Source organism: Abramis brama (genome assembly GCF_963993115.1).
Source record: "Abramis brama genome assembly, chromosome: 17".
NCBI lineage: Eukaryota > Metazoa > Chordata > Actinopteri > Cypriniformes > Leuciscidae > Abramis > Abramis brama.
In genome coordinates, this window is record NC_139979.1 from 30,081,455 (window position 1) to 30,350,875 (window position 269,421).

Here is a 269,421-nt window from a genome sequence, read left to right on the forward strand (position 1 = left end):
GAACTACAGTTTGTTGTATCACCATAACATCCTTGATGTCATGAAAATGGTACAATTATTTATATTTAGCGCATAACAGATAGTCTTTGTTTAGATCCTGTTAAGTACTGACGTAATTAAGCGATAACTAAAAAACGTGTGTATGATGGAAAATAAATGTTTGTGGGTTTGAGAGTTTCTTCTGCTTCAGGCTCATCTTAGAGTACTTAAATCATTTCTAGGTTATTTTAAAAAGCAGGGGAGTGGCATGAATGTTTTGCTCAGAAATTGCTTCTTACTGTTTCAAAATGTTCACAGACCTCCTGTTGGTCTTACGGTCCATGTAACAGTGCCATGCTCTGATTCCAAAGCACTGGAAGAGAAAACACGTCTCTAGTGCTGGATTACTTCATCTCTGTGTGCTCGAGGAATAGGCCTAAAGCCACGAGTGCTGTCATGGAATCATCTCACAATTGCAATCAGTAGAGCAGAATATTTGACTGCCATGTGTACAGTAGAGCTCAGTTGTACCATGTTCATATTCTTACCCGTGAGAAAGTTCTTCACACAAGCAATACCTAGTCACTGCAAATGACCGCTCTTGACCCATTGTATTAAGGTCTGTATGATCACAATTAGATACAGCTACGCTGAAGGCTTCAGTAAAAAGCGTGATGGCGCAGCTATCGCATCGATTGTGACCGCAGTTTCTGAAACTGTCATGCAAAGTCTTAGAAGAGCTCCCACAGATCAGACGCTGCCCTCCCCCTCATGTGAGCGCAGTCTCAGAACGTACGGGATTCGGCAGAGAGCCTTGTGAGGTGATGAGGAACAGCTGTAGGATTAGGACAGTGGGATTAACAGTTGGCTCATTCTGAAGCCAAAAATGTTTGATATGTGATGCAGCCCGTGTCTGTAAAATGACAGAGATATTCATCATTCAGCTGACGCTTTTTGTACAGATCCAGGATGGTCCCTCTGGTGCACTTTAAGTGCTTTACTCAGAGAACACTCTGGCTACGTTTAGAATAGCCACTTCCATAGTCCTCATACTGTACTACTTCTGCTGTATGTGTAGTACAGCTAATTTGAAATGCAATTTGCTGAACTGTACTAAATTATATTTATGCATTAGTTATCCATTTATTCACTTCTTTGAGCATAGACCTAAAAATTAAATTTCCAGCTTAAAAGGTGATAAATCTTTCATTCTTTGGAGGTCAAACTTAAGTTTGTTTAAGTGAACTTAAAAAAGTTATTAAGTTACAGAAAGAAAAAAAAAATACCATGTAAAAAGAAAAAAAAAGAATAATAATTTAATCAGAAGAAGCAGTCGAACAACAGGAGAGAACATCAGTCAGTGAGTGTTTACTTTTCCCAGTAGATTTTAGCACGGCTCTTTGTTGCTAGGAAACTTTGTTTTATTTACTGTGTTTTTACTCTGGTAAAACGCGCGCCCGCGTGGCTTTTGTTTGGGTGTCGTGACTTTTGAGTTTTACTTGGCTAAATAGGGCGTGGCAAAAGCCAGTTAAAGTATTTATTCTACCCATCTGCAAGTACTTGTTAGAAGAAGCTGTCGAACAGAGAACATCAGTCTGTGTTTACTTTTGGCTCTTTGTTGCTAGGAAACTTTGTTTTAGTTAGGCTACTGTGTTTTTACTCTGGTAAAACGCGCGCCCGCGTGGCTTTTGTTTGGGTGCCGTGACTTTTGAGTTTCGCTTGGCTAAATAGTAGTGGCCTGCTGTATTCAATAACGAGGTATTGGTGTATAAAATAGGTTAGTGCACCGCGGCAGCCCTCGTGTGAAGACCGAAGAGTGTAAAGACCAATCACTCTACCTCTGCGACCGAAGAGTGTAAAGACCAACGACTCTACCTGTCCACCGAGCAAGGACACCGACAAGGCACTTGACTGGAGTATTAATTTTCTTGTTGTTTCCTTTCTCTTCTACACAACCTTTCATCTGATCTTTCTGTTTGTGACCCCTCTTACACTGTCTTTTCAAATCCCTACTATTACTAACATGCATAAATCAAATGTCACGTCGGAAGCAGTCCAATCATAACAACCTGCGTACCTTTCCGGTGTCTTCTAGTACTATATTCTCTTTTCCTATTGGTCTCTGGAATTGGCAGTCTGCTGTAAACAAAGCTGATTTCATTACATATATTTCTAGTCATTCAGGTCTCAGCCTACTGGCCCTGACTGAGACCTGGGGCCGGTTGCATAAACTGCTTAGACTAGTCTTAAAAGTTAGTCATCTCATTTTTTTCTTCAAGACTGATGCTAACTTTTTAAAGTCAGTTACATAAAAGGGTAGATCGGTCTAATTTGAATCAGAAAAGTAAGACTGATTACCTCTTGACTAATTTCTAGTTGGCCAAATTAGTTCTTAAGACACAGTCTTAACATAGTGGCTAAGTTTATGCAACTGGCGCCTGGATCAGACCAGAGGACACTGCCACACCGGCTGCCCTCTCCACTGACTTCACTTTCTCACACACCCCTCGCCTGACTGGTAGGGGTGGAGGTACTGCTCTGCTCATCTCAAACGATTGGAAATTTGATCATGTCTGTGTGACAACAGCTCATTTGAATCACATTCAATTACCATCACTAGCCCTATTAAAATCCATTTTGTAGTTGTACATCAAAAGCCCGCGCCACACCCTCTATTCCCTGGTTATCTGATGCTCTCCGTGAACATCGTTCTAAAGTCAGGGGTGCAGAGAGGAAGTGGCGCAGATTGAAAGATCCTACTGACCTTGGTCTTTATCAATCCCTCCTCTCTTCCTTCCTAAATGACTTACTATCACAACAAAATTAACAATTCTTCAGACTCTCGCATGCTTTTCAAAACCTTCTCCTCTCTTCTCAAGCTTCCTCCTCCTCCTCCTTCATCAACCCTAACTGCTGACGATTTTGCCACATTCTTCATAAATAAAACAACCACCATCAGCGGCCTATTTACCAATCCACAAACTGACACACATTTTACCAGCTAACACACACGGTCTACCCTCCTTCTCTCTTCTTTCAGAGGCAGAAGTCTCCAAACTCCTCCTTTCCAATCGCCCAACCACCTGTCCGCTTGATCCTATTCCCACTAACCTACTTCAAGCCATTTCATCCTCCGTTGTACCCGCACTCACACACATCATAAACGCCTCTCTTCACACTGTTACCTTTCCCACCGCATTTGAGCAGGCTCGTGTAACTTTTTTAGGGTATCGTGGAGGGGTGTGGTGTCTAAGACCCATCATCTAGCTACTGGAGTGCCTCAGGGCTCAGTGCTTGGACCACTTCTCTTCTCCATCTACATGACATCACTAGGATCTGTGATTCAGAAACATGGCTTTTCCTATCACTGCTACGCTGATGACACACAACTCTACCTCTCATTCCAGCCTGACGATCCGACGGTAGCTGATCGTATCTCGGCCTGCCTGTCAGACATTTCTGGCTGGATGTAGGACCACCACCTTCAACTAAACCTTGCGAAGACAGAGCTACTTGTGGTCCTGACCAACCCAACACTTCATCACAACATCCATAACTCCATCAAGGTCAGCCAGGAACCTTGGAGTGGTAATTGATGATCAGTTGAACTTCACAGACCACATTGCTAAAACTGCCCGGTCATGTAGATTTGCCTTGTACAACATTAGGAGGATCAGGCCCTTTCTATCAGAGCATGCTACACAACTCCTTGTCCAAGCACTAGTTCTATCCAGACTGGACTATTGTAATGCTCTCCTGGCTGGTCCACCAGGTATATGATAGTATATATGATAGCCCTGTAAGTGCACATTCAATACAATTAAGAGCACTTGTCTTTTCAGGAAGGGTAGAAGTGACATCAACCACAGTTTCTTTCATTAGGCTACTTTTTTTTTTTTTTTTAGCAAATAACTCAAAGTAAAGACCACTCTCCTCTCACTGAATTAAGAATGGAAATATCATGAGGTCATGTGATAACAATGTAGCCCATTTGAAATTCAGGTTTCAGGGTAATATTTCACATAGGCATAGTGTTTATTTATAGTTTATTCATAGTTTATTTTTTTAAACAGAAGGCAGAATGCATTAAGCAATATGTTAATATTCCATTCCGAACGTAGCCTGACTGTTTTCAATTTAGTTTTTTGGCCATTTCATTCATAGTCTAGACTAGAGGACAGGAAGTGATGGTGGAAATGATCGGGAAATGTAAGCAATATTTGAGCTTGCATCGGCCACATGTGCTCCATGGCTCAATGTGTTGGATCATGTGCACTAACCCCTAGGCCACAGCTCTAAATGTGCATTACTTCACATTAAAAGAAAAGCATCTGCAAAATGACAAATAACCAGAATTTCAATGGCATTAAGCTGTCATGGGTGATGGAGCGCTTTCTGACTTACGATTATGCACTGAAGCTCTTATGAGGTCTTTATTGTCATTTCAATTGCTGTTAGTTTCCATCTTAAACCTTTCCCAGAAATATTTTGGTGTATGGATGTGTGCTAAGCATTTCCTGTTGCAAACCCAATCGCCGTCAGGATGAATGAAGACTCTGAGCATCCTGTTAAACCCATTACACCAGCATGAGGCATTTGAACTGGCAGTATAAAACCATCTGTCATGAACTAACGTGACCCGCCTTGATGAGTGTCATGTTTGCGCACACTGTTGAGCACTGTCACACTTCACTGTTGTTTCCACAACGCAAAGCATGTATCAGTGTTTTAAGACCAAGAGATTAAGATCAGTAGAGGTACTGTATGAAATAATGGATCTGGAAATGTGCCATATCTGTTGAGTCCATGTGAAGTCCTTAAGACCGTTTTAAGGTGCACTCTAAAAAAATGATGGGTTGTTTTAACCCAACTTTTGGTCAAATATGGACAAACCCAAACGTTGGGTTAAAAATGTAATTAAAAAAAATAACCCAACAGCTGGGTTTGTCCATATTTGGCCCAAAGTTAGAGTTTGGCACATTTTTTTAGAGTGTGACTACACACTATTACAATGGGGCATGTGCAAGAATGTTGAAGGAAAAAGCAAAGGTTTCTGAAAATACAAACTAAAGTTAAGGATATTTCACCCCTGACCCTTGTGAAAAAAGAAGTATGTTGTAGCACTATTTTAAAAAGAGTAGCCTACTTATTATGGGAATAATATACTTATGGACTAAATATAAGTGTGAATTAAATGTAATGATATCAGAAACTTAATTGAATGCTAATTGCAACCGAATGAAAATGTATTATAGTTTTGAGTATTAACATTTAAATGCAGTTATCTGAACTTTAGAGAGCTTTTTTGGCCCACTTAAATAGGATTTGAGTTCATCTTTATATATAATGTTATAATAACTTCTGTTGTCTTTGAAATATGGTGCTGAAACTGACAAGCAGGGTAAACCTTAATTGCATTTCTATTGAAACTCGTATGTCATATATTTAAATATATTTGTAATGATGAAGTTGCAATTTAGAACATTTGAAAGATATTAACTTTAAATGTAATATTGAATAACACAGTACATCAAAATAAGTGCACTTATTTAAAGCATAAAAAGTAAAACTTTTAATTTGACATTACAAAGTGCAGATTTGCACTTAAGTGGACTAAATTGGATTAAGAAACGGTCATACTGTATATGTCTGTGACATAAGTGGTCTTTTATTTATTTCATTATTATTATTATATTATCTGCAAGTACAGTTTGTTTTTAAATATATACGAAAGATTTGAGTTCCAGCTTGTAGAAATCCTACCGACATTCCTGTTCACATTTCTATCCACATCATTTAAATGAATCTTACGCATTATAAATTCTTTGCTCCGTCAGAGAGTTCACTAGTCTTTCAAGCAAAATACTGGCATCAGATGAAGAAAAAAAAGCCAAAAGCTCTTAGAGATTTCAGAATGACACTCACATGCTAACTCAATTATGGGACTCAGCTCTGAATGAGTTTCAATGGTCAACAGCAGAATCAGGTCTTTGCTCTAGATTTGATCTGCTTTATGCTGTGTGGTCAGACATGTTCTGTCCCGCCTGTTTGTTGTTATAATGTGTCCATGTGCAGCTGAATAGCAGACGGTGACCCTCTTTTTGTGCTGATAATTGGAATAACATCACTGGACGTCTTTGTCAGCCAATTAACATCCATTCCAAGTCGCCCATTCCTCCTGGCCTCAGTGACCGCCCGTCCCGGTGGGTGTCCCCTTAACAGGCCCCTTGTGCATCTTGTCTCCTTGCTTCAAGGATAGAAATTAGTGGACTGGCTGTTTCCTTCTTTCTTTCTCTCTTTTTACAAGAGCACACAGTCTTTTCTTTGATCTCCAAGGCCATAATATCACTGGAATGAGGCAAATATTGACTCCAACTGACCCAAACCAATCATTCCTGTCTCAGTCTCTCCCTTTCGCTTACTTTTTCTGTTTGCTGAATGTAGATTATTTTTACTGCAAAGGTTTTCTTAGCTTCTGAAAAGTGTTTTCTTAGTAGGCATGCGTCTTTTCTTCTCTCTCTTTACCTTCTTTCCTCCCTTGAGTCTTTTTTAGCCAGTGTCCCAAACCAAACACATTTTATCCCCTCCGCTTATCAGTGGTTTAGAGCTATTATTATTATTAAGCTATTAGTGTTAGGAACAGCATGCTTAGTGTTAGAGATGTGAATCACATAACTCGGGTATGACATATCAATGTGGTTGCCCTTCTTTTTTTAAATAGTGCATTAACTGAATGTGCACTTGTATTGTACTTTCTTAAACTTTTCTTAAAAGTATATTTAAATAAAAAACTGCAGATAATATAATCTTAATTAAATAAAAGGCCACATTTGACTGTATTTTTTATAACACTTACAAAATATTAAACGGGTCAAAACGCACACAATTTTTTTTGATAAAATTTGAACTATAATACGTTTTCATTAAACGTTTTCACGTTTTCATTATTCATTAACATGTATTTCAGTGCCCGAAAACCTACCTTTGGTTCACACTTAAAGTTTTTTGGTTTTTAGAATGAATATTTTAGTCTTGTTGTTAAAAGCTAGTGTGCTCTAAAACAATGCCAAAATTCACATCTAGAAGACATAAGCATTCAAATCTTCCACCAATATGATCAACGATATTGATGACGTCACTCTGCACTTCAGCTTCTCATCAGATTATCTGTCCAACCAGATGCTCTGAAGAATCTGAAGCTCCGCCCACTACATTATAAACGCTGAAGCTGCGGCCGAAATCGGTCACTTGTTCACACATTTCATATTTTCTACATGGTTAATGGCACATAGTGCACTATATAGGGGAAAGCGAATGATTCAGGCAGTGTAAATGCTTTCCATTGGGGCGAATTAAGTCTAGTTTCATGTTAGTGTCACACAAACTGCCTGAGTCGTGTGCAGAGTCAGAGCATACAAGAAAAAGTATTTTAAAGTGATATGGAGGAGATTAAGATGAGAAATGGCTATTTTAAAAAAGGGGAGGAGCTGTTCGATATGTCCCCCCTATCTTCCTGTTTCAGTGGAAATTACATCAACACATTGAATAAATTTGACCATTTCAAGGCACTTCTGTGGGCCTGTAATATGATATCATCCTGTAATAAGTACTCTTTTTAAAGTTTACTGTTATGCTAAAGTGTGCTTTTTCACTAACCTTTTGTCTCTGCAGGGACACAAGATATTCTGTGAAATAAACTGAATTTAATAATATAACAACGGAGAATGTGCAGGAGAACACCATATAACCATACAACTTTGACAAGACTGAACAAAGAACTGAGGAAACTAAGGGCTTAAAAACACAGGGAATAATAAGGGAAGAAATGACCGACAGGCGAATGTTAGTAACTAAGGGAACTAACTAGGGAACACAGGCAGGCAGACAAACAGGGAAATCAACATTGACAATGTATGTATGTACTGACAATGAAACATTGACAATAACGTGTATGTATTGACAATGAAACAATACATACACGTTACACCTTTAGCTAGTTAATTTTGTCAACATTCAGGATTGCACTAGCACTTGTGCGTTCAATGTGGATAACACTTTAATTCTGATCTCATGGGCTTTTAAAAAGCAAATATTTGAAATGTTTTGTCTGCTGTAACATGAGATGGGGTTAATGTCAGTAGTTAAACCCTCTGGAGGATGGGACAGGTCATTTAGAACATGGTGTCGGGTCTCGCTGTGCTAGGGTGAGATAACACTATTTAAGATTAAGTTACAGATACTAACACACAAGTATGCATGTTTGTCAATAATGCATGTTGAAACATAACAGCCCACAGCATTAAAGTCAATACATTTGTCTAGTAAGGCTCTCAATCACACACAAAAACATTATTTCTTTATAAGTACATTACTGTTTTTAAATTTTTTTTTTTATACTTTTATTCAGAAAGGATGCATTAAATTGATCCAAAGTGACAATAAAATGCATGTATAATGTTAAAAAGATTTAAAACTTTGTATTAATTAAAGAATCATGGGAAAAAAATGATCTCCGTTTCTGTAAAAATATGAAGCAGCACAACTGTTTTTATTAAGATGAATAATAATAAGACATTTTTATTGAGCAGCAAATCATCATATTCGAATGATTTCTGAAGGATCATGTGACACTGAAGATTGGAGTAATGATGTTGAAAATTCAGCTTTGATCACATGAATAAATTACATTTTAACATATATACAAATTGATGATATTTTATATGGTAATAATAATATTTCATACTATTACTGTTTTTAATGTATTTTGATTAAATTAATGCAACCTTAGTTGGCAGAAGATTCAAAAATATTTTAAAAATCCTCAAACCTTTTGCGAGTTTTAAGATCCTTTGCATAAAGTTTTAACATGAATTTTGTCTTTCTTTTCAGCTTGTATTCTTCTCATTAATCCTTTTAGCTACTTTCCTCTCTGCTTTCCTCAGATTTGCCATTATATCTTGAGGATATGATTTAATCTTAGGTCAGAATACACCCACAGAAACAGACATTAACTTTATCCAGTGTACAAGCACTGAAGCGCAGTGGTCACCCAACATTTCTCTCAGCCTGATTACCGTATGCTATCTTGTTTGTTAGATACACAAGTTATCTTTGTTCTGCTATATTGGTATATTACAGGCTTTGAACGGTTCTTATGTAGTTTCCTTTCGCCTCTCACAACACGTTGTTAATGCTGTACGTCCTCACAGACGGGATCATGCAGTAGCTCTGCATTCAGTGATTTATAAACGTATAGTTTTCCTCTCTCATGTGGCACTCATGCATGACATGCTTGACTGGCCCTGTTCTCAGTGTTTTAGAATCTATCCACCCCTCCCTTAACAATAAACAAACGCTGTCAGATTTTCAGATTTTTATCCCCTTTTAAAGACTTCTGTGCAGCAGAGACCACTCAGACTGACCAAGTCTTTTTTTCTTACAACTTTCATTCTCATTGGAATTACGTTGATAAATATCTGATCATTTTGAGGTCTGAATAAAAATATCCAGTCATTAGGAATCATTATGTTGATCTCTCTTGAGCTTTATTGAGAGTGTTGTTTTAAGCATTCATTGACATTATAGATTTGATTTTCAGTCTTAAAATATTAATGTGGTCTCATACTTTCATATCTATAAAGTAGGGTGAAAAGTATGAAACCACACAGGAAATCTGGATATAAAGATTTAGCAAATATTAAAACAATTATTGTGGAATGTTTCCACACCACTGTCTCTTTCACTATTATAGACAAGAACACTTTTAATAATGCAAATATGTTCTCAGTAACTGCAAGATTTTGAGTAAAATCCACTATATTTCAGTCATGAAACAGGCCGATATAGGTCCTCTACATGGCAGAAGCTGATTGGCCTCTGAGATTGCTTGCTCAACTAGTCTGGTTCAGTGTTTGCTGTAAGCTAGTCCTCCAGTCCTCTGGACTCCTCCACCTCCCCCAGCTCCACCTGCCTAGATCTGCTATGGGATTTATGTATATCTATTTATGCAGCATATCATGCTATCTCACATCAGTGTGTCTGTTTATCTATTAGCATTAGAAAGTCCATACTTGCTTTGCAGCAGGAGCAATAATGAAAAGCAGCAGCAGCGTGTAAACTACAATTACAATATCATCATCGTTTAGTAATAACAGTTATAAACATAGTGCGGCAAGGGGAAGTCGTTACAATGGAGCCTGCCATTAAAAAGTCTATTATAGAATTTTCGGCTAAATTTAAATAGTAAAACAATTCTGAAACAATTCAAAAATATTATGCTAATTAACATATAAAATATATATTTTTGTTTATTTTATCATAATTGTTTTATATTGTTTATGAATTATTTCATATTTCACTAGTTTCATGAATTAACATTACTTCAGATATTAATATTTGTTCCCGTTATTATTTTACTGTTTAAATGTTTCCATTACGTTTCCACTATTCCATCATATGGAGTGACAGCATGCCCCATTATTGGTCAAAAGGTCAGTGTGTGTACAAAAATGGATTTTCAGTAATAAACCCAGCCTGAGAAATAGGGTAAAAAAAAGAGCTAACTCTATAGTATCCGCTATGTGGTGATATTAAAAGTAAACATTATGCTCTATTAATTGTGCTGTGTTATCTGTGTGATACTGATGTGAAAAGTGATGACACATGTACAGGTGTGTCGGACTGAACAAATGAAATAAAGAGAAACCAGTAAGAGGAATGGAGTTTTATGAGAGGGAAAGAGAAAAACAGATGGAGAGAAAGAGAGAGAGAGAGAGAGAGAGAGAGAGAGAGAGAGAGAGGCATATTGTCAGTGTGGCCCCTACAGGCCCCCGAGCTGTCCAGCGTCACACCAGCTTTACACAAGGACAAAAAAAAAAGTTGTAGGGTGAACGACAGAAAGAAAAAAAAACTACACCCCTCCCTCTCTTACCCGAGGGGAGTGTGTGAGAGAGTGTGTAACAGAATAGAGAACGAGTCTGAAGAAACGAGGCAAAGTTCGCCAAGCAACTCCGTGGATCTTGTGTTTGTCCCTGTCGCCCTTTCTCAAACTCAGACGCAGAACGGATCAGTACGCGCGACGGACGCCAGTGTGAGGAGTTCACGCGCAGGAGGAGAGCATGAGGACTGGATCTGTGAACAGGTAGGCTAACACACACACACACACACACAAACACAAACACATGCACTCAACATCACGCGGAATGACAGCACGCCACACTGACGCGCGGGTTTGGGACTTTAGTATCGGATGGAGAGACGGTAAGTGTCCACTGGCTCCGGGCGCAAGGGGACGGAGGAAGGAATTCTGTCCCGGGTTCGAGTCGGGCTCGATCACAACCGCAAGAATTACGACTGCTCTCGACCAGATCAGACAACTGGACTGGGCGGCACTGTAGCCTATATAAATGTAATAGTAGGCTGCATGGACGGCGGTTCACACAAATAAATAACTGAATCGTTTTGCAGCGATGCTATAAAATATATATATTTTTGTTTCCCAAAGAATCTTTCAGTTAACAGTTCTTAACAGAACCATTTGTCTTAATGTGAAGAACATTTTAAAAATCGAATGAATTTTTTGTTTCACTATAAAGAACATTTTGTGGAATGGATGTTGAAGGTTCTTTATTGAACCAGATGCCAATAAAGAACCTTTTTAAAGAATGGAATAGATCCTAATGGGCTTAAAGAAGAATCAATTAAACTCTTTCAGTTTAAGAGGGATGCAGTCTGATCCACAAACATTCCTTTAGGATTATTTGGCGCGTTTAAAGAGCTAGTTGAAGCAGAGCACTTGTGTAGTTCTTCTAAGTACGCAGGCATTGTGGCGGGTTTCTCCTATAGACTCCAGCGGTGTGGTGAGAAACGTGGCCGGAGGCGGGGGGTCGTTACTGCGGCTTGAGTGACCCTGTTCCGCGCGCTGGGTCTCTGTAGTTCTGGCCCGATGGTCCCTGAGGTTTCCGTGGTGCGCCGCTTTAACCCACATCTATGATTACGGGTCTGCGGCTGCACTCAAGATGTCATGCATCATTTTACACTGTTCTGAAATACTAATAGTAAACCCCAGATTATGTGGAAATTTATTAAGCAGATAAACATTACTGGTACAAAAACAACCCTCATGTTCTCTTGAGACAAATTGCCAAGTGATTTGTGTCCCAGACGCTGTGCTGTAGGCTACTGTGTGTTCTAAAAAATGCTGGGTTGTTTCAACCCATGTTTGGGTCAAATACGGACAAACTCAATTGTAGCTTGGGTTTAAAAATTGAATCCAATGGTTGGGTTTGTCCATATTTGACCCAAACATGGATTGAAACAATCCAGCATTTTTTAGAGTGTAATAGCAGGAATTTTTTGAAATTAGTCTATTACCTTCACTTCGTGTAACCTAAACAATTTCCCTCCTATCTAATTCCTATATAGCCTATACAAGCAGATAGCTATAGCTTTAAGCTTTTAGCCTCTGTTGTACCACAAAGTTCTCATGCACTTTCAGACTTGATTGCTATTTAGAGAGTAACATGGTTTCTGGGTTGATTTCATCACAAGAAAAATACAAACACACTTGATATTTTGTATTTAAATATTCTGACTGTGTACCTAAATGTCATAGTTGCTATAATCAGATTGAACCAATATTCTGATTTCTGGAAATCTTAATAAAACAGCTGAAATATGTAGCTAAGTGAACATTCATTTATATCTGCACATGTCCAATCAAAAGTTTAAACAGAATAATTGGAAAATGATGTGCATTTAAAAAAGGCCTTTAACTGCTTGTCCAATGTCATCACATTAATCCCATAATAAATAACACTGTCTTGTCATAAACCATGATCAATGCATTTGCTGTCACTGTTCGAGCATCCCTCATATGTTGATCCTATCCACTAACGGGTATTTATAATTAGTTGTCTTGCAAGAGCTCGCTGTAACACAGTGACACCGCATTGTTTCACACTGTATATCTTTGGCACCACAATTCACCTTGCTTCATTAACCAGGGTTAAAAGCTGCACTTTTAGTGTGAAAAGTGGTCCTTACCCCAAGTCAAGTAGCCTAAAGTTACTAGAATATACAACGTGAAATCTTGAAACCTACTCAGGATTAATTGCTAATACAGGGCAAAGAAGATAATCTACAGGGTTTAACCCTGGGTTATCGTCATTCAAAACCCCCAGGTAAAGGAACGTTTTGTCTTGTAATTTAGAAGGAGAGTTAGCACTGCTTTTGACCCGGGGTTATGGAAGCAGGGTTAGCACTGCTTTTGCTGTCAACGTCAAATGGTGACTCACAATGCAACAGCTGGAGTGAAAAAGAGACCATTTCATTCTTACCTTTATAGTCCGAAAAGTCCATTCAGAATAAAATTGATAGTACAGTCAGCAGTGTATAATATGAGGATGCGTAATGTAAACAAGTCGTGTGCTGCATTCATCCAATCAGACACTGACAACGCTAATATGCAAATATGGATGTTAACCCAGTCTAGGAATTTTGGAATGTGCAGTGTGAAACTGCAGCTTATGAATACACAGGATTAATTGTTAACCCTTGTAAATTATGAGCAATGCGAAACGTTAAGCAAGATTACCCAGGATTCCATTTACAGGGTTTCAAGTGCAAAAAACCCTTACGATTACTTGTGCCCACAGGGTTAAAATTTTGTAATTGCAATTTTGTTTATAATCAGTTTTCATAAATACTATCAAGTTTTTGGTATCAAAGTATTTTAACCAGAACCCCAACCAGAACCTTTTGCATGTGAGCTGAAGGCGTTTTGTTATGAAACGGCAGCATGAATGTGGTTGATATGAGAATGTTTTGAGGAAAAGTAATATCCAGAGGAGACTGCCAATAGGAGCCAGGCAGGGTGGAGAATCGTCTGTCAGAAGGAATTCTGGGAAAGCCTTTGAGAAGTATTGGAACTCATCGGCTTGTTTACACATTTTCCTAATTGTCCAGAGATTAATCTAACCAGCTTCTTGTTAACCCTAAACACTTTCATATACTGTGCTAATCATGTGTTACATAGTGTCTTATCACAGTTTCATTTAACATCACAACATGAATTAAGTGAAATATTATTACTCTTCTACTTCTAAATATTCATTTTCATATGTGTAACATGTCTCCTCTTCCTCACAGATTGTGTGCGTTTTGGTGTTGTGTACTGACTCTGCTGCCCTTAACAACAGCTGATGAAGCAGAAAAGCCGGTGAGTGACGAAGATGATGATGATTTTATATTTGACAGGAGAACTGAGAGAACATGTCTAAAGAAACACTGCATCATTTGCATGCTTGGCTTTTACAGAGTGCCCAAGTGGTTGACAGGGTGTTGCTATACAGTTGTTAAGGTGTTACTAGGGTTTTCTGAGTCCAGTTTTATTATGGTGTCCTTCAGTGCAAGTCTGGTTGTTGTTTTTTCTTCTATGGTTGGTAGAAAGATTTGCACAATATGTTTGTGGAGGTCTCTCATCTGACCAGCTGAAGCTGAATGAGTCTTCTGTGGCTCTGAGAGAAGCGCAGATAAACTCTATCTGCCCCTGCGGTCAGTGCTGCATCTGACCATTAAATTATGAGATGATCTTTCCATTGTTTGGTCATCTGGCCTCTGATGTGGGATTGTCCTTTGGGAGCATGAGTTGGGCGTTGGTGTGACAAAATCACACTCGCATGTAAACAAGTGAGCATTAATGCACGTGTTCACACACACACACACACACACACACACACACACACACACACACACACAAGGCCCACCAGAGTTACAGCAGTGATGCAGTGGCAGACTCCCGCTGGGAGTTGATGTGTGTGTGTAGTTTGTACAGCACACTGTTATGCTCTATTTCAGTTAGAACAACAACGGTTTATTGTAGAAAGACAAATGCCATAGAAAACTAGAAATGAGTTTGTTGTTTTTCCTTGCATTTCAAACAGCGCTGCATGCTAGATGTTATAACAGGCAGGAAATCACACACACACACAGATTACACTGGCTACTGCAGAGAAATACAGCTCCAAAAACAATCTATCTATCTATCTATCTATCTATCTATCTATCTATCTATCTATCTATCTATCTATCTATCTATCTATCTATCTATCTATCTATCTATCTATCTATCTGTCTATCTGTCTCTCTGTCTGTCTGTCTGTCTGTCTGTCTGTCTGTTAGTCCACCACACACACACACACACACACACACACACACACACACACACACGAATGCAAATACAGGCTTGGCGTTGTGTGCCCTTGATTGCAGTTTGAACAGGATCAGAGGTGCATTACAGGCCTTGTTCGCTTGTTTTCCCCCCTATTTTTGTGAACTCAATGGATTCTTTTGTTTGTTGGACTCTTCCCTTCTACCTCTGCCTGCCCTGCAGACGCTCAAATTCTTCGCTCCTGATTGATGAAACAAGGTTATGTAAGTAACTGGAATTAGATCGAATCTGCGTCCAGCATTGTAAAGAATGTCACTGCACTGGGCTGAACTCCAGAGTCCAGCCTCTTTCTTCATGCAGCACACGCCATTAGTTTAATTATGCCTCTTTTCTTAGTCATAATGTCATGACAGAGTGCTATGGAACAGGACATATGCTTCAACTTGCTTTTTGTTTGGGTGTGGTTTGTGGGAATTATTATGTCTTTTTCAAGTGTTCATGCCTTTCTTGTTAAATCTTGTGATTTGAATTGAATTACACTATGTAATTTGATATTGATCAGACTCCTTAAATTATTCTAATTACAGCTGGTTATTAGATTTCAGTTTTAGCTCCCAGGGTGCAATGTAATGTGTGTGTGTGTGTATATACGTATATGCACAATAGGGTCTGATACCACACATGAAAAAAATTTTTTTTATTTTTTTTTATACAATTTTTTAATTATTTTATTGTAATGACAGCAGCACTGGAGCTACATTAACAAAACTTGATGATCATGTTTTTCAGCATGATTTGAGAGAGAATCTCCAAAAAGCTTAAGCTTCAAATGAAATGAGATTTAGCATTCAGTGGGCCCTATTTTAAAGATCTAAGCGAATGGTCTAAAGTGCACGGCGCAAGTGCACTGAGGGCGTGTCCGAATCCACTTTTGCTAGTTTAACGACGAGAAAAATGGTCGGCGCTCCCGGCGCATGGTCTAAAAGGGTTGTCCCTATTCTCTTCATGAGTAATGGGTGTGTTTTGGGCGTAACGTGCAATAAACCAATCAGAGTCTCATCTCCCATTTCCTTTAAAAGCCAGTTGCGCTCGCGCCATGGCACATTCGCTATATACATGGTGGAATTTGCAAGTGGAAAGACTGAACGCTTCTCCAGAGAGGAAACGGATCTGCTCGTGCGCAAGGTTAAAGCAGCAGACCATCTACGGGACAAGCCGGATTCTCCATATCTTTATGTACACAATAATATTTTTCATATTTGGCATGTTTGTGTGCTGCTGCCCTGTGTGTTTAATTAGCAGAGTGTACGCGCATTGTGGACCCGCCTATAGGCCACATTACTAATGCGCTCTTTAAATAACAAAAAAAATATTGTGCCATTGACTTTAGACCAGGTTTCAGTTGGTCAATTCAACTGAATTGAACGCAGTCTATTTAAGTTGCCTCAAAATAGCAACGCGCCAACAATGCGCCAGAACACACCTCGTTTTCAGACCAGCAGCCCATGGGTGCACAGATGGGTGCGAATGCATTTGCTACAGTATTTAAACAACATGGCACAGGACGTGAAAATGATAACTGCATCAGGCTGAAACTAGCAAAAACATTTGCGTTGCGCCGCATTGCGCCAGGTGTATGATAGGACCCAGTGTGGTTTCAGACATTTGTACCCTACGGTATATTTTGCATATCCCGCATGTTGCATATTTTGCACAGATCAACAACTTATTTAATTATGAGTCCTTCCTTTGACAGGCGCCAGGACGACAGTCTCGTCAGGCAGAGGAGGAGGTGCTTGAAGGGGTGTGGGGTCCATGGAGTACGTGGGAGGAGTGTTCACAGAGCTGTGGAGTGGGCGTGTCTGAGAGGAGGAGACAGTGCATGCCGCCGCCCCAAACCCCGTCTCTTGTGTGGAACAGACCAGCTTATCTTCCACCGGGTGTCCCGAATAACACTCCTGTGATCTCTGCAGTCAGACCCTACTACAACTCCTTGTATCCCATCAACGACCCGCCTCCATATGGAGCAGGGGGCGCTGAGAGGCCTCCGTTCTTTTCCCCACCTCTCTCAGCCAATCAGAATCCTGGGATACCGCTCTACCGAAATGAAGCTGGTGGCGCTGGGCCAGTGCAGTTCGGCCCTCCCAATCAGGAGCCGGTTTCAGTCTACCGATCACCTTCCTCGTCCTCTTCTCTTCCCTACGGGAGAGTTCCCGGACGGTCGTCCAGTCACGGAAGAGCTGTAGGCAGTGGGAGCAGGAGGTCAGTTTCCACCAATAGGGATCCAGCGTCTGTAAGAAGGTGAGCAGGTTTGGTCGTCGTTAGTGGGGACCTTCCTGTTTACATGAGCATAGCTCATTCATAGATAGGGCTCTACAATGAAAATAAAATAAAAATTGCAATGTGACCAACAAAAGGTTGTGATTTAAATAAAAAATATAGGGCTAGATTTACTAACAGCTTGTGTCAGCGCAAACTCTCTTTAAAAAAAAAAAAAAAACTACTGTCAGTATTTACTAAAGAAACGATGTGAAAAAAATGTGTTAAAAAGTCGCGGGCACAGTTATTTTTGCGGCTGACATTATTGCACGAGCATTTTTAGGAGTTTCGCTTTGAGATGCAAAATTTATGAGAGAAATTTATTTAAATGAATCTTGCAAGGTGATTTACTAAGGTTTGTGCTTGTCAATTAACTGGTATTTGCGCCATTATTTACTGCCCAAAAAAAGCTTAAACCAGATGCTAATTTGCGCTTCTCTTGGTGGACTGTGTTGGTCATTATGGAAATGATCCGGCTGCATCAGTGTTCTTTAATTTGCGCGTCGTTAGTAGATCAAGCACAGAACTTTCCACTCCCGTATGCACTTTTCTGGATTTTACGCTCTCACGCTAATTTGCCATTTAGTAAATCTGGCCCATAGTCTGAATCTGCTGCATGCTTTTGAGTCAAGGAATGGGCGAAGCTTTGTCGTTTACTACACCTATACCCAAGTGCATGTGAAGATCATGATACAGGGCTTTTCAGTGGCCAGTTTAGGGTTATATTGTGCATTATGAATGAAGATATTCACTTCTTTCACATTCACACAATTCCAAACATTTCTAACTGTTACAATATTGTATATATATATATATATATATATATATATAAAACTATATATATAATAAAATCTTCTGTATATAATAATTATATTTTTTATTATAATTAATAATTAAGTATTTCACTGCTGTTCTAAAGTTTGGGTTTGGTAGATTTAATGTTTTTGAAAGAAGACTCTTATGCTCACGAAGTCTGCATTTATTTGCTCAAAATTACAGTAAAAACAGTAATATTGGAAAATAGTATTACAATTTAAAATAACTGTTTCCTATTAGAAAATTTGTAGAAATAAAATAATAAATAATAAAATGTATTCCTGTTATACAAAGCTGAATTTTCAGCATTGTTACTCCAGTTTTCAGTGTCACATGACATTTTATTATTTTAGCTTTGATCTCTTCATGTCTAACATGTTTTTTTTAGCCCATTTAAAATCCCTAATGCTATATTTGTCGTGCAGACCTGTTTCTAGCATACTCACGGCATGTTTTGTCTGTCCCCGTCACACCAGGTCTAGTTCTTCTATTCGCCCTGGACAGTTTGGGTATGGCAGAGTGCCATTCTCTCTTCCTCTACACAGACAAAATCGGCATGCGCGCCACACGCATCACCACAACACCACCACCGCAGAAAGTCTCGATGCTCTCGGTGTGAACTCCAGCTCACATGTGGACAAAACACAGGGAGAAGTAGAAAAAGCTATTACAGATGTGGCCAATGTTAACAGAGAACGAAAAGAGAAAGACCAGGCTGAAAAGAAGACGGAGGCGGTTTCCACAGCAGTAGAAGTGGAGAGTGAAGCTGCAGCCGATGGAGAGCCGCACAGACGAGCCGAGAGAGTGCGGGAACGCGATCGAATCGCACATTCACGGCCCCTGTCCCAGAGGCACGCGGCCCGTGACAGACGCATCGAGGGCCGCGCTTCTCGCCAAGTCCCACACTCCTACACGCACACTATCCACCGAGCGCACACTCCCAGAGACCCTCCTCCCTACGGCGTCCAGACACCCGCAAACCCAAACCCTGAGCCCTGGGTCCTGCAGAACGCTGCCCAGCCCTCCAGAAACGAAGCCGAGAGGGACTGGAGGCCTCCGGCATCGGCCCCCAACTACAGATGCTCTGGCGGGGACAGAGAGTATCGCAGGTGCAGTCTACAGGTGAGACCGCCACAAACTGGACATATGTAATACATGGGATTTTGATTTCTGTTGTTGGTGTTTCGTTTTTTAACATCAAGATTTAGATTTAAAACTTTAAAGGGACCAAATCATGGAAAATGTTCTCTTTTGAACACTTGTGAAAAAGAAGTACACTTTAGCATACTTTTAAAAAGAGTATTTATTACTTAAATATTAAGATTAAGAAATATTAAATATTTATACACCAGGGATATGAGCTAATTAAATAACAACAGGTGAGCGAAATGACTAATCAAACGAACTGAGAAACTAGGTCAAGACTACAAACTCCATATGTCCATAAACATGACAGATATATGTACATTATTTAATATTTAGACTCTTATTATTGATTTCTATCAAGATGTGAAAAGAGTTTCAACCAGTATATTGCCTAACCCTACCTTTAAATGCAATTAACTGAAAGTTATGGTGATTGTTTTGAGTAGGACTTAAGTACATCTTTACTTGTAATTTCATGATTACTTCTATTGTCTTTGAAATATGGTTAAAGTGTATTGCTGAATACCGACAAGCATTTTTTTGTTGTTAACTAAAATGAACTTTATTACCATTTCTCTTGAAACTTTTGATTACACAGTTGTAATGAAGTTGCAATATTAACTTTATATTAACTTTACATGTAATATCGAATTACACACTACAGTTAAAAAATATAAGCAAGTACTTCTTTAAAACACTACAGATGATTATAAAAACATGATTTCAACTTTTCAACTGTATGTGTATATATATATATATATATATATATATATATATATATATACACACACTACAAGTGGACCATCATTATAATTAAGTGCACTTCTTTTCCATAAAGGTAATAAAATGATATATATATAAAAATAATAAAAATCTAACCCTAACTTTCAGAACTCAAAGCTCCACAAACTCTATAAGCTACAAAAATGGCTCATTAAGAAATCATTATGATTGCAATGTCTTGATTAACATATGACAGTCATAAATAAGTGTGTATTCAGTATTTATTTATATGCTTGGCGCTCTTGGCTGACGTTGGAACTTTATTGGGACACTGATGTTAGCCAGTCATAAGAGCGGTCATTTGTCAAATGCAGCAATAACAGCATGATTAATTTTATGGGTCAGAAAGAGCTTGGGAAGTTCTCGAATTTAAAAATAAATAAATAAATTGTGCCTGTTTTGGTGCAGGAAACTCCAAATAATATAGTTAATGGCAAAAAATGGGTCCTTTAACTGGCTTTATAAATGGGCTAATCTGAGTTTAATCTGGTTCAGGCTTTCTAATACCAAATATTTACCATTCATATAATGACTTCATCTGCTGAAATGGAGTTTGCATGTGTTTATGAATGATGTCAGACTATCCGCTCAGCCAGCAATGTTGGCTCAACCAATGGTGTTATATTGGAGCAGGGCTAACTGACCAGTGGTAAATGAGGAGACTCTTGATTTTTGTCATTCTGTTTGGTTATATAACAGCTTTAAATATGCTTGTAGGTCTAGTGTGACACTGTTTCACTTGCACTAATGTGCAATTAAAATGTTCCCATTGGAAAGTCCCATAGTATAACTCAAAACGCTGTTTTGCTCGACATCAACCTCCCTGATTTAACCACAGTTTGGTGAAAGTTCGTCATCTGACATAAATGAAGCCAGTAGTAATTACCGCTGTTTTTCTGAAAGATTTCATCAAACACTTTTAGCGTTCATCACGTCAAAGGGTTGGGTTTCCCCTCTTCCAGGAGCCGCTTCTCCATCTATCTCTTCATCTCTCAGAACCTTTTTCTTCAACTTTCCTTCCAGATTGACCTGGTTCATTTGAGCTGAGTCTCGTTCTCACTCCCCTGTTGAACACTCACTAGAGCCAGATTCTTTTGCAAATCATAAATCACCCAGTTCCCTTTAATCCAACTTTCCAGGATCAGCCTGGGTGGTGGTTATATTATACATCTCTGAGCCATTCCAGCGGCCCAGGGCAGCATGTCAGCTCTCAAAACCAGAGTTAGTCATTTTTGAACTGTAGTCAAGTTGATGTGGTAAAGCAGTTTCCTGCTGTTGGTGGCGTGATACACACACCAAACATGAGTGACACACTTTTAGAAGGATTACTTCAGATACATCCAAACAATGTTTGTGTTACCGGGACACGTCTCTCTTTTGGGCTGAAATCTGAACAAGATCTCTGGGTGCAGGTTTGCTTCAGCTGCATTGTTTTCCATGTTTGTCTAGTCCCGTTGTATGAAAACGAAGGAAGAATTCACCCAGATTTGACATCTTTGTCGTCATTTACTCACCCTCATGTCAGCCACTATTATTTTCATATGCGCATAAGTCATACAAGCTGCTTTCATGGTGCTTTTTGGAGCTTTGCAGTATAAATTACTATTCCTCACTTTCACTGTATGGAAAAGAGCAGCTCTGACATTCTGCTCAGCATCTTCTGAAAGACAGACTGGAGGAAAGAATTTTCATTTCTTAATTGTTTTTAACGTGCACTTTTAGTGTACTTCAAATCTTAAAAGTATGAACTGAACTTGCAGATAATATAATATTATTGAAATAAAAGCACATTTAAGTGTACTTAAAGAGAGTACACTTCCATGACTGTTTCTTAACACATTTAAGTGTCCTTTTTTAAAAATGTAAAAGTAAAAAATATATACTTTAAAGTACATTTTAAATCAATATGTTTCAACAATCATTTGTCGTGCTTCAAAGAAGTACTCTTTTTTTTAATTACATATAAAGATGAACATAAGTCCTACTTAAGGTGATCAAAATAGCATTCTAAAGTTCACCTAATTGCATTTAATATAAATTATAGGATATTTTGAATTAATTGCAATCAACATGCATGTAATTTCACAAGGGATTCGTGTCTTTAAGTGGTTGAACGTGAGGGCCTAAAATCCCTGAGGCAAGGGATTCCTTCAGAGACATTACAACATCTTATCTATTGCACTTACCTAAGCGTTTAAGCGAAATATTTCACAATAGTTTCTGTCCAGCACAGAATTAGATATTTGTTATTGTAATAGTTACAACATCTCCCACTCAAGTGAGATGTGCAATGCAACTCCACAAAACTAGATTTGAAGTGTTGTGCCTGCAGGGTAAGGATTTAGGTAGCTATGTTTTTTTGTTTTTTTGCCAGCAGTATAAATCACAAGTGATCAGTCACAAGGATCTACAGTAATGCTCAGTCAGCCATTTCCTTAGAATTGTACTAATTCCTTTAAGTGTAACTTCACAGATTTTCAACCCGCTTTGTATTGTTACAATGTCGGTAGTAAATGTTAATGACTACTAATTTACTCTTTCTCTGTGTTATCTTGACAGAGAAATTCACATTTATTTGTCAGCAAAAGTCTTTTGACAGCTCCAAGGCTTTCATGAAAACTACAGATTACTTCCTCATTTTTACATTTCCGCCCACAGACAGTCGGATCGACAGAGGGTTATTAACAAAATGTCTTATTCCAAGCGTATGTTTATCACTGAAAACTGTATCGTACTTTGTCTGCTCATTAAACAGCATTATGGTAAAAATGGAACACTATGGCAACAGCTTTCTTCCCTGTTCGCGAGGGCGTTTTGCTTCGGGGAGTTGGGCGGAACTGACGGACCGGCACTTTCTTTCCATTTTTTTCCCTCTGTTCGTTGTCATCCAGTTCTAAAAGTTGACTATAAACAAGAAGGGGTTTTTTTTGCGGTGATCTCTCCATATTTATGATTCTTTGCAGCCTTTAGCTACTGCCTACAACACGTTGTCAGGGTTCTGTCACTTCGCTCTAGTTTGTTCTTGTTTGGTAACAGCACAGTCTTGTCGTTGTGAGTGTGTGGTTCCGAGTTCGCTCGGGCCGTACGCTCTTTTGTCTGCGTGATACGTTTGCAGTCCAATTGCAATTGGGCTGGTTTTGTTACACAAACCTGGCAACCCTTGTTGTATGTGCGGAGTGTGGTGTTCGGATGCCATGGACGGCAACATGCCCAGTGCATTATGGGTGTTGAAGTTTTCTACCTATTTGACAAAAGGGAAGACAACAGCCTTTTTTCTCTGTTTTCTCTAAAAAGTTTTCGCCTTTCTACTGCATAGGCAGCCAAGTTCTATTGAAAGCCCATTCTGTCAGCAGTGAGGCCTCATCATTTTTTTTTCAGTGAAATGGTTGCTAAGAACTTTTTAACAACTGAACACTTGGGTTGTAACTGGGCACTGGAACTCCACATAGAGGTGGAACCCAGGAAAAGTTCTCTATTGGCCGCTCTGAGGGCTGTTTGGCTATACATAACAGTGTATGTATGTGTGTGTGTGTGTGTGTGTGTTTATCTCAGTCTGGAGTGTGTGTTGAGGGAACTGTGAGATTACTGGTCATAGAAAGACAAACTCACATGCTTTGACTGGATGTGGAGCTTCTGAACACTTAAGAGAACTTGATGACCATCTGTGCTCTCTCTCTCTCTCTCTCTCTCTCTCTCTCTCTCTCTCTCTATCTATCTATCTCTCTATCTATTTCTCTATCACGCTCTCACTGTTGTTTTACTTTCCCTAATGTTATATTAAACACATATTTAAGTTATGTCCTGAAAGAAGGAATAGGTTTGTTTTAAAAATACAGACCCCTATTATCTGGTTTCACAGCTGTTTTTTTTTTTTTTTTCTGTTTTTTTGTCAGCACAGTCTGATATTTGTGAAAAAAATATTAAAATCATGCAAAATTAAAGTCAGTCTTCATCCTGAAGGTCTTTCCATATGCTATGTAAAAAAAAACTTTTTGGTGTTCAATCATTTTGTTGTTATTGTTGTTGTTTAGGTTATTTCACTTATATTTATGTCATAACTATCATATTTTAACACTGTCATACAAAATCTAAAGATATTGTTTAAGGTTTTTTGTTAATTTCCCTCAAGTAGGTATTTTAGTAGCTACAGAGCAATACCAGAAAAGCTAAATGCATGTGTACAAAATATTAGTATTTTGTCAACCTCAAGATTTTCTTCAATATAAGGTCAGTTACATCCTGAATGCTGAATTCCTTCATTAATCAAATGTGAATGATATATTAGTCAATATTTATATTTCAGTATCTGAATCTGAAATTTTCTTCGTAATTAGTGCTACACTGTGCAATAGCTTGTTCTCTCTCTCTCTCTGTGTGTGTGTGCGTGTGCGTGCACGCGTGTGTGTTTTTATTATGGGTTAGATATCTCAGGAATGTTATTGGGTGTACTGCATTCTATTTGGAGGAATACTAAATTATAATTATATGTACTTTATCATCCGTGTGTGTGTGTACTTTGTGTGTGTGAGCAGTGGGGAACTGAGAGTAGAGGAGGAGAGGAAGTGAAATAGAGGAGTGGAGCGAAGGGGCTTTTGGGGGGTGTGACACAGTTACGCTGTAACGCAGTGAAAGACGGCACTGTTTAAAACACACACACACACTCTCCAGAAATAGAGTGGGCAGAAAAACAGATAGAGGGAAAGAGAGCCTGGAGTGAAGCAGAAATGAGGAAAAAAGATGAGAGTTTTTCTGAGAGAGGGAATGGAAAGAAAAAGAGAGAAGAGGAATGGAATGTGTAAAAGAGAAAGAAGATGTAAAGAAAGAAAGAGAAAGGTCTTTCTGTGTGAAGTCACTGAGCTAAGGGTGGGCTCAGCACTTGCTAAATAAACATTTACATTGCTGTGTCAAAGGCTAAATCTCTTCACAATGGCCTTTCAGAAACAAAAGAGGGAACTCATCTCAAATTTACCATATGATTCAAATGCTGACTGAGAAAACTCAGGGATTTGAACACGTGATCTGAAAATATGTGATGGTCATCCTGCAAAAACAAAAACTCTGACATATCAACATGTTATTCCGATGTTAAACTAAAGCAATAGTTTGCGCAAAAATGCTAATTCTGTCATCATTTACTCACCATTTATTCATTTCCGTGGATACTGGCTGTAATGCTCTAAAAATTATCCACTGAAAAGCACCATAACAGTGTCCATTCAACTTGTGCACTATATTCATTGTGTGAGGGGGAAAAAATCGCCCTCGATTTTCCAAAATAAATTAACTGGAAAAGAGCAACATCAACATTCTGTTAAAAGTCTCTTTAATACAGTCATGCAGGTTTGAAGTGACATGAGGATGAGTAAATGATGACAGAATTCGCATTTTTGGGAGAACTAGTCCTTTAACAACGTTTTGAATATGACCAGAGGGTCCATTTTATCAAATGCACATCATGTGACGTGTCCCTGTCCAATCATTGTCCTCATACTGAAGGGCTGTTTTCAAATTTAAATACATTACAGATGCTGCTGAATTCCTGTGCTTTAAAGAGTTGGAGAGAGTTTCCTTTGTGGGGATTTAAAGAATTTAGACCATAATGCTGATATGGGACAATATATCAGGAATTTGTCAGGAAATGAGCTCAAATCTCAGCTGGGACTTGTTCGGACAGCTGTCCATCACCTGTGCAAACGACCCGCCGCAAATGACTCCGTTGTGGGGTTTTGTAATCTTTTGTTTGCATTGTATTTCACAAACAGTTTATCCAATTTATTTACTTTAATATTAAATTAGCTGAACTTGTGTTTCAGAATAAGTTCATTTAGTTTCCCGTTGATATTCTCTTTCTCCTTCTGCCTTTTTCTTCAGTTGTCCTCGTGGGAGGCCTAAACGTTCATGTTTATTCTCTTCAGGTTGGGTTTGTAAAGGCCCACTGTTTTACAGCTGTTCTCCTCCCCTGACTTTCCCTCATCTTCTCTTTTCTCTTCTCTCTTTTTGTACACTACTAAAAAAAAAGTTTTTGTCTTGTTTTCCAGTAAAAATATCGAAATATCCTTTAATCAAGATAGACTTACTTAATAAGGTCCTAGTATGCTTTTATGCATGTTCATCTTTCTTTAGTGTGTAATGTTACTGTTTGAGCACAAAGTCACTCCAAAAGGAGTTCTTCTCTATATCAGTGTCACTGTTTCTGAACTCCCTGAAACGCCTCCATTGTAGTCTTGAGTTTACTTCTGGGAACGAACACGTCACAATATTCCTCATTTGAATAATTCCTCCCCAAGTCATATGCAAATTAAAGGGGCGTGGCCTGGTTGAGTTAGTTAGTAGTTTGTGAAACTGGTAAGGGGCGTGACATTTCCCAAACACCCTCAAAGCAGTTGACCAATCACAACACACTGGTCCAGTCGACCAATCAGAGCACATTGTGCTCATAAAGGAACTAAACCGGGGTGCGTTTCCAAAAAGCATTGTTAGCCAACTATGGTCGCGAGTTCTGATGAATTGTGTTGGTAACGACAGAACTTGCGACCATAGCTGGCTTTGGGAAGAGTTACTGACAGACTGGGAAGAGAGGTGCTGCAACAATGTGAAATATGTGAAAAATAACATTCAAGCATGAAAACCTATTTTACTAAACCTCAAAAAATCAAGACTTGAAAATTGATCCAGATTAATTCGTCATGCTTAAAACAAGATAAATCTGCCATTGGGTTAAGAAAACTAAACTTATTTCAAAGGGAAAACAAGTTTATTGTTTGCACCCCACTGGCAGATATATTTTGTAATAAGTGAAAAGTCACTTAATTTTGACAAATTTTTCAGAAAACAGGACTTGTTATATTATAGATATTTGTACTGGAAATCAAGACTAAAATACAGAGGAAGCACAAAATCATTTTTGCACTTTTTAGGACTAACCTTGTTTAACACATACATATCCGTGCTGGATTTACTCTGCATTAGTTTTAAACAAACAGACACAAACTTACAGACGTATGTCATTACCCACATATTAAAAACACGTGTATGTTACTTCATCACACACATACACACACACGTGGACACAAAGAAAGAAGTGTATAGCCAACATTCTTTATGTGCTGCACAAATGAGCCCCACATGTTCACACACTCTCACATACACTGAGGGCTTCTGTGTAATCTAGTTAGTGGCGTTTGATTAGTCAAGCATCGCTATTACTATTTATATTACTCTTATTTCTTCTCTCGCTCAAGGCTCTTGCTCTAAGAATTCAGCTTTGTTGAGTAACTCATCCTGCTCCGTTTGTACATCAAATTTAGTTGGACTCTTTTGACTTGGGCCAGTAAGTAACCATTGAGCGATCACTCAGAACTCCTCAGCAACCACACAGAAACGTCCTGCCAGCCACAACGCCACATCATTAAAAACAAATACTCTGGGCCATCAGTCCGCTATACTGTTAAAAAGATCTCATCAATATACATTACAAGCTACCAGAATTTAATCTTACTTTCTGACCACATAAATATCAGCATCTGCAATATCAGCAAGTTTGGCACATAGAATATGTGCACATAGAAACATAATTTCATTTGTGTCTATTCAGGTGGTTTCAGTTTCTTGTTTTCTTGAAGTGTGTTTGTGCATGTTTCAGCATGCTGCTTTGTTAAGTGTGTTTACACTGACCAACTGCTTTTGTCAGCTGGACACTGAGAAAAACAAAAGAATGAGGTATTCAGGGACAAAGAGGAAAGATGTGTGTGGAGAAAGTGTGTGTGTGAGTGAGTGAGTGAGTGACAGCTGTTGTGTCATTATAGTGTTCACAACATGTGTGAGAAAAATCTTGAGCTCCCACCACATCTATCCGCCATGGATGCATCTGAGCCTGCCATACATTCATTTATGTGTGTGTGTGTGTGTGTGTGTGTGTGTGTGTGTGTGTGTGTGTGTGTGTGTGTGTGTGTGTGTGTGAACGCTACACCATGATTTCCCACTGAGCTTGTAAGCACTTGGCTTCCCCTGGTAATAAGATCCGATTGAGCTGCTATTTTGTGTGTGTGTGTGTGTGTGTGTGTCTGTGTGTCTGTGTGTGTGTGCGCGCAGATGCAGTCTGACCCGTGTGTGCCCCTGTTTGACAGTGGCCCTATTAACGAGGAAGTGAATGTGGCCTAAGGAAAGGCAGTAAAGCATTAGCTCTCTCTCCCTCTCTCCCTCTCCCTCTCTCTCTCTCTGTCTCTCTCTCTCTCTCCCTCTCTCCCTCTCCCTCTCTCTCTCTCTCTCTCTCTCTCTCTCTCTCAGCTTGAGTTCTAGTTTTGCTTCATTACAGGAGCTCCTCTGAACTCTCTGGCTGGTAAATATCCACTATATATCAGCTCTGTGTCGTCCTTCTGCACTCTTAGCAAGTAAACGTGTCCTTTGGGTCGGTTCTCACAAATGCTTTGGCTGTTTTCATTCGGTATGCTTAGCTTGTATAATTCTAATAAGGATATAAAACCACTGGTCACACTTTAGTTTGAAGAACACATATTCTCTATTAACTACGACGTTTGTCTCAATAAACTCCTAATTTACTGCTCATTAATAGTTAGTAAGGTAGTTGTTAAGTTTAGGTATTGGGTGGATTAAGAGATGTAGAATAATGGTCATGCAGAATAAGGCATTAATATGTGCTTTATAAGTACTAATAAACAGCCAATATCCCGTAATAGTAATATTAATACCCGTGCGCAAGCAGACCATCTACGGGACAAGCCGGATTCACCATATCTTTATGTACACAATAATAATCTTTTACATTGTAATCCTTTTATTTTTAATATTTAAAAATGTTTGTGTGCTGCTGCGCGCCCCTGTGTGTGCAGAGTGTACGTGTGTTGTAGACCCGCCTTTTGGTGCACATTACTAACGCACTCTTTAAATAGCAAAATAAAATATTGCGCCATTGACTTTAGACCAGGTTTCAGTTGGTCAGTGGCTCAGTCTATTTCAGTTCCCTCAAAATAGCAACACACCAACAATGCGCCAGAACACACCTCGTTTTCAGACCAGCAGCCCATGGGCGCACAGATGGGCGCAAATGTATTTGCTATTTAAACAATGTGATGCAGGACATTAAAATGATAACTGCGTCGGGTTGAAACCAGCAAACAACACTTGCTTAGTGCCTGGTGCCGCATTGTACCGGGTGTATGATAGGGTCCATAAACTCACAGAATTGCGAGATGTCAGCCCTCAATTGTGAGATAAAAAGTCACAATTACCTTTTTGATTTTTTTATTCCATGGCGGAAACAAGCTTGCATAGATTTTAGTATTCTTACTACATAAAGCATACTTCAAAAATATAATTTAACTTATTTCACCCCAAAATTTCCTGATTATTAACTCACCCCTAGGCCATATATATGACTTTCTTTCCTCAGCAGAATAGAAATTAAGCTTTCGGAGGAAAAATTTTCGCTAGGGAAGACCCTTATATCCATCGACTGGGGTTGTGTGGATTAGGAAACTAAACAGGTGTGTGGAATTAGGAACCATGGAACTTGTTTAATAAACCAAGGAGATTAACTAGGAAACTAAGGAAAACAGGAAAGTTGGGTTCAGAGCAAAATGAGGGTAAATAAATGAATTTTTATTATTTGTCATTTTATATCTTTATTCATAACAATCATATGTTCTGGGGTTTCAAACACTTCAAACCTTACCCAATATTCTGAATGTTTATAAATATTCGTCAGCATTGATGTAGCCTAATTAAACGTATGTATATATGCATGTCGTAAAATTATGCCCAAACCACAGATTAATTAAAGTAAATCAACGATCAAGACTATGAGCACTAAACCCCTTGAATAAACGGAACTAGAGTTTTCCCGAGCAAACACACTCAGACGTTGCAGACGTGTTGTAAATATTTAGGGAAGGTTTGTGGATAGCCGCAGTGTGTGTGTGTGCATTAATGCGACAGTGTTTGGTCATTAATGGCCATGTCTGCTGCGGTCTGACACCTCAGTGACCCTGCGACTGCTTAATTTCACCCTCGTTTCGGCGCGCAGCTGCCTCTGCCTGTCCCGCCTCCTGCTTTAGTGTCCTGCAACATCCCTCCTCTTAATCTCTCCCACTGTGGGTGGTTCCTGTCGTGTTCAAGAGGGACGGGGAAAGACAGGAAGAGGAAAAAGGCAACAGAAAATAAGCAGTGTTTCCTGATGTCATTGGCATCGTGAACGAACACGTGGATCTTGAGAGGAGCATCTGGTCCAAACCAGAGCTGTGCTCTTGCACTCTCAATGCTGATATAGGTTTGATTTATGATGCCATATGTTTTTATCCTGATGGTTGTGGTTTGGGAATTGCAAGGAATTTATCGATTCTGGTTCAGTTTCCACTTAACAATTCTAGTTCCTTAACCTTGTAAATTGTAAAAAGAATTTTTTTTTTAAATGGAACACTTTATTAATCCTTAAAAAATAAAAAAAAATTGCTACCATATTTGATACATCAGGCTTTTATGGCTCAAATAGTCTGATATAGTGCCCTATCATACACCCGGTGCAATGCAACGTCAGGCACGATGCAAGTGTTTTTTGCTAGTTTCAGCCTGACGCAGTTATCATTTTCACGTCTTGCACCATGTTGTTTAAATAGCAAATACATTTGCGCCTATCTGTTCGCCCACAGGCTGCTGGCATAGGCATAGAATTGTTGGCGCGTTGCTATTTTGAGGCAACTGAAATAGACTGAGCCATTGATCAACAAAAAGAGTGCGTTAGTAATATGCACCTGCGGGTCCACAACGTGCGTACACTTTGTCCCGTAGACGGTCTGCTTGCGCTTTAACCTTGCGCACAAACTGATCCGTTTCCTCGCTAGAGAAGCGTTCAGTTTTTCCGCTTGCAAATTCCGCCATGTAAATAGTGAATCCGCCATGGCGCGAGCGCAACTGGCTTTTAAAGGGAATGGGAGATGAGACTCTGATTGGTTTATTGCATGTTACGCCCAAAACACACCCATTACTCATTAAGAGAATAGGGACAACCCTTCTAGACCATGCGCCGGGAGCGCCGACCATTTTTCCCGTCGTTAAACTAGACCATGCGCTTAAATCGTTAAAACAGGGCCTATAGTGTTAATATAATATGACTCTCATAGTCAAGGAGGAAAAAACACCTCAGTTTTGTCCAAAGCAAAAATATATAATTTGTTGCAGATGCTGATAATTACGTGGCCAAAAAGTAAGATGATAATATTTAATACAAATGTAAAAAATTTAAGAATTTAAATTTTAACATGATTTTTTTCAAATTAAAAAAATATTTATGGATAATCAAGTAAACCTAAGTTACTTAATGTTATCTTTATGTTTACTTTATAAAAACAGTAAAGATTTCACAACAAAAATCACGACCTGAAGGTGGACGTTTTTACAATTATACAAAAAACTTCCAAAAAAAAAGTATAAACTATCAATCAGATGACAGAAGGCATGTAGTAGATTGTGTGCAACAGGTTTTTCAGCAAAGTTTTGGCTGAGGCCTTAGAAATTAGTGGATCAAATATGCTACAGTGGGCTTTATAGGGTTAATGGTTCTGTTAATAATTTGGAAGAATGGAATTCAGTGCTTATTTTTAATCTTTCAAACAAAGTTTTTAAGTCTTGTTTTGACAAACTTTATTTTTCAAAAAGGTTTTTTTAATTCTCAACCCTAGTGTTTTGTCAGTTTTTCATTCCTTAAAATGTGTGTCATTTCGCGTTGTCTTCTTCAGGGCTCTTGGCTTTCTCTGACTCCATAAACATTGGCCTCCGTCTGTCTCTCCCTCTCTAGAGATTTATGGGAGTGTTTCCAGGTTCACCATTATTTCCATATGGTAGCCAATGTATCACTCTCTGTCACAGTTTTACCCAAAGCTTGCACACAGACACACACACACACACACACACACACACACACACACAGACATACACATTGTCATACTTGTCGAAGTGAGACACTATAACTTAAGTCTCTCTCTCTCTCTCCCTCCAGGCATGTCCAGGTGCTCCAGTAAACTCCAGGGCTGAGCAGTGTGCAGCGTTCAACAGTCAAGAGTTTATGGGACGCGTGTATGACTGGGAGCCTTTCACAGAAGGTTAGAAACGGAAATTGAAGGGGTATAAAGGGAAAAAAGAAGCAATAACAGAGGTGTGGTGGAATATTACCCTGCTTCGTACCTTGTGGAGCAGCATTTGGAGTTTATTGTTTAATTATCAAGTTTACTGGACATCTACTCACACCACATTTTCCATTTACCTCACTATCAGACCATGTTCTTTTGTTAAGTTGTGAGGTACAAATGTGACCATGGACCACAAAACCAGTCACAAGTCTCACTGGTATATTTGTGGCAATAGCCAACAATACATTGTATGGGTCAAAATTATGGATTTTTCTTTTATGCCAAAAATCATTAGGATATTAAGTAAAGATTATGATCCATGAAGATATTTTGTACATTTCCTACCTTAAATATATCAAAAATTTATTTTTGTGAGTGGATGCAGCACAATCGCCAACAGAAATGGACAACTTTAAAGGCGATTTTCTCAATATTTAGATTTTCTTGCACCCTCAGATTCCAGATTTTCTAATAGTTGTATCTCGGCCAAATATTGTCCTATCCTAACAAACCATACATCAATTGAAAGCTTATTTATTCAGCTTAGGGTCATAAATGAGCTCTGTTCCAAAACCTAGTGTGCTGGCTACCTAGAAAAGATTTTAAGGCACTACCGTTCAAAAGTTTGGGGTCATTACAGTTTTTTTTTTATGTCAAAGAAGTGTCATATGTTCACCAAGGCTGCATTTATTTAATTCAAAATACAGTGAAAATGGTGATATTGTGAAATATTATTACAATTTTATTATAAAACTCTTTTCTATTTGAACATATTTTAAAATGTAATTTATTCCTGTGATCAAAGCTGTATTTTCAGCATCATTACTCCAGTCTTCAGTGTCACATGATCCTTCACAAATCATAATAATACGCTGATTTGCTGCTCAAGAAACATTTCTGTTTATTATCAGTGTTGATAATCAGGATAAATAGAAAGTTCAAAAGAACAGCATTTATTTGAAATAGAAATATTGGTAACACTTTATAATAAGTTTACGGTAACAAAGCAGTTATAAATCATGTTCAATAAAGTTTGGTTTAAAGCACATTTTCCCATTTTCCGTGGCCTAATCTAAAGTGAGAAATATTTACGTTAATAAGTTAACAAAGCATTATCTAACTCTTTCTATGAGCTAATTAAACAATACTAATTTGTTAATTACAGAGACAATGAATGAACTGAATGAACTCTCTCAATGCAATAACTCACTGTTTGTATATAGTCTATTAATGTAGTAACTACAGTTTATAAACTATTAATTAACTGACATCTTTTGTAACATTATAAATTACTTTACTGTTACTTTTCAGCAATTTAATGTGTCCTGGCTGAATAAAAGTATCAATTTCTTTCAACAAAAAAAAAGTACTGACCTCAAACTATTGAACGGCAGTTTAGCTGCACTTTAGACACAAACCGTGTTCCCAAATGCTGCCTTCTTAAGCCTTTTTGCCAAAATATAAAGCACAAATGAATGCTTTTTTAAAGTTTTTTGAAGATGACTTAGAAGTTGAGAAAAAATTTTGATAACTCTATACTGAAAATATTAACTAAATTTTGATTTCAAATTACAAAAAAAGAAAAAAAAATTGATTACACTTCTATTTTATCTACCAAATCAACATGGTGGAGTATTTTCAGTTCTGTTCAACAAGTTTTGCCATTTCTAAACTAATTCTGCCGATTTTTCTTCACAATCAGCGTAGAAAATTTGAAAAATGTGCACAGATTCAGTTTAGACTGGCATGGCCTTAAACAGTCAGTGATTCTCAGAAAGCTCAGAACTAGCAGATAAGCAAGAATAAAGGCGTTTTTGAGAGGCTGTAAATGACCTGAGCCTTAAGAAGACAAAGTAGATGTAGAATGAATGAAGGAAGGAGGAGGGGGGTGACCACAGGGGTCATGGGTATTACTGTACAAGCAAAGCGTCTTTGTGAGAGAGAAGGATAGAGAAAGAGAAGTTAAAGAGAAACACAGAGTTAAAAACAGAGGAATGTGTGACGGACCCTTATAAAAGTCACCGAGACAGAATGCACGTACCGGACCACGACTATAAATCAACAATACAGAAAGAGGAGAGAAAGAAAAAGAGGGACTTATAGTGGGGAAATCGGATGAGGGAGGAGGAGTCAGAGAGGACAGAGGTTAGGGAGTCATAGCAACCGAATGAAAAATGCTGCTGTTCGGGATGGATGGATGGATGGGATGAAAGGGTCTGTGAATGAGAGGAGAAAGACCTGAATGGAGGAAGAAAGGCCTGAATAGTAAGTGAGAGGCTTGAAAAAGGGGGAAGTGAGGACAGACATTACTGAAGTGACATTCAATCTACTGAGGAGAGAGAGCCGTCTGGCCCACTATGGTGTGCGGGACGCCCTCTCTGACAGATGACCACAAATATTTAGGACTGAACCTTAAATCTTCAGTTTAGATCTGTGCCGTTTTAAATATTGAGTATAGAATCTTGATTCTTGAGTTTAGAACCCTGAATCTTTAGTTTAGAATCTATTATCTTGAGTTTAGAATCTTGAATCTTTAGTGTAGAACCTTGAAATTGAATTTAGAATCATGCGTACTGAGTTTAAGTTAAGGATCCTTAATGTTGAGTTTAGAATCTTCAGATAGAATCTCAAGTCTTGAGTTTATAACTTTGAAACGTGAGTTTGCAATCTTGAGTGTAGACACTAGAATTTTGAATTACAATCTTGAGTTTAGAATCTTCCATTTAGTCCAGTCATTTTATGAAAAAAGGTTGAACAAATTGCAACAGAAGCAAACTCAACTGATTTTGTATCCTCAATATGTCCTGAGTAAGGGAAAAAAAAGTCCCGAAGAATCCCATTAGGGAAAAGTTTCGAAAAAGACCCAAATATATCCTATTCATACGCCTATGCATTTTTTTCTTACGTGAATAGGGTACAAATTTTAACCTTTAGATATCACCATGAAAATTACTGAGTTGATTACTTACATCAAGACAAACAAAAATTGTATTACAAGTTTTTTGAAATTGTTTGTTAACATGGACAAACGGTGCATAATCTAATTATGTATGTGCTAATTTGCATAAATACCACAACAGATCTAAACATTGGGTCTAGCCAGGTGAAAATGTCTTGTTGAATCTTGTTGACACATAACAGTAAAATTCTTAATGTTAAGGTTTGAATGGAACCCATTTAGGCTACCCATGAGCATTAATACATAGAGGCAGGAAGAAGTACTTTAAACCAGCCAAAATCAAGAACCCTTAATTTTGTGTTTGGGTAGATTCTTCATTTGGAAACTTGAGTCTTGTATTTAGATCATTGAACATTGAAGTTATTTGTTGATGAAGTGCTGCTAATGAATTGTTGCAGCTGCTGTTATCTGTGAATCTTTTATGACTGAGCTTTTTCGCATCGTGATTCGGAGAGTCTTTATCTCGCAGCTGCTTTCAGTCATATTCAGTAAATCATTTATAGATGAGGAAAAGCTTGTGTGACATTAAAGGAATAGTTTTATACAAGGAGAAAGGAGATTACATGATATTTATTCCAAACCTAAGTATAGGGCGCCAGCTTTAATCCTATTACAATAAATAATCAAAATTTATTTGATTGAAATCATATACAATACAATGCAGATATGATGTTTGGCACATTTTATTTTTGGATAGATTGCTGTAGATTGTTTGCTTTGAGCTACAGATCAGTTCAGTCTAATGTTTGTTTAAGGGTAATTCAACTGATATTGATGTATTCGTCTAGCAAATGCTTTTATCCAAAGTGACTTATAAAAGGATTGCCTCAGAACAAGTGATTCATCCCGAGGAGATTATGTAACATGAATTGGGCCAATACACACTTCCTAAATGACTTGGAAAAGTACAAGCTAGAACAGAGATGTAGGTGTGACACTGTAAAATAGTGCTTTGTGGTTTAAGGGTAAGGGTGAGTCAAATGCATTTCTTGAATGCTACATTAATCTCAATGCATTTCAAAAATGCTCTTCCTCCACATTAGCATTTTCACACACGCACATTTTCCAGAAGTTTCTTGTCCACACTGAAACATCAGTAAAACACTAAAATCATGTGCAAGTGTAAAATGTAATAAAGGCTCATGATGATACTGAGAGTGAAGTGCTTACACTATTCTCCTGGCACAATACATACAGGTTGTACTCAATTACCATTTATTGTATGGAAAGGTTACGTTTACACTAGCCTGGAAATCCAGACCCAAATCTGAAAGATTAATGGTCTGGCATCGAGTAATGAAAATCGCCCAGCTCGAGGGGCGGCACCAAGCATGCATTTGAAAATCTCACTGCACGCAATTGGATCAAACGACCAATCACAACAATGTAGCCCCATACGCTTAACTACCAGTGGAGCTAACTGGTAGATTAGATTAGACGGCAAAACAGCAAAAACATTCTTGCAAAGGAAGGATTCGAGCGCCATCTTCTGTTCCTCTTTTAGATAAAAAGCCAAGTCTAACTCGTTCATTGTAGCGGCCAAAACCATTTCAAACAACTGGTGTTCATCCATAGCCATCTTGCAATGTTTACTAATGACTTCGACATCACAGCGCTGTCGTCATCTGTTTAGCCCGCCTCTTGCCCGCCTATATCAGATAACCCGATGTGATTGGTGCAGCTCGGATACAAGGGCATATTTAATGAGCATCATTAGTCGACGCCAGAGTAACTCGCTGAGCAAATTCAATTTGAGTCTCGCGAGAACTCTGGATTTCCAGGGTACGTTTATACGACAACGATGTACTAAAAACAGAAACGTTTTTCCTTTGCGTTTTCGCTTACAGACGCCAATGTTGTCAAAACGATCCCCATTCAAACAGATCCGCCAAAATGATTAAAAAACTCTGTATTCTGCTGTCAGACCAGTAGTTGGCAAAGTCACTTTGTTAAAGTCCCCTTGTTGTCAATAACTGTATCTCTTAAAACTCATCTTTGATCACTAAAATGACATATTTAAATGTTTTTTCCTGTGAAAAAAAAAATAAATTCTACATGCCAATGGCATGGCAATGAGGCTTCTTATATCCCTCACTCACACAGTTCACATGTGCAGGAAATCAATTCCTAATAAAACAAGAACACGCATAACAAGAACACTTCCGCCCCCTAGAGAACAGACAAATCATTACACAAATAAAACAAATCAATCAAAAATACATGCACATGTAACATATGCTAATCAGCCCCGCCTCCACTCACTCACACCAGCTCAGAGATTCACTCGGCCAACTTACTGAGGTAAACGCTGAGGAATGGTAATTAATATGATTAGCCTTTTCTTGACTACATTATCAAACAGCTAATAGTGTGTTGCTAATGTTACACAATCCATGTTCCCGTTCGCCATCTCAGAGTCAGGCAGCTGCCTTCTAACAATCATCAGTGGAGAGAGGCATAGAGTTCATCATAGCTTCGTAATATACACCATACACCCGCTATATTGCTAAATCGACCCGATTTTTCATATCAACAGAAAAATATACCGGGATAACCTGGCTTCTCTCGAGACACCCCTGCTAGTTCACTGTTAATGATCTGGGCTGGGTTTCCCGAAACCTTCTTAACGCTACGTCGTTCTTAAGTTACACCTTAAGCTGTACCTTATCGTTAATACGTGTTTCCTGAAACGTTCTTAGTTAAGCATACCTTCTGTAAGTCATATGTTCGGAAGGTTGGTCTGGACCACTCTTAGCTTTACTTTATCACTGTTGGAGGTCTATACGAATATAATTCTGAAGTTTTAATACACCCAGACAGTGTTCAATTAGGCTATTTCAAGTTTTTTCATGCAAAGAATAAAATTGTCATTATACGGATTGTTGTAAGATTTTTAATTATATTATCCAAAGGTACATCAGCTGCCGAACCATTAAAGGCTTAATAGTCTATTTAAAGGGAATGATTGTGGTGGGGAGTTTGCTCAAACTATGGCAGCGATACAGCGAATAGTTGTGCTAAAAGACGGCGCCGTCCGCGGAACGCTTTCAAAGGCCAGTGAAAGCAGACTGTCAGTTAAGTCCTATTCGGACGCTGACTGTTTATCATGGGCTCGTACAGTATTTTAAACATTTACAGGGGTACGTTATTTTATTGCCCAGGGCTGGATTTTCCAATAACATTGTCTCTCACCGCGCTACGACGACTCTAAAGGTATAACTTAACTAAAGGTATGTATACCATTTCTAGGCGTGTTCCCCGAACTATACCTTAGGAGGTTGCTTAAGATATACCTTCTTATGTGCGACGTTACCAGGTGCTGTCCGGGGTGATGGTGCTGAATTTGTTGATATCGATGGCTCGAGAATCAATTATTCACTCATGCAGGGGCTGCTTCACTGTGTTATGTGAGAAAGCGGTGTTCTTTATAAAAGAAGCACTTCAGAAATAGTGGAAATTGCATTTATTAGGATTAATGTGATATTATAAAAAAAATATTCCAAACTATAATAGCCTAGCCTACATATTTAAAAATTGGATCATATATTGCTGCCACAATAACGGCCCATTACAACTGTTGTATGCTGAGGTGGAGCTGTGATGAAATTTTGTTCTTGTAAAAACTTTCCAGCATTTCAGTAATAAAAGTGTTCATCTTTAAAATGCATGCAAATTACAATGAAGCGCAACAGTTATGGTACGTACGGTGCTCGGCAGTGACCAAAAAAGATTTAAACAGTGAAGTTTGAAGCGATCTCTTCTTGTACACTTAGAGATGTGGATTCGGACGACAATTAAATTACACGACCTTGGTGTTTGTCAAAAAACAGTAGGTAATTTGGCCGGGGATTTTTACACGGGTGGTGGAAGAAAAACACTGACATTCTGGATTCGGACGGCAATAAAATCACAGACTAACCTAAATGTTGAAAATACCGTACAACCCCATGAGAAACAATTACCATCCGAATAGGGCTTAACTGCGTATGCTTTCACTGGTCCGCGGATGGCGCCGTCTTTTAGCACAACTATTCGCTGTATCGCTCCTATAGTTTGAGCAAACTCCCCACCACAATCATTCCCTTTAAATAGACTCCTAAGCCTTTACTGCCTAATGGTTTGCCAGCTGATGTACCTTTGGATAATATAATTAAAAAGCTAACAACAGTCAGTTTAATGACAATTTTATTCTTTGCATGAAAACACTTGAATTAGTGTAATTGAATGTATTACAACTTCAGAATTATATTCGTATAGACGGTCAACAGTGATAAGGTAAAGCTAAGAGTGGTCCAGACCAACCTTCCGAAGGTATGACTTACAGAAGGTATACTTAACTAAGAACGTTTCGGGAAACGAATATTAACGATAAGGCACAGCTTAAGGTATAACTTAAAAAGGGCGTAGCATTAAGAAGGTTTCGGGAAATCCAGCCCTGCTAAATCCTGCCGTCACGTTGATCTGATTGGTTATAAGGTAGTTTGTGACGTCAGAAACACCAGCGATTTCAAACCGCATTTTTGAGACTGTCTTTGGTTCACTGCAGTTTTAAGGAGAAAATACTCATCAATGGTGTTGACTTATGTCTTAAAGCATATTAAAAACACCACATAGACATATAAACAACATTAAAAACTTGATTTTCAACACAGAGGGACTTTAAGAAAAACTGTGCACCTATAGACTGCGCATTACGTCACCATTTTCATAAATTCACGTTTTGTAAGTTTACACAGAGACTTTCAAAAGTTTGCATAGTTGAAAACAGTGTTGTGGAAACGGCCCACAAAACGCAATTGGACAGCGATTGCAAATAGCAGAGCAAAAACTTTGTCTCAGTGTGGATGGAAGACCAAAACATAGAGAAAAGGATGCGTTTGCAAATGTATCTGGCTTAGTGTAGACATAGCCGAAGATAGAGCTGAAAGCTTAAAATTGAAAAGTGTGGCAGCACAGAGCAGACGTAGGACATATGGATGGAATTCAGTATCAGATGTAGTTCACTTTTCTACGTTTACAGTTACATTTATTCATTTTGCAGACGCTTTTATCCAAGGCGACTTACAAATGAGGAATACAGCAAGCGATTCATCGTGAAGAGGCAACAAACCACAAGTGCTTAAAATACAAGGTTTCAGACATTGCTTGTCATAATCTAGAATAGGGAGGGATTAAAGGAAGGTGAAAGCACAGATTTTAATTTTTATGATGATGGGATTTCTACAAAATCTTTATCAGACAGAGTTCAGTATTGTTGAAAGTTCATTATTGAACAGGGTCCAGTATCAGACACAGTTCAGTATGGGACAAAGCTAAGCAGCATGCAGAGCTCAGCATCAGACATGGTTCAATACTGGACAAAATTGAGTCCAGTTGAGACAGTGCTGATTATCCCACAGGGTTCGGTATCAGGAAGAGTTCCGTGTAAGAATTCAGTTACACTGAAATGACAGAGACATCCACCCCTCTGTTTATAATGTGTTCTGAAACTGCTTTTATGTAGAAATGAAATCAAAACAAACGCACTCAGGGGTATTCAGGCCATGAGCTGTTGTGAAAGAGGCGACACTGGGACTGTGTGTGTGTGTGTGTGTGTGTGTGTGTGTGTGTGTGTGTGTGTGCTGTGGGTTAGGAGGTACAAGAATGTGCTCCGATTTATTAGAAGTAAAACTCTTGTAGGTTCCAGCAGTTATGTGAGCTATTGTTGGACAGGACATTGGGGGTTTGGCTGTATGGTGTGTGTGTGCGCTCACATGCTTTTGTTTTGTTGTCCCTTGGAGATCATTTTTTTGGCCAGCTCAACTCTAAAGATCATTATGTGATTGTGATATTGTGTGTGTGTGCGTGTGTGTGTGTGTGCGCAGTAATTGTTACTGCATGGTGCTGCTGTTCAGTTCTGCGTATGATTTGGCTTATTCTCAGTGTGCCCAGGGTTTTTAAGGGACATTCTTAAGAAAAATATTCATTGAAAAATGTAATTCTGTCATTACAAAAAGTAATTTACTTAAAATATTGGCACCCATTCTAGTTTTCCTTGGTGCATTCATGAGAGAAACGGCAATGTCCCATACAGGAACTAATTTTCCTCTATAGTTGGATTTTTCTATTAATCAGTTCACAAATCCATTTTAAATTATTCTTTTAACAAATCGGACTGATCTGCTTCACTGGAGGGGAAGATTTTTAGTGAATAATTACTTGCGTTTTGGTTTGTTCCTCACAAAAAGCATGCAAATTACAACTGTTTATGCTACAGACTTATTGGGCCTCATTCATGAAACACGAACAGAACAAATTCTGTGTTAATCGTTCATAAAGCCGTGTGATGTAAATTTTCGGATTCATGAAAGTCTTTGTATTTTCACGAACCCTGTTCCCCTTCCACACGTAAATGGTGCATAAAACCTCCGAAAGTTTTGTGTTCTTTTAGGCGAACTGATGACTGCATTTTGATAACACTATGCAACATAATAATATTTCATGAGTTTGTTTGTCCATATACCTAGGCGATCTTAAACTATTGAGGTTGCATGTCATAAGACCTATTTATGAATGATTGGAATTCATTAACATGCACGTTTAACTAACAAATCTGATGTTTACAAAGCATTTGTGAATCCGAGGGAGAGTTTTCGGGAAGGTCCCTTGTACTTGCAAATTACTTAACTTACTCAGAATACTCAGAATACAAATTACAGATATATTTTCTTAAGTTTCATGAATGAGGCTCAGTGACTTTCTGAAAAGTCTCGGTTACGTATGGTAACCCTCGTTCCCTGAAGGAGGGAATGGAGACGTACGTCGTGACCGACAAATAGGAATCTCGCTAGAGATGCCAATCTACTTCGAGTGAAACTAAACGAGCCAATGCACATTGGCGTGCAATGATTTGCATCAGCTGTTCGGCCACGCAGCGCGGGTATATAATGAGCAGAAGGTGCGATTGCACTTCAGTTTTTTGCTGAGGAGCCGAGCCAATGAGTTGGCTGCCCTGGTGGGTCGCAGCAGATAATAATAATAATAATAATTTGTTACATTTATATAGCGCTTTTCTGGGTCCTCAAAGCGCTTCACATATGGAAGGGGGGAATCTCCTCAACCACCACCAATGTGCAGCATCCACTTGGATGATGCGACGGCAGCCATATTGCACCAGAACGCCCACCACACACCAGCTTATCGGTAGAGAGGAGACAGTGATGAAGCCAATCAGTATATGAGGATGATTAGGAGGCCATGATGGACAGGGGCCAATGGGCAAATTTGGCCAGGATGCCGGGGTTACACCCCTACTCTTTTTCGAAGGACATCCTGGGATTTTTAATGACCACAGAGAGTCAGGACCTTGGTTTAACGTCTCATCCGAAGGACGGTACTCTTTGACATTATAGTGTCCCCGTCACTACACTGGGGCGTTAGAACCCACACAGACCACAGGGTGAGCACCCCCTGCTGGCCTCACTAACACCTTTTCCAGCAGCAACCTGATTTTTCTCAGGAGGTCTCCCATCCAGGTACTAAACAGGCTCAGCCATGCTTAGCTTCAGTGGGCAACCAGTCTTGGGCTACAGGGTGATATGGCTGCTGGCAGATGTGGCGACAGGACGTACATCTCCATTCCCTCCTTCAGGGAACGAGGGTTACCATACATAACCGAGACGTTCCCTATCAAAGCACGGGGGTAAGGCAAGGGGGTAAGGCCCTTGCGACGTGCGACGGCAGCGTAGACCACCTTGTCGGTTGATGTACACAACCCTGCCCTGTAGCAGCCTTTTTAAGCGGCTCAGAGCGAGACGTACTGCTAGCAACTCGAGGCAGTTGATGTGCCAATGCAGTTGGGGGCCCGTCCACACCCCTGACACTGCATGCCAGTTGTATGTGGCACCCCAGCCGGTGGCAGAGGCATCTGTGAACACCACAGCATGCCTGGACACCTGTTCCAAGGGCACTCCTGCCCACAGGAATGAGGGGTCTGACCACAGGCTGAAGGTCTGGCGGCACGGCGGTGTGATTGTCACCCGATGAGTGCCGTGATGCCACGCCGATCGCAGGACTCAGCCGTGAAGCCAGTGCTGAAGCGGTCTCATATGTAGCAGCCCGAGCGGAGTTACCGCTGCTGCCATATGCCCCAGGAGCCTCTGAAAATATTTCAGCCTTTGAACGTGTTCAAGCAGTTCAGCACCGACTGAGCGCGTTCCTCTGTGAGGCGCGCTGTCTGTGCGACCGAATCCAACTCCATACCGAGAAAAGAGATCCTCTGCATGGGGGAGAGTTTGCTCTTTTCCCAGTTGACCTGCAGACCCAACTGGCTGAGGTGCCTGAGCACGAGGTCCCTGTGTTCGCATAACTGATCTCGAGAGTGTGAGCCAGTAATGAGCTAGTCGTCGAGATAGTTGAGGATGCGAACGCCCTGTTCTCTCATGGGAACAAGGGCCCCCTCCATGACTTTCGTGAAAACAAGGGGAGACAGGGACAGCCCAAAGGGCACTTACCTGGTTCCACGGGGCAGGAGGCGCAGGAGGTGGCTTGGATGGGTTCTCAAACTGCACGCTGCTGCCCGCTGACGATAGAAGAGGCGGATGAGAGTGGTGAGGATTCTCTCCTCCCAGTGCTCTCTGGGCCCTCTTCGGACCCAGAGATGGAAGAAACTGCTCTTTTATTGAGAATTTGGGTACCGCTGGTTTTAAGGCCAGTGGCAGAACACAAATAAAAGGGAACAAAAGATTTTCCACCCGGCCCTCTTCCGGGGGAGGGAGCGGTGCGGTCACCATCTTCTGGAGAGCAGTCCCATCCATCTCTGAGTCACCCGTCCTAGGCCCGACTCACCGACTGCGCGGTTCTTGGAGAAATTGGGGATCATGACCACCTTTGTGCAGGTCCTTCAGTGCCTTCAATGCCATGGCGTGTATGGCAGAGGCCTTCTCCACAGGCCTTGTAAGCCTTGCCAGTTAAGTCTGACGAGTACTTACAGGCCCGGGAAGGGAGACACGATTCTCCGCGCCAAGTGGAGTTAGGGCACAGTTGCATAGCAACGGCCCGCTCCACTGGTGGGATACGCATGTAACCCTTAGCCGCCCCACCATCGAGGCTGGTGAGGGAGAAGGAGCCACCGGGACGGTTTCTGGCAGTAAAAGGTGCCGTCCATGCTCCAGTAAGCTCCTCATGCACCTCCGGGAAGAAAGGCACGGGGGTGGGTTTCTGAGAACCAGCGTGTGCCACCCCGAGATACCAATCGTCCAGCCTCGAGGGCTCGGGACACGGTGGAGGGTTCCACCCAAGCCCGATCCTGTTGGCGGCCCGGGAAAGCATGGCCATCATCTCCGGGTCCAACTCGGGCACCGCTGTCACTCCCAAAGGGGGCAGCGGCGCCGAATCGTCATCCTCAGAGAAGTCTGACCCACCCTCTGATGTAGCGATTGACGTCTGTTCATCATGGGGAGCACCGAAGGAAATGACTGGTACACACCTCGTGGATGGTCCAGCAGGGTTCCTAGGGGTTTGGTTCCCCAAAGGAAGCGCACTCACCGTAACCCTCAGGTGACCTGCACTACTGCCTGAAGTAACCCTATGTGGAGGGTTAGATCGCGGCAGTGGCGCAGGGACTCCGCCCCTTTGCAGGAATGAGAGTCTCGACCGAAGCTCCGAGATGGTTATCTTCCCACAATGGGTGACTCATCCACGAATGCTGCCTCAGCGTGTTCGAGGCCCAGACACGCGATACAGCGCTTGTGACCATCCCGTGATCCCAGGTAACGACCGCATCCAGAAACACACAGGTAGAGTGACATCTTTAAAAAAAAACGCGCTCTTCCTGTGTAAAAGCTCTTTTAGGGACTGCTCTCCTTGGTGCTGAAGCACGCACAGCGAACACAGACAGGAATGTGCACCTGTCATGCGCTGTCTCTCTCGCTGGCGATCTTACCAGCCGGAAGAACAGCCTTTCAGCGCTCTCATGGTGTACCTTACCAGCTGTAAAAACAGCTTTTTTGTTATGCTCAAATATGAAAACAAAAAAGACAAAGAGAGAGAGAGAGATCGCCCACACTGCCGCGCTGTATCGCCTGCACCAGACTGGAGAGGTCCTGTTGAAAGCTTGCTCGTAACATTCTTAGTAGAGAAAACAGCATCGTGTTCGGCTCCGACGCAAAAAGTGCAATCGCACCTTCTGGTCATTATATACCCGTGCTGCATCGCTGAACAGCTGATGCAAATGATTGCACGCCAATGTGCATTGGCTCATTTAGTTTCACTCGAAGTAGATTGGCCTCTCTAGTGAGATTCCGATTCGTCGGTCATGACGTACGTAGAGAGTGACCGACTGATAGGGAACTTCTAATTATTTATTATTTAATTTAACCCTGTAAAGCCTGACATATGGAAAAAAGTCAGAAAAAATCTGTTTTCTTCAATAAATGGATCTGTTTCTTTGATCATTAGACAAAATACAATATTGGTTCATATATAGTATGATATAGTGAGAATATGGAGCTCATACTCAAGAAAGAAAAAAACATCAATTTTATTAATTTTATTATAAAATATGCAATTTGTTGCAGATGCTGATATTTATATGGCCAAAAAGTAAGATGAAATTCTGATATATTGTAATGTAAATCAATGAAATCTTTATAACAGTATAGCAGATACAGTACTTAGATAAAATCATACAAACATCAATCGTCGTCACTCTATATCTCCCAATAATACGTATGTCTTAGTGAGATGTTATTTAAATGCTTAGTTTTATGATAAAAACTCTGATAATACAATGATGATTGAGATATGAACAAATAAACATTCCTCAAAAGGCTGATGGATCATATTTGATACTCACATTTTATATGATTTTACTAAAAATGATCAAGCAAACCTAAGTTGTTTCAGTCCATTAAGTCTTCATTTTGAAATATTACTAAGAATATAAAAGTTATTCTTACGTTCACAGTAAAATGTCACGTGAACCATGACCTGAAGTTGGACGTTTTTACAATTATACTAAAATACTTTTTATTTGCCAAAAAAAGTATAAAATATCAATCAGATTTGTTATATAATGTGGGGTTATAATGTCACCAGGTAAAAAAAATGACCAGTAAAAGTCTTCAGAATTTCTTCTTTTTTGTTCTATGAAAGAAAAAAAGTTATGTGGGTTTAGAAAAATGGAAGGTGAAAATGTTGGATGACCTATCCCTGTAAGAGCTTGAAGGAGAGATGGAGGAAGATCCAAGTGAACGAGGAGAAAGAGAGCGTGCATGAAACCAAACTCTCTCGCTCGTTTAGTTCTCACTAAACATTCCCTCCTTTCGTTTTCCTTGCGTTGTTCCAAATCCCTCACTGTCTTATTCGTCCGCTGCCAAAATCTCTCCACCCAGCTCAGAGATTATTAGAGAGCTGGATGTGTTGAATAAACTGAGTTTACTGAGAAGTGAGAACTGTGTGATAGGGGACAGGGGGTGGGGACACGGAGAGAAAACTGTAAACAAGGTTTTAGGGGAGTTGAGAAGGACAGCCATTTGACTGGCCAGAGAGAGAGAGAGAGAGAGGAAGGGATGGCAGAGACGGAGATGGCGAAACAGCTGTGTTAGTGAGAGAGACATGTGGGCTATGATCAGAATAACACACTAACACGCTCTTAGTGGTTCAATTCTCTGCGACCACACTTACACCTGAAGGTCCTCCTACACTCACTACTTTTTACAGCACATAGTTTATATACTATGCACATTATATGCAAATGTCTGTATGCATACAATAACATAAAACATGTGCAGTAGATGCTTGCCAGGAATATAGTGCACTTTTGTGTCCCATTAGTTTTCTTTTTCTGTATTTGGAGGCACAGATCCCTTGTTGGATTAACATATTATGAAAAACAGCTTGTTTTAAGCACAGCAAATAATGTGTTAGTGCTTTAATCTTTTTTAGTGTGCCGAAGTGTGCTTCTTTTTCACAAGTGAATACTACTGTTTGAAAAGTTTGCAAATGTCTATGGGTTCAATTAGTGCTTTGTCAGTTTTCTGTAAGTAGTAAGCTAGTATTTCATTCTGAACTGCACTGGAGTGTGTCATCTATCTGAAATCTTAATGCTTACTCTGTGAATCTTCCTTCTGTAAAGAGCACACAACCTTTAATAGCTGCGTACCGCAAGAAGTCTGTGTAGGATGAGGAGTGTGTTTTTGATCAAATCGCCTTTGATCAGTAAATCTGGGCTCGTCTTTGCATAACCTCTGCCCACTCTGTCGGCTTTTACATCCAAAATGTCTGAAAATGTGTCTCTTTTGGTTTCTTAGTAAGGAATAGGCCAGGTTTCATTGTATAACACTCACCACCAACTCTTGCTTAGCCAATCGCAACACATTCTTACATTTATTTTATTTTATTTAAGCAAAAACAAGCTCCCAAATATTAGAAAGACATTTTACATGAATATGCCCAAACACAGTTAACATACTCTTACTGTCTGTGCAGTTGTTGGTAAAATATCTGTATTTACAACAATAAATACTTGTACAGAGATTTACACAATCTCAGAATTGATACAGTACAAATTGTCATACTTTAAGTGAAAAGTAAATAAATTGTTAAATGTTTATTAGGACTTCTGAGCATTGCACTTCTTAGTTTTACATCTATAATTCATTTACAACCACAACATTGTGTAACCACTCCGTTCTACTCATAATGCTCCGACCGGAAGCAAAGTTTCAGGCATGGGAGACGGGTGCGCTAACAATGCCGCTGAAGACCACAGACTCTAGCGTACCTCTTGAGGCCATGGAAGTGAGGTTTACTCGCACAGCTCTTACTAGCTGGCCTCCATTACACTCACCTCCCTAAACCTCACTCCCATCCGGGTCACGGCACCAACATAACCCCTTCGGTTCTACTTATATTGCTCCAAGCTGGATTCAAACTAGCGTTTCTGACATGGGAAGCGGGTACGCTAACAAGGGCGCTGAAGACCACTGCCTCTAGCGTCAGTGCGTCTCTTGAGGCCAGGGGAGTGAGGTTTACTCGCACACCTCTTACTAGCTGGCCTCCGTTACAATTGCACAATATGTTTTTTTCTTCAATTTCAATGTAACAATTTATTGTTTTGGTAACACTATGGGCCCTATTTTAACGATCAAAGCGCATGGTCTAAAGCGCACGGCACAAGTGCACTGAGGGCGTGTCCGAATCCACTTTTGCTAGTTTAACGACGGGAAAAATGGTCGGCGCTCCCGGCGCATGGTCTAAAAGGGTTGTCTCTATTCTCTTAATGAGTAATGGGTGTGTTTTGGGCGTAACGTGCAATAAACCAATCAGAGTCTCATCTCCCATTCCCTTTAAAAGCCAGTTGCGTCGCACCATTGACTTTAGACCAGGTTTTTGTTTGTTCAATGGCTCAGTCTATTTCAGTTGCCTCAAAATAGCAACACGCCAACAATCCGCCTGAACACACCTCGTTTTCAGACCAGCAGCCCATGGGTGAACAAAAGGGGCGTAAACGCATTCGCTATTTAAACATTTCCATTGCACCGCATTGCGCCGGGTGTATGATAGGGCCCTTTATTTCGATAGTCCACTTTAGACATTCTATTAACTATAAGTAATTTTGCAACTACGTCAACTACCAGTAGTAGAGTATTAGTAGACTCCCTGCTTAATATCTGCTAACACTTTATTTTGATGCTCCACAACAGACATTCTAGAAAATGTCAACAGACATTTTTCTACTTTTTCAACAGACATTTCTGACTATCAGTAACTTTGCAAGTACAATTAAACTTATTCTACTAACCTGAACCCTACCCTACTCTAAGTGAAGTGAAGGCCATGCATGGCAACCCATACTCAGAATTTGTCCTCTGCATTTAAGTTAGTGCACACACATTAGGAGCAGTGAGTAGTGAACACACACACACACACACACTACAAGCTGTGGACACACAGACCCAGAGCAGCCATTAACTGCGGCGCCCGGGGAGTGATTGTGGGATTAGGTGCCTTGCTCAATGGCACCTCAATCATTTCCTGCTTGTGTTGAGAATCAAACCCGTTACCTTTGGGTTACAAGTCCGACTCTGTAACCATTAAGCCACGACTGCCCCAGATGAGAGTTGAGAGTTCATTTACATGTAGTTGCAAATTAATGAGAGTTAGTTGACAAGTTGCAAAGTTACTGGACTATTGAAATAAAGTGTAACCATTGTTTTATCATTTCAAACTGAACAAATTGGTAACCTGCAAAGCCATTTCTACCTGATTTAACCCATAAAAATGAATTTTGTTTGCATAAATGAATGTATTTAGGTTGATTCTGTGATGTTAAATAATATTTTTGACTTGAATAAAGCTTGTTAATTTAGATGTTACTATTTTTTTCAGTGTGAGTGAGGCTTAAATGTCCCGTTTTCAGGGTCACTGTGTCTCGCGCACACACTCTTCTTCTGGCATTCCATTTCTTTCTTTTGGTCTTTCTGTATATCCCTCTTTCCCTGAACAGATTCCTCTCTCATCCTGTGCTGTTCTTTCTTTCTCTTGTCTTCCTGTCTCGTGCACTGGTTCTCTCTCTGAGTTTGTTTAGAGACAGAGATAGTGGGGAAGTATATTTAGTCTGAATAGACTCCACTGTCTGCACACCAGAGAGAGAGAGAGAGCGACAGAGCAAGAAAAAGAGTGCGAAGAAGATAAATCTTCTACACTTTAGCTTTTGCCCCTCTTTAAAATTTACCTTTTTGTCCACTTTTTATAGCTTTTTTTTTTTTTACTTTTATTTCTTGTGCATTTTTCTCTCTGTCTGTCTCTGTTTCTCTCTCTCTCCCATTGTCTCCACCATAATCTCTCAAAGATAACTGTGACGGAATGGGAAAAGACGGGCTTGGAATCTCTCGCTCTTTTGTCAGTGTCAGCTGATTCAGATAGACAGACAGACAGCGAGAGTCTCACGTAACCCGACCTTTGACTATCAGCATAAAGTCTGGTCCACATTCCAGTCTTTTATGGATAAGAACCTCCCACTTAGACTGGAAGAGGACTAATCTGACAGACATGTAAAGGAACCAACCACAGTTTGTTTAGTGTTTACGTGCTGTTTAGGGGCGGGGTTATCTGAAATCAGATCATGGCAAAATAATAGACCGGCATAAATGTATTTCAATAATGTCACATCTTTATGAGCAGAAAATGTGTAACGACCAAAAATAACTTCCTCAGAGAAAATTCCGTGAAATATATGATTCTGTCACAGCGTCTGGTTTGTGTATCCCGGGTGTCCACTAGAGATCTCTTCCCCAACTACCGAGAAGGAGAGGAAGGAACGGCTCTGCAATATAGCAACCCTACGTCAGCAGGGCCAGACGGTGGGTTGCCTATATCAGACATTTTTTACTCTCTCAAGAGGCATGGGATTTAATGATGCAGCTTTGAAAGACTTTTTTAATCGCTTGCCAGCTTGGGAGATGAGGGGACTGGAAATATTGGACTTTGACAGGTCTGTCAGATTCCTTCATTTCCGCAGCAGAAGGGATGTATCAGTTGGACTTAGATTTCCAGAAAGAGTGGCCGACTCGACGCCGGTGTCGCCAGACCAGATGGCTTCCACACCAGAGCTTCCTACCGCCATTCCACCGCCTCACCCCTCCAAATGAAGGAAGAGGAGGAGGAGGGGTTCCTCCATCCCTGAAGGCCAAGGACTATGTGACAAACACTAACCAGACAGGGTATATATACACAGATACTAACAATGTGATAGGGAACAGCTGAGTGCAATGATCAGTGATGAGTCCAGACAAGGATTGTGGGAAATGCAGTTCATGAAGTAATGGTGACAGTATGGGGAAGAGACCTCTAGTGGACACCCGGGATACACAAACCAGACACTGTGACAGATTCTGCTTGTGAAGATCTAGTTTACTTGCATGCAAAACGCTTGCGTTGATTTGGAGCCAGATTTACTAAACAAGGCAAATTAGCGTGAGAGTGGGAGAGAAGCTGTAATATTTCCTCCGGAGACACTTATTCAAGATGTTATTACAAACAGAAAGACATAGATACATTTCATGTTGGAGTGGGATTTGAGCGACTTTACCAGTGAGTGTGAGCGGTACATGAGTGGAGCGTTCGCTTGGGCAGTTAGCGACTGATTCATAAAAGTGCAGATGGAAAGTTCTGCAGGTGATCTATTGACAATGGGCAAATTAAATAACACAGACGCAGCCAGATGATTTCCATTATGACCTAAACAGTCTACCAAGAGCAACATGTCTTTAGTAAACCTTGACAGTGGTTCGCTTTCGAGGGAACTTGTGCTGCGTCGGAAGTAGTGACGCTATGTCAGGGCAACGCAGTGTCTTGTTCCCTTCTCAGGGAACAATGGTTACAGTTGTAACCTGAGACGTCCCCTTTCGAGGGAACGAGACGCTGCTTTGCCCTGACATAGCGTCACTACTTCCAACGCAGCGTTTGTTCCCTTGATAGGGAGCAATGGTTATAGTCATAACCTGAGATGGCTTTTAATGCCAAAAGAGCAAGCTGTTAGTTAATCTGGCCCTTGATGTAACTTACTAAACTTTGTCAAGTCTATAGTTATTCAATGAATCAACTCCAGCCAAGTAAACACAACTTTGTTATAGGAAAAGTCTGTGTTAATACGGAGGAATTTTCCATATACATTTTTCACAGGTGTTTTCCCCATATATTTTGAATGACACATTGAATTGTATTGTGTTTTAGGTTGAAAGTTGCGATATTCTTTTTTTTCCCTATTGTGACGTATATCTGAGTATAGTGGCTGTTCTGGTATAAATGTAGGGCGGGACTTGATTTTGTTTAACAAACAATGTCCTGACAGAATATTACTAGTACATTTTTTCTTTTACTGATTTTCTTTATTTATTTATCTTTATTATGGTGCAGATTGACAAAAACCCTGTGTGATATTACTGGCAAACATCAGCCAATCTGATTTGATTTAGCCAGATAATGAAAGTACTCTTTATGTGCATCAAGTGAACGGACCATCAGTCATCTGAGACGGAAAATAGAAAAAAGAGATTTGAGGGCTAAAAACAGATCAATGACCTTTAAGGATGGACTGATAAGCTTGTGCCTGTTTTGTTCAGCTGATGCTGAAGTTGCCGTTTCTAACTATGCTTGCATGCACTGGCGTTTTACTTGGTGGTTACTGGTCCAAATCAATGGAGCTAAAGTCTGTATGATATTCACAGGGTTCCCACAGTCACAAAGCCAGGAGGTATCAGGACATGTTATAATTGTGATAAACAGATAAAATCCTTAATTGGCAAGTTTCAAGTGTGTGTTATATTTGTGTTAGTAAACACCAGTAATAATGACTGTTTCCTGTGTTTGTGATGGAGGTTTTGATCATGGCATTGATTGGCTGTAATTAATAGTTCAGGACTGCGTTGTGTTTGTGAAAGAGAGAGACTGAAGCATCTTGCATCCGCACCCGAGGGATTTAACTAGGTTCATAAAGAGGACAGATACAACGGAAAAAAAACAAGCAGTTTTCAGAAAGAGTTTCATTCATGAGGGCAGAAGGATCCATGATGATTAAGCATTTATGAAAGTAGCCATATTGTACTTTTTCATGGAACTGTTTATTAACTGTTTACGTCCATCAGCGTTATTTTTATATCATTTATATGATTATAGTCGGTTATTCATATTTTGAAATAGCTGTTTTGTGCTTTTCTCACTTTTATTTATTTTTTTAATATTTCTGTTTAGTTAAGTTTTACTTTTAGTTAGGACTTCAACATATGCAACATTTCTAATTTCTGTTGAAGTTTGTTAATTGAATATTTGTATTTTTTTTTTTTTCAGCTTTATTTCAATTAAAGAATGAACCATTTTTAATAGTTTTAGTTAACAATAACAACACTGACGTCCACTCATGTGACCCATAAACTCACCAAATGACCATTTTTCACTGTATCTCTGACCCTTAATATAAGGAAGGGTGTACTGCACTTTTAATACTTCTGTTTGAAGATGACATTTATTATAATTATCTAACCTATTTGCAAATGAAGTGACCCCAGCAAAGCTGGTAAATACTGTGTTTCTAAAAAAAATGTATAACACTATATGTTGTACATATGTACACATTCATATGTAAATAAGCTTGTGGTTGTGGCATCAATACTGTGGCTGAATGGCTTATTTTTGCAGCTTATGTTCAATAAATGGTTTGTTTTGGCTTGGGAGCTGTGAGTTATTAATGTCATAAACATCATCGTCTTATACAAAGACTGACACCTAATAAAGTACAATAGCTATGTGAAGAATAAGGAAAAACTGTTATAGCGTACTAAATCTAATGTGAAGTAACATTTTTGTCTGTGTTTTCCTCTGTAGTGGGTCTCGAGCAGCAGTGCGAGTTGACCTGTCGGCCGGTCGGGTACCGCTTCTACGTGCGGCAGGCGGAGAGGGTACGAGATGGAACGCCATGCGCAAACAACACACCCAATGATGTGTGTGTGGGAGGACGCTGTCTGGTGAGAAAACATGCACAAAAATGATAGTAACATCACCACCAGAAAGAGGTCTCCTCAGAGATTCAATTCAAAGTCTAAATCTGCCATATCTTGGAATTGTGAGATATGTAGATCTAACCTTGTGAAAAAGAATTACACTTTAGCATAGTTTTAAAAAGAAATAGTATACTTTAAAAGAAAGTATGTTGAATGTAATATTTTCGGAAACTTAATTGCATGCAATTTACATTAACAATTAAATGAAAATGTATTATAGCTTAAATTTATATTAAGTTTATCTAAATAAACTTAAGAGTGCTTTTTTGACAATCTTTATGTTATATCATAATTAATTTGAAATATGGTTAACGTGTACTGCTGAATACACTGACAAGCATTTATGATAAACTAAAATACAGTTTGTCATTTCTATTGAAACTTGTATTTCATGTATTTAAACATTTGTAATTACACATTTATAATGGTGAAGTTATAATTTAGTTCATTCAAAATATATTAACTTTAAATATAACAGTTAAAACTATAATCAAGTACGTGTGCCTTATTATGTTAGCACATTAAAGAATATTAAAACAATGATTTAAAATGTACTTCAAAGTAAACTTTCTCATTTTAAATTATTACTAAGTGCACTTTTTTAAAAGTGTATTTAAGTGTGTTAAGAAACATAGTCATAGTACTCTCTTCAAATACACTTAATTTGCCTTTTATTTCATTAAAATAATGAAATTATCTCTAATTACAGTTTTTTAAAAACTATATTTTTAAGATTTGAAGGACAATACAAGTGCACATTCAGTACAATTAAGTGCACTTCTTTTTCGCAAGGATAGAATCTGATCTTGTCATCCTCATGCATTCATATCTTATGTTATTATTAATGAAAAGCCTCTTTCCTCTGTCAGAGTGAGGGCTGTGACGGTGTGTTGGGCTCAGGCTTGGTTTGGGATCGCTGTGGTGTGTGTGGCGGTGAAGACGGCACCTGTGAGAGAATCACAGGAAGTTTCCTGAACACAAGCTTTCCTCTGGGTTACCACAAAATCCTGGACATCCCTCCCGGAGCCACAGCTATCAACATCACGGAGAGACGAGCCAGTCCAAACTATCTTGGTACGAACTATCTAACTCTGTGTGTGGGTCAAGTTTGGACCAAATATCTGCTCTAAGGATAGTAAAAACCTAAAATCAGTTGAGTTGAGTTAGTAGTGTGTTAAACGTGTGGTTATGATAAGGGGCGGGGCATATCCCAAACAATCACCAATCACAACACACTGGTCCAGCCGACCAATCACATTGCCCTGTTTGGAAGGAGGGGCTTCATAGAGACAGGAACTAAACAGAGTGTTACTGGCAGACTGGGAAGAGAGGTGCTGCAACAATGTCAAATATGTGAAAAATGTATAATAGTTTGAACATTCAAGCCTATCCTAAAACCTATTCTAGTAGAACCCAAAAACGAAATCAAGTCTTTGTAAATGGGCATAATAGGTCCCCTTTGATGAAACATAAATGTTAAACTACATAAAGCATTGTGTGAAGGTTCAGGTTTATGGGTCAGAAAATGTCATTAGCTCCTTATAAAATGGGAAGTCCCTACCATAATAGAAATACAAGCGTGTGTGTGTGTGTGTGTGTTGTCATTTATATTCTGTTTGTCTTTCCTTATGGTGACCGAATGACCCTACAATAATAAAACCTGAAAAACTTCCATTGTGCGAACCTACGTAGTGGAAAACAGCTTCATAAAGGAAATAACTTGTTATGAAATGTTATGAAATATTCCCCTACAAAGAAAAATGCAGGAACTGATTTTAAAGAGTTTGGACTGATTTGATTTGAATGTCAGAATCCATTCTGAGTAGAGCTAAACCAAACGAATGTGTCATGATTTGTAGTTACTGCATTTTGCATTTGCAGGGCAGAATAGTTCACCCAGAATGCTTTTCTTACTTAAAAATAATCTTAATTCAAACAGAAACAAGATTATTTTTCTTACCCCATTGGCAGATCATTTTGCATGTTTTATCTAGATTTTTTTTTTCCCCATAAGACAAGACATAATATCTTCAGCCATTTTACTACTTTAGTAAATGCATCTTGATTTAAGATTTTTTATATATATTTGGACTGGAAACAAGACAAAAATACTAAGTAAGAAAAGCATTTTTTGTAGTATGATGGGAGTTCGTCCTGACATAAAACATCACATTCATGAGCGTGTGCATGTGTGTGTGACTGTGAATGCATGTGCTTGCTTACACATAACATGTCAGTGTATGTTTCCACCTGCTGGTGTGAGATTAGTGTGAATTGGTCTTTGTTCCTTGGTTTAGTGACCCAAGCTAAGCTCAGACCTCCAGCCAAACGTTCGGCTTCTAAACAACAGATCATTAGCAGAGAGATACAGCTGCAGTTGATCACTGTAGAGATCTAGACTAGAGCGTGTAAGTCTAAATTCAGTGGAATGATAATGTCCCATTGTTTCAGCACGTGGTGCGTTTTGGGGCAGAAATGAGTCATTGTCCTGAGAGGGATGCTGATATGCTATTCATCTTAATAGTAGCCTGGACATGACTCAGGAATGCCTGGATTCATAGATAGATTATGTTTTTAAAGTGCGGGATCTCTCTGGGATGTGTTAGGTAATACAGGCATGTTTTCTTAAAAGAATATGACCCTGAGTCACAGTCATGGACATGTCTGTGTTTGTTTGGCTTCTGTGATTGTGCCCTGAAGGCAGACTTCTGTAGTAGACAAAACACTTACAGGGTTACGTGAGAAATCATCTTTTTTCTCTCTCGCTGACATCCTTTTTTTGGCTTTTGCTTTTCTTTCTCCTGTGTCTCTCTGTGATTCCGTCTGCCCCAGTTTTATTGTTTAGGGGTTGCTCTTTCAGAGCTCAGGAGGTGTTAACTATCACTGTTATTATTGTTTATATTTCCTCTAACACTGTGTATTAAAGTTCAGTGTGTGGGTTGTCCTATAGTGTTTGTGATCCAGACATGTGTTCAGCAATTCCCTGGAAACCACCTCCAACTCTCCAGCATCACTGCAGAGACTTGTTTAGGTATCAGTAGTTTTGTCAGACTACTTTCGTTCTGAGTGTTTGTCTGGTTTAATTATCAGTATTTTAACCAGTGAGACTATTTTAAGTTTCACTATTTGCCTAGTTTTGGTGTCAGTAGTTTAATTAAACTAGTTTAAGCATCAATATTGGACTGGTTTAGAGGCTGTAGTCTGGCTATAAGTAGTGAAAATAGTGTTTTAAGTATCAGTATTTGTCTAGTTTTAGCTATCTCTAGTTTAATGATCCTAGTTTAAGTATCAATATTGGTTTAGTTTAGGTGTCAATAGTTTTGGTAGTCATAACGCTTTCAGTGCTAGTCTGGTTTAATTATCAGTATTTTAACTAGTGTTACTAGTTTAAGGATCAGTATTGGTCAAGATTAGAGTGGTTTGAGTATACTCACTTAAAAATGTTGGGTTAAAAATAACCCAACGAATAACCCAACTATGGGGTGGTATAGCACCTTCCCAATGCATTGGGTTAAATACCAGTTGGGTTAAAATAACCCAACAGTTGAGTAAAAAAATGTCAAAAAAAATGTCAAACGTTTCTAACCGAATCTCACAGCATTGTTGTGGTGTCCGTCATGTGATTGAGGTGTGAGCTTAACTATAGAGCTGCGCTATGTGCCGGTCCGAGCTGATAAATGGTCCGTGCAGCATAAATACTGATTAACGTTAACTTACCTAACGTTACTTTAGTTTATCTGTATACATTTCACCAGGCATTTTTATTAACGTTAGGTAATACATTTCTAAACGGTTTCACTAATCTTTCGGCTAATGTTTTAATGATGTTATTAATGCTAGCGAGAAAACTGGGATAGCTAACAACAATCGCTCTGATCCGGAGAATAAAAAAAAATGACAAAAGTGAACGATAACATAAAAAAATTGTTCTAAGATATATTTAACGTTTGAGTACACATTATTTCATGTTATAAAAGTTATATACATCATAAAACCTCATATTACTTACCTTTCACAATCAGGCTGTCGCTGATGTCCGTTGACGGTCTGTCACTGACTGGTCTGTTAATATTTGAACCATCGAAGCGCGAACGTATTTAACCCAACGGTTAGGTTATCACTAAAAATAACCCAACGGCATAAACAAATAACCCAACAAATTTTAAGATGACCCAACATAATGACCCAACATGCATACACCAACAGTTGGGTTAAAAAAATAACCCAACGTTTTTAAGTGTGTAGTCATACTAGTTTAAGTATCAGTATTTGTCTTGTTTAGGTGTCAATAGGAGTCAATTGTTGACACAGTAACAGTGTATCATGTATAGCACAGCTCTGATTATTTGGTCTTGAAAGATTTTGATGAATAATGAGGAGTTTATGTGATTGCCATCGTCAGTGTTTTGGCAATATTGTGCACATTTTGAGACTTTATGAGATTTACGTTTACTCTCAAAGCAATGTGAGGAGAAACACTTAAGACGTGAAAGATAACTCATTATTAGATATATGTCTATGGGTGCCATACACATTTGCTTAGTAATTTTAGTTTTCTGATATCTGTGCTACATCCTCTCCTTTTCATTCCTCTGTCTTTGACACTTTTGCTATGATCTTCTCATGGAGGAGAATTCCTAGTTGCATGTGATGTGTGATTATGGTAGGAAACCCATAAAACGATCATCACAGAACTGAGATCTGTAATTACAGACCGCTAAAAACAGACTTCCACACGCTTCACAAACAAATAATGACTGTCAGATGAATCTTTAAAAAAAACATCCAAGAACATATACAAAAACAAAATAAAATTTTGAAAATAAAATAAAGAAAATGAAGCAGCACTCAAAAACAATAGCTTGTTGGTCTAACTTAATACAATTATGACACCTATTTCCACACAGTTGAATTAAGTTCAAATAAATTAGTTCAACTGTGTGGAAATAGGTGTCATAATTGTATTAAGTTAGACCAATACAAAAGGTCAGACCAATACAGATTCACTTAAGGATGAATTTTACTCATCAGTGCAATTAACCTAGTTTAATTGCACTGATGAGTAAAATTCATCCTTAAGTGAATGAGATCACACCAATTTCATTTAACGTATTCTGTGAATGTTTCGTGAACATAATTCACTCTTGTTGAGCCAACCATTGCTGTTACTGTTCAGACTGGTGCCCTTGTGTAGCCTGGAAATCCAGACCCAAATCTGAAAGATTAATGGTCTGGCATCGACTAATGAAAATCGCCCAGCTCGAGGGGCGGCACCAAGCATGCATTTGAAAATTGGATAACACTACGACCAATCACAACAATGTAGCCCCATACGCTTAGCTACCAGCGGAGCTAACTGGTAGATTAGATTAGACGGCAAAACAGCAAAAACGTTCTTGCAAAGGAAGGATTCGAGCGCCGTCTTCTGTTCCTCTTTTAGATAAAAAGCCAAGTCTAAATTCGTTCATTGTAGCGGCCAAAGCCGTTTCAAACAACTGGTGTTCATCCATAGCCATCTTGCAATGTTTACTAATGACTTGGACGTCACAGCGCTGTCGTCATCTGTTTAGCCCGCCTCTGGCCCGCCTATATCAGATAACCCGATGTGATTGGTGCAGCTCGGATACAAGGGCATATTTAATGAGCATCATTACTCGACGCCAGAGTAACTCGCTGAGCAAATTCAATTTGAGTCTCGCGAGAACTCTGGATTTCCAGGGTAGCCCTTGTGCAGAGTTGCACGAGTTTTCTGTTTTTAAGAAAATGGAAAGTCTTGTTAGAGTTTAAGTGTTTAATGTTTTGTTATTTTGAACATTTAAAATAGTTTGTAGAACATGAAATAATAATAAAAAATTACCATTGTGGTGAAGAGGTGAGCTTAGGTTGTGAGTAGCTGTAGTGCACACATTCATGTTCATGATTGTTTAATAGAAAGGGGTAGAACTGATGACCACAAGACTGTGTAAATGATCGGTTAGATCTTAAACTAGTTTATTTTATTTATTTCTATAAAAACTAAAAGCCAAAGCAACACTTGTTCATATGCTAAGTGTGACTTTTGTAACATGCAAGTTATGGTCAAGTAAAACGTTTCTCATCACTGGCATTAGCACAGTTACAGCTCATTGAGAACAACATTATGCAAAATGCAAAAAGCAATGGTAACCTCAAAAATCGAAATAACATCAACTCTTTTAAAGTTCAAATATAACTGAACATCAAACTTTAACAGGTCTTTCACTTTACTAAAAAACACATTAAACAGCACTTAATTTCAACATTTACTCTCCTGATCTATCCCTATGCAAAGCATGCTGGGAACTAGAAATCCACTGTCCAGTTTCAGTCAGTGCAACACAAATGATTCATGTAGTCCCAACACAAATGGTTTAAGTCAACTTACCATTTTACAAATTTCATTTCATTTAACGTAATAAAATTTAGTGCAAATGACAATTTAGTAAAAACCTAAAGATTTGTGTTGTTTCAGCTTATTTTATTTAAATAAACTGAGCAAACAGCTAGAATCATTTTTTGGAGTGAATGCGAGTACCTCATATATCATTACTGCATGTGTAAATGTGTGACCACAGCTTGTGTCCTGCTGTGTTTGTGTGTGCAGCCCTGCGCAGTGGAACAGGTCAGTCCGTAGTGAACGGACGCTGGGCGGTCGACCCGCCGGGAGAGTATCAGACAGGAGGAACCACCTTCCTCTACAGCCGACCCAAAGCTGGGCCACCCGAGCAGGGAGAGGAGAGAGGAGAGACCCTCACAGCGCCTGGACCCACGACTGCCCAGCTGCAGCTATACGTAATGCACACACATGTGTTCATGTAGTATATTACAGTAATGTGGAAAGAGGTAGACAGGTCTGGCTGGAGTGTGACGGAGCACACACTCGAATCTGGGAGGTTTTACTGCAGGAGTGGATGGAAGGAATGGGCTTTCGCTCTGTTAATACGTGCCTATTGTGTTTAATAATGATGATATTAAATGAGCATAACACTTCTGAACTCATGTTAGGAGCTCTATTGTTCTCCTCAAAGGGCTCAGGAAACAGGATTTTTCTTGCTCTAGGGTTGTCATAATTACAACTAGCCACTAAAAAATATATTTGCTATCAAACACAAGCCTTCATTTAGATTGAAAGTAGAACCAAAAATGAAAATGCTGTCATCATTTACTCCCTCTCATGTCGTTTCAAATCTGAATGAGTTTTTTTTTCTTCATCACAGAGTCACAGGAGAATCGTTATGTCTTACTTATAGATTCTCTGCATATTAGACTAGCATACAAGAAAGTATTTTAACATGATAAAAATACACACAATATCAGTTTTTAAGTACTGATACTAGTTTAAGTACCAGTATTGGTCTAGTTTCAGTGTCAGTAGTTTGGATAGTCATAAGAGTTTAGGTATCTGTAGTTGTCTAGATTGGGTATCACTAGTCTAATGATACTAGTTTAAGAATCAGTATTAGAGTATAGTTGTCAGTAGTTTTGGTAGTCATACTATAGTTATCATTGCTTGACTAGTTTAATTATTAGTATTTTAAGTAGTGATACTGGTTTAAGTAGTGATACTGGTTTAGTTTAGGTGTCAGTAAGAGTCTCTTGTTGACATACAGTAACAGCGTATCATGAATAGCACAGCTCTGATCATTTGGTCTTGGAAGAATGTAATGAATAATAGTTCATATTCATATGCTTTAGCTTTAAGTTCATTTAGATGTTCAGAGAAAGAGCGTCCACATAGTTCTGAGTGTGTAGGAGTGTGTTCGAGTGTGTTTTCATCAGTGATATACGGCCGATACTAACTGGAATGCGGTCATGGAGTGAGACGTTACCATATGCTGGAGTTTATTAACCTGTTTTTACTTTCTCTCTCTCTCTCTCTCTCTCTCTCGCTGTAGATTATTTTCCACAGGCAGAATCCAGGCATAGACTATGAATATTACATCCCGGTGGTGAAACAGAGGGACGGAGAGAGAGAAGTACACAGAGAGAGGGAGCGAGGACGGGGAGCACTCAGAGAAATCAGTGAGTTTTCCTACAGTCTTCTTGTCACACAGAGTCTCTCTCTCTCTCTCTCTCTCTCTCTCTCTCTCTCTCTCTCTCTCTCTCCATCAGTTTCTATTTTTCTCTCCTGATGATCTGCTATGTCACTCTAAATTTATAGTGTTTATATGTCTGTGCCACACGGATATATTTCACTTGAGTAGTCTTCTCTTATTTCTCTCATCACTTATTGGCCACCGTTGAAACCTTTTAAGGTCATTATAGGAGAATGGGCCTATGATTGTGTGTGTGTAACATCAGGTGATGTTAAACAGAGTTTTTATGAGAATGGGGTCACTGTGAGAGTGTGTGACATGAACCAAAAAGCATGAATCAGGCTTTAGTTCTGTGCCAACACTCTGCTAAAATCTATTTTGGCAACTTGGGAACAGACTAGACCATTTAAATCAGCTTAAACCAGCTAATACCAGCACACCACAGGCTGGTTTAAGCTGGTCTTTTCAGATGGGAATTAAAACCTGGTGAGCTGCCTTGCTGTCTACTCCCTGATACAGGCAGTTACCTTCTGAGACGGCTTCCTGACTGGTTTTACTCTACCCATAATTTGAGCCGTCTGGCGGTGCATGCTGCTAAGATAACAGAATATTCTAAAGGATGATCACACATGCAGCAACTTGCAGCAAGACTTTTAATAAGAGTTTGATGATTTATGATAACAAGAGAAACAGCAAATGTCGCAAAGCAAATGAACAGGTGTAAAGCAAATACTGTACTTGACTACCTTTTCAAATACTTGTTCAGTTAGTTGCAACATTCCCTTGTGCAAAAGGAGTGTGCTTAATTGTATTGAATGTGCAGTAGTTTACTTAAAATCCTAAAAAGTATATTTTTAAAAACTCTACTTGCAGATAATATTAATGAAGTAAAAAATAAAATGAAGTGTTCAAAAACATTACAGTCAGTCACACTTTGGGCCCTATTTTAACGATCTAAGCGAATGGTCTAAAGTGCACGGGGCAAGTTCACTGAGGGCGTGTCCGAATCCACTTTTGCTAGTTTAACGACGGGAAAAATGGTCGGCGCTCCCGGCGCATGGTCTAAAAGGGTTGTCCCTATTCTCTTCATGAGTAATGGGTGGGTTTTGGGCGTAACGTGCAATAAACCAATCAGAGTCTCATCTCCCATTCCCTTTAAAAGACAGTTGCGCTCGCGCCATGGCGGATTCGCTATTTACATGGTGGAATTTGCAAGCGGAAAAACTGAACGCTTCTCCAGAAAGGAAACAGATCTGCTCGTGCGCGAGGTAAAAGCAGACCGTCTACGGGACAAGCCGGATTCCACCATATCTTTATGTACACAATAATAATATTTTACATTGTAATCCTTTAATTGTAAATATTTGGCATGCTTGTTTGCTGCTGCCCTGTGTGTTTAATAAGCAGAGTGAACGTGTGTTGTGGACCCTCCTATAGGCGCACATTACTAATGCGCTCTTTAAATAACAAAACAAATACTGCGCCATTGACTTTAGACCAGGTTTCAGTTGGTCAATGGCTCAGTCTATTTCAGTTCCCTCAAAATAGCAACACGCCAACAACGCGCCTGAACACACCTCGTTCTCAGACCAGCAGCCCATGGGCGCACAGATGGGCACAAATGCATTTGCTATTTAAACAACATGGTGCAGGACATGATAATGATAACTGCGTCGGGCTGAAACCAGCAAACAACACTTGCTTAGTGCCTGGCGCTGGCGCATATATAATATTGTTTATTATTTCCTTAATAAGTACTCTTTTTAAAAGCAAGCTTAAGTGTACTTATTTTTCACAAGGGTTTTACTGTTGCATCACTATATTTTTTCAGCCAATCTTATTTGTTTAGTGTTTAGCTCTAGGTAGGCAGCACACTAGGACTCATCATGCTTATCTCTGTGTTTCAGGTTCTGTCTCAGTGGGAGTCGAGAACCCTGTTGCTCCTCCTCCTGTTTTGTCTTCTGCCTCCTCGCCTCCATTTTCCTTCCCTTCCTCCTCATCTTCCTCTGCATCTGATCGATGGCCACCAGAGAGGCCCCGCCCACAGGGCTTAGGACCCAATCGTAACGCTCGGATCCCTCCAAGAACAGACCTCCCACTGGACAATCAGCCTGCATTCATGTGGCAAAGAGGCGCGCTGACAGAATGCACTGCTACCTGTGGCAAAGGTCAGAGGTCACCATAGCTATGTATATGAGTTGTAATCAAGGGGTCAATGTTTGGCCGGTATGCATTTTCTGGTAGATGCCATAATTACACCTTTATGCAATGAAAATACATTTTTCTCAATGGACGACCATTCAAAAGTAACTATTCAGACTAAATAAATGCAGCATATGACTTAGGGCTGGGCGATAAAACGATAACTATTGCGATATAATTTTCCTCGATAAAATTATAACAGAAGTTCGATAAGTGTTCAATATAATGTTTATGCATTATGCAAATTATGCTGCACATGTCTGTTGCAGACACACTGGTGCCAATGACTGATAAGCGCTGCTATTTCTGGTGCCTATGAGAAACATTAAACAGCAAACTGGCCAAAAGCGGAACGAGACAGAGCTGCTCGTTTGAACCACGCACTTCACATTTATCAGCTCGGCTCGAAACAGCAGCACAGCGAGAGCTTAGAGCGGATGTGTTTACTTGTTGACCGTCTTGATCACGTGACCACTAAATATCAGAGATTCAGTGAAATGCTTCAGAGTTTGGTGCAGAGCTCTCCCATAACACAACCATGGCATTGTGGCAGAATTGAATTTTATTAAATTATTAATGTAGTTTGTGCAAGGAGTAATGGAATACAATTACAGTATTTTTTGTTAAGCTATAGCATTTTTTGTGCTAAAAAAACAACAACTATAGTTTATTTTTTACCATGGTAGTGAAGTGCAATGCATGGTTGTACCTGTGGTTAACATGATTCAAATACTATTTACCCTATAAAAATGAGGTTGTTACAATTTTTCAATGTTACGTTTTTTCTTTTTCTTTTTTTTATGAATATACATTTACATCTATATCCCAACTCAAGCTAAAAAAAAAAAAAATCTACATTTTCAGCATCATTACTCCAGTCTTCAGTGTCACATGATGTCACTATTTCTTCTTATTATCAATATTGAAAGCAGTTGTGCTGCTTCATATTTTTTGATGAATAGACCATTCAAAACAACAGCATTTATTTTAAATGGAAATCTTTTTTAACATTATAAAGGTATTTACTGTCACTTTTAATCAATTTAATGCATCCTGTAAAAAAAAAAAAGCATTAATTTCTTAAAAAAAATACTATTTTACTGACCCCACATTTTTTAGCAATAGTGTTTACATATGCCTATATTTTCCCCATCTGCTACAAGCAGTTCTGCTGTTGAGTGATCAGTCACATGACATTTACATGAATCTCCTCTTACGACTTTGCACCGGTTGACTCCACACACTATTGCTTTTGAGTGGCTCTTCTATAACCTGTGATCCAGAGTGGACGCAGTGAATTAATGTTGTGTTTATTTGTAATAGGCGAGCTGGAAACACTCAGAGAACATGAACCCACTGCCTACTGACATATGAAGAAAGCCAAGCATTGTGGAACAGAACGTACATGTGCCAAACTGTTAGGGAGTTTCTCTGTAGGGCTGTGAGTGTGTTCGAGGGGGTTTCTCAGCTCGCTTGCCACTGTTTTTTATTAAGCTGATTTACCCAGTGTTAGTTTGCTATCTGCTGCCTCCTTCTGGTATGTTTAAAGAGCGAGTGGCGTTTGGAATATTACTATTCCACAGATTTAGTGATTTTAAACAAAAAAGAAACAAATCAATATCTAGAGATCAGAAGATCACAGAGATTTGAGGGTGCAAACAACCACCCAGAACACTTTGCCATCAAATTTTACACCACTCACCACTAAAAAATGCTGTGTTATGTGTATGTTTGTTTTTTGACGTGCATGTGTTTGTGTATATTCAGGCTCTCAGTACAGAGAGATTGTGTGTGTGAATAGACACACAGAACAGGAAGTCCATGAGAGGAGGTGCGACTCTGCAACCAAACCCGTGGCAGAGGAGGAACCCTGTAATGTTCATCCTTGTCCACCATTGTGAGTAACTGTGCATGTACAGTCCATACAATACTGTTCAAAAATGTGGGTTCAGTAAGAAATTTAATTTTTAATGAGTAAGGATGCATTAGATTGATCAAAGTGATGGTAAACACATTTATAATGTTACAAAATATTTCTATTTTGAACTTTCTATTAATCTATTCAACTCCCTATAAGAGCGGGGAGCGCAGTGATAAATCCTCTTAGGGTAAACAGAACAGAACCAACATAAATGTATTGCAGATATCATTAATGTTCTTAATGACTGTAATTTAATGTGACTACATGAATCAAGATCAATGCCAGTCTGATGACCTACTTCTACTGACTAGCCAATAAAAGTGCAACATGAATACTCACCCTGAGCTCCATTTGAAAGATTGGCATGCCAAGTTGGCCTCTTTTCCCAAGCCATGACCGCGTCCATATTCTCCTCTTTTGCTCACTTTTCAGTGCACATAAAAAACACAATTGCCAAAGGTCGATTCATCTTGCTCTATTTGTTCACCACTAGCGCATAGTGATGATGTTTTATTCTTCTATACTAACTTGGTCATAGCCTACGATTCAGTAGGTGTCATTATCGTACAGTCTAGAGGAGACCCAACTTGTAGACCCAAGTTTATTAGATCCATATTGTACAGTGTTATTTTGCACTGATCTTATATGATTGCTGAAATTGCACAGACTGTGGCAGGCATTACATTAAATGAATGTAGAAGTTGTTTTGGGTTAATATGTATATCTCAGTTAACTTGTGTTTGTGTGTGTGTGTAGCTGGGATACAGGCGTGTGGTCGGAGTGCAGTGTTTCCTGCGGTCGGGGTGTGCAGCAGCGTCACATACAGTGCAGGCAGAGTTTTGGGAACCGTTCAACGATGGTTCACCCTCAGCGCTGCTCCAGTCTCTCGCGCCCCAATGCCACCCAGCCCTGCCACCCGCGCGTGTGCTCCCACTGGGAGATCAGCACCAACTGGAGCACGGTAAGACACGTGTGCGTCAGGTGGACTTGCTTACTTTTTTATCTCATTTTCTTTTAGTATTATTTTGTAAATATTATGTGTAGTAAACAATTTTTGTATATTTTGAGCAGCTGTGTTTTTTCTGTTCTTGTTGCATCTTTAAAGGGGACCTATTATGCAAAATTCTCTTTTATAAGGTGTTTGAACACAGATGTGTGTAAACAACAAGCCTATAATGGTAAAAATCCCCATAAATCATAAACAGTGTCTCCAAACGAGCGGTTCCAGATTTCCCCCTACTCTTACTGTATGTAAGCCCCGCCCATGACTGGTGACGATCAGCCTTATTAGCATAGATCCCGCCCTGAGTGACCTCGCCATTACTGTTTCCTCACTGTAGCAGCTGGAGAAATGCAACGTCTGCGCCAAAAAAAAACATTACAAATGTTCTGTTATTGGATGTACCAACGAACATAAGAGTATCCATAGACTCCCAGCATCTGAGCCACTAAGGACACTGTGGTTGAATTTCATTTATGAAGGAAATGTGCCGAAGAAAGTCGTTTAAGTGTTATATATCCTTTTATGCTGGACTGCTTTACAAATAAGGGTCAGATCAACGCTGGATTTGCACAAAAGTTGTTTCTGAAAGATTTTTAGATTAACATGATGGTACATGCTAGTCGATGAGTTGAATCAACTTAACTCCACAACAACTACATACATTTAATTACTAATCATTCAGAAACGTCTTGTTGCATTCTAAAAGCTGTAACTGGAGTCTCTCCATCATTGTCCGACTCCGATACTAACATGTAAGGCTAATGATAATTTCTGACATTTTGGCTGCGTGACACTCTCCAGTTTTGTTGTTGCCGGAGTATCTGAAGCACGAGCTGTAAACGCTCCGCCCTCTTCTGGAAAGGAGCAGCAGCTCATTTGCATTTAAAGGGACACACACAAAAATTGCTCGTTTTTGCTCAAACTCAAATAGGGGCAAATTTTACAAATTATAGGCTAATAAATGATATGACTCTTCACATACACATACTAGAGACTAATATTACATCTTACAAAGGGGCATATAATAGGTCCCATTAAATTCCTTTCCTTTAAGCCTCCAGTGGATATTTTTTGGTCACTGCATCTTGCGCTGTTTCTTGTCCCGCCACAAGCATTGCATTTTTAAGATGCTGCGTCAAGTTGAAAATAGTCTTTTAAATGTGTGTCTTGTGAACTGAGACCCCTGTATTGTTCCATATTGCTTTCTGTCTAGCTGTTTTTATAGGCAAAAATGTGTCTTGTGCTAATGAAACATGTTCTGGCTACAGTAGCTGTTCAGGCAACCAACTGACTAGTTGATTTGGAAAATCTGTTGTTTTGCTCTAGTCTTCTGTGTTTATCTCCAGAGACACATAGACGTGTTTGAGCTGTCTGCATGTGTGATGATGCATCTTTTTCCCACAGTGTTCAGTGGATTGTGGAGTGGGAAAGAGAACCAGGAGTGTACGCTGTGTCAGTAACCATGGTAGCACTATGAGTGACAGGGAGTGCAATGACAGGCTCCGCCCACAGCGCACCGAGGACTGTCACATGGGTCCTTGTGTCACTAATTGGTACTTCACGGATTGGACAAACACTGTGAGTATTGACCAGTGAGACTCATGCTTGCACCTGATTTGCAAAAAAGGTCATTTTGTAAATGTATATATTCATATAGAGATATTTAATCAAATGGGTTATTGTTTCTCTCTCAGTGTTCTGCGACGTGCGGGCCGGGCGTCCAGCGGAGAGAGGTGGTGTGTTTGACCGGTGGAGGCAGGAGAGAAGGAGACGGTGGAGTGGAATGTGTGGCAGAGAAACCGGCTGATATGAAGGCCTGTAACGGGGGTCCCTGTACACCCACACACCTGTGGTACACTGGACCCTGGGGACAGGTGAGGCCCGCGTGTCTACTGCAAAGATCTATCAATTATGTTCCAATATCAAGGTCTATGTAAGAATAGAATATAAATATATTATAGAATATAGAATGGAAGAACACATCAATGAATGAAGTGGAATAATATAATTAAATTAAATAGAAATATGAATAAAAGAACAACATCAAAGAAAATTAAATAAATAATATGAATAAAATGAAATAGAACAAAATATAATAGATCAATGTAGAATAGAAGAACAATGAATAGAACAGAATAAATATGCATAGAATAAAGTTAAAAACAATGTGGAATGGAATAACAGAATAGTACAGAACAATTAGAAGCCAATTAGAATAAAGTTAAAATATTTCAATTCAGAAATAGAATAGAATGTAGAATAGAACAACATCAAAGAAAAGCCAATAAAATTAAATTGAACAAAATAAAATACTATAGAATAGAATAACAATAAAGTTCAAATAACTCAATTAGATCATTTAAAAAAAGAATAGAATAATGTAGAACTGAATGACATCAAAGAAACCTAATAAAAGGAAATAGAACAAAATAAAATAGAGTGGAATATTGTTCATTAGAGCAGAATAAAGTTGCATAGAATAAAGATGGATAGAATAGAACAAAGTTAAATGTTGAACAGAACTAGCCAATAAGACTAGTTAAAATAATTATAATTAGAACATTCTAAAATAGAATAAAATAATGTAGAATAGAATAACACCAAAGAAACTTAATACAATTAAATGGAACAAAATAAAACATTATAGAATAGAAGAATAGAACAGAATGTAATTGCATAGAATAAAGTTGGAAAAATAGAATAAATGTAGAACAATGTAGAATACAATAACAGAAAACAATTCAATTAGAATAAATTTAAAATAAATCAATTAGAGCGTTCTAAAAATTGAGAAGAATAATGTAGAATGACATCAAAGAAACCTCATAAAATTACAAATTAAAAACTAAAATAGAATAATAAAGTTGCATAGAATAAAGATGAAAGGAGTAGAACAAAGTTAAATGTAGAACTGTAGAATAGAACAACATATTAGAATAGAATAGAATAGAATAGAATAGAATAGAATAGAACAGAACAGAACAGAACAGAACAGTGAACTGTCTTTGAGTGTGTGTTCACTCTCTGTCAACAGTGTAACGCAGTGTGTGGGAACGGCACCCAGCGCAGGGACGTCATCTGTGTGAGGAAGACAGGAAGTGACTTCACCGTGAGCGGCACCAGTGAGTGCTCCCACCTGGAGAAACCGTTCCCAGTGCAGTCGTGTGAACTGGAGCCCTGCAAACCACAGTGGTTCACCACCGAATGGAGCACGGTGAGGATGACATCATCTGTCAATCAGTCTGTCCTTCAGGGTCTTCCCTTATTCTGCTGTTATTAAGTGTTCCTCTGTCCCGGTGTAGTGCTCTCGCTCCTGTGGCGAAGGGGTGCAGACGCGGGAGGTCCGGTGTCTCACAGCAGACAAACAGTACAGTGCAGCCTGCCATCTCGACACCAAACCTGCGCATGAGCAGTCCTGTAACACCATTCCCTGCAGTCCCTTTGAAGGTGTGTGTCAGTGTGTTCATGTATCGTGCCAGGATTTTCAAACTGGGGTCCGGGAAAAGTTTAGAGAAAAGCAGCGATATATAAATTTGATTAAAATAAAATGTTATTTAAATAAATAAATAATAAATGTATACATTAGAAAAAAATTTTTTTATTGTAAATAAATAAACATTTGTTTAAAAATAATGTTGATACATTTGATTAAAATAAAATAAAATTAATAAATAACATTTGATTTAAATAAAAAATAAATAGGTACATAAATAAAAACATTTGATTAAAATAAATAAATAATATATAATTCAAATAAATATAATTTGATTAAAATTATACATTTAATAAAACTAAATAAATAAATAAAACTTAACTTAAATAAAAAGATAGTGTAAAAATGTAAAAGAAAATTAAACTAGCTAAATAAATAAATACATTTTATTAAAATGAAAACAATTATAAATTGTATTTAAATAAAAATATAATAAATTCACACATTAGATCAAAATAAATGTATTAAATAAATTAAAATTTGTTTATAAATAAATAAAAACATTTGATTAAAATACATTAATTCAATTTGATTTAAAACAAATAATAAAGTAAAACATTTTATTAAAATGAAATAATAATTAAAATAAATAAATAACATTTGATTTAAATAAAAAATAAATAACTACAGTACATAAATAAAAACATTTGATTAAAATAAATAAAATAATTCAAATAAATACAATTTGATTAAAATAATACATTTCATAAAACTACATAATTAAATAAAAATGTATTTAAATAAAAATATAGTGTAAAAATGTAAAATAATAATAATAATATTAAACTAAGTGACTAAATAAAAACATTTGATTAAAATAATTTGATTTAAAAAAATGAATCAAATATATCTAACTTACAAAATACAGTATATTGAGTAGATGTAATGATGTAATGTAATATAAACTAAATATTTTAAACATTTATAATATAAATTTGTCACAGTATTAATTGGATCTTTTTCTTTCTTTGCCTTTAAATTTTAGGATGGGGGTCCCTCGTATGAGGATGATCATATTTGGGGGTCCATGGCATCTAACAGATTGAAAAGCCCTGGTTTAGATTATAATCCCTCTCTCTTCCTATCTCTCTCTTTGTAGATGAGAACTGTAAAGACAGACGACATAACTGTGTAATGGTGGTCCAGGCTCGACTCTGCGTCTACTCCTATTACAAGACCGCCTGCTGTGCGTCCTGTACCCAGAGTGCTCAGCGGGCCAAGAGACATTAACCCTAGACAAGTCACAGAGATTCACTACGAGCCAACCAGAGCCAAAACTCAGCCAATCAGTGATCGCATTATAGTTCTATCACCGGAGACAGCCAATCAGAGGCCAGACACGTTCAAATGGAATTCCTCCTTGAACTGAGCTGAGATCAGGATCCCTTTAAAGTGAAAGTTTTAAAATGTTACCACATATGGGCTCAAATGATTGACAGTAGCTCTTTCCCTATTGTTGAAGAGTCGGCGGCAGTGCTTGGACTGTTCAGTACACTATACTGTCAAATACTTAACCATTCCTTAAACAAGTGCACTGATGTCACAAGTCCTCATTATGGACATATATATGAAGATATTGTTAAGTGAGAACAATTCTATAAGTTGCTTTTGTGCTTTTGTCACACATGAAGTGTTTCATGGCTGTTTCTTTTAATTGCAAGTCAATCAGAATATCTGGAATCAGAATCACTAGTATTTGAACTAGTATTCCGTCTCATTTAGCCGCTTTATGAGGCGACAGGAGAGACAGAATGCATCCATTTGTTTTCATGCACATGATTGCATACCTGTAATTATTGCCTAAAAATGACAGAAGCAGCAATAGATTATTATACAAGCATCAATTCTCCCCTCTGGCTTTGTGTCAGTCCCCTAAATTGTAAGATAGCAGAACGGAATTGATTGCAGTGTGAACAGAAATCTACTATGAATCATTTCTGGGATATAAATAGAAGATGAGCGCTATTTGATTTAGTCTTCATTCTTTAGGTCGGTTTTGTCTGAATGTATATCAGTCGTTCAGTGTTCCATGTTTTAGTGATTTTTTTTTTTTTTGTGACATGTTTTTGTTTTTTATTTGTTTGTTTGTTGGTTTGTTTGTTTATGTCTGGTTGTTTTTATTGGTTGCCCACAATATAAATTAAAATATGGCCATTACAGAATCAACATACATTTCAGAAGCACTACCAGTTTTAATATCATAATTATAAAGCACAAATCATTTTTGTGCTTTTCATTTTGTGTAATGTAAGGCCTCTGATTAATGGTTGCTATAGACATGTGCACATGCAGAATACATTTAGGACAGCATTGCTTGTGCGGTTTATTCATTGCATAAGTATTAAATATGCAAACAGTATAGTCATTTAGCCAAAGCGATGTACAATGTAAGGCCATTGCCCTGTGGTTAAAATACTCAAGGGTTTCTAGTATCAGAGATCAAATGTGAACTTTCTGTTACCAGCCCATAGCTATAACTACAAGGCTGACATAACCTCACTGATTGCAAATAATCCCTCTAATTTAGTGTAAAAATACAGTTTAAGTGAGTGAGTGAGCGAGTCTGTGAGTGAGTGAGTGAGCGAGTGAGTGAGTGAGTGAGTCAGTCAGTCTGAGTGAGTGAGTGAGTGAGTGAGTGAGTGAGTGAGTGAGTGAGTGAGTCTGAGTCAGTGAGTGAGTGAGTGAGTCTGAGTGAGCGAGCGAGTGAGTGAGTCTGAGTGTGTGAGTGTGTGAGTGAGTGAGTGAGTCTGAGTGAGTGAGTGAGAGAGAGAGAGAGAGAGAGAGAGAGAGAGTGATTGTGTGAGTGAGTGAGTGAGTGAGTGAGTGAGTGAGTGAGTGAGTGAGTGAGTCTGAGTGAGTGAGTCTGAGTGAGCGAGCGAGTGAGTGAGTCTGAGTGAGTGAGTCTGAGTGAGTGAGCGAGTGAGTGAGCAAGCGAGTCTGAGTGAGTGAGTGAGTGAGTGAGTGTGAGTGAGTGAGTGAGCGAGTCTGTGAGCGAGTGAGTCTGAGTGTGTGAGTGAGCGAGTGAGTGAGTCTGAGTGAGAGAGTGAGCGAGCAAGCAAGTGAGTAATTGAGTGAGTGAGCGAGCGAGTGAGCGAGCGAGTCTGTGTGAGTGAGTGAGTGAGTGAGCGAGTGAGTCTGTGTGAGTGAGTAGGTTTAGGGGTAGAGTTAGTGTAAGGGGAGAGAATATACAGTTTGTACAGTATAAAAATCATTATGTCTATGGAAAGTCCCCATAAAACATGGAAACCCATTGTGTGTGTGTGTGTGTAAGAAAGCTTATGTACATATTTTGTATGTATATTATCACATGCGTTTAGACTGGTAGCAGAGACTCTTTAGATGAATAAAAATATGCTTTTATATACGAAACAGGAGACATAGTTATTTATTAGGGGTGTGACGAGATCTCGTGTTACGAGATCTCGCGAGATTAAAACGCGACGAGATTTCTCGTCGAGTGAAATTTTGTATCGTGAGTTAAAAAAAAAAAAAAAAAAAAAAAAAACTTTGTCTCGTGAGTTGTTGTGATGTCAGCGTGAGGGTGAAATTTGTATTGAAGATGCCCCTGCCACTTTTAAATCATTTGTGTGCCGGGCCAATCACACACACACTCCGCACACACACACACACACTGTCCCTCGCTCACTCACTCACTCGCGCGCACACACACACACGCTCACTCGCGCGTGCACACACGCACACTCACTGTAACCGCACTCTCACTCACTCTCGCTCACACTCAACCCGTCGTGGAGGACCGTTAAAATTAAACATGCTAGTCTTTCTGTTGTGAAGCATCACAGACGCGTTGTCGCCCACTATGACACACTATACGAAATGAAACGATCGAATCTTGCGTCCCGACGCCCGTTGTACTTTACGAGTCTCCACGAAACGGATCGTGCCAAAATAGTGTAATCTGAACCAGGCAGGTAATAAACATTTGACCTATCACGCAAATAACCTATTAAAGCACTAAGACATGGGAACAGTATAGCTAACATTCACATATCACAAGTCATATCGACATCGCAATATTAAACAATGTTATCGCACATCGCAGCTTTTCCTCATATCGTGCAGCCCTGCCCAAAGGTCTCAACTGCTGCCAGAAATCGTCGACATGCTTATATTCTTGAAAAAGAACATGACCATATCTTAGGCTTATCTTAGTTAATTTATCTCTTTTTCATGCTTGAAGAAAAAAATTGTTTCTGTTTGAACTTGTAGTTTTGAGAGAGCAGTACTTTGATTATGGATACACACTTACTGTTTGCATTTAAAGTGTTATTTCAGTTATTTATATTTATTTTATTTATACTGTTTTATTTTTTTATGTTCGATTTGTGGAAAGGAGTTAGATTTCTCATGTGAAATCGTACAGGGAGAAGTAGAGTTTATAGCAAAACATTTTGCAGTGTTTGCATGTCCTTTACTGCATAGAATTCATTAAAATAGATGTAAAATAACATTCATTACAAGTTGATTTCAAAATGCACATAAATTGTTTTGCATTTTGTGATTTTCAGTTGAATAAAAGACTATTTTCCATTCATATATTTCATCATTGAGGATTTCTTAAAATTGTGTAAAAATCTCGTCTTGTCTCGTTCTCGTGAACCCAATCTCGTGTCTCGTCTCGTCTCGTGGAGTAAGCGTCTCGTCACACCCCTATTATTTATCTATGATAAAATACATATAATTTATTTTTTTCTTAAATGGATCACTTACTGTCTTGGGAAATTCAAGATCAACTTGTCATTGTTATACATTTATGTTGCTTTGATATGGAATAAACAGTGTGTGCAGATTTTACCACAATTATTATTCATAATAAACAGACCTAAAACCGTACTACTGTTTTCTCATCAGTGCTGAAACTATGCTGATCTCATAGAAATAAATGTTAATATAAATATTTTAATTACATACAGGTTGCACAGTAAATTACTCCTGAGGAAAAAGTCATCATTTCTTTGCCGATGATGTGATTTGATATTTTGTGTCTAATGCAGTGACAATCACACATCAAATACCTTTTGTGGTCACTTAAAAAAAAAAAAATATGAATAAAACGTTCATGTAGAATAACTAATAGATTACTATATGGTGATATAATGTAAATCAATGTTATTGAAAGTTATTACTTATAGAGTCCATTAGACAAAAACATTTTCAAGTGTATTTCTATAGTCACGTCTTTTAAGAACTGTTTACTGAATGGTTCATTGGGAACCAAAATGGTTTTTCAATGGCAAGAAGAACATTTTAAAGAAATATATAAGGAACCTTTTGTGCAATGGAAAGATTATATGCAGGTTCTTCATGGAAACATAGATCCCAATTAAAATTAAGTTTTTAATGTTGTTTATATGTCTGTGTTGTGTTTTTAGTGCAAATTCATAAGTCGACACCATTGCTGAGTATTTTCTCCTTAAAACTGCAGTGAACCAAAGACAGTCTCAAAAACACGCTTTGAAATCGCTGGTGTTTCTGACGTCACAAACTACCTTGTAACCAATCAGATCAACGTGTGATCGTCAACTAGTGGATCTCTGTGCTGAGTGAGTGAGTGGAGGCGGGGCTCATTTGCATATTCATAGAACCGCGTATACTAAAGGGTGTAGAGTTACATTCAAGCTATTTTAAGGCATGAAGAAAGGAATTTTTTTTTTTTTTTAATATGTCATTTTGGTGATTAAAGATTAGTTTTAAGGGATAAGATTATTGACCAGGGGGACTTTAAGAACCTTTATACTCGACACCAATGATCCAGTCTCACCAGCAGGGTTCAGTGATGCCGCTCTCTGCTCATACGAGTGAGCAACAACAACTTATTATTATCAAGTATTATCAAGGTAGATCTTTCCCTAGACCATCTAAATCACAGTCCTGTCTGAGATAACGTAGGCTTTATGCCCATACAGCATGTGTGAAGAGGAGGGGTCGGGGATCTGGATCTGGGGGCACTAGAGGCAGATGGTGACCTTTTCACAGTAAATCACTCTGAAACCTGTCTCATCCCACTAAGCACATGTAGGTCACAGGGCTCCAAGCGAGACTCAAGGGTTAAAATGTCCTGTTTCTGCAGCAAAAGCAATGTGAAAAACTAATTGATATTACATTGTTTGATTTGTTATTAATAATATTAAGAACAAACAATTCATCCACCTTAAAGGGATAGTTCACCGAAAAATGAATTTACTCACCCTCAAGGTATATGACTTTCTTCTTTCAGCTAAACACAGTCTGGGTAATATATATATTTTTTAAATCCTTCTCTTCCAAGCTTTATAATGGGAGTGAACAATGAGATTTTGAAGCCCAAAAAAAGCACATCCATCTATCATAAAAGTAATCCATACGGCTCCAGGGGGTTGATGAAGGCCTTCTGAAGCGACTTGCAGTATTGATCCTGAGTAAAGATTTTCCAAGTATCTAATAAAAAATATACTTGAGTGAAAGTAAAAGGTACAATTTTAAATTGGACTTATGTATTAAAAAACTAGAAGTAATTTAGCAAAAATAAAAATGACAGTGAAGTTTCTTGTTTGTGCATTTTGAATCATTTTCTCTATGTAAATTGTATGGATTGATGAGGAAGGAATGTAAATACATTTGTATGTACAACAATTAAAAAAGCAGCACACTGGAACACAAAAACACTTTAGTTAAACGGTGAGATCTGATGCAGTGATCTGATCTGATACAAATACATGTTTTCCAGACAGAATACCGAATGTGTGTTGAGTTAAATCTGCCTCGGAAAGACTGTAAGCTAAATTGCTTAAAATGGATTGATGACGACTGAGGCTTATGACAAGTGATATGAATAGAATTAACACATACAACATTGACTTCTAAAGCCACCACTTTTTTTTATTTCTATCCAGTTCTTCTGTCTGGAACAATAATACATTGTCTTTGTACAAGGAGCATTTTGCATTTTTTCTCTATATGCGATTTAATTACGTTATTCGGCATATATTGCTCTAGCCGTGGTGCTGAAGGCTTGATCAAATTGTAAAGATTTTTTTTGTGTGTGTTTTACAAGGGTTTCAAACGCTGTTCGTCCATTTAGATAGCCCGGACTGTTTTATAAATCCTCCTCTAACATTAAATTCCAATATGATGTGCTTTATGCATTAGTTAATGGCGCGTGACGCTCCAGGCGTTTCAGTTGTAAAGCGCGCGCACGAAGCCTTCAGCACCACGGTCAGAGCTCAAGGCTAGAACAATGGGAGGTTCAGGGACTGTCAACCAATAGCATGATCTCATCAAAAACAGAAGCTAATGTTTACACCAAAACCAGTGCAAGATTTTTGGTGCTTGGGTTTTCCCTAAAAGTAGGAAATCACCATGAAATCAAAATTGATGATTCTTATTTATTTGTAAGGATAATTGCAGTGTTTATTATGATTTATCCGTGCACATCATTATTATTATTTTTTAAATCCATGTGCAATCTTTAATCAAAATAACTTCTCTTTGATGATGTGTTTACCGGCATGAGGGCGGGGAAACCTGTCACTCACATCAGATCAACCAATCTTGAGCTTAGAATTATAAAGTTCTATCTCCACTTTTGGTCGAAATTGAGTTTTTGACATAATCTGATCCATTAGGTGTTTATTAATGCCTGAGTGGTGTTATTTTTGTAAAAAAATATTTTGTTAGTAGTTATCAATAAAATAGATTATACTACATAACAGTTTTGCCAGCTGGGATGTAAAAACTTTGATGCTTAATATCTCAGAACTACCCTAAACGGAGATAGAACCTTATAATTCTAAGCTGTCGCAATCGCAAATAATCAAAATAACCTCTTTGATGATGTGTTTACTGGCATGAGGGCGGGGAAACCTGTCACTCACATCAGATCAACCAATAGCAAACCCCAACCATCCAATCAATTCCCGATGGACAAAATCAAGTCCGGCCCTACATTTGTTCTTGTTCAAAAAGCCATTTCACTCAAGGCTACGTCACAATAGGGAAGAAAAAGACTACAGTAACTTCTGTCTCATGCAGACTTGATCTGTAAAGTAGGCCTATGTAGCTATTCTTTTAATGTATACAGTACCTAGCCTATAATGTTACGTGATTTTCATGCAATGTTTCAGTAACCCCAAAAACTACAAGTCATAGTGTAGGCTAGCCTACTAAATGTGCTAAAATGCTCACTCGTTTCCGGTTTTGGCCTACAAAAATACATCATCCCTGCACCACTCCAGACAAGAGGTGGGGGAGATGAAATTGCAGTTTTGTCAAGCACACTAAAATTGCTGTTTAATTGAGAAGGAACGGCTGTTTATCTGAGACTTTATCTTAAACAATATCTTTTCAAATTTGACTGAAATGGTATCCTCTGGTTTGTTTGTTTTTGCTAGCAGAAGTGTAAGTTGCAGACGATCCCTGCCGGCTTCATCACGAACTTGTCAACAGCTCGTGAGAGGGAGACACCGGCGTGTGACGTCATCTTAATTAGAGATGTGGAAACGAGAACAAACACATAGTAAACCGCGCAGATGAGACACGGGGAACAACCGATGTGCTTTGGATGAATCTTTCAATTGCGTTATTTTATAGCTTACACAATATTAATAATAGCACATTATAGCAGAGATACTGACCGAAACTGTGATTTACAAATGAAATAGTGTGTGAGTGACAGCGAGCGTGAGCAACAGTCACGCGCGGACCTCTGGAGATACAGAACGACAAGCGCGGGGATTTACAGAGGTTTTGATAATAAACCATTCCAGGTGAGCTGTTTTTAGTTTTTATCAGGGTGTGTGTGTGTTTCCTCTTGTGTAAATACGGACTGTTACCGGTTAACGGTCACGGACAAAGAGCTTCACAGCCCCCGCTGCCTAAACAAAGGATGCGCTCGTGCACACTATATCTGTATCGCTGTCTGTGGAAATTAAAGAGCAGATGATCTGCCATCATTCTGGGAATCTTTTATTAAATACGTTAAGATTCCATAATTGTTTCTGTATAATCACTGTATTGACAAGCGAAAGAGCTGTCGTTATTGTTCAGCATTTAGGACTATTCGAACGCATGATCTGTTCTTTTTTGTTAATTTATTTATGAAATACTCGGTTGACTTTCAATTTGAATGCCTCTATTTTAGCTATACATAAAGCAGGGAGGCTAATACACAACAGCTATAGTAATGAATTAAGATGCGCTGCCTGGTAACCTAAATTTGGCATTATCAAACAGGCTAGATTATTTAAAATGACTGAATCAACCTTGCTACATTAGGTCACACCGATGAGGACATTTTAAACGATCATATTTGTGGGGTATTTACCACTTACTTTTTACAATCAGTATTGGTAACTCTTTACAATAAGGTTGTAGGCTTAGCCTATATGTTAACAATTAGTTACAATGGTAAACATGATTTAACAATAAACCCTACAGCATTTATTATTCTTGGTTAATGTTCATTTTTAGCATATCCAAAAACAGATAACAACAGTGTATTTATAAATGAGCATTGATGAATATTTTGATAAAAAGTATTGTTTTTGTACGCTCATAATACCGAATTAATTTACATATAACATATATTACATATTTTAAAGTATTACTCTGTAACATAATGAAGCTAAAGTGATGCTTAAAGTGAGGATCCATTCATCCATTCATTGTGTTTTGATCACACCCCGCCTCCACAGGCACCATCCACACCTCCATACTCTCTCTCTCTCTCTCTCTCTCTCTCTCTCTCTCTCTCTCTCTCTGTCGCTCACTCTCTGCACGTTCATCTCGCGTCCTGACCCAGGCAGTGCCTCTGACTTTCTCCGCATCATCGACCCAATGAAGGAGCCCGACGCCATCAAACTCTTCATCGGGCAAATCCCACGCAATCTGGAGGAGAAGGACCTGAAGCCCATCTTTGAGCAGTTCGGCAAGATCTACGAGCTGACTGTGATCAAGGACAAGTACACGGGCATGCACAAAGGTAAGGAGACGGGCACGAGTTTCAGGCTTCAGCGCTGTGTGGAGGGGACGGGGGCTGAACGTACCCAGTCACGACTCACACGTGTGGTGTGTATTTAAATAAACAGTGTTATTTAACCCTCTCTTTACAGTAGTGCTCATGCTCGTTTGACTCGAGCTTCTGAAGTGTTTGTAATAAAATCATCACCTGCAAACAGGGGGGAATGAGAGGGCAACAAACAGGGCATTTTCTTGTACAATATACTTGTCTGTATATCAGTGATTTGCGTGTGTTTTCGTCATTGGCTGGTGTGATGGTATAGGACAGGAGCAGCACACGCCTGCAGGAGCTTCAAGCGTGACAGTGCACAGCACAGCATGAGTTCTGTATTACTATAAAAAGGGACCGTATACCAGGAAAGCTCTCTCACCATCTCTCTGTTGTCATCTTAATGAACCTGCGGTTGAATATTAGGTTTCCACTCTGCTGTTTAACTCTGTTCTGGGTGTTTGCTTACACTCATGTCTTCCAGGGTTGAATGAACCCATGTTTGGGGGCTTGACCGGGATTTAATCATGTGGATTTCTCAGTGGTTTAAGCCGCTGAGGTGATAAACAAAGAAATACCTTAAAGGGATAGTTCACCCAAACATGAAAAATGTGTCATCATTTACTCACCCTCAAACCTGCATAATTTATTTTTCTCCTTGGAACACAAAAGGTGATTTATTTTCTAATTAGTGCCATTAAAGCAGCAGTAGGACAAAAAGTGATAATCATTCATAACTCATGCAGTATAGTCCAAGTCCTGAAGTAATATGATGATTTAAGTAGTTCATTGAAATTCTTTGCTTCTGCTGTAGCTCACATGTGGTGGCATTAGATGTGTTGCAATAGGTTTGATGTTAGTGATATTTGGTTGCAAAAAACATTTAAAAAAAAAATAGTATTCAAATGACATTTGGTCATTTTTTTAATAATGACTTTAATGAAATAGCTCATTCTTTCCTCATTTCATCATTCCAAACCTATGACTTTCTTTCTTCTGTGAAACATAAAATAAGATATTCTGAAGAATATTGGTAACCAAACAGTTTTGGTGACCATTGACTTCCACTGACCAAAAAAAAAACAAAAAAAACTCAACATATCTTCTTTTATGCTCCAGTGAAGAGAAATGTCATAAAGATTTAAGTCTGTTCTTCACACATCATATGACTTAACATGAAATATAGCGCAGAAGTCAAATGGACTACTGAGGCCATATTTACAAAACATTTTATCTTACCACTAAGAGTTCTCCTCAATGGCAGTAAAAGATCTTCATTAAAAGTTTTCTCTTAAAACCTATTCCCAAAGCTGATGAGACCAACTTTTACTAAGGAATAGAGAGAAGTCTTAAGCTAACAGTAAGGCCGGGGTTGACCCTGTTGCTATGGATGATGTCAACACACTTACTAACTATGCTCACTCAGTGATTGGCTGATGGGGGAGGAGGAGTCTCTGTCAGTGATATAAATATTGTAGAACGAGGTATCTTGTTGCCATATTCAAATTTATTTCAAACTCAGATTTTGAAATAAATATGTTTCCATATTCAAATAAAGGTTTTAAAATGTAGGCTAAGTGTCACTTATTAAACTAGTATATGTTCAGCTAATTGTCAGCCTCTTGCATGTCTGCATCTCAAGAGATTGCAGAATTCAAGCGACAAATGATGCTGAAATGATGCTGATATGTTTCTTGTTTAGCATTTTGGAGCTTAAACACCCTATAGTCCCCATTCATTTTCATTATATGGAAACTGAGCTGAGGTATTCTTTAAAAATTCTACTTTTGTGTTTAATGGAAAATGCAAAGTCACGAGCGGCTTACATAGGAACAGCCCAAACAGCTGCTAATGAGGCATCTATGAATATCTTATAATAATAAAAACACAATGTTCAGCTGAGATTTAACCTCTGATCCCTCGGAGCAGGTGTGGGAGGGATTGAAGCAGAGGCGGTCATGTTGGGCCAACCCATCAGCATGGTATAAATATATTAGGGTTGTAACAATATTCACACCGAACCGAAAAACCGCGATACACCGCCCATGGTACGTATCGCGATACTCTCTTGGCGCACCGAACACGTCCCGCCCAGCCCTAACCCATAGTTGAGGTTGACCTGACTTTACCTTGTTATGTCACAAAACTAATTTTTCCTACTTGACATTTGATTAGTAGCCTAATTAGGGGTGTAACCGCGAATTTTCGTGTCTTATGTGAGACAAATACAGTGTTGCTACCATTAACCACCATATCCATTAACCATCAATAATCGCAATAGGCTCCGCGTTTTGTTACTTTCGATAAGAAACAATGCCGGTTTGACGCTCTTTAAAGCTACAGTGTGTAATTTCTTTCACCGCTAGGGGTCGCTAACCTCTTACAATAACAAAGGCGTAGGTTGATGAAGAGCTAATAAGAGACAGATATCAGCGCCACACGCGACTCCCGCGGATATAAAGGAATTAGGACATTTCATTCTACCGAACTACCAGCAAGTGCTAATACTCACACAGGTCAGTTTATTTGACTAATTAAACTTGTGAGGTAACGCATCGCTGTTTCACTTGGTCTACACTATCACACCAAACTGCATTTTGAAAGTTTAAAATTTTGTTGAAAGTTATAATGTGTTAGTTTGTCTGTATGAGACTAGCAGTAAGCTAGATCAACATTAGAATAACATACAGATCATATTCTAACATTTAATCATGTTGAGCTATATAACATTGATTTGTTTTATGTACATTTGCTCACCTGTCTAATAAAGTACATGCAAAAGCGGCGTCTCTGTCAAGTCGAAGTTAGTCACGAACATTGAGCTCTCGGCATCTCGAAAACGCCACACCGATATGGATCCCCGTTTTATTTCTCTTTTTGTCCCAAAGTCTGCTCTCCATGGTCCATAATGTTTGAACGAAGCAACAACAGCGTGAGCGTGACTAGACGTAATGCAGTTGTCCACGTCTGTCGCCATGGTTACTATGGCAGTACGAGCGGAAACCAGGGATAACGCGGATATTACGTCATTGACAGGCGACATGCAATGACCAGGGATGAGCCATTATTTAAAACTGGAATTTCTCTGAAATTAAAAATCTTTGGGAACTTTTGGGATATTGTAAGTACACAACTGCAGGAAATATATCACTGTGTGCAAGTGATTTTTGGATATTTTATTACAAAAATCTTACATATTGTCCCTTTAATGTGGCGTCATCAATGTGACGGATCACTATGGCCCCTCAGTATAAGCAGCAGCGCGCGAGTGAACGCGGTCATCTCAATAAACATGAATGAACATCTGAAGACATGTTGAAAGATACAGTAACCACTGAAACGTATTATATCCATAGACTGTAAAAAAATATGGACGTAGTGTCCGTGATGCCACCCGTAGGTTTGAAGGTTTCTGAAGCCTAAAGTGGGCGTGGCCGACCGTCGCCATCTTGGCAGCGCGTCAATCCCGAATTTATTTATTTTTACAGTCAGACAATTAGCTGAGGTAACGTGACGGCTAACAAACAGCAGACAAACGGCTAATGATGACTAATGACCACAGCGGCGGGAATCCACCTGTCACTCAAAAGTGGACACACCCTTAATTATGCAGAAATGTAAGGCTTAATATAATTGAAACGGATGAGTTATAAAAAAATTCACCCCCCTCACAGTTGTCATGAAGGGCAGAATTAGCTGTATAGACCAAAGCCACTTTTTGCACCAGGCTGTAAACGTGTTTTTTTCTGCTGTAAAGTTGGGCATTTTAACATGGGGGAGATGCAGATTTGACTCACTTTTGCAGCCAGCCTCAAGCGGCCAGTTGACGAATTGCCGTTTAATTCACTTCTGTGTTGGTTTCAAGAGAGAGACAGGGAGGTTGCCGCTTGATTATATCTCGAGTAATCGCTCAATCAGTGTTTAACGGCGGAAAGACATCAGTAAAACAGCTTGTAAACAATGTCACATTTACCTCAGGCAAGTCATTCACTGTCCACAGCTTGTTAGTCAGCTAGAGAAATGAACTCTTTCGCTAAGCGCTATATTAGTCTACATATTCTTTATATTTTACTTAACATGTTAGTGATGTCTTGATTATTTAGTATGTTTAAAATATCTGTCATGAAAATGATTATATTTTAACTACGAATTGGAGTAAAAACATAATTTTACAATTACATTTAGAAGTTAATGCAATAACTGTGCAGTTTACAGTTTGTTAGTTGAGTTTTGATTATTATAAAATAAATAGCAACTGAATTTAGGCTAATAGTTTGGGCTCTGTTGTTAACCTTTAATATTACAGTAATGTGCAAGTAAGGGCTCCCTATATAGATAGAAGATATTTTAGAGCTGCTAAACAGCAGAAACTAACTTTGTTGCATTATTTTCCTGTTATCACTGCTTTGAAACAATCTTTATTGTAAAAAGCGCTTTATAAATAAAGGTGACATGACTTGACTTGACATGACTATATAGTTTACAGCATTAGCAGAGATAATTTTTTTATCCTTAATACACTTTTAATTATAACTGAATTCATTTAAAGACACAGACACAATTTGTTCATTAAACCACTGTTTAATAAAAAAAAAAAAGCAATTTTAGTTTTAGTTTTCTCCCCCCTGCTGTACCGAACCCTCAGTTGTGTACCGTTACATTTAGTTTAAGATGAAGTACTAAATTAAAATTAAAAACAAACATTTAATAAAAAGACATTTATAAAAAAAACAGAAAGTAATAAAAATGTAAAAACAAGGATTTCGGATACTGTGTAATGTAGGGTTCACCAGGATACTCACACACACAGTTCTATAGAGGTGTTTGCATGCGCTTATATACTCTACTACTCTACTCTATACGTCAGGTTTTCAATCAGAGAAATGGAGGCATAAGCTGCTGCTGCCTGCTTACTTTGTAGCTTTGTGTGTGTGTGTGTGTGTGTGTGTGTGTGTGTGTGTGTGTGTGTGTGTGTGTGTGTGTGTGTGTGTGTGTGTGTGTGTGTGTGGTAAGCTATCCCAGAAGGCTCACTGGGAAAATGTAATGAGTGTGAAATTACATTTCTGTCACTCCTCATGTGTAATGATGCTGAATATTTATGATTCTATAAAAAGTACAGAATGAAATAAAAAGTTGATTTGAAACTGAACTTCAATTTAAAATGAAGGTCATTGCTTATAATAAATTGATATAATTAATAATATATTAATATGATTGATAACAACAACAATAATAATAATATTATTATTATATAATATATTTCAAAATATAATCATTTCATAAATGAAAATTATGTTTATTTATATTTATTTTAAAAAAATGCAAAAATAAACTGTCAATAAATAGTAACAGTCTGTCCTTCTGTTTTAGGATGTGCCTTTCTGACGTATTGTGCACGGGAGTCAGCCGTTAAAGCACAAAGTGCTCTTCATGAACAGAAAACCCTGCCAGGGGTAAGTCCTTTCTCTCTCTCTCTCTCTCTCTCTCTCTCTGTGTGTGTGTGTGTGTGTGTGTGTAGAGGGCATGACAGGGGTCTTCAGTGTTTTATCCCCTTTCATGATCTGCCATCTCTGAGTATGTGTGTGTGTCCTGGACACACAGCAAGACTCGTCTCATCTCAGAGAGAAGGTGTGTGTGCCATCTGGATTATGACGAGCTGTATGTAGCCATGGAGATTATTTGGATTATTCCCCACACCTTTTCAAGCTGCAGACTCTCAGAAATATAGCAATAAAATGTAAACATGGTGCAGAGCAGAGCCTGAGGGTGGCTGTTTGTCACAGAACGGGATTGGAGAGTAATCACAATGGGATGGAGGGTTGGTGGGGTGCAAATGCAGTAATTAATCCTATTACCAGCGTGACACCAGGCTGACCTTTCGTTGAAGATCACTCCAACAATCTTCTCTATCCCGCTCTCCGCCCCCTTCTGCTGTCAGTCCTTCCCTCTGACAGTCTTTGTATGGATACTTAAATACTTTCTTTTTCTTTGGTCTCTTCCCCCTGTTGTTACCGTTCTAGTCATGTCTTAAACTCTTTCCCTGTCCCCCTATTCTTTTTTTGTTTTTTTCCTTTTGAATTTGCATGTTTTTATGCACGCCAACTCAAAATATATGTGATATTAAATAATATATGTGATATTGGTCCTATAGTTTATCAGATTTTATATTGGAATATAGGCTATCTCTGCCGTATTGATGGCTGGGGGTGACAGATGGCCCTTTCTGTGCATCACTGAAGCACAAACACTGGTTTCATTTCAGGAGAGAAAGAAAAGACAATGGGCAATAACTGAGGGCAGCCTCCCATACACAAAATAAATATATTTGAAATATATTTTCAGGATATATTTTGGAATATATGCAAATATTTGAAATTGGCCCAATAAATATATTTCATACTTATATTTCATATATTTTTGTTATGTTTCAGAATATATTTCAATGTATTTTTTTCTGTATGGGTCCCCAAAAGTGTCAAAAATATATGTGGCATATATTCCAAATATAACAAAAATATATGAAATATAAGTATGAAATATATTTATTGGGCCAATTTCAAATATTTGCATATATTCTAAAATATATCCTGAAAATATATTTCAAATATATTTCTTTTGTGTATGGGCTAAGACAGATGTTATACAACTTGCATCTTTTCCTTTCATCCTTGCTTTTTCCTGTCCCTCCCCTTTAGCCCCTTTCACACAGAGATTCCGGAAAATACATGGAAAATGTGTCCCGGGATTTGTCCCGGGATCGTTTGATTTTAGTTCATTCACACTGTCAGTGATTTTCCGGAATCTGTCAGTGCGCTCACACACATAAAGATCCCGTAAAGACACGTGACGTCAGGATGTGATAACTCCTGTCAGATGTCAGTTCTGCTGATAACTCCTCTTCGTCATCTCTACACGAAGACGAGTTCATACTCCCCAGTAGCGCCACTGGATTTGCCGAGTGGCTCGTTCCCCAAATGCTGTAGAAAGGCCCATGCGATGGCACGTGCGTCATCACTACGACACACCCCTTACGGCATTGGTCCTGGCTTTTGTTCACACAGGGCGCGTTCCAGGACTGATCCCGGCAATGTTACTAGGTACCCATCCCGGCGATCCCAGCATCAATCTGGGACGTGTTTGCGTTCACACAGGATCAACACGCTGTGTGAAAAGGGGCTTTTGTCTCTGTCTCTTCATTCCCCTCTATCTTCTGTGGAAATGTTGAAGCATCATATTAGAGAGGAGTGTGTTTGTGTTTATGTGAGTGTCGTGGCCTCGCTCTCCTCTGGGAAGTGCTATTATGAGCAGTTCACTTTGTAATGCTTCTGTGGTGTAACTCAGAGAATATGTGTGTGTGTTTGTGTGTGGGTTTTCTCCACAACAGTACATTTGCGGTGTGTTTAGTAGTTCACTTTGGTCAGCAGTGCTGATGATAACAATCTCTCTGGATGCAGTTCTGGGTGTATATATATCACTGGTACATTACATGCGCTGTGTGTATGTTTTAAGAGCAAAGGCCAATTCACACAAAGAACAATATCTATAAAGATAACTATAGCGTCCACATCAACGTATAATAACTATGACGATGACTAAATGAATGTCCACACCAATGGACAATTACTATAACAATGACTATACCAATAACTATAACGATATAGCTATAATGATAACTATTGTACCATCCACACCAACAGATGATAACTATTATTATACCTATAAAGATAACTATAGCGATAACTATTAGTATCCACACCAACAAACAATAACATTATGTTTATTATAAGCATGCGCTGCCACTTACAATGTTCAATCTCTTTAAAGTTGAATGGATTCTGATTGGTTGTCAATGTTTTTTATCATTCATTAGCTTGAAACATTGCTCTGATATCATTCCTCAGTGCCGTTATCATTATAGCTGTGGTGTGGACTTCGCTGTTCTCATAGAATAAGAGTGATAATAAACTTATGTATAGTTATACATTTACTATTTAACTAACTTTTAAACTTTAAAACTGCTTATAAATGATAATAAATTATGTTTTTTGAAAATGTAAAAATGCAGAAAGTTTCCTTTCTAGGGAACTCAACGCTGCGTCATGGCGTTGACGCAATGGGAACGTATCCAGGCCTGACCGGTTGTGACTATCACACAGGACATGTTTTGCTTGCTCAATATATTATAGTGCTTTTATATATATTGGAGTTTTAATTGGAGTAGCCATTTTTATCCTCTTATCTTTATTTTGTGTGTGTATGTCTTTAAATGATCTTGGGTATATAAATGATGTGTGAATGTGCACAGCATAAAGGAGGTAGCATATCAAACAAACGGGATCGCTAACCCAACAACCAAATGGTGATCACCAAACAGCTGGATTGAAGAGTTACTTTTACTTAACTTTCCAGCAAACCACATAACTCAACTTAAGTTATTCTAGTATTATTGTTTTGTTCAATGTAAATACATTTCATTTATTCATTCTGTATCTGTTGTTCTGTATATTTTGTTCTTGCTTGATTCTCTCTCAAAGGTTAGAATCTAGTGTCTGCAAGGAGCACGTTTGACTCTTGGGGGATTTGGATGCACTCATAGCGATGCATTTGCAGCAGGAAGTTCTGTTTTTGCTTGGTTCTCTTAGAGCAGGGGTAGGCAAGTTCAGTCATTGAGAGCCGCTTGGACTGGAGCTAAACTCTGGACCGGACTCATACAGACTGAACCGAACTTGCCGGACAGAGTTTTCCTACCCCTGTAGAGCGATGAGAATCAAGTGTTTGCACGGAATGAGTTCGGCTCTCACGCTCGCTGTGGGAAGCTCCACTTATGCTTGATTCTCTCTTGAGAGATGAGAGTCAAGCATCTGCACTTCGCAGTTTGAGTCTCGTTGCTGCCAAGGCAACAATATGGGATCGATACGGTGGGAGGAGGAGGAGCTGGGGGAGCAGTCTGACAAGAGTACTCTCTGTTTTTGAATTCTCCTGATAGCCAAATTTTTTGGGGGGGCAAGTCTCATTTTTTGATTTGGAAGCTTGCTTTACAAATACTTACAACACAAAATGGAGATTTATTAAACCCATTGCTCTCATGTTGGCTTAGGAAGCCTGCTCTGTGGCCACTGTGGCCAACCTGGCTCAGAGCATATTATGTGGTGTGTCTAGTTCTGAGGAATTGGATTTGCACCGGGTTGAAGAGTTGCTTGTGAGCTACGTCTCCCCTGGCACTGCATCCTCTTTGAAGGCTCCCTCCTTGCCTATGGGAATGGAGCTATTGCATTCGCTCTTAAGGCAGCAAAATCCACTCACTGTGATGAAGGAGTGCCACTCTCGCTTGTCTCTTTTCTTGAGAGATGAGAGTGAGATGTCTGCACCTCATGGTTCAGGCCCTGTGCTGATGAGGCAGTGTGGCGGCTTCAGTCGAGGGATTGCACATGGGCCTCCCTGCTAAGGCAGCAGCTTACTAAATGAATAGTTGTGGTGAGATGATGTGACCCCTTAATTTTTGGTTGCTCTCCCTCTATTTCTGGAGGTTTATTAGTAAACTGCTGAGGAAGAAGCTTACTAAATTAGTGGTCGCAGTGAGATGATGTGACCCCTTCACTCTTTAGCTGTTGTGCTGTGAAACAACCTCTTTTCAGAAGGAGAGAGTCATTGTGAGATGATGCGACCCCTTTATTTGTGGTTGACTGGAGGCATTAAGCAGTTGGCCTTGCAGTAAGCATAGCAACTATTAATGGGATGGCTGTGATGGAGATCTGAGCAGTGCTATTGACCTGGCCTACCTTGACCTGTAGGCCTATAGCGCATCTGTAAGCTGTGCATGACAGTCGGAAATATATGTCGGCTTCAGCATGCTCTTCATAATGTAGTGGAGCTGAGAGTAATAAAAAAGGCACGCCGGGACACTTATATCTCAATAATAAAGGTATTGAGTATCTTTATTCTTTCCCTGGATAGAGAGCAGACGAATGCAGGGTTTGAGCAGGGTTATGCTCCCTTATGTTATGGTTGCTTTCTGTAATGAGTTGGCAGGGGTTCTACAAGTAATAGAGTGAGCTCTGTAGAGTTTGCACTCCGGATTCCTCTGCTGTTTAGTCTATGAATAAGCATATTACTGGGACATAGTGGTGACTATGTTGGTGGATTGCCTTAGACAGCTCTGCTCCTGAGCTATAGGCAGGTAACTGTCCCCCTCTCTGGACTTGGTCTACCTGTGTCTAATTCTGGCCTTGGCCGTAGAGTTGTTATACCTAGCTCACTATGATTGTACACAGTTCACAGCCTAGTTGTAGCAGGTAGCTGTAGCAGTAGTTGGGATTATGTTCCCATAGCATCAACACCATGATGCAGTGTTGAGTTCCCTCGAATGGGAACGTCTTGGGGTTACATATGTAACCCTGGTTCCCTAAGGAGGGAACGAGATGCTGTGTAGCGTTGCCATGCCTTGGACATGCGTGCACATAACGTCTAATGCAGGCGCCCTTTAATACGCACAGGTGCTCCATGTGACGTCATACTATTGCCATCAGCCAATCAAGATCGGCGTGTTCTACATGTGCTTCAGACACCAGTCATGCCTGGATACGTTCCCATAGCATCAACACCATGACACAGCGTCTTGTTTCCTTCTCAGGGAACCGGGGTTACATTATGTAACCCTAAGGCATTTTCTGTGATGGGAAGATTTATGGGTAGGGTTAGGGTTTGGGGAAGAATATACAGTTTGTACAATTTAAAAATGTCTATGGAAAGTCCCCATAAAACATGAAAACCCAACATGTGTACAGGATTGGCTATACTTGTGAGGGCCAAATGTCCTAATTTATATAGTAAAATATTATGACAACCGACTAGTGAGGACATTTTACTGTGGGTTATAAGGCTTAGTCTTTATACATGTTTTTGCACATGTTTTTTTTTGCAACTAACAGTTGGGTTAGGCCATAGAAGATATCATTAATCTAATTTAAAATCAATGGAAGTCTATGCAATGTCCTCACTGATGTATTGAAACAAATGTGTGTGTGTGTGTGTGTGTGTGTGTGTGTGTGCGTGTGTGTGTGTGTGTGTGTGGTGGAGCATGTTTATGTTTTTATGAAGGCATATATCACTTGCTAATTAGACTTTGGGTGTGTGTGTAGTGGTAAGGACATAAATCACAAACACATTAGACTAAATGTAATTAGTGGCCATTTAAGCACACACACACACACACACACATTGGGTTTCCACGTTTTATGTGGATTTCCATAGACATAATGATTTTTATACTGTATATTTTCCCCTACCCCTAAACCTGGAAACCCATCACAGAAAATGTTTTACATTTTCATAAAAAAAATAAAAAAATAAAAAAATCTCTTAGCATGATTTATAAGCTGTTTTCCTCATGTGGACCAAATATGTCCCTACAAGGACAAGGATTTTGAATATTACCATCATTGTGGGGACATTTTTGTCCTATAGCGTAGGACAAACCCCAACCACACACACTCACTGCTTATAGAAAACAACTTGTATGCACTATTAAATCCTCAAATGAGTTATATTCTTGGCAGACACTTTCTTCCTGAAGTGACTAAGGCGGTGTCTCTTCGTGTGGAGAGATGAGGAGACTCGTATCACTGCTCGCAGTGACTGTGCTGGGACATATACAGTCTGATAATGGACTGTAATGGATTGTGGGTAGCGAGGGGGTGGGGCAGAGGCTGTGCTGTAACAGTACACAGAAACACTGACATGAATTCAAAGGCAGCAGCTGCTGGCAGCTAATGTAGAGTCCAGAGCAAAGACAAGAGGATTTCTAGAGGTCATGCAGCTGAGTTTGGGATGGGTTGTGTAGTAAATTCTGATTGAGTAATGACATAGTTATCTAGTAAAGTACTGTTATACAATCTAGAGCTTGGTATAAAAAGGCAGATAACTAGCTGTCATTTTAGTCTGTTAAGTTTGTGTTGTTAATTCTTTAAAAAACGTGAGAAAAGTTGAACATATTTAGGACTAATCATACTCCCTAATTAGAGGTCTGCTGCACAGGCTTTAAACTGAAGCCGAAATCCGTCACTGTTGAGATGTACTACCTATATTCTTGCTACCATTAGCCAAGACAGCTTTGTAAGACCTAGGCTACACTGCACGTAACCGCTGAGCTTTTTATTGGTTGAAACGAGAAGATCATATCATAGAAGGTTTGGTGCTCTTCGCGTGGCAGTCAAAATTTACCACATTTTTTTTTATTTCAATTAATTGAATGTATTATATTTCAGTTTGATAATGTTTTTTTTATTTATTATTTTGTATTTTTAGGGGATTTTATGGTACTATGTTATATTTATGCTTTAGTTATAATCCATTTATTCACTTTTTGAGCATAGACCTAAAAATTTAATTTCCAACTTAAACGGTGGTAAATCTTGAATACTTTAGAGGACAGACTTAAGTTCCTTTTAATCTCATTTTAAAGACGACACTTGGCAAATTATTGCTGAAGTGAAATAAGTGGAAAAAAGTTAACTTAAAAAAAGTTATAGAATTTTATGTTCATTGTTATGAAAAATACTATTTAAAATTTTTATTTAAAAAATATATTTAAAAAATCACGTTTTACTCTAAAACTGAAAGAAAATCAAAGCAAAAATCTAAACAAGTTGTGTTCCAAATTTGAGCTTGATATCTCATAAAATGAGATTTTGTTTGGCCGCAATACCAAATATTTTCACTAGATAAATTTCATCTCCCATTCATTTCCAATGCACTCATTTTTGACCGTGATGAGCACAAGTGTGACTATTTTTTTTTCAGAACCATTTAACATTTTTGAATCATGTCCCCGATTTTTTTGTGTGTGTGTGTGTGTTCACATAGCAAGTGCCAAAAACTTTTTCCAAGCTCCGTACCATTCCGATGACGTAAAAAAAAAAAAAAACGTAAAATTGTTCGATCAAAAATTACCAAAGAGCACCAGAGGGTGAAATAGACACATCAAGTGGAAAAAAATGTGCTTGATTCAGAGAGACACACAGAGGCAGCAACAAGGCTATTTGACTTGCTATCGTGCTTCAATTAATTAATAAAGTTTGCACTCATTCATGTTTTATATCTTACAATGTTTTAAACAATTAAATACACATAAAAAATAGATATCCTTGAAGATACTGTTCACTATTAGCAAATCAAAATAATTTTAAAAAAAAAATCATAATAGTTTTGTTCATACCTCCTGGAGAACTACTAAGAACTACTATATACAGGTTCATAATTAATGTGAATCATGCATATAATGTTTAATTATTCTAAAGTGAAGATCATGGTAATAACCCACTATAACTCAAGTATTACCAAATACTTTAGAAGGAATTACTAATGATTTGGATCAATATTCTAAAGTAAAGATCATGGTAACCCTCTAGTATTGACTCAAGTGTTACTAAATCTGTCAGAAGGAATTACTACCCAAAACTTACAAAAAGCTCAGAATCTTATAATGACTTCAATAATTACTAGAGAGTTATTAATGTTTAGAATAGTGATCCAAATAACCAGTAATTCCTTTTGAAGGATCTAGTTACCACGATATTTACTTTAGAATGAATTATACATTATGCATTATTCATGTTAATTATGAACCTGTAGACCTATATAGTAGTTAGTAGTCCTCTGGGAGATATGAAAAAAATAGTAGTTATTGATTAGCTAATAGTGAACTACCACATTCGACTAAGCCCGGAAAAAAAAATAGAAAAAAATAATCTTTTCATCACAATAAGTGTATTGAGATTGTCAATTTGGTAACTACACAGAATTTTATTAAGTTTAGTGACAACATGGTACAATGTTTACATGGTACAATGACTGGAAGGCTACTGTTTTTATTATTGCCTGAACCAAATTTCACAATTTCAATTAAATTCAATTTGTGTGATTTGATTCCGATCTTGATTCAATATCGCTTCATTTGGATAAATATTAGGTACAGTAGATTCATGTTAATTTTTCTCAAGAAAAAAATCTCTCACCTAATGCTGTAACCATATGAGCCCTGTCAGCTGGTATTATTATTAAAGGTTAAAAATAACCACTCAACTTAAATATAATGCGTTTTATATTATAATGTTATTATATATATTGTAATATAGGACACATATTTAGCAAAATAGCCTACACCTCTCTATGCTATGGTCATCAAATGTCTTTTCTGAGGTAAATGTAACGTCATGTGACATATTGTTCTCCAGCTGTTTCCACGGTTGAAAAAAACACTGATTGATCGATATTATGTATGAGGCATAAACATTTCGGTAAGTTGTTCTGTATCTTTCAACAAACCTATTGTTCATTCGGGTTTATTTACTATTAACTAGTAGTAAAGTGTAAGAGATGATCGGTTCACGTGCCGCTTGAACTGAGGCGCTACAGCGATCCGTCACGCCACATTTACAAGCGCCAAAACGGTATTTATTGTTTGAATTTCGTAATAAAATTGACAGAATATGAGGGCTGAGAATTTTTTTCATATCAAAAGTAACCTGCGTTACTTTTGAGGGGGGGAGTGAGATTTATGTGTGAGTAAAAAAAATTATTGCATCACAATAAGTGTATTGTGATTGTCAAAACATTTTAGTAACTAAACTGAATTTTATTAGGTTTAGGGACAACATGTTACAATGTTTACATGGTTCAATTTCTGGTAAGCTACGCTTTTTTATTATTTCAATTCAATTATTGTGATTTGATTTAATATTGACTCATTTGGATAAATATTAGGTAGGCTACACAAGATAGGCATTCATTTTTCTCAAGAAAAAAACAACTCACCTAATGCTGTAAACATACAGAGAGCCAGAGATTCAGCTGGCAGTATTATTTAAGGTTAAAAATAGCGCAAATTAAATATAATGTAATATAGTACACATATTTTGCAAAATACTCTCTATAGCTCTTTTTTTCTAGCCAACTAACGTGCTATAGCCTATATGATGGTCATTAAATGGCTTTCCTGAGGTAAATGTTATGTGACATAATTGTTCTCCAGCTGTTTTATTGACCCCTTTGTTTGATTGATTGGTCGATTTATGTATGAGGAATATACATTTCGGTAAGTTGTTGTAGGCTACTGTATCTTTCAACAGTGTTCATTCGTGTTTAACGTTATTTAGGCCTACTATCAGCCATGGCTGGACCGGCCTTTGGGCATACCGGGCATTTTCCCAGTGGGCCGACGTGCTTTTCGGGCCGATACATCTCATACACATAATTTTTATTTTTATTTTTTAACGGCCCATAAAATTTGTACATCGGCGGCCCATTCGTTTGGTTTTGTTTTGCTTAATTGGCGGCGCTGGGTTTGTGCCGATGTAATGCATTGGTCCAAAAAAGTCAGTGTTAGTTTTTTTTTCTTTCTGACAGACCAGCACATGAAACACGTAGATCAGCGGCCCATTGGTTCTTTTCTTGATTGACACTGGGCTGGCCCAATCACAACTTTAAACGAGTGAGCGAGCGTGCAGCAGTGTCAGTGTGTATCTGTCAAAATAGTCAGCGAGATGGAGAAGAAACGCAAGGAATGTGCAGAAAAACAGCGTGAAAAAATAGAACCAGGCCCTTAAAGCAGACGCTTTATGTGTCAAAATATATGTTTTCTGCCCTTCATCAGCTCCTGTGATGATGATGATAGTGAGGAGGATCAGGAGAGAGATGAGAGAGTGTAGAGTCCGCGGTAAGCAGAACTACTTTCAAAACACTTAGGCCATGTCATGAGTGTAGGAACCCATAACCCAGTTACAGATCATTTCCACATCTGCATAGTTGACGATTACCGCAATTCACTAGAAATCTAACGAGAGGCGTTTGTAAACCATGTTTTCCGCCAAAATAAAAGCTTGATGCAGTTTACGTCAAAATAAAAGATCATGTGCTTATCTCTTTCAAGTATAGAAATTGGTACAAAACTAATTATGAAAGTTTCCTTTATTTTTTAGTGCATTTGTTTTACAAAATATGGCAATTACTGTCATTGGATTAATATTATAACTATTATTATGTAGTAGGTGTAATGTAAATAGACACTGTAACTAAAAGAGGTTTGAATTTTTCTTTGTTTAATTTGCACACTGAATATGGGTTGGAGCTTTTAATTTTGAACTCTCAAAGTGCACCAGATTGATGAACCCCCCCAGAAGGGCCGAGGTCCACCCACTACAGTTTTAACAAAAATCCTGTAAGAAAAACTTGTATTACTATGCTAATGCAAATTACAGCTTGTTTTGTTTTGATTCACCACTGTGAAGTATAGTTCAACTGTATTAATAAATGTCAAATTTTTACTTATTTCATTTTCGTGTTAACTCTCACTCTTATATGGCATCAGTGGTTTTAATGAATAGGAGTTGGTATGCATATAATTAAGGGCGTGTGCAAAGATGGGTGGTGTTTATGATCATAGTGGGCCGGTCTGGGCCAAAATGCCCGGGCCGATTTTTTTTGTCCCAGTCCAGCCCTGCTATCAGCTAGAGATGATCGGTTCACGTGCCGCTAGGGATCTGTCGCGTCACATTTACAAGCGCCAAAACGGTATTTATTGTTTGAATTTCGTAATAAAATTGACAGAATCTGAGAGCTGAGATTTTTTTTATATCATTAGTAACCTGCTCTGTCTAGTCTGTCGTTCTCCGTGTCCTCTTTGCTTCGCGATTTTTCTCTGCGTGAGAAAATGGATGTGTGTGAGAGCGTGTGAAAAGTGTCCATTGCGTGAGTCTCACGCTGAACGCCTGAGAGTTGGCAGCTCTGTTCAAGACACCAACATTTTGAACGGAAGTACATTTGCTAAAAGTATACATTTGAAATCCTCAATCCTTTTAAATTGCAGTCAGATTGATGTTTATAATGTTTTATAATTCCTAATTGATAATCTTGTTTTCTCTGCTGTCTGGTCATCATCTGAAGGATAAAGGGATTGGGTCAGTGAGATGAGATGAGATGAGATGAAGGAGAGTGAAGAGATGAATAGGGCCGGGCTGTGGGAGGATGGGAAACGAGGGATCAGAAATAAATCTTCACCGTAATGAGAGAAATACAGCTGTCAATACACTGAAGCATCTGACAGGGTTCAACTGGCGTGACCCACAGCTCCAAAGAGGAGCTACACAACGGCTTTCTGTATCCCTTTTTTTGTCAGCTTTTGTTCCTCTGCGTTTCTGAACGTGCAGCGATTATAATACACTCACCTTGTCACGGAGCCTTGATACAGAGGAAAACCATTAGTGCTGCTTGCTGACACTCATAAAGTATCAAATCATGAGGCTGGTGGAGGAAAGTTGTGCTGTTAAGTTTCTATTGTACTTTTACCGTACATTTAAGGATATCTAAAGACCAGAATGTCACATAGACAGTGTTATTTTAGTATTATTTATATACTATTATGTATTTTCTGTAGTGTGCTTTTGTCATTTTATTTATTATTTCTATTTAGCTTTAATTTCTTCTTTCAGTTTTCAATTTCAGTTTTATTATTTTTTTGTAACTTTAACATTTTCAACTTAGTTGCCATGGTGACATTTTTAATTTTTCCATTTATTCATTTTATTCCAGCTTTATTTAAATTACCGATACTGATTTTTAATAGGTTAAGTTAACAATAAAAACACTGCAAAGACTTGAAGATGGACCCTTTTGACTTAAACCAGTAAGCAGCCTCCTAGCAACAACTCAGAACACCCTAGCAACCACCTACACATAGCAACGCCCTGGCAACCACCCACAAAACCCAAGCACTGTGATGGTGAGTTTTGCAGCAGCAAGTACCGCTCACAGTTGCATTTGCATTTGTTTCATATATTTGTTTCATATGTAAAACTGTAGAGATGATGGGAATATTAGTATGACAAGCAGACACTTTGCCAAACAGACACACAATCACAAGCTAGGAGAGAAACCATCGGGAGGGGGGAGATCATTGCTAAGATACGGTTGACTAGGAGATGACAGGTTGCTAGGTAACATGTATGATGCAACAAGTGACTAATATGGAATGGAAATGTTTGGGAGAAAAATGTGCTGCAAATGCCCCATGAGTGTGTGTGTGTGTGTCTGTGCGTGCGTGCGTTTGTGTGTCTGTGCGTGCGTGTGTCTGTGTGTGTGTGTGTGTGTGTGTGTAGTTTTTATTGTAGTCCAATGTAAAAAAACAAAATAGCAAATCAGCGGCACACATAAACTCCCCCCAGTGAGATGCTTTGGTCCGATGACTTCATGTTGGCTGGGGATGGAGGGTAAAATGCAATTTGTTTGAATAATCCTGGGATTTAATACTCCATAATCCATGAAAAATCCTTTCAGAATTACTGCAGGGGTTCAGATGTACCGAGTGTGTGCGTCCTGCTGTGTGTGTTTTGTAAACTGTACAGGAGGTGTGTATGCATGTGAGAGTGAGAGACTGCATAAAAATCTATTTATGTGTGAGTGAGAGAGACTTAATATAAAGCCTGCAGATGTGTTTAAATGAAACCCTCATCTAGCGGGATTATGATGAGGTGCTGACAGTTTCCCTGCCTGAGGATCTGCATGCGTGTGTGTGTAGATATGCTTCATTTAATAAGTCTGTTACAGGAATATGACTCAAGGGAATGTTTAACCTAGTGTTTTAGAAGCTTTTTTCAGTTCATCCTTTTTTTCCTTGTCAAGGACATTTTAATCATACAGCGAAGATAAACCCCTCCACCATTACCACCACCATCATTACCTGTCTAGTGATGTATGTTTATGATAATAAAATAATGGTTTGTATTTTTAAAAACATTTATCGTGTATCATCATGTGTAGTGGGTTCTTAGGGAACATAGTAAGCATCGATGCTCCTGGGTTTCCACGGTGCATTGTGGGACTTTTTAGGGAGCGAATGTTTCAGTGCCTGGGAAGGATTTTGCAATTGAGAAATGTCTGACTCCCTGATCAGTGCCTTGACTACTGACCTAGGGAGTTGATTGAGACGCACCTACAGTCTTAAAGTCCCCCTGTGGTGAAAATCTAACTTTTAATGTTGTTTATATGTCTATGTGGTGTTTTTAATACGCTTTAAGACATAAGTCGACACCATTGCTGAGTATTTTCTCCTTAAAACTGCAGTGAACCAAAGACAGTCTCAAAAACACGCTTTGAAATCGCTGGTGTTTCTGACGTCACAAACTACCTTGTAACCAATCAGATCAACGTGTGATCGTCAACCAGTGGATCTCTGAGCTGAGTGAGTGAGTGGAGGCGGGGCTCATTTGCATATTCATAGAACCGCATATACTAAATGAGGCAAGGGTGTAGAGTTACATTCAAGCTTTTTTAAAGCATGAAGAAATATTTTTCAAGGAAAAAACATTTAAATAAGTCATTTTGGTCATCAAAGATGATTTTAAGGGATATAATTATTGACTACAGTCAGTCGGACAAAACATGAACTATTTATTTCAACTGTAAATGTTTAGTTTATGCATGGGGTTTTGTGTATGTTTAGAGGTGCAGTGCACTAATAGTAGTGTCTAAGTTGTAACATTGTGGCGATTCATGCAACATCTAGTATATGTTGTAATAGTGGAGCAAGTGGACCTTGGGCTGGCAACTAAAAGGTTGTAACAGCAAAATAACCCTTTTAAAGATTTTTTTTTAAGATTTGATGTATCTTTAGTGAATGTTGTAGATCAGTATTTCTCGATCATGGTCCTCAACATTTCTTTCTCACTCCTCATAGTTTGCTTTTCTCTCTCGCCCTTATTTCTCATTCATGTCTTCATTGTGTTGTCTATCTGAAATTTGTCCTTCACAGTTGCACAGTCCTCTCCCCTATTCTTGTATTCTCCGTATCACTATCTCTCTCCATGACTAAGCACATCACTGTGCTCGTGACATTTTACAAATGAGCTTCGAGACTCTCCAGGAAACTAGAGCGTGTCTGTTCTCTCTTTCTTTCACTCCGACACTGTTAAAAAGGTTTGTAATTTCAGAAAAAGAAAAAAAAAGAATGTCTAATACTACTTTTTAAACCAATTAACTGTAAGTTACCTTGCTGTATATATTATAAAAATTAGGTTTATGAGGACAGTAAATTCAACTTAATGTAAGAAAAAAATCAGATCAAACTTAAATCACCTTAAAAAATCATTTAAGGTCAAAATCTATATTATATTCATAAAACAACGCATGCAGTTTTAAAAAGTGGAGAAACTGTGCAATAACGTTTCCCATCATATTTAAGGAGTGTATTTTATTTAAATAGTTATTTTTCTTATTGATACTTTGCACGTGACGTCAGTTGTACTGGATGGCGGGCAAGAACGTCATTCTCTAGCAACGAAAAGCAGTAAACTAATCAAGGATCTTGCCAGGACGTTGCCAGTTTTAATATACAAAAGTTGGTGTTTTGAGGTGTACACGACATGCCAGATAGTTGTTGTGCGATTGGTTGCACTAACCGCGTTTGTTGCCCGCCAGATATCACGTGACTGCAAAGTATCAATATTTTATATTCATTATCAATTATATATGTTGGTGTATGAGTTACATTTTGTATTTTCACATCTGTGTCATTATGGTGATTATCAGTGCATTTTAAGCAGATTTTAGGAGGCTAATGTATAAATCAATTATGAATGATTCATTACGATCTCAACACTTGCCATCAGCCAGTAAATGAACAGGGCAAATCACATGGAGAGCATCAATGGACAGTTGCAAACAAAACATATATGTCTTAGTTATGCACACGCAATGTCAACCAATGAATACAGCAGTTAATTTGATACTTTGGTTGGTTTTAAATACATTTTAAGGGTGCTTGGCCTCCTCTGCATGACGAACAGCACTGTGTCCTGCTGTGTTTCTCTCTCTCTCTCTCTCTCTCTCTCTCTCTCTCTCTCTCTCTCTCTCTCTCCCTCTCCCTCTCCCTCCCTCCCTCCCTCTCCCTCTCCCTCTCCCTCTCCCTCTCCCTCTCCCTCTCCCTCTCCCTCTCCCTGAAACCAGGTTTATTAGTGGGATCAGTCCTGGTGGTTTCGTCTTGAGCAACACCATAGTACACCACACCATGGCAACGCATTTTAAACCACTCAGCAACACTGACTCCAAACATCTCACCGGATTTCACACATTCTCTTTCACACACACACACACGCTCTTCAGTGTAATCCAGCGTGTCTCTGTAATCCTGATCAGATGGCCATCATTCTAAAGCTGATCTCTACAATCCTGTGCACATTAGTTTAAGTGCAGAGACAGCAGTGTCAAAAGGTTATGAGATATATATATATATATATATATATATATATATATATATATATATATACACATGTATTGAAGAGCATATGGAAATCAGCATAAAGTCTGCTTCATGCCGATCCTGATGACGTGTAAAGTGACCAGCCACAGATCGCATGTTCTGTGTTGTCTGTCTTAATAAACTGGCATGGGGGGGGCAGGGGGAAATGGTGCAGCAGTCATCAAGGTTATCTTAAAAACGTGTAACGAGAGTCAATGGAGCAGCTTATGCTGAATAAACTGCTTTTACAATGAGGAAACAGCTTGTATGATTTGATTTGCAGGTGTGAGGGTCATTATATGATTGGCTTACAGGACACACATGATCCAGTAACTCTGCAGAGGTGTTTGAAATTTTGCTCGTTTCATTACTTAGGACAGTTGTTACAAATAAGACATATTTACCTTTCTCAATTTTTGCTGTTTTGTGAATTGTGTATCATTTGTTTTACTGTTAAAATGTTGCTGATAAGACAGTTACAGATATGTTGTGGAATATTAAGGAAGCCCTAAGTATTTTCATAATAATACTTTTTTTCCAATCAGTAATATAATATATTCCAATATAATATATTCTTCTCCAGCTTGTTTGCATTGTCATCCACCTCATAGTGAAGTGTAACACAATCCCCCGTTATAGGGTCAACATATAAGTGAACTCTGTCCTTTGGATAATAATGGTGTTTAATAACTTTCCAATAGCTTTTTTTATGCAACAGTAAGTTCCGTTCCTGGAATCTGATTGGTCGAGCAGATTTCCAAGAAAGTGCTGATATGACGGACCAAAAGCACTGCGGCTTTTCACTGTTTGTATCACTCCAGTTGTCTGTGTTCGGTCCAGACAGACTGTCAGTCTTTATGTTAGTGACTCTTTCTGCAAAGTGAATTGATACACAAGCGACGGATGACTGTGTTTATGCGTGAGTCTGCAGGTACTCATAGCCTGTCTTATTTCTTAATTGTAACCACAACATTAAGGTTTGTGTCTGTACAGAAATTCACTTTCAAAAGCAAAGCCACTCTGAGCAAAACACTGCTATAAAATGCTGCGTATGTGAAGTATTAATCCATTGGTAGAATTGTCAGGTATGTTGCATGTATATAATATGGTAATATGTAAATTTAATTATTTAGACGTTTTATCCATTAACTTTTGATTTTTTTTGTTTGTTTTTTTTCAGATGAATCGGCCCATTCAAGTGAAGCCTGCAGACAGTGAGGGGAAAGGAGGTAAATCATCTGCTATTCATATGTTTATTTGGCTTATTTGAAGTGTGGGGTCAGTAAGACTTTATTTTAGTTTAATTTGCAATTTTTTTATTATTTAAAAAAGGCTCTTCTGCGCAACAATGCTGCATTTCTTTGACTGAAAATACACTATAAACAGTAATATTGTGAAATATAATTACAGTTTAAAATAACTTTTTTCTATTGTAATATATTTTAAAATGTAATTTGTTCCTGTGATCTGAATTTTCAGCATCATTACTCCAGTCTTTAGTGTCACATGATCCTTCAGAAATCATTCTAATATGCGGATTTGCTGCTCCAGAAACATTTTTATTATTATCAGTGTTTAAAAAAAACAGCTTGTGTGTGTGTGTGTGTGTGTGTAAACAATATCATTTGCTCAATATAAAATACACTCACCTAAAGGATTATTAGGAACACCATACTAATACTGTGTTTGACCCCCTTTCGCCTTCAGAACTGCCTTAATTCTACGTGGCATTGATTCAACAAGGTGCTGAAAGCATTCTTTAGAAATGTTGGCCCATATTGATAGGATAGCATCTTGCAGTTGATGGAGATTTGTGGGATGTACATCCAGGGCACGAAGCTCCTGTTCCACCACATCCCAAATATGCTCTATTGGGTTGAGATCTGGTGACTGTGGGGGCCATTTTAGTACAGTGAACTCATTGTCATGTTCAAGAAACCAATTTGAAATGATTCGAGCTTTGTGACATGGTGCATTATCCTGCTGGAAGTAGCCATCAGAGGATGGGTACATGGTGGTCATAAAGGGATGGACATGGTCAGAAACAATGCTCAGGTAGACCGTGGCATTTAAATGATGCCCAATTGGCACTAAGGGGCCTAAAGTGTGCCAAGAAAACATCCCCCACACCATTACACCACCACCACCAGCCTGCACAGTGGTAACAAGGCATGATGGATCCATGTTCTCATTCTGTTTACGCCAAATTCTGACTCTACCATCTGAATGTCTCAACAGAAATCGAGACTCATCAGACCAGGCAACATTTTTCCAGTCTTCAACTGTCCAATTTTGGTGAGCTCGTGCAAATTGTAGCCTCTTTTTCCTATTTGTAGTGGAGATGAGTGGTACCCGGTGGGGTCTTCTGCTGTTGTAGCCCATCCGCCTCAAGGTTGTGCGTGTTGTGGCTTCACAAATGCTTTGCTGCATACCTCGGTTGTAACGAGTGGTTATTTCAGTCAAAGTTGCTCTTCTATCAGCTTGAATCAGTCGGTCCATTCTCCTCTGACCTCTAGCATCAACAAGGCATTTTCGCCCACAGGACTGCCGCATACTGGATGTTTTTCCCTTTTCACACCATTCTTTGTAAACCCTAGAAATGGTTGTGCGTGAAAATCCCAGTAACTGAGCAGATTGTGAAATACTCAGACCGGCCCGTCTGGCACCAACAACCATGCCACGCTCAAAATTGCTTAAATCACCTTTCTTTCCCATTCTGACATTCAGTTTGGAGTTCAGGAGATTGTCTTGACCAGGACCACACCCCTAAATGCATTGATGCAACTGCCATGTGATTGGTTGATTAGATAATTGCATTAATGAAAAATTGAACAGGTGTTCCTAATAATCCTTTAGGTGAGTGTATATTTTATTGACGGGCAACAGGGCATTTTGTAAGGGATAATGTACATCCAGCCGGTGGTTCTCTCAAAATAAGCCCCGACAGGATGATGGGGATCCCGACACGAAGCGGAGGCTGGATGTTCATTATCCCGCTTATTACATGGCTACTTTTGCCATACAAGTAAATAATTAGACACAAAATATTGATCTGAGTTAAAATATTTTATTAGCTCTTTAAACATAAAGCTTCCGCGGAGAGAGCAGTTGCTAGCGCGGCAAGTTCAAACTAGATGGACATTTAAGAGATACGGTATACAGTCATTCATATCACTTATTACACAGTATTTCACCACATAAATAATTATGGGGATAAGATATATTGATTTCAGATTAAACTGTTTTAAAATCGTACCTGTTTGCATCTCATAAGCCAACAGTGTACAAAACAATAGTCACAAAATGGCAGCAGCTGCGCTTGTATGAAACAAGAGAGAGCGAGTCCACGATACTGGATGGCATAATGAAATAACTGTACACAAAATATTGATTCGACTGAGTTTTAATATTTTATTAGCTCACCAAACGCAAAACTTCCATGAAGAAAAACTGTTCTTAGCAGGCGTATGGCACTGCTGACTTCAGTGACCCGGATGAGCCTGTGTTATCTGTTTTGAGCGGTTATCTGGGAATAACTTACAGCTGGATGGCGCTATTGACCAGTCAGAATCAAGTATTCCACAGAGCCGTGTAATCAGTCATTTTATATACTGGTTCTAAAGTAACACTGGACAAAAATAAAGCTTAAACACTGAAAAAAACACTTAAACTCTTAAAATATAGTTAAAAGAAAATAAATGGAATAGCAAAGGCACTGTAAACATTACAGAGATTGTCTTCCTTCCAAAACACGTAATAATTTAACATTAGAAAGGCTAAAAAGCTCAGAGGAAAAAGGGAAATAAATATACTTTTGATCTGAAAGTAGGCCTGTCACGATTATGAAATTTGGCTGACGATTAATTGTCTAAAAAATAATTGCGGTTATGCTGATTGTCAGTTTTAGGGCTTAGTGATAGTATAAATCAGGAGCAAAAAGTAATTCTTAAAAAAGTCTTTTATAAAATCTAAACATGTTTAAAACAAATTACTATTAGTACTCTTATAAAATTCATTCATGTATTCATACATTTAACAATATACATACATATATATATAACAATACATATATACACTACACACAAAAAATATAAAATTAAAAGATGCTTATTTTAAATGTATTGTTTAGCTATATTGGCAACAATATATGATAGATACGACAGAACAAGATTTCAGTGCGCAAAACAATGATAATATGAAACGCTTCAAAAAAGAGCGGCACAAAGCGCAAAGTCAAGTCAAGTCACCTTCATTTATATAGCGCTTTTAACAATATGAATTGTTTCAAAGCAGCTTGACAGTGATAATAGGAAATTACAGTAACAGATTGTTTTGGCTTTACAGCAGCTTAAGAAAGTAAAAAAAAGTTATTGTCCAGCTCATTATCATCATTATTATTAAAGATCATTATTTATTAACTTAGGGGCCGCTAACACGACACCGTTGTAACAGGAAAACCCTCAACGCGCTCCGGCTGCCCATCCGCACAACACAGTGCCTAGTGGCTCGAGAACGCACTCCCGGAAATAGGTCCCAAGGTGCACACGATTATCAGTTATTTCTGCGCAAACCTACGCTGCGCACATGCGCATCACATGTTCAGTCCATAGGTATGCGCGTTTGAATATATATGTGCGCAGGCGTGTAGTCCTTTACAAATCAACCCTCTACAAACTACTTGTCTGGCTTTAAAAATGTATAATACAGAATTATTTATCGCATCCGTGTAGCCACGTGGGGACTCTGTACAGATAAAACGACAACGTTTCACGTTTAGGCGCGCATGGAGTCACAGTGCGCGGCGCTGCGCAAGTGCGCATTTAAAAGTTCACGGCACAAAGCGAAGAAATGTCGAGCGCACAAACCCTAGAGTATATCTGTCCAACAGTTTATTGATCGTTTGTTTCTTCACAGTTTCTTCAATAATTTCAGTTATTGTGCATTTGATGCCAATTCATAGTTGCTGTGTCATGATGGAAGTATACATGACTCCTCCTTGTGCCGTAAGCCTATAAAAGAGCGCAATAATAGATCAGATAACCGCGATCAGACGGTTATTTAATTATCGCGACAGGCCTATTTGAAAGTCTCCTTTTTTCTCACCAAAGGAAAAAAAAAACCCATCATATTATGGCAGAACAATGAACTAGATCACCAAAAGGCCAATATACTGTAAGACCTACAGTATATACACTCATTGTTGAATGGGCATTACCATTTAGATGTAAATGTGGTCCCGCTCCTCCTCATATAAATTACATTTCACAACAATCAAATTTGTAATAGTTCTTAAAGGCCCCACTAACCATTAATCAATATTCACAATCACTTTACTTTTTCAATGAGATTCATTTTGCAGGAGAAACGCTGTGAAAGGTCAACGTGAGCCTGGTGTTGTAGTAATGCTGTTGCTTTGCTTGAGCAGGCGCTGTGAAACAGGCCTGGTGTCATGTATCTTTACAGGCCTTGTTCTGCCAGATTAAAAAGGCTCGGTGCTGGAAGGCTTACTTTCTATGGTGTCGCTCACCTGAACAGAAAGACTGACCATTGACTGACTGTTTTCGTCACTATTAGGCACATGATCAGTGTCTGTAGCTGATGTGGATTGCCAATTCATCTTAGGTTTCATAATGACTGACATAAGGATGATTGAGATAATGACAAAAACTGTGGTGAGACACTTATAAATACTGAGAGATTGTGCTTCATTGCAGTTGGAGTCTGTTTGGTTTCCTGGACTGGAGCCTTTCTCTGTGTGAATCAAAAAGCAGATTGTTTTCTTAGAGTGAATATAAGGCTTGTTATTATGCCAAAGTTGACAAGTAAAATAAGTAATGTCTGACCATATGATGCAAGTTAAAAATGATATTTGAATCGCCTTTCCCAGTCTTACCGTTCACATGTGACAGAGCATAGGCGTGTGGGTATCCTTCAGTCGTTTCATCATCCACGAAGCAGCGGTATATCCCGGCATCTGTCTTGCGAACTCCAGTGATAGTCAAAGAGAAATCGCCAGTTTTGAAGCAGTTCTTCTCCAGAGATACTCTTCCCTCGTAGCCTTCGCCAGGGTTTATGGATCCATCTTTCGTATAGTGCATAACTCTTTCACTGTTATGCAGCCAGGTCACATCATTGGCACCGTCTGCGTGACAGGCGAGGGTGATGCTGTCCATCTCTGGCGCTGTCACATTTATTGCATCTATAAGGGAATATTTTAAATCAAAATCAGACGCTGATCATGTGCTGATGCTGCTCACACATGACTCAAGTTTTATAGGAATCAGATACAGTGAATACTTACAGAAAACATCCAGTTTGAGTGAATTTTTAACCCCATCACAGACGAACTCATAGCGCCCCCGGTCTGTGAATTTGGCTGAGTTGAGAATCAGGTGCTTTTCTTTCCATGTGAATTCTTCTTGAAAACCTTTTTCAATCCGGAAGATCCGGTTTTGATATGTGGCGATAGTTGCTTTTGTGGGGAAACTTTTACTCCATTCAGCTCTCGCACAGATGCTGGCGTTACCGGGGAATATATATTGTGTTTTTACTAACACGAAATGAGATTTAATACCCTTGAAGACTGCTTCTGAAAAAAAGAACATAAAAGAGACAGTTTTAATGATCTGTGTGTGTGTGCGTGCGCGTGCGTGGATGTGTGTGTGACGGTTCTTAAGGTTCTTAAACTCTAGTTCTAGAAAATGAATAACAAAGAAATCAGGTGTACTTTGCTTTTTTATGTTTCTAATTAATTTATGAAGCCACTGCAAACTTTATCGTTACATATTGCATTGTTATATTATAATGCCATCATTTTCTGTGCAGGCAATTAGCTTACTTCGCTGTAAATAGGAAAGCCTGACAATATCACTGCTAAATACCTTTAAGTATTGTGGCAAAGATCAGGGCTTAAAGAAAATCCCGAGCTTCCCACTCGCATTTACGACATTGTGGTGGTGTTCATGTGCGTTCAACTTGTAAATACAATCTTTATGAGATGAGTTGAACACACCAACATACCATTTAACTGGCCAACCAAACTTGTAATTATGACAGCCAGTTGCAGCGTATTCATCATCGTGGCAATCCGCTGAAACAGGTTCTTCCACCCAGACTGAGTTGTGGCGTGTAGCCAAGTGCAGTTTATTAATTTAAAATAATGGCATAAAACATTCAAAATAAACAACAATTACAGAGAAGGATCGGACGGCATGAAAGAACAAACAAGGAAATAGAAAACAGGAAGGAACGTCAGTTCCGTTAGTTCCGTCAGTAACAGGAAACTAAGAATAAACTTCAAAATAAAAGACATTACAAATACATTACAAAATAAAAGACATTCATTTCAAAACATAACATGAACATAAACTTAAACATGACATCACATAGCAAATATTGTTATGTGTCAGTCATGCTGCTCAGCTTCAAAAGCAATCAACATACGGTACAATGATGTATATCACACATATGATGATCACATTTGTGGGCTGATAATTAAGGTTAACCACAGATTTATAAAATCCATCACTGATTCTACTAAATCTACTGTTTTTAATTAAAAAGATTACATACTTGGTACCTGCATTTTTTTTTTTTTAGCATAATGATCTGATCTGAACTGTCAGAAGACCGAGAGTTCGGTTCATCAGCTCAGCGCAAAACACACACAAGCAACAAAGAAAGTTTGTAGCACTGAATGGATTATTTTTTCCATCAGAATAAATTTATAAAAAATACAAAGCTTTATTTTAATGCTATTTTTTATTGCACATCCCTGTTAGTGGCTCCACACTTCTGTATTTCACTCTCTGACAGGAACTGATGGGCAGATTGAACTTGGTATGAAAATTCAGACGTTGAGCTTTCCTTTTGAAGATCGATATTTTGATAGTAGTATAAATAATAAGTGCTCTCTTTATCCAGCAATCTTTATTGTCTTTATATCATTAAAGATAATGCCTATGTAAGAGTAGAGAATAACGTAGTGATGTTGAGAAACTCCAGCTGTTAGGCACACATCCAAAGAGAGGAAGGCCCTATCCCATCAGAAAGCTATGGCAAGCCATTTAAACATTTATTGTTTGACACTAACCTGACTTTTTTTTTTTATCGGACTGATATAATCCTTAATTTTGATGCAAATCACCCTGATGGATTCAAGCCTCATGATTACACATTTATTTATCATTTTCTAAAATTACAATTCAGTCCAAATGATGTAGTGCTGATATAGCGCTTTCGTCTGATAGTTGAGTCCTGGCTGGAAAAACACACACAGGCTAAGAAGTCCTCGAGGGAACGATCCCTCTGTGAGAGGAGGAGGATCTGAACCGCTGCTGGAAACACTTTAGAAATCAGAATACAAACACGCAGCAAAAGAACAACCATTAAACAATGACGAAAACGGACAAAGAACTCTTCAAGCTCAGGGCTAAGGATAATCAAAGGGAGGACAACAAGAATCAGGTGTGGCAGATCAATCCAACAATAAATAACCATAGAAACTAATGCAAATGTGAAAACCAAGGAAACAGAAAGGGAAAAATCAGGCCACAATGACAAACCAGCTAAAGCCTCGTTCAGACTGTCAGTCCAAATTAGCCTAGAAATCTAGACGCACCCTAGCGGCAGCAAAATGTATTTTGCAGCCAGGGCAGTCTAGCAACTCTCCATTGACTTTCGGAGCTGCAAAAACCTAAATTGGGTCAGGCCAATCACGTCGTGTATAGAGTAGGCGGGGCGGGCTTAACATAATGATGACAGAGTTGCGACGGTGGAGGACTAAGTTAAGTTTTTCTTTGAGAAAAGAGCAAAGAACGGCACTTAAGTCATTCTTAAAAAAGGAAGATGTGTTTGTAGTTTTGCCGGCCAGATGTGGCAAAAGTTGAATCTATGAACTAACGTTAGCTCCGCTGTTGGGAAAACACTCTGGTTGGTTGAAGCGCTGTCCTATTGCGTGCAGAGGGAATTTGAAAGACAGCCGTTTAACCCGCCGCTTGGATTGAGCCGTGTCTATGGTGAGTTGCCAGACCCAACATCTTGATGTAGGTCTGGCTTGCCAGGCTAAGTCCAAATCCGATTTTTGTGCATATCTGATTGAAATCCAATCAGATTTAGCAATTGTGAACGGCAACAATAAAAAAATCACGTGAAATACAAATCCATTTAGAGCTACATTAATATGTGGTTTGAAATTCTATTCAAATCGCATTTCAGTCTGAGCGCTATGGATTTCGGATTTCGCGTGGTTTTTGTGACTTTCTCACGCCACGTTAAACATAAACGTCAGACATTGTTATAGGAAACATCGAATGTCGCTACAGAAACAAGGTTGTGTTGTTGCAAAGTGCCGGACAAGCAGAAAATGACAATATAAATGAGACAAGCCTCCTACGGTTCTTGCCGCTGCCTCAGAAGACACAGTAGTCCAGCGAAGAGGCTACACATTTTCATGTTGTAAATAAGACAACATCTCTATTGCAAACCCGTCCATGTTGCGGTATGCACATATTCTGGAAAAACAAAAGAGCGGCACGGGACACACAAAAACAGATCTGAACAGTTGCGATACACTGTGTTGACAGTCAATAATTTTAGATCAGATTCCAGTTGGATACACTAATAATCAGATTTGGATTGACAGTGTGAACGTAAGCTAAGAGGCCAACTCAAACTAAACTAAAAAATCAGGCATAACATGACAGCAATTAGACTACAGTTACTTTTTAACATGTTATTTTCACAATGGCTGTAAATTAGTCATAATTCATTGATAAATTGCCATTCTAGAAAGCATTTATGAGTTATTAATATTCTAGTTGATGCAGTATTTTTCAGTTTTGTGCGATGGAAAGTTTCCATGGCTGTTACAGGATCTTCGGGGAACCTTTATTTTGAAGAGTGTAGAGCAGATGTACATGCTGAATGTGTAATTACAGGCCTGTGAGTTCGAATGTTTGCTAAATTTGGAATAAAATAGACTACATTGAATATCACCAACAATCTAAAAGGATGTTTCAGCTGTGAAAAAGATCTGTTAAACTGACCCTATCAATGCTTTTAAAATGTAAATGCATCAAAACACAACACAACACACCCTCACTCACACACAGAGTTCACATTATAGTCGGCTCATCCGGCCCTCTGCTGGAGGCTGACGGGACTGTGGCTTTGTTGACTAAACTGATACACTTAAACACAAAAACCTGGAGTTATTAAACTCAGGTCCATGATGTTGAATAACTGATCATGACCATTTCTCCTTCTCTCCCTCTTTTCAGAGGACCGGAAGCTGTTTGTGGGGATGTTGGGAAAGCAACAGTCTGATGAGGACGTGAAGAAGATGTTTGAACCGTTCGGCAGCATCGATGAGTGCACAGTGCTGAGAGGACCTGACGGCACCAGCAAAGGTCTGTTAACAAACACGTACACATGCGTGGGAGACTGTGTGTTAACAAACACAGACTCAATCTGATGTTTATGTTGTTTTCACAGGTTGTGCGTTTGTGAAGTACCAGAGTCACTCTGAGGCCCAGTCTGCCATTAACAGTCTTCACGGGAGCCGGACTCTGCCTGTGAGTGTCTCTCCTCTCTCCTCTCATTCCCTGCGTCTCAGTGTCCATACTATCCATCCTAAACAGTATGTGAGATTAAAATAAGTGTGTCCCAAAGCATAGTATGTTGAAAAGAGTATGCCAGAAGCAGATTTTCGAAGTGTGGAACCTTGCTCACTATAACAGCTAATATTGTTCCAGATCCAGTTCAGAACTACAAACAAGAGTAAAAAGTGTTCAGAAAACTACAAAACATGGCGGATGTGCACGACCGACGGTTAAGTAGAGAGGTTTAGAAAAAGGGGTTTGAGTGACTAATAATCAACATGTAGGGTGATAAAATATATTTATGTAATGTTATCCGTGTCATATTTCATCTGCAACAACAACGTGAACTTTTCTAAAGATCTATTTGGACATTAACTTTTAAATGCATCGTTATGCATTAATATGAGGAGAGTCTTTGCATGAAAGACTCGTGACTGGCAGATCAGTGTGATGCTGCATTTCTATCCGATACAGTAGCAAATTAAATTAAATTAAATTAAATGTGGGGGATTTTATCTTTGACTAGATTATTGACAGGTCAGTTTACATGACAGGATGCGAGAGAAACCATTAAAGACGCTATTTTATGACGTGATAGTATGTCCCAAAGCTTGTCTGCTCTTCTGCTACACACTCAAAAGTATGTACTTTTTCTTCACAAAAAGAGTACATACCTTTAGGGCATAGTAGAAGTAGGTGAATTGAGACGCAGCATGCGTGTCCTCCTGCTCTCCTGTCAGCGGTTAACTCTGTCTGTCTTGTCTGTCTGTCTGTCTGTCTTGTCTGCCTGTCTGTCTGCCTGTCTGTCTGTCTGTCTGTCTGTCTTGTCTGTCTGCCTGTCTGTCTGTCTGTCTGTCTGTCTGCCTGTCTGTCTGTCTGTCTTGTCTGTCTGTCTTGTCTGCCTGCCTGTCTGTCTGTCTGTCTGTCTTGTCTGCCTGTCTGCCTGTCTGTCTGTCTGTCTGTCTGTCTGTCTGTCTGTCTGTCTTGTCTGCCTGTCTGTCTGTCTGTCTGTATGTCTGCCTGTCTGTCTGTCTTGTCTGTCTGTCTGTCTGTCTTGTCTGCCTGCCTGTCTGTCTGTCTGTCTGTCTGCCTGTCTGTCTGTCTGTCTGTCTGTCTGTCTGTCTGTCTGTCTGTCTGTCTTGCCTGCCTGCCTGTCTGTCTGTCTGTCTGTCTGTCTGCCTGTCTGTCTGTCTGTCTTGTCTGTCTGTCTGTCTGTCTGTCTGTCTGTCTGTCTTGTCTGTCTGTCTTGTCTGTCTTGTCTGTCTGTCTGTCTGTCTGTCTTGTCTGTCTTGTCTATCTGTCTGTCTTGTCTGTCTTGTCTGTCTGTCTGTCTTGTCTGTCTGTCTGTCTGTCTTGTCTGTCTGTCTTGTCTATCTGTCTGTCTGTCTGTCTGTCTGTCTGTCTTGTCTGTCTGTCTGTCTGTCTGTCTGTCTGTCTGTCTGTCTTGTCTATCTGTCTGTCTGTCTGTCTGTTGGTTGGTCTGTCTGTCTTGTCTGTCTGTCTGTCTGTCTTGTCCGCTTGTCTGTCTGTCTGTCTGTCTGTCTGTCTGTTGGTTGATCTGTCTGTCTTGTCTGTCTGTCTGTCTGTCTGTCTGTCTGTCTTGTCTGCCTGTCTGTCTGTCTGTCTTGTCTGTCTGTCTGTCCGCCTGTCTGTCTGTCTTGTCTGTCTGTCTGTCTGTTGGTTGATCTGTCTGTCTTGTCTGTCTGTCTGTCTGTCTGTCTTGTCTGCCTGTCTGTCTGTCTTGTCTGTCTGTCTGTCCGCCTGTCTGTCTGTCTTGTCTGTCTGTCTGTTGGTTGATCTGTCTGTCTTGTCTGTCTGTCTGTCTGTCTTGTCTGCCTGCCTGTCTGTCTGTCTGTCTGTCTGTCTTGTCTGTCTTGTCTGTCTGTCTGTCCGCCTGTCTGTCTGTCTGTCTTGTCTGCCTGTCTGTCTTGTCTGTCTGTCTGTCTGTCTTGTCTGCCTGTCTGTCTGTCTTGTCTGTCTGTCTGTTGGTTGATCTGTCTGTCTGTCTGTCTGTCTGTCTGTCTTGTCTGTCTGTCTGTCTGTCTTGTCTGTCTGTCTGTCCGCCTGTCTGTCTGTCTGTAGGGCGCCTCCTCCAGTCTGGTGGTGAAGTTTGCAGACACAGAGAAGGAGAGAGGCGTTCGGCGTATGCAGCAGGTCGCCTCACAGCTCGGCGTCTTCAGTCCAGTGACACTCAACTTTAACGCATATAATGCCTACACACAAGCAGTGAGTAAACACACACAAAGCAGTGAAAAAAATGTAATTAAAATATTTTTTTAAATTCCATGTTTATGGTTAATAAATCTTTTCCTTCACTAGGTGTGCCTGTGACATACATTTTGAAGGAGAAATATTTCATGTAGTCTCTCCATGTAGCAAGATTAGCACATAAAAGCTGAATTCTTAATTATAATAATTATGATGTTAGTATGAGGTTTGCATTTATTCATAATTATTATTTAGCAAAGACACATTAAATTGATCCAAAGCGACAGTAAAGTAATTTATAATGTTACAAAAGATTTCAATTTGAAATAAATGCTTTTCATTTGAGCTCTCCATTCATCAAAGAATCCTGGAAAATAAAATTTCTGTTTCCACAAAAATAGCAGCACAACTGTTTTCAACATTGATTATTATAATAAATGTTTCTTGAGCAGCAAATCATCATATTAGAGTGATTTCTGAAGGATCATGTGACACTGAAGACTGGAGTAATGATGCTGAAAATTCAGCTTTGATCACAGGAATAAATTACATTTTAAAATATATTTACAATATATTTTAAACCGTAGTAATATTTCAAAATATTACTGTTCATATTGTATTTTTGATCATATAAATGCAGCCGTAGTGAGCATATAACAGACTTATTTCAGAAACATTAAAAAATCTTACCAACCCAAATTTTTGAAAGGTATATACTGTATGCTTTTCCTTTATAACCACAATGATAATAATTTTACACAGTAATTATTGAAATGGTTTGTTTATTCCCTTGTTTGTATATACAGTTGTATGTACAGTATATACAGACATGGTTATAAACTAATAATGTGTTTTAAAAAAAAATTTTTTTTCATGTCCACTGTGTCAAAAGTGCTTTTAAACACTTCAAGTGTCTTGTTTATTTTAGTCTTTGGAGTATTATCTTTACAAATATCAGTAATTTAATTTTTTATGATGAATTTTCATAGCTTAAGCCCTTTATCCAATAAGTCACGTATGCTTTACTCAGTCCCTGCACAATACTGTACTCCGTTATACTGTTGTTTGCATGTCCTTTCCATTACTAATGACAGTCATTGTGGATTTAGCTTGCAAATGAACTGAAGACTCAACCACATGCTGAAGTTGTCCAGCGTTAACTCTCTCCTCTGTCTGTCGCAGCTGGTTCAGCAACAGGCGCTGGCGGCGCAGTCCGCCTACTTGTCACCCGTTGCAACAGTTGCAGGGTTGCAGATGCAGCACATGGCGGCGCTCAATGCAAACGGCATCCTCACCCCTCTCACACCCTCTTCTGGTAATTACCACCATTACCATACTGGCAGCATTACAGAAGAACTACAGAAGAATGGTACTTACATTATTAACATTTAAATAATGTATTATAGTTTAAATTGATATCAAATGCAATTAGCTTAACTTTAGAGTGCTTTTCACCCAATGATTAAGGACTGTGATACAGCTTTGTGTGTAATTTCAAAATTACTTCTATCAATTGAAATATGGTGTATACTGCCGAATACTGATAAGCATTTGTGGTAAACTAAAATATACTTAAATGTCATTTATATTGAAACTTGTAGATCATGTATTTAAATATATTTGTAATCAGCCCACACATTTGCAATGATGATAAAATATAATTGTAACGGTGGCTGTTTCAGTAAAGACAGGGAATTGGATCCAGGTGCAGTTTGACATTTATTATTAATAAAACAGTCAGAAAGTAAATCCAGGCAGAGCATTACAAGAAACCAGGCAAAGAACAAAATCCAAACACAGGAAAATCCAGACACTGAAACGAAACATCCAACAAATGACAACACCAGACAAAGAACATGAGAAACACTTGGGTATTTATACACACTCAAGGGGAGATTGGCAAACAAGACACACCTGGGAACAATCAGGAACTAATCAACAAGAACAACTACAAAGGCCTACAAAACATGGCACAGAAACAGGAAAATAACAAAAGTCCACACAAAGGAATCATGACAACAATAACTTTAAATGAAATATCGAAAAACACATTACAGTTCAAATTATAAAGTAATTGACATGTCTTTTGATATGCTAGTCATCACATCAAAATTAGTGTACTTCTGTAAAGCAGGACAAAAGATTATTAAAACTTAGTGATTTAAAATCTACTTTAGTGTGTTAAGAAAAATAGTCATGAATGTGTACTCTCTTTAAATGCACTTAAGTGGCCCTTTATTTCATTAGTATTATATTATCTGCAAGAACAGTTTTTAAAATTATACTTTTAAGATTTGAAGTGCACTAGAAGTGCACATTCAGCATAATGGTCTTTATGCAAAGAGCTCAGTGGCCAAATGGCACTCTTCATATTCACTTGCTGTCTTGTGGGCTTACAATGGTCCACTAGACCGCAGATTGTCTAGTTTGTCATTTTAGGTTTCAGAAGAGTGCCTAAATGGGCGTCCCTTTTGCAAACGATATGCGCCCTTAATGCGCACTGAGGCGAGCTCTGCTGCAAACCTCTATCAGACTTAGGGTTTCATTTGGGCCAGGGCCAGTGTTTAACGCTCTTGTCAGTCTAAACTCCTCGCTGCTCTGTGATTGGCTACAGGTGCAAACACTCCTCCCACTATTGCGGCAACACCTTTGTCGGCTCTGCCTCCACCAATTGGAGTGAACGGCTATAGTCACGTCCCGGCAACCAACAATGGACAGCCAGCATTGGAAATCTACACCAATGGTGTTCATCCATATCAAGGTGAGAATCCCTAATGCTTTGGGAAGGCTTGAATTAACAACAACTAGCCAGTTAACACTTTAGCAACTGCATATCAACCACCCACAATCCTCTTAGATCTTGTTGGTGAGTTTTGCACACACAGGAACCAGTCGCATGTATTCAAGAATATGCTAAATGCTTTGTCCTCATGGTCTCTCCAGCCCAGAGTCCAGCTCTTCAGTTAGATCCGCTCCAGCAGGCGTACGCAGGCATGCAGCATTACACAGGTGACCGAGCAGCTGCATCTCTCATGCACAGGCTTTTGTGTCAGATCAGCCTTTGTCTTTCTGATTCAGCATGTGTCAAACTCTGTGTTTCACAGCAGCCTATCCGACTGCATATGGATTGGTCAGCCAGCCGTTTCTACAGCAACCCACCCTGGTTGCCCAGCAACAAACCCAGCAACAGAGAGAAGGTGATTTCATTTCCTGTTAAAAAAAGGACATATTCACTGCGTAGTCGCATACTTTATAGTCCATTGTTTTGATTTAAAAACATACTTCGCAGAATGTTACAAAATACGTTCTATATAGTATGAGTGTGTGTAGTTTGAATGACATTCGGGCGTACTACATCCGCCATGTTGTCATTATTATGTGACTCACGGCATTAGTTGCGTCGCTTCACCGCCATCCACAAATCCTCTCCCGGTGCCTCATGGGATAGTAAAGTGTCCATCGAATCTAGGCGGAAATAGTAGGTCATCCGGGTACTTTTCGCTTACTGTTCTGACATACAATACATATGTATTCTGACATACTACTCTGTCGCTGTACTGTTCTTTGCATATTATGGGCCAGATTTGCCAAACAGGGCAAATTAGTGTGAAAGAGCAATTCCAGAAAAGCGATGGATCATTTCCATAATGACCAACACAATTTACCAAACTAAATTAGCATCTGGTTTAAGACAGGCTTTTTTGGGGGCGGTAAATAATGACGCAAATACCAGTAAATTTACAAGTCAAACCTTAGTAAATCACCGTGATCCATTCAAACCTTAGTAAATCACCGTGATCCATTCAAACCTTAGTAAATCACCGTGATCCATTTAAATACTCTCCTCCCATAAAGTTTGCGTCTGAAATGGAGTGTGAAATGTGCAAAAAGGCCAGCTGCAAAAATATCCCTGTCCAGCCTTTTCAGAGCAAATTTTTCACTGCTTGTCTTTAGTAAATCCTGACAGTAGTTTTTAACACCAAAAGAGGGTTTGCGGTAAACCTGGTTCTATATAGCCGGAAAGTATTCGATTTCAGATAAAGTGTTTTTATACGTCCTCAGAAGTTAGACTGTACCCTGTAAAGAAGTAGAAGTACACTTTACCATACTTTTAATAACTTATTATGGAAATATACTTTAAAACATGAATGTATTGTTTTCGGACACTGAAATGCCTGTTAATTGCAATTAAATAAAAATGTATCACAGTTTCAGTTTATATTAAATGCAATTACCTGGACTTTAGAGTGCTTGACCCACTTAAGTAATTAAGTACATATTTAAATGTAATTTCATAATTACTTCTATTAATTGAAATATGGTTACAGTGTACTCCAGAATACTGACAAGCATTTATGGTAAACTAAAATATACTTTAATGCCTTTTTTACTGAAACTTGAATGCCTTGTATTTAAATATATTTGTACTAATTAAGTTGTAATTTAGTACATTTATAATATATATTAAAGGCACAATATGTATCTTTTTTGCTTTAAAAATAGCAAAAATCACTATATCTATGTTATATATTTTTTTTTAGTTGTGTACTTACATTATCCCGACTGTTTCCAACAACTTTCAAACCAGGAGAAATTTGTAATTTAATTCGAAGACACGGCCCGTTTCTTTATTTCCGCTTTGTCGCCGTCAATGGCGTCATATCCGCGTTGTCCCTGGTTTCCGCTCGTGCTGCCATGGCAACCAGAGCTATGAACCAGAGCCATCTGATAGTAACCAAAGCGACTGACGCGGACAACTGTGTAGTTCGCAATGTCTATTTGCACGCTGTTGTTGTTTCGTTCAAACATTATGGACCATGGCAAGCAGACTTTGGATAAAAAATGAGAACTAAAACGAGAATCAATATCAGCGCGGTGTTTTCGAGATGCCGAGAGCTCCCATAGACAGTATATAAACGAGAGCTCCACGTCTATGGCGTTATTTTTTAGTCAAAAGTTATGAGCGTGTAAGACATGCTCACGAGCACATTATGTTATTTCACACGCGCAAAAATTAACCTTCAGCTGGCATGATAAAAGTACTCGCGCACAAATTCAACAACCGAGAGGTGTACAAGTAGCTGCGAGCGAGTGCCTGGCATACTCTCATAGGTTAACTCTGCTTGTACAGTGGAATCCTGCTCGCGCGCAGCGGGCTTCTGCTCGCGGAGTGCTGTTTTGCTCGCGCAGTGGATTTCTGCTCGCTCAGCTGATTTCTGCTCGCTCGAGTCTACATGACTTTTGACAATTTGGGGGCGGAAACCAAGGAGGGCACTGACCCTCTTATGATTGGTCACTTTCATCATGGAAAATCTTGGGAAATCCTAACCCCGCCCACCTTCTGACGCAGCGCGCGTCACTCAGCTCGCTCTGCTACTCCAGCTATCTCTGTGTATATTTTAGACAACGAAATATGTGATAAAACACCATACTAACTATTTTCGTTTTCATTTAAAGAAATCTTAAACATGATAGCCACACAAATGTGGTTCAGGCAACGTGTGTTGATTATATTCACTGTTTGCCTAATTATAAAAAAAAATATATATATAAAACACAAACCTGCCTCTTTTCGTTTTAAATATAATATAAAAACATTAAACATTTTAATATGGTCCAGGCAATATGTGCATTTGTACCAAACAACAGATTTTGCAGTAAACAACATTACAGTTTTAAATTTTTTTACATACAATTATTACAATTTAAAATGACAAAACTCAACCCAGTCTCTTTTTGTTAAATTTCAGTTTTTATCAATATTAGCCATTATAAAAGTATAAGTAAAAGGTATAAGAAGCTATACAAATAAAGCTATACATATAAGCTATTTAACTTTACCGTTGTATGGTTAGACTAGAGCGCTGACTTTGTATGTTTGACTGAATTGTTTGCTTTATTTGTATAGCTTCTTATACCTTTTACTTATCCACCTTATTCTGCTCTAAACAATGCGCGCTGCCATAACGACGACTCCGGTTGCCTACTTTCGGTTCGTAGCGCTTGACCTGTACTAGCAGCGAGAGAATGAGTTCAAGCTCCTCATGTGCAGTTGTTGGTTGTTTTAACAATTCAAAGAAGATTTCAAACTTTTTAGAAACTGAGTGTTTCGAGCATAAGATAAGAAGGAGATAATGCCCATGTCCGGTTCCGTATCAGATACATTCAATAAAGTAAACGTTTAGAGTGGTTAGCGTTAAAACTGAAGCATAAGAAAAAAAGTCGGAAAACTTTGCCCATTAATTAGATGTGCAAGGCAAGCAGGCAAGTTTTCGGGTTGTTATGGACAAGTAAAAATTACATTATTGTATATTATATGAAATACAATTATAATAAAATTCTAAGTTATGACTACTGTATACTGTACTGTTTTTATTTTTAAAAGGATGTGATGTTGTTGTGAGATTGTCTTTTGTCCATGTTAACATGACAGATGTGAAAAACATTTTGGCTCGTTTGACTCAGCTCACTGAAAAGAGCCGGTTCTTTTGACTCACGGCTCTTTAGAAAATAAATTCTTATCTCCTTCTTATCTTATGCTCGAAACACTCAGTTTCTACATGAGGAGCTTCAGCTTGAACTCATTCTCTCGCTGCTAGTACAGGTCAAGCTACGAACCGGAAGTAGGCAACCGGAGTCGTCGTCATGGCAGCGCGCATTGTTTAGACTGAGCAGAAAAAGGTGGATACTTTTATAATGGCTAATATTGATAAAAACTGAAATTTAACAAAAAGAGACTGGGTTGAGTTTTGTCATTTTAAATTGTAATAATTGTATGTAAAAAAAAATTAAAACTGTAATGTCGTTTACTGCAAAATCTGTTGTTTGGTACAAATGCACATATTGCCTGGACCATATTAAAATGTTTAATGTTTTTATATTATATTTAAAACGAAAAGAGGCAGGTTTGTGTTTTATATATATATATATTTTTTTTTTTCTATTTTTAAATAGGCAAACAGTGAATATAATCAACACGCGTTGCCTGAACCACATTTGTGTGGCTATCATGTTTAAGATTTCTTTAAATGAAAACGAAAATAGTTAGTATGGTGTTTTATCACATATTTCGTTGTCTAAAATATACACAGAGATAGCTGGAGTAGCAGAGCGAGCTGAGTGACGCGCGCTGCGTCAGAAGGTGGGCGGGGTTAGGATTTCCCAAGATTTTCCATGATGAAAGTGACCAATCATAAGAGGGTCAGTGCCCTCCTTGGTTTCCGCCCCCAAATTGTCAAAAGTCATGTAGACTCGAGCGAGCAGAAATCAGCTGAGCGAGCAGAAATCCACTGCGCGAGCAAAACAGCACTCCGCGAGCAGAAGCCCGCTGCGCGCGAGCAGGATTCCACTGTACAAGCAGAGTTAACCTATGAGAGTATGCCAGGCGCTCGCTCGCAGCTACTTGTACACCTCTCGGTTGTTGAATTTGTGCGCGAGTACTTTTATCATGCCAGCTGAAGGTTAATTTTTGCACGTGTGAAATAACATAATGTGCTCGTGAGCATGTCTTACACGCTCATAACTTTTGACTAAAAAATAACGCCATACACGTCCGAGACTTCAACCGCTCCTACATGTACTTTATTAAACAGGTGAGCACATTTACATAAAACTAATCAATGTTTTATAGTTCAACAATGATAAAATGTCAGAATATGATCTGTATGTTATTCTAATGTTGATCTAGCTTACTGCTAGTCTCATACAGACAAACTAACACATACATTTCAACACATTCAAATGCAGTTTAGTGTGCTAGTGTAATGTTAGACCAAGTGAAACAGCGCTGCGTTACCTCACAAGTTTAATTTGTCTAATAAACTGACCTGTGAGTAGTAATTCTGCGTGTAGTTCGGTAGAATGAAATGTCCATATTCCTTTTATATCCGCGGGACTCGCGTCGCGTGTGGAGCTGATAGCTGTCTCTTAGCAATCCCGAACTGCTTCATATCACAGTCATGATAAAAGCATCGATGTATAGAGTCATCCATAAACATTATTAGATCGGTCGGCTTGACGTTGACAAGATCCATAATTCCTAGCAAATGTTGCGTCATCAATCTACGCCTTTGTTATTGTAAAGAGGTTAGCGACCCCTAGTGGCGAAAAATTCCATACTGTATGTTTAACTTTAAATGAAATATGGAATAACACACTACAGTTAAAATTGTAATCAAGTACTTTACATGTCCTCTTTACAAGTCAACACATCAAAATAAGTGTACTTCTTTAAAGCACGACCAAACATAATGATTTAAAATGTACTTCAAAGTAAAACTTTTAATTTAATATTATTACAAAGTGCACATGTTAAAAGTGGGTTAAGAAACATCTGGTGCGTTCCATTCGACAGGGTCCCTACGCAGTGTTCACTGCTCCCTACACCCTGAACACGGTATATCCGTTGAAGTGAACTATGTATAAATGTGTTCTTAATCTATGGTCTATGGCCTAATCTAGCGCTTTCTTTCCCGCGTGCAGCTGCATAAACACTCCTGAGGTAAATGAAGTCAAATACAAAATTACAGCGCCTCAGCTGCTTCTCAGCACTTTTAATTGATTTACATATTCATACAATAGACTATGAAAATGTAACATTCATCACCGTAACCATTCATAAATAGGGGGATTTTTGCTCTCCACTTCGTGTGAAGTGATGTATTGATGTTCCCTTATTCCCTACGCCGTTTGCAGTGCCCTTCGAACTGAACATGTTCGCTCCCTTCGGATTGTGATCTCTCTTAAGATGGTGGAAGTCCACTTACGGTCGAATGAAACGCACTTATAGTCATGAAAGTGTCTCTCTTTAAGTGCACTTAAGTGGCCCTTTATTTAATTTATACTATATTATCTGCAAGTACAGTTTATATACTTTTAAGATTTGAAGTACACATTCAATACAATTAACTTTTACTCAGGGGTATGGAGGCAAATCATTGTTTTTTTTTTCAAGATATATATATATATATATATATACAGTGAGGAAAATAAGTATTTGAACACCCTGCTATTTTGCAAGTTCTCCCACTTGGAAATCATGGAGGGGTCTGAAATTGTCATCGTAGGTGCATGTCCACTGTGAGAGACATAATCTAAAAAAAAAAATCCATAAATCACAATATATGATTTTTTAACTATTTATTTGTATGATACAGCTGCAAATAAGTATTTGAAGACCTGTCTATCAGCTAGAATTCTGACCCTCAAAGACCTGTTAGTCTGCCTTTAAAATGTCCACCTCCACTCCATTTATTATCCTAAATTAGATGCACCTGTTTGAGGTCGTTAGCTGCATAAAGACACCTGTCCACCCCATACAATCAGTAAGAATCCAACTACTAACATGGCCAAGACCAAAGAGCTGTCCAAAGACACTAGAGACAAAATTGTACACCTCCACAAGGCTGGAAAGGGCTATGGGGAAATTGCCAAGCAGCTTGGTGAAAAAAAGGTCCACTGTTGGAGCAATCATTAGAAAATGGAAGAAGCTAAACATGACTGTCAATCTCCCTCGGACTGGGGCTCCATGCAAGATCTCACCTCGTGGGGTCTCAATGATCCTAAGAAAGGTGAGAAATCAGCCCAGAACTACACGGGAGGAGCTGGTCAATGACCTGAAAAGAGCTGGGACCACCGTTTCCAAGGTTACTGTTGGTAATACACTAAGACGTCATGGTTTGAAATCATGCATGGCACGGAAGGTTCCCCTGCTTAAACCAGCACATGTCAAGGCCCGTCTTAAGTTTGCCAATGACCATTTGGATGATCCAGAGGAGTCATGGGAGAAAGTCATGTGGTCAGATGAGACCAAAATAGAACTTTTTGGTCATAATTCCACTAACCGTGTTTGGAGGAAGAAGAATGATGAGTACCATCCCAAGAACACCATCCCTACTGTGAAGCATGGGGGTGGTAGCATCATGCTTTGGGGGTGTTTTTCTGCACATGGGACAGGGCGACTGCACTGTATTAAGGAGAGGATGACCGGGGCCATGTATTGTGAGATTTTGGGGAACAACCTCCTTCCCTCAGTTAGAGCATTGAAGATGGGTCGAGGCTGGGTCTTCCAACATGACAATGACCCGAAGCACACAGCCAGGATAACCAAGGAGTGGCTCTGTAAGAAGCATATCAAGGTTCTGGCGTGGCCTAGCCAGTCTCCAGACCTAAACCCAATAGAGAATCTTTGGAGGGAGCTCAAACTCTGTGTTTCTCAGCGACAGCCCAGAAACCTGACTGATCTAGAGAAGATCTGTGTGGAGGAGTGGGCCAAAATCCCTCCTGCAGTGTGTGCAAACCTGGTGAAAAACTACAGGAAACGTTTGACCTCTGTAATTGCAAACAAAGGCTACTGTACCAAATATTAACATTGATTTTCTCAGGTGTTCAAATACTTATTTGCAGCTGTATCATACAAATAAATAGTTAAAAAATCATACATTGTGATTTCTGGATTTTTTTTTTTTAGATTATGTCTCTCACAGTGGACATGCACCTACGATGACAATTTCAGACCCCTCCATGATTTCCAAGTGGGAGAACTTGCAAAATAGCAGGGCGTTCAAATACTTATTTTCCTCACTGTATATATATTTATAAATCATTGCATGTGAGCTGTTTCTCATTATGATTATATCTGTCTATAAAGCTTACATTGAGTCTAATGTGTGTGATGCAGGTCCTGAGGGGTGTAACATCTTCATTTACCATTTACCTCAAGAGTTCACTGACTCTGAAATGCTCCAGATGTTTCTACCATTCGGTAACGTCATTTCTGCAAAAGTTTTTGTCGATCGAGCCACCAATCAAAGCAAATGCTTCGGTAAGAATGAGAAAACGTATGTGTTCGTAATACTAACCTTCAAACTCTGGTGCACAATAGAACTATTATCGATTTGACTGTACTTTCGGATGAATAATGACACTATTGCCTTCGCTAGAGCTGCTTTACGGCGGCATAAGATTTGTGTATTATTAATTGATGAACTTTGCAACATTGACAGTTATCAGTTACACTTTATTTTACAGTGTCCATGTTACAGTGTAATTATGCATTTAAGTACAGAGAATTATTAATTAACTTCATGTACTTGTAGGGTTAGGGTTTGGTTTATGGTTAGTTGCATGTACAGTAATAATGCACAATTTATAGTAATTACTAGCTACATGTAACGTGTGTAAAAAGGACACTGTAAAATTATGTTTATTAATGTGAACCTGCTTTAAAACAATCTGTATTGTTTAAAGCACTATATTAATAAATGTGACTTGACTACCACATTCAAGCAGCTAACAGCCAATCAGAGCACCTTAGCAACTGCATAGCAACACTCTTGCGAACACCCACAGCACTCTTGCATCACAATGGTGAGTTTTCCATGGACACTGAACATTTTTCTTTGTCTTTGCTCTCTCTCTCTCAGGCTTTGTGAGCTTTGATAACCCAGCGAGTGCTCAGACGGCCATCCAGGCCATGAACGGATTTCAGATCGGCATGAAAAGACTCAAAGTGCAGCTGAAACGGCCAAAAGATGCCAACAGACCCTACTGAGACAGAGACTGGTAAGAGAGGACAGACTTTCTAAAACCTTTAGAAAGAGAGAGATCTGCTGTTTATTTAAAAGTGAACATGCAAAAGGAGGATAGAATAAAAAAACTGAGAAGATGAAATGAAAGAGAAAAAAAGGAGTGGATACGAGGTTAGAGTTCTGCAGGGGTTTGTCTGTATAAGGATGCTAAACACATACTTATAAAGGTGAATAGGAATAAAATGGTTAATTATCCCTCGTGAAAAAGAAGTAGACTTGAGCACACATTAAAAAGACATAATAATACACATCACATTCAGTTTGCACTTAAAGAGTTAGTTCACCCAAAATGGCAATTCTGTCATAATTTCCTCGCCCTCAAGTTGTTCCACACTTGTATACATTTCTTTGTTCTTTCTGTGTAACACAAAGGATGATATTTTGAAGAATGTTGGTAACCAAACAGTTGTGGGGATCCATTGACTCCCATAGTATTTTTTTTTTTCCATACAATGGAATGTTGTCAAGGTCAATGTCTAATTTGTTAACTTTAGTTAATGCATTAACTAACATGATCTAACAATGAGCAATACACTTATTACAGTATTTATTAATCGTTGTTAATGTTTGTTAATAAAAATACTGTAATTCAGTTTGTTCATGTTAGTTCACAGTGCATTACTAATGATTTTAATAATGCTTTAGTAAATGCTAATATTAATAAATGCTGCTGAAGTATTGTTCATTCTTAGTTCATGTTTAATGTTAACTAATGTTAACTAATGAAAACTTATTGTAAAGTGTTACCAAATATATTAACTTTAAATGTAATTTTGAATAAAACACTAGTTAAAATTATAATCAAATATTTTACATGTTTTATTATGTTAGTCAATACATCAAAATAAGTGTAAATCATGACAAATGATCATTAAGACAAAATGATTTAAAGAAGTGTGTCTCAGGTAATCAGTAATCATCGATAAATGAGAGAAAAAAAGTCATAACGCCTAACTAAAGCTGTATATTTTTTTGTATAATTTGTCAAAATATACGGAGCCCGCACGTGATATGCAGGAAAAAAATAGTAGGCTAAATTGTGCGCACGGTTTATAAATCGAGGGAACAAATTAATAAATCGTGCACACAATTTAATCTGCTTCGAAATATCTGCTTGTTTGATCATCACGACCAGTCTGAGTTTGGGGCCGACTATCTGTTTGTCTGAACAATGGTAGACATGGTGTTCTCTCTTTGTATTCTCTCTATGAAAATCACAAACCACACAACAAGGTCCAAACGGCCAATCATAAATGACGGGAGACCCTGGCTATGGTTACCTAGCAACCATAATCCACTACATCTGAAGTTGTAGTAAGTTGATTGGCCTGTCTGGTTGCCGTTGGCAATTGCCTATGTTTGGATTGCCCTAGCAACATTGTTTGTTTTTGTGCCCTTGCCCCCGGCGACTGGCCATGAGGTGGGCTGCATGCCGTTCTGCCGTGGCTACCATGGACTGTTTGATGCATTTGTGACTTCTTGATTTCTCTGATAAATTACTAATTTTTCAGTTTGTTTGGAAATTAACTACACGCTTTGCAACCCTCTCACTCTTTCTATGATGATTCCTGCAGTGAAAGTTGTGTCTGCAGTTTGTTATTGATCAGATTTTTAAAGTGTTCCTATAGGCCTATGTCACGAAAAAATTGAAGACCGGAAGTACGTCTTTTAGTAGGGATACAGCTCTTCTGGTTAGCTTTTCACAATGGCTTAGTCCGATAGATACTGCTGGACCAAATCTCTCCGCAACCTGCTTGAAGTCACATATGACGATGTGGTTCGGATGGTAAATGAAAACTCTCAAGTGGAAACGTCAAAACTGAGGAAAGGGTACAAGTTCTTCTGGGAGAAATTCATTTTCAATTACAGAGGTAAGTGTTCGAATTCCGCCGCCAGTAAGGTAAATGTTTCTATGGTAACAGCGAGTTGGACCAATCAGCAGATGTTGCTGCTACGCTTAGGATTGTGGGTAGTGTAGTTTTTTTTCATAAGATCGCAGGTAAAACATGTTTTTCTTAAAACAAGGTTGATTTCATACGAACTTATAGCTTCTACAGGAGCAAAAACCTTCGTTTCACAACCTCATAGCTCGTGGTCAGTCTACCTCGGATGGTTTAGACATTATGGCTGATGATCTAAATCCTTATTGAGAAATACTGTTGACCAGAAGTTCTGAATCCCTACTCCGCGTTCCGGAAGCAGGAAGTGTGACATAGGCCTATTGTGTGCTATAAATACTGTACTTATAATTATTAGTGTGCTTTTCATTTGAGTGTGAGACATGAAGATGAACGATGTAAAATATTCAGAATGTATATCATATAACATAAGAGCATAACTGGTAAATTCAGATGTGATTAAAGGGATAGTTCAGCCTAAAATGATAATTTTGTCATCATTTACTCACCCTCATGTTGATCCAAACCTGTATGACTTTATTTATTCTTTGGAAGACAAAAGAAGATATTTGGAGGAATGTTCATGCTGCTCTTTCTCATAAAATAACCTTCACCTTTATTTCTGTAGCGCTTTATACGTTACAGATTGTTTAAAAAGCAGCTTCTAATAAACAGGAATACAAAATTATACATTAAATTCAGCTGTAAAGCAGCTCTACAGAAGTTCATTAGTATCTTTATTCAGCTCGAGTCAGTTCAATGTTGATTCAATTCAGTTCAATAATAGTGTAAAGTTCATTAGTATCTTTATTCAGCTCGAGTCAGTTCAATGTTGATTCAGTTCAGTTCAATAACAGTGTAAAGTTCATTAGTATCTTTATTCAGCTCGAGTCAGTTCAATGTTGATTCAGTTCAGTTCAATAACAGTGTAAAGTTCATTAGTATCTTTATTCAGCTCGAGTCAGTTCAATGTTGATTCAGTTCAGTTCAATAACAGTGTAAAGTACCATAAAAGTAAAACATTTGACTTCTGCACTATGTTTACGTCGTCTGAAGCCAAAGTTGACATGTCGTGAAAGAGCATACAGATTTAGAAAAACATGAGGATTAATAAAAGATTTTCTCTTTTTGGGTGAAGTATAATCGTCTTCATCGTGGGTCTGCCTGAGCTTCTGACAGTGAGGGTTACAGGAAGTGCAGTGCCTGGTGCTGAATGGAGGAAACACGAGCAATACAGCAATTCTGGGGAAGATGCTATAAATATCACAAATCAGTGAACCTCATTTTTATAGCCATTGTGTTTGTACTCCAAAAGAGGTGTTCAGTTCTAAAGCAAGTTCCCAGAATTCCTGTTTCCAGTTGCTGTGAGTGATGCATGTTGGCTGCAATGAGAAGCACTCATAAATCAATCTAATCGCACACACACATTCAAACACACGTGCACATAAATGTGCAATATATAGACATGATCTCCAGAGCACACATGCAGCAGGCTTGAGCTTCACTGTGACTTGCATGGACAGTGTGTGTGTGTGTGTGTTTGCGTGTGGAAAAGCACATTTGATATGCCATATCGGAGATGTTTGACGGCTGGTCTTCACATTTCTTTAGGTTTTAGGTCAGGTTTGGCCCTTTCACCTCCTCAATGCTGAAGTGTGTAATTTTATCCCTCTCAAAATACTTTCTCATTTCTCAGATTAATATGGAGAGACATTTGTATATTGAACACCATGTCTCTGTAAAACATTGATCTGATTGTTTGAGCATCGTGACCAGCCCGACACAGCAACAATGACTCAGCAACAATCTTTTTGATTCATTATAAGAACCATCGCAGGAGTCACTTGACTGGAAAGAGTGGGAGTACTTTGGAAGTTCATCTAACATGGCAGAGAAGCTGTGGGTGATGATTTGAGGATGCTGTAATTCTCATTTATGCTACCTGATGAAACAGTGATTCACCCTGAAAGCTGAGTCACTGTCTGCTCCTTGTCCAAGGTGGTTTTTGCCTGTGATCCAGCAAGCAGACAGACAGCAAAGTGGAACATTGAACAAATGCTAACATCAGTGTAATGTCTCTCTCTCTCTCTCTCTCTCTCTCTCTCTCTCTCTCTCTCTCTCTCTCTCTCTCTCTCTCTCTCTCTCTCTCTCAGGATGGAGATTATTGAAGCATTCACGTAGCAGACAGACGCCAGGTGTTGAGCTGCACAGGTTAAATTGCTAACGTGAGATGTTTGTTATCTTGCACACACAGACACACATGTGTGAATATGCAAAGGACAAATAAAAAAAAATCATGTACATAAATTACACACGCATTCAAACACACAAGCACACACAGTTACGGAAAGATGTCAAGAGTATTAACACAAAAAACACGCTACTTCCTATGGACCTTCTTAGCTCTACAAATAAAAAAAAAGTATCATTTTTCATACAAAACTAAAAAAATATATATGTTAAAAATAAAAGAGAGAAGACCAGCCACAGTAAATGACCATAATCAGGTTTAAATAATTAAGCTTAAAATAATCTATTTAAAAAAGAAAATAAGAATAGTTTGCATTAAAGCAATGATGATAGTTACAGTATTATTATTATTATGATTATTATTGTTAGAAAAAAACATCGTAAGATTTCTACTTTTTCATTATAAATGGGACATAAGGGGACTCAGAAACTTCTGGGCAAGTTTTAATATTTTATCTTTTTATTTATCAATTTATTCATATTTGAAAAACATGGTTTGGGGTGAGGTCTTTTGGTTTTCCTGTTTTTTAAAGAAATACATTAAAACAATTGTAAAACTTTGTAACTTATTGAAATGTGAATTACAATGATGTTATTTATGTCAACTTTTTTGATCAAACTTTTGTTTCTAATTTAAATAAAATAAAGGTATTAAAATAATGATGTGTCACATTTGTATGTGTTACAGATCTGTGTGTTACAGTGAGAAAGCGTGTGGCGATACTACATTTAGATACTGAGATCCTTATATGTGATGTCAATGAACCAGGTACTTTGCCTGTAGACTCTTCAAAGTGGAAATGACACAAAGCTTTGCCACTAGAGGGATCCACTGACATCACCTGACAGTCTGACACACGTTCGCAACGCAGCACAATACCACTACAAACGCATTGCATGTAATCACAGACTAACACACACATTTTGAGAATAAGTTCACTCTCTTAATCCAGTTCTATGCAAAGCACTGCCTAGTATCAGTTAATGCAGCAAACATTATTCAAGCAGTCCCAACACAAATGGATTAAGTACTAGTGGACTGAATACAATAAAATGAAGTAGTGACAAAATATTTGCTGAAACCTGATCTGATGTTCCTGGATTTATCTGTGCAGTCTATTTGTCTGTGCCAGTGCTTAAAACCTCATGCACATGCAAACAATACCAAACTCAAGCCAGTTCTGCACTTATATTTATATTAAAATCAATATTTATACTAAGACTATATATTACATAAATAGCATCTTCTTTTTGGTGTGTTCACACTTGGCAGGTTTGGTTTGAATACAACAAATTCTGGTGCAATTGCTCTGTTAGAGTGTGAACGCTGCCATCCAAACCCTAGTGCACATCAAACAAGCGAACCAAGACTTTACCTTTTCACAGGCTTTCGGTCCACTTCTAGATGAGCTCTGGCGCGGTTCGACTGAAATATGAATGCACCAGGACCAAATACATCTAAACAAACCAAAAACAGGAAGTGATGTCACAAGATGCGACCCTAAAAAAGGACAGAATACTCAAGCATACCTGTTTTTTCTCATCTATGTTGCCCATTACAGTTCAGTACAGGCGTCAGAACCGCACAGAAACCAAAAGTTAGTCATTTTTGCTTAAGTAAGTCACTGTAGTTGGAGAAACCATAACGTGTGCCTAGTAAACCAGGATCAAACTGGATCACTCATAAACCAATCACATTATAGCCTTGACCTCACTGAATCGCTTTGTGTGAGTCAATTACTGTTTGCAGATACCATAAACAAATGATCAGTGCCATAAACAGATTTGCAAAATGTTTCTTCTACAATAAAACAGTAATGTTTTTTAATGTAAACTCTGCAAACATAACTCACACTGAATATTTAATAGCAAACTTGTTGAAGATTTGCAGACAGGATGTCAATTCATTAAGTGCTAAGCTGTTTCCTCACAAGTAGCCAGAGGTTATTAAGCCTATTCTCACTCAGAAAAGGCCTCTTATCTCCTCACCGGTATATTGCAGCGTTGCACTTTTTTTGCTTCCTCGGAGGCGCTCCCCCTGTCGAAATCCCCAAAAAATCCATTGGCCAACATTTGCGGGGCGGGCCAATGAGAAAACCTGTAGGCAGCTCTTCCTAATCTCAACCAGAGCCAACCAGTTGTAGTTGCAGTTTGAGACGGGGTTAAACATTTGTGCAACCACTTCAGTGCATTCCAATGTGTGTACTCATGCACTATTCAAATGCATTTGTAGTATAAACAGTTCTAGTAGTTTGTTACAAAAAGTGCACTTCAAATACATGGATGATGCACTTATTTAACCAAGTGTGGAATGTCAGACACTCAACTTTTGCAGCCAAAAGGGAAGGGCTGCATCCGAAATCGCATCCTTCCCTAATACACTAGGCGAAAAACTGTGTGTGTCAAAAGATGTATGTCCGAATTCACAGTCCTCATAAAAGAGTGGGCAGAAAGTACCTGGATGACTGACTTCTTCGGGTGAGATTCTGAAGTGTGCATACGATGGACTTTACTATCCCATGAGGCCATGGGAGAGGATTTATGAATGGCAGTGAAGCGACGCAACTGACACTGGTTGGTCACATGATTATGACAACACGTCCGGATTACATTCATACTACACACACTCATACTACAGTCAACAACTTTAATGAACTTTTTTGATCCACTTCAAATGTTGACTACTGTATAGCCTATAGAACACACTTTTTAGCGGTCTTGAAGTATTTACTTATTCAAAATAAGTAGCTACTCAATAGTATGCGATTTTTGACACAGCCCAGGGATGTCAGACTACGATGTTGGATGAAAACATTACACTTTTAAACCTCATACACTACACTATAGATAGCCTAGTTGAGTAGCCTACAGTGTATAATGCATTTGTCATTGGGACACAACAACAATCATTTAGTATTTATGTATGATATCAGTTAATTATTTAACTCATTATCAGTTCATTGTTTATGACATGGTCATAAAGTGTGGGGAACATTGATAATACATTTTAAGGACAGATTATCTGGCAGAAGATGTTTTTAAAAAGTAGGTTATGTCATTTCTACCAGTCGGCTAACGTTCTGGCAAAGTTATTCCAGTAACGTTCCTTCAAAGTTATCTGGTCTTTAATAATGTTCTTAAAAAGTTAGTAGGCCTACAAAAACAACTTTTTTCCTGAAATGTTTTAAATATTGAACTAACATTTTTAAAAATGTTTTAAATATATATATTTTTTTTTCCCCAACATAATAGCTTTTCGAATCCGGAAGAGTGTGATGATGGGTCTCTCTCTCTCTCTCTCTCTCTCTCTCTCTCTCTCTCTCTCTCTCTCTGTCGTTTGAGCGTCATGATTTTTAAGTCCCGCCCGTTCCGTTATTCGTCTCTCTGAACCGACGCCTGTCCCACTCCCGTGCGCTCGCGCTCATCCTCGGAGCCAAACGGAAGAAACTCTGAAACGGCTTTGAAATCCCACAATCAGGAAATACCATTCAAACTCGCCACATCTGGTGCTCTGTTGAGCACTTTCTCCGTTAAACCGATTCTTACCAAGTTGAAAACTTTTCTGTCTTGAGAGAAGAGATGTGGGTGGTAAACAGTCTGGCCGAACCGCAAACCCACTAACGGAGCCGAACAACCAGCAGAGAGAAAACAGCTTCTGGAGCGACGAACATCAACACGGTCCGCTGTGTCTGTTGACCGACTGAAGTGAGTCTCTCGCCTGTTGTTATTACAGGGTGTGACATTTATTACAGCAATTACTTTGTGTGTGTGTGTGTGTGTGTGTGTAGCCTACCTGGTAACGTTACTCCATGCTTGACGGGGACCAAATATTTTTTGCTTATAAACAGCTTATAAATCATATGAAATAAAGTATTCTGAAAATGTAAAAATGCAGAAAGTTTTCTGTGAGATGGGTAGTTTTAGGGTCAGGGTTAGGGGATTGAATATAGGCCTACCGTTTGTACAGTATTAAAACCATTACGTCTATGGAGAGTCTACGTAAAATATATAAAAAGTTTGTGTGTGTGTGTGTGTAATTAAACATATTTTGGGGAGAAATTTGTATCCAGAAGTGAGCTAAACCTACCTGACAAGACTTTTTTTTTTTTTTGCTACGTCCTTAAGTACTAGCTGTAGGCTATATAAAAACAATACAAGTCTATGGGATGTCCCCATTTATTTAAGTAAATGTGAACTAGACGTGAATTAAGGATGACTGGTACAGTTTTTGAACTTCTGCCTTGTGTAAGGTTTCTTGCCATGAATTGCCATAAACATCAACCCAACACATGATACATTTCTTTAATACTGAATATCCATTTGAACAGGAACACATGTAACACATAATAAGGCTAATTGAGGTAAAATAAGTCCAAAAGTCATTGAAAAGTGTAAACTAGTAAAAAAAAGAATACGAAAAAAAAAGGTTTCAGGTCTAAAATTACTTTAAAAAAAAGTACACTGACCTAAAAACCCACTGACCCATTTCCTTCTTCTTCTTTTTTTTTTTTTTCTTTTCTTTTTTGTTTGTTTGTTGGTGAGTGGTGACCAGAGCGGCAACATTCTGATCTGAAAAATGAAGCCTACCCGTAAGTGCGAAAAACTGCAATACATCGAAAATCCGCTAGAGGAAGGTCCCAAAAGGGAGCAAATGTCCATAGCCCCCATGTTAAAATGTCCGTTTTCACAGCATAAATTCATGTTTTTACAGGTTGGTCCCATGGACTTTTATTGTATTTTTCGATAGGTTCCGAGTGCCTGACAACCATGAGGGCTGTGAATTTTTTTCTAACTCGTTAGTTTAGATCGTATTTAGATATAAAATGTATGACAATAAGGGCGTGGTTAACTTTGATTGACAGCTTGATTGACAGCTGACAAGGCAGCGCCACGGAGAATGACAACATAAGAAGCGCCATTTTTTAATACAGTTGAAATATAATACTACTGTTTCTGTATCATGAAATGTAGTTTTAAGAGTTTTTCAGGCGAGAATGTAGTTGTTTAAAGCTCAAATCTGTGGTTTATTTATAAAGATTTATGAAAATTGTATCCAGTTGTCAGATCCCGCGATGACCGGGCGCTCGGCGCTCATGTACCCCGCCTGGAACAGCCTTTCCTCGGCTAGTCGTTATGAGGTTTGCCGCTGTCTCTGGCGTCTCTGTAGTGTTTAAACATGAGATATAATTCGTCTTGTGTATATCTAACGGGCGATTTTTGGTCTCGTGAATCTATAATTTGTTCCCTGGGCAATCGTTTTGGCTGAGGGGAAGTTTCATAACTTTATAAGCTATTTAACTTTACCGTTGTATGGTTAGACTAGAGCGCTGACTTTGTATGTTTGACTGAATTGTTTGCTTTATTTGTAGGGGTGGGAATCTTTTACCATCTCACGATTCGATTCGATTCCGATTCTTGAGGCCACGATTCGATTCAAAATCGATTTTCGATTCAAAAAGATTTTCGATTCAAAACAATTCGATTTTATTCATAATGATTTCTAATCAGGTTTCTGATCATGATCTACTCTCATCTGCTTTGCAATACAGAATGACAAACGGAGACATTAAAGTGTCTTTTTCACATTTATTAAGTTCAATTCTCAGGGAAGTGCCTTTTATCAAAAACATTGAAAAAATATTTTTACTTGGTACTTTTAAAGCAAAGTATTTATGATGACCCATAACGAACTTACTTCCAATACTTCCTATATTAATTGTATTAATAAAACAAATGGAAGTGATTTGGCAAGTCAACTGTAAGGTTACATTTGCCAGCATATGTCCCAACATTGCTGAGAACCAACAGGAAAATAAATGTGTGCCTGTACTAGCAGCATACTTGTAGTAAATTAATACAAACTTCAGCATATTCTGAATCTCTAGCATTTAATAATAGACTTCTAACCAACATCCTCTTGTTATTTCCAATGAGCAATATAATCCTTCAGACAAAAAAAAACATTTTGCTGTAGCAAATTCACAAACAGTTTTCGTTCAAAAATATAGAATTATGTACCAGAAGCTATCATAACGTATAATGCTTGTGGACTTATGCATATTCTGAATAATTAGTAACATACAAAGTCGCTCTTGACTTATACACAACTAAATAATAAAGAGTTATGACTTGAAATGTTTGCTGTATACCACAATCAAAAATAGCAAAGAAAGTGAATGAACATTCTGCAGAGAGTAACTTACAGTCAAAATGTAACTTTTTGTGACTGGCATTGCACATATTGCATACAGATCAGATCGGTTTACAAAGCATATTGATGTGAAAACTAAACAATACAGAAATTCGCTCTCATACAAAAAAATACTAAATAGATCACAATGAAATTGCCAATGTTCCATACGTTAGCTTTTAACGAAGACATTCTCTGGTGCCGTTCGGATTTGGCGCTCAGCCATCATGCGTCTGTTATGTGCGCGTCTCTGTTATGTGCACGCCACAGACTGTCCGCGCACTGCACGTCCGCTTCAGAGTTCCGCCTTTTGCGTTCCTTCAATGTTACGTTATTAGATTTTTTTTTTTTTTTTTTTTTTTTTTTTTAGAAAATCGATTTTTGACATTTGTGAATCGATTCAGAATCGTCCACGTCCCGAATCGCGATTCATCTAAGAATCGATTTTTTTCCCCACCCCTATTTATTTGTATAGCTTCTTGTAACTTTACCTTTTACTTTTATAATGGCTAATATTGATAAAAGTGAAATTTAACAAAAAGAGACTGGGTTGAGTTTTGTCATTTTAAATTTTAATACAACGAATATGATCTGTAATGTTGTTTACTGCAACATCTGTTGTTTAGGTCAAACGCACATATTGCCTGGACCATATTAAAATGTTTAATATTTTTATATTATATTTAAAACGAAAAGAGGCAGGTTTGTGTTTTATATTTAGTTTTTTTTATAAACGTTATGTGCAGTGAATATAATCAATACGCGTTGCCTGAACCACATTTGTGTGGCTATAATGTTTAAGATTTCTTTAAATGAAAACGAAAAGAGTTAGTATGGTGTTTTATAACATATTTCGTTGCCTAAAATATACACAGAGATAACCGGAGTAGCAGAGCGAGCTGAGTGACGCGCGCTGCGTCAGAAGGTGGGCGGGGTTAGGATTTCCCAAGATTTTCCAAGATGGCGCCGCCCATACCCCCCATAAACGGCTTCAAACCCGTTCTTCAGAAAGTCTATGGGTGACGTCACAGACGCTTTGTCCATATTTTTTTCAGTCTATGGTGGTGACATATGAAAGGTCGGGTGGCCCAATTACCAATAAATTGACAAACACACATTTAACCTGCACAAACCTTTGTTGGAATCATGAATATGATGAATTAATGCAACAAAATAAGTACCAAAAACAAATGTTGTACTATTATGTTTCTATTTTCAGAGTTCGGTGCAACCTAAACCACATTTTTGTGGTTGATTAGGGGTTGCACAATTGAAAAGCAAAGCATACACAATGGTTCTCTTTTGCAAGGTTAATCATTTTCTTCATTAGCTAAGCCTTTGAGCACTGTCCCAATCACCCAAAATCATGCTGTCCCATCTGTGTTTTGGTGGATGGGACAAAATAAAAACAACCTAATTCTGAAAATAGACAAATGAAATTAAAACACATTTTTACTGATTTTGTTGCAGTAGTGCATCATATTCATGTTTCCATCAAAGGTTTGTGTAAAATAGTACCTTATTATGAAAACTGGCAAAAGCTTAGGCCTATGTCATTTTCCTCACGTCATGCATTTCAGGGTCAACGAGGACATGCAGTTTTGATCATGTGGTCTCACAGCTAAGACTCAACAAAAAGCTGCTTTTTTTCACTCATTAGTCGAGAAAAACGATCCTCGTTCACAGTGATCCACGAAAACGACAAAAAATACTGTGTTCTGCTGTCAGGCCAGTAGTTGGCGATGTCACTTTGTAAAGAAACACTACGTGCCTATAGGCTGAACACGTAATAGGCATGACTTCACTGTTTTCACAAATTCAAATCACGTTTTTGTAGTTTACATGGAGACGATAACGGTATCGTTTTCAAAAACATGCACTTTGAATCCCGTTTTCAAAAGTTATCTACTTTATATTAATATACTATATTATATTAATGTATTTAATGCTCTTATTGTGCACATATATATTTTACATTGTCTTTATAAATAAAACACCTGCATGTAATTACAGCTTTATTTAATGTCTGTAATTACATCTATAGTTGCACTGTTGACCTTTTCCTTAACCCGTGGATTAAGGGTTAAGGGAAAGGTCAACAGTCCAATTATAGATGTAATTTAAACCTTAAACCTACCCATACCACCAAACCCGTTCCTAACCTTACCCATATCCCTCCCAACATGAATATATATATATATATATATATATAAATAAATATATAAATATAGATTTTCTTTTAATATTTCTTTTTGTTTATCTAAGTACATTAATGATATAATCATTGACCAAATGTTCTCTTTATTTAATCACTTTTGGCATTGCATCATATCTAGTATTTTCTAAGAACTCACACATATTATTCTGTTTTTAGTACATGAACGGTGTACATCTTGAAGCAACAAAATTTCTCCAGGCATATTTATTTCCTAAATTTGATCAGTCAGTATGAGTCACCTTTCACATCCTCCACAACTCATCAATCTCCCCTTACTTATGGAAACCATCGCATGATTTTGGTGATTTTGTGCTCATTTTAACCAGCGGGCGTCTTCACTCTCAACACCAGAAGGCTTCTGTCTCAAATTCTACAGGTGTTTAAGTGCTGTGATTGGTGTTTGTTGTTATTTAGTGGGAAAATAAAAAAAAGGGGGAGTTGTTTACTACAAGAGGACTTTAGAGGGGATTTGGCACCGGATAGTTCTAGGAACGAGCCACCAGGGTGATTCATTGAGAACTAATGGCTCTCCTAGGAACGTTTTCCTGGTTGCATTGAAAAGGACATCAACAGAGATGTTGCTGCAAGAGGGAGCAAGAGGACATGAAGGACAATGAGCCAGTAGGAACTCTGAAGTGACGTAAGCCACACTTGTTGTTGTGACTTTTATTTTGACGGCGCTGAGAACGCCAGCCAGAGTCTCCGTATTCATTAGTTTACGATCTGTCTAACAGTCCTGTCTAATACGTTATTAGATACAACTGTTATGACAGTATATGAAAAGGTATTAGCATATGCCGTGTGGTTGATGTCCAGTGTTGCTGAGCAGAAATACATAATCATGTTTCTCTTGGTCCCCTCAAAGTTGCGCTGGATTTTCTCCTCCGCGTAAAGGTCAAGAGGCCCATCTGTTTCCCATGTTCGTAGAGTTAAGTTTCTGGAGTAAATATATAGGCTATAATCTGTGTATTTACTAGGGCTGGGTATTGATACAGATTTCACAATTTGATTCGATTTCGATTCACAAGCTTGCGATTCGATTCGATTACGATTCGATTCGATTCAATATCGATTATTTTGGATATCAGGTTGTAAATTTTCTCAAGGAAAACTGGAAAATAAAAGGGAAAAAAATTATTGTAAACTATGGGAGTCAGTTGTAGCCTATAGGCTTCATTAGCCTTCTATAATATTGAAGGTAAAAATTAACTGATTTGTATACAAACACTTAAAATACACTTTTATTTATTTTTATAATAATAAAGTTATATGAAAATATAAAAAATTAAATGGTGGCTGTCATAAAAACTTTCCAGATTTATTCAAACATGCATTAAATATTGAAGAACAATAAAAATTATTATGATTATGTAATATGGTGCATATATTTAGCAAAATGCTCCTCTCTAGAGTTAATTTTTCCAGCTGACGAAAGAGAGTTTATGGTCACTGGATATGGTTTTTCTGAGGTAAATGTGACATTACATGACATTGTTTACTAACGTCTTTCCACGGTTGAAACACTGATTGAGCGATTCCATGTGACATGATACGGACTTCGATAAGTTGTACTCTATCTTTTAACACACTTTCAGATGCTCATTCGTGTTTATTTCGCGCTGTAACTGGTGTTATTAATGCGGAAGAGAAGATCATGTGCGCGCTGCTGCTTCTCTTGAGCTGAGCAAGAGCGATCTCACGCCACAGCGCCAAAACGGTAATTATGTTTTTGAATTTCGTAAGAAAATGGACGTAATTTGAAATCTGAGACTTTGTTTCATATCAATAATAACAAAGCACAAAGATTATTGCGATTTATTGGATGGGATGCGCGCATCAATGTTACATTCATTTATCAACTGAAAACAGGATGACTAATCGATTCTTGGGATTTAAGAATCGATATCGGTTCGTAAAAATGAGAATCGATTAAAATCGAGAAATCGATATTTTTTACCCAGCCCTAGTGTTTACACAGCTTTTTAAAAATGGCGGGTGCTGGTGTCTCGAGTGCTTTCAGCCAATCACCGTCACTAATGTCACTGGTAGTTCCTATAAGTGCTGGTTCAGACCCGACTCTGAAGTAGGAGCTACATTAGTTCCTCCAAAAGGAGTTCCTAGAACTAAAATCGTTCCCAGCTCCTGCAGTGTGAACGCGCCAAAATCCGGGTACTTCCGTCAATAGTTCTAGGAACAAAAGCCCTAGAAAGCCCCTTAGGTGTACCTTACAGTTAAAACTTTAATAAAATATGTATTTTTAATTTAAATAATGAACTGTTTTTAAGGGTAGAGTTCTAGGAACGAGCCACCCGGGTGATTCATTGAGAACTAATGGCTCTCCTAGGAACGTTTTCCTGGTTGCATTGAAAAGGACATCAACAGAGATGTTGCTGCAAGAGGGAGCAAGAGGACATGAAGGACAATGAGCCAGTAGGAACTCTGAAGTGACGTAAGCCACACTTGTTGTTGTGACTTTTATTTTGACGGCGCTGAGAACGCCAGCCAGAGTCTCCGTATTCATTAGTTTACGATCTGTCTAACAGTCCTGTCTAATACGTTATTAGATACAACTGTTATGACAGTATATGAAAAGGTATTAGCGTATGCCGTGTGGTTGATGTCCAGTGTTGCTGAGCAGAAATACATAATCATGTTTCTCTTGGTCCCCTCAAAGTTGCGCTGGATTTTCTCCTCCGTGTAAAGGTGAAGAGGCCCATCTGTTTCCCATGTTCGTAGAGTTAGTTTCTGGAGTAAATATATAGGCTATAATCTGTGTGTTTACACAGCTTTTTAAAAATGGCGGGTGCTGGTGTTTCGAGTGCTTTCAGCCAATCACCGTCACTAATGTCACTGGTAGTTCCTATGAGTGCTGGTTTAGACCCGACTCTGAAGTAGGAGCTACATTAGTTCCTCCAAAAGGAGTTCCTAGAACTAAAATCGTTCCCAGTTCCTGCAGTGTGAACGCGCCAAAATCCGGGTACTTCCGTCAATAGTTCTAGGAACGAAAGCCCTAGAAAGCCCCTTAGGTGTCCCTTACAGTTAAAACTTTAATAAAATATGTATTTTTAATTTAAATAATGAACTGTTTTTAAGGGTAGAGTTCTAGGAACGAGCCACCCGGGTGATTCATCGGGAACTAATGGCTCTCCTAGGAACGTTTTCCTGGTTGCATTGAAAAGGACATCAAAAGAGATGTTGCTGCAAGAGGGAGAAGTTATTTTGATTAAAGGGTAACTAAACCCTAAACCACCTTTTATTAGTTAATGATCTGTAAGAATGGGGCTTTATTAGTGCTGTTCATTGATTCGAGTAACTTTTTTGACATTTGGGTATAAAGTGTTTTAATTTTACAATATATGGTGTAAAAACGTCTGAGTGCTGCCCTCTTCAGGTTGAACGGTGGCTACTGAAGTTGAATTTTCCTATTGGATGTTTGCGGTGGCAGGTGACGTAAGCAGGTTCCAGCTCACCACGCCCTTGGTACGAGCTCACCACGCCCTTGGTACGAGCTCACCACGCCCTTGGTACGAGCTAGCGTAGATTTATCTGTATTTAGTACAGTGGTCAGGAGGGTACGTAGGTGTAGTGTTGCTGGTCTCAACAGCACTGCTGGACTGCATAGCTTTCCAGCAGACTTGGAAATTAGGTGCCAGTGGTTGCATGCACTTGGCCTGGAAGACCGTGTGTGTGAAACCTGCATTTTACGCGGGATTGCTTTTCCAATGCAATAGAGGTGGAAATGGGCTTCTCCACACAGCTCGCGCTGAAAAGCGACGCAGTGCCAAACGCTACTCCTCCTGCATGTCTTGATGTGAGTGATCATATATATTTTAATCACAATTTATGGTTAGGCTAAAGTTAATCCTCTGGGGTCGACAAACGCGCCGGCGCATTTTGCTGGATTTTTTAACATAGCGGCAAAATATGAAAATGCCTATAGAGAGCGCGTGCTATTGACTTTTCTTTTTAATTTAAATTTTTTAATTTAAATAATGAACTGTTTTTAAGGGTAGAGTTGATTAGAGTTTATACTAGTAATTTAAAGTTGGTATTAAACAGAAGTTGTGCTTGTCTTTTCCCTATTTTGACGTATATCAGAGTGAAACGGCTTCTGGAACCAGAAAAAAATGCAGGGCGGAACTTGATTTTGTCCGTGGGGAATTCATTGGATGGTTGTGGTTTGCTATTGGTGGATCTCATGTGAATGACAGGTTGCCCCGCCCTCATTAGAGAAGAGAAGAGATGTCGCTGCAAGAGGGAGAAGTTATTTTGATTAAGATTACGAGAGGACATGAATTTTTATAAACATTTATAATAAATACTGCAATATTCCATAAAAATATTAGAATTGTCTATTTTGATTTAATGGTGACTTTAATGGGAATCCCCATTTAGACAGCCAGATGGACACGTGTGTGTGTGTGTGTGTGCATTCATGTCCACTGAGCTGGATTGTATGATGGACCACAGTTCAAGAGTCCATGTGTTTTCCTTTCGTCAGCTCTTTCTGTCCATCTGCTATGAAACATTTACCCAACACTGACTTCATGAGGCTGCAGCACACGGAGATTTCATCTTACATTGGAACTTTATCAAAATAAATAGACATGTGACTAATTATGTGACTAATAAACCATCAGCTAAAGGCCAGCATGACACGTCATATCTTTAAACATCTGCTCTTATACCTTTGACCTGATTAGAAGTGACAAATACAGAAAGAGGAGATCCGCTGTCACACTTTACCCCAGAGAATGATTCTTATGCTAGGTTCATTTTTAAAAAGTCAAACGTCCCTCAATAGCCGGGCATGTTGGCACACTGCGTGGGGTATGTTGTCACAATGGGATCTTGCCTTTAAACAGGCTAAACAGCAAAAGTCTTCATTAAGTCTCATCATTCACAAGCTCTCAATATGACAAAAAGTCATGGGTTACACTTTACAATAAGGTTCCATTAGTTAACATGAGAACTTTTCAACATTTACTAACACATTATTAAAATCAAAAGTTAATGGACCTGAGCTGCATGAACTAACAATGAACTGTTTTTATTAACAACGTTAACAAAGAGACGATTGTATTTTTTGTTAATGCATTAACTAATGTGAATAATTTGGACTTTATTGTAAAGTGTCACCAACGCTTGTCTAGGTGTTATTGCTAATAACCCATCATTATGGAGATGTGGGAATCTCAGTGCCAGAGCTGTTCAACTTCAGCTCTGAATGAAAACGCCTGCCATTATTTGGCTTGAATGTTTTCCATTTAAAAGCACAACGTGAGCTATAAAACATTTGTGAAGCACTAAAATGAATTCAAAGTCACATTGAAATGAGTCCGATTTTAATACTCAAATGAGCAATGCAAAGTCACTCACTCAAAGTTCCATCTTCATGTGAGAACATCTGCGGTTAGATGTTCAGATGCGTTTAACACACTTTTTCCTACATCCAGTGATGCTGTTTTAAACTTTCCATTCATCATCTCTGGTTTGATGGTTTGCTGTATGAAGTTAAGGGTTGCTCCCATCAGGATTGTTTGAGCTGATCACTGACCACTGGAAGCAGTATCAGTCGAGACTATTTAAAGCCTTCTGTATAGTATTACTTATTATTATGATTTATTTATTTAGCTATTCTTAACAACAATGCATGTTAAGTATTAAAACTAAGAGATGAGAAAGTACATGCTGGTGATCAGCAATGCTGGACTTTTGACCATACTTTGGTTGTCCCGTCTCGGAGTGGGTGCACAGAAAACTGCTTAGGTAACAGTATCTCTTTCAGAGTTTTAATAACTATTGGTAACACTTTATTTCACATTGGGGCAGTCATGGACTAATGGTAAGAGATTCAGACTGGTAACCCGAAGGTTGCGGGTTCGCTTCTCAATACCGGTAGGAAATGACTGAAGTGGCCCTGTGCAAAACACCAAACCCCCAATCACTCACCGGGTGTCGCAGCAAAAAATGGCTGCCCCCTGCTGTATGTGTGTATGTGTGTGTGTGCCGTCATGTCAGTCACTATTTTACAGAATCCTTGTTACATGTGCTTACTATAGTAATAACAGTAAATTATGCATATGCACCGAAACCCTAATCCTAACCTTATAGTAAGTAAATGTAGTTAATTAATATTACTGAGTACTTAAAGGGGTGGTTGATTATGATTTCACTTTTTTAACTTTAGTTAGTGTGTAATGTTGCTGTTTGAGCATAAACAACATCTGCAAAGTTACAACGCTCAAAGTTCAAAGCAAAGGGAGAACTTTTATTTTAAAGAAATCGTTTTTTAAGGACTACAACAAACGGCTGGTAGGGACTACACAACATTCCTCCCGGGTTAATAAGTGACATCACAAACCCTAAAATTTACATAAACCCCGCCATCGGGGGCACAATTTATAGATTATCAAGACAGAATATGCTAATCAATGACTAGAAGATAACTACACATAAGCTAAATAAATTCATCAACTAACCAATCAGAAATGTCCTGTTGCTTTCTACATGTTGTCACCTCTTCTTGAGTCTCTCCATCATTGTCTGACTCCGGTTTGAACATCAAAGGCTAAACGTTTTTGAAATTTTCAGTGTATGTCTGTGTGAGGTAAATGGACACAAGCTATTGTAGCTCCGCCCCCTGTGCCGGGAGCAGCAGCTCATTTGCATTTAAAGGGACAGACACACAACGGCGCGTTTTTGCTCACCCTAAAGAAGTGACAATTTTAACATGCTAACCTATACAAATATCTGTGGGGTATTTTGAGCTAAAACTTCACATACACACTCTGGGGACATCAGAGACGTATTTTACATCTTGTGAAAAGGGCATTATACCACCCCTTTAAATGTATAATTACACTGTAACAAAGATGTCTTAAAATAAAGTGTAACCAAACTCTTTTTATTATCAAGCACGTCCCGCAGTCTAGCAGCAGTATACTTCATTTTACAACTATCTCTGATTTAGCTGATTTGGACGTTAACTTTGGGCTTTTAGGGTGGAACAAAAGTGCAAACTGTGAAGGAAAGAAATGTCCGCTAGACGGATTGTGTCACAATAATCTTTTCTCCTCGATTATCATATTTTCATAATCGCTAGATGCCAAAATCGAAAATAGAATTCAATTAATCTCAGCCCTAGTTTCTAGCTGTCATTGCAATGTCTCTGTTACCAACAGTTGAATTTCTAAACGGCCCCGTTCTCTTTCTGTCAGACAGTCTTAGTACTTTAAAAACTGCTCTTATTCCTTTATATGAAAAAGCCTTCAAATGTCTGACGAGGTTGGTGGTGTTAAAATGTTTTTTGTGCTTTCTGCCCCGTGGGATTTCCTTAGCACACACACTGCAAAGTGATTGTCTGGTAGAACTGTCAGATCGGTGAATTTAGTGAAGTCATTTTAGCTGCACGTAGAAAAGTTTAGTGTCTTCTGATCAGCCTTTATAGGGACCACCGATGAAACTGACAATGAGAGGCCTGACAATGTCTCATTCAATTACAGGAGTATTCAGAGTTTAAAAAGGCCATGTTCAGACTGCAGGCAAAAGTGGCCCAAAACCACAGATTTCCCCCCCCGCTCATATGTGACTCAGATAAACACTTATTTCAGTGTCCTCCATGTTTATGTCTGTATGATAGCGTTCTGCGCTCCATCTCGTTATTGATCTTTTGTGCATGCGGGTCAGTTTCGAGACCATGATCAGTTCAAACTCTGATCTGATATTAGCCACATTGAAAAAAATAATGTAAACAGCCAAACAAAATCTGAGCAATAAATCATACTTGAGTACTGAGGTTTGCAATGTGAACGAAGCCAAATATATATATTCAGTCTGTGCAGTGTTATTATTCTGAAGTAGTTCTACTAGTTTAGTCTTTGCGCTCACAAAACTTCCTCAGAGGTCTTTATGGCAACCCAGCAAAATAAAAGTTTGGTTCAACTTGAAGAAATTGTGACAGAAATATATTACTGTTGTACAGTAGAATTTTGCTATAATCCTAACAGTAATAATAATAATAATAATATAAATTATTGTTAAAACTATTTTTTTAAGGAATAATCAATTTTTCTACCATGTTTTAATTTTAACAGTAAAGCTCTGTTGTGCAGCACTTTGACAAGTTTTTTTTAAAATTCATATGATTAAAAGATAATTTAAATTAAATTAATGTTTTATGCCTTCATTTGACTGGCAGAAAAACACACTTAATAGAAATGAATAAAATAAAATAAAAAGGAAATGTAATAATTTGATGTTTTTATGAATTCAATTAATTAGACATGCTTTTGTGATTATTAAAATTTAATTAAACCATTAAAATGGAATCTGAAAAACTTAAATTTGGTCAAAAATAAAACGGAATTTGAGGGGAAAAAAATTATTTCATAGGGCCCTAAATATGTCATTTTTGATAAACTTTTAATACATTGTTTTTAAATTGTACTCATGATTTCAATTAATCAGACATGCTTTTTGATTAATTTTATTTTAACATTAAAATGGAGAGAAAAAAATTATTCTGAAAATTAAAATGAAAAAAAAAGCAGAATTTGAAGAAGAAGAAAAAACGGAATTTGGGACAAAATAAAATGGATTTCATAGGGCCCTACTTCAGAACAGGAGCAAGAACTCTTTGACACGGGATCCTTGTGGAGTAGAATTAGAAAGCGATGATTTAGTTGACTGACAGTGGGCATGCTATTATACAGACACACTGGTGTTGGTTCAGCTGCCTGAACAGACATATCATCAGCAGAAATCACCCCGCTATACAGCCTCACCAGGCAAAGTAATTACTACACACAACACACCCGTTTACACAAGACCAGTGATAGACATTTGACTCCCAAATATTTGTTGCTCTCTTTACAAACACTGACCAGGCTGCACATACTGCTGTTGATTAATTTACTCGGGTTCAGTTCTTGGCTCATCATTGACCGGCATGAATGACAAACAAACCACCTCAGCATTACTAAGCAAAACCTCAACAGGTGGAAATCTGACAGCTCCTCCACCTGGTCTCGTCCGTCACTCGAGTTTGTGGAAACAGCTGTGATCCCATGGATTACAGTGATGTTAATGAGCCAGGAATGTAATTATGCAAATTCTCCTTGCAATAGTAATTGTTTTTGTTTTGCTGAAGCAAATGATGTGGTGCTTCGATGGTAAGGTGTTGTTGTGAGTGGTTTCCAGTGCTGCGTCCCAATTCGCCTTCTTCTACTATGCCCTATAAGTACGTACTGTTTTTGTGAAGAAAAATACATACTTTTGAGTGTGTAGCAGAAGAGTATGCAAGCTTTGGGACATACAGTACTACTTGGTCATAATTGCGTCTTTAACACTTAGTTACATTCATCCTGCCAATGTTTAAACTAGGGATGCACGATATATCGGCCACCGTATCGGCATCGGCCGATATAAGTTAATTTTTAATGTTTATCGGTTTATAAGAAAATTTGGCCGATATATTAAAGCTGATAAATAATGGGTTATTTCCTACAGCTGATACAGTTCAGATGTGCACTGTTCGCCATGATAGTTTTAAATTGCTTGAAATATGATTGGAATCACTTTGAAAAGGAAAATGCAGTTAAGTGCAACAAGTCTGTCATATAGACTACATAAAATTATAATGAGAACATCATTATAATTGTGTGATTGGGACATAAGACTTTTGTTTTTGTATTCAGGCTCTCAAAAATTATAGATAAATTAGAATTTAGATTTATAGACCAACATATCGGTTATCGGCTTTCAAATATAAAGAATTATCGGTTATCGGTATCGGCCAAAATGTTCATATCAGTGCATCCCTAGTTCTGTCAGGGTTTGGGTTGGTGAAAGTAGCGAGGACTCAAGTGCAGAACAATGGGTATTTATTAAGTATAAAATAAAACAAAAACTACCCCGTGGGGGAAAACAAGACAGGAATCAAGACTTCGACTAGACTTGGCATGAACACGAAACAAGAGGCGACAACAGACAAGGTTAGACGACGAACCAGCACAGGACTGAAAACACAGGGAGAATAAATTAGGGAGAGCAAACAAAGCAGGGAACAAGGGAGGACAGGTGGGACAAATGAATCAATAATCGGGTAACAAGATGGGAGGGGCTAAACGAGACATGTACACGCAGCCAATGAGAACACTCATAAGCTACATGTCCACACAAAACATGACAACATGAAAGCACAAGCCGCGTGCTACACAGCACAAGACAAAACATGACATGACAGCACATGAAACAAGGCAAAACAGGAGTGTATGCGCTCTGTCACAAAACCAAGAAATACACTAGACAGAAGTGACTGAACCCTGACAAGTTCAAACTGCCCTATCAATCATCTTTTCACAGTTAAAATCCTCCACATTCAATTTAATTTAATTTCCTACCATATCGGAGAGAAATGCAGTTGCACGTTGATCTGCCAGTCGTGGGTCTTTCATGCGGAGACTCTCCTCATGTGTTTGCATAATGATGCATTTAAAAGTGAATGAATGTAAATGTATCTTTGCAAAAGTTCACAACGCTATTGCAGATGAAATATAACGTGGATGTCATTGAATAAATATCTTTTCGTCAGGTTATAAACGGATTATTAATCAATCACTTAAACCCCTTTAACCCCTAAACCTCTCCACTTACCAGACTCACACATCCACCATGTTTGTCGTATTTTGTAGTTACTAAAAGAGTAGTAATCGAATCGTCATCCAATGCGCAATGGGTTCTGGGAAATATTAGCCTTTAGAGCGTGCACGGATCTGCACTCCGTATCTAACCGGAAAAAGTAGACCATCCAGTATCTCTGGAATACTCATTTCAACTTACAATGATTCGGGACACTAATTCTAATTTTGAATGCTATTTAGGACGGATAGTATGCGAATTGGGACGCAGCACATGGCATTGCTATGTGGTTGCTATGATGTTCTGAGTGGTTGTTGACATGTTGCTATGCAGTTGCTATGTGGTTGCTATGATGTTCTGAGTGGTTGTTGACATGTTGCTATGCAGTTGCTAGGTGGTTTTTTACTGTCTGAAACAGTCCACCCTCAAGTCTCTCCTGGTCTCTATGACTCAGCGCCGTCTTTCTGTGGAAATCTGGGGGGGTTTTTTTAAACCTTTTTTTATTCTTTGCCGCAGAAAATCATGAGTATAATCGCTCAGAAAAGCATGCTTACAAGAGTCGTGAGATTTAATGAGTAGTCTTAAAATTGAAGATATTAAATTTATCTTTTACAGATCAATACTTCTTATTGATTTGGTTGATTCGATGCCCTGTGAGTGTTTCTTAGCGAGAGCAACACAGTTCTGATTCTTCATCTGTCTGATCAACTGATAATCTAATCAATGCTCAATGCTCATCTTAATCTTGTTCAGTCAGTTAGTGTAAATTCAGAGGACGGCCAGTGTCAGAGCATTTGACCTTGTTGAATAAATCATTTATTTGGCCTAGTCTTATCTATTGTCTGATGAGTCAAACGCGTGGCATAGGCATCTTTAGTGCTCTATATATAGACTAAGGAGTCTTTGCTGGATAACTCAATGGACAGCTCTGTTAAAACTCTGAGAACCATCAGACACACACAATATATCACACACACACACAAACACACACACTCCGACGATGTCTGCGTGAGTTTCCAGCACTCATCAAAACCATGTTCCACACAAAATGCTCTACATACTTCCTCATGCTCTTACTAGACACACACACACAAACACACACACACACACAATGCACTGATAGGCTCAGCAGAGAATGGCCAGAGTGGAGTCACATGACCTGAGCAGCCAATGAGAGTTCAGGAGCAGAGCTGTCGTGAGCGGGAAGGGGCGTCTGACCCTCACATGTGTGTCTGACTGTGCTGAAAAGGAATGCTTGCATTAACACAAGTTCTGAATTAACACAGCAAGAGCGTTAAACTGAACGTTATCTGATCAAACTCGTGGCATGTCCGCAGTATTGATGCATTTCACTTGTAAAAACACCTTGGTGAAAAGTAGTGTACTTTTAAGTGGAGTACTTATTACGGAAATAATATACTTGATCTGAATGTAATGCTTTCGGACACATGTTAATTGCAATTAAATGTTTTATAGTTTAAATAGTTTAAATTCATTTTAAATGCAATTAGCTGAACTTTAGAGTGTTTTTTTAATCCACTTAAGTAAGACTTTAGTACATCTTTATATGTATTTTTACAATTACATCTAATGTCTTTGAAATATGGATAAAGTGTACTGCTGAATACTGACAATAATTTATTTGCTTATGTCATTTATTTAATTCAATTTCTAAGACACATTTGTAATGATGAATTTAGTACATTTAAAGTCCCCCTGTGGTGAAAATCAAGCTTTTAATGTTGTTTATATGTCTATGTGGTGTTTTTAATATGCTTTAAGACATAAGTCAAAACCATTGCTGAGTATTTTCTCCATAAAACTGCAGTGAACCAAAGACAGTCTCAAAAATGCTGGTGTTTCTGACGTCACAAACTACCTTGTAACCAATCAGATCAACGTGTGATCGTCAACGAGTGGATCTCTGCGCTGCTGTGAGTGAGTGGAGGCGGGGCTATTATGAATATTCATAGAACCGTGTATACTAAATGAGGCAAGGGTGTAGAGTACTTATTCAAGCTAAAATTCAAGCTATTTTAAGGTATGATTTTTTATTTTTATTTTTCAAGTAAAAAACTTTTAATTATGTCATTTTGGTGATCAAAGATGAGTTTAAAGGGATAAAATTATTGACTACATGGGGACTTTAAAATATATTAACTTTAAATGTAGTATTAAATAGCACACTACAGTAGATATTACAATCAAGTACTTTACATGTGCTTTATATCTTAGTCAACACATTTACTTCTTTAAAGAACAACAAAAGATTACGAAAACTTGATGTAAAATGTACTGTAAAGGTGGGTTTCCTACAGTGGTTCAGGCTGCAGGACTGTCGCAAGACTAAAGAAACGTAACTTATCAGCAAAATGGTAGAAAACTGTACCTTTCTTGTTTATTACCACCCCCTGCTACTTATACATAGTTCCCACAGGCCAATTAATGTCACGTGACCTCCCCGGAGACGCCATCTTTGAGGGCATAAGCTGCTGTGTTTACAAAGTTTTACAAGCAAATTTAGAAGATTTCTTCCTATTTATAATGTTACGAAAATCATGAAGAGACAAAGTGACAGAGATTATAAAGACACTCTATTAACACAAGACAGAGAGAGGTACAATGTGAAAATTTCAGTCAGAAATGGTGTGGATGCGCTAAACTGAGCACTGATTTTGCAGCTTTGGCTCAGATACTGTATTATCCATGTGTACCATTATCTGGTATTGGCTAGGAGTTTTAACACATGTAAGCAATTCCGAGCCTGGAAATATGTGCATGAATATGAATATACACGGTATGAAAATAAATAAAACTTGCGTGCAAATTAATGTAACAGTTAATGCGGAACTACTTTATACGCGGGTTCTTTAGGGACATAATCTGAGATTGCAAGGCTGGAATGTGTGTGTGTGCGTCAGTCTGTGTCTGTGTGTGTGAGTGAGAGATAGAGTCGCGGGCGCGATCGAACAGTGGAAACAATGTTGTTTTTGTATGTTTTTAATACCTCGTCATTTTGTACATACAGGACATCATTCAAACTGCAAAGTGTTAACTTATATTTGTGTACACTCGCAATAAAACACAACAAATTCTTGCGTGTTTTGAGGGAGTTTCTTTCCTGTTTATCCTCGCCAGCCATAACCTCCATCGTTGTTCTGACAAAAGCTTCGTCTTGTCACATTCATGAAGTCTATGACGGGTATACTGTAAAATCCAAATTTAACTGAACCTCCGGCACGATTTGAACATCCATTGACCCAGCAGGAGATGACCATTTTCACTTTTTATCACGAAATTAACTCGTTTCAGCTTCTTCGTCTAATGTTCTGCCCACAGCATGCCCACAGAAATGGCGCCGGGTCGGCAAATGCCCGTATGTTGTGACGTCATGTGGGAACTATGTATACCAGCGACGGAAATAAGCGCAGTTACAATCGCAAAATATGTTTGAGAGCGTTGCTATAGTGTGACGATATTGTATTGCAATAGGTAGCACATCAAAGTTAATACCGAATCAAAAGCTTTTAGGTTTAATGACAATATGGTTATGGTTACACTTAAAATACTTATAGACACAAAATAGATGAGATGATAAAAACGTATACCATTAATTGTACCCAGCATATGTTTAATGTTACCTGAGAGATGGGAAGGGAGAGAGAGAAAGAGAGTGAGAAAGAGACAAAGAAAAAAGAAGGCAAAGAAAGAGTGACCCAAGAAACGGACCCAGAGGAAAAGAAGAGACCAGAAGAGCCAGAGAATGAAAGAGAGACAGAGCAACAGTTGCAATATTCTTTTATCCCTTCCTTGAGCATGTGACTGTAACCCAACTGTGAGACATTCAAACTGACCACTCAGAAAATGACAACTTCCCCCACTGTCCTAAAGGTGACCCCTGATGTAGGAGGCCTTGATCACTATCAGCACCTCTGTGTCTTTAGGAATTACAAATGGCCCTTGGGGTAAGAAAGAGGGGGTTGAAAACTAAAGCAAATGTCTTTGTTCATTTTCAAATATCTTTGATTATTTTCAATCCTAACTTTTCATTTGAAATTATTACAAAGTGCACTTTTAAAATGTACATAAGTGTGTTAAACAGTCATGAAAGTGTACTCTCTTTAAGTACACTCAGGGCTTGACATTAATTTTTTTGCTCAACAGCCACTGTTACTAGTGGTTTTCCAAAGTTACTAGCCACACATCATTTTCACTGGCCACAATTTTGATATCATGGGGAAAAACTGCCATATAGATATTTTTTTATATTATCTCATAATTTGGCAGCAGGTTTAATAGGCTGCTGTCACTTTAAGAGCTAATGCACGGATCCATTATACTGTTACACATGCGTTTTCTATCTCAACTCTTTATGTTCAGACACGGATTGTGCTTATTGTGCTTAAAAAGTCAAACACACAAAATAATGTCAAAATGCTGGTCTTGGCAAGTATTCACATAAACACAGTCAGTTTTAAGTGAACATAAAGAGTTGAGATAGAAAACGCATGTGTAACAGTATAATGGATCCGTGCATTAGCTCTTAAAGTGACAGCAGCCTATTAAACCTGCTGCCAAATTATGAGATATGTCGGAGATGGAGATGTCGGAGAAATGTCTGAATGGAGATGTCGGAGAAATCAGTTTAGACTGGGAGGCGGCTTTATGTGCACACACTTTGGGCGTAAACAGAAAATCTGCGGGAATGAGTAAAATTATTTGCAATACGCACAATCCCTTGTCGAAATTCAAACCCTGTAACAGCAACAATATTCATCCGTAGCAAATGAAACGAGTGAGTCAGGGGAGGCGGGTTTGTGTGTCAAATTGCTGTCGGAGAGATCAGAGAGCGAGAAAGCGCAACTGGTAACGTGTATCTATACTGCGGAAAATGAGAATTGAAAGCGTTCCAGATATTTTCAGTATTGATATGTAGGGTACAACGGGGCTAAATGCACACCGTAAAAAAAAGAAAGAATTGAACTATCTCTTTAAGTGGCCTTTAATTTGTTTGTTTTTTTAAAAGTACTTTTAAGATTTAATGTACATTACAAGTGCACATTAAATACAATTAAGCGCACTTATTTTTCACAAGGGCACTCTCTTCTACATACATTACTGGTATAACTTAAAGTGAGGCGCAGTAAATTGAATTACCGGTACAGTGCTCTGTTCTTAAATAGCCTAGAGATGATGAGAGAGATCAAATGTGTCAGGATTTTGATCAGTGTTGGCCATAAACAACACTTTAAAACAGAAGTGTGTTACAGTGTCACTGATCCAACTTCTGTTTTGTAAAACTGTCATCTGTTAAATGTAAATCATGGAATTTAAAGGAACAGTTCACCCAAGTGAAAATTCTGTACATTTATTCACTCTAATATCATTCCAAACTTGTATGTTACTATTTTCTGTTGTGGAACTGTCACGATCACACACACACGGAAAAGGTAGATCCAAAAGCAGTTTTATTGGGTAATCCGAAATCGTAAACCAGTCCAGGCAAGGGTCAAAACCAAACAAGCAATCCAAAAGACAGGAACAAAACAAGAAAACCAACAAACCAGAACTACGGAAGTGATATGACATTAAACAAGGACTCCATGACAAACACTGAAACAAACAGGGTATATATACACACAGATACTAACAAGGTGACGGGAAACAGCTGTGTGCAATGATCAATGATTAGACAGAACAGGATTATGGGAAATGTAGTGCATGAGAGAATGACACCGTGGGGGACAAGGACCTCTAGTGGTTACCCAGGGAAACACAAACCAGACACTGTGACATAACCCCCCCTCTACGGAGCGGCTACCAGACGCTCCAAGACAACACTACAAAACCAACACAAGAGTCCAGGAGGGAGGTGAAACGGTGGAGGATCAGGGGGAGGGTAAAGTATTTGGAGTAGCCAAAGTAGTTTTATGTGAAGAACAGACAGAAATTTAAGTTGTAACTGTTGATCATCTTTCTCTCTGCTGTAGCTCTCAAATTAAACATGGCATATTTAGGCCGTTTTCACCTGGTATTAAGATACGTTTTTGTCTATTGAATCACAAGTGGACGAATCTATATATAGGTGTAAAATGTTTTGAGCTTGTCCACTTTCAACCACTTCCAGAGGTTGAATACGCATTTGACCGGATTGCTTTTGTAGAGAAGAAGCTCATGTGGTCAAATGTGTTCAAACAGCCGCAAAAGACCGTTTACTCTCCGTCTACTGATCTGATGTGTGAACATTATGGGAAGTGCGCTAGCCAGACAGGATTTAAACTTTGTCGGCTGAAGACCCAAGTTTGGTTTGAAGATGAAAAACATGCCAAGCCCAGCATTGCGGCTCTCAGAGCAGAAACAAAAGCTGCTGCTCTCCGTATGTTTTTCCGTCGTGTCCGGGCGTGTTCAGTTGCATGAGTTTATTTTGTCCATTAGATCGAAAGCTCTGAAAAAGTCCATACATACATAGACCCTCCCCTCTAAGAAATCAGGACAGAAGTGATCGGAAGTGGACATAACATATTAAAACACCAGGTGTAAACGGAAATGTGTCTCCGTCGTCTACTTGTGATCCGATCGACCAAAAACGCATCTTAATACCAGGTGTAAACAGAGCCTTAGACATGCTACAGGCTGGACTCGAGTTAAATGAGCAGTTGCCCCATACACACCTAAACTGAGGGGATTCTTCGACAAGCTTTTTTCCTTTATGTGTCTGTTCTAGCAGTTTGACCAAACATTTGGAAACTCATTAACAATTCAAGACTAATTTTCTTAAGTGAATTATGTTTAATCCCATCACGTTTGTCTGAATTCTGTGACTTCATTCCTCATCTCCTGAGTGGTGTCGTGTTATTTTTCTGTGACGGATTGTGTGAGTGGAGCATAACAGTGAAGGCCACATCTGGTTGAGCTTGTCCTCTCGGAGGGGTCAGCGAGAGGAAACACTCTCAGTGAAACACAGATCAGTGTCTCTGCGCACTTCAGCTGTACGGTACATGGAGCTCTAGTATAGAGGGATCAGTCACATGTCGTTTACTGCTCTGGTGATTGATAATGTCCATCAGAAATAGATAATGCTTAACCTCCTTGATTGATTCCATTGGTTGTTGATTGGTTTTTGGAATGTGGGAGTGGCACTCAAAAACGAATAAGAGCTTGCGGTCGATTGTAAGAAAGTGACGGGGTTTAAGTGGACTAAAAGAATATACTTAAGTGCGAACTTGAGTGGGTAAAAAAAAAAAAAAAAAAAAATCACACTTAAATTAATCTTTATTCCCTGGTTTCACAGACAAAGCTTAGCCTAAGTCTAGTCCCAGACCAAAATGCATGTTTGAGCTGTTTTAACTGAAAGCAACTTGCACTGGCATATCTTAAAATATGTTTTTTTTTCTAAGGTACTTTTATTAAAGCTATTTAAATATCCTAACTGAACTGATGTCTAATCCTGAAACCAGGCCTATATGTAATTAAATGATATCGATAGATAAAATACTTAAATCTTCTTTGAAATATGGTACTGCCAAGTATGAAGTTGCCAGCCGATGCTTTTCAGTGTATTTGTGCAATAGATGGTCAGATTCACAGATTTCATCAATCTATCAGACGGCGCCAACTCCTGCAAGACTTCAGATGACGCAAACTCTGAATCAACACGCACCAATGCTACCATTTTCTTTGTCATAATTATTTTTGTTAACAAACAAGTGTTCATTACGTCAATGAGCTCATTGCTTCTGCCTTAAATTATTACATTGTTTAAATTAGTACAGCTAACTGTGATTTGTATATGTACATTTCTGAAATACATAGACAGTTACCTCTGATAATAGATCACTCTAAATTGTAATGTGGACTCATGCATTTTCTGTAAAGCTGCTTTGAAACAATATGTATTGTGAAAAGCGCTATACAAATAAATGCGAATTGAATTGAATTGAACATCAGGAAGAAACCAGACTGCTATAATGAGCATTTCTGAGGAAGAACTAATTCATGCGATTGCCATGAGACGTCATCAAGTACTACGTTTGCTGCTGAGATATTTCCTACAAATGCACATTTCCCAATCATTTCTTTGCTGTCGACTGTGTAATCCTTCCCATAAACTGCTGCACTATTACATCATGTATGTGTGAGATAGGTTGTTTTTTTAATGCATTGGTCCATGCATTTTCCTGACTGAGGCTACGTTTACACGTGGATGGCTATTTTCATAAACGGGCATTTCGCCCCTCTTCGTTTTCAAAAATAACATCGTACACACGAACCTGTGTATATGCTGTCAAGAGCATGCCAAACCTGTAGGTGGCAGTGTAACGAGAAGCTCAAGCCCACCTTAGCCAATCAGAATCCCGAGTCTGTCACACAAATAGTCACATTCTGTGACGTCGCTGCCTAAATCTCCGTTTTTCTCAGTTTACATGCAAACGGAGATTTTCAAAATCTCCACTCTGGCCGGAGTTTTTAGAAACAATCGGTTTCACTGGCGAATCCTCCGTTTGCTAGTAAACGAAGGGCGCAAACGAAGGGAAATGTCTCCGTTTTTCAAAATAACCATGTACGTGTAAACAGGGCCTGAGTGGTCTGTTACTATGACACTTCAAACCTGCAAAGTTTTGTGTTTTCAGAAACAACGAATCCTCCCATGCTGCGTCTTTTACAATCTTCCAATGCTTCAGTCAGTTGCATCAGTGACCACATCCTTCCACTCTGCGTTAGATCTCCATCTTAGTTATCTGTGTTGTAAAGCCATTGAGCGCAGATTCAGGCTTAGCCCTGGAATATGTAAAACATTAAATGTACAGTCACCAAGTAGTTTCACAGTTTTAGTTTTTAATTTGACTATGGCCAAGAGTAGGCCTTAGTTCAATTAACACATTTTAGTAGCTTTTATAAACATGCCTTGGAAAAAAGCATTACTGGAGTGCATCTTGAGACAAAACAATGACACTGACATGTTTTAAGATATGTCAGTGCAAGTTGCTTTCAGTTAAAACACCTCAAACATGCATTTTAGTCTGACACTTGAGCCTTGTCTTTGAAACCGGGGGTATATGTGTTAACCTAGTCTGTGGTTGAAGCTCAGACTGTAGCCGTTGATGTGAGGATTGTTCATGTCTGGAGCACAAACGCTGCAGGATGACGCACACACTGAACTTTAAAACTTTCAATTTGAGCTTGTGAAAAATTATTAACCCTTAATATGAGTAATAGCCAGAAGCATCATGTTCATTCAGAAGCGCAGGTGGATTTTAAATGTAACTTTGAAAATTAAGCTGCATGCTTATTGTGAAAACAAAAGCAGTGGCAGAAATCACACATTCACATGTTTGAATTTGGTCAGTACTATTGATTTAAAAAAACTGTGTGAGTGAATGAATAGAGTTTTCCCCCTTTGGTCATGTTTCCAGCAAGCGCTTGTAATAATTAGCCCACCAGTCACCACCACATCACACAAACCTCAGGTGCATCTGGGCAGATCACACACATCACATCACATCTGCCTCAGTCTGATTTCAAGACCCCTGCCCTGCAATGCCATACAGCACATATGCTCTTCCTATTTAAAATGACCAAAATAAATGACCATTCTAACTCAACATTTAGGTTATAGATCAACTGTGGTCTGTTCTGAGGTTGTAACTTAACCAGTCACTCCACCCACTTGAGGCCTGTGATCTGTCATTATCTGATGATCTGTGTAAGGCGAGTGTAAATCCATCAGTATAGTTGTCTAGGAGCCAAAAACATTAACATATGTTTTAAAAGAGCATTGTATGAACATATGTCACTGTTTAACATGGGCCAGTACATGTACCCATATCAGATTTTATAACACAGTTGTGTTTGCAAAGGCAACACTGCTATTTTTGCTCATACTGAGGGTAAGAGGTTTAGAACAAACAATGTTCAATGTGTTTGCCATCCTGCAGTGTTTCTGTGCCAGACACAAATGCTCCATTTTCACTTGATGTAGCAAAAAATGGGTGAAAAAGGTCCCACTGAGACCTGAGCCATATGTAGAGCAGGGGTTCTCAACCTTTTTGACACTAAGGCCCCACTTTTTCCAAGACCGTTTTGAATGGATGGATGGATGTATGGATGGATAATTGGATGGACAGACAGACGTACAGATAGACTCATCATCATCGTTGTGTCTTTGTGTTCAGCAGTATGTTGCAGTGGTTGAGTGAAGTGTTCTGGCAGGAGCGTCTGTGGTTCCCAGAGGGTTTGGGATGGGCTGACCTGGAGGACCGTGATGGGCGGGTCTATGCGAAGGCACGGGATTTGTGGGTGGCATTGCCAATCGCCATCCTGTTTATGGCTATTCGACAGGTCTTTGAGAGGTGGGTCCAAAGCTACATCACTACACTCATCTTTCTTTTCCTCTCTGTTTTCTCAGTTTTTCTCTTTGTCAGATATTTGATAAGCTTTGTCTCTTTCTCTCTCTTGGCCTCTGTCTGGCATGCTTATAAATAGGTCTTCAGTTCTATTTCTGTCGACATGCTTTTTCTTTAATGTCTTCTCTCCCTGCGTCACTCCCTTCGTTTTACTCTCCCACCCCTCTCTCTCTCTCTCTCTCTCTCTCTCTCTTTTTATTACTGTGAGTATCAAAGATAAGGAAAAAGAGGCTGAATTAGAATCAATGCACTAAAATACAGAGAAATATATCATCTGCGAAGCAGCTCTCTAAAATTCTAACTAATGGTCAAATAAGGGTCCAAAGGGTCAAATTTACCAATTCATTTAAAAAAAGCAATGTCATTTAAAATACACAGTCCACAAAACAAGAAGACAGGAGCAATAGAAAACAGTGCATGAAATTAATAAAACAGGCCTGTAAAAGAAAGTACAATAAATGGAATAGCCTACATATAACAATGGTCCATAGACGATTTTTTTATGTTTTGAAAGATGCTCACCATGCTGCATTTATTTGATGAAAATACTGCAAAAAAAGAAATATTGTAAAAAATTATTACAATTTAAGTGGTCAAAATGGTTGTCCCCTGGAAAGGTACAGAGGAATTTTTGGAGGAGACACATATTCAAAGCATGTTTTAGGGAAGGGCTGGATAACCATCTGTTTGTCTTCCTATCGCCCGGGAAATTAAAGCACATCAGTAGCCCAGTACACCAATTATGTTCTCTGGCTGGATGGTTCTGATTTTGTTGTGGAGGAAATGGACGAGGAATGTGCTCGAGGCTATCCAGTCCCTTTCCCGATCGCATTTGTCTATTCCAGTCCTCCCCAGGCCATAACCCAAATCCTCCACGGACCTAGAGCCCGAGCCCACTACAGACCTGGAGCCTTAGCCCGCCACAAAGCCCATGTCCGAGCCCATCCTTGTCCTGGAGACCGAGCCCAACAAAAAGTCTGACCAGGTGTGTGAGCCGGCATCAATGTCCGTCCCAGAGAGTGTGTTAGTGTAGTTTAAGGGCATGATGTGGAGCCCCACCTATATATGAGCTGTGCATAACTTCCAAATAACTGTGTGAAGAACTGGAGGTTTTTCCAGGGTCTCCCGTCCACCCTGGTGTTCTTCAGTTCATTGTCCGCTGATTCCCTTCAGTCCCTCTGCTTTTCTTCTGTTTGCTCCACTCCGCTCTGCGGATCCGCCTTGGGTCTTCCGGCCTCCAGCTCTGCCTTGGCATGTGGCCCTGTCTCCGCCACAAACCGCTGAGCCCGTCACTCTACCTTGAACCGTTGACCATTCGGCTCCACCTTGGCTCCTCCCTCCCTCTGCTCCACCTGGTATCGTTGTCTTTACGGCTCCACTGGGATCCCTCGTCCTTCTGGCTCCGCCATGGTTAGTCGTTGCTCTGTCTACTCCACGGACTTCCGGGTCTTTCGCTGCGCCTTGTCCCTCCACCCCTCCGGCTCTGTTTGGCTCCACCTTAAGGTCCTTGTACACTGAGTCCGAAATTTTCGTATGCGTTTTTTCATATTTGTCATTCAGTGGCTCTGAATTGTCAAAACACCTCTCAAAATGCTTTGCTACGGATGCGAAAAACGCTAAAAATCGAACCCAATCCGAATTTTTTTATGAAAGTTTCCAAGGTAGTGTGTACACGTGATTGACACAACGTGAGGTCGTATTTATTATGCAAACATAATATTTATATTCTTTTAGTCTGCAAGGACCTTTAGTCCTCCAGCACCCTGGCTTCGCCTCGGCCTCCAGGACCTATGGTGTCGCCCGGTCTCCGTGTCTCCTCGGCTCCACCCAGGTTTCCAACTCTTGTGGTCGGTGGTGGTCGGATTTCTGACTCCTCCTTGGCTCCTCACATGCCCATGCAACCCCCCCCCCCATGTCCTCCTCCAGAGCCCCCACTATCCCTTCTTCTAAAAATATATATATATTTTTTAACAATTTAATGCATCCTTGCAGAATAAAAGTATTAATTTCTTTTCAAAATAATGTCCCTGTATGTTCAGATATGTTGCTACACCAGTAGCCTCTCTGTTGGGCATTAAGGAAACGGTCAGAAGGCGAGCTACACACAACCTAACACTGGAGTCCTACTTTTGCAACACAACTAAAAACCCCCCACAGGTGTGTACACTTCTAACTGCACTTATAAATGAATCACAATTTGCCCCACACTACCACAACAGTTATCATTTGGTTTTTACCATCCAGAGTTCAGTTGAGAAACTGTGCAAGCAGACGGGATGGACAGAGCGACAGGTCCAGTGCTGGTTCAGGCGGCGCAGGAATCAAGACAGACCCAACCTTCTCAAGAAGTTTTGTGAGGCCAGGTAAAAACACACCAACACCCTGTTCTTCACATGCACTTTCTATAATCCTGTTACCATGGACCATTTACAATAAGATGAGCTTTAGCTGCTAATGTGTGAGATTACAGGCAGGTTTATTAAAAGTAATTTCTGTAAGTGAACTGCCTGTGTATAAGCTTGAGTCAATTCTGTATAAAAGGCGACTCTCTTCTGAAGTGTTCCCGCTGATATTTGGCACCTATTCAATTATTCATATGTTTAGTAAAACTTTTAAAGGCTCTTCCACATGCAGTGGTTTTCAGTCCTGGTCCCGGAGGCCCACAGCACTGCGCATTTTTTTGACACACCCATCTCAGGTTTTAAAGCCTAATGTATTGAATTCTATGGCTAGAAACTATGCATTCAGGATGTGCATAGTAACCAAGGAGGTTCTCTATATGTAGCATTTCCATTCATCTCTATAGTGTGGGTGGGACCACCCTGAATAATGTCACTGATCAAATACTGGTGAAAAAATCTAATTAGAGGATTTTATTTTTACAGAAACACTGAAACTGGAACTAAAGTTTTCACGTCTACTTTGACCCGCCCCCAAACACTGTAGTTTTAGCTGAGGCCTGGAAGAGTGATTCGTGTTGTCAACATGTCGAGAATGTGCTGTTTTCAGCACTGCAAATCCACTTTGATGTACTTCACAAGGATGAGGACTCGAGATGGAATTGATACTGAAAACCCGACATCGTCATTACTGTTCGCGTCACTGCGTATCAAGCTCTGAGGAAGCTGAAATTCAACTATGGTAATAGGCGTTTCTGTTCTAGTTCGCTGTAAGCGGTAGACCAATCTCAACAGACTGGGAGAATGAATAGTTCAAACTAATAGTTTTCAGACTCTTTGAGAAATGAGGTGATGTTCTTTGACCTTGGATGCATGTAAACCTGTTGTAGGAGCCCTCCAAAACAAAATCAGGAACCTTTAAAGTAGCATAATAGGGTCACTTTAGATATCATATAAGGCGTTTTATATTAACTTTTTAATGATATAATTATGTTTCTCCTCTAATTCGTTGTTAAAATATAATAATTTGAATGGTGGCTATAATAAAAACTTGTTTTCATGATGGAATTTTTTCAAACATCAAGACAACAGGTTGTCAAAATATAATAAATATGTAATGTAATGCTTATATTTATCAAACTGCTGCTCTATAGGGTTAATTATTGAGCTACAGGAAATTGGTCGTAGTGACTGTAAAAAATTGTAAACGTCATCATTTCAGTGAATGATTTCGGCCCTCCAAAACAGTTTTGTCTGAAACCAAGAATTAATTTGCAGCCAAATACTTTCAGTTATCAATTTCGGTGCATCACTAACTTGTAATATAATGAAATATTTGTCTTTTTATGTTACAGTACTTGAAGAACATTTATACACAGCTTTTCTTTAGAATGACCATAAATGGAAACAAGTAATAAAAATTCAGTGAGTGTTTTAGCGCAATTTTCTGACGTCATGGGATCACAACACTAAGAGATAGTAAATCTTTTTATGTTTTTTTTTTTTTTTTTTTTTTTGTGCGTTCCCGAGATTAGACCTTCCTTAACATAATGCCGAAAACCCGAAGTCTCTAGGTGGTCTGGTTGAGGAGGAGATAGAAGTGCAAGATTGGTGCGCACAGACAGAACAGAAATCATGAGTTAACAATCGCAATTTTGTCCGTTGGAAAATTGCGCTAAAAAGACCCCATAATGGTGCTGTTACAGCATCTTCCAGCAGCGAATAACTGGACCGTACTAACTAAACTTAACCTTGACCCTTTTGTTCTTTCATAGCTGGAGATTCGCCTTTTATCTTCTCTCCTTCATTGGTGGTCTTGTTGCACTGATAGATGTAAGTCATTTGCAGTTTCAGCCTGTTTTAGCTCTGATTTTATTTCCTCTGCTGATTTATTGCATAACACAATCCTTCCTCTCTGTCTCTTTCTCTAGAAACCCTGGTTGTACGATCTAAAGGAGATGTGGAAAGGGTTCCCCACTCTGGTGAGTTATATCTCCTTTATAAACATGACACACTAAAGACAGACATCATGTAGAGCTGCTCATTTTTTAAAGGGCATCTTGTCATTTCCAGCAAATGGAATATATTAGACAACCTACAACAATTAGAAACAAACTTAACATACTGCATATATGGTGAATAAGAACCAAGCATTTACATAGCTTTGAATAGGAGCTTTTTAATCTTTTTGTTAGCACCCATAAAGTTCAAAATAAAGAGAGAAACCCTTGTGAAAAAAAAGTTTGCTTTGGAATACTGGAAATAATATACTTTAAAAGAACGTACTTAAGTGTGAACAATGTAATGTTGTGCATTTAAAATATATGTAATATTGAATAACACACTGCAGTTAAAATTATAAAGTACTTTACATGTGCTTTTGTATGTTAGTAAACACATCAAATAAGTGTAATTCTTTAACGACAAAAGATTATTAAAGCACACATTTATAATGTACTTTCAAGTAAACCTTTTAATTTCACATTATTGCACTTTGTAAAAATGCATTTAAGTCTGTTAAGAAACATAGTCATGTAAAGTATACTGTCTTAAACTGCACTTAAGTGGCCTTATATTTCATTAATATTATATTATCTGCAAGTACAGTAGTTGAAGTACAATGATAAATGATACCGTAAAAGTGATAGAAATTCTTTGATAAAGGTTTTGGTCATACCACCCACTTCCACTCAAGTAATATAATTTGCATCTAACTGAATTTGCAGCCAAGTAATAACGATTAGATTAGGATAATTTACACATTATTTGTAAAGCTCATGTCATCAAATGTCAGATTGCTGAAAGCTCTGAGTCAGTGAACCGTATCTCTCTCATTCAGACCCTCCTGCCGTCTCAGTACTGGTACTACATGCTGGAACTGGGTTTCTACACCTCGCTTCTTTTCAGTGTGGCATCTGATGTCAAACGTAAAGTAAGTCTGCCATAAGTCATACCGTCATCATATCACACTGCAAACCTCATCTTTGCATCTCAATGAATCGTTTTATTCAAACACCTAGTTATTGTTATTTGAGCAGAACGGTATTCAAAGCAGCAGTTTATGGGAATCATTGCAGGCTGTTTTGTTTTTGCGGCAAGGTTGATGACAGATGTTTAGAATATGTTTCCATGTGCTACTTTTACTAAAAAAATTATTGTGCAACTCTCTGACATTAGAAAAAGGAAAACCTTTATTCACATTCACATTTGAACCTGAATTTGTGTAAGTAAATTTATGACGCAAAAAAAAAGTGAACCAAACATTGCCTGTTGAATATTGTAGTGGTAATTTTAATAAAATATTTTTAAATGATTGTGAATATTTATTGTTGTATTTTTAAAAATGTGTTAAAATGTTTCCTTTTGAATATTTACAGATTAAATATGCAACCATGTTGAATTGCAGCCCCCAAAAATGCAAGCCCAAGAAAATACAATGCATAAAAAATGCAAGCACTGTTAATGCAATGCATTATTTTTTCAGTTGCAACTCAGTGCAAGACAACATGCTTTTTCAAAGACATTTGTCATTATTTTACTTCTATATGGCAGTTAAAAACTGTGATGTGGACTTTTAGACCACCACCTTAGCTTTAACGGTTCATTTATAGTGTTAAGTCACCTTTATTTATATAGCACCTTATACAAAACAGATTGTTTTAAAGCAGCTTTATAGAGATAACAAGAAAATGCATTTCTGCTGTTGTTCAGCTGTCAGTTGAGTGTTGATTAAGATCCTTTACAAAGGTCATCAATTATTAAATTAGTTCATTTAATCTATAAAGCACTTTATTGCTTTGAATTATGTCACCATCCAGCTCAGTTCAGTTCTCATACAACAGCGTCAGTACAGTCATATCAATTATATTGTTGAATATTAAGGGCCCTATCATACACCTAGCGCAATGCAGCGCCAAGTGCGACACAAGTGTTTTCTGCTAGTTTCAGCCTGACGCGGTTATCATTTTCATGTCCTGCGCCACGTTGTTTAAATAGCAAATGCATTTGCGCCTATTTGTGCGCCCATGGGCTGCTGGTCTGAAAACGAGGTGTGTTCAGGCGCATTGTTGGTGTGTTGCTATTTTGAGGGAACTGAAACAGACTGCGTCATTGACCACGCACGTACACTCTGCGTATTACACACACAGGGCACACAGCACACAAACTAGCCAAATATTAAAAATAAAAGGATTACAATGTAAAAGATTAATATTGTGTGTACATAAAGATATGGTGTAATCCGGCTTGTCCCGTAGATGATCTGCTTGCACGCTTTAACCTCGCGCACGAGCAGATCCGTTTGTGCTCTGGAGACCACATGCAATTTTTCCACTTGCAAATACCGGCATGTAAATAGATATCTTTAAAAACAAAATAGCAAAGGGAATGGGAGATGAGACACTGGTTGTTTTTTTGCATGTTACGCCCAAAACACACCCATTACTCATTAAGAGAGAATAGGGAGAACCCTTTTAGACCATGCGCCGGGCGCGGCAACCATTTTTCCCGTCTTTAAACCAGCAAAAGTGGATTCGGACACGCCCTCAGTGCAATTGCGCCCTGTCAGAAATGGCTCTTGTGGTCTCTGCTGAGGATCAGTGCCCACGGCTGTCGTGTCGACGATGCCTTCACAGGGGATTGTCTAGTCTTTGCTGACATCCAGGGCTGCGTTGTGGTTGTGTCTTGATGCAGGTCCACCATCTGATCTGGATACGGCCCGGATCCGGCTGACTACGGTAACCGCGGGATAAGGATGAGACAGACTAATATTAGCGTAGATGCCATTCTTCTTACGATGTAATGAGTACATTGGGTGTTATAGGAAGTGTTCCCGGTTCTGTTTGACGTAATTTATGCAGCCTAACAATCCGTTAAGGGATTTGAATAATAGAAATTGATAATGTGTGATGTGTGTGGCAGGTTAAAGAGATGTGTTTTTAGTCTAGATTTAACTGACAAAGTGTGTCTGCTTCCCGAACAAGCCTTGGAAGACTGTTCCAGAGTTTGGGTCCTAAATAGGAAAATCTCCTCCTGCAGTTGATATTCTGGCCAGAATTTTGAAATTGCAATAGAAGTGAAGGACTTTAATGCGTTAAGAGCTTGGTCAAGTACTGAGGAGCAAAACCATTTAGTGCTTTGTAAGTAATTAGTAAGATTTTAACATGCATGTGATGTTTAATAGGGAGCCAGTGCAGTGTTGACAGAACGGGGCTAATATGGTCATACTTCCTGGTTCTAGTAAGAACTCGAGCTGCTGTATTTTGGACCAGCTGGAGTTTGTTTATTAAAGGGTTAGTTCACCCAAAAATGAAAATTCTGTCATTAATTACTCACCCTCATGTTGTTACAAACCCGTAAGACCTTCGTTCAACTCCAATAATTAGAATCTCTGTTTTTTTTTTTCAGAATTAAGTTGTAGGAAATTACTAGGCATCCAGTTTTTTATATCCAACTATGCATTCCGTTAATTTTGTGAATTGGTATGTTTCGTCAGGGCGCGAAAAAATATAAACGCCATGTTTCCTAATGATATCTCCCAGGGGTAACATGTACAAGGTGAAAAGCAAATGGTCCTAGTACTGAGTCTTGCCGTAATCTGTACTGAACTTGTGATCAATATGAAACCTCTTAATTTACTGCTACACATTGGTAACAGTCAGATAAGTATGATTTGAACCACGAACCATGCATCAAATGCAGCACTAAGATCCAGTAACATTAATAAAGAGATATAACCATGATCGGATGATAAGAGCAAATAATTTGTAATGGTCTAAATCCTAACTGGAAATCCACACATATTACATTTCTTTCTGAAAAGGAACACAGTTGTGATTGTTGTTGATTTTGGTGATTTAACAAGTTTAGATAATTCTTCCTCTCCTTTAGCAAAGAATTAATGGAATTGTTCCTCAGGGAGTATATAACATGACATCTGATACGGTTGCATGGTTATCATTTTCTCTCTAATAGTATCAATCTTGCAAGTAAAGAAATTCATAAAGTCGTTACTGCTGTTCTGTTTGGAAACGTCTGAATTTGAAGCCTTATTACTCATTAATTTAGTCAGTGTATCAAATAAATACCTAGGGTTGTGTTTTTCTTCTAAGAGAGTCGAAAAGTAAGCAAATCTAGTCGTTTATAAGGCCTTTCTGTATGCAATAACACTTTCCTGCCACGAAATGCGAAATGCCTCTAGTTTTGTTTTCTTCCAGTTGTGCTAAATTTTTTCAGGTTGCTCTCTTGAGGGCGCGAGTATGCTCGTTATACAACGGTGTTGGACTAGTTTCCTTAATCTTCTTTAAGCGCAAAGGAGCAACCATGTTCATGTCATAGTTTCTGTTCAAAAATATGTTAATATTCACACAAATCCACTCAAGAAGGGTGGAAAATGGTCATTATAAACAAAATTTTGAAAGATATATTGACTAACATAATGGGCCCTATCTTGCACCCAGCGCAACTGACTTTGTACACCGACGCATGTGTCATTCCTATTTTGCACCCGACGCACAGCGGACTTTTCCCTCCACAGATGCACGTCGGTAAATTAGGGAATGAACTTGCGCTCCCGGGGGCGGTTCAGCGCAAAGAGGAGGCGTGTTCCGGCGCAAACGTTCCCTGGTGCTATTTTGCAGTTCCAGAAAAAAATTACACCACAGACCAGGAAAAACCTAGTCTAAAGTCAGTGGCGCGTTCATATGCTATTTTGAGGGCGCATGCTTGGCCATAGTGTAGCGTGTGCACAACGCGCATACACTTTGCTTCTCATATCTACACACAGACGCAGCAGTTGGCATTTTTGCAAACCATACATAATTACAAGGAAAAATATTCCACACGAGGGAAATCATTGTGGTGTCCATGAAGATGTGAAAAAATAGGCATAAATCTAGCTTACACATTTACCAAAATGATTATAGGCCTACGCCTATTTAACCGAAGCTTATTTGGGTGTGTTTCTCCCATCCCCATACAATGTCACTTCTCTGTCTCCTCGGCTGTGAACCGCTCCTGGCGCGCGACTGGCAAATCCGCCGTTATAATAGGAATCCGCTATAGAACAAGCGCGCCTGCTCTTAAAGGGAATGTGAGATGATGCTCTGATTGGTTTATTTCACGTTATGCCCAAACCACACCTATGAGTAATGTAGCTACTTCAGACCAACCCATTTTAGATTTGCGTGGGGAGCAATAGTCATTTATCCCGCCGGTATAATAGCAACAGCGCCCGAGACCCGCCCACAAAGTTACTTGCGTTTCACGCTTGATACTTGAGTTTCAGATCGTTAAAATAGGGCCCTATAACTGGATCTCATGGGAAAGGCAAAAAATGATAAACAACTGAAATGACTGTTCAAACACATGAAATGTATTAGCTGTGTGTAATTTAAACTAGTGAGTCATGACTGAGTTCCTTTTTATTGCACTGTTTTCTTTATAATGAATCACATTAAAATGAGAGGCGTAGTATGAACATCTCATAATGGTGTAATGATATCAGCATTATCTTACGCTTTCTTCCAGGACTTCAAAGAGCAGATCATTCATCATGTGGCCACCATCATGCTGATCAGTTTCTCCTGGTGTGTTAATTACATCAGAGCGGGAACGCTCATCATGTTCATGCATGATTCAGCTGACTATCTACTAGAGGTGAGTAGAACAACCAGAGACAGAGACCCAATGGGACATCGATGTGATATTGTCAAGAGAGTGGACTAGGATAGATGTTGTGTATATTAGTGGTTAAAGATCTGGGCATATTAGTTGTGCAGATCAATATATTAGAATGATTTCTGAAGGATCATGTGACACTGAAGACTGGAGTAATGATGCTGAAAATTCAGCTTTGCATCACAGAAGTAAATTACCCTTTACAAAATAGATTTAATTAGGAAACAGCTTTTTAAAATTACAATAATATTTTACAATATTGTCGTTTTACTGTATTTTTTATCAAATGAATTCAGCCTTGGTAAGCATAAGAGACTTTCAGAAACATTACGAAAATCTTATAGACCCCAAACTTTAGATTTTGGATAAAGAACTCATGACATGTATATCAGTAGAAAAACCATTTCTGTCTCCCTCTACCTCTTCTATACACATCAGTTTCTCTCCCTCATATCATCTCTCTCTCTCTCTCAGTCAGCTAAGATGTTTAACTACGCGAGATGGAAGAACGCATGCAACTACATCTTCATCCTGTTTGCTGCGATCTTCATCGTCACACGCCTCTTCATCTTCCCTTTCCGGTACACATCTCATCTGTCTCTCTCTCAATTTCTCCACACACACATGTTGTCATCACCAGTTTCGATTATGATACAGTTGTTCTGTGGATATAAGATAGATTATACTTTATAAGTAAAGCCAGGTGTTAAATTGTTTGATTGAGAACAAAGACAAAGAAGTAAGTGTGTGTAATACATTGCAAATTAGTATGATGCCTTAGAAGGCAGCTGCCTATGTAGGTAGTAGACAGCAAGGCAGCTCACTAGGTTTTGCATCAGAGCTAATGTTACATGGCAGGAGAACAGTTCTTATTCGTCATAAAGTGAAAAAATATTACTTTAATCAAAAACAAAACCACAAAATACAAAAAAAAAAAATGAAAAATCCTTTGAATTCCTGATACCTATGATTTTATGCAATGGATATGTTTTACTTGTGTTGTCTTATACACCTTAAACACAAGTTTAATCCTAAAGTCCGACCGAAAGAAGTCTAAACTGGTCTCAAAATGTATATTCAAATAGATAGGAGTGGCTAATAGAGAAACATAACAGGAATTAAACATCTGAATAAACATAAGAAATAATATAGAAAATACATAAATAGACATGAATACAGGAATATAATGTGCATTACAATACATTGCATTACAAAATAAAAATATAGAACAGCACCTTAAATTTACTGTTACCTCAAACAAACAACAAGAAGGAAAGAAATGATAATTAAAGGTGCAATGTGTGATATTTCTGAGGATCTATTGACAGAAATGCAATATAAAATCCATAACTATGTTTTCAGTGGTGTATAAAGACTTTACTTAATGAACCGTTATGTTTGTATCACCTTAGAATGAGTCATTTATATCTACATAACCGCGGCCACCCCCTTCTATGAAGGTCGACATATCGTGACGTCATGTTTCTACCGTAGCCGACAGCGAACAAACAGCGCTACAGAGCGCATTTCGTCACTAACTTGAATGAGAAGCAGCAGAAAAAGACGCAGCAGAATACTCAGGTTGTCCCTGACTCTGCAAACGTGGAAAAAAACATGCTGTCTGAACGACGCCTCGGACATCGTAACGTTAGCTATTTCCCCTTACCTAGCTGCTTTGATGCTCTTATCCATAGCTCTTATCTTATACTAACTAGCATGGAAACAGGCTATGGTAAAGTCAGTGAATAAAAGACTAACACAATGATGGCTAGTAAAAATAATCACAATAACATGTGGTTTTACTGAATAATTAAGTAAATATAATTTAATATAAAATATAATATAAAGAAACCTCATTGCTTGACTTGCTACTCTGCTGACTCGGACGATGACATCTTCTGATCCTACGTCGGCCACCGTAGCTTCTCATTCGAGTTTGCAATTTGAGAGAAAGGCCGTGAGTTACTGTCTGTTTGCAATTCGCAAATCTCACCACTAGATGCCGCTAAAAATCACACACTGCACCTTTAATATACAAACTGTTCAGGGGTGCGTTTCCCGAAAGCATCGTTGGCCAACTATGGTCGCAAGTTCATCGCAATGTCCATTGAACTCTACTGGTAACGACAGAACTTGCGACCATAGTTGGCTAACGATGCTTTCGGGAAACGCACCCCAGATTGGCTCTTACATTTGGTGTCACATAACCAGGGCTTGACATTTTAGCAGTGGCGTGTAACACAGTCACTAGCCACATTTTACAGGCTGAATTTTTATATTCATTTAAATAAATATATGCACTGCGGGTTTCAGTGTGAAGTTCGCCATGCCTGCAGGTTACGTGTTTCTTCCAGCGGCTCAGAGCGGCTCCGTTCACAGTAAATGCTGCTCCACACAAACTCAGTCTCTGCTTGTGCTGTTTGTTTAGGTTAAAGTGCATTTGGGAACGCATAAAGTCTGAGGCGTTATCATTTACATGCGTCTCAGTTGATAAACTCTCTGTATACCCTGTGAGTTTGGGTTGCTTATTACGTTCATCTGGAAACGCAACATGCGTCATTTCACCGTCATTTCACATTTCACCATCATTTCACATTTCACCATCATTTGTAACCCTAAGCCAACACAGGAGAATACATTAATATTTTTCTGAGTATGCGAATTGTTGTTCGCGATTTCAAAATAACCGTTTAAACCCTTGCTCTGAGTTTGCATGTTTTGAAGTCCACATGTTCTTGTTCAAGAAATTACATTGGCTGTAGCATTTCTATCGTAAAGAAGTGTCCAAATATTAAATATTAAGTGGACATTTGAATTAAATGTTGTCTGGCCAATATTAAACAAGGATTTGATCATGCTGTAAAGTGTAACAACAATCACCAGGCCGGTGGCACCTCTGCAGGCATTTGTTATAATAGATAATGTACAAAAGCTGATTATGTTTATATAATGTAATTACTTGCTTTTGATACTTTATTTTAAGCCATTTTAAAGGGGTCCTATTATGCTTTTTCACTTTTTTAACTTTAGTTAGTGTGTAGTGTTTCTGTTTGAGAATAAAAGATCTGCAAGGTTACAAAGCTCAAAGTCCACTCCAAAGGGAGATATTTTATTTAACAGAATTCACTTTTCAAGAACTACAACGAACGACTCGTTTGAACTACAATGCATTTTTTTCCAGGCTTTGTGAAGTCATAATGTTACTCATTTAAATGATCCCCACCCACAGAATATGCCAAAAAAGGGGGCGTGGCCTGGTTGAGCTGCATTAGAGAAGACAGTAGCCCCTTTCACACATACAGTCTTACCGGTAAATTACCGGTAACAGGTCATGTGTGAACAGGACCTTTTCAAATATACAGGAAGTTGTAACATTACCAGTTAATTACCGGTATATGCGCTGTGTGAACACGGAATGAAGATTACCGGTATTTTGCACGTACGAGGTCAGAACGCGCTGATGTAAGAAGTTATATGGGCCAATCAGAAGCCGTTGAAAGAGCAACAGCTCTGGGCCATTCATAAAATTATGACGCATTTACTCAGCACTGTTTACAAATGTCTTCAAATTAGAGTGATACTGAAACTAAAGCGCTTCTCGTCCGGGCGGATAAAGAGATTTGGGACTGATGTGTGAATGGTCTGTTACCGGTAAAAAAACAGAACGCTGTTGCTTGTGTGAACAGCACATTTTTGAATTTACCGGTAAATTCATTCTGCCAATTTTACGGTAATTTGCCGGGATTGCTGTGTGAAAGGGGCCAGTGTTGTCGCTTTTAAAGAGACGCTTTTGTAAGATGGTTCACCGCTCCTTAGGTTTTACTGTTACTGTTTGTGTTACCATAGTTTCCCCACAAGTATCGTGATTAAATGGTGGATACGGGTGGTCACCCTACTCCCGGTTATGGTAAGGGGCGTGACATTCCCCGAACACGCACTTAGAGCTGCCAATCACAAGACACTGGGCCAGCTGACCAATCACAGCACATTTCACATTTCGGAAGGAGGGGCTTCATCTAAACCGAAACTAAGCGGCGTGTTCAGGCCAGACTGGGGAGAGAGGTGCTGTAATAATGTAAAATATATGTGAAATATGTGAAAAATTATGTTTTTTGAACAATCAAGCATGAAAGCATATTCTAGTACACTACCCCAAAAACAATATCAAGACTTCATAAAAGGGCATAATAGGACCTCTTTAAAGGCTATGGTTTATTGGTCTATTTTTACTACCACACAAAAAACATATTATCCAGTTACTTGATTAATCGTCAAAATAATCGACTGATTACTCAATGACCGAAATAATCATAATATTGGAATAAAAGACCATTTTTCCAGTCATATATCCTCATTGAAGATTTCTTAAAAATAGCATTAAAATATTGTCTCGTCTTGTTCTCATGTATCTTCTCATCTCGTGAGCTAAGTGTATCGTCACACCCCTAATGAAAGGCAATTTCTCAACAGCAAAATTGTGGCCAGTGAAAATGCTGAGTGGTTATTGATGAAACAACTTATTGTCAAGCCCTGCATATACAGTAACTCATGCGTTTCTGTCTTTCTCACAGGATCATGTACTGTACGTGGGTGTATCCCGTGACCCTGTACCCTCCTTTCTTTGGCTATTACTTCTTTAACGGGCTGCTGATGGTTCTGCTGTGTCTGCACATCTTCTGGGCCGCTCTGATCATACGCCTGGCCTTCCGCTTCTTGAGCAGTAATGTACGTCTGTGTGAATTCAGTTTTATCAGTAACAGATAAACAGTGTTTCCGTTTATCTCATGAAAATAGTGTAACATTGTACACATGGGAGACCGGGGGTGACTAAACACACATTTGAGAAAGGCAAATTCTCTGCAAAGTATAACATATTTTCAATTACCAGTTTGATCCCACCTTAGTTTATCATGTGCTGCTATTTCAGGATCAGCAGATCTTAAAGAGAGATTCTTACATTTGTATTCCCACAGCATAAAATATTTTTTTTTAAGTTTAGGTAGAAGAAAAAACACTCAAATAAATACACAAATGCATTTGAATTTAAATATATCTATTAAAAGAAACACTGGATTGACCAAACAGCATCCACGACTGAAACTCTCCTTATTTTTATTATTATCTTTATTATAATTTAAATAATTATATTGTAGGATCATGACTTATGACTTAAGACTTACTTATATTGTAAGTCTGTGACTTATGAAGGAGAATTCTCATGTGGGGAAGTTTTGAATCTCTGTTTAATTTATTTCGCTTTCTCTCCCTGTAGATCAGAGTGAGAAAGAAAATTAAACAAAGATAGTTCAATAATGTATTATAATTCTCTCGCTCTCGTGTTCAAACCTGCGTGATATTTTCCTCATATGACTTCCGAGGCTCAAAACCCTAGTGAAAAACAAGACACCTTAGCATACTTTTAAAAAGAGTACTTATCACAGAAATAATATACTTTTAAAGTACATACTTAAGTGAGAACTGAATGTAATGCTTTTAATTGCATTTTAATTACAATTCAATTTAAATATATTATAGTTGAAATTTATATTAAATGCAATTAGCTGAATTTTTCTTTTTGACCGACTTAAGTACATATTTTATATGTTATTTCATAACTTATATAGTCTTTAAAATATGGTTAAAGTGTTCTGCTGAATGTACTGCCATTTATGGTAAACTAATATATACTTTAATGTCATTTCTATTGAAACTATTGAAACTGAACGTTACACTTTATTTTAAGGTGCCTTTGTTACACTGTAATAATACATTTAAATACTGAGTAATATTAAGTAACTACATGTACTTACTATAGGGTTAGGATTTGGATTTGTTTTGGTTGAGGGTTAGTTGCATGTAATTATGCATACTTTACTGTTATTACTATGGTAAGTACATGTAACATAATGTAACAAGGACACTGTAAAGTAAAGTGTTACCGAAAAGTGCCACGTTTTTAAATATATTTGTAATTACACATTTGATGTAGTTTGAATTTAGTATGTTTAAAATATATTAACTTTAAATGTAATTTTGAATAACACACTACAGTTAAAATTATACTCTCAAGCACTTAATAATAAGTGTACTTCTTTAAACAGAGACACTTTCATGACTATGTTTCTTAACACACTTAAGTACACTTAAAAAGTGCACTTTAATAATATCAGAATAAAGGTTTTCTTTAAAGTACATTTTATATCATTTTGTTTTAATAATATTTTGTTGTGCTTTAATTAATATTGTATTATCTACCAGTAGTTTAAAAAAAATGAAGATTTGAAGTACACTACAAGTGCACATTCAATACAATTAAAGGGATACTTCACCGATTAGCATTAATCTTTGTATCAGTAGAAACCCGGTAGTATTTTCGAATGACCGTGCTTCCCTCCCTCATGTCCCCCTGAGACGAGAGATTTCTGTAGTGTGTGTCTGGAAAAAAACCTCTGATGTCGCAAAAATGGTAATTTAGCTCATCAGAGGCTCTTTTGTCCAGAGGCGAGAGACTCCAGCCAGTAGGAGGAGCTCGTCCCGCATGTCTTCAACCCGCCCATAGGGGGATCTCACCATAAAACAGCGTCTGTTCAGTTTCGAGTCGACTAGTAGCCTAGTTGTGTCATTTCTCCCGATACTGCCCTCTGTAACCGGTAGGCGTGGCTTGGGAGTGGCCTCGTAGGGCAGCGGAGCAAGTGCATTCTGGGAGTTGTTGTCTTTCATCCACATGAGCCAAAAATACATTTTCTGGCTTTTCTCAGTCTAGAAGGCACCAACCTCTAAAATAATTTCACATTTCTACTACATAAATGACCCAATTTAAATACACATTCATCTTTCCAGCGGTGAAATATCCCTTTAAGCACACTTCTAAGTCACTGTTTCATGAGTCATTATCACATTTATGCTTTTTTTGTGTGGAATTGGTCCGTGAGCTGTGTGAAAATAATTTTTTGAATATCACACATTTTGTTCCCTGGAAGATAGACAGTTTCTATTTGGGATGAACTAACCCTTTAAATCGGCTGTCTTTCTGTCTTTGTGATTCTCTCCTGTTCTTACTCAACAGTCGTCGGTTGAAGACGAGAGGTCCGATAGAGACGAGACGGAGTCGGAGTCGGAAGAGGAGATGAAAAACGGAGAGATAAAGAAAAACGGACCAGCTCAGAATGGTCACGCTACATATAACAACAACCACTCTAAAACAGAGTGACGTCCTGAGAGGACAGGAGAAATGCTCAAAACACAAACTCTCCTGGAGCAGAACAGAGAGGAGTGAAGAACAGAGGAACAATCCCAGTTTTACCAACAGATAATCGCTTTGTACACTACAGAGTACAGACAAACACGCACACGCACACACACACACACTTACAATAACAGTCATCACATGAACACAGGCACATCGATCCCAAGTGCCAAACAGAGAGCAATGCTGCCTTACAGGAGCAGATCACCTAAAAATCAATATTTCCTGATGTTGTTCCAAACCTCTATGACTTTGTTGGAGTTATTTATAGCAGAAGGTCCAAACTGCTCTTGCCTATAGAATGAAAGGCAATGGTGACCACAGTAGTCAAGCAAGATATTCAGTCTCGAAGCTGTTGCACGACTTGAAATGAAGCGCTCATGTCGTGCGGACTTCTTTTATGGTGCATTTTTGTGCATTCTAGAGCTAATTGTATTGTATGGAAGAGAGCAGCTCAGACATTATGCTAAACTTTAGTTTTTTATGTCCTAAATAAAAAAAGCCATGTGGGTTGTGGACAACATGACAACAGAACACTTATTTTAGGTGAGCTGTCCCTTTAAATAGTGCCTTCCTTTGCCATCGTTTGCTCTTTTTCATGCCTTGCTTTTCTTGTGGGTTTCTGCAATCTCTTTCCTATGGAATAAAAAAAGGTAATTGCGACTTTTTGTCTCACAATTCTGACTTTTTTCTCACAATTGTGAGTTTATTACTTGCCATTTGGACTTTATGACTCGCAACTGTGAGTTTACATTTGACAATTCTGAGGAAAACGAGAAAAACTATAAATAAAGTCAGAATTGTGAGAAACTCGGAATTATGAGAAATAAAGTCAGCGTTGTACGAAATAAACTCGCAATTGCAAGAAAAAAAATCTCTTTTTTTTTTCTTATCAGAATTATGAGAAATAAACTCGCAGTTGCAAGTTCTCTCAGAATAGCGGCGCTGGTTCCGGGAGTATTTTTTCCATTAAATCCCATAGGAATTTTTATAAAATGCTTTGTTAAAGCGCTATAAGCCATGAACCAAGCCAACCAGCTATGAGCTGAATAATAACATTACAAACTTTGACTTTAAGCACAAAAGTATTTGAAAACTTCACAGCTTTAGTGACAGAAACAACTACAATCCCATGAAGCATTGTGAACAGCATAATCAAATTAAAAATGATAGAGAAATATAAAAGTTTATTGCAAAACATGCAAATATATACAAATATTTTAGTATTTTTAGAGCGTAGGGAGATTCGCAGTGCTTTGTGCGAGTGGGCGGAGCTAAAGAGATCTATTGGCGTGTTTTGCTTTGATTGGTGGCATTTTCTGTACAGCATAACAGGTAATGTAGTTTTCCACCACAAATTCCATTGTTAAACACTATTATTTAGATATAATGCAGACTGATGGCTTCGACAGAATCAAATACCATCAATTAACAACCTCGTAGCTCACAGAAGGTCTGTCTTTAAAGGTTTATAAGTTCTCCCTATGGAGAAAATTAATGGAGTTTTTACTTCCGGAACCCGAATGCATCACTGAAATATGAACTATATATATATATATATATATATATATATGAAGAATTCAGATGCAAAAGCCTCTAAGTGCCATCGGAAATTTTCTTCTTGAATGATAATTTTTATCAAGCTTGTATAATTAAGTAGTTTCACTTAAATGACAATTAATAGGGAATTTTCATTGCTATTTAAGTGAAATTACTGAACTTAAATATATGAGCTTGATAAAAATGATCATTCAAGAAGAAAATTTCAGATGGCACTCAGAGGCTTTTGCATCTGAACTCTTCATATATATATATATATATATATATATATATATATATATATATATATATATATTCAGTCTCAACTGAAGTACATTTGAATACAAAGCGCTTTAGTCTTAAGGTGCTTTCACACCTAGCGTAATTTTGCTGGCAAAAAAATATCTCCATTGTCTATTGTCAATAGCGTAGCGATGTATGAACAGCTCACACAGAAGTCACTTAAATCAAGCAGATTTCTGTTTGTCAGTGCGGCAAATCCATGTTCAAAGACTCACCCTCATGCGAAATTCCCGATTGCATGGATTCCTATTGAAATGACTGGATTTCGCCCACAAAAAAATTGCCAAACAACTATACAGTGGGATTTTTTTTACTTGTATAAATACAGTACTTCCATCCATGTTTTATGTCATTTAAAAGTGCACTCAGTGTGTTTTCCTCACTGCATTGCACTAAAGTGTCAGTATAAACCACAGACGACTGCCATATCAGCCAGCGCATTACACACAAAACATGACTGAGTGCACCTTTAAATATTGCTATTGTGCCAAACTTTCTGACACAGACAGTGTGTAAACCAAAGGAAAACCATGTGTTACACTGACATAATGTAGTTTACATGGCAAGTTATTTTTGACAGGCTAACCACTAACATAAAGTGATTCCACAATTTATACTATTAAACCTATATTTATTATTATTCCTAACACTGAGCAAACACATACTGAATAAAGTTGTGGCATGTTCGTTGTCACACAGATTCTGAATATTCACAAGCCGCAAACCAAAGATAGAAACGATCTCACTCAAAGCGGCCAGTACTCTTTACATTTCTGTACAGATTCAATCATGGACTGCCTTATTTTAAACATCTCGTTCACACTGTCCTTCTCCGATTTCATCATTCCTCCCTTTGTCCTTCTGTACATTGTTTCAAATGCTGCCGAGTCAGATTACAGTGTTATCTTTATTTTATATTTTTCCTGTGTTTTGTAATTTGATGATATTATTGAGAATGTTAACAATAAAATACTGAATGCGAGTCACACCTGATGTGTTTGTCTGATTTCTCTGACGTACTAAAGCTCATGTAAAGTTTTTGATTATAATTGTAACTGTGTTAGTGTTATTACAAATAATGTTCATATGTTTTAAATGCACTACAGTGCAATGTCATCAATTACATGAATATATAAATAGCTACATGGCATACAAGTTTCAGTAGAAGTGACAATAAACTACATTTCAGTTTAGCATTATGAAATGACATATAGAGTTGTACTTAAGTTCAACTAAAATTCAGCTAATTCAAATGAATTCATTTTTATTTAATTGCAATAACATTGCAATTAAAGTGATAGTTCACCCAAAACGGAAAATTCAATCATCAAATTCTGGTGAACACAAAAGAAGATATTTTGAAGAATGTTGGTAACCAAACAGGTGATGGACCTCTTTGCTTTCCATAGTTTTGTTTTGTTTTTTCTACTATGGAAGTCAATGGCTGTCTACTATACCAACATTATTCAAATTGTCTTCTTTTGTGTTCAGCAGAAGAAAGAAATTAATTCAGGTTTGAAACAACTTGAGGGTGAGTAAATGATGGCAGATTTTTCATTTTTGGGTGAACTATCCCTTTAAGTGCTCAAAAACATTACATGGTTCACAGTTTCTGTAGTAAGCTACTCTTTTTCTAAGTATGCTAAAGTGTCATTATTTTTCACAACGGTCATAATTCGCGAAATCGGTCGTATTTAGCGTTGTAGGACATTTTAAATGTCAGGTGAACCACTGAAAACTGTCAAAGTCAAGTGAACTTGAAGAATCGGAATGCAGCCCAAGAATTGCGCGCGAAGAAATGTTCAATGGAGGAGACGCCACTCGAGAGTCTCTTCCGTGTGGAGTCACGTGGCATCCAGAGGCTACTGCGATTGGTTACAATGTTTTATAAGTACTGTCGCACTTACTTTGAAGTCAACATTGAAATCCGAGTGATAATATTTGATTTCTTAATGCACGTTTCTGTTTTATTTTGCATGATTCGTCAGTGAACGTTAATCAAATAATAATAATAATACTTAAATCTTGATCTGTTATCATAATATAAAAAACGTTCAACACTTTTCACCAGACGTCATCAGTCTTCTCTAATTATGTAACCCCTTCCCTCCAACGAACTGTCATAAGTCTGATTTTCATTCAGCGTACATCTATATCATAATAACGTGTTTACAGTATACATTTATAAGAAAAAAAATAGCACATATAATGACTTCAATAACAAAATTCAAATCTCCACATGCATCAATCTTAAACATAAAATACTATAGGTCATGCTGAATGTTATACGCTGTTGTGTATGTTGTATTTTTTATATTTGGGATATTTTGTTTATGTTTTACTTCTACTACTACTACTACTTTTACTCTGTAATTTCATTTTTATTTTAGCATACTTCATTTGATATTTTATTGAAATGATTGTTTTACAAACAATATTGGCAGAGCAATAAAGTGTCAGTAATACAAATAAAAAATAACAACATTCAATTAAATAAAATATAATAAGATACTTTGAACAAGAAATGTAACCCTTTAGGAAGAAACGCCGCACGCTGGTGACGCCTCCTGGTCAGAACAGTGTAATGCAACAACAACTTAGGTCAAACAAGCATAAAAAACCCTTTTACAAACACATTGCATATGTTTTATTGAAAGTAAAATCTATCAAATGCAATTATCTAATCATATAATTAGATTAAATATCAAGTGTCTGTGTAATATGTGTTATTTAATCTATTTCCATGGCTTGTTTTGTTTGTTCCATGGATGGCTCAGCTAAACAAGCCAATAAGAGACTATTAACTACTATTATTCTTTTTAATTTGGCTAATGTCTAATTATAACGTGTGCAAACACAAATGTATCAAACTGACCAGAGATTGAAATTACGAAACAGTTATGACGCAACGAAGCCTCGTTTACTGAAAGCACGTGACTTTGGCAATTTGATACACGGTCCGAGACTCTGATTAGAAACAAAAGACTCGTAAAGGTTTTGAAGTTTCATGAAGCAGTGTTTCGAAATTCGCCCATTATCACTACCTCAACGCTCGTGTGTTTCAGTCTATTTCTTTTTTAGTCTATGGTTTTCGGCAAAGGCTGCTTTGGACGCAGAGTGGCGCGTCTAGCTCGCGCAGAGTCTCTAGTTTCCTCTTCTGACGCGTTTCTGCTGCTTACTGGAAGATTACAGGCGCCATCTTGGATCAAGGGAGGTTTTTAAACTGGAAAAAGTCAAAGAGCAGAAAAGAAAAACAACTATAATACGTCTGCAAACCCGTCCGTTCGGGCCTGCGGTGAGGATGACACTCGGTTTAAATTCATGACATCGGTTTTAAAGTACTTTTAAAAGACTCGAGCGGAAGTAAAACCGCACTGGAAAAAGAAACAAACATTGGACAGGGAGATTTTTCTCTGCAGCTGGGAAAGTTGTTTTGTATTTGTTCGCTCGCAAGAGAACACATTTACCTCTAAGATATGACATCAGCTAATCCAGGTAATGTATAAAACACATTTTTACACGATTATGCTGTTAAATGTCTGAGTTGTGCTCGTTTTGACCATTATAAACAGTTGGGCTGGTTAGCTCGAGCAGCTGTTAGCTCGACTGTTGTGATGTAACGTTAACGTTAGCTAATAACACAAGCTCATGCAGTAAATACTGCAATAACATGTGCCGTTCGGGTGATTTGCTGTGAGAAAAGTAGCGTAGAGCAACAAAATTCAGTAGCAAAGAGCAACAAGATCGGTGACAGTTTGTCCTGACACTTGTAGCAGTGTGTGTGTGTGTGTGTGTGTTTATGTATGTGTGCTCGCGCTTCAGCTGTCATTCACACACAGGCCCAAAACAACATTCCCATGCTCATAATGGACTGAAGTACAGGGAGATTTGTGTTGATCTTGATTCAGGTCAGCTTTACTTATTAAGAGATGTAACGTTATTGATTTGTTCTACACAACAGCATCAGAGTGTTTTAAAAATTATGTTTTTGATAATTAAATGACTTAGTTATTACTAATTACTAGAACGTTCAAAAGAACAGCAATTATTAATAGATAAACAGAAATCTTTTGTAAAAGCATAAATCTTGTGATAAATTGAAGAGCTAGACTCACTGCAGAACTGTGATTGGTTGACAGAGTATCGTCACTTGCGCGGGCTACAAGGGGATTGACAACACAAAAGGTGCCATTTTTTAACACGGTTAACACAATACCCTTTCTTCTTGTGACTAACAGCCACATGCTGAGAAGCAAGAACAAGATCTGCTGTATGTTCTCCATTGTTATTCTCCTGTGTTGCTTTCTTCTTCTTCACGCGAGAATGACATCGATTGCTACTTTCCGCCATACACCACGCCTATAAGGGTACTGTTGGCATTGGAAACACAAGCCGGATCAGAGTTTACCGTACTGAACTGTACTGTAAAGGGGTGCTCCGATCAGGAATTTTGGGGCCGATCGCTGGAAGCTGAATCACCCGATACCGATCACCGATTATAGTCTATTTGAAGCCTTCTATTTATCACGTAGCATTATTTATTAAACTATATTTAACAACAATGTACAATAAGTATTACAATTAAGAGAAGACAATGTAGCATGAATTGCCAACTGTGTATTTATTTGCAAGCAACATGTCCAACATATTAACTTAGCAGTCTGTGCTTGGTTATTGGGAACAGCTTAGGGCTTGACAAATACAACAAACTAACAATAAATACAAATAACTAACAACTTCCACATCTGTATCTATCTATAACTTTAACTCACTCCTCAGGGCAAGCCTAACAAGCCAGGCCCATTGCAAGTTCACATCTCTGGGGTGTCAAGAAGAAATGCAGTTGACACTAACAGAACCACAGCTGGCTTTTGCATCATGAGTCAATTATACATTCTGGAGTAGTTTTTGTGGGCATTTAGACATGGGACATGTCACTTGTGAAACTAATTGATGTTATGTTGTCCTTCGTAAGGCTGTCGACACATACACTGTTTGGTATCACTGTGGCAGGCACACATCAGGGGAATATTTACGCCCTGGCAGAGTGTAACGTGAATCTAAATAGGACACGAGTCACCAGAACCCTTCGTCTTCCACAATAGACAGCGGCTGGTGATCTGGGCAAATTAATTCCATTAGTTTTGTCTGATATTTCTTTATGCTTCTTACTGTCCCTGCTGTAGGGTTGCTGTCTTTGAAACGAGTGAGTGGTGCTTGAGTTGCTGAACTGTCTCGCTCTCTCTTAGCGCTAACCTTCAAATGTCTGATGAGGTTGACTTGGTGGTGTTAATGTTTTGTGTGCTTTCCGCCTCGTGGGATTTGCTTGGTACACACGTTGCAGATTGCTAATGTATTGTCTTTTTCACACACCTTGTAGAATTGCCAGACCGGTGAAGCCATTTTAGCAGCGCAAGCTTTGCGTCATCTGATCGGCTCTTCTGGATCGGCCTTTATAGAGACCGCCGATCAAACATCCTAAAGCGATTATCGGCTGATTATGATCGGCGACCGATCAATCAGAGCACCCTCAGTACTGTACTGTACTGTACCGCTCGGTGGAAACGAGCTATAAGGGTGTTCACCCTTGGCATGTTTGGTTCGATTAAAACGAACCCTGGTGCGATTGCTCTGTTTGGGTGTTTTCACCCCTGAGCGTTAGGGTGCTTTCACATCTGTAGTTCGGCTATTTGGTCCGGACCAAGGGCGAAAAATGATACTTTGTAGCATTTTTCAGGCGTTTTGGTTCCTTTTCACACCACACTGATCGCTCTGGTCCGAATCAGTTTATGAGTTGATAAAACGAACCAAAATGCAGTCACGTGACATCATCCACATCACTCGTTGGCCAGATGTGTCTTGAACGCATTTCCATAACTGCACTTCGATTGGTCAGAATTAACGTGTGGGAAAATTCCAACAGAATTCCCGGAAGTAAACAAAGAGGTGGAAAATCCGGCAGACAACACGCCGCTGTTTACTATGGAGAGACGACTGCGTGGGCTGATTGTATCCTTGGTCATATTTTATTATATAGTTTGTCTACACCACTTTAGACAAACAATAATATTTGAGAATGAAGCGAGGATGCGGCTCGAAAATAACGTTAATAATTTCTATCAGGCTCCGCACCTCCTCACAACTCCAAATTTGTCCACGAGCTGCCATGCTTACAGTGCAAACTGTCAACAAACATTTCTCCTCATCCCATAATGCACAGCGCAGCTGACTACGGCAACTGGTTTAGTCCAAAAATGCGCAGTTCTTTGGCAGTTGGTTCTGTTCGAGGTCGGATCACGTTCTCACCACAAACGAACCGCTCCAGAGTTCGTTTGAAAGCGTACCGAGACTACCTCTTCGAGGAGGTCTCGGTACGCTTGTTTGGTCCGCTTTTGGTGCGCACCCGAGTGTGAATGCCGCATTCACACCTGCCCAAACGAATCACACAAATGGCGAAAACGAACTCTAGTGCGATTCAACCGAACTAAATGAGGCAGGTGTGAAAGCACCCTTAGTTTCCGAACCTGGTGCGTTTTGGTACATTTGGTACACATTTTGATACGCTTTGAAAGGTTGCCTTGTGAAAACGAACCAAATCAAGAAAAAACAACAACATTGTAACAAATTAAGTCCCTGTTTCAGAATAAACCAAACAATCTATAGGTGTGAAAACAGTGCGGTTCATTTGAATAAGTGTGAACGCTCGCATTCAAAACCTGGTGCCACCAAACAAGCGGACCAAGACCCCTGAAAAGATGGATCTCCCAAACCATCACTGATCCACCCTGCGCTTCACTCTGGGCAGCAACAGTCTGTGTGTTGAGCCACTTTGGGGCTTCTCCACACTGTGACTCCCATGGGTGTGGGAAAAACAATGAAGATGGACTGATCAAGTCAAGTCACATTTATTTATATAGCGCTTTTTGCAATACAGATTGTTTCAAAGCAGCTTTACAGAGATAACAGGAAAATTGTGCAAAAAAGTTTGTTTCCAGAACAGTGAAATAGTGTCACAGTCCAGCTTAAGTAAGTTCAGTGATGTTTCGTTTTTGTTTTAAAAAAGTTATTAATTTAGTGTGTATATATATATATATATATATATATATATATATATATATATATACACACACACACACACACACACACACACACACACACACACACACACACACACACACCTAAAGGATTATTAGGAACACCATACTAATACTGTTTGACCCCCTTTCGCCTTCAGAACTGCCTTAATTCTACGTGGCATTGATTCAACAAGGTGCTGAAAGCATTCTTTAGAAATGTTGGCCCATATTGATAGGATAGCATCTTGCAGTTGATGAAGATTTGTGGGATGCACATCCAGGGCACGAAGCTCCCGTTCCACCACATCCCAAAGATGCTCTATTGGGTTGAGATCTGGTGACTGTGGGGGCCATTTTAGTACAGTGAACTCATTGTCATGTTCAAGAAACCAATTTGAAATGATTCGAGTTTTGTGACATGGTGCATTATCCTGCTGGAAGTAGCCATCAGAGGATGGGTACATGGTAGGGCTGTCACTTTTGTGAAAAAATTCTGTTTGATTTTTCTGCTGTTGTAGCCCATCCACCTCAAGGTTGTGCGTGTTGTGGCTTCACAAATGCTTTGCTGCATACCTCGGTTGTAACGAGTGATTATTTCAGTCAAAGTTGCTCTTCTATCAGCTTGAATCAGTCGGCCCATTCTCCTCTGACCTCTAGCATCAACAAGGCATTTTCGCCCACAGGACTGACGCATACTGGATGTTTTTCCCTTTTCACACCATTTTTTGTAAACCCTAGAAATGGTTGTGCGTGAAAATCCCAGTAACTGAGCAGATTGTGAAATACTCAGACCGGCCCGTCTGGCACCAATAACCATGCCACGCTCAAAATTGCTTAAATCACCTTTCTTTCCCATTCTGAAATTCAGTTTGGAGTTCAGGAGATTGTCTTGACCAGGACCACACCCCTAAATGCATTGAAGCAACTGCCATGTGATTGGTTGATTAGGTAATTGCATTAATGAGAAATTGAACAGGTGTTCCTAATAATCCTTTAGGTGAGTGTATATATAGCCGCTCTGGAGTAAACCGGGATGTCATCGTCCACCTCATTTCAGTTCTTGTGTAATAGTGTCAATGCAGGTAGATCAATATTATTGTTGAATTTTAAATTAAATGTTAAATTTAATGTCCCCAACTAAGCAAGCCAAGCCAATGGCAATAAAGGTGGAAAAAGGCGACAGTAAAGGCAGAATGGAGAAAAAAACCTTGGGAGAACCCAGGCTCAGTCGGGGGCCAGTCCTCCTCTGGCTAATGAACGAACAGTGTGTGATTATGATTCACATTAGATCAGAGAACAAAACATGTTTCACATTTTCCACAGCCCAAGATTTAACCTGTCGGCACCATTGAAACCGACATTTGGCATTGGCACGAGTGACCAAATGTTTCGCTTTAGCTAATTTAGCTATTGATCTGCTAATTCAACCTTCACACTCTGCTCTTACTGATGGAATGTAAATTCAGTGAAGATTGGCCACCAGGCCGCGTAGATATAGATGTGAAACCTCCAAAAAAAGTAATGTATAGATATACAGTGTTTTTTTCTTGGAAATACATCTGAAAAATAGGGGCATCTAGGGTGTAGACTCAATAATACACCTGCAACAATAGGGAGCGCCAAATGAGTGTAAAACGAGTGTTTCCGCCCAGGACTGATAAACACAGCGGAGTCATTAAACAACTCTCATTAAGCAGCCAAGAAATACGATGTGTCAGCGTGTAATGTTAGAAGTTGACGAGCCCAAAAATGCTAACAGTCAAAGAAAAGCTTACCGTGGTCCTAAAAGCGGCCGCTTCGGGAGGTTGATGGGCTGTTGTGTTGGTACGTGGCCAAAGAAAGAAATGAGGGGCTGGCCATAACCAGACCCATTATCCAATCGAAGGCACTGGATAACGCCAAAGAGCTGAACATACCCACCAGCGAGGCCCATCATTTCTTGTTTTGGCTGCGCCTGTGCACTTGCCTGTTAGTTTCTTAGAAGCAGACGCCTTGAACAAGCCTTGCTCAGGGCTTTCCCTCCGACTTCAGGGAGAAACTGCTGTCTTTTCAGCGCTAGAATATGCAATTGGCCTAGGGAAAAAGCATTCATATCCCTTGGATCAGATAGGTAATGTGGATCAAACACCTACTTGACATGCCAACATCTGTCACTACATGAGAAATCAGTCATTGTCAAATCTACTTGAAATGAGAACTACAGGTTCTTTTTTATGGAATGCCATAAAGTGTTTATTTTTAAATGTGATTGTTGGTATATTTTACCAGTATTTACCATTCCTTCAATATAAAAATAAAAGAAATTAATATGAAAAATATGTAATGTGAAAATTATTTGCAAATAAAATGATTTTATTTAAAAAAAAAGGCAAGATTTGGTCCTCAAAAAGGCTTTTCCCAAAAGGTAACATCTTGAAAAAGGGGTGTCGTCTTATAATCAGGGTCATTTAAATTCTGAACAATACAGGTGTCTTCGACTTTGAGTGTTGTGCAGACTGATCGGTCTCAATGACATCAAAGTACCGCGAAAGTGATTCGAAAGATTGAAAGTCTGCTCTCTAATCGCTCTCACAGTACTTTGATGATGTCATCGGTCTGTGCAGCACCGCTTCAAGTCGAACACACCTTATGTATATGTACCTACCGTGCGTTAGGCCTAATATATATTAAAACAAATAGGCCACAAAAACATCATGGGATACCAAAGTACCATTTTATTTTATTTTTTTAAAACTTATTTTTATTTTTTAAAACTGACACTAATTAACTAGCCTGGCCACTATGTCAGTGTAATTTTTCTACATATTGAGGATCTGGAGATAAAGGCACAATACACAACTTCATTTTATCTTTACCCTATTTATATACAGTATATATATATAATTGATAGTTATCAGTCCTGCTCTGTGTGTGCTGTATTTTAGATATGGCTGAGGTCTCTTCACTGGCCATGGCCACACCAGCTGTGTCGAAGGCCAACAACAAGCGACAAGCCAGGTAAGTCTGACTGAGCCGTCTCTTTAAAAGATATAAAAGTACTAATCATTATTAAATTAGTGCTTAAATATTTCTGCTCATGTTCAGTTGATCTCCGCTGTCAAAAGGATCATTCTGTTGCCATTTTCAGATGTCTTTCTTTGGAGCTCAGAAGGAAATAACGTGTAGACAATAACGTGCAAACAAGCTTTTTACAGTGGAATTTAATGCTTTATCATGCTTTTGGAGCAAGTGTACAGACACTTTGTAATTCCTTTGATTGATTGAGAGAGCCTTGAACATTTCTCTTAACATGTTCTTTAAGGGTTCCACTGTAGAAAGAATGTCATAGGGGTTTGGATGATTACTGCCCCTTAATATGCTTCATATGTGAACGTAACAGTGGCTTTCCAGAGGCAAATTCACAGGAATGACATTTTGGTTTTGGCCAACAACAGTGTGCTTGTTTATTCAGTGTCTGGTCGATGATTCAGTCGTCTGTGTTTTGCTCTGGCCGTTGATCCGTCTGTCGAGTAGGTGGAGAAATATGGGAACGTTTGAATGACTTTGCAGTTGTGCAATATTACTAACTAATGTGAATTTCCCTGTTTTCCAGCTCTGACTTTGAAGACGATGAGGGAAGTAAATTGTTCAGGTTAGTCATGATCTGTGACTCAAGGGTTCAACTTAGCTTGAACTTTCTGTGTCTTGTGACTGTATTTAACAATTAGTCTTTTCTGGCTTCTCTTTCTTCAGGTGTGATGATGACGGAGGTGGATCGAATGACAAGGAGAGATTTGCCAGGTATTGATTGATTGAAATGAGTGTGCATGAGAAGTCCAAATATGGTAATCTGATCTTCCGTAGATTCTCAAGAATCTCTTTAGGTTAATCTCTGTTATTGCTCAAAGTTGACTGGAATTGCCTAGATATGCTGGTCAAGTTTCCAAACACTCTTCCCATCATCTATTTTTTTTGGCCAATCAGATAGTCCTGTAATTTGTCTTCTTTCAGACTAGTGGAAAGATAACATCCAGATGCACATTTAAAGGGGCTTTCGCACCGGAGGAGCCTTTTCATAGTTCCTAGAACTATTGGCGGAAGTACCTGTTTTTTGTTCGCACCGCAGGAACTAGGAACTATTTTAGTTCTAGGAACTCTTTTGGAGGAACTAATGTAGCTCCTACTTCAGAGTCGGGTCTGAACCAGCACTTATAGGAACCACCAGTGACGTAAGTGACGCTGATTGGCCGAAAGCACGCGAGACACCAGCACCCGCCATTTTTTAAAAAGCTGTGTAAACACACAGATTATAGCCTATATATTTACTCCAGAAACTAACTCTACGAACATGGGAAACAGTGATAGATGGACCTCTTGACCTTTACGACAAGGAGAAAATCCAATGCAACTTTGAGGGGACCAAGAGAAACATGATTATGTATTTCTGCTCAGCAACACTGGACATCAACCACACGGCATACGCTAATACCTTTTCATATACCGTCTTTCTATGTATGTCTTTCTATTGTACTGACTGTGCGAATGAAACCAGGAAAAGTTCCTAAAAGTTCTCGGTTCCTAGAACTACCCGTTGCGAAAGCCCCTATTGTGTTTATTTTATTACACTTTATCCATTTGTGTCTGTAGATTTCAGTTAAAGGTGTTTTTTTCACACTGTACACATTTAGCACTGTAATGCGGCGTTAAAATTGCAAAAGAGATGCTAACCCGGGGTTTAATAACTCCGGGTAAAAAGCAGTGCTAACCCCTCTTATGAATTACAAGTGTGGAATGCTCTTTTACCCAGGGTTAAAAGCAGGGTTTAGAACGACGATAACCTTGAAATCTACAGACACAAACAGATAATTTGTAATAGAATAAACACAAATGTGTATTTTTCTTTCCACTAGTCTGAAAGAAGACAAATTAAAAGTAAAATAGCCCAAAATAGTAACTGACAACCAATCATGTGGCTCATTTACATGTGCTTTGGATAGTCACAGAAACCTTGTATAAACAGTAGTTTCAGCGTTTCAGGGGGGAAAATGTCATTTGGTGATGGAAAATGTGACAACTGGAGTGAAGAGGAGATTTTCATTTACCTTTATAACCTGAAAAGTCCATTCAGGATAAACTTGGTTGATAGTACAGTCGGCAACATATAAAATGAGGATGTGCAATGCTAGAGCCTTTATGTAAACTGGTTGCGTGCTGCATTAGCCCAAACAATGACACTGACACCGCAAATATGCAAATAAGGATATTAACCCAGGGTTTGGGAATGCACCGCAGGAACTAGGAACGATTTTAGTTCTAGGAATTCTGTTTGGAGGAACTAATTTAGCTCCTACTTCAGAGTCGGGTCTGAACCAGCACTTATAGGAACTACCAGTGACATTAGTGACACTGATTGGCTGAAAGCACACGAGACACCAGCACCCGCCATTTCTAAAAAGCTGTGTAAACGCAGATTACAGCCTATATATTTACTCCAGAAACTCAGTTGGACCTTTTTTGAACTGCAACTGGTCCATGATGATTGAACTTCGACCTTCCTTTTACCCCAGATCTTTGCAGAGTATATTCGGGCTGCATAGTGTTTTACTCAGTATACAGTATACACTGTGCAGTATGCAGTAAGTTGTAATCTAGTATTTAATTTTGAACGCAGCCCGTGAGTCTGTCAGTGTCTTACACTTTATTTCAGGTGTTTCTTCTGTCCCTCTCTTCTTTTCTCAGGCCGTTTGAAGAGGCTTTTTCTTTCAACTTTCATTAGATCGTTCATACACATTTGTTTATCATGGAGATGCGAGTGTCGTCTCATTTGAGAAGCACATTGATGCAGTCTTTATTTGCTTATTCATCCATCTCTTTTTCTCTTTCTCCTCCTCGTTTGCTTGTCGTTGCTTTCTCTCGACCTTTCTCTGTTCCTGCTCTCTTCTCCCCACGCTTCCATGCCCTGCCCATCTCTCATGCTCCTGCTCTGACCTCCTGACCCCAGGGAGAATCACAGCGAGATTGAGCGGAGGCGGAGAAATAAGATGACCGCTTACATCACAGAGCTGTCAGACATGGTGCCCACCTGCAGCGCACTGGCACGCAAACCAGACAAGCTCACCATCCTGCGCATGGCTGTGTCACACATGAAGTCTCTCAGAGGGAGCGGCAACACCAGCACCGATGGAGCCTATAAACCATCCTTTCTCACAGACCAGGTCCGATATGATCAATGTAGATTCCTCATTGTATATACAAATAAGAACCAGGTATCGGATTCACTAAACATTTTTAAGAGCAACTGCTATTTTTCTTGAAGAGACTTTCAACCAGTATACTAAAGTGTTTATAAAAAAAAATCCTACCCTTCCTTTAAAAGGGGTGGTATAATGCCTTTTTCACAAGATGTAAAATAAGTCTCTGCTGTCCCCAGAGTGTGTATGTGAAGTTTTAGCTCAAAATACCCCACAGATATTTTTATATAGCATGTTAAAATTGTCACTTTTTGAGGGTGAGCAAAAACGCACCGTTTTTGTGTCTGTCCCTTTAAATGCAAATGAGCTGCTGCTCCCGGCACAGGGGGCGGAGCTTCAAGAGCTCGTGTCCTTTTACCTCACACAGACACGCACTGAAAATGTCAAAAACTTTTAGCCTTTTATGTTCAAAACGGAGTCAGACAATGATGGAGAGACAATGAAAAAGTGACAACATGTAGAAGCAACAGGACATTTCTGAATGGTTAGTTGATGAATTTATTTATAAATTTTAAGGTTTGTGATGTCACTAACCCGGGAGGAATGTCGTGTAGTCCCTACCAGCCGTTTGTTGTAGTCCTTAAAAAGCGATTTCTTTAAAAGAAAATTTCTCCCTTTGCTTTGAACTTTGAGCGTTGGAACTTTGCAGATGTTGTTTATGCTCAAACAGCAACATTACACACTAACTAAAGTTAGAAAAGTGAAATCATAATCAACCACCCCTTTAAAAGAAGTATCAAAAGAAGTATATTTTTTTCATTTGTTTATTTTAACCACAAAAACGCATGCTGTGTGAATGCCCTCTTAAGAATGTTCTTATCTTTTTCTTTTACTTAAGACATAAGAGAAATTCAAATTCTTGAAAAGAATCATCTTAAACATCATTGTAAATAACCTCTTAAAGCTAGGATAACCTCAAACTTGTCTTTAATTCCCTATGCAGCTCCCAATGCAGGGTTGTCCGCTCCTGCTCCTGGAGGGCCACTGTCCTACAGAGTTTAGCTCCAACCCCAATTAAACACACCTGAACCAGCTAATCAGGGTCTTACTCGGCATACTAGAAACTTCCAGGGAGGTTTGTTGAGGTAAGCTGGAGCTAAACTGCAGGACAGTGGCCTTTCAGGACTGACTTTGGACACCTCTGCCCTAAATGGACACGGTGAAGGAAAACATATGTCAATGCTTTTGCGTTCTCTCGCAAATGTTTTGCATTCCCCGAGAACTTTGCATTCACTCGCAAAAAAACCAAGAAAGTTTTGCGTGAGAACTTGGTTTCTTGGGGGAACGCAAAAAAGTTTTGTTAGAGAATGCAAAGATTTGGGACCTTGCAAAACTTTTTTGTTCCCCAGAGAAAGTTTTGAAATACATGTTTTCCTCCCATCTCATATTTTTTACCTTAAGGTCTCTGTAAATTCCTATAGGTACGATGTTTAATGAATTTAAGGGGTTGTTTTAAATATTAAGCATTACATTTTAAATTCTGTTAAGGGTTTCTCTGCCACCAAATATTTATGTAGCTTTCTTTCTGTAGGAGCTGAAGCACCTGATTTTAGAGGCAGCTGATGGTTTCCTGTTTGTTGTGTCATGTGAGACCGGACGCGTCGTTTATGTTTCGGACTCCGTCACACCGGTTCTGAACCATTCACAAAAGGATTGGCTTGGATCATCACTGTACGACCAGCTTCATCCAGACGACACAGAGAAATTCCGAGAGCAGCTTTCCACCAGTGAGAACAACAACAGCGGTAAGAGACGGCTCAACTTCTTTCATCTTTTCTGTTGTCAGTCTTTTCCTGTTTAAATGGTCCTCCTCTTTTCTGACTTTAGGCCGAATGTTGGACATGAAAACAGGCACGGTGAAGAAAGAGGGTGGTCAGACATCTGTGAGGATGAGTATGGGTGCACGCCGCTCCTTCATCTGCAGGATGAGGTGATGCATAGGGAGAATAGACAGACCTCTTTTAACCCTATAAAGCCTACTGTATCATATTTGTATTGCATTGCATTATATGTTTTAAAACTAAGCATTCAAAAATCATCTCACTTGGACATATTATTGGGCGATATAGAGTGGCGACTGATATTGGTATCTGCTATAATGATTTACAGTTAAAGCTATCAGAATTTCATCTTACTTTTTAGTCATATAAATATCAGCATCTGGAAGAAATTGCATATTTTCCTAAGTTTGGGCCTCTGAATAAAATTTTAAAATGTTTTTTTTCTCCTGATATATGAGCTCCATATTCTAACTGTATCATACTATACGAGCCATAAAAGCCTAATTTATCAGATATGTCACAAAACATATTGCACATATGCAAACTTTTTTTTAATTATAATTTTTTTGTTCCATTTAAAAAAAAAATAATATCTTCCTGACTATTTCATATGTCAGGCTTTACAGGGTTATAGACACAAAAGTATAAAATATTTAGCAAACAATTTTTTGCTCCACATATTCAATTCCTATGTATACATTAGTACTACACAACTCAACTAGTAGGTCAAGTTATATGTCGTTTGCATGCACGAGAAACATGTATATTTTTTGGAAAAAGTATTAAATCTTAATATCAGAATTTCTCAAATGCTACATTGATTGTAATGTGTGTGTTCAGATGTGGAGTGTGTCCAGTAGAGCCAGTATCCATGAACAGACTCCACTTCCTGAGAAGCAGAAACAGGTAAAGCATCTCTCTGTCTGTAGATCTCAGTCCACAAACAGACATAGATGAAGATCATCTCTTCTTCTGCAGGAATGGATTGGGTCCTCCTAAGGACGGTGAACCGCAGTATGTGGTTGTGCACTGCACAGGCTTCATCAAATCCTGGCCTCCTGCAGGTAACACAATACACAGCACGATACACAGGAAGACCCTATTGTTCACTGACATTACCAGAGTTCAGTCAGAAAACAGCAGGAACTGATATCGTCCTTTGAACTCTTTCTCTTTCTTTCAGGAGTGACTCTCGCTGAAGAGGAGGCTGATAATAATCAGGGAAATCGTTATTGTTTAGTCGCCATTGGAAGGCTACAGGTGCTCTTTCCCTTCCATTTTATTTAAATTTCCAATGAATTAGTCTTGTCACATTTGAAGGAATAATTCTGTCGTCATTTACTCAAAACTTACCTCATATCTTCCTAAAAAGGGGAAGTTTAGCAGACCGTTCATGCTGCTTTCTCTTCACTTTGTATGAAAAAGAGTAACATCAGCATTCTACTAAACATCAACCTTTGTGTTCAAAAGACGGTCATATGGGTTTGGAACAAAACAGGGTGAATAAATTATGACCATGTTTACTTTTAGATTAACTATTTATTCAGTGTCTCATTAATGACCAACACCTCAAAAAAGACTAGTTCATCTAAAAATGAAAATTCTGTAATTTTTGTATTCACCCTTGTGTCGTTCCAAGCCTGTAGACTTTTGTTCATCTTTAAAACACATGAAACAAATTAAATTTAACTAAATTCAATGAAACCTGAGAGATTTCTCTCTCAAGTCAAGTCACCTTTATTTATATAGCGCCTTTTACAATACAGATTGTATCAATGCAGCTTCACAGTGGTAAGATGAAAATAATACAACAAAGTTTGTTTCTAGAAGAAAATTGCGTCATCGTCCACCTTAAGTAAGGCAGATCAATAATATTGTTGAATATTAAATGTCCCCAACTAAGCAAGCCAAAAGCCAAGGTAACAGTGGCAACACTTTCAATTGAAAGTCCATTCCACCAAAACTTGGGCTTTTATTCACTCAAACATTGATTAAAGCACATACATAGAGCTCATAAAATATGGAAAACGTAAGCTCAAATAAGCTTGCTTGACGAGCGAGAATCAATGCGGTTTGTTTTTGCGTTTGAGCTTCCATTACCATATTTGATGAGCTCTGAGTTGATCAATGTTTGAATGTGAATAAAAGCCACTAATCTGTCAAACATCTGAACAGACACGGTCGCTTAGACCAACTGATGCATATTTTACAGTGTTTTTATGAACGTTTTAAATCGTCAAGTCTCGTTTGTGTGGACTTACAATGTTGGGACAGAAATCTCTGTGGTTTCATTTTTAAAGGGGTCCTATTATGCTTTTCCACTTTAGCTAGTGTGTAAAGTTGCTGTTTGAGCATAAAAAAGATCTGCAAGGTTACAAAGCTCAAAGTCCACTCCAAAGGGAGATATTTTATTTAGCAGATTCCACTTTCCATGAACTACAACAAACGACTAGTTTGGACTACAACGCAATATTTCCAGATCTTATGAAGTCACAGTGTTCCTCATTTAAATAATCCCCGCCCACGGAATACGCAGAAAGTGGACGAGGCCTGGTTGAGCTGCTGCTATGTCAAAGAGACACATCGTTTTTTTCCACAACGTTTTCAAAATTCATTTGTTTGACCTTCCTAAGGCCGATGAACTTAGAGTGGTTCATTTATTTGAAACATTGTTCCTGAACATTATAATCCTAATGTTTATCTGTGCGCTTCACATTTTATGGAGAACAGCTTGTTTTCTGTAGCTTTTGTAAGCTCTCGCTTTTCTAAGACTGTTCACCGCTCCTTAAGAAAATTAAACCTGGTTTTGTGATCGAATACTGTGTCTATTACCTTAGTTTTCTGACAAATATCACGATTAAATGGTGGATGATATCATATCTATAATGTATAAGAAAATTACAAAAAACATACTACTCTGAAACGTCCTGTGAAATCCGTGCTTGAAATCCGTTCGGACGATCCTCTTGTTTGTTAACATTGTCAGGGTCTGAATCAAGCTCGAATTGGTCTGAAATTTACGCCATCGTTAATATTTACATTAGAGTAAAGCTCTGTTATGGAGGGGCGTAACATTTCCCGAACACGCGCTAAGCGGTCCCAATCACAACACACTGGGCCAGCTGACCAATCACAGCACATTTCGTATTTCGGAAGGAGGGGCTTCATCGAAATCGGCATGTTTAAGCCAGACTGGGGAGAGAGGTGCTGTAATAATGTAAAATATGTGAAAAATAATTAATTTTTTGAACAATCAAGCATGAAAACATAGTCTAGTACACTCCAAAAACAAAATCAAGACTTCATAAAAGGGCATAACAGGACCCCTGTAATATGTGTTTCAAAGATGAATGAAAGTCTTATGGGTTTGGAATGAAATGAAGGCGAGTAAATAATGACAGAATAAAAAAATAAAAAATGTGTGAACTATCCCTTGTAGTTCCTCTCTGACCTCTGTTTTTCATGCAGGTCACATGTTGCCCAGGCGACAAAAGCCTAAATAACATCAGTGTTCCAGTGGAATTTATTTCCCGCCACAACTGCCAGGGCATGTACACCTTTGTGGATCACCGCTGTGTAGCAACAGTGGGCTACCAACCTCAGGTGAGTCAGGCTGGACCTCATGGCCAAAGGAAATCATTTCTGAAGAGCAGGGTGTTAAGATGCCTCTGCATTTCTTGAGTATAGCTGGTCAGCTTCAGGTTTTCATTGTCTGAACATATTAAAATATCTATAAAATGGTTTTGGAGGGCCGAACTCATTGACTGAAACTGTGACGTTTAATTAGCGCTTCTCCAATGCCGAGTTTTGACGGTGTCAGTGTCTATTTCATGCATGCAACGTTGATTTACTGCAACAAGTAAACATGCCAGCCGTGTGGACGCCAGGGCTGGGTTGACAAGAACGATTTCTAGTTTTTTATTTTGATGAACCGAGCTCTTTTAGTCTATTCTGTTTTCTGCCATCCAATAATATATGCACTATATTACATATTCATTGTATTTTTATTAATTAACATGTCTTCATTATTTAATGAAGCAAGTTACAGCCACCTTTTAAATGGTTACATTTCATGACATGGAAAAGAAAGATAATTATATAATTGAAAAGTTGATATAAAAACTTCATGTAAATTTTAAATGTTTACATATACAGTTTTTATTTGGGTGTTGATTAATAAATTGAAATAAATTGGATGAATTAATTGATTACTTCCGTTTCAGGTAAATGAAAGCTTTAATTTTGGTTTGGTGTTTCAGTAAACTATTTCATTCACTAGTGTTGTGTGTTGTTATGTGACACAGGAGTTACTGGGGAAGAACGTTCTGGAGTTTGCACACCCAGAAGACCATGGCTTAGTGCGAGACAGCCTTCAGCAGGTGTGTGGGTTTGCGTGGGACATCACGCTGAAATATTCAACACGTTACAACACTGTAGAAAATTGTATGATTGTTAAGTTATGACAACGTAATTTTACAATGCTCATCAAAATAAGCAATTTTCAACTTTTTTTATTATTCATATAAGATTCAACTAATTTAAGTCAGTTTAATGTAATTTAAGTTGAAACGACTTAAACATCCAAGTTGATTTAAAAATTGAAGGCAGCAGTTTTTTTTTTTACAGTGAAGTTATTGTAATTCATATATTGTATTTTATGTGCATGGGTAGAAATTTTTGCTTTTATAAAATGGCAACTATAGCATACGCCAATGTTCAATACATAATTAAATGTATTATTAATTACAATCAACACAATATGGTGTATGCCATGTAAATTGGCAAAATGACAAAATTGTGCAATTAAAGATGTGCATGTATTGGCCATTAGATCTGAACATATTAGATCTGAACATACTTGAGCATTTAAAGCTGCAGACGACAAAACTGCAGCGCACGCTTACCACTGGTGTGGACGCTAATATAGTTATTGTTATCTTTATAGTTATAGATCTTGATTTTAATGGGCCTTAATGCTGGTCCTTAATCCTTTGTGTATGTGTAAATGACCTTTGACCCTGGATGTAGGTGGTGAAACTGCGAGGTCAGGTGCTTTCGGTGATGTTCCGGTTCCAGTCTAAATCCCATGAGTGGATCTGGCTGAGAATGAGCTCCTTCACCTTCCAGAATCCTTTCTCTGAAGAGATCGAGTACATCATCTCCACCAACGCCAATGTCAAGTTAGTATTGAAATGCATCACGTAAGCACAAGACCAGATTACACACACACACACACACACACAACAGCACCACACACACATGAAGGTGATTAATTACACTTGTGTGAACTGACTTTATTGCAGAAGTTGTTTGCTGATATTGTGTGCTATGATGATGATGAAGTTTTGAAAGGTTTTTGGAGCCACAGTTTAAGTGCCGTGACATGCCAAGCCAACAGCAAATCTGTCGGGTCAGTGTTTGCCACCCGTCGGCTGTAGTCGGACTCACACCTGTGGTGATCCAGCGTGTTTTATCTGCACTGCTGAGAGAGATCACTCTAAATTGTCTGTTCAGTTTAGCGAAAGAATCAGTGCAAAAGCGAGCAAGTCAAGATGACTGTTCTGGTTTCACTTTGTCTTCCCTGAGCATCTCAATATGCACATATTTTCATAACAGCCGCCTGGAATGAAGAAAGAGATGAGCGTGATTGATATTCAAAATGGTAAGAAAGTGCTGCTTTGTTTAAGTCCTAGTTTCAGTTTTCCTTTTTGAAGGACAAATATAGACTGATGCCTGCTGATATAGACGGGTATTTCCTCACACACATGCTAGTGGACAGTCGCCCGACGTGGTCACAACAGTCGTCTTTTGTAGCCGTTAGTTCTTTGACGCCGGCTCTGCTTGATATGTCACGGTCTTAACACTTTCAGATTGTTTTATCCTCATGTTATTCAGTGTTGTCTAATGTAGAATGACTTCATGCAATGTATAAAAGTGTTTTTATGATCCAAGGTTAATTCCTGTTGAGGTAATCAAATGTAAATGTATCAGCTTGTTTGAAGGCATGTGTTCATGTCTGGGTCTTATTTCACCCCAAAATAATAAAAAAGACACATAGATAATAGAATTTTTCTATATAAGAAACTATGTAGATAAAGACAGAATATATAAAGAAAATTGTGCTTATTTATGTATTATGACATAGTGAAATGTGACATTTCGTGACAATTAAGCATATTTACCTCCTCCTTAATGCAATGCAGAAATATGTGTTATTTCAGTTTAACACTACTGCGAAAATATTTGGGGTCAGTATGTTTTTTTAAAGTCTTTTAGGCTCACCAAGGCTGCATTTGTTTGATTAAAAAAATACAGTAAAACAGGAATATTGTAAAATATTATTACAATAAAATAACTTTTTATAATTGACTGTAATTTAAAATGTAATTTATTCCTGTGATCAAAGCTGAATTTTCAGCATCATTACTCCAGTCTTCAGAGTCACATGATCCTTCAGAAATCATTATATGATGATTTGATGCTCAAGAAATATTTCTTAATATTATCAATGTTGTGGTGCTTCATATTTTTGTGGAAACCGTAATACTTTTTTTCTCAAAATGATTTGATTAGAAAATTCAAGAGAACAGCATTTATTGACATTTTTTGTGCAAAACATTTTCACATTTGTTTTTGATTTTCGGGGTGAACCATGATTCAGACATGCTTTGCCTAGATTGAGCCGTGTGTGTCTGAGAGCGAGCGTGTTAATTCAGCTCCACTCTCTGTCTTCCACCAATCCCTCTGGTTTTGCGTGACAGTAGAGGTCCGAATCAGGATTCCCTGTCCCCCCTTTCCTCCCCGGGGGGGTCACTGCCCCCTTCACTGGGGCAGAGCAGTCCTAACTGCCCCTCCACACCCAGCCCAGGTCAAGCCACAGCCAGGTGAGAGCAGTGGGACTCTCTCTCTCTCTCCGTGTGTCTCGGGTGACCCTGTCGGTGGTAGATTAACCAGCATGCTCTCTGGTGTTGGCCGGTGGTGGGTCTGATGGTCATGGCGGTAGGACTGCACTGACGTCAGTGTTGTTGCTCTTCTTCAGGCAGTTGCAGCAGCAGCAGGAGTTAGACGGAGGGATCGGCAGAGATGCAGCCTATGAGACCAATCAGGTGTCTCTTCCTCAGGTGAACACACACTCCTTCTACACCAGTGGTTCTCAACTCGGCTCTGTGTTGTCAGAATGTGTGTCGTTTCATGAAAGCACGAGTCGACTGATTATTCAATTCACAAGTTTTTAAAAAATGGTCACACCTTGGTTGTTCGTAGTCATTTTTGTTGTTGGTCACACATTTTTATTAGTTTTTAACTACTATGTACTTACATTCAAATACAATTGTTAGATACAACGTACTTATTGTGTTGATGTTGTATTGCAAACACTTGTTCTGCTATTGAGCAGGATGCGGGTAAGGTTAGAGACCGGTTTGATGGTATGGGTAGGTTTAGGGTTGGTTAAGACTAAGAGAACAGGGTTACACTTTATTTGAAGGTGTCATTGTTACAGTGTAATTATATTTTTAAATACTGAGTAATAATAATTAACTACATGTACTTACTATAGGGTTAGGGTAGGATTAGGGTTTGGTTGAGGGTTAGTTGAATGTAATTATGCATAATTTACTGTTATTTCTATGGTAAGCACATGTAACAAGGACACTAAAATAAAGTGTTACTGAGAACAGTCAACAGTGTAATTACAGACATTAATTACATACAGGTATTTCTTCAATACAAGTACAATGTAAAAACATGTATGTATGTACACAATAAGTGCATTGTATCAAATTAATTTAAATGTTAGTACATAGAAGTTAAGACGCTTAATATAAAGTGGGATCTTGTTGTTTAAAGAAATGTTATAACACTAACTTCCTTGAGGTTGTAACAATAAAATTATGCACTCGTGAGAATTTGTGAAATCGTTCAGAAATGACCGAACAGCCTAAGAGGGTGAACTAATTACAAAACATTAATTTATGATGTGAACTGTTTCTGCGGTCTCACTTCAATAACTGAACTCCACTTAAAATGTTAGTCGGTTTCTTCACTAGTTCCTCTCATAATTTCCACTCTCTCTCTAACCCTAAAATGAAACAGGCCTTTTTTGTTACAGTATCTTTAAGATTGTATGTAAATGGTGAGCACTATCAGATTTGCTAACCTGTTCACACAGTGAGTTAACAACACAACATAATGACTGTCTTTCTCCATCTGTGTTTCTGTCAGGTTCCAGTGCAGACTGTAGGAGTAGTCAGTGCTGATCACAGTAAGACTCCCCATAAACACACACACACACACACACTACTGGGGCCCGTTCTTCGTACCTCGCTTAATACATCTGAGATGATTTGACAGATGCCAGATCTTCTAACCGTGATAACTGATCTCTGGCTAATTTCAGGACCTAAATCTCTCAATGAGTAAAACTGACTGTGCTTATATTATGATAGACTACACAACATTATAATATCATTGTTATTTTAAATTATTATCGTCCCTGGTTCATTAGCTACTCTTGTAAGAAAGTTGCAGTGGCTGAGACAGACTTTAAGCATAAACTCTGCTTAAAAAGATGCAATCTGGTCCAGTTTACATGAAGTAAGATTTGAGTTTACAATACAAAAACAGGTTTGAGTTTATGGACCTGTTGCCATGACAGCAACTCCAGGATGAGCTTCGAAGAACCTAACAATCAAACGTCAACCGTAAAATCCAGATAACGGCGTAATCCATGTATGAAGAACAGACACACATTCAGAATCAATGGAAACATAATTTGTTTACAAGTAAACTACAGAATAAGCTACTTTTTAATTTGTCCCATAAAATACTTTAAAATAATAAAATTAGATAAATGTATTATATTACTTTGAGATGTAAATTTTACTACAAAATATATATGCATGTCATAATTAGTTTGTTAAACAACTTTTATTTTTGGCAGTTAAAGATCTGATCTGCTGTTTAGTGGCTACGTTCAGACCGCGGGCAAAAGTGGACCAATTCTTTTCTATTTACAACTCGGATCCGTGTTTTTTTTTCTTTCTTTTTTTTTTCATAAGTGTGAACAGCACAAACCTCATGAAATCTGATTCTGATTTGGGTCACTTCCATATGTGGTACTACATCAGATACAGGTCTTATGTTTTGCAAACTTTTACGTCACCTTTTGCATCACCCTATTTCAACATTTGTCACAATTCTGCGCTTGATGGGAGCCACTCCAAAGATCTTACATACCGGCGGTTCTTTGGTCACTCTGTAAATATGGAAGACGGCAGCGAAGTTAGCCAGTGGCGAGATGGTGAGCTGTTATTCTCATAAGCATTACAGTGACAGCTCTATAAAAGCAAAACGTTGCTCTTTCTCCTGATCCTCGTCTGCGTCCTCACACAAATTCGCTGGCCATAACCTTAACTTAAATGAGCATGTAAATGCTGACGTTAGTAATCTCTCTGTTTACTTGCGTATAATTTTGTGCTGCGTGCCGACTTTGTTCTTCTGCACATGTGGGTTAGTTCAGGATCTGTTCGAACTCAAATTTTATATTAGCCACATTTAGAAAATAATGTGAAATGCCAAACAAATAAATTGTATCTGAGTAATAAATCAGAATTGAGCTCTAAGCCTCGCAGTGTGATTGTAGCCAGAGTCACGCAGAACATGCAGACTTTTTAGTGACACACACCTAATCTCAAACATGACTCAAAAGTTTGGTTTCGATAGTGTTTTTTTATTTCTAACCCAGCCTGAATTCAGCGTCAGTGATTTAACACGTCTCTCTCTGTCTCCCTCAGACTCTAAGGCCGTGTCATCCAGTGCCTCCAGCGGACAGCAGGTTTACCCACCAGCAGGGTCTTTCCCCAGTACTGCACGTCCCAGCGAGCCCTTCAGGTACCACACACACACACCTCATCACTATCCTGCTGTTGGCATGGTCTTGCTCGCGCTCCTCTGACTGTACTCTTCTCTGTTCTCAGGTCAGCAGCGATGGCCCAGCAGATGGTGCCGGTGTCTCATTCAGCGGGTCAGATGCTGGCGCAGATGTCCCGTCAGAGCACGCCCTCTGGAGTCCCTGTCAGCAACAACAGCCCCATCCAGGCCCCGGCGGGACCCTCCGCGCCCCCGGGAGTCTGGTCTGCCGCACGACCTTCCTTCAGCACACAGGTAGACATTTCATGCCTATAGGGGGTGCAAAGATACTGCAGGGGGGGCGCAAGAGATCAGCAGAAAAAAGAAAAAAAAGCTGTTGCAACGGCGTTCAAGTGTGTGTATAGCGGTTAGCGCTCTGCCTTACTGTTATAAATTGGTGCTTTTAAATAAGAGCATCACTGAAATATTTAAAGTTATTATATTATTAAAGATCTGATCTATTATGCTATATCAATGACATTACAAAGTAAAACTACTGCAGGTGTTCTTCATTGCACGTTTTTACATTTTAAAAAAATCTGTGTTTTTATTGGCGGCAGATTTTTTTAAAGGTTTAAAGGGAGGGTGCGACCAAATGAGTTTGAAAACCACTGCTGTAGGGAAGAGCGTGGGTTTTTTTGTCCAGTTACTGTATTTTTGACTGTTAACTGTTTTATGCTTGGTCAAAAAAAAAAACTGTACATAGAGTGATAATGCCCATTTTGTTGTAAATGCTCTCTTTGTCCAGCAGGTGGCAGGTCAAGTTGGGAAAAGTCAGTCATCTCAGTTTAATATGGGTGGTTTCAGCTCCGCCTCAACATCTTCCACTTCCTCTTCCTTTGGCCAGATGGGCGGAGCTTCTGCTTCAATGGCAAACGCATCAAGTTACCAACAAATAAACAATCACACCAACCCCTCAACTAATGGATATGGTAAATATTTTGCAGCATATTTATAAAAATAAACCGTTGTCCCTGTTCCAGCTCTAAGTTTTGCTCTTGCTCTTTCGTTTAGGTGACGTTAGTCAGATGGCAGCGCAGTTCAGCTCCAGGCCAGCAGAGGGAGTTACAGGGTGGCAGCAGTGGCAAAACCAGCCACACACGCAAGGGACTGTAGACACACACCCGCAGTCTCAAAACAACCAGCCAGAGATGTTTCAAGTGAGTGAGGAACAGACCCAAGTTTAATCATTTACTGTATGCTTTACCTGTACGCCACAGCTCTCAAATCGCATTCACACTTGGACATATTCAAACAGGTTTGATGTCAGAAACAGAAGCAAGGGTTGAAGTCAAGGCTGTCACATGACTTAGCCAGGGTTCCCACAGGTCTTAAAATCAGGTTTATAAAATGGAAGGTCACAAAAAGACTTAATGTTCATAATTAAAAGACCTGCATTATGCATAAAATCATTTTTCCGAATCTTTGTGGCACTTTCATTGTGTGTGTAAGAGCAGCGTGAACATTCTGCTAAACATCGTCTGTGTTCCACTGACAAAATAAAATCCTACATGTTTGGACAACGAGTAAACGACGACGGGATGGTCATTCTGCACGGTTTACTCCTTTAACATCCCTCTCTCTTTCTCTTCTTCAGGATGTTCTCTCCATATTGGATCAGACCGGCAGCTTCGGGAACGATGACTTCGGAGAGATGCCCATGTTTCCTCCTTTCCCCGAGTGATCCCTCTTTTCTCTGTCAGTTCCTTCACTCACTCTTGCTCTCTTATGTGCCATTTCTTACTCTTTTAACCAAATGGACAGCAGGGTCGGACAGAATGGAGGCACAGGGGGATCTAGAGAAAGAGATGGATGTGTTGTGAGAACGGAAGTTAAAAGCCATAATGTGAGGATACAGGAGGGAGACAGACGGCGTAGCGCACAGACAGACAGACAGGCGTTGTTGAAATGTGTTCACTTTGAAACCACGCACACTTGCACACTTCTAGCACAAGCGGTCCCAACACTGTCTCTGCCGTACACGCACATACTTTGATTTTTTGCTGGCGATGAGGAGGGTTAGTTTGCCCTATAAACACACACACACACACAAAGGCAGTCTCGTCTGTCTGTCTCTGACTGTGATTGTGTACTGATTGCACTGCCTTTTTTCTAATGCCATGTGACATTTTGATCCCGATGATAAAATGTGTCAGTAAGTCGCTCAGAAATGCGTCCAGATCAGATGTGTTGGTCGGGTTCGTTGTTGTCTGGAAAGCAGAAGCTGAGGCATGTTTTTTTTTTTTTTCTCGTTTTTAAGAGCTGCTTTTTTTGAAGAACAGGCTCCCCTTGGAATTTGAATTGAATTGGCCTGACAGGATGTTGAATCGGAAAGACAGGAAGATTAAATACATTTTTACTGAATTGGAATTTTGCACATTAAAGGCTGGCATTTACTCACCTTTATGAGTGTGTGTCTTCTGCTGAAGATAGTTTGAAGAACGTCGGTAACCAGACAGTTGATGGACCCCGTTGACATGTATATGCAAGTCATTTGAGACCAGAAACTGGTTATGAACACTCTTCAAAATATCTTCAACAAATACAGGTTTGGAACAACATGAGGGCGAGTAAATCCTATCCCTTTAAATCCAAATTAATTGAAATTTTAATATCAACTAATGTTTCTGGAAATACTTTTTGTGTATGATGTTTATAGGCAATACATCCTGCAAAATGAAATATGTACAACTACTTGAAATTGTATTGCATTTTAAATGTTACTTCTCTAAATGTAGCTTGCTATTCTGCATCCTGTTTGCTACCTCAATTCAGATGGAGCATTTAAAGTCATGTTGGTGCAGTATAACAGACGCTGATGCAGTAAGACTCCTCAGATGTTCTGCAGCTTTAAGTGGACAGACGCACTTCTGTCCGACCGCGTGTTTGGCCTGTGCCGAAGAGCTTTCACTCAGGCCTGTTTTTGTAAATGCAATGAAAAAGATAGAAATCAAGCAATAACCTGTCTCGTCCTAAGCCATCTTTATTGCTATCCTAAGTATTGTTATCATAATGTCGTGTTTTAATATGGAAAAGAAGAAACCTATCATGCTTAATCTGGACTGTCCATGTTTTGCTGTTGGGATCCATTTGGAAGTCGCTATTCCGAATTGGTTTTGTAGAAATATTCCAGAACTTCTACTGGCAGGTTTGATTATTGAATTGTTCATTTTCTTTTGATCTTTTTTAATTACATGTTTGCTCTTGAATGTGGGTGTCTTTTTCAGTACTTTTGTGCATCAAAATCAGAAAACTGATCCCCCCCCCCCTCCCCACCTCCCCCCAGTTATGAAAGGGTCATGCGTTAGAAATCGTTCTTTTATTTTCATCCAGATTTTCACAAAGTTGTGTACAACATATATAAAAATAAATATATAATGTATGTATGTATATGAAATATTAAAGTTTGGGTTTTTGTATTAAAATGCTATTATCAAAAAATTATTTTGTTGGTGCGATCATTTTAACTCATTGGTCACTTTTTTGACAAGTCATAGACCTTATAAAAACGAATAAGCACAGGACTCAGTTCGTCTCTCGCTGGATTGAGCAGACCTAGCAGTCTACTAATTATGTTGTCATCGTACAGTTATGTTGTGTATTTCATTAGGAATAATATTGAACCCAGCATTCAAGCTAATGCTGCCTGTGAATTGGCACGAAAGTAAAATTAGAAGAATGTCTAAAGTGGACCATCGGAATAAAGTGTAACCCTTTTAAGTACTGATCACTGAAAGGTTCTTTAGGGAACCCAAAATTGTTCTTCTATGGCATCACTGCGAAGAAAAAAATACCTTTATAATAAAGGATTGATCCATGAACTATATGAAGGTAAATATAGTATAGTTCATGGATCAGTCCTTGTAGATTTAAAGCTGCAGTCGGCAAGTCTGGCAGATTGGGTCGACTTAGCCAAAATTTTTAATGTTTACAACTCTCATGCCCCTCCCCCACTACCAGCGAGCACCCTCCCATCGAGGTCGTGCTCGTCAGTGCGTGTGTACCTGATTTTCTGTGAACGCGTCCGTCTCTTCAGCATCGATCAACACCATGGACTCGGAGGTAGGCTGCCCTGGCTAATCTACCCATAGATAGCAATAACCGAGGAATTGGAAGCTTGTTAGGAGATTTTCTCTCCGCCATCAGGCTTCGTGCAATCTTCAGGCGAACTTCAGGCGTGTACATGTGATATTGTAACGTGCGCGAGGGAGGGGGGTCTGTGGCGTGTGCACGACCTGTGATTGACAGTCAGATCTCACACCCCCCTGCGCTGATTGGACCCGATGATCCGGGAGCAGTGGATTTTTGCAAAACAAATAACACGCTCCAGGTGGAGTTAGAAGCTCGGGTTTTTTTTACAACCACCTTATTTATGTTGTTCTGTCGGATTATAGTGTCAATTTCACTGAATATGATCAAAAAAATGTTGCCGACGGCAGCTTTAAAGCTGGTTACACTTTATTTTAAGGTGTCATTGTCAGTGTAATTATATATTTAAGTACTGAGTAATAATAATTAACTACATGTACTTACTATAGGGTTTGGGTAGGATTAGGATTTGGTTGAGGGTTAGTTGCATGTAATTATGCATAATTTACTGTTATTTCTATGGTAAGTACATGTAACATGTAACAAGGACACTGTAAAATAAAGTGTTACCTTAAAGCTTTCAGTTGCCAGCGACATCTATCTGAACTCCATCAATCATTGTCCTGATGCAGTGTGTCATTTCCTGCGGTCTGAAATCTGCCAGTGTCCAGTTCTTCATCATCACCTGTTGCCAGAAACACGTGGAGTGGAATCTAGCGTTTCTGACGTCTTAATGCCATATAAGGCCTGATCGTTACCAAACTCCTGTTTAACTATTCATCGAGGACACAGGTGCCAAGTGTTGGTGTGTATGTCTCTCAGACCAAAGGAAGACATGCTAATACCGGAGATAAGAGAACACGTATCCCTGACCAACGACTGCGGGGTGAGCCACCGACACGATCAGCCATCACCATTCATCAAGGTATTTCTTTTAAACGTGTTCGTGTTGCATTGGTCGCGTATAAAATTTCGAGATTGAATGCAATTCAGCAGCTTGATTTACTTTCAAACGTGTTGTTATGAAAAGTCCCCCAAATGGATGAAGAAAAGACTGTTGTGTGCGGGAATGTGAGACGCATCTGATACAGAACTGACTAGCACCTGATCGACACCAACAGAAGCACAACACGACCGACTAGGGTTGCTTTTGACAGGAACAAGAGGGAATTTATGTGGACAGCATTTCAAATCAGCCCCATGTCTTGGGAGTTTGTGCTTTTCAGTCTGACTTACTAATAGAGTGGATTCCTCAATCATGGACCTTCCTCCTCCGATGTCTCGGCTGGACATTGATGTGGATTTGGGCTTCGCTCTCTTCTTCTTGGCCCTGCTGTGTGTGTTTCTGCTGGTTACAATGGTGCGTTGTGCTCAGATGGTTCTGGATCCGTACCGCTCCGTCTCTGTGTCAACCTATCAGGAAGAGATGGAAGAGGAGGGATGAAGGTTCAATCAATGGATGCATCAAACTTGTGATGGAGGACAATTGGATTGTAGCAAAGCTATACACAGACAATCTAACCCTCAGACTCTTGGAGCTCAGCCTGGAAATGGATCCGAGTTGCGTTCTGCCAATCATCGAGCGCAACTAAATAAATAAAACTGATGTGGTTGGCTGACAGGGGAAACATGCAGTGGCTCACTGAATATTATTTTATTTTTGGTTCAGTGAGTCTTAACTGTGTGAACTGTTGTGCCGAGAAACTCAAAACCACACGGGTGGATCTTGTTACACTTTTCCAGGTGATCACATGGCAATAATGAAACCGTGAGCTTTCCTCACATAACTCAATTTGAAACATTTGAAATACTTTGAATAGAGTTTGAATAAGTGTTTTAATTAGTTAATGTGCTTATAGTGCATGCTTTCATTTATGCATGTTGACTGGCAGCAAAATAATAAAAATGTTTTATTAAAAGAAAAGGTGTTATTCAGTATTTTTAAGGTGAGGTATTACGATGAATACAGTCTTTTCCTTTTCTTTAATCAAAATTAAACTACAATATATTATGATGCACATATACATGATCAATTAGAAAAAAATTATTGATATTTTATACACATATATACACCGGATATAGTTAATTGTTTACACATATTTAAAAGGACAATATGTAAGATTTTTGGATTTGTTTTGTGTACGTACTTTATCCCAAATGTTTCCACCAATGTTTAAATCCAGAGAAATCAGCAACTTTAACCAGTGTCATTGCGTCGCCAGTCGATGACCAGGGAAACACTAAAGATGCTTTAATATATTATGTTTTTTTATTAGCTGAGCAACTGTTTGGACACATTTTATCGACAGAAAACTAATAATTGCCATATAGCTCAACACTGTTTTGTCTTATTTGAATCTCTTGTTTTCTTGATTTACAACGAGGAACATGTTTGTACCCAAAAAGTTAATCAGACAGCACTATTGTCAAGTGGCATACACACATAACCAGATTGTCAAGTGGTCACAGCATAACCAGAAAGAGCTTTTTTCCACCTTTTTTCCAATGGTTTAAAATTAACTGCATGCTGTTTAGCCACAGAAGTCATCTAGCTTTTATTAATATGATATTCTAATTAGTGGTCGACGATATTGGATTTTTGATGGCCGATATCTTAGAGAGCAGGGTGGCCGATATAAAGCAGATATATGTGTTTGTATTTGAGGAAAAATGAACGCGTTTACACACGCAATTAATTTCAGTTTAACACTTTAAACATTTAACGCAATCAACGCAGATCCGCGAAATCCGTTTTTTTTCGTCATCCTTTGGCTAGCATTATAATATATGATCACACTCTTATTCAAGCAAATAAAATGAACTCTTAAATGTATGTAAAGATTTGTGAGATAATAGGATGTGCGTCAGGTCTTAAAGTGACCTAATTAAACCCGCTGCTGTAATGTGTCATTAAGGATAACCAAGAACAAGAGACAGAAAATCACTCACTGCTCTTGCCTGAATAACGTTTGTAGCTTTAAGGAGTATTAATCTATATTTAAATTATAATTTATGCAGTGAAGACTGTACATTTAAATATTATGAGATCTAAACATCATTGGTTCTAGTGTGTCAAACACTGTAACCTTGTGTTATTTAAACAATATGATCTTATGTATGTGCGTTGATCAGTGTTAAGAAAATAAATGTCTAAATTGGATCGTTTGAAGGATGCACTCACCTGTCCATCTCTGAATGGCTTTTACAAGTCAGGATGGGCAAGTGACAGATGCTTGGCAAGGTTTGATGGTTCTTCATCAGTTTTAGAAGCAAAATAATTCCAAATTTCACTTCTACTGCCCTCTTTATTAAATAGTTTCGGTCGTGTTGAGTGAGATTCAAACTCCTTTATCAATTTTGTTCCTTTTAAACTAGGGACGGGATTTAAACTAGGGATGCACCGAAACCGGCATCAGACCCGATAATGAATTACCGTATTTTCCGGACTATAAGTCGCACTTTTTTTCATAGTTTGGCTGGTCCTGCGACTTATAGTCAGGTGCGACTTATATATCAAAATTAATTCAGACTGAGATGAAAACATTACCGTCTACAGCCGCGAGAGGGCGCTCTATGGCAGAGTTGTTCAGAAGCGACACCAAGGATGAAGAAAATTCAATGGATTCAGTGATGTGGAATGAGATCGCGGGAGCTTGGTGAACTTGTTTACTGGTAACTTGCTTGTTGGACTCACTGGCTTATGTTAATTTAGCCTATTCAGCCTCCCAGGTATATGTTCTTTATGCTATTGTGTAGCTGAATAACTGTTAATGTGTTGTGTTAACACACCGGACACCTACTCAGCCTGTTGTTCTGTGTGCTACTGTGTAGTTGAATAACTTGCCTTTCCAGATTAAATGTCTGTTCTTGGTCTTGGATTTTGTGAAATAAATTTCTAAATAAATGCGACTTATAGTCCAGTGCGACTTATATATGTTTTTTTCCCCTTCATGACGCATTTTTTGACTGATGCGACTTATACTCCGGAACGACTTATAGTCCGGAAAATACGGTAAAACACTAGGATAACTGGGTTGGGTATCGTTTAGGGCTGTGCCGGTGAACGTGTGGCTGAGTAGCACCGGCGGTGGTCCGGCAAAACCAATTTTTTTTTGTACGTGAATGATGTTTAACGTGAATATTATGACACAAGTGAAGCACGAAGATTTTTTTACAAAATAAATAATAGGTTAGTAATTAAATGTTACATTGCAGCCATAGAAACATTTGGATTCGTGCCGAATGAGAGGTACGTCACATGAGCCCGTATATTTACGCTTTGTCGGTTTTGTATTATGTTTTGCGATCTCACCCGATTATCAGCGAATTTAACAATCTTCCACTGGACATGGAATATCTCGTTTCTTTTCCCAAATCTTCACTCACGTCTCGACCATTTTCACAGGGGATTATAAACGTTTCTTCCTTTGGTTCACTTTTAATTTGTCCTACAGCGTTTTTTCTACTTTACCACAGTAAAAATACGAATAGGCCTGATATCTATCAAATTGAACAGTTTGTGCTTGTTATTATGGTAAGGCACGTCAAGTTTATTTGTATAGCGCATTTCACACACGCTTGGGATTTTAGTTTCGCTTTCTCTGGCAGCGCAAAATCAAACATAGCCTAAATGTCTTGACACTGCGGAAGATAAAATACGCTCTTCAGACCTTTTACAACGAGTGTCAGTTGCTATGAACATCAGAAGAAAACATGAAGATATTAGAAAAGAGAACGACTGTCTTTCCTGCTCGTGTCCCACATCCCTCTCAAAGCGTTGTCGGGAAATATAAAGCGAATGTTTCACTAACGGAAGTGCTAAAATAAACACATCTGTTACAAAATGGAGGTTTAGCCTCGTTTATTTATTTATTTTATTAACAGAAAACCTCTCACTGCTCTCTAAATATTCACTGTGCTGTTAAATTAAAGATAAAATATGATAGAGCAATATTATGAACAGTGAAAGTAACAGAAGCTCCTACAATACATTATTACAGGCATAAAATTAGGCATGAAAATAACTGAAGGAACTGTCTATTTGCGAAGTCAACTAATTTGATTCACATTCTTTTGGTTTCAATGCCCAATATTTAAAAAGATTAAAAATGAAATGAAAATACAAGTATCGATACTCTGTATACTCTGTATCGGTAAAAATAGAAAAAAGTGGTATCGGTGCATCCCTAATTTAAACTTTGTCGGCTGGAGACCCAAGTTTGGTTTGAAGAGGAAAAACATACCAAGCACAATACACTCTTCACCATTCCTGACATCTAACACACACTCCCAGCGTTCGGTTGATCTTGCGGCTGTCAGAGCAGAAACGAAAGCTGATGCTCTCCGTATGTTTTTCCATCGTCTTCGGTCGAGTTCATATGTGAATTGCGAGAGCTTATTTTGTCCTTTAGATCAAAAGATCTGAAAAACACGTACATTTACCCCCCCATAGACCCTCCCCTCTGAGAAATCAGGACAGAAGTGATCGGAAGTGGACAAAACACCAGGTGTAAATGGGTATGTGTCTCCCTCGTCTACTTGTGATCCGATCGACCAAAGCGCATCTTAACACCAGGAGTAAACAGAGCCATAGATGCCCTGACATTTTTCAACATGTCTGAAGTTTTAGTGATAACCTGTGTATAATCTCTACCAAATATAGACTTACTTTTCTCTGTCCTCTTGAGTGATATCAGGCTCATAGGTGTCTTCTGACGATTGTTTTGAGGTTCATGTTGAGCTGTCACTGTCTTCCACGCGTGGCCTTTTAATTGGTGTTGACGTGAGACGTGGAGGTTCGACACTTGTGCCGACATTATCGACGGAACAAGCAATGCCAACAGAGTGGCCTAAAGGCTTCACTTGAACCGCTGAAATTTTCAACACACACATTTGACAATCAAACCCATGAAACAACACAAGAATAGGATTCCCAGCTGATGCGATGAAGATAAACATAGCTAGAAGCCTGTAACTTTACCTTTACTCCGTCTCTTCAGCTTTTGTGTTACTGTTTGGATCGAGGCACTCTTCTTCAAAGACGGAGCGTCACACTGACAGGCCACATCTCTGGTTAGGGGCTGTATAACAGGAATGGTATTACAGTGTGATATGGGTACAATGCCACAATAGATGATGTGCAGGACTGCCAACTTTTGAGTTCAACTTGGGAGTGAGAATTATTCCTAACTGGTGGGGTTTACCGCTTTTACAAACAGATTTTACGATTCGATTCATAAGCTTACGATTCGATTTCAAACTTGATTCAATTATCGATTCATTTGGATATACAGTACATATTAATTTTTTTCAAGGAAATAAATATCTCAACTAATTTTGTAAACTATACAGGGAACCCTATTGGTACATTATTATTAAAGGTCAACATTAGCAACTGATATATATATATATATATATATATATATATATATATAGATAGATGTGTGTGTGTGTGTATTCAATTGTAGGCCCCTTTTATTTATAATAACATTATAATAGTAACATTTTAATGAGTAAAATATAATATGTAATATAATGCATATAATTAACAAAATACTCGTCTTTACATTGTTCTCGATAACTAACGTTATCGAGTTTATGGTAATGTAATGGCTTTTCTGTGATAAATATAACGTAAATATCGTTGATTTTTTTTTTTTTTTTGCTTCATTCCGCGGATGAAACAATAATTCAGCGATTTGAGATATGATTGAGAAATGTAAGTTGTACTGTATTTTTTAAACATACCCTCCAAAAAAATCATAGTTTATTGACATGAAGTTCTGTTGGCAGCCCTGAGCGGGGTTGATGTGTAGTTTCACTTACCGTCGAACTTTGAGGGGGGGCACCGACTGTGTAGACTGACGGGACAGCCGAGTCTGTTAGTGACAGATATCTCACAAACCCCATTTCGTGTTCTGTCCAGTTTCTGAAGCATTCGCGCGTGAAGTGCTTTGAACACAGCCGCGACCTCTCTGATATCGCCCCTTCCTCGAAATGCAAAAACTCTAGCCATCGGGACCGCAGCCAGGGGGTTTTAGGGAATGGGAAAAGTGTTTCGGGAGAGCCACAACCAAACACGCACCTCCTCGACATCCTCTCCGCTTTGTCGTCATGCTTCGTTTTTCGCGCGCTCGCCACTCAAACTGACTGACGTCATCAGAGCACCAGAGGGGAAGTGCATTTTCAGATTTTGATTAAATATTACGAAAACAAACAAAATGTCGGTTGACTTGCATGGATGATTTGTTAACTTTAGTACAAAACTAGGCTGCGTTCCAGTACAAATGGTCATGGTTATTCTCTGCCTCCGTCTCGTTCACTCGGATGTACGTCATTGCTTCTTCTTCTTCTTCTTCTTCTTCTTCTTCTTCTTCTTCTTCTTTTAGTTATCTGGCCGTTCACTCCATAGGAGCATTACCGCCACCTACTGAATATTTTATCCACCTGGGTGATGAATCTGTATTGTTTTATTTTATTTTCTTTCTTTCCCCTTTCCTTCCTTTCCTTTCCTTCCTTAAAAAAAAACAAACAAAAAAATTGAAGGGGGGTGGATACCCCACCCACCCCAAAGGATCAGAGCCCAGGCTTCAGCTGACGCTGCGTGTTCAGCTCCTCCAGCTTCCACACTGGGCTCCTCAGACTTTAAGGCAGGCAGAGGCACCATACATCTCACCCTCGGGCCTCAGACCCTATATTCCTATATCCTGTAACATATACCTGTAACCTCCAAAAAGATTAAAACAGCCCTATATATCTGATTGTCACTTAAACCCTTCCCCAGAAGATCCACAACACTCACTGGCCTATTTTTAATACTATTAAAAAGACTGTCACGCTGACCATCATATTTACCACACTTAAAAAGCACATGCTCAACTGTTTCTAAAATATTACATTCGTTACACATCCCACTGTCATGCTTCCCCATTAATGCTAATGTTGAGTTTAATCCTGTATGTCCCATTCTTAATCTAGATATCATTACTTCTTCTTTTCTATATCTTCCAAAAAACTGCACTTTTTCCCTACTGATTTCTCAATACTATAAAACCACCTACCTGTACTGCTATTTTCCCATCTTTGTTGCCATTTTTGTATTAATTTCCTATTAATCACAGATTTTATTTCACTTCTACCCAAAGGGACTTTAACTTCCACCACGTTTTTCTTTAATGCCTCTTTTGCTAATTTATCAGCTATTTCATTCCCTATTATCCCGATATGTGCTGGCACCCAACAAAAATATACAGTTATACCTTGCTTCTTCTTCTTCTTCTTCTTCTGATTTTTAATGGCGGTTGGCAAACAACTTTTTAATGTGCATTACCGCCACCTTCTGAAATGGAGTGTGGATAAAAAAAAGCCTACTTTACTGACTACTAATTAAATAAATAAATAAATAAATATCTAATAAAATTATTAATATTAATATTAATATTAATACATTACGTTACTGCCATAGACTGTAAAAAAATATGGACGTAGTGTCCGTGACGTCACCCGTAGGTTTCTGAAGTCCATTTTTGAAGTCTAAAGTGGGCGTGGCCGACCGTCGCCATCTTGGTAGCGCGATCACTCCCGAATTTATTTATTTTTACAGTCAGACAATGAGCTGAGGTAACGTGACGGCTAACAGACAGCAGACAAACGGCTAATGATGACTAATGACCACAGCAGCGGAATCCACCTGTCACTCAAAAGTGGACACCCTTAAAGGGTTAGTTCACCCAAAAATGAAAATTCTGTCAGTAATTACTCACCCTCATGTTGTTCCAACCCCGTAAGACCTTCGTTCATCTTCAGAACACAAATTAAGATATTTTTGATTAAATCTGACAGCTGGACCACTCCTCCATAGGCTTCTAAGGAAATGAAACTTGCTGGCCCAGAAAAGTTATTAAAGAGATCGTTAATATAGTCCAAGTGACTACAGTGGCTCAATCTTAAGTTTATCAAGCGCTGAGAATACTTTTTGTGCGCAAAAAAACAAACAAAAATAACGACTTTATTCCACTATTAGCTGTATAGACCAAAGCCACTTTTTGCTCCAGACTGTAAACTTTTTTTTCTGTTGTAAAGTTGGGCATTTTAACATGGGGGAGATACAGATTTGACTCACTTCTGCATCCAGCCTCAAGCGGCCGGTTGATGAATTGCCGTTTAATTCACTTCCGTGTTGGTTTCAAAAGAGAGACAGGGAGGTTGCCGCTGGGACGTTCTGACCAGAGCCATAGAGCTCATAGGACCTTATTTCGGAAAAAATATGTATGGTAGTCAATGGCGAGAGACAACTTATCTTTTTATTCCGTTTGAACTGTGCCCTGAATTACACATATGATGTTTGTCAATTTAAAAGATAATTATGAAAGTCAAGAAAGTCGCAGTTTATCATAAAACAGAAGAGTAACATTTAGTTTTATGTGAAAATCGCTCAATGAACTACATCTCTCGTCTCGCACTATGTACGTCACCAACATCGTATGTGTGCAGTCTGGTACAAAACACTCAGGCATGACGGCGTAACGTTACGATTATAACGTAAGACTATAGAAAAAATGACAGACGTTAGCTTCAGTAAAGTTAGCTTCATTCATTGAGAGAAAAGGTATGACGTCACATGTGCGCATTTTGGGTTTGTAGTCTTTGTAATTACGTATTTTCAGAGTCTTATACCTCAACAGTTTTACATCAAACTGCGACTTTCTTGACTTTAAAATGTATCTTTTAAATTGACAAACATTATATGTGTAATTCAGGGCATGATTCAAACGAGATCAAAATATTTGTCTCTCGCCATTGACTACCATACAGTATTTTTCCGAAATAAGGTCCCATGGTGGTCAACCGGAAGGGGAAGGTCTTAGGCTCTCTATTGACTGTAAAAAAAGATGGACGACGCTCCTTCCATTGGTCCTGACCTGGTCCTGACCTAAGCCCTTGATCACTTGGAATCAGCCATGGAGTTGATTTATTATTTAAAAAAAAAAAAAAAATCCCTTTAAGAATTTGTTTAATGCAGTATCATTATTACACTTAAAAGAATTGCATACAATTTAGTTAGGCATGGACAAGATTTGCCCGATGCAGAATCCCTCTTTTACCATTTGAAATATTCTGGATCAGTGGTACGACTGTTTTATGTTGGAAAAGAGGATGTTGATGCCTGGGTACAAATGATGGAAGAAGTGCAAACATAAAGGGAATGATGAAAATTCATCAAGTGGTGAGAGCTGAACCCAGCTGTCTAAAATACAGAGACATAACGGTAAGTTGTTTCTGCCAGGCCGAAAAGCATGTGTATGATTGCCCATGTTATGTACTCCAAGAGGCATCTCTTTGCATGAAAAAAATGGAAAATCTTGCAACAACTGAACGATTGTCATTTGATTGTTCACCTTGTCCAGAAGTCATAGAGAGTAAACACATTGGACAGTGGTGTGTTCTTAATTACGATGAACAGCCATACCCTGGTATTATTCAGGAAGTGGAGAACCACAACATCAAAATCAAATGTATGCACAGGAACTGCATAAACACGTTTTTTTGGCCAAGCCCCAGAGATGTCATAAATTGGTACAGTGATGATCAGGTGATTGTTTCGTCCCAGTGCCACTACCGGTCAACAAAAGTCTGTTCAGATCAACCATGACATTTGGGAATACCTTCAAGAACACTGAAATCTAAAACAAAAAAATGGTGATACTGATAACAACCAAACCACCTATAGGCACACTGCAATAAATTGAGCTGTTTTGAATGTTTTGTGTTAAACAGCATCAATTTGATAAATATTAGAACCTCAGTGTGTCAGAAATATGGGGGGAACAGAATCTGACGGCAAAAAAAAACAGCTGTCCGAATCCGTTCCCCCACTCCCATGATGAGAGGTGTTGATGTAATGGCTTAAAAAAGGCTGAATTTATTTTTGTGTTTGGATGGAGCTTAACTTGCATCAGTTTAAAGAATATCTTTTTTTGCCTTTTATTATGATAGGACAGTATAGTATCAAGAAAGTTTGACGAACCGGGACTTGAACTCGGGTCGTAATAAGCTGAAAAATAATGAACGCTAGTGCAGAGTGTACTGACCACTAGGCTATTGAGGCTAGAAACTTGTTGCCATTTGATAAATATTAGAACCTCAATGTGTAAGAAATATGGGGGGAACAGAATCCGACGGTAAATAGTTCAGCTGTCGAAATCCGTTCCCCCACCCCAATGATGAGAGATGTTGATGTATCGGCTTAAAATATGCTTATTCTATTCTGTGTGTGGATGGAGCTTAAACAGCACCGATTTGATAAATATTAGAACCTCAGTGTGTCAGAAATATGGGGGGAACAGAATCAGACGGCAAAAAACAACAGCTGTCGGAATCCGTTCCCCCACTCCAATGATGAGAGGTGTTGATGTAATGGCTTAAAAAAGGCTGAATTTATTTTTGTGTTTGGATGGAGCTTAACTTGCATCAGTTTAAAGAATATCTTTTTTTGCCTTTTATTATGATAAGACAGTATAATATCAAGAAAGTTTGACGAACCGGGACTTGAACTCGGGTCGTAATAAGCTGAAAAATAATGAATGGCAGTGCAGAGTGTACTGAACACTAGGCTATTGAGGCTAGCAATTTGTTATAATTTGATAAGTTTTAGAACCTCTTTGTGTAAGAAACATAGGGGGAACAGAATCCGACGGTAAATAGTTCAGCTGTCGAAATCCGTTCCCCCACCCCAATGATGAGAGATGTTGATGTATCGGCTTAAAATTAGCTTATTCTGTTCTGTGTGTGGATGGAGCTTAAACAGCACCGATTTGATAAATATTAGAACCTCAGTGTGTCAGAAATATGGGGGGAACAGAATCTGATGGCAAAAAAAAACAGCTGTCTGAATCCGTTCCCCCACTCCCATGATGAGAGGTGTTGATGTAATGGCTTAAAAAATGCTGAATTTATTTTTGTGTGTGGATGGAGCTTAACTTGTATCAGTTTAAAGAATATCTTTTTTTGCCTTTTATTATGATAGGACAGTATAGTATCAAGAAAGTTTGACGAACCGGGACTTGACCTCGGGTCGCCCAAAGTAAAAAAAAATAAAAAATACCACGGCACTGACCACTAGGCTATTGAGGATAGTCATTTGCTGTAATTTGATAAGTCTTAGAACCTTATTGTGTAATAAACATAGGGAGAACAGAATCCCACGGCAAATAGTTCAGCTGTCGAAATCCGTTCCCCCACCCCAATGATGAGAGATGTTGATGTATCGGCTTAAAATATGCTTATTCTATTCTGTGTGTGGATGGAGCTTAAACAGCACCGATTTGATAAATATTAGAACCTCAGTGTGTCAGAAATATGGGGGGAACAGAATCTGATGGCAAAAAAAAACAGCTGTCCGAATCCGTTCCCCCACTCCCATGGTGAGAGGTGTTGATGTAATGGCTTAAAAAATGCTGAATTTATTTTTGTGTGTGGATGGAGCTTAACTTGCATCAGTTTAAAGAATATCTTTTTTTGCCTTTTATTATGATAGGACAGTATAGTATCAAGAAAGTTTGACGAACCGGGACTTGAACTCGGGTCGCCCAAAGTTAAAAAATAAATAAATAATTCTAGGGCACTGACCACTAGGCTATTGAGGCTAGTAATTTGATGCAATTTGATACGTCTTAGAACCTAATTGTGTAAGAAACATAGGGGGAACAGAATCCGACGGCAAATAGTTCAGCTGTCGAAATCCGTTCCCCCACCCCAATGATGAGAGATGTTGATGTATCGGCTTAAAATATGCTTATTCTATTCTGTGTGTGGATGGAGCTTGAACAGCACCAATTTGATAAATATTAGAACCTCAGTGTGTCAGAAATATGGGGGGAACAGAATCAGACGGCAAAAAACAACAGCTGTCGGAATCCGTTCCCCCACTCCAATGATGAGAGGTGTTGATGTAATGGCTTAAAAAATGCTGAATTTATTTTTGTGTGTGGATGGAGCTTAACTTGCATCAGTTTAAAGAATATCTTTTTTTGCCTTTTATTATGATAGGACAGTATAGTATCAAGAACGTTTGACGAACCGGGACTTGACTTCGGGTCGCCCAAAGTAAAAAAAAAAAAAAAACACCACGGCACTGACCACTAGGCTATTGAGGAGAGTCACTTGCTGTAATTTGATAAGTCTTAGAACCTTATTGTGTAATAAACATAGGGAGAACAGAATCCCACGGCAAATAGTTCAGCTGTCGAAATCCGTTCCCCCACCCCAATGATGAGAGATGTTGATGTATCGGCTTAAAATATGCTTATTCTATTCTGTGTGTGGATGGAGCTTGAACAGCATCAATTTGATAAATATTAGAACCTCAGAGTGTCAGAAATATGGGGGGAACAGAATCTGATGGCAAAAAAAAACAGCTGTCGGAATCCGTTCCCCCACTCCAATGATGAGAGGTGTTGATGTAATGGCTTAAAAAATGCTGAATTTATTTTTGTGTGTGGATGGAGCTTAACTTGCATCAGTTTAAAGAATATCTTTTTTTGCCTTTTATTATGATAGGACAGTATAGTATCAACAAAGTTTGACGAACCGGGACTTGACCTCGGGTCGCCCAAAGTTTTAAAAAAAAAAATACCACGGCACTGACCACTAGGCTATTGAGGATAGTCATTTGCTGTAATTTGATAAGTCTTAGAACCTTATTGTGTAATAAACATAGGGAGAACAGAATCCCACGGCAAATAGTTCAGCTGTCGAAATCCGTTCCCCCACCCTAATGATGAGAGATGTTGATGTATCGGCTTAAAATATGCTTATTCTATTCTGTGTGTGGATGGAGCTTGAACAGCATCAATTTGATAAATATTAGAACCTCAGTGTGTCAGAAATATGGGGGGAACAGAATCCGACGGCAAAAAAAAAAGCTGTCGGAATCCGTTCCCCCACTCCAATGGTGAGAGGTGTTGATGTAATGGCTTAAAAAAGGCTGAATTTATTTTTGTGTTTGGATGGAGCTTAACTTGCATCAGTTTAAAGAATATCTTTTTTTGCCTTTTATTATGATAGGACAGTATAATATCAAGAAAGTTTGACAAACCGGGACTTGAACTCGGGTCGCCCAAAGTTAAAAAAAAATAAAAATTCTAGGACACTGACCACTAGGCTATTGAGGCTAGTAATTTGCTACAATTTGATAAGTCTTAGAACCTAATTGTGTAAGAACCATAGGGGGAACAGAATCCGACGGCAAATAGTTCAGCTGTCGAAATCCGTTCCCCCACCCCAATGATGAGAGATGTTGATGTATCGGCTTAAAATATGCTTATTCTATTCTGTGTGTGGATGGAGCTTGAACAGCACCAATTTGATAAATATTAGAACCTCAGTGTGTCAGAAATATGGGGGGAACAGAATCAGACGGCAAAAAACAACAGCTGTCGGAATCCGTTCCCCCACTCCAATGATGAGAGGTGTTGATGTAATGGCTTAAAAAAGGCTGAATTTATTTTTGTGTTTGTATGGAGCTTAACTTGCATCAGTTTAAAGAATATCTTTTTTTGCCTTTTATTATGATAAGACAGTATAATATCAAGAAAGTTTGACGAACCGGGACTTGAACTCGGGTCGTAATAAGCTGAAAAATAATGAATGGCAGTGCAGAGTGTACTGAACACTAGGCTATTGAGGCTAGCAATTTGTTATAATTTGATAAGTTTTAGAACCTCTTTGTGTAAGAAACATAGGGGGAACAGAATCCGACGGTAAATAGTTCAGCTGTCGAAATCCGTTTCCCCACCCCAATGATGAGAGATGTTGATGTATCGGCTTAAAATTAGCTTATTCTGTTCTGTGTGTGGATGGAGCTTAAACAGCACCGATTTGATAAATATTAGAACCTCAGTGTGTCAGAAATATGGGGGGAACAGAATCTGATGGCAAAAAAAAACAGCTGTCTGAATCCGTTCCCCCACTCCCATGATGAGAGGTGTTGATGTAATGGCTTAAAAAATGCTGAATTTATTTTTGTGTGTGGATGGAGCTTAACTTGTATCAGTTTAAAGAATATCTTTTTTTGCCTTTTATTATGATAGGACAGTATAGTATCAAGAAAGTTTGACGAACCGGGACTTGACCTCGGGTCGCCCAAAGTTAAAAAAAATAAAAAATACCACGGCACTGACCACTAGGCTATTGAGGATAGTCATTTGCTGTAATTTGATAAGTCTTAGAACCTTATTGTGTAATAAACATAGGGAGAACAGAATCCCACGGCAAATAGTTCAGCTGTCGAAATCCGTTCCCCCACCCCAATGATGAGAGATGTTGATGTATCGGCTTAAAATATGCTTATTCTATTCTGTGTGTGGATGGAGCTTAAACAGCACCGATTTGATAAATATTAGAACCTCAGTGTGTCAGAAATATGGGGGGAACAGAATCTGATGGCAAAAAAAACCAGCTGTCCGAATCCGTTCCCCCACTCCCATGGTGAGAGGTGTTGATGTAATGGCTTAAAAAATGCTGAATTTATTTTTGTGTGTGGATGGAGCTTAACTTGCATCAGTTTAAAGAATATCTTTTTTTGCCTTTTATTATGATAGGACAGTATAGTATCAAGAAAGTTTGACGAACCGGGACTTGAACTCGGGTCGCCCAAAGTTAAAAAATAAATAAATAATTCTAGGGCACTGACCACTAGGCTATTGAGGCTAGTAATTTAATGCAATTTGATACGTCTTAGAACCTAATTGTGTAAGAAACATAGGGGGAACAGAATCCGACGGCAAATAGTTCAGCTGTCGAAATCCGTTCCCCCACCCCAATGATGAGAGATGTTGATGTATCGGCTTAAAATATGCTTATTCTATTCTGTGTGTGGATGGAGCTTGAACAGCACCAATTTGATAAATATTAGAACCTCAGTGTGTCAGAAATATGGGGGGAACAGAATCAGACGGCAAAAAACAACAGCTGTCGGAATCCGTTCCCCCACTCCAATGATGAGAGGTGTTGATGTAATGGCTTAAAAAATGCTGAATTTATTTTTGTGTGTGGATGGAGCTTAACTTGCATCAGTTTAAAGAATATCTTTTTTTGCCTTTTATTATGATAGGACAGTATAGTATCAAGAAAGTTTGACGAACCGGGACTTGAACTCGGGTCGCCCAAAGTTAAAAAAAATATATAGTTCTAGGGCACTGACCACTAAGCTATTGAGGCTGATAATTTGTTGCAATTTGATAAGTCTTAGAACCTAATTGTGTAAGAAACATAGGGGGAACAGAATCCGACGGCAAATAGTTCAGCTGTCGAAATCCGTTCCCCCACCCCAATGATGAGAGATGTTGATGTATCGGCTTAAAATATGCTTATTCTATTCTGTGTGTGGATGGAGCTTGAACAGCACCAATTTGATAAATATTAGAACCTCAATGTGTAAGAAATATGGGGGGAACAGAATCCGACGGCAAATAGTTCAGCTGTCAAAATCCGTTCCCCCACTCCCATGATGAGAGGTGTTGATGTAATGGCTTAAAAAATGCTGAATTTATTTTTGTGTGTGGATGGAGCTTAACTTGCATCAGTTTAAAGAATATCTTTTTTTGCCTTTTATTATGATAGGACAGTATAGTATCAAGAACGTTTGACGAACCGGGACTTGACTTCGGGTCGCCCAAAGTTAAAAAAAAAAAAAACACCACGGCACTGACCACTAGGCTATTGAGGAGAGTCACTTGCTGTAATTTGATAAGTCTTAGAACCTTATTGTGTAATAAACATAGGGAGAACAGAATCCCACGGCAAATAGTTCAGCTGTCGAAATCCGTTCCCCCACCCTAATGATGAGAGATGTTGATGTATCGGCTTAAAATATGCTTATTCTATTCTGTGTGTGGATGGAGCTTGAACAGCATCAATTTGATAAATATTAGAACCTCAGAGTGTCAGAAATATGGGGGGAACAGAATCCGACGGCAAAAAAAACAGCTGTCGGAATCCGTTCCCCCACTCCAATGATGAGAGGTGTTGATGTAATGGCTTAAAAAAGGCTGAATTTATTTTTGTGTTTGGATGGAGCTTAACTTGCATCAGTTTAAAGAATATCTTTTTTTGCCTTTTATTATGATAAGACAGTATAATATCAAGAAAGTTTGACGAACCGGGACTTGAACTCGGGTCGTAATAAGCTGAAAAATAATGAATGGCAGTGCAGAGTGTACTGACCACTAGGCTATTGAGGCTAGCTATTTGCTATAATTTGATAAGTTTTAGAACCTCTTTGTGTAAGAAACATAGGGGGAACAGAATCCGACGGTAAATAGTTCAGCTGTCGAAATCCGTTCCCCCACCCCAATGATGAGAGATGTTGATGTATCAGCTTAAAATATGCTTATTCTATTCTGTGTGTGGATGGAGCTTAAACAGCACCGATTTGATAAATATTAGAACCTCAGTGTGTCAGAAATATGGGGGGAACAGAATCTGATGGCAAAAAAAAACAGCTGTCCGAATCCGTTCCCCCACTCCCATGGTGAGAGGTGTTGATGTAATGGCTTAAAAAATGCTGAATTTATTTTTGTGTGTGGATGGAGCTTAACTTGCATCAGTTTAAAGAATATCTTTTTTTGCCTTTTATTATGATAGGACAGTATAGTATCAAGAAAGTTTGACGAACCGGGACTTGAACTCGGGTCGCCCAAAGTTAAAAAATAAATAAATAATTCTAGGGCACTGACCACTAGGCTATTGAGGCTAGTAATTTGATGCAATTTGATACGTCTTAGAACCTAATTGTGTAAGAAACATAGGGGGAACAGAATCCGACGGCAAATAGTTCAGCTGTCGAAATCCGTTCCCCCACCCCAATGATGAGAGATGTTGATGTATCGGCTTAAAATATGCTTATTCTATTCTGTGTGTGGATGGAGCTTGAACAGCACCAATTTGATAAATATTAGAACCTCAGTGTGTCAGAAATATGGGGGGAACAGAATCAGACGGCAAAAAACAACAGCTGTCGGAATCCGTTCCCCCACTCCAATGATGAGAGGTGTTGATGTAATGGCTTAAAAAAGGCTGAATTTATTTTTGTGTTTGTATGGAGCTTAACTTGCATCAGTTTAAAGAATATCTTTTTTTGCCTTTTATTATGATAAGACAGTATAATATCAAGAAAGTTTGACGAACCGGGACTTGAACTCGGGTCGTAATAAGCTGAAAAATAATGAATGGCAGTGCAGAGTGTACTGAACACTAGGCTATTGAGGCTAGCAATTTGTTATAATTTGATAAGTTTTAGAACCTCTTTGTGTAAGAAACATAGGGGGAACAGAATCCGACGGTAAATAGTTCAGCTGTCGAAATCCGTTCCCCCACCCCAATGATGAGAGATGTTGATGTATCGGCTTAAAATTAGCTTATTCTGTTCTGTGTGTGGATGGAGCTTAAACAGCACCGATTTGATAAATATTAGAACCTCAGTGTGTCAGAAATATGGGGGGAACAGAATCTGATGGCAAAAAAAAACAGCTGTCTGAATCCGTTCCCCCACTCCCATGATGAGAGGTGTTGATGTAATGGCTTAAAAAATGCTGAATTTATTTTTGTGTGTGGATGGAGCTTAACTTGTATCAGTTTAAAGAATATCTTTTTTTGCCTTTTATTATGATAGGACAGTATAGTATCAAGAAAGTTTGACGAACCGGGACTTGACCTCGGGTCGCCCAAAGTTAAAAAAAATAAAAAATACCACGGCACTGACCACTAGGCTATTGAGGATAGTCATTTGCTGTAATTTGATAAGTCTTAGAACCTTATTGTGTAATAAACATAGGGAGAACAGAATCCCACGGCAAATAGTTCAGCTGTCGAAATCCGTTCCCCCACCCCAATGATGAGAGATGTTGATGTATCGGCTTAAAATATGCTTATTCTATTCTGTGTGTGGATGGAGCTTAAACAGCACCGATTTGATAAATATTAGAACCTCAGTGTGTCAGAAATATGGGGGGAACAGAATCTGATGGCAAAAAAAAACAGCTGTCCGAATCCGTTCCCCCACTCCCATGGTGAGAGGTGTTGATGTAATGGCTTAAAAAATGCTGAATTTATTTTTGTGTGTGGATGGAGCTTAACTTGCATCAGTTTAAAGAATATCTTTTTTTGCCTTTTATTATGATAGGACAGTATAGTATCAAGAAAGTTTGACGAACCGGGACTTGAACTCGGGTCGCCCAAAGTTAAAAAATAAATAAATAATTCTAGGGCACTGACCACTAGGCTATTGAGGCTAGTAATTTGATGCAATTTGATACGTCTTAGAACCTAATTGTGTAAGAAACATAGGGGGAACAGAATCCGACGGCAAATAGTTCAGCTGTCGAAATCCGTTCCCCCACCCCAATGATGAGAGATGTTGATGTATCGGCTTAAAATATGCTTATTCTATTCTGTGTGTGGATGGAGCTTGAACAGCACCAATTTGATAAATATTAGAACCTCAGTGTGTCAGAAATATGGGGGGAACAGAATCAGACGGCAAAAAACAACAGCTGTCGGAATCCGTTCCCCCACTCCAATGATGAGAGGTGTTGATGTAATGGCTTAAAAAATGCTGAATTTATTTTTGTGTGTGGATGGAGCTTAACTTGCATCAGTTTAAAGAATATCTTTTTTTGCCTTTTATTATGATAGGACAGTATAGTATCAAGAACGTTTGACGAACCGCGACTTGACTTCGGGTCGCCCAAAGTTAAAAAAAAAAAAAACACCACGGCACTGACCACTAGGCTATTGAGGAGAGTCACTTGCTGTAATTTGATAAGTCTTAGAACCTTATTGTGTAATAAACATAGGGAGAACAGAATCCCACGGCAAATAGTTCAGCTGTCGAAATCCGTTCCCCCACCCCAATGATGAGAGATGTTGATGTATCGGCTTAAAATATGCTTATTCTATTCTGTGTGTGGATGGAGCTTGAACAGCATCAATTTGATAAATATTAGAACCTCAGAGTGTCAGAAATATGGGGGGAACAGAATCTGATGGCAAAAAAAAACAGCTGTCCGAATCCGTTCCCCCACTCCCATGATGAGAGGTGTTGATGTAATGGCTTAAAAAATGCTGAATTTATTTTTGTGTGTGGATGGAGCTTAACTTGCATCAGTTTAAAGAATATCTTTTTTTGCCTTTTATTATGATAGGACAGTATAGTATCAAGAAAGTTTGACGAACCGGGACTTGAACTCGGGTCGCCCAAAGTTAAAAAAAATATATAGTTCTAGGGCACTGACCACTAAGCTATTGAGGCTGATAATTTGTTGCAATTTGATAAGTCTTAGAACCTAATTGTGTAAGAAACATAGGGGGAACAGAATCCGACGGCAAATAGTTCAGCTGTCGAAATCCGTTCCCCCACCCCAATGATGAGAGATGTTGATGTATCGGCTTAAAATATGCTTATTCTATTCTGTGTGTGGATGGAGCTTGAACAGCACCAATTTGATAAATATTAGAACCTCAATGTGTAAGAAATATGGGGGGAACAGAATCCGACGGCAAATAGTTCAGCTGTCAAAATCCGTTCCCCCACTCCCATGATGAGAGGTGTTGATGTAATGGCTTAAAAAAGGCTGAATCTATTCTGTGTGTGGATGGAGCTTGAACAGCACCAATTTGATAAATATTAGAACCTCAGTGTGTCAGAAATATGGGGGGAACAGAATCAGACGGCAAAAAACAACAGCTGTTGGAATCCGTTCCCCCACTGCAATGATGAGAGGTGTTGATGTAATGGCTTAAAAAATGCTGAATTTATTTTTGTGTGTGGATGGAGCTTAACTTGCATCAGTTTAAAGAATATATTTTTTTGCCTTTTATGATAGGACAGTATAGTATCAAGAAAGTTTGACGAACCGGGACTTGACCTCGGGTCGCCCAAAGTTAAAAAATAAATAAAGTACCACGGCACTGACCACTAGGCTATTGAGGACAGTCATTTGCTGTAATTTGATAAGTCTTAGAACCTCTTTGTGTAAGAAACATAGGGGGAACAGAATCCGACGGTAAATAGTTCAGCTGTCGAAATCCGTTCCCCCACCCCAATGATGAGAGATGTTGATGTATCGGCTTAAAATATGCTTATTCTATTCTGTGTGTGGATGGAGCTTAAACAGCACCGATTTGATAAATATTAGAACCTCAGTGTGTCAGAATTATGGGGGGAACAGAATCTGATGGCAAAAAAAACCAGCTGTCCGAATCCGTTCCCCCACTCCCATGATGAGAGGTGTTGATGTAATGGCTTAAAAAATGCTGAATTTATTTTTGTGTGTGGATGGAGCTTAACTTGTATCAGTTTAAAGAATATCTTTTTTTGCCTTTTATTATGATAGGACAGTATAGTATCAAGAAAGTTTGACGAACCGGGACTTGAACTCTGGTCGCCCAAAGTTAAAAAAAAAAAAAAAAAACACGGCACTGACCACTAGGCTATTGAGGATAGTCACTTGCTGTAATTTGATAAGTCGTAGAACCTTATTGTGTAATAAACATAGAGAGAACAGAATCCCACGGCAAATAGTTCAGCTGTCGAAATCCGTTCCCCCACCCTAATGATGAGAGATGTTGATGTATCGGCTTAAAATATGCTTATTCTATTCTGTGTGTGGATGGAGCTTAACTTGCATCAGTTTAAAGAATATCTTTTTTTGCCTTTTATGATAGGACAGTATAGTATCAAGAAAGTTTGACGAACCGGGACTTGACCTCGGGTCGCCCAAAGTTAAAAAATAAATAAAATACCACGGCACTGACCACTAGGCTATTGAGGACAGTCATTTGCTGTAATTTGATAAGTCTTAGAACCTTATTGTGTAATAAACATAGGGAGAACAGAATCCCACGGCAAATAGTTCAGCTGTCGAAATCCGTTCCCCCACCCTAATGATGAGAGATGTTGATGTATCGGCTTAAAATATGCTTATTCTATTCTGTGTGTGGATGGAGCTTGAACAGCATCAATTTGATAAATATTAGAACCTCAGAGTGTCAGAAATATGGGGGGAACAGAATCCGACGGCAAAAAAAACAGCTGTCGGAATCCGTTCCCCCACTCCAATGATGAGAGGTGTTGATGTAATGGCTTAAAAAAGGCTGAATTTATTTTTGTGTTTGGATGGAGCTTAACTTGCATCAGTTTAAAGAATATCTTTTTTTGCCTTTTATTATGATAAGACAGTATAATATCAAGAAAGTTTGACGAACCGGGACTTGAACTCGGGTCGTAATAAGCTGAAAAATAATGAATGGCAGTGCAGAGTGTACTGACCACTAGGCTATTGAGGCTAGCTATTTGCTATAATTTGATAAGTTTTAGAACCTCTTTGTGTAAGAAACATAGGGGGAACAGAATCCGACGGTAAATAGTTCAGCTGTCGAAATCCGTTCCCCCACCCCAATGATGAGAGATGTTGATGTATCAGCTTAAAATATGCTTATTCTATTCTGTGTGTGGATGGAGCTTAAACAGCACCGATTTGATAAATATTAGAACCTCAGTGTGTCAGAAATATGGGGGGAACCGAATCTGATGGCAAAAAAAAACAGCTGTCCGAATCCGTTCCCCCACTCCCATGATGAGAGGTGTTGATGTAATGGCTTAAAAAATGCTGAATTTATTTTTGTGTGTGGATGGAGCTTAACTTGCATCAGTTTAAATAATATCTTTTTTTGCCTTTTATTATGATAGGACAGTATAGTATCAAGAAAGTTTGACGAACCGGGACTTGAACTTGGGTCGCCCAAAGTTTAAAAAAAAAAAAATTTCTAGGGCACTGACCACTAGGCTATTGAGGCTAGTAATTTGTTACAATTTGATAAGTCTTAGAACCTAATTGTGTAAGAAACATAGGGGGAACAGAATCCGACGGCAAATAGTTCAGCTGTCGAAATCCGTTCCCCCACCCCAATGATGAGAGATGTTGATGTATCGGCTTAAAATATGCTTATTCTATTCTGTGTGTGGATGGAGCTTGAACAGCACCAATTTGATCAATATTAGAACCTCAATGTGTAAGAAATATGGGGGGAACAGAATCCGACGGCAAATAGTTCAGCTGTCAAAATCCGTTCCCCCACTCCCATGATGAGAGGTGTTGATGTAATGGCTTAAAAAAGGCTGAATCTATTCTGTGTGTGGATGGAGCTTGAACAGCACCAATTTGATAAATATTAGAACCTCAGTGTGTCAGAAATATGGGGGGAACAGAATCAGACGGCAAAAAACAACAGCTGTCGGAATCCGTTCCCCCACTCCAATGATGAGAGGTGTTGATGTAATGGCTTAAAAAATGCTGAATTTATTTTTGTGTGTGGATGGAGCTTAACTTGCATCAGTTTAAAGAATATCTTTTTTTGCCTTTTATTATGATAGGACAGTATAGTATCAAGAAAGTTTGACGAACCGGGACTTGACCTCGGGTCGCCCAAAGTTAAAAAAAAATAAAAATACCACGGCACTGACCACCAGGCTATTGAGGCTAGTCATTTTCTGTAATTTGATAAGTCTTAGAACCTTATTGTGTAATAAACATAGGGAGAATAGAATCCCACGGCAAATAGTTCAGCTGTCGAAATCCGTTCCCCCACCCTAATGATGAGAGATGTTGATGTATCGGCTTAAAATATGCTTATTCTATTCTGTGTGTGGATGGAGCGTGAACAGCATCAATTTGATAAATATTAGAACCTCAGAGTGTCAGAAAATATGGGGGGAACAGAATCAGACGGCAAAAAAAACAGCTGTCGGAATCCGTTCCCCCACTCCAATGATGAGAGGTGTTGATGTAATGGCTTAAAAAATGCTGAATTTATTTTTGTGTGTGGATGGAGCTTAACTTGCATCAGTTTAAAGAATATCTTTTTTTGCCTTTTATTATGATAGGACAGTATAGTATCAAGAAAGTTTGACGAACCGGGACTTGAACTCGGGTCGCCCAAAGTTAAAAAAAAAAAAAATTTCTAGGGCACTGACCACTAGGCTATTGAGGATAATAATTTGTTACAATTTGATAAGTCTTAGAACCTAATTGTGTAAGAAACATAGGGGGAACAGAATCCGACGGCAAATAGTTCAGCTGTCGAAATCCGTTCCCCCACCCCAATGATGAGAGATGTTGATGTATCGGCTTAAAATATGCTTATTCTATTCTGTGTGTGGATGGAGATTGAACAGCACCAATTTGATCAATATTAGAACCTCAATGTGTAAGAAATATGGGGGGAACAGAATCCGACGGCAAATAGTTCAGCTGTCAAAATCCGTTCCCCCACTCCCATGATGAGAGGTGTTGATGTAATGGCTTAAAAAAGGCTGAATCTATTCTGTGTGTGGATGGAGCTTGAACAGCACCAATTTGATAAATATTAGAACCTCAGTGTGTCAGAAATATGGGGGGAACAGAATCAGACGGCAAAAAACAACAGCTGTCGGAATCCGTTCCCCCACTCCAATGATGAGAGGTGTTGATGTAATGGCTTAAAAAATGCTGAATTTATTTTTGTGTGTGGATGGAGCTTAACTTGCATCAGTATAAAGAATATCTTTTTTTGCCTTTTATTATGATAGGACAGTATAGTATCAAGAAAGTTTGACGAACCGGGACTTGACCTCGGGTCGCCCAAAGTTAAAAAAAAATAAAAATACCACGGCACTGACCACCAGGCTATTGAGGATAGTCATTTGCTGTAATTTGATAAGTCTTAGAACCTTATTGTGTAATAAACATAGGGAGAACAGAATCCCACGGCAAATAGTTCAGCTGTCGAAATCCGTTCCCCCACCCTAATGATGAGAGATGTTGATGTATCGGCTTAAAATATGCTTATTCTATTCTGTGTGTGGATGGAGCTTGAACAGCATCAATTTGATAAATATTAGAACCTCAGAGTGTCAGAAAATATGGGGGGAACAGAATCCGACGGCAAAAAAAACAGCTGTCGGAATCCGTTCCCCCACTCCAATGATGAGAGGTGTTGATGTAATGGCTTAAAAAATGCTGAATCTATTCTGTGTGTGGATGGAGCTTGAACAGCACCAATTTGATAAATATTAGAACCTCAGTGTGTCAGAAATATGGGGGGAACAGAATCAGACGGCAAAAAAAACAGCTGTCCGAATCCGTTCCCCCACTCCCATGATGAGAGGTGTTGATGTAATGGCTTAAAAAATGCTGAATTTATTTTTGTGTGTGGATGGAGCTTAACTTGCATCAGTTTAAAGAATATCTTTTTTTGCCTTTTATTATGATAGGACAGTATAGTATCAAGAAAGTTTGACGAACCGGGACTTGAACTCGGGTCGCCCAAAGTTAAAAAAAAAAAAAATTTCTAGGGCACTGACCACTAGGCTATTGAGGATAATAATTTGTTACAATTTGATAAGTCTTAGAACCTAATTGTGTAAGAAACATAGGGGGAACAGAATCCGACGGCAAATAGTTCAGCTGTCGAAATCCGTTCCCCCACCCCAATGATGAGAGATGTTGATGTATCGGCTTAAAATATGCTTATTCTATTCTGTGTGTGGATGGAGCTTGAACAGCACCAATTTGATCAATATTAGAACCTCAATGTGTAAGAAATATGGGGGGAACAGAATCCGACGGCAAATAGTTCAGCTGTCAAAATCCGTTCCCCCACTCCCATGATGAGAGGTGTTGATGTAATGGCTTAAAAAAGGCTGAATCTATTCTGTGTGTGGATGGAGCTTGAACAGCACCAATTTGATAAATATTAGAACCTCAGTGTGTCAGAAATATGGGGGGAACAGAATCAGACGGCAAAAAACAACAGCTGTCGGAATCCGTTCCCCCACTCCAATGATGAGAGGTGTTGATGTAATGGCTTAAAAAATGCTGAATTTATTTTTGTGTGTGGATGGAGCTTAACTTGCATCAGTTTAAAGAATATCTTTTTTTGCCTTTTATTATGATAGGACAGTATAGTATCAAGAAAGTTTGACGAACCGGGACTTGACCTCGGGTCGCCCAAAGTAAAAAAAAAATAAAAATACCACGGCACTGACCACCAGGCTATTGAGGATAGTCATTTGCTGTAATTTGATAAGTCTTAGAACCTTATTGTGTAATAAACATAGGGAGAACAGAATCCCACGGCAAATAGTTCAGCTGTCGAAATCCGTTCCCCCACCCTAATGATGAGAGATGTTGATGTATCGGCTTAAAATATGCTTATTCTATTCTGTGTGTGGATGGAGCTTGAACAGCATCAATTTGATAAATATTAGAACCTCAGAGTGTCAGAAAATATGGGGGGAACAGAATCCGACGGCAAAAAAAACAGCTGTCGGAATCCGTTCCCCCACTCCAATGATGAGAGGTGTTGATGTAATGGCTTAAAAAATGCTGAATCTATTCTGTGTGTGGATGGAGCTTGAACAGCACCAATTTGATAAATATTAGAACCTCAGTGTGTCAGAAATATGGGGGGAACAGAATCTGATGGCAAAAAAAACAGCTGTCCGAATCCGTTCCCCCACTCCCATGATGAGAGGTGTTGATGTAATGGCTTAAAAAATGCTGAATTTATTTTTGTGTGTGGATGGAGCTTAACTTGCATCAGTTTAAAGAATATCTTTTTTTGCCTTTTATTATGATAGGACAGTATAGTATCAAGAAAGTTTGACGAACCGGGACTTGAACTCAGGTCGCCCAAAGTAAAAAAAAAATAAAAAATTCTAGGACACTGACCACTAGGCTATTTAGACTAGTGATTTGCTACAATTTGATAAGTCTTAGAACCTAATTGTGTAAGAAACATAGGGGGAACAGAATCCGACGGCAAATAGTTCAGCTGTCGAAATCCGTTCCCCCACCCCAATGATGAGAGATGTTGATGTATCGGCTTAAAATATGCTTATTCTATTCTGTGTGTGGATGGAGCTTGAACAGCACCAATTTGATAAATATTAGAACCTCAGTGTGTCAGAAATATGGGGGGAACAGAATCAGACGGCAAAAAACAACAGCTGTCGGAATCCGTTCCCCCACTCCAATGATGAGAGGTGTTGATGTTATGGCTTAAAAAATGCTGAATTTATTTTTGTGTGTGGATGGAGCTTAACTTGCATCAGTTTAAAGAATATCTTTTTTTGCCTTTTATTATGATAGGACAGTATAGTATCAAGAAAGTTTGACGAACCGGGACTTGACCTCGGGTCGCCCAAAGTTAAAAAAATAAATAAATACCACGGCACTGACCACCAGGCTATTGAGGATAGTCATTTACTGTAATTTGATAAGTCTTAGAACCTTATTGTGTAAGAAACATAGGGGGAACAGAATCCGACGGTAAATAGTTCAGCTGTCGAAATCCGTTCCCCCACCCCAATGATGAGAGATGTTGATGTATCGGCTTAAAATATGCTTATTCTATTCTGTGTGTGGATGGAGCTTAAACAGCACCGATTTGATAAATATTAGAACCTCAGTGTGTCAGAAATATGGGGGGAACAGAATCTGATGGCAAAAAAAAACAGCTGTCCGAATCCGTTCCCCCACTCCCATGATGAGAGGTGTTGATGTAATGGCTTAAAAAATGCTGAATTTATTTTTGTGTGTGGATGGAGCTTAACTTGCATCAGTTTAAAGAATATCTTTTTTTGCCTTTTATTATGATAGGACAGTATAGTATCAAGAAAGTTTGACGAACCGGGACTTGAACTCGGGTCGCCCAAAGTTAAAAAAAATAAAAAATTCTAGGGCACTGACCACTAGGCTATTGAAGCTAATAATTTGTTACAATTTGATAAGTCTTAGAACCTAATTGTGTAAGAAACATAGGGGGAACAGAATCCGACGGCAAATAGTTCAGCTGTCGAAATCCGTTCCCCCACCCCAATGATGAGAGATGTTGATGTATCGGCTTAAAATATGCTTATTCTATTCTGTGTGTGGATGGAGCTTGAACAGCACCAATTTGATCAATATTAGAACCTCAATGTGTAAGAAATATGGGGGGAACAGAATCCGACGGCAAATAGTTCAGCTGTCAAAATCCGTTCCCCCACTCCCATGATGAGAGGTGTTGATGTAATGGCTTAAAAAAGGCTGAATCTATTCTGTGTGTGGATGGAGCTTGAACAGCACCAATTTGATAAATATTAGAACCTCAGTGTGTCAGAAATATGGGGGGAACAGAATCAGACGGCAAAAAACAACAGCTGTCGGAATCCGTTCCCCCACTCCAATGATGAGAGGTGTTGATGTAATGGCTTAAAAAATGCTGAATTTATTTTTGTGTGTGGATGGAGCTTAACTTGCATCAGTTTAAAGAATATCTTTTTTTGCCTTTTATTATGATAGGACAGTATAGTATCAAGAAAGTTTGACGAACCGGGACTTGACCTCGGGTCGCCGAAAGTTAAAAAAAAAAAAAAATACCACGGCACTGACCACCAGGATATTGAGGATAGTCATTTGCTGTAATTTGATAAGTCTTAGAACCTTATTGTGTAATAAACATAGGGAGAACAGAATCCCACGGCAAATAGTTCAGCTGTCGAAATCCGTTCCCCCACCCTAATGATGAGAGATGTTGATGTATCGGCTTAAAATATGCTTATTCTATTCTGTGTGTGGATGGAGCTTGAACAGCATCAATTTGATAAATATTAGAACCTCAGAGTGTCAGAAAATATGGGGGGAACAGAATCCGACGGCAAAAAAAACAGCTGTCGGAATCCATTCCCCCACTCCAATGATGAGAGGTGTTGATGTAATGGCTTAAAAAATGCTGAATTTATTTTTGTGTGTGGATGGAGCTTAACTTGCATCAGTTTAAAGAATATCTTTTTTTGCCTTTTATTATGATAGGACAGTATAGTATCAAGAAAGTTTGACGAACCGGGACTTGAACTCGGGTCGCCCAAAGTTAAAAAAAAATAATAATTCTAGGGCACTGACCACTAGGCTATTGAGGCTAATAATTTGTTACAATTTGATAAGTCTTAGAACCTAATTGTGTAAGAAACATAGGGGGAACAGAATCCGACGGCAATTAGTTCAGCTGTCGAAATCCGTTCCCCCACCCCAATGATGATGAGATGTTGATGTATCGGCTTAAAATATGCTTATTCTATTCTGTGTGTGGATGGAGCTTGAACAGCACCAATTTGATCAATATTAGAACCTCAATGTGTAAGAAATATGGGGGGAACAGAATCCGACGGCAAATAGTTCAGCTGTCAAAATCCGTTCCCCCACTCCCATGATGAGAGGTGTTGATGTAATGGCTTAAAAAAGGCTGAATCTATTCTGTGTGTGGATGGAGCTTGAACAGCACCAATTTGATAAATATTAGAACCTCAGTGTGTCAGAAATATGGGGGGAACAGAATCAGACGGCAAAAAACAACAGCTGTCGGAATCCGTTCCCCCACTCCAATGATGAGAGGTGTTGATGTAATGGCTTAAAAAATGCTGAATTTATTTTTGTGTGTGGATGGAGCTTAACTTGCATCAGTTTAAAGAATATCTTTTTTTGCCTTTTATTATGATAGGACAGTATAGTATCAAGAAAGTTTGACGAACCGGGACTTGACCTCGGGTCGCCCAAAGTTAAAAAAAAAAAAAAAATACCACGGCACTGACCACCAGGCTATTGAGGATAGTCATTTGCTGTAATTTGATAAGTCTTAGAACCTTATTGTGTAATAAACATAGGGAGAACAGAATCCCACGGCAAATAGTTCAGCTGTCGAAATCCGTTCCCCCACCCTAATGATGAGAGATGTTGATGTATCGGCTTAAAATATGCTTATTCTATTCTGTGTGTGGATGGAGCTTGAACAGCATCAATTTGATAAATATTAGAACCTCAGAGTGTCAGAAAATATGGGGGGAACAGAATCCGACGGCAAAAAAAACAGCTGTCGGAATCCGTTCCCCCACTCCAATGATGAGAGGTGTTGATGTAATGGCTTAAAAAAATGCTGAATCTATTCTGTGTGTGGATGGAGCTTGAACAGCACCAATTTGATAAATATTAGAACCTCAGTGTGTCAGAAATATGGGGGGAACAGAATCTGATGGCAAAAAAAACAGCTGTCCGAATCCGTTCCCCCACTCCCATGATGAGAGGTGTTGATGTAATGGCTTAAAAAATGCTGAATTTATTTTTGTGTGTGGATGGAGCTTAACTTGCATCAGTTTAAAGAATATCTTTTTTTGCCTTTTATTATGATAGGACAGTATAGTATCAAGAAAGTTTGACGAACCGGGACTTGAACTCGGGTCGCCCAAAGTAAAAAAAAAATAAAAAATTCTAGGACACTGACCACTAGGCTATTTAGACTAGTGATTTGCTACAATTTGATAAGTCTTAGAACCTAATTGTGTAAGAAACATAGGGGGAACAGAATCCGACGGCAAATAGTTCAGCTGTCGAAATCCGTTCCCCCACCCCAATGATGAGAGATGTTGATGTATCGGCTTAAAATATGCTTATTCTATTCTGTGTGTGGATGGAGCTTGAACAGCACCAATTTGATAAATATTAGAGCCTCAGTGTGTCAGAAATATGGGGGGAACAGAATCAGACGGCAAAAAACAACAGCTGTCGGAATCCGTTCCCCCACTCCAATGATGAGAGGTGTTGATGTTATGGCTTAAAAAATGCTGAATTTATTTTTGTGTGTGGATGGAGCTTAACTTGCATCAGTTTAAAGAATATCTTTTTTTGCCTTTTATTATGATAGGACAGTATAGTATCAAGAAAGTTTGACGAACCGGGACTTGACCTCGGGTCGCCCAAAGTTAAAAAAATAAATAAATACCACGGCACTGACCACCAGGCTATTGAGGATAGTCATTTGCTGTAATTTGATAAGTCTTAGAACCTTATTGTGTAAGAAACATAGGGGGAACAGAATCCGACGGTAAATAGTTCAGCTGTCGAAATCCGTTCCCCCACCCCAATGATGAGAGATGTTGATGTATCGGCTTAAAATATGCTTATTCTATTCTGTGTGTGGATGGAGCTTAAACAGCACCGATTTGATAAATATTAGAACCTCAGTGTGTCAGAAATATGGGGGGAACAGAATCTGATGGCAAAAAAAAACAGCTGTCCGAATCCATTCCCCCACTCCCATGATGAGAGGTGTTGATGTAATGGCTTAAAAAATGCTGAATTCATTTTTGTGTGTGGATGGAGCTTAACTTGCATCAGTTTAAAGAATATCTTTTTTTGCCTTTTATTATGATAGGACAGTATAGTATCAAGAAAGTTTGACGAACCGGGACTTGAACTCGGGTCGCCCAAAGTTAAAAAAAAAAAAAATTCTAGGGCACTGACCACTAGGCTATTGAGGCTAGTAATTTGTTACAATTTGATAAGTCTTAGAACCTAATTGTGTAAGAAACATAGGGGGAACAGAATCCGACGGCAAATAGTTCAGCTGTCGAAATCCGTTCCCCCACCCCAATGATGAGAGATGTTGATGTATCGGCTTAAAATATGCTTATTCTATTCTGTGTGTGGATGGAGCTTGAACAGCACCAATTTGATCAATATTAGAACCTCAATGTGTAAGAAATATGGGGGGAACAGAATCCGACGGCAAATAGTTCAGCTGTCAAAATCCGTTCCCCCACTCCCATGATGAGAGGTGTTGATGTAATGGCTTAAAAAAGGCTGAATCTATTCTGTGTGTGGATGGAGCTTGAACAGCACCAATTTGATAAATATTAGAACCTCAGTGTGTCAGAAATATGGGGGGAACAGAATCAGACGGCAAAAAACAACAGCTGTCGGAATCCGTTCCCCCACTCCAATGATGAGAGGTGTTGATGTAATGGCTTAAAAAATGCTGAATTTATTTTTGTGTGTGGATGGAGCTTAACTTGCATCAGTTTAAAGAATATCTTTTTTTGCCTTTTATTATGATAGGACAGTATAGTATCAAGAAAGTTTGACGAACCGGGACTTGACCTCGGGTCGCCCAAAGTTAAAAAAAAATAAAAATACCACGGCACTGACCACCAGGCTATTGAGGATAGTCATTTGCTGTAATTTGATAAGTCTTAGAACCTTATTGTGTAATAAACATAGGGAGAACAGAATCCCACGGCAAATAGTTCAGCTGTCGAAATCCGTTCCCCCACCCTAATGATGAGAGATGTTGATGTATCGGCTTAAAATATGCTTATTCTATTCTGTGTGTGGATGGAGCTTGAACAGCATCAATTTGATAAATATTAGAACCTCAGAGTGTCAGAAAATATGGGGGGAACAGAATCCGACGGCAAAAAAAACAGCTGTCGGAATCCGTTCCCCCACTCCAATGATGAGAGGTGTTGATGTAATGGCTTAAAAAATGCTGAATTTATTTTTGTGTGTGGATGGAGCTTAACTTGCATCAGTTTAAAGAATATCTTTTTTTGCCTTTTATTATGATAGGACAGTATAGTATCAAGAAAGTTTGACGAACCGGGACTTGAACTCGGGTCGCCCAAAGTTAAAAAAAAAAAAAAATTCTAGGGCACTGACCACTAGGCTATTGAGGCTAATAATTTGTTACAATTTGATAAGTCTTAGAACCTAATTGTGTAAGAAACATAGGGGGAACAAAATCCGACGACAAATAGTTCAGCTGTCGAAATCCGTTCCCCCACCCCAATGATGAGAGATGTTGATGTATCGGCTTAAAATATGCTTATTCTATTCTGTGTGTGGATGGAGCTTGAACAGCACCAATTTGATAAATATTAGAACCTCAGTGTGTCAGAAATATGGGGGGAACAGAATCAGACGGCAAAAAACAACAGCTGTCGGAATCCGTTCCCCCACTCCAATGATGAGAGGTGTTGATGTAATGGCTTAAAAAATGCTGAATTTATTTTTGTGTGTGGATGGAGCTTAACTTGCATCAGTTTAAAGAATATCTTTTTTTGCCTTTTATTATGATAGGACAGTATAGTATCAAGAAAGTTTGACGAACCGGGACTTGACCTCGGGTCGCCCAAAGTTAAAAAAATAAATAAATACCACGGCACTGACCACCAGGCTATTGAGGATAGTCATTTGCTGTAATTTGATAAGTCTTAGAACCTTATTGTGTAAGAAACATAGGGGGAACAGAATCCGACGGTAAATAGTCCAGCTGTCGAAATCCGTTCCCCCACCCCAATGATGAGAGATGTTGATGTATCGGCTTAAAATATGCTTATTCTATTCTGTGTGTGGATGGAGCTTAAACAGCACCGATTTGATAAATATTAGAACCTCAGTGTGTCAGAAATATGGGGGGAACAGAATCTGATGGCAAAAAAAAACAGCTGTCCGAATCCATTCCCCCACTCCCATGATGAGAGGTGTTGATGTAATGGCTTAAAAAATGCTGAATTTATTTTTGTGTGTGGATGGAGCTTAACTTGCATCAGTTTAAAGAATATCTTTTTTTGCCTTTTATTATGATAGGACAGTATAGTATCAAGAAAGTTTGACGAACCGGGACTTGAACTCGGGTCGCCCAAAGTAAAAAAAAAAAAAAAATCTAGGGCACTGACCACTAGGCTATTGAGGCTAGCAATTTGTTACAATTTGATAAGTCTTAGAACCTAATTGTGTAAGAAACATAGGGGGAACAGAATCCGACGGCAAATAGTTCAGCTGTCGAAATCCGTTCCCCCACCCCAATGATGAGAGATGTTGATGTATCGGCTTAAAATATGCTTATTCTATTCTGTGTGTGGATGGAGCTTGAACAGCACCAATTTGATAAATATTAGAACCTCAATGTGTAAGAAATATGGGGGGAACAGAATCGACGGCAAATAGTTCAGCTGTCAAAATCCGTTCCCCCACTCCCATGATGAGAGGTGTTGATGTAATGGCTTAAAAAAGGCTGAATCTATTCTGTGTGTGGATGGAGCTTGAACAGCACCAATTTGATAAATATTAGAACCTCAGTGTGTCAGAAATATGGGGGGAACAGAATCAGACGGCAAAAAACAACAGCTGTCGGAATCCGTTCCCCCACTCCAATGATGAGAGGTGTTGATGTAATGGCTTAAAAAATGCTGAATTTATTTTTGTGTGTGGATGGAGCTTAACTTGCATCAGTTTAAAGAATATCTTTTATTGCCTTTTATTATGATAGGACAGTATAGTATCAAGAAAGTTTGACGAACCGGGACTTGACCTCGGGTCGCCCAAAGTAAAAAAAAAAAATAAATACCACGGCACTGACCACTAGGCTATTGAGGATAGTCACTTGCTGTAATTTGATAAGTCTTAGAACCTTATTGTGTAATAAACATAGGGAGAACAGAATCCCACGGCAAATAGTTCAGCTGTCGAAATCCGTTCCCCCACCCTAATGATGAGAGATGTTGATGTATCGGCTTAAAATATGCTTATTCTATTCTGTGTGTGGATGGAGGTTAAACAGCAACAATTTGATACATATTAGTACGGTGACCGGGAGGGGACATGTTCGGTTCACTTATTTTTGTCGTGGCCACAACATATAAACTCGTGGGAACGTGATATTAAGTCGTGGGAACGTCATAATATCTTGTGGGAACGTAATATTAAGTTGTGGGAACGTGATTATAAGTCGTGGCCACGAGATCATTTTGTTGAGGTAACAACATCATTATGTCGTGGCCACGCGATGCAAAGTCGTAGCCTCGAGATCATATGTTGAGGGAACGATATATTTTTCTTGTGGCCACGACTTCATATTTTGAGAGAACGACATCTATTTGTCGTGGCCACGAGTTATGTTGAGGGAGCCAAAGCGGCCAATACTGTAACTGTACCATATAGACTGGGCTACAGCAGTGATGGAGATGACAGAAGAAATAACATTTTACTTTAAATTAGGAATGTCATATAAAGATATAGTGCGGTCTTTGGCATTAAAGGAGAACTCCGGTCAATTTTCTAATTTTTTTGTAAATTTGGAGTGCTGTGCACTTGTAATGACACATCAAGGATGTTAAGAGGCTAAAAGCAGGTTTAAAACTTGCCCCATTTAAGTCAACAGGGTGCAAATTTTAAAAAGAGGATAACACGGTGTAGGCAACACCGATTTTTGTCGTTGTTCTCTGTACTGACAGCACTCCAAATTTAAAAAAAAATGTTAAAATTGACCGGAGTCCTACGACCCCGTGTCCACATACGTGGACATCACATTTTTGGCTGTGTGCAGCATAATACTTAATTCTGTGTAACTGGAACATGTTTTTCACAAACGCGGACACTTATACTGCCATCTGGTGGTGTCAGGAGAAAAAAAAATGTAACATAAATAATGTCAAGATGGCGGAGAACACAGGCGAAATGTCACGCAGCCACATCAGACCAAAACGTCCACAAGGTAAAAAATGTAATAACATTTCATTGTTGATTCTTGTTAAGTTATGCATAATAGTGTTGTATGATTAAAATGGCATGCACATTTGACAAACTTTTGTAACAGGAAAGATTTAATAGGCTGCTAAATTTGATGTCCACATATGTGGACAATGGGACTTAACTTTGATGAAACTGTAGCAAAAAAAATGAAAATTTGTAGTTGCACTGATGAGCTTCGTGAGTGACGCACATTGGCTCACACACTCGAGCACACACACACACACACACACACACTCACTCGCGCACACACACACACACACTCTCTTTCTCACTCGCGATCGCGCGCACACACACACGCACAAGTAAAAATAACATTCCTAGTTTGGAGAAGTTGAAGTTTTGGAGTGTTACAAAAAAGAAAGCAAATTTTCAAGGGTTTTTTTGGATATGTTTTTTATTTGGATATAAATTTAGTTTTTCCATATCAATGTTCAGAAGTGGTGATCAGTTGACAGCTCTGCCCCTCTCTTTACCAGAGTGTCCAAGACATATGGCCGCAGGTCAGATGAAACGACCACAAAGTCGATCGTCGGCCTCTGGCCTAGGGTGTCCTGGTGCCACCCCAGACAGCAACATAGTATCAGCCCATATCTGGCCCAAATCTGGTTCATGTGGATTCCATACGGTCCAGATGTGGGCCGGATCTGGGCCGACACTATGTTGCTGTCTGGGACGTGCACTGATGGACACCCTTATGCTTGAACATGGTGTTCGTTATGGACAAGCTGTAACTAGCACAGAAGTCCAATGACAGAACACAGCTCGGGTTCAGATCAGGGGGGCCGTTCCTCCCGATCACGCCACTCCAGGTGTCACTGTCGCTGCCCACAAGGGCGTTGAAGTCCCCAAGTAGAACGACGGAGTCCCCAGTCGGAGCACTTTCCAGCACCCCTCCAGGGTCCAGGGATCGGGTCATCGAGGCCCCCGCCTTCAACTGCCGCCTGATCCTCTAAGCACCGGCCCCTTACGGTCCCTCCTACGGGTGTTGAGCCCACGGGAGGGCGGCCCCACATCGCTTCTTCAGGCTGAGCCCGGTTGGACCCCATGGGGGGAGGCCCGGCCACCAGGCGCTCTCATACGAGCCCCAACCCCAGGCCTGGCTCCAGGGTGGGGCCCCAGCTAAATTTTCGGATCCAACTCACCTGGGCTGAGTTGTGGGTCATGAGCTGTGGGTCATGACTGAAAGGATAAGATCCCGGATACAGGCAGCCAAAATGAGCTTTCTCCGCAGGGTGGCTAGGCGATCCCTTAGAGATAGGGTGAGAAGCTCGGTCACTCGGGAAGAGCTCAGAGTAGAGCCGCTGCTCCTCCATATCATGAAGGTTCCGGATGCCTCCTGGACACCTTTCCGGGCACGTCCCACTGGGAGTAGACCCCGGGGAAGACCTAGGACACGCTGGAGGGACTATGTCATCGCCTCGGTGTCCCCCCGGAAGAGAGAGGGAAGTCTGGGCATCTCTGCTTAGACAACCGCCCCCGCGACCCGGCCCCGGATAAGCGGAAGATGTATGTATGTATGTTCAGAATTTATACAAGAGTAACAACGAAAAATGTTCAGGCACTGGCTGTAAATAAAAGAGATTTGCACTTTGTTACACAATGGTGTATTGATTTTTTTCTGTGAATTCAGACCCGGTGTCCACATATGTGGACATCATTTTTTTCAAAAAGTGCTTCATGTTCAAAGATAATACCTGGTTATTATATGTATTGGTCCCTCCTAACCCCAAAAAGCTAGAAGAAATCTAAAATGCACGCCAAACCAAAGCTCGGGTCTTAGGAGGTTAAGACATGGGCACATTATAAGTGAAAGACACCTGAAGCGCATTCTTAAATTGGATGGGCTTTTTTGTCGCACATTTGCACTGGCATGAAGTTGGTTTGACGTTGGACGTTCGATATTCGCATATTTAGGGACCGTCTCAAAATGACATGCGACATTGGCATAAACGTTTCTAACTTTAATAGCATTTGAAGACAATGACTTACAGTCATAAAACCAACTGTACATTGTTTACCCAGGTCTCATGTATGATGCACATCTTTAATATTTTTGATATTTATGACAATAAACTGTTAAATCATATGCAAATATTGCTATGTATTTCACTACTGTCACATACCTGACACCTAGATGAACAATGTACAGTTGGTTTTATGACTGTAAGTCAAAATTGTCTTCAAATGCTATTGAGCTTTGAATATTGTCATATTCTGTATGTGATCCCATACAGTAGTGAAATACATAGCAATATTTGCATATGATTTAACAGTTTATCGCTGTGATCGATGAAATACAGAAATGAGCCTCACTTAATCAAACTGTATAAAGTGTGTTTGATGGTTGTGTAAATATGATAAATACCGTGAACTTCTCCTCATCTCAGAAGACTCGACTCCGCTCTGACTCGACTGAAACTCGATGACTGAAGAGGCGCGAACGGTAGTGGATTGAAGACGCGCCAAAATACTATTCATAACGACAAAACATCTATAGACATCAACAATAACACAAAAATAAAAAAAAATAACGTCTTTATTCCAACTGCTCTCTTTCTGCTGGTTGTGTAAAGCTGTGTTGAGATGTAGATCATTTCAGTTTATTTAGTAGAAACTGTGTGTTGTTTAAAATTCATAGTAACTGTTCTGACTTCATGAAGCCTTGATTTCAGTCATGCGTGAGTTAGGAATTAGGGGTACATTGATAAACTGTTATTTAAAAAACTTTAATTAATTTTGAATAATAATATACTTTATTACATGACTTGGTTGAATTTCCAGGCGGGTAATCCATCGACCGGCCGCGTGCCGCCATCTTGTAGCAGAACTTCACTTACGTTAGCATTCCATTGACTCCCATTCATTTTGGCGTCACTTTGACAGCGAATAACTTTACATCTGAGGCGTTTAAAGACTCCATTTGACCATTATTTATTTCTAAAGAAACACGACAATGTATAAAGGGCTCCATTACCTTCTATGTTACATTATGGCCCCGGAGAAACAGTTTTTGTAAAAATAGGCTAACGATTGCGTCATAACCACTCGACTCTCTGTCGCACAGTAGAGAAATTACCGTACAGACAGGAGGAGAAGCTCGCAGGCAATCGGGGGGACGTCAAGGGAGAAGCCCATAGATATATTATACTGTCAAAATAATTAATCAGAATACTTACTCCTGCTCACTCACGCCAAAGAACTCTTTGCTCAAGCTCGCCACCTCTGCAAGATTAACGTTGGCAGTTTGCATGCACATCTACTACAAGATTTACATCTGTCAGACAGGTTGCTCACGTCATCAAGCTTAGTTTGAGTCGGTTTGAGTCTGCGCGTCAGGAACGGAAGTGCTAAAAAATCGCTAAAAATGGGCTTCACTTGTCTCAATTGAGTTCCAATGAGATGGCTCTGTCCACTTCTTATACTGTCTATGGTTATTTCTTGATAACAGACGTTGCGAAGTATAACACACCGTTGCCATGAAAAACAGAGCGTTGCTATGGACGCAGGATTCTAACCGTAGAGACGGAATGGACTATTTTCTTTAGCGGAAGCAATATAATTGTTTTTAAATCAATAAACTCCTTTTTAATCAATATTTTGTGTAAAATTATTGATTTATTTGGTGGGTAGCCATGTAATAAGCGGGATAATGTAGAGCGAGGCGGTTGTTATAGCGAATACAACCCCTTCAGGCTGATTCAAGCTCCGCGTCGGGGTCCTGATCAGCCTGTCGGGGTTGTATTCGCTATAACAACCGCCTCGCTCTACATTATCCCTTACATATATTACACTATCATTTAAAATAATGCTTTATGTATATTTAGGGACATTTTTTTAGAAAATATTCTTTATTGAAATATTCTAATATGACTCCCACTCCACCTATTATTGTCTGTCATTGCCTCCTGATTCATGTATTCAACTTGAACTATCATGTAATAAGTCATATTTTACTATATATACATATATTATACATATATTATAGGAAAATGTAGGTGTTATTTTGTCACTTATTGGGAGCAGTATGCTAGCTGGAGCCGCTTACCTCCAGTCTTTGTGCTAAGGTAGGCTAGCGGTGGGTGCGTCAGACAGAGTTACAGCACTCACAGGGATGAGAAGGGTATGTATGGACTTATCTAACTCTGGGGGATACGGTGAATAAGCTAAAGTTCCAAAAAGTCGGCGTGTTCCTTTAATTCAAGATATTAAACTGCAAAAGGTTAAAGGGTTAGACTGTCACCGTCCCGTATACGGGACGCCTAAGTTTACTTCACTATATTACAATTAAATCCTAATTTAATCATGACAAACTATATATCGTTGGAAAGGTCTAAGACTCCTTAATAGATATTTCAGCACTGTTTTTTTTTTTACAATTTAAGCAGGAACAGTAATAGATGAATTTATGACAAGAGCACACCTCAAAAAATCTACATCATAACAGGCGTTTCTGGCGTTTGTCAAAAAAAAGTCGACACACACACTTTTAATAATTAAAACTTTGGTTTTCATGCTAAAAGTTCATAATAAAACATTTAATCTAGTATTTGTCAATAAAAAAAAAACAACTTCTAAATCTATCTAATAACTTCTCTATCTTCTAAAAAGTATAATATACATATTATCCTCTAAAATATAATATTATCTTTTTTTATTGCCTTTTTTATTACATCACATATTTTAGTAGTTATCATAAATTAGGTATCATTTGAAAGCTTATGATCTCAGAATTCATCCTGTGAAAACTGTTTTGAAATTGGACATTGTGTTACCATAGAAACGGTACTCTAAATTATTTTACCAGGCTCCTCCCCTTTTGGGCGTCGTCATGTTTCATAATTTATGATCAAAATATTTTCTAATCTTGACAAAACACATATTGTCAGAAAGGTCTGAGTCTCAGGATTCCATATTTTGTGACAGAAGTGATATTTGGACAGAAATTTATTAATTTTTTATGGTAGAATGCATACAGTTAAATTCAATGGAATTCAATGACACCCGGTGGCTATTTTTGGTAATACGCCTAAACAAAATCTCATGGGAACTTCAATTTTTGTGATATCAACTTCAAATTTGGAACACAACTTGGTTAGATATATGGCTTTGATTTTATAGTAATTTTTTTGTAAAACATATTTTGTAAAATATATATTTTATATAAAAGAAAAATATTAAATAAATTATATTTGATTTAATGTAAATTTAAACTTCCATAACTTTTTCATACTTTAATTTTTTGAAGTGCTTTCACTTCAGTAATAATCTGCTTTTTTCCCTTTAAAACAAGACCCAACTTGGGTCTATACTCCAAAGCATTCTTGAATTACAACCATTTAAGCTTGAATAGTGCATTTTAATGTCCATTCTCAAAAAGGGGGGTGACAGCTAAGGGGTTAAAAGTATAAAATTGTTGACATTTCTCATGTCATTCCAAACCGGAAAATACTTTCGTTCATCTTCGGTTCGGAACTCGGCCAATAGTGAGCCTACGTTCACGGACTTTCAAGCCATTCACACTTTTTCCAGCTCTTCACATCTCTAAATATTATTGTTATTTTTAATGTGATGGCCAAAAGCATGTGTCACAAAGCAGGTTGAAGCAGGGAAGGATGCAGGATCTACTTGCAGAAGCTTAACTTTATTTTCAAAGAACATAAAAGAAACAAAACACTCTAGACAAGAAACAGAACAGCCTAGCATATAGCAGTGACGACCGACAAGAAACAGAACAACCTAGCATATAGCAGTGACGACCAACAAGAAACAGAACAACCTAGCATATAGCAGTGACGACAGACAAGAAACAGAACAACCTAGCATATAGCAGTGACGACCGACAAGAAACAGAACAACCTAGCATACAGCAGTGACGACAGACAAGAAACAGAACAACCTAGCATATAGCAGTGACGACAGACAAGAAACAGAACAGCCTATAGCGATGACAGACAAGAAACAAAACAGCCTAGCATCTTTAGTCCAAGAGCTGCTTAGTTCAGCTTCGTTCTGTTCACTGGAGGAGATGGCCTGAAAAATAAGTCAATAGAAAAATATGTCAGTGAAAGTAACTGTGCAGAACTGAAGAAACTGATCAGAGATTGTGGAAACAGATTCCTGGTTCAGAGAATGGGAGTTAGTGTTTTAGCAATTCAGAAAAACTGTAAACACAAATCCAAATTTTCAACTAAACTCACAAAACCATTGACTCTTCTCAAAATCAAACAATGCTTTCAGATCATACACACACGAGTCAATAAAATAAGCACTACAGATCATCCATTAGACACTACATCAAAAAATGGAGAAAACAGCATCCAGAACATTACAGAAAATAATAATATTGTATGCAGTAAACACTTTTTGCAATTACATAAAAAGCCTAGTAATTGCAGCTGATAAGGTGAACATTGTATTCTGTATGCACTGCAAGTATAGTATTTTACTGAATATTAGGCCTATTGAATGTCTATATATTCAGCACTTCTATCTCTTTCACTTCTCACAAATCTCTTAGCATTTTTAAATCTTAACTTAAAACTAATTTTTTAGGGTAGCTTGTAATTTAATATTTGCATAAATCTTTCATTGTCCACATTTGATTATTGCAATGGCTGATTTAGAAATTTATGTGCGGTGTATTATTAAAGTTAAAGGTGCTCTAAATGATGCCACGCGTTTTTTAGGCTGAAACCTTTTTTGTCAAATACAGCAAACATCTCCTCACTATCCGCTCGCTGCCTGTCCCCTGAACACACTGTAAAAAAAAACGTGGTCTCTGTAGACACCACATGCTCCACAAACGGCAACAAAAACAAACTGGGCTCACCCGCACCACGAAACACAACAAACAGTGTTCCAGCCAATAACCGACAAGCAGCATTTGAGGGTGGGGTCTGGGGGGTTAGTGCGCGTACACATGAAGGGGGTGTGGAGGAGAGAGAAGCATGAAGAGGGAAGTTTGAATTATAGCCGGACACACGACCAAAGAGACGACATTCTGATGAACAAATTGTAAAGAAGAGGGACAAGGATAAGGAACGCGCGAAGTACCGAATTTACATCGGAAAAACCTTCGAAAGGTGGCGAGAACTCCGCCGGCAGAAGGGCTTCCAATCCGACATTCAGTTGCTCTGTTTTTGCAGAACAAAATCCATTTTTATTTCTAAACAGACGTTCATGTTCGCCAAACCAACACAAGGATGTAATTAGCTAGAACTATGCAGTAAGCGTTAACTTTGGTGAATACAACATGTTTCTCTAGCGATCAATCTCTATTGTAAATGATCAAGCAAATTCACAGTAGGGCGAGAATTTGTGTGAATGATTGTTTTCACCCACTGTTTGTTATGAATTTGAATGTTCATTTATAGGCTATTGCATTCTGTTCTGCAATATATAAAAGCATTTATCTAACTTGGCGACATTACACATTGAATGAAGTAAAACTTAACTTTGTTTGTAGTGACTACTTTGACTTTCCTTTATGCCGGAAGGGAGGGGAGGGGAGGGGAGGAGGAGGGAGGGGAGGAGGGAGGAGGAGGGAGGGGAGGAGGGAGGAGACGGGATGATGAGGAGGGAGGGTCTAGCTAGCCTCCGTTTTGTTTGACAACAATTCGAATGTCAACAAGAAGTTACGTGTCCCGGCATCGCTTATAGCACCTTTAAATAAAGTAGAGACTATTATTAACAAACCGGGAATTGCTGTGGATCCTCTCATGTTTTTTCAGAGATGATGAGTGACTGAATCTCTGGTCACAGTGTGGACACTTGTAAGGTTTTACTCCAGTGTGGATCCTCTCATGTGTTTTCAGAGATGATGAGTGACTGAATCTCTGGTCACAGTGTGAACACTTGTAAGGTTTTTCTCCAGTGTGAATTCTCTGGTGCCGTTTTAACTTGTTCGCTGAAATGAAAGTCTTCTCACACTCAAAGCACATGTACTCTCTTACACCAGTGTGAATTTTCTCATGTTCATGTAAACTTTGCTGCAGTGAAAAACTCTTTCCACACACAGAACATGAATATGGCTTCTCCTTCGTGTGAACTCTCAGGTGTTTCTTCAGGTGTGATGAACAGAGAAATGTTTTGCTGCATTGATCACATGAGAACGGCTTCTCTCCGGTGTGGATCCTCATGTGAACCTTAAGACTTTGTTTGCATGTGAAACTGTTTCCACATTGATCACATGAGAACGGCTTCTCTCTGGTGTGGATCCTCATGTGACGGTCAAGACTTTGTTTGCATGTGAAACTGTTTCCACATTGATCACATGAGAACGGCTTCTCTCCGGTGTGGATCCTCATGTGACGGTCAAGACTTTGTTTGGTTGTGAAACTGTTTCCACACTGAGTGCAGGTGAAAGATTTCTTGGCTCTTTTCTTTAAAAATATATTTTTAGTCTTTGAGCATTTGACATGATGTTCCTCCTCCACTTCACTCAGTTCTTCTCTCTCCCCGCTCTCTTGTTGGTTGGTTGGTTGGTTGGTTGGTTGGTTGGTTGGTTGGTTGGGGAAAATTGACACAGACACTATCTATCTATCTATCTATCTATCTATCTATGTGTCACATTAATTGGTTGTCTGGGAGGGTAATGCTTTGTAAAAGTTAAAATAAAACACAAATGTTAAAAAAAAAATGTTAACATAAGATATCTCTTTAAAAAAATAAAAAAACATATTTAAATCTTTTTAAAATTGACTTTTGCAAATAACCTTTGTTAAATTTATAGAAGTATTTGTTAATATTAATGGACCAGAGCTTAAATAGTTTTATTTTTAACAACTAAAAAAAGATTTATAAATACTAACAAATATATTGCTCATTCATTGTTCGTTAATGTTAGTTAATACATTTATATGACAAACAAATTTTAAATGGGCTTTTTTTGTGAGAAGTTTTTATTTCTATGATGCATTTATTGGAGAGAATAATCCTGTCAGACGCAGCACTGCTGTGAACACGCGTTCACGTTTAAACACAATTTAAACAATGTATTATTCAATGCATTACTTCTATATAATTATATATTAAGTTGCTCAAGCAAGTGGTAAAATATTTAACCATGTATTTATATTAAAAATCTTTTGCATTTAAATTTTAATACAATAAATCTTGCATGTCACAAAGAACCTCCACGAATGTCATTATGTCGCCTTGTTGAGGTAAATTGTAGTTTTCCTTGCTTTACCCCGGTCTTAAAGTGAAAAATTAAATAAATTTATGGTGAGATTACAAAATTTTATTTAATTCATCGCACTTATGGTGAAATTACTACATTTTCAGGTCAATCTGTGTTCATTTTGACCACGAAACATGCGCTGTCACTTTAATTCAGCGTTTGCAGCACAGCAGAAATCATAGACAGTATATAAACGGCAAAAGTAGACTCGGTGCGGAAACGATCGCTGCACTGCTGTATACGCACCGCAACTGGAACGGATCGATCATCGACGGACTGCATCCGCGTGCAGTGTGAAAGCTCTGTAAACATGGGTACGGAAAAAAATACTCACCGCACACGCACTGCAAACGAAATATGTGTGAAACGGGCGTAGACTTGGAGCAGGAGAGCTACTCCGGCTGCTACTCGCAGTAGAGTGAGTGTTGCCATCTTCACTTCAGCGACATATTTCCCGCCGCGCACTATGTCCGCTAGTGCTCATCTGTATTTGACGCAAGTGTTTGTTTGTGTGTGAGTGTGCGCGCTTGCGCACTCATTGGGATAATTGTAAACGCGCAAACACAGACAGAAAAGACATGCCATCGTGGAAATAAGATAAATAACATATTACTTAAGGGCTATTTAGTTTTTTTTAATAAAATAACAAATTGTAATCTGGCGCTAAAAAGAAAATCAAATCAAATTTACTTGACTTCAAGGGGGGCGGGGGGAGCCGTTAGGAGGGCGGGGCGCCCCCCTTATATAATGGTAGGGGAAACACTGGGGTTTTTCCTGGCTCAAAATGAGGCGGAGGTGGTAAAATCCTAATAATTTATTTTAATAAGATAATAAAAAAATTATTTTTCGTAGATCATCATATAGCCTAATGTGTTTCCCACAGTATTTTTGTGGGTTGAGCCTGGTACCTCTCGGGGGGTCCGGGGGCATGCCCCCCCAGAAGAAGATTTTGTACATTTTAAAGATAAATTCATTAATCTGGTGCACTTTGAGTCACCCGAATCCGCTGTTAAAAATAAATAATCCACCCGCAAACCGCCCATATTCTTTGATTTAGATATCTGCATCTGATCATCACATTATTATTATTATTATTATTCAAATTCTCAGTGTTAAGCATGATAATATGGTAACATATCACACTGAAGTAGGCTGATTTAAAATGAACATTTAAAATAAAAGTTCTTCTTTTGGCAAAATTACATTTCCTTAATAGCCTAAACAGAGGCTTTACTCCCTTCAAACTTAAATTGTCAATGTTTCATTACATCACTGTTTGAAAACACTAATTTTTTGTACCTTTTATAAAGGGCATTTTCCCCCTAATTTTATTAAATGTATGCTCCATCTTTCATTTCAAATTCTTAAATTTGATCAATATATTCAATTAAAATAATAAGACACTAGGCTGTTACCAATCAAATTAAATAATTTACATTGAAAAATTATAACTGTATTAAATTAGATTATTTTAAATATTTTTGAATATTTTTGAATATACAAATAAGGAATGTTGAAAAGAATGATACTTTATGAAACTAAACCGCCAGTAGGAGGCGGGAGGCGACCGTCTTAATGAGCAAGTCATTGAGTCATTCATTCAAACGATTCGTTCAAACGGCTGATTTAATCAGAATGAGGCAGTTTATGAATGGGTAATTGAATCTTTGACTCAACCGATTCGTTCAAAACGCTGAATCATTCAGTAATGCAACAAGTGTTGCTGTGAGATGCGCTATGGTTCTGCTGTGATCTTTGGAACTATTTTCGCTGCTGAAACAGAACAAAAACAGTCATTGCGTCTAAATTTTAACTATTTGTTTATTGAACTGTTATGAAATCAGTCTCTATTTCAATCTTGATGGCATTCAGGAAAACAGCTCTCTGGTCGTGTGTAGCCTAGGCTATATATTGTTTCTTAACTATAATATGTTATAAATTACTGCGCGAGCCTCAACAGCGCAACATTGTTACCGTCAGTACATTAGGTTGGCCTATATTATTATCAGCTATAGGCTATCAATCGCCACTTACATTAAATTAAATAAAACAGAATCATCCTCACGTTTTCGGTGATTCCCTAGTTATTTTTTATTTTTATATTAAAAATTGTTTTAATCAGGGCATTTGTCCGGTTGGGCAAGTAGTAGGCCTACAATTCTCTCTCACTTTTCCCTTCAAAAAAAGAAAAAAAACACACGTGTCCCGGACACAGTCTATGGTCCCGGACAAGCGTTAATGTCGAGCCCTGATTTGGTTTTCCCTGAAGAGAATTACGTTGTTGAAAACGAAAGTAAAAGAGTCACGCACGTTCATTGCGTTTTACCGTGATGAGAGTTCCATGTCTTTATTAAACTCAACACATTATAATGATTTATCTGTCATCCACCCTCGATTAATTGTAATGGAATGTTTGTATTACTTGGCCCGCCCGACCCGCGGATTATCCGCAATCCGCGCAGCACAATATACGGTTTGAGAATGGACACAATCGGTAACAGCAACAGAACCATCACGGTGGAAAAAGTGTATCTGACCATGCGACTGTCTGTCCGAGTTTTGTCAAGAAATTTGACGGAGGCGGCCACCTCATAATTCTCTATGCAGGAAAAACCCTGCATTAGGTCCAAACTCGGCGTTAACGGATAACGCATGTAAGTCACCCACACACTTGACTGATGACAGGGCTATCAGAAAAGCGGTTTTGAGCGAAAGGTATTTCAGATCCACAGTCTGCAAGGGTTCGAAGGGATGTGCTTTCAAGGTCTCCAGGACTATAGAAAGATCTCAAATAGGAACCGACGGGGGCCGCGTGACTGCGTGATCGTGTTCACGACCCCTTCTGGCAGAACAACGGGCATCCGTTGATTATCCATGCATGCAGAGACCAGCGCTCTGAATGAGGATGCCAAATCGAGCCGCCGGCTTGAGAGGAGATCCCTTCTTACCGGAATCGGCCATGGGGCTAAGTCCATCAGCCGCATCAGCTCCGGGAACCAAATTTGGTTCTCCCATCGCAGGGCTATGAGGAGCACCGAGTGGCCAGTCTCCCTGATTCTCCTGATTACCTGTGGTAACAGCGAGATCGGGGGAAAAGCGTACAGAGGGCAGCTGGGTCATGCTTGGGCCAGCGCGTCCTCGTTCTTCGATAAGAACATTGGGCAATGAGCGTTGTGTTTTGACGCAAATAGGTCAATGTTCGCTTTGCCGAAACGGCGCCACAGCAGCTGGACTGTTTGAGAATGCAGGGACCATTCCCCTGGGGGAACGTTGTCCCTGGACAGTCTGTCTGGACGTCGTTCAGGTGACCAGGCACATGCGCGGCTCTCAGCGAGAGCAGGGAGTGCTGAGCCCAAACGAGGAGGCGTTCCGCCAGAGCATTGAGATTTCTGGATCTGACACCGCCCTGGTGGTTCACGTAGGCCACCACTGACATATTGTCCGTGCGAACCAGTACATAGTGGCCCCGCAGGTATGGGAGGAAATGCTTCAGAGCATTCTCGACCTCTAACATCTCCAGACAGTTTATGTGAAGGCATTTTTCCTGGTCTGACCATTGGCCAAAGACCGGTCTGCCCTCGAAGAGGGCGCCCCAACCTAGGTTGGATGCGTCTGTCGAGATAACCTTCCGGTACGAGATAGCACCCATTGTCATTCCCGACTGGTACCATTCGGCCTCTTTCCAAGGCTTCAGAGCCGAAAACGCAGCTCTGAGTCACCCTGATACGCAGACCGTCGGAAGCCCAAGCTCGGTGTGGTACCAGTGCAGCTGAGGCCATGCAGCTCAACATTCTCTGAAAAGTTTTCAGGGGAACAAGGCTGCCCGTCCGGAATGAAGCGGCCAGGTGTCGAACACGGCGCGCGCGGTGTCGACAGGCGGGCCGTCATAAGCACAGAGTCCAGTTCTATCCCCAAAAAAGAGGCTGTCTGACTGGGCAGTAATGAGCTCTTGGTCCAGTTGACCGTGAGACCCAAGTTTTCCAGATGGCTGAGAAGCAACATTCTGTGAGATACTAATTCTATCTCTGACTGTGCTAGAATCAACCAATCGTCCAAATAGTTCAATATTCGCATGCCCTGACTTCTGAGGGGAGCGAGAGCCGCGTCCATGCACTTCGTGAATGTACGGGGTGCTAAAGACAGGCCAAACGGAAGGACGGTGTATTAATATACCTGACCGTCGAAGGCGAATCTCAAGAATGGACTGTGACGGGGTATTATCTGAATCTGAAAGTAAGCGTCTTTCAGATCGAGAGAGATAAACCAGTCCCTCGGGCGAATTTGCGCGAGGATTTGTCTGGTCGTGAGCATTTTGAACGGTGAGAGCTTTGTTCAAATATCTCAGATCTAAGATAGGTCTGAGAGCTCCATGCTTTACTGTATTCAGCACCCATTCTGACACTCCTGGAATCGCTTCCCATGCTTTTGCATGCATAGCTAGGGGTAGAATGGCCTCTCGGTTCCGGTCTCCACACGGCGTGGGCTCGTGAACCTGAATCAGAGGTATCAGCGCGTGAGCACGCTCTCGATGCTTGAATACAGCGGCGCGCTGAAAACGGCGGCTGGCCGGTTTACATGTAACGTCCCGGTCACCTTGGGCGGGGAACACAGGACTTACGTTTACAACATAGCCGGTGTGTGTCGGCTTTATAGGTTTTGTCCCCTGGGATAAAAGTGTAGCAGAGCGGGCAGTGAGTAGGTGTGGGCACTGTTTTGTGGGCACATTTCCTACATCTAACGCTCGAGCGGCCAGCTTTATGAGAGTGGGCTCTGCATGAGTGGGTGACACAGGGGGAACAGTGCTTGTGTGTAGGGGTGAACACTGGGAAGCGGGCACATTTTCTACACTCAAGACACCATCGGCATGAGCCGGATTTATTGATGTAGGCCGTGAATGAGTGAGAGTCACTGAACGGGCCGTGCTTATGTGTAGGGGTGAGCACTGGGAAGTGGGCACAATTCATACATTTATAACGCCTTCGGTGTGAGCCGGATAACAGACATAATGCTCCTTAGAGATTTATCTGGGTTGCCGTGAAAACGGCGTCAGGTCACAGGCGAGCGGGTTGTATAACGGGCTCGTTGGCTGCAAAATACACTCCTCCAGTCACCTATGCTGTGGGAACTGTGAGAGCGAAACGTTTTCAGTCACCTGGCGGGGCCAGCGTGAGCTCGTTTACTTTGGTGAAAAGATTCAGCGCAGCCGAGATTCAAACTCAGGTCTCTGGCGCGAAAGTCTCAGATTCCACCACTGAGCCACAGAGGGGTGTGAACTGTGAGGGGCGGGTTGGCTTTCTGAACGTAAGAAAGCTGGCCGGCGAGCTCTGTGTTTAAACGCTCATAGTACTTGAGCCCCGCCTTAGAACGGGAGGGCGCGAGCCCAGAGAAAAGCACAGTATAATTTATATCTGCCGCCAGAGCCGGGATTCAAACACGGGTCTCTGGCACGACAGCCTTAGATTTCGCCACAGGGGGGAAATGACAAAAGCTTTTCGTTAGCGTGAGCAGATAAGAGAGCGTCATGTGAGTCACGCGGCAGGGCCGGCGCGGGCTCACGAGGGGCGCGTCGCTTTCTGTACGTAAGAAAGCTGGCCGCGAGCTCTGTGTTAAAAGCTCATAGTACTCGAGCCCCGCCATTTGAACGGGAGGGCGCGAGGTGTCGCAGCGGCGAACACACACAGTATGTAAAAGGATACGACGCCGGATAGCGTGGCAGGCACGTATGGCTGAAGGCGGCGAAGAATCGTCCGGCTTCCTCAGGCGCTGTCCTCTATTTGCACTGTAGCTTGTTTCAACGGCGGCGGCTTCTCTCAAAGATCCGGCGATGCGGAGAGCTTCGCTGAAGAGATGAAAATCAGGTAAGCAGCCCCTGAGCCCGTCCTTTTAATACGCTAAGCCACCCCCATTCTGGCGGGCTGTGATGCGTGAGTTTGTCGCTTGTTTCAACGGCGGCTCATTGGGCGTGACATCACGCAGGGCTCAGTGGTTGGCTGCTGCAGTTGCCGCAGGGCAGCCAATGAGCGCTCTAGGTCTGCTAGCTGCTGCAACACGTTGACAATAAATACAAAATTAAGGATAATTTTTTGGCTTCATATCTCAAGAAAAGATTACTTTACCCGTAGCGTAAGCAACTTGCGCAATACGAGAGAACCTCTAGTAAGAGAACACACACGTTTAGTATTCAAGTGGAGTGGATTGTTTATTTTTTATATTTGAATTATTATTATTTGTTATATGTTAAATGTATGTTTGTAAAAAGATGCCGCAGAGTCAGTGGTGGGTAGTAACAAAGTACATTTACTTCATTCAATTTACTTGAGTATTTTTCTGAAAAAAGTAAGTAGAGTAGATTTAAATGTGGGTACTTTTACTTTAACTCGAGTACATTTCTAATGAAAAAACTGTACTTTTACTTCGTTACATTGGGCGACGTTCCTCTCGTTACTTTATTTTAATGCAATACATGTTGTTAAATGCCTAGTTTATTCCAAGCGCGCTGTATCTTTTTTCTGGGCATAAGCGATGCTCAATTCACAAATAAACAGATTCTCTGTTCAAAGACTTCATCAAACAAGTTGGCAGATCTGTCTAAATCAGTTCGCGAATCAGTTTGAATGATTTGTTCAGTTTCCTTCAGCGTTGGATGAAGTGGTCGTGGACCTACATTCAAGTGAAAGCAAATCTGCAAATGCATCATATTGTTTGCCAGCGACGAAGATCTTTATTAGTTGAACATCTTCATAAGCTGTCTGTGAATGAATGATTCCACAGGACGATACATTCGATTTCATTTCATTCAGGTAATACATTTTACAACCAAACAGATTATTACGCCACCATAGCACAACTACAAAGTATGACATTACCCGTTTTTTGGACATATACCCTTAATTTATACATTAAATTAGCTACCATTGTTCACAGTTTATGAAATTTATACATTAAATTAGCCATTGTTCACAGTTTATGAAATGAACACCTGCCATCCCACCGTAATGTGTGTGTATGGCGTGCGAAATCGTCTTGAAAACGAACGCCTTTGCCTGCCTTAAGGCCCTTTCACACCGGATGCGTAACGAAAAAGCGAAACGAAAAAGCGAATAGTTCGTGTGCGAATAGTTTGCATCAAAACCATTCACATCAGCCGCGACGCGAATTAGCGACGTCTGTGACGTTCAGAGAGGTTCAACATTCCAAAACTTTCGCGCCGACAGCTGAGAAAACATGGACACTTCATCATCATCATCATCCAGTGAAGACGAGCTTTTCATTTTCTTTAAAAGACAGAAAAGAAGGTTTTGGGAGCAACCAATCTTAAAGAACAGAGAGTCTGAAGGGGAGTATGCTTATGTGCACAGTTTTTTTTGCGTCTTCAACTTTACTAAACACAGTGCGTTTTGTAATGTCACTACACACTACACATTACATGTAACACACGAAGTAAGTTAAAATCATTCGACTAGAAACTGTAGATATCACACAAAGAATGTATAGTATACTAAAAGCAGCCCTAAATAGTCTCACTACATTTTGTTACATGTTCAAAGTAAACACAGTCTCTGTCTCTATCTTTGACGATAATAGTGTAAACTTTCTATCCCAAATGTAGTTTAGCCTGCTAGCCTACACAGCACAGTACTATACAACGACTAAAACTATCACACAACATACTCACAGTCGCGATAACCGAGTTGGTTGGCAATGCTACGCCACACATTGTCTTTCAAATCGTTGTTCTTGTAGTATATGATTGGCTGAAGTCTTTTCTTTCGCCGCAAAAGTAAAAAAAAATCGACATCGAAGCGAAAAAAATAAAAGTCGTTTTTTCGCCGCAGCACATTCGCGTTCAGTGTGGAAGCACTCATTACACAAACAGCTGATCAAAAAATAAAACCATTGCGCGAATTATTCGTGCGTCAAAATCCCGTCCAGTGTGAAAGGGCCTTTAGGCCGTGTCCACCAAACCGCTTTTAGCCAGCTGAAAACACTAGGCGCTCTGCTGAAAACGCCTAGCTATGGGCGCTTGAGGGCGTTTTGGCAGCGCAGCATTTTTTTTTTTCCAGTTGAGACGCTTTGCTTGTTATGATATGGAATATCTGCAAAAGTGTTACTAGTATCTCATTTCACACATATTTTGTTTCTGTGTTGTTTCAATATAAAAATGTCGATAGATTATAAAGTATTTGCTCTGACTCTAGTTTGAAATTATTTTGCTCCGTTATTATGCTTCTTGTTGTCGTCATCGGTTGACCCTACAAGCAGAATGTGCCGATTGGTCAGTGTGGTATTAGCCCCGCCCCTCCTCCACTGTGATTGGAAGGCTGGGTAAAATGTGACAGTGATGAGCGCAGCGTTTTACCCAAAGTTGAACATTCTTCAACTCTGGGCGACCTGTAAAAAACACTCAGCACCTCGTTACGCTCATGGCGTTTTAAAAAAACACGGGAAAACAATTGGAAAAATATGTCAGCCGCATAAAACACAGGGCCTTAGACACAGTTAACCAGTTTAAACATGCTTGCAGAAATATATATTTGATTGCATGTTTTGGAGAACAGACGGAAGAAGATCCGTCGATGTGCATTTGATCATTGTTTGTGTTCAGATGTTCAGTAGTGAACACAACTACTGGAACATACAGTAGTTGTATGTATAGGAACATACATAGGCCTATATATGATCCGAAGTAACTAGTAACTAACTACTTGAGTAGTTTTTTCATAGTAAACGTTTTACTCTTACTCAAGTAACTATTAAGATTTTTACTTTGAGTAAATATTTCTATAAGTACTTGTACTTTTACTTGAGTACACTCTTCCCAGCTCTGCGCAGAGTGTGACGTCATATCACAACCATTGCAGTGTCTGTAGAAACTTAACATGCTCAAAGTGTAGAGTGGCCGTGGCTTTAACTACAGTGTTTCCCCTACCATTATATAAGGGGGGCGCCATTAAAATTGTGACATCATCTGGGCTTTTTCAACAGCATAATGGGAGGACAAGAAAATAATCTCAATCCATAGACTCAGTTTTTACACAAACTGGAGCTTTACCTGCATTCATCAACCCTGTTACCAAAGTTACTGTAAGAAGAATCTCTATAACTATGAATAACTTATATGAAATTTGACAAATACAACTTTATCAGTAACTTTTGTGTCCTTAATCGCTCGTTTTTTGGGGTCGACAGATTATAAAAACTTATTTCTGGGTTTTTTAGCTTGTTTGCTGTACACCTTGTCACACAGCAGCTTTTAGGCATTTTTCTGTCTTTTGTTATAAGTAGGGTTGGGAACCGAAAACCGGTTCTTATCCAGAACCGGTACTGTTTTTGAAAAAATACCGGAACCGTGTGAAATTCCTACGTTTCGGTTCCGAAAACGGTTCTGTTGGGCGAAGTGCTGGAAGCTTATCCTTTAATAGCGACGTCTCACCTCCTATTAAAATAGTAATGAATGCACTGAAAAGCCCTCGCGCTACTCAAATACGTTTTGCGTCAGATATCAACGCATAGAGAGAGAGAGAGAGAATTAAAGACAGTAGAGCTGCACGATTAATCTTTAAAAGATCTCGATTCAAACACCCACACGATCTTATTCCTAAATTACAAAAATCTCACCCCTGAACATTCTAATCTGTTTGCGCTTTCGTTTACCGAGAGACAGCAGTTGTCAATATGAAACAGCTTTACAATCACACAGATATTTCTGTTACAAATATTCAAATGATCACAGAAGTACTGAGATAAAAGTTTATAATTCGAGTATAAACACTGATGTCTACGGTAGCAACCAAAATATTGTAAATCACCTTTTGAAAGTCGCTGCCTTCAGATAACGAGTGTATCGATTACATCTGATGCTTCAAAACATTCATAAAGACGCAGTCCGTAACTTCTTTGTGTTCAGAATTTACAAAATGTATACAATGAGCGAGTGCATCATGAATGCCTTTTTTTTCAAACCGTGTTTTTGTCTTATCCTGAATTACTACGTTAAGCCTGCAATAAGCGTTTATACTCGGACTATACTTTAGACTGGCGGATCGCAGCCACTGCGGAGTAGCCCAGTACCTGCGTGACTCGCCATAGACATAAATAGAGAGAAGTAGCTCCGGCTACAATGTTCTTCCGCAAGACGCATGCAGTTCTGTTTATTAACTGCTAGAGCGCTGATTTATCCACTAATGAAACAAGTAAAGTCTTTATGAATCAATCATTCAAAACGATTTTAAAAATAATCTGTTGTACACACATCTTACTTGGATGTTCAAGCATATTCTACCCCTTCTGAGAGTATTCTCCACTGCTGGAGATACAATAAGCTAGGAGAGGTCCCAAATTATTCTAGAGAATGCAGACATTTTTATTTTCCTTCAGAAAAAATAATATTTTTTTTGCAAAAATTGCTTAAATAATATGTTGAATTTGTTGACATTACCAGTCTGTTAAACTCATTTGACAAGTATAAGAAATAAACACAAAAAGGATTGTGGATTTTTCCCTTACTACTATTTTTTATTAGTTGTTTTAATATTTTTTATTGAATGGGAACCGGAACCGGAATCGTTTGGCGGAACCGGAATCGGAACCGGAACCGGAAAATTTCTTAGATTCCCAACCCTAGTTATAAGTCCTAGAATAGAATAGAATAGAATAGAATAGAATCGGGCATTTATATAGCGCTTTCATATGTACTACTGTACACCCAAAGCGCTTTACAATCATATCAGGGGATCTCTCCTCGACCACCAGTCATAAATGACAAGGAGGCAGCCTCTCGCAATGCAAAGTCAATGGAGACGGTTGGATTGTTTCCCCGCCCCGGTGGGCGTGGTCTTCAGATTATGACACGTTGCGCTCTGTCTCTATGAATGAATGAAGAATAAACACCAACCTTTCTATGTTCTCTTAGTTCTTGCAGTGGGAGGAGCTTCACTGATGATGTATTCCAACGTGGGAGGAGCTGATCTGCCAAAATCCAAAATTTCAATTACTGAGTTTGTTTTTATAATAAATTACACTTCTAAGCATTTATGTCTGTCTATCTATTCATCGTACAATAACTGATGCCAATTCATTAATTATTTTTATTGCTAATCCTAACATTATTCTGCTTCTTCATTAAAATACAAGTATCTAGAAATAAAGAAAATAATATAAATAATTCTTACAAATATAAATAATTGTTTGATTATTATTCAAATTATTATAAAATGCTCATAACATTTAATACTTTTTTCAGGATTCTTAGTTAAAGAACAGCATCTTGAAATAGAAATATTTTGTACCAATATATACTACCATTCAAAAGTTTGGGGTCAGTAATTTTCTTTCTTTCTTTCTTTTTTTAAAGAAATTCATAATTATATTCAGCAAGGATGTGCCAAATTGATTAAAAGAAAAGTGACAGTAAAGACTTGAAATACTACTTGATTGGTCGGTGTACTATACATAACAAACAGGTTTCAATGAATTATGTAATATTTTAAAATAATATTTTAAAATATGTGCCTTTTATTCTACCTTTTATTATTGAAAAAAGTTTAAAAATTGCCGTCGAGCCATTTAGGCCTAAGCACTGAGAGAACCATATCTGGCTCAAGCATCGGTTCCGAGCAGACTGTGGAATACCTATGCGTTTACACCAGTGAATTTTCATTTTAAAACGCATAACCTGAACGCATAACACACACACACACACACACACTAAACCGGAGTTTTCGACCATAGACTGACTCTTCAGTCAAGTCCGAAGCAAGACAGTCACACGCAACGCATAGCAACGCGTTATGGCAACGACACAGAAACGTAAAAATAAACGTAAATTTAGGCAACTTTAATTTTGTACACATTGTCATGTTAATTATGATCAAATGCATTTTGTTTTATTAAAGTGAAGGGGCACCCAAAGCCCCCCCACCCCTGCACGTAAATGTTTCAGTAGGAAGACGCCGGAAAAGTATCGCTGTGATCGATGAAAACAATACAGAAATTAGCCTATCACTTAATCAAACTGTATAAAGTGTGTTTGATGGTTGTGTAAATATGATAAATACCGTGAACTTCTCTCCTCACCTCAGAAGACTCGACTCCGCTCTGACTCGACTCTGAAACTCAATGACTGAAGAGGCGCGAAAGAGCGGTGACGTCATCGGCCGCCAACGGAAGAGGATCGAAGACGCGCCAAAATACTATTCATAACGACAAAACATCTATAGACATCAACAATAACACACAAAAAATAAAAATAACTGGTCTTTATTCCAACTGCTCTCTTTCTGCTGGTTGTGTAAAGCTGTGTTGAGATGTATTGTGTGCGGCTTACCAGCTTTGGCGATCCGGAGGCTGGCACGATATGAAGCTTCCTGTGCTTTGAGTATGGGTGTAAGTTACCACAGGATTTAATGACAGATTTTGACTGCTTCAGTTCATCACGTTTTCGCAAAAAAAAAATCCACTGGTTTGTCCTTAAGCACCGTGTGTTTAGTTACAAGATGCCGTTTGAGATGCGATGGTTTCATGCATTCATTACAAAGTAACGTTACTTTGCCACATACCACACACTGTGGCCTGGGCTCTTCCTCTCTTCCGCTCCAAATAAATCCAAATTTGATTTAGTTCGGGTCATAATTTCTCACTGTTTTGTAGCGTTTGCTGCTGCTGCCTTCACCGGCGCTTTCAAAGTTGCCACTGTTGTTAGCACTTGTGCTCGGTTCACTCTCATCCTCTTCAGTTCTTGTTTTTGAAACATTCTCCTCCTGATCCAAACTTCTCTTGCCAGATTGAAGCCACGATAGCAGTTTTGAACTTTTCATAATTTAATCATCCACCTGACATTCATTTATATTTAACCTTTTCACATTTTAAACTTTTCGCTTTTAAAAAAATTCAGCTGCTCCCCAAGCGTAAGCTTTTCAAGGCAACCGTTATAGATCGATCTATTGACAATTTGATAAGTCTTAGAACCAGCTGTCGAATCCGTTCCCCCACCCCAATGATGAGAGATGTTGATGTATCGGCTTAAAATATGCTTATTCTATTCTGTGTGTGGCTGGAGCTTAAACAGCACCAATTTGATAAATATTAGAACCTCAGTGTGTCAGAAATATGGGGGCAAATAAAACAGCTGTCGGAATCTGTTCCCCCACTCCAATGATGAGAGGTGTTGATGTAATGGCTTAAAAAAGGCTGAATTTATTTTTGTGTGTGGATGGAGCTTAACTTGCATCAGTTTAAAGAATTTCTTTTTTTGCCTTTTATTATGATAGGACAGTATAGTATCAAGAAAGTTTGATGAACCGGGACTTGAACTCGGGTCGTAATAAGCTGAAAAACAATGAATGCTAGTATAGAGTGTACTGACCACTAGGCTATTGAGGCTAGTCCTTTGCTGCAATTTGATAAGTATTAGAACCTTATTGTGTAATAAACATAGGGGGAACAGAATCCGACGTCAAATACTTCAGCTGTCGAAATCCGTTCCCCCACCCCAGTGATGAGAGATGTTGATGTATCGGCTTAAAATATGCTGAATTCATTTTTGTGTGTGGATGGAGCTTAACTTGCATCAGTTTAAAGAATATCTTTTTTTGCCTTTTATTATGATAGGACAGTATAGTATCAAGAAAGTTTGACGAAACGGGACTTGAACTCGGGTCGTAATAAGCTGAAAAAACAATGAATGCCAGTGCAGAGTGTACTGACCACTAGGATATTGGGTTTGGTAATTAGCTGCAATGTGATAAATATTAGAATGTGCTTTACATAGAAGAAATTAAAATAATAAAAAGAAATAAGAATAATTAAAACAGTTTATAAAATAAAATACAGTACAGTACAAACAGTCGGACGAACAGTGGCACAGTGCTCGATCAGTAAATGCATAGCTAAACAGATGTGTTTTGAGTGAATTGAGTCTGGATTTGAATGTGACTACTGTAGGAGCACATTTGATCTCTTCTGGAAGCTGGTTCCAGCTGCGGCTGGCATAATAGCTAAAAGCGGACTCGCCATGTTTAGAGTGAACCCTTGGTATTTCTAGCTGATATGATCCTACTGATCTGAGTGATCTGTTGGGTTTATATTCAGTGAGCATATCTGCAATGTATTGAGGTCCTAGGCCATTGAATGATTTATATACCAGTAATAATACTTTAAAATCAATCCTAAATCTAACTGGAAGCCAGTGTGAGGACCTGAGGACTGGTGTGATATGTTCATATTTTCTGGTTCTGCTCAGAATCCTGGTGGCAGCATTCTGTATGAGCTGCAACTGTCTTATGGTCTTTTTGGGAAGGCCAGTGAGGAGTCCATTACAATAACCCACGCTGCTGGTGATGAAAGCATGCACAAGTTTCTCTAAGTCTTGTCTGGAAACAAAGCATCTAATTCTTGCAATATTTTTCAGATGATAGTATGCTGATTTAGTTATTTCTTTGACATGACTACCGAAACTAAGTTCTGACTCTAGTGTCACACCAAGATTCCTGACTTGATTTTTAGTTGTTTGACCCCTAGAGTGAAGGTATGCGTTCACCTTGAGAACTTCATCTTTGTTTCCAAACGCAATGACTTCAGTTTTGTCTTTGTTTAACTGAAGAAAGTTTTGGCACATCCAACTGTTGACTTCATCAATGCGATATCAAGCACAGGGAGTCAATGGGGCTGTAATCGTTAGGCGATAGGGCTAAGTAGATCTGTGTGTCGTCTGCATAGCTGTGGTAAGCAATTTGGTTCTTTCTCATTATTTGGCTCATTGGGAGCATATACAGGTTGAACAGGAGTGGCGCAAGAATCGAGCCTTGAGGGACTCCGCATGTCATGGGCCCCACCCAGTTTTCCAGCCTGTCAAGAAGTATGTTATGATCGACAGTGTCAAATGCAGCACTGAGGTCGAGTAGTACCAGCACTGATAATTTGCCTGAATCAGTATTTAAGCGAATATCGTTTATTATCTTTATGTGCACTGTCTCTGTGCTGTGATGCGGTCAGAAACCAGATTGAAAATCGTCAAAGTATCCATTCGAGCTTAAGAATTTGTTCAGCTGATTGAAGACAACTTTTTCAATGATCTTGTCTATGAAAGGAAGATTTGAGATCGGTCTATAGTTGCTTAATATGGTCTTATCCAGATTGTTCTTTTTCAGGAGGGGCTTGACAACTGCAGTTTTCAGGGAGTTTGGAAAACTCCCAGAGAGAAGTGAGGCATTTACCACTTCTAGAAGATCTGCTTCTAAACTGTTTAACACACTTTTGAAAAAAGATGTGGGAAGTGTGTCAAGAGCGCAGGTTGATGTTTTAAGGTGCTGTACGGTTTCTTCCAAAATTTTAGCACTAATTTCTTCAAAATCAGACATAGTAACTTTCTGCGGATGTGGTCTGATCTGTCTGGCCCCAGCGCCACAAGAGGATATACTGATCGCCTTTCTGATATTATTGATTTTCTCAGAGAAGAAATAAGCAAACTCACTGCACTTGCTGTCTGAGAGCATTTCACTGGGAATCTGGCTTTGAGGGTTTGTCAGTCTCTCTACAGTAGCAAAAAGAGTGCGTGTGTTGTTTAAATTGCAGTTTATAATATTTGAGAAGAAAGTCTGTCTAGCTTTGCCTAGTTCCATATTGAAAGCATGAAGGCTGTCTTTGTAGATGTTATAATGGACTACAAGTTTTGTCTTCCGCCACATGCACTCTGCTTTTCTGCCTTGTCTTTTCATATTTTGCACTGCTGTTGAGTTTCTGCAAGGTGCTTTTTGTCTGCCACTCTTCTTCCTGACTTTCACAGGAGCAATATCATCAATTACACTTTTAACTTTTGAGTTAAAAGAATCAAGGAGAAAATCAACAGACTCAGCAGATATGCTTGGTGTTAAGGATATAGCCTTCATAAATAGTACACTAGTGTTCTCGTTTAAGCATCTCTTCTTGACAGACACAGATCTAGCTTCAGTGGCAGGAGAGATCAATATATCAAAGAAAATACAGAAATGATCAGACAGTGCTACATCCTTAATAACAATCGATGAAATGTTTAGACCCTTACTGATAAGTAAATCTAGAGTGTGTCCACGATTGTGTGTGGGTCCATGTACATGCTGAGTCAGATCAAAAGTTTTTAAAACAGTTTTGATTTCTTTTGCCATATTGGTTTCTGCATTATCAATGTGAATGTTAAAATCTCCAGCAATGGCAAAACAGTCAAACTCTGAGGTAATTGTTGATAACAGTTCTATAAAGTCCTCAGCAAAGGATGGAGAGTATTTTGGAGGCCTGTAAACAATGATGAGTAAAATGCGTGGAGCACCTTTTAACACAATACCCAGATATTCGAAAGACGGGTAATTCCCAAATGATATTTGCTTACATTGATAGATATCTTTAAAAAGAGCAGCTAGACCCCCACCTCTCTTAACAGCTCTGCAGACACTCATAAAAGTAAAGTTAGGAGGGGCTGTTTCACTAGCTACGTTTACATGGACACAATCGGAATGAAATCAATCCGATTGATGAATCCGAACAAGGTGTTTACATGAATGATAAATAAAGTAATCGGGTTGATGTGCGCGTTTATATGTCACAAGTTTCAAATCGGATCTGATGTTTTGACATGCGCACACTGCACGAATATACAGAGTTTCCTGCTTTTTGCGCATAAATATTCTCCTCTATTGGTTCTTTATTTGTTTTAAACAGCAGACGTCATATTAATTCGTCTCTGGTCATAATTTAGAGCATATTAACT

The 269,421-nt window shown here is 38.9% G+C and overlaps 6 protein-coding genes across 17 annotated transcripts; 4 read left to right on the top strand and 2 right to left on the bottom strand.

Moving 5' to 3' along the window:
* The first annotated feature begins 10,870 nt into the window (after positions 1-10,870).
* adamtsl4 (ADAMTS-like 4) lies at positions 10,871-73,892 on the top strand. 4 transcript variants are annotated; one of them, XR_014603216.1, is made up of 18 exons: positions 10,871-11,119; positions 14,128-14,197; positions 16,905-17,449; positions 18,760-19,405; positions 32,223-32,325; positions 53,675-53,814; positions 54,720-54,924; positions 60,473-60,660; positions 61,764-61,890; positions 63,812-64,072; positions 65,874-66,003; positions 66,784-66,988; positions 68,435-68,608; positions 68,725-68,904; positions 70,065-70,244; positions 70,333-70,477; positions 71,623-73,354; positions 73,404-73,892. XR_014603216.1 is itself a non-coding variant. In XM_084089219.1 (17 exons), the coding sequence occupies exons 1-17, from the start codon at positions 11,097-11,099 to the stop codon at positions 71,751-71,753; spliced, it is 3,453 nt and encodes a 1,150-aa protein (XP_083945345.1). In that variant the 5' UTR covers positions 10,908-11,096; the 3' UTR covers positions 71,754-73,892. The 4 variants fall into 4 exon arrangements, 2 of the variants coding, with proteins under 2 accessions (XP_083945345.1, XP_083945346.1); XR_014603217.1 differs by having other exon boundaries at positions 10,908-11,119; positions 16,905-17,410; XM_084089219.1 differs by having other exon boundaries at positions 10,908-11,119; positions 71,623-73,892.
* A 5,117-nt stretch (positions 73,893-79,009) lies between these two features.
* celf3b (cugbp, Elav-like family member 3b) lies at positions 79,010-131,013 on the top strand. 5 transcript variants are annotated; one of them, XM_084088463.1, is made up of 14 exons: positions 79,010-79,288; positions 80,216-80,502; positions 85,900-85,982; positions 102,996-103,044; positions 112,096-112,224; positions 112,310-112,389; positions 114,499-114,642; positions 115,807-115,939; positions 117,239-117,385; positions 117,568-117,633; positions 117,729-117,821; positions 125,303-125,446; positions 126,048-126,186; positions 130,264-131,013. In XM_084088463.1, the coding sequence occupies exons 2-13, from the start codon at positions 80,358-80,360 to the stop codon at positions 126,173-126,175; spliced, it is 1,341 nt and encodes a 446-aa protein (XP_083944589.1). In that variant the 5' UTR covers positions 79,010-79,288; positions 80,216-80,357; the 3' UTR covers positions 126,176-126,186; positions 130,264-131,013. The 5 variants fall into 5 exon arrangements, with proteins under 5 accessions (XP_083944589.1, XP_083944587.1, XP_083944590.1 ...); XM_084088461.1 differs by having other exon boundaries at positions 79,011-79,288; positions 115,807-115,993; XM_084088462.1 differs by having other exon boundaries at positions 79,147-79,288; positions 115,807-115,993; positions 117,732-117,821; positions 130,264-130,401.
* LOC311066967 (uncharacterized protein) lies at positions 104,867-109,071 on the bottom strand. 2 transcript variants are annotated; one of them, XM_084088466.1, is made up of 4 exons: positions 108,836-109,071; positions 108,117-108,404; positions 107,709-108,014; positions 104,867-107,566 (listed from the first exon to the last, which is right to left on the bottom strand). In XM_084088466.1, the coding sequence occupies exons 1-4, from the start codon at positions 108,891-108,893 to the stop codon at positions 107,295-107,297; spliced, it is 924 nt and encodes a 307-aa protein (XP_083944592.1). In that variant the 5' UTR covers positions 108,894-109,071; the 3' UTR covers positions 104,867-107,294. The 2 variants fall into 2 exon arrangements, with proteins under 2 accessions (XP_083944592.1, XP_083944593.1); XM_084088467.1 differs by having other exon boundaries at positions 108,117-108,401; positions 108,836-109,029.
* Positions 131,014-133,719: 2,706 nt separating the features above from the next.
* On the top strand, positions 133,720-177,668 carry cers2b (ceramide synthase 2b). 2 transcript variants are annotated; one of them, XM_084088189.1, is made up of 11 exons: positions 133,720-134,065; positions 159,582-159,758; positions 161,852-161,969; positions 162,057-162,175; positions 163,987-164,044; positions 164,143-164,193; positions 165,051-165,143; positions 169,739-169,867; positions 170,363-170,469; positions 174,460-174,613; positions 176,955-177,668. In XM_084088189.1, the coding sequence occupies exons 2-11, from the start codon at positions 159,586-159,588 to the stop codon at positions 177,096-177,098; spliced, it is 1,146 nt and encodes a 381-aa protein (XP_083944315.1). In that variant the 5' UTR covers positions 133,720-134,065; positions 159,582-159,585; the 3' UTR covers positions 177,099-177,668. The 2 variants fall into 2 exon arrangements, with proteins under 2 accessions (XP_083944315.1, XP_083944316.1); XM_084088190.1 differs by having other exon boundaries at positions 133,723-134,065; positions 159,585-159,758.
* A 4,226-nt stretch (positions 177,669-181,894) lies between these two features.
* On the top strand, positions 181,895-205,710 carry arnt (aryl hydrocarbon receptor nuclear translocator). Of its 2 annotated transcripts, none has more exons than XM_084088727.1 (20): positions 181,895-182,471; positions 188,977-189,049; positions 189,645-189,683; positions 189,785-189,832; positions 192,033-192,246; positions 193,814-194,027; positions 194,110-194,212; positions 194,904-194,969; positions 195,042-195,127; positions 195,247-195,323; positions 197,532-197,666; positions 198,368-198,442; positions 199,092-199,243; positions 201,103-201,184; positions 202,287-202,326; positions 203,858-203,954; positions 204,041-204,227; positions 204,721-204,904; positions 204,987-205,132; positions 205,570-205,710. In XM_084088727.1, the coding sequence occupies exons 1-20, from the start codon at positions 182,453-182,455 to the stop codon at positions 205,654-205,656; spliced, it is 2,124 nt and encodes a 707-aa protein (XP_083944853.1). In that variant the 5' UTR covers positions 181,895-182,452; the 3' UTR covers positions 205,657-205,710. The 2 variants fall into 2 exon arrangements, with proteins under 2 accessions (XP_083944853.1, XP_083944854.1); XM_084088728.1 differs by having other exon boundaries at positions 204,724-204,904.
* LOC311067115 (uncharacterized protein) lies at positions 205,630-215,440 on the bottom strand. 2 transcript variants are annotated; one of them, XM_084088734.1, is made up of 6 exons: positions 214,887-215,425; positions 214,042-214,141; positions 213,730-213,931; positions 209,298-209,474; positions 208,632-208,746; positions 205,631-205,768 (listed from the first exon to the last, which is right to left on the bottom strand). In XM_084088734.1, exons 1-3 carry the CDS (start codon positions 215,154-215,156, stop codon positions 213,792-213,794), a joined length of 510 nt encoding a protein of 169 aa, XP_083944860.1. In that variant the 5' UTR covers positions 215,157-215,425; the 3' UTR covers positions 205,631-205,768; positions 208,632-208,746; positions 209,298-209,474; positions 213,730-213,791. The 2 variants fall into 2 exon arrangements, with proteins under 2 accessions (XP_083944859.1, XP_083944860.1); XM_084088733.1 differs by lacking the exon at positions 208,632-208,746 and having other exon boundaries at positions 205,630-205,768; positions 214,887-215,440.
* Positions 215,441-269,421: the final 53,981 nt, after the last annotated feature.

What these genes read in the sequence shown, in the direction of transcription:
- LOC311066967 (XM_084088466.1), bottom strand. Translation starts at nt 108,893, where the DNA reads ATGATGAATACGCTGCAACTGGCTGTCATAATTACAAGTTTGGTTGGC. An exon ending in TTTGGTTGGCCAGTTAAATG is followed by an intron (nt 108,405 to 108,835) that starts GTATGTTGGTGT and finishes TCTTTTTTTCAG; the next exon opens with AAGCAGTCTTCAAGGGTATT. An exon ending in TGCTCTGTCACATGTGAACG is followed by an intron (nt 107,567 to 107,708) that starts GTAAGACTGGGA and finishes TGATTCACACAG; the next exon opens with AGAAAGGCTCCAGTCCAGGA.
- celf3b (XM_084088461.1), top strand. Translation starts at nt 80,358, where the DNA reads ATGAAGGAGCCCGACGCCATCAAACTCTTCATCGGGCAAATCCCACGC. An exon ending in AACAGAAAACCCTGCCAGGG is followed by an intron (nt 85,983 to 102,995) that starts GTAAGTCCTTTC and finishes GTTTTTTTTCAG; the next exon opens with ATGAATCGGCCCATTCAAGT. An exon ending in CAATCAAAGCAAATGCTTCG is followed by an intron (nt 125,447 to 126,047) that starts GTAAGAATGAGA and finishes TCTCTCTCTCAG; the next exon opens with GCTTTGTGAGCTTTGATAAC.
- adamtsl4 (XM_084089219.1), top strand. Translation starts at nt 11,097, where the DNA reads ATGAGGACTGGATCTGTGAACAG. An exon ending in GATCCAGCGTCTGTAAGAAG is followed by an intron (nt 17,450 to 18,759) that starts GTGAGCAGGTTT and finishes CCGTCACACCAG; the next exon opens with GTCTAGTTCTTCTATTCGCC. An exon ending in CACTGCTACCTGTGGCAAAG is followed by an intron (nt 64,073 to 65,873) that starts GTCAGAGGTCAC and finishes GTGTATATTCAG; the next exon opens with GCTCTCAGTACAGAGAGATT.
- LOC311067115 (XM_084088733.1), bottom strand. Translation starts at nt 215,156, where the DNA reads ATGTCGAGGAGGTGCGTGTTTGGTTGTGGCTCTCCCGAAACACTTTTC. An exon ending in CCCCCCCTCAAAGTTCGACG is followed by an intron (nt 214,142 to 214,886) that starts GTAAGTGAAACT and finishes CCTGTTATACAG; the next exon opens with CCCCTAACCAGAGATGTGGC. An exon ending in GCTGAAGAGACGGAGTAAAG is followed by an intron (nt 213,932 to 214,041) that starts GTAAAGTTACAG and finishes TGAAAATTTCAG; the next exon opens with CGGTTCAAGTGAAGCCTTTA.
- cers2b (XM_084088189.1), top strand. Translation starts at nt 159,586, where the DNA reads ATGTTGCAGTGGTTGAGTGAAGTGTTCTGGCAGGAGCGTCTGTGGTTC. An exon ending in CTCTTCATCTTCCCTTTCCG is followed by an intron (nt 170,470 to 174,459) that starts GTACACATCTCA and finishes TCTTTCTCACAG; the next exon opens with GATCATGTACTGTACGTGGG. An exon ending in TCCGCTTCTTGAGCAGTAAT is followed by an intron (nt 174,614 to 176,954) that starts GTACGTCTGTGT and finishes CTTACTCAACAG; the next exon opens with TCGTCGGTTGAAGACGAGAG.
- arnt (XM_084088727.1), top strand. An exon ending in AACAACAAGCGACAAGCCAG is followed by an intron (nt 189,050 to 189,644) that starts GTAAGTCTGACT and finishes CCTGTTTTCCAG; the next exon opens with CTCTGACTTTGAAGACGATG. An exon ending in TCGCCATTGGAAGGCTACAG is followed by an intron (nt 195,324 to 197,531) that starts GTGCTCTTTCCC and finishes TTTTTCATGCAG; the next exon opens with GTCACATGTTGCCCAGGCGA.